General features: G+C 37.0%; 6 protein-coding genes across 13 annotated transcripts; 2 read left to right on the top strand and 4 right to left on the bottom strand.

Moving 5' to 3' along the window:
• Nucleotides 1-10,914: 10,914 nt before the first annotated feature.
• On the bottom strand, nt 10,915-27,139 carry brms1 (BRMS1 transcriptional repressor and anoikis regulator). 4 transcript variants are annotated; one of them, XM_067401853.1, is made up of 12 exons: nt 27,019-27,139; nt 24,857-25,084; nt 24,302-24,392; nt 23,942-24,069; nt 21,265-21,306; nt 20,774-20,853; nt 19,695-19,779; nt 16,932-17,024; nt 16,484-16,548; nt 16,364-16,403; nt 11,999-12,107; nt 10,915-11,893 (listed from the first exon to the last, which is right to left on the bottom strand). In XM_067401853.1, exons 2-12 carry the CDS (start codon nt 25,068-25,070, stop codon nt 11,776-11,778), a joined length of 1,065 nt encoding a protein of 354 aa, XP_067257954.1. In that variant the 5' UTR covers nt 25,071-25,084; nt 27,019-27,139; the 3' UTR covers nt 10,915-11,775. The 4 variants fall into 4 exon arrangements, with proteins under 4 accessions (XP_067257954.1, XP_067257955.1, XP_067257957.1 ...); XM_067401854.1 differs by lacking the exon at nt 21,265-21,306; XM_067401855.1 differs by lacking the exon at nt 11,999-12,107 and having other exon boundaries at nt 11,757-11,893.
• A 357-nt stretch (nt 27,140-27,496) lies between these two features.
• ppp1r14bb (protein phosphatase 1, regulatory (inhibitor) subunit 14Bb) lies at nt 27,497-54,898 on the bottom strand. The gene is made up of 4 exons (XM_067400485.1): nt 54,151-54,898; nt 29,880-29,963; nt 29,748-29,780; nt 27,497-29,268 (listed from the first exon to the last, which is right to left on the bottom strand). The coding sequence occupies exons 1-4, from the start codon at nt 54,349-54,351 to the stop codon at nt 29,200-29,202; spliced, it is 387 nt and encodes a 128-aa protein (XP_067256586.1). The 5' UTR covers nt 54,352-54,898; the 3' UTR covers nt 27,497-29,199.
• Nucleotides 54,899-61,410: 6,512 nt separating this feature from the next.
• On the top strand, nt 61,411-123,040 carry plcb3 (phospholipase C, beta 3 (phosphatidylinositol-specific)). 2 transcript variants are annotated; one of them, XM_067401851.1, is made up of 34 exons: nt 61,411-61,972; nt 76,775-76,858; nt 99,216-99,284; nt 99,396-99,536; nt 99,805-99,884; nt 102,111-102,164; nt 102,301-102,373; nt 103,273-103,376; nt 103,720-103,886; nt 103,983-104,129; nt 104,217-104,374; nt 105,718-105,800; nt 105,890-105,974; nt 106,570-106,717; nt 108,966-109,067; nt 109,222-109,301; nt 109,403-109,499; nt 109,642-109,726; nt 110,101-110,225; nt 110,348-110,502; nt 110,645-110,806; nt 110,951-111,050; nt 111,167-111,271; nt 111,776-111,870; nt 113,047-113,179; nt 113,355-113,390; nt 113,513-113,622; nt 115,918-116,027; nt 116,541-116,700; nt 116,801-116,877; nt 116,956-117,045; nt 117,719-117,776; nt 118,739-118,825; nt 119,829-123,040. In XM_067401851.1, exons 1-34 carry the CDS (start codon nt 61,874-61,876, stop codon nt 120,108-120,110), a joined length of 3,741 nt encoding a protein of 1,246 aa, XP_067257952.1. In that variant the 5' UTR covers nt 61,411-61,873; the 3' UTR covers nt 120,111-123,040. The 2 variants fall into 2 exon arrangements, with proteins under 2 accessions (XP_067257952.1, XP_067257951.1); XM_067401850.1 differs by having other exon boundaries at nt 61,412-61,972; nt 117,716-117,776; nt 119,829-123,039.
• A 7,738-nt stretch (nt 123,041-130,778) lies between these two features.
• On the bottom strand, nt 130,779-207,261 carry slc8a4b (solute carrier family 8 member 4b). Of its 2 annotated transcripts, none has more exons than XM_067401847.1 (9): nt 206,960-207,261; nt 174,732-175,814; nt 172,949-173,212; nt 172,283-172,767; nt 139,224-139,330; nt 137,628-137,752; nt 137,297-137,396; nt 135,679-135,951; nt 130,779-132,928 (listed from the first exon to the last, which is right to left on the bottom strand). In XM_067401847.1, exons 2-9 carry the CDS (start codon nt 175,767-175,769, stop codon nt 132,549-132,551), a joined length of 2,772 nt encoding a protein of 923 aa, XP_067257948.1. In that variant the 5' UTR covers nt 175,770-175,814; nt 206,960-207,261; the 3' UTR covers nt 130,779-132,548. The 2 variants fall into 2 exon arrangements, with proteins under 2 accessions (XP_067257948.1, XP_067257949.1); XM_067401848.1 differs by lacking the exon at nt 206,960-207,261 and adding an exon at nt 205,566-205,699.
• Nucleotides 207,262-213,500: 6,239 nt separating this feature from the next.
• Nucleotides 213,501-223,452, top strand: cct7 (chaperonin containing TCP1, subunit 7 (eta)). The gene is made up of 11 exons (XM_067401846.1): nt 213,501-213,590; nt 215,681-215,834; nt 215,940-216,046; nt 216,341-216,519; nt 216,612-216,783; nt 219,345-219,509; nt 219,849-220,037; nt 221,225-221,322; nt 221,450-221,582; nt 222,503-222,709; nt 222,807-223,452. The coding sequence occupies exons 1-11, from the start codon at nt 213,585-213,587 to the stop codon at nt 223,038-223,040; spliced, it is 1,644 nt and encodes a 547-aa protein (XP_067257947.1). The 5' UTR covers nt 213,501-213,584; the 3' UTR covers nt 223,041-223,452.
• A 79-nt stretch (nt 223,453-223,531) lies between these two features.
• On the bottom strand, nt 223,532-241,275 carry hspa12b (heat shock protein 12B). 3 transcript variants are annotated; one of them, XM_067401843.1, is made up of 13 exons: nt 240,913-241,275; nt 238,686-238,782; nt 235,831-235,925; nt 234,283-234,407; nt 233,979-234,165; nt 233,669-233,773; nt 232,207-232,323; nt 229,879-230,056; nt 228,098-228,184; nt 226,643-226,747; nt 225,716-225,974; nt 225,522-225,625; nt 223,532-225,439 (listed from the first exon to the last, which is right to left on the bottom strand). In XM_067401843.1, the coding sequence occupies exons 2-13, from the start codon at nt 238,729-238,731 to the stop codon at nt 224,772-224,774; spliced, it is 2,076 nt and encodes a 691-aa protein (XP_067257944.1). In that variant the 5' UTR covers nt 238,732-238,782; nt 240,913-241,275; the 3' UTR covers nt 223,532-224,771. The 3 variants fall into 3 exon arrangements, with proteins under 3 accessions (XP_067257944.1, XP_067257945.1, XP_067257946.1); XM_067401844.1 differs by lacking the exons at nt 235,831-235,925; nt 238,686-238,782; XM_067401845.1 differs by lacking the exons at nt 235,831-235,925; nt 240,913-241,275 and having other exon boundaries at nt 238,686-238,694.
• Nucleotides 241,276-243,793: the final 2,518 nt, after the last annotated feature.

The raw sequence follows: 243,793 nt of genomic DNA, 5'->3' as shown, positions 1-243,793 counted from the left end.
AACTCGGCAAAAGGCGGTTTCGAAACCGTGGCGATCGCAGTAAAAGCTGGACTACTGATCCAATACTTTAACATTACGCCACTGAAAACTTTAGTAAGTGTGCATTCTTTATCATACTTGATAGATAATGAAGTTATTATGTCGCTATAACAAGATATTATGTTGAAATAACGACTTAATATCTTGAAATAACGAGATATTATTCGTAAATAACGAGATAGTTTTCGTGTTTTTTTTTCCTCCCCACCAAGTTTTTTTTTTTTTACAGTGTAATACATTTACATTACAAACCCTGTTATTGCATGAGATCATGCTATATTGCAGATATCAGTTAGAATAAACGACACAAAAAAAATTCTAAGATGACACACAAAGACATCAAGAATCAGCACTTGAATCTCAACAATGATAACAATCAAAAGTGTCATGCTGCAATGCATGCTGGGAACAATAATACAAAACTCCCAGCATGCATCACAACATGAAAAAAATATGCAGCTGAATTGTCCAATTATTTTCTTTAATTCTGCTTTTATTTATTTTTTTGCTGTGGTTTTTGTTCTGTCTTTTAGTAGCCTTGTGTAATGTCCAGAGTTGATCTGATTGTCTGAATATTTTGTTTTCACCATTGATTCATACACTGATTGCTCATATCTGTTTGTCATTGTAAGTTTATTGTTTTCTGTTCATGGTTCAACTTCTATAGATGAAAGACAGAAATAAAGTAAATATGGTTAGTAATATTTGAAGCTGTTGTGGAGTTCTTTAATTCTTCTCTAGCTAGATTTACATTTCTAGCCAGCTAAAAAATGTCTGGTTCTCTTCTGACAATGCAGCGTTTTCATTTTGAAGAATATTACTGCATATAAAAATGCAGAAAGCAATACTAACTTCATTGTTGTTCAGTCGTTGTTCGGTATAGTAGGCCTATTTGTCCCACCCCTCCTCCACTGTGATTAGACGGCTGAGTAAAAAGTGACAGTGACGAGAGCTGCCAATTACTCAAGACAGGGCAAATCAACTATCTGTATTATTATGGTAAAGTTACATAGCGCATCAAAATGCAATGTCATCAGTTTGCCTAAATTAGAACAGAACATTCAAATGTTTTACGCACCATTTACATGTGGTAGGGAGCAGGTGTACATTTCTTTTGACTAACGTCTTGAAAATGCGAACATTTTCGTGAATCAGAAAATTCATGTCAGAACGGCTTTGCGAACAATTTAGATACAAAATTTGTTCTGCTCGTGTTTCATCAATGAGGCCCAATAGCCAACAGCACATAATTTTACACATCTTTGTGTTAACAAAGAACACAGTGAATGAGTTCAAATTAACACAATATGTGCTGTCCCAATACTTACCCATTAATGTGTTAAATATTTAACATATATAGAGTCATTTAAACACATTCTTTCTAAGAGTGTAGAAAAATAATATATAATTTTGTATAACTAATAGTAAAAGAAGCAAACATATCTGTCTGTCTCTTTCTGTCATAACACAAGGAGTTTGATTCTGTCTGGCCTTGAATAAAGTGGTACGTTTTCTATATCCATTAACATGCCTAAAACTTGAAGTGGGATTTGTCGTACCCAAAGGCAGTCTGGTTTATCTAGCTGGGGTTAGACAGCCCTCGCGTCCATTCTCTCTCTTACTCATTCTTTTGCCGTGTGTTCCCCCGAGACTCAACATGGGTGCTTGGATTGCCAATGAGAGCTTGAGGCTCTGATTCTTATTTCAGGTGTTGCTTTGAGGCGATGTGTGTGAGTTTGTGTTATTACAGGGGATTAGCTGGTGATCGAGCTTGTGTGTTTGACACACACAAGTGTATGTGTGTCTGAAAACTCAGGGCCGTTTACTGGTGTCATACCACAATATATTTCTAGATGAAACGTGAACACAGTGCTATATAATTTCACACAACAAATCAATGGTTAGATTAGAGGACAATCAAGACTATGAAGGAAGATAGCGTAAAATACAAAGGCTGGTATGGAGAAAAAGAGATCTCCTCATTTAAAGATAAACTTCTGCTCCTACTCAAGGACAATCACTGGAGGATGATAACATATGAGTTAAGAACTATACTGTAGTATGTATGTATAGTGTATATCGCTCTCTTTAGCATGCTGCTTAGGGACGAATAACCTCTCTTTCTCTACCCTCAGGTAAAGTTTCATCTCATTTAGTTAATTACTGTCATCTCTGCTTTGTTAGGGCATTTGTACTACACACAAGCACATTTCAGACACAAGCACACCCACATTGCAATGATTCAGCACACACACCAACACACAAAAACATACGCAATTGCGACAGTATCAAATAAATATAATGCATAATTATAATTCCTTTATGAAACTGAATAATACCACCTCATAATACTGTTTTAAATGTGTTAGTGTCAACAAATTAACAAACCCTGTTTAAAAGGGTCCAATTAAGCTTTTTCACTTTTTCAACTTAAGCTATCTGTGATTGAAAATCCTTGAAATCCGTTTCAGATCCTCTTGTTCGTTAATGTTGTCAGGGTCTGAATCAGGTTTGAATTGGATTTAAATTGATGCCATCCTTAATTATTTACACCAGAGCAGAACCATAGACTGGAAAAAAAAATATGGACGACACACCTTCATTCTCTTCCACTTATAAGTCCAAATGTCCAATGTCCAAATGTCCAAATATGGCACTGACATCTTGGAACCCAAGTCTGTGCAGTATTGAACTCGGAGCCTGAGTCTGCGCAGTAGTGAGCGTGAAGTCGAGCTGTGGTATCAAGGCCCTGCCCACACTGCCACAGAATTTGGTTAGTACAGTTTACTGCAGAACAACGCATGTTGGTGTGAAATAAACAGTTATGGAAATGTGAAGTTGAAGCTCCAATCTCCTCCTGAAAAAAGTCTGTTGATGCCTCAGTGACTACTTCACTCAGAAAAGCTGTCAATCTCAGCTGTTAATCATGACGTCAAACCCCCGTTTGTATAGCATCAAATAACTAAACCCAAACAAACCAAAAAAAAACACTTGAACTTACATCATTATGATAAAAAATACATAAAATGACAGAAACTGCCTTTGGAAAAAACATTTTTTAAGTGTAATTTGATTGTCATCATCAAATTTCACTGTTTCCTGAGAATTACCATGATTCGGTTTGGTGGTCTTGGACGCAGCATTTGCTAAAATATTTCAAATAAACAGGAACATTCACTTACCTGAGAGATCTTGTGACTTTATTTACCAACACCCTCATAAGTAAGAAGGTAAATCAGTAGCAAAACTCGAGAGGTTGCTGATTTGAATGTGAGAACTTGTTGTATTAATATTTGTATTTGTAAATTGAAATTTACACTCACAGCCCTGATGTGAAAAGCTGAATGTTTCGATTTGCACACACAGACAACAATCAAAACACCCATGTTACGAAGTTGAAGTCGCAGATTAATAGTTACAAATGTGTAAAATGGCATTCACATAAACAAAATGACAGACACAAATGTGTGAGACATATTTACTTTTGCACTTTACTTCAGTTTCGCTGTAAAACTTCAAGTCGGTGCTTACAACCTTTCAGATCCGCCTCATTCGCGCAAATCACGCCACAGGATGTCTATTCGCGTCTTTGCATTGACTTAACATGTAAATCACTTGTGCCTAATGGTACTGTGGCGACCAGGGCGGGCGAGAGCCGTGAGGGAACGGCGCGAGGCCGGTGGCGCTAGTGTTAATGACCTTCACCAGGGAGGCGCACCGGCCTTGAGTCCCTCACGGAGGAGCTCCGGGAGCATAAAAGGAGGAGCGACTACAGTGAAGGATGAGAGAGGACCAGGCCTGGACTTTACGTTATGTTGTATTATGTTTGTGCGGCCGTCCACCGAGCGTCCACCGCATGGCACCGTGAAGAAGAGCCTCTTGGCAGGCTGAGGACCGAGCGGCAGTGTGTCGGGGAACCGGACCAATATTTTTTTTCTCTTTCTTTTTCCTCTCTCCCCTCTCTCGTCCTGTCGCTCCCCTTGCCTCCGTCTCTTTTCTCTCGTCTGTCCTTACCCCAAGGTTCTGTGGCCGGCGAGACAGGCCCCGGGGAGGAGTAAGCGCAGTCTCGGGAGTACCCCACAGCCTGCGAGGGGCGTTGGGGGTATGTGACGAGCAGGGCGGGCGAGAGCCGTGAGGGAACGGCGCGAGGCCGGTGACGCCAGTGATAATGAGCATCACCTACGAGGCGTGCCGGCCTCGAGTCTCTCACGGAGGAGCTCCGGAGGCATAAAAGGAGGAGCGACATCAGTGAAGGACGAGAGAGGACCAGGCCTGGACTTTATTTTATGGTTTATTATGTTTGTGTGGCCGGCAGACGTCCGCGAGGGTCTACCGGCATTACTTTCCTTTTGTTCTTTGTTTATTTTGAATTAAGGTTTTGTTGAACGTTCGCCGGTTCCCGCCTCCTTCCCGCAACTACTAACCGTGTTACAGGTACATTCACACCAGACGTGAAAGACGCATCAAGTGCGAGTGATTTACATGTTAAGTTAATGCAAAGTCACGAATAGACATCCTGCGGCGCGATTTGAAGCGATAAAACTAAACTAACCAATCAGATTTCTTTTCATCCATATCCCCCACACCCACCCATACACGCACATACACACATTTGACTTTACAACACACAAACGCACACCTTTATTTATTCTCATTCTCTCTTGCTCTCTTAATATGTCATGAGTTTACACAGACAGATTTTAATAATCAATTTAAAAATGATGTAAAAAATAAAAAAAGCACCCTCTCATGGTATACACACTGTGGCTGGCGTTGTTCAGTGGTCAGGCATCGACCAATAAAACGGCTTCACAGAGGAAAACATACTGACCTTTGCAAGCATGTTTCTGACTCTCATAATTCACTTCTGCTGCCTTGGCCAACTGGGACAGACTGTCTATGACATGCATACGCTACTTCAACACCTTTAGAGAGTACACTTCTCTCTGTCTGTATATCCCGACTGGATCATAATGCTCCAATCTGTATGCATCTGTCTTTCTCTCTCATTCTATCAAAACACATTCTGTTGCATGCTGTAGATTATAATGAATAGTTTACCTGAAACACCCTCATAAGGCAATAGACTATACAGTATATAAACAATTAGACAGGACATCCAGGAACTTTTTGCCTAATTTTTTTCTGAATACTGTGAATTGGGACATACTGTTTTTTTGTTTTTTTTTTGCCTGCAATATAGTAAGGAAGTAGGCATATTGTTGAGTCTCCCATGCACTTTGTGTGTATGCATTGTTAGTATCATGCATAGACCTGCAGATCATTTAGAAATAATAATTTAGGATAAGACCTGCATGTTTTTACAGTTTTCCATTTCAGATAACTTGCTGTCTTGGAAGCCTGCTGCCAGTGTAGGCAGCTCAGTAGGTTTTTGAATAGAGTTCACTAGGTTTCTCTCTTTCCGTTTTTCTGAAATATAGCACTCTCTCTCTCTCTCTCTCTCTCTCTCTTTGTCTGTCTCCTACTCTTCACACCCACAAGCTGGGATAATAGCGCTGCGTCTGCAGCTTGGCAAGATGGAGAGTGTGCAGAGGGAAAGAGGAAGTGCTGAGAGATCGAGAGAGGGAGGGTGAGCAAGTGAGAGCATCTCTAGTGACATGATATTTAGCACAGCCAAAGCTATCAGAGAGAAGAGGAGGTCACAGAGCTGGAAATGTTAATGAGAAAAGGAGGCCTAGAGCTCCATTTCATGAACTCTACAGAAAAGACTAGCATATCTGGGCACCAGCATGTGTTGGTTTTGGATGTTGGTGTCTGGTGTCCTCACCAGGCTTCCCAACAAATTTTAATTATTAAGGGGGTTAGTTAACCCAAAAATGAAAATTGAGTGAGCATTTACGGACCATCATGCAGAACCCAGAAAAGATTGTGATCAAGACTGAAGTGATCACAAGAAGAATCACACCAGGACTGAATACAGAAATGGTAGTAATGGTAGTGTCTATGTCTATTTCATGAGTTCACACTGATACACCAATCAGGCATAACATTATGACCACCTTCCTAATATTGCATTGGTCCCCATTTTGCTGTCAAAACAGCCCTGATCTGTTGAGGCATGGTCTCCACTAGACCCCTGAAGGTGTGCAGTGGTATCTGGCACCAAGATGTTAGCAGCAGATAATTTAAGTCCTACAAGTTGCGAGGTGGGGCCTCCATGGATCGGATGCTGAATTGGATTGAGATCTGGGAAATTTGGAGGCCAAGTCAACACCTCAAACTCATTGTTGTGCTTCTCAAACCATTCCTGAACCATTTTTGCTGTGTGGCAGGGCGCATTATCCTGCTGAAAGAATACCATTTAGAATACCATACAGAGAATACCATTTCCATGAAAGGGTGTGCATGGTCTGCAACAATGCTTAGGAAGGTGGTACGTGTCAAAGTAACATCCACATGGATGGCAGGACCCAAGGATCCCCAGCAGAACATTGCCCAAAGCATCACACTGTCTCCGCCAGTTTGCCTTTTCTCCATAGTGCATCCATGTGATGTAAAAGAAAAAAAGATGTAGTAGAAAAGAAAATGTGATTCATCAGAACAGGCCACCTTCTTCCACTGCTCCGTGGTCCAGTTCTGATGCCCACATGCACTGTTGGCGCTTTCAGCGGTAAACAGGGGTCAGCATGGGTACCCTGACTGGTCAACAAACTGTAATGCACTGTGTATTCTGAGACCTTTCTATCAGAACCAACATTAACTTCAATTTGAGCTACAGTAGCTCGTCTGTCGGATCACACAGGCCAGCCTTCGCTCCCCACATGCATCAGTGAGCCTTGGCCGCCCATGACCCAGTCGCCAGTTCACCACTGTTCCTTCCTTGGACCACTTTTGATAGATTCTGACCACTGCAGACTGGGAACACACCACAAGAGCTGCAGTTTTGGAGATGCTCTGACCCAGTCATCTAACACATCAACTTTGAGGACAAAATGTTCACTTGCTGCCTAATATATCCCACCCACTAACAGGTGCCGTGATGAATAGATAATCAGTGTTATTCACTTCACCTGTCACTTGTAATATAATCAAATATATAAGATATGTGTTAGAACAGATATGAGTTAGTTGGATGAGGAATGCTGGAAAACTGCCATGGGAGGTGAGTCATAATTTTTATATAGGTCTCCTCGTGCTGATTCGGTAGATTATCAAAACACGCTCCTCCTGAACTTTGTTAATAAAACATTAAGTTAACATCTATTAAAAGTGGATATCAAAATCTGCAAATAAAAAGTGTTTAAAAGTATGATTAATACAGTTTAAAACTAGAAAAGAGGTGTCCAATTCTGCTTCTGGAGGTCCACTGTCCTGAGTTTAGCTCTAACTTGCTTCAACACACTTGCCTGGAAGTTTCTATGCCTAGTAAGACCTTCAATAGCTGGTATAGGTGTGTTTAATATGGGTTAGCTCTACTGGATAGTGGCCTTCCAGAAGCAGGATTGGACACCCTTGTGCTAGATACTAAAAGCAGCATCGACTCCTCTCTATAAACAATTGAGGCTGGAGTTGACGACACTCAAGTGAAACCCTTAATAAACATTACAAAATGGGCAATACATAAAATCTTTATGAACACAAAACAATACAGTGATGGAAGGCTGCTCCACAGTCTCTCCATTACAAAGAATATTTTAACAGTTTTGCCCATACAATGAAAGTCAAAACAACACTGAACCCCATTAACTTTCATTGTATGGACCAAAAAAAAAAAACCTTTTGTGTTCCAAAGAAGAAGATAATGGAAATTCAAGTTATATGGAATGACATGAGGGTGAGTAAATGATGACAGAATTTTCATTTTTGGTTGAACTATCAATGTGACAGTTTTCCCTGGACACCAGAGATATCTGTCTGGTAGTAAAGACAAAAAAAATGCTTACAACAGACAACAATACCTTCTATATATCAAATGATACTTTCACTAAACCAGTATAAACCAGGTTCTCTGATCTAAGATTGTCAGCAGGATATTTAGTGCAGCCAAAGAAACTGGGAAAGAAAAACACATGGTGAGAGCAGAATGGATGAACACAAAATGTTCAAATAAGAGTGAAGGAGTGAGATGAAAACTGTGGAGGACAGAGAACAAACAGAGAGAGAGAGAAATGAGCGCTAATAAACACAGACTCTGATTGACTCAAGTGTTTTTAACGGGATGCTGCCCACGTCCGGTACCGTCACCCAGGCTTTGTTTTCACTCCGTCAAGCCTGCTCTCCTCTGCTCCGCTCGCTCGAGTGTCTCTGTACGTTCTGCTCTGCCTCTCCACCCCAGTGCTCATATGAATGATGGGGAGCTCTGAACATGTAACTAGGCTAAAAAAAAAACTGGAGGATCAACAAAGGGACAAATTATATTTAAGATTGCCTTTTCCCTTTTTGCCTTTCTCGTCTGTTCAGGAATTAAATGGGTCATGTGCATGAGAGCAGGTGCGTAAATGTGTGGGCACAAAGACATTAGCAGCAGATACTTCAAGTCCTGTAGATTGCGAGGTAGAGCCACTGTAGATCGAACTATTTGGTCCAGCACATCCAACAGATGCTCATTTGGAATGAGATCTCAGGAATTTAGAGGCCAGGGCAACACCTTCAACTCTACATCATGTTCCTCAAACCATTCCTAAACAATGTGTGCAGTGTGGCAGGGTGCATTAAGGCCTGGGTATATTGTTTTCTGCATGTTCGGCGCGTGCACAATATCTGGTGGATTTTGCACTTATCTAGTGGAGTCACTCACACATGAGCTGTTGTACGCAGACCGTCCACGCGGTCTCAAAAATTGGGCTGCATGCGGGATGGGGTGTGTGGACATCCACAGACTCTCCTGATAATGAAACCAGACAGGATAGCCTTCATTGCCCTAGTACACCTTGGGTGCCCAACACCCTGTCGTCAGTTTGTGATTCGTCCCTCCTCAGACAACCGTTGGTAAATTCTCCCTACTGCTGATTGGAGTAACCCACAAGTCTTGCCATTTCAGAGATACTCTGACCCAGTTGCCTTGCCATAACAATTTGGCCCTTGTCAAAGTTGCTCAGATCTTTATCCCTGCATCCAACATGTTGATTACGAGAACTGATTGTTTGCTATCTACCGAGACCGTATTATGTGGCCTTGTTAGGAGATGATATTCGCTTCACCTGTGACTGCTCATAGTGTTTTGGATTGATCAGTGTATACACTGATCAGCACATACATACAGCAAACATTTGTGTTTCTATAAATTAACATTAGTCTTTTGGGATTGGAACAATATTAGAGTGAGTTTTTTGTGTAATATCCCCTTAAAGTTGCTGTAAGCACTTTTTGTCCGTACTACTTGACAGATATCACTGCTTTCCAGGGAAATCACACCCGTGATGGTGCCAAGCTTTTAGATGCCACGGACCCCCAAATATGATCATCCCCCGTGTGAGGGACCCCCATCCTAAAATTTATAAGGCATATCTTTTAAACACCCAATTTATACGCTGAAAAGTCAATATTATATATTTAAAACTACTCACCATATAGTAGTAATTCACTGTTAAATCTATTAGGTAACACTTTATTTTGATGGTCCCTTTTGAACATTCTGTTGACTATAAGTAACTTTGCAACTACATGTAACTATCTTTGTAACTAACTTTCAAAGTATTAGTAGACTGTCTACTAAATATCTGCTAATATCTTTTATTGTGATGATCCCCCAACAGACATTCTATTGAGGGGTTGTGTGATAAAACTTTTCAAAATGGCAGGAAGCACCTTTGGCTTAAAGCACCTCAAAGTATAAAAGGCATGAACTATAGTTCAGGATACTGATTGGTAAATTATGCATTCCAGCAGTGCTAAAATACATGACAGCAACAATCAAGGTACCGAGGTTTAGATGTTTGTATGGACAGTTGTTGTTAGGTGGATGCTAGCCTATTCTGTGGGCAAAAAAAAAAAAAAAAAAAAAAAAAAAAAAAACCCCAAAAAAAAAAAAACATTTTATTCCACTGACGGCCATTTAAAATCAGACGTGTGTTCTACTGAAGTTAAATTAGCAAAAATATAATGAGGGGAAAAAATCATTTTCCACTTCATAATCTCTGATAACAGCTAATGTACGACACGACACCAAACAGGCTCACCATGCTTCTGTGTATATTAATGTGTAACACCCACACCTAGCTTACCTAACAGGGACTATAATAAGGTATTATAATTAAAAAAAAAAAAAAAAAAAAAAAAATCTTAATAAGGTTGGTGCTACATTGAATATAATCACAGCTTGTAGTCGTTTATTATATATCTAAATAAAGTGCAGGACTCATCACTGTATATTTATTGCTCTCGTTTGGTGTATTTATGGTATAGTTCAAACCAACCTATTTTCATGCAACTCTTTAATGTCTGCCCACCTTAAATCCTCGACACAAGATCTTACCTCTTCCTCACGAGTCTGCGTAGCTTCACCTCTTCAATCCATAAATCACCCAGAGACCCTTGAATAGTTAGAAATCTCAACGACCTAATGATTGAAACAGAAGAGTCTGTACTTGGATGTACGCCAGAGATTGAGTTTTTAATTTTCAAATGTATACATTAATATTAAAACTTCTCGAGTTTTCTTTCCTACGATTAGTTGTTTTCCCTTCAGTGTTCAATGTTCATGTTACGTTCATAGACTGTGGTTACGTTAGGTGTTTCTCCCATCTAGTGGCTAAAAGCAAAATATGCTGTATAGCTCATTCAGCACTAATGGAAATGGTTACGCTACAGCGTCCCCTGGAGGGCACACGCGGTACATATTTAAAATAAACACTTCTAGCCTATTGACAGTCTGCAAGATTTTATAATTAGTGAGTCATTAAACTGCAAATGTAATAAAAGTTTAGATTTTAATAATGCTTCTTGTTATAAATACATGGTTATCTTGAACACTTCATAAATAAGTCTTAAAAAGCACCCTCTGTTTCAAATCACTTTACAGATGTCTATAAATACGATGTATTACAACAAGTCTTTCAAAATGTACTGGAAACAAATCTGTTACATCTTTTTCTGAGTGCAATTATAGGTGTCTGATTGTGTTCTGGGTACAGACAGCGCTTTTCACTGAGACCTGATCCTTCTATAATATAAACCCTTAGCTATTAAAACAGATCCAAGATCAGTTTAAAGAAGCAGTTTGAGATAGAAAAGATTTGATGTGTGAGTGCAGTCCTTTTTGCTTCTGTGGTGTTTTTAGTGTACATGAAATGGACTTTCATAATAATTTTAAATGGCAAAGATAAACAGACAAGCCTAAAATGATTTAAGTGTGTATCACACTTCATATACGGTTAGCATTATGAATGTTTTCAGTTTGAGGAACTCAAAGTATTATGGTAAAGAAAGGCTTCATATGGTCTATTAGCATTTGGTCAACAGTTATTGAATGTCCATGTTGTGTTTGTATTAATTAATAAACATCAAATGCACGAAAAAATGCCTACTTGATGTTAACAGTGTTGATCTGGGACCAGATCCGCCTTATTATCATATTCATTATGAAATATGTATTTGAAAGGCCAAGACTGATCGGAGATCATGTCACTGCACATAATAAACATACTCTGTCTGATCAACACCAGTGCATAACATTAGATTGGATTTCATAAGCTGTTCTAAAGGTGTTGGTAAATTTGTGTTTGCTAGTTATTAAAGGGAAGGTTCACACACTCTCTGAGTGTGACATTTATCTTCTTAAGCTTTTCGTATGGCGTGTTTGCCTTTCTGAAGTTGGGAGACGTAGATTTTGGTTTTGGTGCCATCTGTGCGCTTGAACCAGACCTCTCCTGCGCTGATCCCTGTTATCACGACCCTAAGAGAAACACAAAAAAACAGGGAGACCATTTCAATTGAAATGTTTTTGCAAGCAAAGCCGAAGCGAAGACAGATGCGGTCTTGTGTCTTATGCTCTACTGACTGTGCTGGGCTGTTGTCATTGACTTCTAGAACGACACTGCTGCCTTTGGAGAATCTCTCTCCATCATAGAAGAGAGCCCCATCTTCACAGCGTACGGACACCTGCCTGTCTGAGAGACAAACAGACACGCTCACCATCTTCAACACATTACGCTTTAATAGCTCATAATGCTCTAACTCTCTGTTGCTGAGATGTTTTATCACTATATAGGGCTGTCTAGAAAATGCTGTCATTAAATTGGTTCACAGACATGATAAAGCAGGCAAGAGACATCATAAAAGGTATCTCTTCCAAGTAAATCTGAGTCTTTGTGTGAACAAGCTGTGACCGCAACAAGAGATGAGTGACAGATTTTGTTAATCAGTTTCCATTTCTGTGTCTCTGCATGAACTAGCCCAGCCCACCGTGAAATCTGATTGGTCTAAAATGCCACATAGGAGAACACTATACAGTACATCAAATATCATCTGATCATCTATTCTGAAGCTCACTGTGTCATCCTAGTTAGGGTTTAAGTGGTAGGTATTAAGACATTGTCTTGAGTTTAACTAGTTGAGAGTCTGACTTGCTCAACTTTTTTAAATAAACAAATGAAAATGGCATCAGTAGATTTATACACCCTTGTGAAAAGAAGTACACTGTAGTATTTTTTTTTAAAGGTTTCTTTCTGTCATCATTTACTCGCTCTCGTGTATCTTTCAGTTGACCTTTTTTTTTCTTCCTACTATGGAAGTCAAAGGCTAGTCAACTGCTTGATTACTGACATTCTTTAAAATATCTTTGTTTGTGTTCATCAGAAGAAAGAAACTCATACAGGTTTGAAACAACTTGAGGGCGAGTAATTGATGACAGAATCTTCTTTTTTTTTTGGGTGAACTGTCCCTTTAAGTGCGAACTAACCCAGGTGAAAAAAGTACACTTCTATAATGCACTTAAAGTGCTCTATTTTTCGCACACTAATTTTGTACTTAATATACTAAAAATTCTTCTTTAATACTTCTTAAGATAATCTTAAGAACATGTAAGTGTACTCAACTGTGCTATTTTGAGACACCATGAATATAAAGTAAAATGTGCTTTTATACTATCTCTGTATTTAAAAAACTGTATTTAGATACCACTTGTAGTACACTATAGGTTCAAATAAACTATAAGTGGTATCTAAATACATTTTTTAAAGGTGCCCTAGAACTTCTTTTTAAAAGATGCAATATAAGTCTAAGGTGTCCCCTGAATGTGTCTGTGAAGTTTCCCCGCCCCCGGAGCTTGCGCTTGCCTCGAACAGCATAAATACGGTTCACACAGCTAATATAACCCTCAAAATGGATCTTTACAAGATGTTCGTCATGCATGCTGCATGTATGCTTCGGATCATGTGAGTAAAGTATTTATTTGGAGGTTTACATTTGATTCTGAATGAGTTTGAGGCTGTCCTCCGTGACTAACGGCTAATTCTACACTGTTGGAGATTTATAAAGAATGAAGTTGTGTTTATTTATTATACAGACTGCAAGTGTTTAAAAATGAAAATAGCGACGGCCTTGGCTCAGTGAATACAGTAAGAAACGATGGTAACTTTAACCACATTTATCAATACATTAGCAAGATGCTAACGAAACAATTATAAAGACAGTTTACAAATATCACTAAAAATATCATGTTATCATGGATCATGTCAGTTATTATTGCTCCATCTGCCATTTTTCGCTGTTGTCCTTGCTTGCTTAACTAGTCTGATGATTCGGCTGTGCACATCCAGACATTCTGCCCTTGTCTAATGGCTTGAACATGGGCTGACATATGCAAATATTGGGGCGTACACCTCGACTGTTACATAACAGTCGGTGTTATGTTGAGATTCGCCTGTTCTTCGGAGGTCATTTAAACAAATGAGATTTATATAAGAAGGAGGAAACAATGGTGTTTGAGACTCACTGTATGTCTTTTCCATGTACTGAACTCTTATTATTGAACTATGCCAAAATAAATTCAATTTTTAATTCTAGGGCACCTTTAAATACAGAGATAGTATGTTAAAAGCACATTTTAGTTTATATTCATGGTGTCTCAAAATAGCACAGTTGAGTACACTTAGATGTTCTTAAGATTATCTTAAGAAGTACTAAAGAAGAATTTTTAGTATATTAAGTACAAAATTAGCGCGCGAAAATAGAGTACTTCTAAGTGCATTATAGAAATGTACTTTTTTTTCACCTGGGAAATGTAATGTTTTCAGACACTTAACAGCATGTTAATTGAAATTAAATTACAGTGTATTATAAGTACATTTATATTAGTTTTTCTCAATTTCTAACACAATTCATGAAACAATTCACTATTTTCTATAACTATAAACACAATCTTACCACTACATACCCACTTGTACAAACCTTAAACTGTCATGTCAAAATTAAATACTTTAGTCAAAAACATTCTCTTTTGTCAGAATTTTTGTCATTTGGCCTCAAATGACATACAAAACCTAACAAATACACACAACACTTTCCTGTCCAGTGAACACTAGTTGGATCAATTCAAAACACTGTATCACAAATCTCTTATTGGGATTCAGGAATAATTTTGCAGCTCAATGTCTATTACAGTGTGCAACGCAAATGAAAGAGTGCAGAATGATATAGTAAAATACAACAATGAGCTTTAGGAAAATTTTACATATATAAAAAAATATATAATACACAAAGATTTAAAGTATGCAACACAAAACAGTATACTGTCAATTACAATACAGTAAAAAATAAATTCAGCATCCTCTGCACCTTCGGCCAAATTTCATTACAGTATACAGTACTAGAGCAGTTTCTTGTTCTTCTGACAAAAGACCTCCCTTAGTCATTTCTCAGTTCTGCAAAAATACAGTACATGCAATGCAAATAAATTTGACAGTCACAAGTTTGAGGGTGTACATGTGCTACAGTTTACTGGACACAGAATAGTGAACCATACTGTATGTGTAAGTAGTATAAAAAATCATGTAGATGATTCTTTCAGCTTTTTCTAGGATGGATTCTGATTAGTGTGTCATCATTTTGATATTTAATATTTAATACTTAAATATTAAATATCACTCATTGATAAATAGGTGCTATTCAAGTTCACATTGTGATTCTTGAGTTAATTCTATCTATCTATCTATCTATCTATCTATCTATCTATCTATCTATCTATCTATCTATCTATCTATCTATCTATCTATCTATCTATCTATCTATCTATCTATCTATCTATCCACACTACAGTTAAAATGATCAGTATCAAGCACCTTGCTTTAGTAGGTTAGTCAACATTAAAATAAGTGCATTTCTTTAAAGCATGGAAAAAGATTATTAAAACAATGATTTAAAATGTACTTTAAAGTAAAACTTTTATTTTATTAATTATTACAAAGTGCACTTTTTAATAGTGTACTTTTGTAGGGTGTTATATATACTTTTAAAATTTGAAGTACACTATAACTGCACATGCAATACAATTAAGCACACTTTTCACGAGGGCAGTACTATTAACAGTGGTGTATTTGGTTGTAATTTATGCCTATGGTGCCAATGAGGACAGCAAAGGAATAGAAGGATTAAAAGTGAGAGAAATAGTGAGATCTGGGGAGAAATAAAAAGTCAAATGAGAGATGGAGTGGAATCAAATGTTACATGTCAAGCCATCTTTCTTTCTCAAAAATAGAACAGGAATCTAAATGTGACATTAAAGCCAAAGTACTTTCAGTCGATCAGTCTGGAGTGACAGAAGAAGGGAAATGGCATTACAAATCAAATGTCTGTATCTAACTTAATCAGAGGCCAGACAGAAAGAGCTTGTGAGTGAGGGTCAGGGCCAATGGAAGCAACTGGGATGGCAATGGAGAACATGCTTAAGCCTTTGACACCATTTAAGCTAAAGACAGACAGCCACACTGTACATACTGTTTTTGTTGTTGTTGTTTTTACCAGATAAAGAAAACACGCATCAACACACAGTTTTTCTAAGGTCCTCAAAAAAAAAAAAAAAATTAAATTATACAGCATTTTACAGTCATATTTTTAGAGAGAGAATGAGAGAGTCAAATTTTGCACTATAAAATCTATTCTGAGCTTGTCGTGAGAAAGAAATCATCGGTTACATATATTTAGCCCAAGCCAAGGACCCTGGTGGTCAGCGCAGGTGATTTCCTTCAATAAATATACAATGAGTTAATTCATGGAGGCAGTCAGTTTTGTCAAAGTTTAATGAGGTTCACCTGACTACCATGAGGTCCTTGACCTCCCAGTGTAGCTGCCTGAGAAAGACAGAGACCGACAGGGAATCTTGAATGAAGTACTTAAATGAATACAGTCCATTTAATAATTGACTTACTGTCTGCTTTCTTCTTCAGAGGCATCAGTGCAGCTTTTGCCTGAAAGACAGACAGATAAAAGTCACAATCCGTCACATAGCTTTGCTGTGATTCAAGGGCTGATCAATCATCATGAATACCTTCTTGATTGCCGTCCAGTCCTCCAGTATATCAATGTCTCTTAGCATATACACTATGTATGGCCCTAAAAAACAGACAGACATGTTGAGCAAGCAGGAGAGGAAGGAAGAACTTCTTTAAACAGAGTTTGGATAAAAAGTGTAGGCTGGTGGTTAATGATCTAGCTTGGTAACTGGGTGATTTGTTCAGGTGATTGTCGTGTTTAAGATGCTGGTGACTATACCAGGCTTCTTAACTAGCTCAACCAGCAAGATTCCCATTTTCAATCAGCTTCTTTAGAAAGACCATGTTGGCAGAGCAAAACTAGCATAAACCAGCTTGGACCAGTATGAAAGTTTCATGAGGTCTAGTCTCAATTTCCTTCCCAGAAAATGTCCAAACAATAAGACAGCACAATGTATGAAGAGTGAACACGAAAGAAGAGATGGACCTGAAACACTTCATTACCTGACACAAGAGCTGCCTTCTTCTTCCTGTCTGAGCGAATCAGGTGACTTCTTCTCTTGCACTTCTTAATCTTCTCATCATCATTCCACCATTCTGATTGATAAAGACCAAGTTTGTGTGTTTGAGGATCTGGTGAGTATTTGTATGCGTTTCCAACAACCAGTAGCATTTCCCAGAGAACAAATACGCTTATAAATTCTCCCCTCCTCTTGAAAAAGTGTTTCATAAATAAAGTGAATAATGTTTGTGTTATTATAAAATAAGTAATATTCTAAATGTATATCATTTTTATAAATATAAATAGACCAAAATTATAATAAAGTGTTCTAATAGAGATTTGCATAAACTCAAGAGAGACAGTGTGACCCGACCAATCGCTCACTCTCTTAAGTTTTCCTCTCTCAGCAGACCCATATGCCTCAGATACAGCTCTAACATAGAAGGAGAGAGTGTTTAAGCTATGTTAACCCAAGTCCTAAAAAAACCCAAAAGCATTTAGATCGCCCCCTGGTGGCTGGATGCAGTATAGGTCATAAACCATGCCCTCTCCATGTAAACAAATGGGACTTGAGCCAAACTAAACAATCAAATTACACTTCAAATACATTTTTACCAGAGATGGTTCCTGTCATTTTATGCAGCTTTTATCACACTGATGAAAGTTCAAGTGTTCGTTTTTTAAACAAGTTTGGCTTTAGTTAGTAATTTGAAGCTATAAAAACAGGGGTGTGACATTGTGATTGATAGCTGTGATTGACAGATTCTCTGAGTGAAGTAGTCACGAACGCACCGGCAGACTTTTTTTCGGGATCTTCGGGAGGAGAGCTTTGACTTTAATTTCTACATTTCCATAACTGTTTATTTCACACTGACATAATGAGTTGTTCTGCAGTAAACTGATCTGAGGGATCCGATGAATCTTTTTTTTTTTTCAGTAATTTTTATTTGTGCTTTATAAGCTAATTAGTAAATGAATGTTATGGGCCAGCTAGCTAAAAATTAATATGGTTAGAAATGTATTTTTTATAAATTTTTTGTCTAAAATGATTAAAAAAAATAAACAATGACTAACAATCCATTCAAATAACCCAATTTTATATGAGAAAAGCAGAGGCGTGTTGCATTAATAACTAGTTGCTAACATATTGAATGCATGTGTTAACCATAGGTGTTAACCATAAATTCTAGGATGGCTGTTCACCAAATTGTGATGGTTGTTTAATTTCAATACTATAAAAAAATTACATTAATAGTATTTTACAATATATATGTGTTACTTTTTAAATATGACTAAGTAGTTGTATTTACTTTATTTTAACAAGACTTCAGTTGTACTAAAATCAGCAGGCATCAAAATTGGAGCAGTTCAGGCTACTTAAAAAAGTTCAGGGGTGTGTGATTGCGATTGATTCTGCAGGAGTGTGGGTAGGACCTTGATACCGTGGCTCCACTTCACACTCACTACTGTGCAGACTCGGGCTCCGAACAACGTAATTAGTGCAAGATGTCAGCGCCATCTTGGGACATTGGCGGCTTCTCTTTTCTACAACGGAAAAGAGTGAAGGTGCGTCGTCCATCTTTTTTGACAGTCTATGTGTTAAACCTATAAAGCCTACTGTATCATATTTGATACGCAAATTTCTAAGGCACCTAAATTATCAACATTATCTTAAGCAAGTAAAAGACCTTTTAGTTTCATCCTTTCAGGTTGTGGTCCATGTGTCTTTTTGCTGTTATATCTTTACTGATTTTTATAAAGCAAACGTAAAAATAACATTTGTATTGTTAGTAATATTTCAAGAACAACACTTAATGCACTGTAGCAATTTAGGTTCACTTCATGATCAATACTTTTAGAAATATCAGGCTTTAAAGGAACGTTTATTTGCGCATTTCTCAATCATCATTTTTATTGCACTGCATTATATGTTTTGTCCCACACAATAAAAAATACAGAGCTTTGATCAGAAAAGATTTCTTTGGTCATTTTTAGATTTCTTTTTAGATTTTGTCTAAATGTTCAATAAACTGTTCCATTTCAAAACAATAAGTTATTTTCTGCTTATTTCTTAGGTCAGGTTTACAAGGTTAAAATGTAAATTATTTTTTTGTTTTTAAAATGTATTTTTTCATTATTTATAATAATGGCTAGTGTTTTTCCAAAGTTAACTATCCACTCAGCATTTTCACTGCCCACAATTTTGACATCGATACAATGGGGGAAAACTGCCATATATATATTTTTAATATTATCTCATTATTTGGCAGCAGGTATATTAGGCTGCTGTCACTTTAAGACCTGACACACAGATCCATTATACTGTTACACATGCGTTTTCTTTCTCAACTGTTTACGTTCACTTAAAACATAACTGACTGTGTTTAGAGGTGGCTTTACGTACACGCACTTTGGGTGTGAGCACAAAATGTGTGGGAATGAGTATATAATCTCACACCAAAATTCAAGCCCTGTAAGGCCAACAATATTCATCCGAAGCAAATGAAACAAATAAGAGAGGGGAGGAGGGTTTGTGTGTCAACTCGCTGTGAAAGAGATCATGAGAGAGCGAGAAAGCACAGCTGGTATATTATATAAACAGACCCGAACCTGCCTCAAAACAGTTTGACAGGTCCTGTGGTTTTAGGTGGGTAGCACACCTCTAGTAAGCTTAGGGATTGAGATAGTCTATTTAGCTGTATTTGAAACATCAGACGTCTATGCTACATCCCTGTTCAGATAGCCAGTTAAATGTGTGTGTGTACCTGAACTCTGTTTGTCCTCCTCCAGTCTGCGGATCTTCTCCAGCAGTTCTGTTTTCATGGCATCAAACAAGAGTGTCCTCTCACTCTAGAGAAATGAGCATCTCATTACATATACACACACACACACACACACACACACACACACACTGTCCGACTCGATATGATTCATGCACTGTCAACAAACAAACAAAGACAACTGTTTTGGCAGAGACATGCAATCATTTATTTACAGCAGTGTTTTTTCACTGTTGTGTGTTTTGTGTGATACTGCCTCTAGATTATGATAAATGTAGTTTGTGTGCATGTTTGTTTGTGTATGAATTGTGTATGAAAATTTATTATTACAACTAGGCATGTAAGTTTGTCGAATCTTACAAAAGCATTGTGGTTTTATCAAGTTTTTGAGACATAGCACAAATGTAAAACCATGTTTTTTTTGTACTATGACATTCCTGAAATGCCCTGAGTTCCATGTAAATTCCATGGCATGAATATGTACATGATCATTAAGTACCATGGTACCACATAAGTAGTTTTGTGAGTCACAGATATTAGGTGTCTTTAACTGCTATGTAAAATTCACCTTTAGTCCAAATTTGGACTAAACCACTCAATTCATATGGACTAGTTTTACAATCTCTTTTTGGACTTTTTGAAGCATCAAAGTTTTAATTGCGTAGGCGTTCTGAAGATGAACGAAAGTCTTACAGGTTTGGAATGACATGAGGGTGAGTAATTAATGACAGAATTTTCATTTTTGGTTAATTAATCCTTTAATAAGAGTCATGGGGCAGCGTTGATATCAAGTTTCTGTGCTCCTCAATGTTTCTGTGTGCACGCAGCGAGATCTCCGGTCTCTGTGTGCGAGTGATCTGTGTGTGTGTGCCTCAATGAAATTCAATGGATGATTAAACTGACTTGGAACTACCTGTACATTTAACGGTTTTATTGCACACCTTCCAGCCAATCAGAATCAAGTATTCAGACAGACCATGGTATAAAGACACTTAATATAAAGTGGGACTGCTTTTTGTAAAGGATGTTAAATGTAGATATGTGGGTCTGATAAGCCACCTTACCTCTAAATGTTGTTTTGCCCCCTGCACTTCACATTCATGTTTGTGCTGGACCACTTGCAGACATAGTTCTCTGTACACACCTACAGGGGGCGACAGGGAGATCAGAGAATAAGCAAATAACACTGGTCAACAATTTTTTGTGATATTTATTATGTATTGTGATGTGCTGAATTCAAATATGACAACTAAAACAAATGATTGGCTACTGTTTACAAGATATTTAAGTTTTTATTTCTATGTATATTGTGTAGGCAGTAGCTGTCACCTGTCCTGTTTATGTAACACTTTAAAAGCAGCAAAGGGGTTTTATAAATAAAATTTATTACGAAACAAAAGGCAAAAACCTATTATGTACATAGTTTAGTCCTATTCAGTGTCTACTCTGCACTTGGCTAGTCTCTTGTATTCATTAAATGGAGAATCTCTTGTCACTGTCCAGCAATAGTCTGCAAGCACTGATGGGCTCCATTTGCCCTGGTGAAATTGCTCACCGTGCTCGCCACTCACTGCTCCGTGGTTCAGAGGACAAAAATCTAGATGAGAGTGCAAAAAAAATTATCTTTAGTGACATGTTGCAACCAGTGTTTTTGTATGTCTTGAGGAGGTTTTCCACCAACAACCTGTAGTTGTCTGCCTTGTTGTTTCCAAGAAAATAGTAGGCTTTCCATTATGTCTTTTCATCTTAGCTTCACTTGACCTTAGATATTTTCCATGGAGGAACTTGAAAGCTGCTTGTGTTTTGTCCATGACCTTGACAAAGTTCTTCATCAGACCCAGTTTGATGTGTAAGTGTGGTAACAAACTCTTCATTTATTCAACAAGTGGTGGATGATGAACACTTATCCTCCCAGGCTCCAATGACTGTCAGAGTTTCCAATCTTTCTTGATGTAGTGGCAATCACTTGCACGATTCTCCCATTCGCAGAGAAAACAGCAGTACTTTGTATATCCAGTATGCAGACCAAGCAAGAGAGCAAATACCTTCAAATCGCCACAAAGCTGCCACTGACTTTGGTCAAACTTTATGCACCTCAAAAGTTGTTTAATGTTGTCATATGTTTCCTTCATGATTGCATGATCAACTAGAATTGATGGCAAAACACTGCAATTATGCAGCAAAACAGCTTTAAGACCCAATAGCATATCTTGAAAACTAGAGCCAATCAACAGTTTTAAGCATCATTTTGTTCTCTGTGACCCAGAATTAGTAAAGTTTGACTACATTTATTTCAGAAGTATTTTGGCTGTAGACAGTGCTTGAAGTGGGTTGGTACATATATTTTATAATATTTCTATATTTTAATCTGTAGCGTACCCTCACTTTTTCTTACATATACCAGCACTTCTCACATGTTGCCGGTACTCTCATCGCCCACACTGAAACATAGAATCAGGCTATTAATTAACTGTATACATCATGCGTTCAGAGCTTTTATAAACTGTGCGAAATGAACGGAGCAATTATCTGCCCAATATGACTGAAGCCTAATTGTTTAATTTTGCAAGAGTGGCATGCAAATCACCTTAGGTGCGTTCACCAGCAAGTTCCAAAAGTGTGATAAGATTGGCTTGAGCCATTCCTATCGAGGCACTGATGATAAAATGTGTGACCCATTTGAACTCTATTGAGAATGTACCACTTTTAAATACTATGGAGAATGGAGAAAGTCAAACATGATCTAAAACAGCCACATGAACTAAAAAGACTGATGAAAAGAGGGGAAAACATCCTGCACCAACATTAATTAGAAACTTTTGACAACTAGAATTTATCACGGCCTGTTTTATATATTGTGGTAAATTTTGACTAACTTGTTGAAGAATTTATAATAGATCATCTGTTCAGGGAATAGTTTTTTCACTAAAGATTTATATTACAACTGTGACATGTAGCTATAGTTTCTAAAGATGTAGGTAGCAATTTTTCAAAGAAAAAAGAAAAGAAACATGGTAATGAGGAGCCATCAATGGTCTTACTTGTAACGATATCCTTATTGTAACAAATGCTAAGGTTAAACAATTACAAGAACTATGTTACTTTTTCATAAGGCCAAGTACAAGTTAGAATCAAGAAAAGTCTTTAAAGTCTGGACCTTCTTGAATTATTGACTAAACAACTGGTTTTCCCCATGTAGAAAATGCGTTCTGCCAATAATTACAGATATTAGGAAAAATGGCTTTCAGATATTCTATATTTTTTATTATATTTTTCGTATAAGAAATGTTACTTCAATACTTTACTTAAAGGGTTAGTTCACCCAAAAATGAAAATTCTGTCATTTATTACTTACCCTCATGCCGTTCCACACCCGTAAGACTTTCGTTAATCTTCGGAACACAAATTAAGATATTTTAGTTGAAATCCGATGGCTCCGTAAGGCCTCCATAGGGAGCAATGACATTTCATCTCTCAAGATCCATAAAGGTACTAAAAACATATTTAAATCAGTTCATGTGAGTACAGTGGTTCAATATTAATATTATAAAGCGACAAAAAAAACTAAATAATGACTTATTTAGTGATGGCCGATTTCAAAACACTGCTTCAGGAAGATTCGGAGCACAAATGAATCAGTGTATCGAATCATGAGATTCTGAGATTCATGAGAATCATTCAGATCGCGTGTCAAACTGCCAACTGCTGAAATCGTGTGACTTTGGCGCTCTGAACAGCAGATTCGATACACTCATTCATTTGCGCTCCGATGCTTCCTGAAGCAGTGTTTTGAAATTGGCCATCACTAAATAAGTCCTTATTTTGTTTTGTTTTTTGGCGCACCAAAAATATTCTCGTCACTTTATAATATTAATATTGAACCACTGTACTCACATGAACTGATTTAAATATGTTTTTAGTACATTAATAGATCTTGACAGAGGAAATGTCATTGCTCCCTATGGAGGCCTCACGGAGCCATCGGATTTCAACTAAAATATCTTAATTTGTGTTCCAAAGATTAACGAAGGTCTTACGGGTGTGGAACGGCATGAGGTTGAGTAATTAATGACAGAATTTTCATTTTTGGGTGAACTAACCCTTTAAAACATTATATTACTTCGCATATTATTCCACTTCAAGCACTGGCTGTAGACTAGTTTTATCCAAGATCCAAGACCTCAGGTGGTTCAGATGTAAAAGAGATATCATAATCCAGATATGTGTGTCACCTGCCACTTGTGTCCTCTGCTGTAGGTTCTGCTGCAGGGTTGCCAGAGGTTCTCTGTACTCTGCTGCCTTTCCTGTCAACACCTCTTCCAGCTTCATCTTAACCTGGTTCAGACGTTCTTGAAAAAGCCTGAAATAGATGAAAAAGTTATCTATAGAGCTCTAGAATTTGGTTGTATCAACAATGTAGAGACAATGTTTTCAAACAATACAATTTGTTTGAACAATACAATACAGGATATCAATTTTTATTGGTAGGCTTCCTCTTAATCCCATCCATCCCAGATGATGGCCCTGTTTCATTTGGACCAAAAAATGAAATGCCACCTAGTCTTAACCAATCAGAAAATAAAAATTCTTACTTGTCTTTTAACTCCAAGAATTGTTTTTCCAGGTCAGACATTTCATCCAGGCACTGTGATCGTCTTCTCTCACAATCTTCATCATCCATTTCTGAAAGAGAGAACACATACTCATCCAACCCTGTTCATTCTGTTTTCCTTTTGATTCCAGTCAGACTTTACTAATAAGATTTGGAAGGGATTTGTCAATTAATTGTCATGCAAAAATTAAAAGTAAGCTTTAAAAAAAAAATTTGTATATATATATATATATATATATATATATATACAAATTGTTTTTTTTAAAGCTTACTTTTAATTTTTGCATTACAATTTATTGACAAATCCCTTCCAAATCTTATATATATATATATATATATATATATATATATATATATATATATATATATATATACATAAGTTAAAGGCCCCCAAAAAATTAAGTTAAATTTCTTTTATTTTATTTTAGAGTGAAATATTTCTCTCTCTATGCAGCCACTTTAACAGCTGCTGCAACAATATATAGAGAAAATACACAGAGAAAATTATAAATAATTGAATCTGTTTTAAATAGACCTGAACTCTCTTCCTCTTCCTCCTCTTCTTCCTCTGCCTCACTGTCCTCCAGGTCGCTGTCCCGTTCCTCTCCGCTCTCCTCCATCGTCTCCTCGGCCTCTCCCCTCTCTCTCTCCCGCTCCTCCTCCACCTCACCGTTAGTTTGAGGAACCTCAGAGTCGGCCTCCGTCTCCATCTCCTCCTCTGGCTCTCTGGCAGCAGGCTGAGCTGGCATGACTGCTTATAGCACTGTATCGAACAGTGTAATAACAGTGGTACAATTATTTTGTGTCGATGTAGTGAATTAAAAAACCCATATAAGATAAATTATAAAACAATACATTTTTATATGATTATAAATAAATTATATTTGATTATATAAATAATAAAATAAAACTACACATTTTCAACTTTTATATTTTCTCATCATTAAATGTTTATAATAACTTTAATAATAAAGTTATTATAAACATACTTGTTAATAATCCATTAACAAGTATATGTATATTCAAAAATGAATATATAGATACCTGTCTAAAATTTGAAAACATTACAATTTTTTATGTTTTTGAAAGAAGTATCTTATGCTCACCAAGGCTGCATTTATTTAAAGAAAAAATACAGTAAAAACAGAGGTAACATGAATGAACTAAGAATGAACAATACTTCTACAGCATTTATTAATCTTCATAGATTTCAACATTTACTAAATACTAATACATTATTAAAATAAAAAAGATGAATAAATACAGTAACAAATGTATTGCTCATTGTTAGTTCACATTAGTTAATACATTAACTAATGTTACCAAATGAGACCTTATTGTAAAGTGTTACATAAATAAGTAATATTGTGATTTGTGAAATATTGTTACCAAAAAAATGATTTCTATTTTAATTTAAAAATGTAATTTATTCCTGTGATGATAAAGCTGAATTTTCAGCATCATTACTGCAGTCTTCAGTGTCACATGATCCTTCAGAAATCATTCTGATATGCTGATTTGCTACTCAAGAAATATTAAGTATTATTATTATCAATGTTGAAAACATTTTTGCTGCTTAACATTTTTGTGGGAATAATGATCCCAACATTTGAGGTAAGATTAAAAAAAGAGAGAAGTTAATATTTTTATTCATCAATGATGCATTAAATTGATCATAAATGACACTAAAGATATTTCTATTTAATAAATGCATTAATAAATATCCACAAAAATGTTAAGCAGCACAAATGTTTTCAACATTGATAATAATAATAGTAATAATAAGGAATGTTACCTATAATATTTTACAATATTACTGTTTTACTGTATTTTAGATTAAATAAATGCAGCCTTCGTGAGCATAAGAGACTTCTTTCAAAAAAACTGTAATGTTTCCAAAATTTTGACAGGTATTGTACACACACACACACACACACATTCATACACACACACACACACAGCTTATATATATATATATATATATATATATATATATATATATAATCAGCACACATTTTTAATGCGCATGTAAAGACAAATGACCAGACTAAAGACCTCTAGAGGACACTCGCAGCCAAGAGCACAGTGCCCAGAGCCAGCCAACAAGAAATATTTAAGACCGTATTAACCACTTTATGTTTAATTAGAAGGAGGAAACTGTATGAAATCTACTGCCATAGTTCGCAGTGTAATGAATTAGCGCTGTTCTTCAGTGGGCTTTATGTGAGTTCACAGACTCGACGTGTATCATGTACATCCTCTAAAGGCCGCACTGCACTGACTTACACTACAAGCTCATAACTCATTCTGCATATCTACAGCTCAGACATTATCTTATGTGAGATACATTATTAGTTACAGTCTCGTGCTGTTCATATGTAATTCTGGATTTAAGTTAGTTATAAAAACTCGTTGAATTGAACAACTCCGCACTTCATTCAGGGACATAAAGTGTCCGGTATAACGCAGTACAGTGATGTTAATGCACAAGAGTGAAAAACAAACGTTTACGCCTTTTAAAACGTCTCAAATGCGATGTATTAATTGACTATCTTACTTCGTAACGTTGTATGGGATCTCTTGATCGCTCCATGAATGTTCTCCGCAAATTAACCGATGTAAGACATGGGATAACAATACACAGCGATCTTACAAACAAACTCTAATAAGTGCACAAACCACAACAAAACAGCTTACCTTCTCGTCGATTACTGTTTAAGTCATGAAAAATATTACATATTGTCGACTGAATTTGCATATCAGGGCAAGTTGACATCGGACAAGTCTACTTCCTCAGCTTTTATACGTTTGTTGAAACACACTACCGTTTTGAGGCGCTAGCCAATCAATGCAAACCTCGCTACCTCTACGAACCAATAGAAGCTCGGAGTTGAGGAATCGCTCTCTCATCGATTTCAGTACGGTGATCAAACCGACCAATAGCATTTTGAGCTGTAGCTAACCAACTTTCTACCAATTGACAAAGTTTCTCTAAAAAGACTTGCTTGGAATATTGTGGATGAGCAGAAGAGAAACGTATTTTATTACAAATATGCAGTTTATTAGTATTGCTAATTCTTAAGCTAGCAATAAAGAAGTCAATAAACAAAGTCAAAATAAAGTTATTCAGTCAAATAAAAAAATAAAAAAGAGACAGCCACACAAAAAAGTCATTTACCATATTTTTATTAAAGTTGCATAAAAGTGTAACAAAATTGGGCAAAAAACAAGACTTTTTTTTTTAGTATTGCTAAAAGATACTTTTTTTTTTCTCCAAAAGGTATTACCTTCATCACAATTGCTTACATTTTTTCCTAATTCATACAAGTGAGTCCAGTTGACTTTTTCAGTCCTCAACTGTCCAACTGGACATGGAAAACAGAAATGAACAGCACTACAAGGTCCACATGATGATACAAATCAATGATTCCATTTTATGTTAATAGATGTTAATGCATCTAAAAAATGCTCTGTATATTAAACTTCATTTCCTAGTAAAAAACAGAATCACTGAAAAGTACAAGAACCTTTTTTTATTCTAAAACTTTAAAAAGATTTTCACTTTTGCAGCATTTTTTTTTTTCTTGTGTATTCCTCAAACATGATTTAATTCATTTGGTTGTAATAACATAACTTTATCCTAAGGCCTCAAAGAAAAACAATAAGCAGAGAAAGAGAGAAAACAGTTGCGAGTCCTGGACAATTATCATTGTAACTGACTTTATGTAATACACAAGTGAACTCAGATGGGTTGTGGAAGAGCTTCAGTGTATGATTAATATGTGTTATGTGATAGGGAAAAACTATCCTAAAACACCTGCTGGAAATGTTGGACTGGTGAAGTTCAAGAGCACTGAGTGAGACTATTAGCCCTCTTATTACAGTATTTGATTGGCTGAGACAAAAAGAGCAGATGGCTTCCTGGGAGAGATGATTTAGGAGAGTCATGTGAGAGGATTAATTCTAAACGTACGCTTGGCAGTGACCATGACGCACTGCAGCTTGTCTAGCCTGCTCTCCTCCAGTCCCTCCCTATCGGTCTCTGGAAGAGGCAGTGTTCACATCTGTGGATGTGTGTGAGGCCCAAGAGCCACAGCTGTGGTGTTGTGTGTGTGTGGTAATTTCTCCTGATCCCTGAGGGTGGTGATGCCCATGAATTTCAGAGAGTGTGTGTGTGTGGCATGTGTAAGACAGGGGAAAATTAAAGAAAATCAAAGCCCCATTTTTTCCCCCTACACACAGTTCTCTCCCTGTTAATACCACAAATCCAAAGTAACTCCCTCACTTTTAAACAGATTTAATCGCTCTTTTTATTAGTTTTTTTTTTAATTAAAAATGTTCCTGCACTCATTCAAGGAAGAGGAGGATCAAAAATAGTGAGAGAGGAAAAAAATCCACAAGGCCGCTTCTGTTTGATCTCATCTGACGTCATTTTAAACCAAGGATCGTCACAGTTTCACAAAGGGTTTAGTCCATGTGTTCACTGAGAGAGCAGGGAGCTTTGATACCAAGTTATAACAAAATTCTAACAAAAATCCAAGTTTATAAAATAAAACCATTCTATGCATAAAGACTAATTAAAAAAAAAAAACATAAAAATATTTTTAAGAACATTTCAAAACAATGAAATCTTTCCCCTTTACAAAAAAAAGTGAAACAATAAAATAATACAAATAAAAATCAACAAAATGAGAAAAATAAGCCCTGCTTATAAGGATCTAATTAAACCTCCCATAACTTTGCCTCCACCTCCTTCCCAACCGACGCAAAGGAGCAACGGGACTGGATGAGCACCTGCTCAAGGGTGAATAGACACGCACCTAAAATTGGAAAAGGAGGGATGGGATTGGTTGAGGAGGGGCGGAGGTGGGAGGAGCTTCATTTCTTCTGAGGAGTACTGAGCTTCTGCATGCCACGGATCCTGTCCAGCAATTCAGCTACAAACTCCTATGAAAGAAGAAAAGGGAGCACAATTTTTAACAAATTTAGCAGAAAGGTAACACGCTGCAGGTTTCCCCCTAATTTGAACAGCCAGAAGCCTAAAACTGTACACATTCATTTGTTTATCCTCATTATAAAGAGAATTAATGTGGTTTAAATAAGTTAAATATTTGTCTAAATTAATTCTGCTTTCAGCTGCCAGTATGTGTATTGTGCTCTCAGCTCTGTAAATATTGCCAAATTTATGTCAATCTCTCATAATTCCACTGATCTGTTCACAGAATTAGGACATAAAATGAAAGGACATAAAAAAAACCTTGACATCAAGTTAAACAAAGAAAATAAGAAAGGCTGAAATATAAAAAAAAACTTCTTTCAGTTAATGTTTATTTTATTTACAACAACATTTTATGTATAGTTTTAGCTTTAGTTTCAGTTAACTACAATAACCCTGCCTGCTCATAGATATGAGACGATTTACTCACTTCAGTAGGTTTATAACAGTCTACCAGCAGGTCCTGTTGGACAATAAGAGAAAGAATGTCATACAAACGTAAGCCTGTTAAAAACTGAAGTTGATGCTAAAATATTGAATCTGACATTTTTGAGAAGGATACCTTGACTCGTGCAGCACGGTCTACGTCGTTCTCCATGTCCAACAGCTCATCCACATCAATCTCCAGCTCTGGGATCGCCTCTTCCTGTGGCACATAGACATAAGAATCATGAAGCAGAGGGAAATAATCTGTTTGGATCATGGATGTGTGTATATTCAAATACCCCCAAGAAGTAACAGATAATTGGAAATTACACAACTGTACTTGGTAATTCCCTGCAGCTCCTGAAATTATGCAGGATTCCCAGAGGGCAAAGAAACACAGTGGGGGAAAAGTAGCTAGGCAGAGACAATGGAAACACAGTGACGCTGGTGGCACGGAAGACTCTGGAATCTTTGTGTATGTAGGCGAGTCTGAGACTGGGGGTCGGTCTTTAAGGCATTTATACACAAGTAGCAGTTTCTTGCCAAGTCCCCACCAGGGTTGATGAAGGTCACTGCAATGCTGCCTCGTCACCACTAGAGGTATCTCTTGTGTCACACAAACAGTTAAAAGTCAGCCTTTGGGCCAAACCATAATACAAAATATACTTATCCAGTTAGCAGATCAGCAAAAAAAGAAGAAACCTATGGTATTTTCTCAGTTTGATTCAAGTAGGTTTCTATTTGCTTCACCTTCCTCTTAACCACTTTAGTGGAATTTATGTATCTATTCAGAGCAATGATGGTTGTGATACTCACTGCTGTGTATTGAGTGTATGTATGTATGTATGTATGTATGTATGTATGTATGTTATAATATATATATATATAGCTATGGAAAAAATTAAGAGACCACTTCAAGTTCAGAAATCAATGTTAAGTGGTCTCTTAATTTTTTCCATAGCTGTGTGTATATATGTGTATATATATATATATATATATAAAGTATACTATTATTATTCTTATTCTAAACCAAGGATTAAAATTCAAATTCAAGTTGATTAAAATATGTACTTCAGTTACACTTTATTTCCTTCTTTTAAGTATATTTAAGTACTGAGTAATATTAATTAACAACATGTACTTATTATAGGGTTAGGCTTGGTTTAGGGTTAGCTGCATGTAATTATGCATAATTTATAGTTATTACTATTAACTTAAATGTAACGTGTAGCAAAGACCATGAAAAATAAAGCGTTGCCATATTTTCCATTTCAACTTGTCTGTGCATGCTGTGTATTTACATATAGTCTGATATCACTAATAAAGCCCATCCATTTTAAAATATGTCTATTGTTTGATGATGAGGAAGACATTAACTGACAATATGTTAAAGATGTGATGATTCATCCAGGCTGGCAAGATCCAGGATCATCTATTCATGACTAAAACAGAACATTTGTAGCTGAAAGAGAAGTTGAATACAGACACAGCAGCAAAACATTTGGAACCAAATGTGACTTTGTGCAGATTCAAATAAGCATGTTTGTTTTGAGAAATACTGCCGTGTTTGGCTATTTTTATCAGTCCAGTTCACATATTTGGCCTCGGGTTGTTGGCAAGGCGCTGGCCATGAAACAGATCTGTCTGCTTTTCTTTCCTACTGTTAGTCTGCCATCAGACGCCTTTGTCTTTGTCTCTGATCACATCAACTTCCCTAATAGCTCTAATTCAAATCAAAACCCTGATTCAAATTTAAACGCTCTTTATATCCCTATGTTTTAGTTTTAGCTCTGTTTTTAAGAGTAAAAATCCAACTATGCCACTGGAGACTTCAAACCTCAATTATATGCTGCTGTATTTTTTCTCGTCTCGTTCCTTTAGTTTGCCAATTTGGTTTCTTTTTTCAAAGTTGTCTCTTTCAATAAAGACTAGCTAATACATCTCTCTCCCCACAAAGCTATAAATGGCCTTCACAAGACTTGCAAACCCTCCTTTCTCTCTCTCTCTCTTTAACGTTTCCACTCTCCCTATTCTGCAAACATCAGAGCCTTACCAAAAACACACTTCATCATCTTCTTCCAGACACACACACACACACACAAGTCTTATGAACACGCATAAGCTCATTGTGGTTCTGGTGCAGTGACTCAAACGGCATATTAAAATATCGTCTGTCTAGAGAAACAAGCACTGAAGTAAGGAACATTAAAACTGCCCATTTCTTCACAATGGAAAATCAAAAAGGCGCATACAGGAATGGGTCTATTTCTAGAGCTGATACTTTCCCCCCCCCAAACACTCTCTCTAGTTCTTGATGCTACTATCAGTACTTCGTCTTTTCACCGCTCTCTTCCTCCCCCTCGGTTTGAGCAGCCCAGACCAGCTGTCATTGCACCTGCCTGACTACCCCTTGCCCAAATCTCTCTCTCTCTCTCTTACCAACACAAGCACACACACTACAGTTCATTCAGGCACACTGATATTGCCATGGCACCATCACGTGTGAATGGAAGCTTTAATTGCTCTGTTGAATTAACAAACCTTCAATTTGTGTCTATGAGTAGTGTGAGTAGTGCGCATATAACTAAAGGGTGCATGAGTACACAGGAGCGAATGAGCTGTAAAAACCACTTGAGTTGGCTGCTAGGGACTGGAATGTGAGTGAGTGAGTGAGTGAGTGAGTGAGTGAGTGAGTGAGTGAGTGAGTGAGTGAGTGAGTGAGTGAGTGAGTGTGTGTGTGTGTGTGTGTGGACACAAGACAAAGAATGCAAGGCACAACATGTGGGCACCATGTGCTACTAGTCACTCACACAAGGAAAAAGATTAAAAAAAGAGCAGCATAGCGCCAAGCAAAAGACAGGAAATACAAAAATAACCAAAAAGGCACTCACATTCAAGTAGAGATCATTTACACCACTTTTACATGCACAGATAACCAATTAATCATTTAGCTGGTGCAAGCAACTTACAGTACACTTATTAGAAACACAGACACTTGGGTGAAAGAGTGAAGTACCTTGCTAGAGACGATGTTTTATGTCCAATACAACATTTTTTATGTTTAGGAGTCATTTACTCATTTAGCAGATACTTTTATCCAAAGCGACAAATGAGGAACATCACAAGCAAAAAGTGCCTATGATAGTCAACGCACCACACTGCCAAGTTTCAAGAGTAAGCTGGAGTAGCACAGAAACTAGAGCAGAAGTTAAAGGCAGAACAGTATAAAAAAAAAAAAAAAAAGAGAACAAGGAGATTTATATGTGATTTATTCATAGGAAGTGACTTTGATTGTGGTTTAAATTAAGTCTGTGAAAAAGGTGACTTCTGCTACTTGTTGAAGTTGTAAGATGTCTGATTATTTTGATTGTTATTAATGGTTATAATAATAACACTTATTGTTGTTGTTATTATTAATAGTTATGCCATTATATTTATACATACTGCAAATTTATTTTCATGAATAATTCTTAAGCTACATATTTGGGCATAGCCATCATTTCAGATACTGATTTTTATCTGACCTTTGTCTCGACAGATTTTATTTTTTATCACTTGCTTTTAATTCAGTAAGAAATCAAATACACTGCTGAACAATAACCACTACTTTTTTTCCATTTATATTATATGAGAATTTTATTTTTGGTTTATTTATAACAAACACTTGTGCATTAAGTGCTGATAATATACAATGTAGAAAATGATCACAGAAAATTTACAGTACCGGTCAAAATTTGGAATTGGAAACATTAAAATTGTTGAATGTTTTTTGAAAGAAGTCTCTTCTGCTCACCAAGGCATTTATTTAATCAAAAATACAGTAAAAACCAGGGATAGAGTGAAATATTATTACAATTTGAAATTGCTGTTTTCAATGAGAATATACAGTATAATGAGGCTCAGTAAAATGTAATTTATTCCTGTGATCAAAGCTGAAATGTCAGCATCATTACTGCAGTCTTCGGTGTCACATTATACTTCAGAAATCAATCTAAAATGCTGATTTGCTGTTTAAGAAACATTTCTTATTATTATCATCATTGTTGAAAACAGTTGTGCTGCTTCAGATTGCTGTGGAAACCATGGTACAATTCAGGTATTTGTAATACGATTAAAAAAAAAAAAAGTAGTTAGCACTTTTATTCATCAAGCATGCATTAAATTGATGACAGTGAAGACATTTAAAATGTTACAAAAGATTTCTATTTGACAAATGATTAAATAAGTTTAATAAATAAAATAATGCAAATAAATCCATTGATATGTCCCCCATGTATTCTACGCCCATGTACTTCTTCCTTGTGAATGAATAGTTGTAAAAAAAAAAAAATTCAACAATTCAAATAATTTAAATAAGTCACCTATGTTTAACTTGTGACAACTGTCATTTGCCAGCCCAGATAAACATTTACACTCACAACAGCCTGAAAACTGCACTTGATAAAATATTGTTGTATATTATTAAGATGTGCAATTTAATTGCACACTTGTTGTGCAGAAGCTCCCAGTTGTTCTTTAAATCCTAAATCAAACAGTGCTATCAGCACCAATACAATATTATTCTATCTACTTAAAAGGTGATAAAGAGGATATTTTCATCGACTGAGAAACCAAAGACTATTACTGAGTTTTTGAAATGAGCGCATGCGTAAGAACAACCCCCCTCCTTTCGAGGGAACGCCTCCCAAAACTCGTGCCACGAGTATTGGAACAGGAGTGTTTACCACCGGAATTCGCTGTATTGTGTTAGTGGATTCATTATGTCGGACTCACCGCAGGTAACTCATAATCTGCAGTTGTTACTCCTGTCTCCGGACAAAAACATTGCATGCGGCGCCTGTGGAGTGTGGAAAGTTACTGGAGCGCGCAGCCGCGCACGTCTCTCACAAGGAACGCCATGGCAGTGATTGACAAGCCAGAGGGCCAATCCACGCACGTCTCTCACATCGAACGTCACGGCAGTGATTGACAAGCCAGAGAGCCAATCTTTTACGCGATGATCGTGTAAACGATTGGCTGATGTTTTTAAGGCCCTACCTCGTGCACAGATGATGTATATTGATATTATTACTTTCAGTGCACCTAATAAATAGTCTTTTATCAGTTAGTAAAGACAGTTTCAAGTAATATTGCAAAAATGTATAAAACAAAACATCCTCTTTAGCACCTTAAATGAAGCATGAGAAAAAACAGTGACCAGGGCCACATATATAAAAAGACTGTGGACAGCATGTTTTTTTTTTTGAATGCGTCTATTCAACAAGGATGCATTAAACTGATCAAAAGTGGTAGTAAAAACTTGTTACATAGAAATTTAACAAAGAATAATGAAAAAGATGTTTCACGGATTCCACGTAATATTAAGCAGCACAACTGAACTGTTATCAACATTGATAATATAAAAAATGTTTTGCCAACACAGGAATGCATTCAATTTTAAACTAAATAGAAAACGGCTAGTTAAAATGGCAATAATATTTTAGAATATTACTATTTTTACTGTTTTTTTTTTTTAAATTTTAATAAGCAGTCTTGGTGAGCATGAGACTTTTTCAAAAAATTCATCAGTCAGTGAACGGACAGTGTCTGAGACTGAAACTAAATGCTTTGTGTCCATGTGAGTCAACCTGTTGGTCAATGTGCAGGTGTGTTCAGTTGCTTTAGTCAGGGAGAACACGTCTACTCAGGATTTACGGATGACTGCATTCATGTCTGGAAATGTGTTTCTGTGACCTTTATAATTCAGCATATGTGTGTATGAGCATCTGTGTTACCACAGGTCTCCTGTGATCGTGGTGAATCTGATGTGACATTATGAGTGCAGGAGGGTCTCAGACTCGGCGCTAGTTTGACCTACATTACACAGCTGTCTTCATCACCAAGGATGAATTGTATGGCAGCTCATTTGAGGTCAAAAGGCTTTCAGTTCTTGCATGACCTTTGTCCAAAACAATAACAAGAACATTAGATCAAAACAAACTTCCAAAGCACAGTGTAGATGATGTATCCTCAGTATCCTCAATATCCTCAGAGTGTGAAAGATGTTTGATTTAAAGAAGCCAATATTCCTGGTTCAATACAAGCTAAGCTTTATCAATGGAAGAAACAAAAAAGAGAAAAAAATATATGGAAAAGCTTCACAGCTGAAGCACTTACAAAAGAAGTACACAAGATCAGTGTGGTTTAAAAGCCTATATGAGAAGGATTTATTTTTGTTAAATCAATATTTGAAGTGTAGAGGAAATGATCCTTTTTAGGAGAGAATACTTTTCTAAATGGATGAACTTCTAGTTATGCATTACCAATGTAATTCCCATGGTATTTTCTCCATGTAAACCGTGCTTTACAGATAGTTATGTCACATGCTGTTGTGGTATTATTGAATGTCTAGCACAAACGTTACCTGGTTACATTATCATGACAATTGAAAGATTGGATAGAACTTTACAGTTCTATGCCCTCGCATCAACACAAAATGTATGTGTTGTGGTGCTCTCATGAATGTTGGCTGGAGATTCATATTTTAGTAAATAAAGTGGTAAATTATGTTGCTTCATAACACGAGTTATGAAGCAACTCATGTTGCTTCATAAAATTGAGGTCAAACCACTGGAGTCACATGGATTACTTTTATGATGCATTTACTAGTACGTCCTGATTTTGCCAAGTTAGACACATTCCTGGATCAACATATTGTTGATCCTGGAACAACATTCCTGTCCAAAAATGTAGTTCTAATCATATCCTTACCCATACCCATAAGTTATCACTAAAATCAGAGTGAAAAGATAGGTGAATAACATTGAAGTAGAAGCACCTAACCCTGGATGTAAGCCTTGACATGAACTGTAAACTTGTCCCTCAAATCTGACTGGTTGACTGGAATGTTGTTCCAGGTTCAAAGAAGTTCATCCAGGATCATGTTGCACTTAGTAAAATCAGGTTCTGCTATTTACTACCTTTCTGTGGCTTGAAAGTGGTAGTTGAGTAGACTGTCAATAGAGGGACAGAAAGATCTCAGATTTCATTAAAATATCTTCATTTGTGATCCAAAGATGAACGAAAGCCTTACAGGTTTGGAACAACATAAAGGGGAGTAATTAATGACTCAGTTTTCATTTTTCAGTGAACTAACCCATTAAAAGGTGAATTCTAGCTGTCAGTGTTTTTATCATCAGCTAGAAATGGTTCTGAAACAAATTCTAACAACATTGTTGCTCTGTTAGTTAGTTAGTTAGTTAGTTAGTTAGTTAGTTAGTTAGTTAGAAAACTTTAATGTCCTCAGAGAGGCAATTTGTTTTACAGTACAGACATATTGACACATAATTCACAACACAAACATTATCCACATACACAATATCAAAAAAAAAAAAAAAAAAAAATCATACCCCTCCCTATACATTATTTAATTGGGTTATTGCCATGGGAATAAATGAGTTTTTTGCTCGGTTAGTTCTAACCTTAGGGTATCTATATCTACGACCAGAAGGGAGACGCTTAAACTCCACTGAAAGTGGATTGGTTGTATCCATGCAAACCTTGTCTGCCTTCTGTACCAATCTCGTCAGATATAGTTGGTACAGGTCTACCTGTTGTTTACCAATGATTCTTCCACACGTTTTAACAATCTTCCCCAATTTGTTCCTTTGGGTGATTTTTGAATGTCCATACCAACATACAATACAGTAAGAGAGAATACTCTCAATAAAAGACTTATAAAAAAGGGACAACATTTTGTTATCAACATTAAAATAATTAAGTTTTCTAAGAAAATATAAACGTTGTTGACCCTTTTTAAAAACGGCGTCAGCACACTGATCCCAGGATAATTTGCAGTCAATGATAAGACCGAGATATTTATACTCCGTCACCATCTCTATCTCCTCTCCTTTTATCAGAGTTGGAGTGGGTGAGGGAGCCCCATGTCTAAAATCAAAAACCAACTCTTTGGTCTTGGTCGTATTCAAATGCAACTGGGAGGCTTCACACCAGTCAACGAATTCATGCAACACTGGACCGTGCTCAGTTTCATCTCGCTCCAATAGACTAATCACAGCAGTATCATCTGCAAATTTAATTATATAACGTCCAGGATAACTACTGCGACAAGAGTCAGTGTACAATATATATAATAGTGGTGACAAGACGCTACCCTGTGGTGTCCCAACTGAAGTGAAGCGGACCCCAGATAATGTATTCCCCACCCTTACTCTTTGTGGCCGCCCACTCAGGAAGTCCAAGATCCATTTAATTAGTGTTGAGTTTAGTTGGAAATTGTCTCTAAGTCTGTTTGCTAAAATTTGTGGATGGATTGTATTGAATGCTGATGAAAAATCTGCAAATAAAATGCGAGCATGTGTTTTACAACCCTCCAGGTGTGTATACAGATAATTTAAAAGCACTAAAATAGCATCGTCTGTCCCCCTCCCAAGTCTATAAGCAAATTGTAGAGGGTCAAGGGCATGTCTACAGGAATTCATGATGTGTGTTTTAATGATCTGCTCAAGTGATTTAACTAAAAGAGAGGTGAGGGCAATAGACCTGTAATCCTTGGATGAGGATGGATGGGAGACTTTGGGAAGGGGGTTCACAACTGCTGTTTTCCAAAGCAGTGGAACCACCTGGGTGTCCATTGAACGTTGAAAGAGGGAACAGAAAATACCACTTAATTGAGCCGCACAGTACTTCAGCACTCTGCCTCCAATGTTATCCGGCCCCGGGCTTTTTCGTACGTTAGTCCTCTCAAACACTCGCTGGACCATCTCCTTCTTAATAATCAAAGTACTCTCCATCCCAGCATCGTCCATCACACTCTGTTGCCAGGCAGAGATATTATCATTATCATTTGTTTCAAAACGAGTGAAATGTTCATTTAAGTTGTTGGCAAAAACAAGGGATGCTGCATCATCCATGAAGTCAATTTTTTTCCCTGTCTTGAAGGGGGCATTGGCCATCAACTTTATACCAGTCCATGCAGCCCTTGAATTCCCTGCAGCCAGGGTACTCTGTATCTTATCCTTGTACTGACACCTGGCCTTGTAGATCTCCTTATTTACCTTCCTTTGCATATCTTTTCTGTTCTGTAAGCTTCCTGAAACGAAGACTCTCTTTTTCTCATTTAGTATGTCCTTTAGTTCTTTCGTCACCCACGGTTTGGTATTTGGGTACACCTTAATGATTTTAGTTGGAATGACCGCACTCACACAGAAGTCTATATAACCTGAAATAGCATCTGTCTGTTCGTGCAAGTCAGCTGAAGAGTCCTCAAAAATGGACTCTGTGTCATTAACGTCATAGTTGTGGTGTGAACTTTGATATTCTCTAGAATTAGAACAATTAAAAACTTATAAGGGCAGAATTAACTCAATACTTAAATAAAAAAAAAAAAAAAAAATGTAAAATGAAATATACTCAAGGCCTACTAGTCAAAGTTACTCACTGTGGTAATCAACATTATACCACAGATGTTATTGACAGAACCTATATTGAACCCAGAACATCCTCTGAGCTTCAGATGATTCATGAGGACAGAGACTGACGTCATGACATTATCAAGGGCAAAAGATCAACATCATTCAACAGCCAGCAATCATAGAGAAATGTACATGTAAATGTGAATTTTTGTCAATTGCCTAGATAAACATGCTGTAAAAAAAAAAAAAAAAAAAACACAATTATCAGTAAGATTTTATCAATTGAAACTATCAAACGAGGTGGCTGAATAATTGAACTTAGTGACACTAAATTATCTAGAGCTGCTTTATAGTTGAAATTGATGTTGTAATTAATTATAATTTAAAAGACTGATTCTTAAATTTGTTTTGCAAAACTGACTTCTTCCTGTGTATTACTGTAAAGCTGATTTGAATCAATCTGTTTTATATAAAGTACTATAAGTAAACCTGACTTGGCATGCTTTTATCACAGCAAATTTTCTCATGTGAAACTTACATGCAGCTGTATATGATAAGCCATTTCTAATAGGGTATATCTTGAAATATAATATATGGTATGGTATGGTATATGTAAATATAAGGTAAATATATGACAAAAATTAAGCACAATTTGCTAAATTAAGGGGGTGACCGTGGCACAGCATACCCAATGACACTTACCATACTCTCTATTAGATCTTTAGCCAAGTTGTTAATATGTCTGATTTCAACATGTCTTCTGTTAAGGTGATGTTCACATTAAGTGTTTTGTCTATCTGAGCACATGTTGTTCTAATCTCTTTATGCATGTGCGTATTTGCCCCGTGCTGACAGAGTAATTTATGCCTGATATCTGATCACATATTCAAGTGCCAGCACTTCTACCTGTGGCTAATGACTGCAGGGGTTTCTGCATGGGTTGGTTAATCTCTGATGCCAAGATAAGTTCGGGGAAAGAAAAAAAAAAACAGATGAAGAGGATAGAGAAGAAAAAAGGTCACTTCCACTGGTTTAAATTTATCAATAAATCTAAGAGCCTTTACACCCACATAATCTTTCTCTCTTTGTCTTACGTTTTTACTGTGAGCATATGCAAAACGTTGCATAATATTACCCCTGAGACAAATTACATTTGAGTCCAGGTGTGCACATTCAACAGCTCTAGTCATTGCACAACAACATCCAAGACAACTGGAGGAGTAATTCAGGAATTTCCTTAGATGCTTTAGCAGATTGTAAAAACCCACATCCTGGGACAATACACAGAAAAAAATTATTCATTTTATGAGAGTAAGGAACAGTTTTTTAATACACCAGCTCTTAAATGTTCAGATGACTTAATGTTTAAGAGTTGAGGGGATTAAACAATATAAGATTATTCTTTGGAGAGGCATGATTGATAACTGAGGACAGAGATGTGATGGTGAACATCTTAGCTGTCCAAAACAAAAGGAACAAGACACAGAGTCTTTTTAAGACCAGGGATGCACATTGGCTAATCTGAAGCTAGGAAGAACATAGTTTGACATCTGTGGGAAGTTTAACATAAAACAGGTTTTGCATGAAGATTAAGAAAAGATTAAGTTGAAGAAGAAAGAACTCTTACAATGTGAAGGGAAATTAACATTAATAATTGAGACGTTATTCTTAAAGGTGAAGTATGTAGTTTCTGCGACACTAGTGGCACCTAGCCGAATTACAGAAATACAGCATATTTTGCAAACATCCCTTTCGCACGGCTCACGCAGCCAGACCTTCAGACTGACAGCAGAAGGTCTAGACACTATCACAGCCTTTACTGGCCAAGGACTGCCCAAGATGACGTCTGACTGACATGTAAAGCAGCCAGGGCTGCATGATTAATTGTGATTTATTTATCACATACGATTTGGCAAAGGCTGCTATTATTTTATGCACAGCTTGTCAGTGCTGTACAGCTCTGTGATCAGTCGTAAATGCTTTTCCACCTGAAAGCCAGAGGGCGCTCTTGCACAGAAACTCCAAATATATGCCCTGCTGTAGAAGTACATAAAACACGCGTCATTCCAGGAAATCCCAAAGGGCTTCATACTATCGCTGTAGCTGAATAAACAGTAGACTGAAACACTTTGATTAATTAAACATGACCAATAAACAAACAACTGCCTTATTGTGTGTAAGAAGCCACACTTCACAGAAGGATGCTCAATTGATTTCAATGTTAGTTTTCGTATTGTGCGATAAATCGTGCAGCCCTGAATGCAACCAATCACAGTTACTTTTGTTCCACGTCATGTTTAGGGGCGTGAAAATGTCGAAAAAAATCAGTGCCCCCTTGATAACAGACGGCATGCATCTAATAAATTAGTCATTCAAGAGCGTTGTAAAACATTTACTGCAACAATGGCACCACAAACATCAAATCCAGCGTTTAGTTGTTCCTGATTATGTGCTCAGTCACAGTTGTAAACACAATGGCTTTCTTCTTCCATGAGGGGGTTTGGCATCATTTCCAGGCAGACCGTTAAAGAACGTGACACAAACGGGAAGATTTAAATCCTGTAAAATTCAACCAATCAGATGATGACTTCAAAACTCCCTTAAGTGTTTCCCATTTTGTGTGCCATATGCATCAGACATTCAGTAAACAGTCCGGGGGTGTGACGGCTGAGACTAAATCTCCCCAACTCAAGCATTACAATCACAGCTAGAAGTGCTTGTGAAGGCATGTCTTAACAGGTAAAATTAGGCAACTTTCAATAAAAGTAACATATCAGGAATAGTTTTATTTGTTTTGCTATGCGTCATCATGAGTAAGCAACCGAGTAGACTAACACTCTTTCTAGAGCAAATGTGAACGTCTCATTTATAATAAACCAATGCAATGTATGAGCAACGGGTGCATTTTTGAAATGATGCTCCACTACTGATTGAGGCTATCTACACTGGATACATCAAATAAACAATATTAACTGGAACATCTGTCTTTCTGATCGGGTACATTATGATGTTGTATTGAAGCTTCCATTGTAGCAATGCCCCATTCACTTTGAGGTGTTCATGACCCGTTTAATCTTTGAAGGTCTAAAAACAGTGATATCCGTCTTACAGTCCTGTAACCGGAGCTAAATGTCTCATGCCCTCTACAGCAGAGGTATTCAATTAAAGTTCCAATAGGTCCGGGCTCTATATTTCCATCCAAGTGGAGGTCCGGACAATACTTTTTTGGAACAGTTATACATTTCCATCAGGGCAACCATATTACTTTGTAAAAGAAATAATACTAAACACTCAAATTAGTAATCAAATTTTTACCAATATTTACCAAAAAAAAAAGTAAATATTTTTCCCAACAGGTTATGAATATAAAAGGTTTAGAGTAGATGTTTTATCAGGCTATCATTATATTGTATTTTTGATATTTTTGTATGGTACATAGAAGGCCTTGAGACTGAGAAAACATACTAGGGGTGCAGGTTACCTCTTAAGAAAAGTATGGACCATTTATATATTTTGCACAAAGTAATAAACTACTAAAAACAAACAACATACATAATCTAATAATCAAAACTCTCATCATGAGCACAAAAAGTTAACTACTAGTAATTTCAAAGTTTTTTTAGTCTTCCCTTGCCATCTCTTAATAATTTCCAAATTATAACAGCATTTATTTTGAAATGTTCTTAATATGCTGATTAATAATGTTAAACACATGGGGGGATTTTAAAGGCGTCACACGTTAACTTACAAATCTGGTTGAGTTAAATGGTCTCAGTCATCTTTATGACAGATAAAAAAAAAAAATTATTTGCTGCATTTTTGTTTCTGCAGTGTTTTAGCAAAAGTATATATTTTGCTGCTCACAGTTTGTGCTCAATATTTACACTTTTGGGGGAGATAAAATCCATGAATGGCATATTAATAGTAGTCCATGCACAATAAACTAGGTAAAAAAAAAGAAAAAAAAAAGTAGTTTAACAAAAAAAATGGGAAAAAATGAAAGTAAAAAGTAGCATTTCATCCGAGTTTGCTCTGATGTGTTCATGGTTACAATAGTAGATTAAAATAATGACAAAAAATAGGACTACCAGTTTGCAATATCAAACAACATAACAGACTGTTTTTGTACAGCTAAAAAAACGAAGTACCTGACAGTGGAAACCTTGCCCATTCAAGTTAAAAATGGACATGCCCAGGCCGGACGTTAAAAATAAGCTGCTATATGAAGGCAGTAATGATTCAGTGATAAGACAAAACAGATGCCCTTTGATATGCCTTGCCTGAATTTCCTGTTTAAATAGAAAATATGTTACAGGAAAGAAAGAAAACTGCGCTCAACAAATTATTTCATGGGGTCTTTCGCAATGATACATTTTATTACGAATAGTAGCCTACAGTAACATCCAGGTGAACTCTAAAGAGGGGAGTGACAAAACCTACAAAAGTTTGTTCTGAATCACTCACTCTCCACCTCATACAGCTCACTTTACTAACCTCTGATCTATCTCATGTAAACACACACACAGTGCCGTACTATTGATTTATTCTCAGTCGGCTGCAGTCTGGCATTATGACAGACAGCAGTGGTGCTGACAGAGAACTGAGAGAAAGAGGACTAGGGACACATGCTGCCCCAGGAGAGAGTCCTCTGGCTGGGCTGAAGTGGGCCATGACGGGTGGGGGTGTATAACCCGCTGTCTCTCACCACACACTGGGGGCTTATCAGCAGATAGCACACTGAGAATAACAACACACACACACACACACGTCAGCAAGACTTTTCCTCTACATTAAAACAAAAAGGAACTTTTACTTTCATTAAAACAACAGCAACACTGTAATAGACAAAGGATTAGATCTTGTATTGGTCTTTTATTAAAAAAATAAAATTACATTTTACACAAGCAGCTGAAAAATATAAAGTGTTAAATGAAAAAGAAATTAATGAACTACTCTAAACCAAGTCATAGAGAGTCAGACGGGCTGTGTATTTTCATATTATGTAGCTAATGACCCAAGGGAGTGAGAGCATGCTTTATCAAAGAGACCAGATCATATGGGAGCAGTTTCCATAGAAATACTGTTGCTGAACATAACACACATCCAGACACGAAACACCAAATCAACAGGTCACTACACAATTGACCTCCCGCTTCCGTCTCGACAAAGAATGTTAAAACTAAAGCAGTAAGGATGTAAGAAAAGGAGAGTCACAAACAGCTATTAGAGATAAAGAATCCAGATGTCTGTGACAGGAAGAAAAATGTAAGAACTCTAGCGATTGGATGGATTGTTGAGTCAGTGACAAGCAGAGGCCTTTAATTAAGAGAAACAATAATGACCTCACACAATGAAAGGAATCACAATCAGTCCATAAGCTTAATCAACTGGCAACCCCACAGAATTGTTAAAGATTTAAGACTGATAAAAAGCGAGCAATGTATTTTGGCTCAGTCTGAACTCATTGCCCTTAATCTGAGAGAAAGTCATTTAGACTCTCTGGCATCCTCTCTATTTAAAGCAGAATTTCTTTTCTTTTTAAAAACATAACTAGAGGTTAACCAATTAGGCTTAAGTCAATAATACCTATCCGAATTACTTTTAACCTAAGACTGGCCGCAACCATTTTTAACTTGAATGTGCATGGCTTCCAGCGTCATCTGCTTCTATTTATTTTTTTATTAAAAGTTATGCTGCTTGATGTTGCAAACTGGTATTTGTTATTTTATATTAAATCATAATAATAAACATACTGGTACATAAAGTTTACTGCACTTTGAAATTATTCTGGTTATTTTCTGAATTATCGCATGAAATAGCTTACTTCAGCGATGAAAAACCAAGTTGGATGAAATAATCCATACATTTGCAAGTAAATGAGAACAAAATGCACATAAATACTTTATTGTAGTTAATATTTACTCAATTCAAAAAATAAAATAAAACAGCCATTGCCAATAATCTCAAAATGCTGATGGTTTGGCCAATATATCAGTCTGTCACTTTTAAGATACTACATGTTTTAACATTTTATGTTTATATTTAATCATTGGCCTGTTTAGACATTAAAGAATCTCTGATAAATATCTACACAGAAGAAACATATTTATACAGGGAGTGCAGAATTATTAGGCAAGTTGATTTTCTGATCATATTTTTTTGTTTGTTTTGGAAAGTTTTGGAAGATCATTTAGTCCATCTCTGCAAGATGGACATTTCAGGATAAGAGATGGACTAAAAGTGAACTCCCATACCTTACTGCCAGATTCTGGAAAATAAATTCTTCAAACAGTGGTACAAGAGGATGTGGTGCTGGTCCTTCAGGAGTCACTCTCAAGCTGTCTGTCTATAAGGCCTATAAAAACCCAGTCTTCATGTATTTTATAACACTTCAGCTTGTGATTCTTATTAAGAGCGGGTCATTTTTTAGAATTCTTCACCTAACCCAAGTCTCTGAGATCCTGACACCTCACACTTCTGAAGATTCCAAGTAGGTTTCAGTACTGGGAAATGGTGGCGCTGGAGACTAAAGGGTTCCTGATGGTTTCACACTTAATTCTTCACCTTAATTCTTAATTATTTTGCAGTTAACGTATCTTTTCTTCTCCAGCTGTTTTTGTATGACCCCGCTGACCCAATGAGCATTTCGCTGTCCAATGGTCATGCTTTAACTTTGCAATTTCTAGTATTACATTAGTATTGCGTCCTTCTCAGGAGTATTTAATAATTTTTGACTTTTCAGTCTGAGTTAAATCTCTTTTTTGGCTCATTTTATCTGTAAAAGAAAACCTGCCTAATAATTCTGCACACCTGAATATAAGGCATTTTTCATTTCCAGCCTTCATGAACAATTATATATCACTTATAAATGATTAAAAACAATATTAATAGTAGTTATTAAGATTGATGTGGATTGAAATTGGTAAAATGTGCTTGGAAAAAAAATATGATCAGAAAATCAACTTGCCTAATAATTCTGCACTCCCTGTAAATGTCAACTTTAACCAAATCCGGTCATAACACAACATATACCAACATCCTGTTCAATAGGAAATGAGTCAACACAGGACAGAAAGTGTTTTTCACAGGGTCTTTAAAACATTTTTTTCTACATTCTTTAATATTACGCTTTTTATATACACTTTTGTGTCTTCTAACATCTTTATTAGTTTCCTGTTTACGCATATTCTTTCCAAGCAGTTAGTGAACCCTGAACTCGGGAAAAAAAAGAACAGATTTTAAAATAAAAATTCAAAGAAAACACTTACTAAACAATAATTAATATTTCAAAAAAATATTATTTTATTTGTTTTCCTGCATGTCATGTAGCCATTAACCAATATCAGAAAACTATGAACCTGCAGATGTGGTTCAATGGACTATATGCACGGAGCGTTCTTTAGAACTTCCGCATTAATATAAGCCAGCTCGTAAACTTCCGGTGAGATGTCATTTGCTGGTGTGTTGAGCATCAGTAGTGTAATACTTAGTTTATAATCAGAATATAGTCACTTAAATAGTCAGGCATAGCATTAATTTAGTTATTCAAACGTAAGACAGCTTCGAAAATAAATAAATAAAGACATACCTCAATGTTCCTCCTCGGCTAAATTCAATTCGACCATTAGTTTTCACACTTTTATGTGAAAAAAAGCTTCAAAAATTAAATATTTATTGTGCACTTTAGTTAGATTAATTGAATAAAATGTGTGTTTTCACAAGTGTGCTGAAATCATTGATCTTGCGCTGCTCTGACTGACATCTGCTGTGATTACAAAGGGAGAGCACGGTGCTCTCTTTCTGTGTAATTAATTCACAATAAAAGTTATTGTTTTTCATAAGATTTTGTGAGTATTTCATACTTCACATTGACGAAATGTTTTTTCAAACCTAGTTATTTTATAATGTTTAATATTTAGTCAAAAACGAAGTGAAAAACGTTTAGAGGAAATGGCTGATATGTGCGCAAATAAATACTACTTTGCCGCCACCTGCTGGTTAAAGTGCTAATTACTGTCTTTTTTATTTTTAAATAAGTGTTTTTATCAAATGTTAAATTTCCTACATTTTTAAACGTTCGGTTTTACAATGGGGACAATCTCAGAAGGATGAACAAATTATGTTTGTGGTCATCGCATTAAAAATAACATTTAAAGTCCTGGGGAAAAAATGTGTGTGTGTGTGTGTGTGTGTGTGTGTGTGTGTGTGTGTGTGTGTGTGTGTGTGTGTGTGTGTGTGTGTGTGTGTGTGTGTGTGTGTGTGTGTGTGTGTCTCTAATTACAGACAAGGCATTTTTAAACAGTCCCAATAGCTTCGTCTTTATTGCAATCAATAAAACTGGTTTATTGGCAAATTAGGTAAATGTAATAACTGCATTAAAATATAAATACAACATTAAAAGTCAACCATAGATGGTTTTGTGTCGATGTACAACGACTACAGAATGAACAGCTAACAGTTCACCGGAAGTGCCCGAGCTGGCTTAACGACAACCAGGAAGTAACCCGTGCATATAGTCCATTATTGAAATACTAACTTAAAATCTCAGGGGGTACTTCAAGTAAATATTTTAGGTCAAAGGGGTTAGGCTGACAAAAAAAGTTTGGGAATCCCTGATGACAGGTTTCAAAAATCAGAATGAGACAGCCATTGCAAAACATCATGAGATCTTGAATCAATAAATACAGTGTACGAGGTGTGTTGTAGTCTTTATAAATCTGGCTCTGTGATCATTCTTTCTAAAGATAGAACAAGTTGGAGGTTGAAGTTGAGAAAAAGCAGAGGTGATAAAGAGAAACACCAAGAGGGCAAGACCTGCAAGCCCCTCTCTCTCCCGTCTGTCGTTTCTGGAGCGGAACAAAGCAGGCAAGCGTTCATCATATTCCCTAGATTAGAGCACTTTAGGATATTCAGTCTGGGCGCCTTCAAGTGTGTGTGTGCATGTCTGTGCATGTGTATTTCTATTCATACTTGATTGAAACTAAGTCTAATTCACTCTGAGTTACCCACAGTTCCACTAATCCACTAAGTACCGCCAGGACAGGGCACTCCTTAAGAGTTTTTAAAAACAGCAAGTATATGGCTAAAAAACAACCTTTACATCAAGCTAAAAAAATCAAAGAGAGAAACGAGAAAACGTTACTGTGCTCCGCTGCTCTAGTTTCTGTAATAACAGGTTTCTAGCCGTAATTATCACAAAGCCCTTTGGACTAATGAAAGTGTTTCTGCATCATTAAAGGACTGAGGGGTATATATTGCTGTGACTACACCCTTTGACCTAATATATGGCTGGTGATGATGTCACAGGTGGAGTTCAGGCCCCACAGAAGCTAAGGATCTGCTATAACGGCCAAATGTGTTCTTTGAATTTGTATGGCTATACCATACACATCAGCACACTTATTTAAGCAAGGCATGCAAAAGATATCAAAATTTAAAATAAAAAAAAAGGGGAAAAACCATAAACTATTCAACTGCAGAAATTGACTCGATTAGTCTGTTGTTAGTAACCCATACCTAATATCAAGTATCAAATTAATAGTGCACTCCAGTGCTGTTATCTAAGGCTCTCTTGGCTTCAATCTACAGCAACTTTCCAAAGTAACATAGAATTACTTAACTGGATTTTAAACAAGCTAAAGAGCCAGACAGTCTGTCTGGAAGTTAAGTTGGTTCACTTTGCTGAATCCTCTGCTCTTGAATTAGGCTGTGTACAAAAGGGAAGGCTATTTCCAGCCAGATCAGAGCCCTTTTACATAAGGATCACTGAATGACCAACAGAAAAGTTCAGATCTGAAGACATCCTGCTTTGACGCATGTTGAGATCAATAAGTCTCTCTCTCTGTTTACAACTGAGGAACATTTAAAATGGTTTTGTGGTTCACTTTTTCGAGAACAGAACAGCATCATAAACATAGATCATTTACTGTACAACACACTAGATGATAGTTGCTAATTCTTAGACTTACAGTGTGGATGGTGAGGAAAATTACTACTCAATCAGAATTAGTGTGTATACTCACCTCTCCACCTCTGTAACTAGGTTCTGTGATTAGCGGGTGTGTAAATGCAGTTATGTAAACTGTAGAATGTTGAATTAGATGTTGAGCAAATTAAGACAATGGCTGCGTCCAAATTCACACTTAAACTAAGTACTAAAATTACTGGATACTTTTCAGAATGGGACATTTATACTACGTTATACCTTTAAACAGTTGATGTGCATAGATTTAGCTTCTAGCTAAATGCATTCTCTTAAAATTAATTACCTTAAAATCTGTATTTAAAGAAAGGGTAGGCGATTTGTTCCAGAAGCATTTTTTTGTTATGCTGGTTGAAAGTTTCTTCACATCCTGATAGCAATCACTAAGTTACGGCGGTTGCACAATGTACGATTTTGGCCACGATTTGGTCGTCTGAGACAAATTTTGAGAATCCTAATAGATTCCTCTGATACTAGGCTAAAATCTGAATTCTTTGATCGCTAGTTTGACATGTTCATCGACAGCTGATTAATCAAACCGTTGCAATCAAATATTACCTCAGACGAAATTCTGGCAGTGTCAGAAGATTTGGCGCACAGATTTGTACAAATTGACTTGTTTTTCAAGACAAGCCGTGATCAAAATAAACGCAAGAGACGGTCCTTGCATTTCAGTCCTGCGTGTAATGCAGCTCACAGTCACCGAACGTGTATTTGTTGATGTACACCTCCGGACAACTTTTCATGCGTGCATCCGTTTTTAACGCATCTTGACTGTCGTACAGTCTTAAGCCCGGGATACACTAAACAATTTTAGCAATCCTATAAGATCATTACTTTATCACACTGTACGACATGCATGTAGACTGTACGATGATGACATCTATTGACTCGTAGGCTACGATGCAAGTTTCTAGAAGAATAAAACGTCATCAGCATGCGCTAGTTGTAAACAAAAAGACCATGCTGAATCACACTTTGGCAGTTGTAGTTTTTATGTGTGCTGAAAAAAAGGAAGCAATGAAAAAAGAAGGGAAAAGAGCTAGAGGCAAGCAGTTTTAGTGTTGATTTCATGTCGCATTTTCATTGGCTGTAGGTCGTAGTAGCATCAAACACACTGTGCGTTGATCATGCTGAATTTCTGACACTGTCCGAAAATTATCATAGGCTATCTTTGGTCACAAGACCGGGAAAACAGCCGTCTTTGAACCTCTCTCACTGTACGTCATAGGACCACCGATTAACAGCCACAATCACGGAAATTGGCACGATTGTTTCACGATGGCAATCTTTCGTCTGGGACAGCCAAAAATTGTGCAGTGTATCCCGGGCTTTAAACACATGCGTTTCAATGGCAACACTATCAATGCCAAAATTAATCTGCAGCAGTTTATGTTCATTATTATGGTAATGTTATGTGCTTTGAGACACGAGTATAATGCAGTCTCTTGTGACACTTTTCTTTGCTCCCAGCTGTACGCGTTCATGTGTTTTGGAGGAGATGTGGCTTTGGAGATGCTCTGAAGGGAAGGTGGGATCTTATGCTTTCAAAGCTATATGATTATATAGGAAGTGCATTTGATTTTACTCTATCTGCCAAAGGTATAAACTTAAAATAATCAAAATTAATCAATCAATCAAAATCAAATTAATCAACCTAAAACAACCAAAAAAATCAAGTATATCTGCAAAAGTAAATTCATGTCAAAACATGACAAATCATGAGATATAATTCATTAAATTTGAAAACATAAGGTTTGGCCTGATCTCATGATCTCCAAATACCTGCATGTAATATGTGGCAATATTATTCATCAGAATGATTCAATAATGGTTCTGTAATGTTTTTTTCACATGAAGATTTAATAATAATATACTCCTGTGATGGTGAAGCTGAATTTTCAGCATCATTACTCCAGTCTTCAGTGTCACATGATCCTTCAGAAATAATTCTAATATGCTGATTTAGTGCTCAAAAAAAATAAAAAAATAATTATATATATATCATTGTTCCGTTGTGCTGCTGAAATTTTTTGCAGAAACTTTAAAACATTTCTACTTGAACAATTTAATGAATCCTTTGTTCAGTGTTTTTTTTTTCTTTGCAAATCTTTAACAGACATGCAAAGCTGCCTTTTTAAATATGTATTCTGACTGTGACATATAGGACATGCCTAAACCTGTTCTTTCCCCTATACACAAAAACACGCACGCATGCAAAAACACACAGCGCGCACACACATTCACACAGGTGCAATTGGGGGGAGGGGTGTGTGCTTGACAGCAGCTAACAGGTGAGGAACTGAAGTATTCAAATAGGGTCTGAGTGTGAGGAAGGAAGGAGATAAGAGAACTCAACACAAAGTAAATATAGAGCCAATATACAGAGCGACTCAACATCCTTACACTGTTCATCATTGCGCAGCACGTGTACACACAAAAGGACTGCTCCAAAGCTGAGGTCACGACACTGCTGTGACCTTTACTGCCTTCTTAAAACATCAGAGAAACACAACATACGCACACACTTCCTGCAGTTTCGCCTGTCACTGGCATTTCCTTCGGTCATGACTCACGGCTCGGCAGTCTCCAATATGTGGCATCAACCCATGATCCCACTACAATTATGCCTCTCCTTCTCCTCCTAAGCCTGTCAGAAGATCCTCCATCCTCTTTTTCTTTCACTTATTTGCCTTTCCCATCTTGTACGCATAGGAGAAATTCGCAGATTCATTCCAAAGCGAACAAACTGTTAGCAAACATGAGTTGTGGACCTACTCTGTTACCATGTTAACAAAGTCACAATGAGTGTTCAGATGTACACACTTGACTCATTCATTTAAACCTAAAGTCCAAAAAGGCATTTATTTTGCAATTTCATGTGTGACATCACATGTTAAAAAGTGCAGTTGTATGCAGCAAAGTGCAACACACTGTGTGAGTATTAATGAGAGGAAGGAGGAAAAACACTCAACGCCATCCTTGTGTTCCTGGCCAAAGCCACAGCTGTCCCTCTCTATACCTCCCTCCCTCCAACTCTTTCACAGACCGTCTGTTAGTCTCCATCAATGATTGTCTGTTTACTTCTCCCTTGATTTTTGCATCCTCTTTTTTAAACTTCATTTAACACTGCCATTAGTTCTTGATTTCAAAAGGACTCCACATCAAGTGATGATGTCTCATCAGTTTATCACAGTGACTCAGTCAATCATTCCCTGAAAACATACACTTGCTGAGCTTAAAAAAAATGATTTGAGCCCTTATGCTTTACCCTCCCAGTCAGTATTTTTGTTTTCTCCTCCCTTTTATTATCCGCAGCAATTTTCCTTAACGCCAAGCCACATCTGTAACATTGTTACTGAAGCGTTTCTGTCTAGTCTTTTTTTAAAATACTACACACTCCATATCCAGGGAAACCAAACACTTGCTGTGCAGAAAGTAAGATTATAATGACTTGATTGCTTCTCTCTATGGCAGTATGCCACGCCGGCTCCTTCCACAGCAAAATTGGTATCTGGCTTCTGACAATTTAAGTAGTTTTAAATGAAAAGGATTAAGACTCTCAAGGGACCGCCACGTCACGCATTATTGTTTACTAAAAAGCTAGGAAAGTTGGCAAAGCGGATTTAACATGCTGACATGGGTTTGGATAACGTGAGGAAGCAAACGGGTATGCTTGTTTCTGGCTGTGTGGTTATAGATTGGGGGAGGGTACAAGAGACATGAGGAATATGCCAAACCACGTGTTCATCTCTTTTGTTAAAATGCTGGAGGTTCCCTCCCAAGACAGGTTTATGGCCAGTCTCAACACTCATTTTTGACTTCATGTAATTGAAGACTTTATGTTAAAAAAAAGCCTTTACAAACAGTAGACCTATTAAAATTAATCTTTAGTGCATATTTGTCCTTTTACTTACACTGAATTAGAACCACTTGGCCTCAGAAGGTCATGGAAGCTGAGGGGCCATCAAGTTAGAAAAACTGAACAAAAAAATGCAAAAAAAAAAAAAAACACAACTAAGAGCTATAGGCTACATGGAGAGTTGTTCCTCAGTTAAATTGTACCTGTTTAACAACAATTATTTTATTTTTGAGAAATTATATTTTGTTAGTAGCTACATCTCAGATTAAAAATGAATAATAAAAACATAAGGTCACAGAACATCACATATAGTATGTGCAAGAATGTATTCATTCATCTAATTCATCCAAATCGTAAAGTATGGGAATTCTGATACAATTACAATCTCTGTGGATGTAATACGTTACCCAAGCATCATTTGACTTATGTTTTATGAATACTGCCTAAAATACTGATTTATACGTAGTATTTAGGCCTATAGTAGCAAAGTACACATATTTTTGGACGCATGGACACACTTCTCGACACCTACTGGTGTAACGTCGTAACTTGCAGACAGGTCACTGAATGAATCATTTTAGTGAAAGGAAACAAATCCCTGTAATGAATCAAAATGAAGAGACAGAACCCACGAGACAATCTCATCGTAACTCACCTTTTCCAGACGTGTAACGTTACGCTTTATAGTTTCAATCGCGCGCCACATAAAATTTTAACTATTACTAGTTTCATCAGGTTAACCTCCTTACCGACGTGCACGTGACGTCACCGCGGCGCGTTACGGGATAACGCGCAGGTAGAAATACAGTTAACGTAACGTAGTAACTAATGCGCTCTCCCTTTAGCACTTAAAGTCTCTTGAAATAGAATGTGGGTCAGCTGCAGATTGACTTAAACACATACTTACATCTGCGCATTGGCTCGTAATGATGTTACGGTAGCTGCATAAGATAACTTGATCACTGCTGCGCCGTTAAAGCGCACTCATCCATTTAGTACGGACGCAACAATAGGTTCTTGACCTGTTGGAGACTTTATTATGGCTTTTGTTTAGTAGCTATATAAATAAACCCATGTACAACCCCAACAAACAATTAATAGTCTAAACTAGCTTACTTTTGTTTAGTAAAGCTTCCACAAAGAGTCTTACCTCACAGTCGTAGAGATCCGTTAGCTGGTCAATAATCCACTCTTCCAAATTAAGTCTCTTTCTCAGTTCTTTCCGGTCGTATTTTACTGTGACCCTTCCTTGCTTGCGGACCGGGGTCTCGGCTTCTTCGGTTGAACCGGGGGGCGTCTGAAAGTAAACGCGAGCTTGTTGGCTCGATTCTGGACTTGTTACCGCCGCCATAGTCCGCAAATATATGCTGTGAATAACCGGCTGGTAAAGTAGATAGGGTTTTCTTCCCCGTCTTCGCTGAGCAGTGTGATTTATAAGGCCACTAATAGAGCTATTATTTATTCCTTCTCGCAGAACTCAATGACATTTGGCAACTACTTGACAATATTTCTAAAGTAATGTAAAGTAACTATATCTGATTGTTTGTTTCGCTTGGTCTTGTTGTCACAAACTATCAAGCCGCTAAGCACTTACAGGACTGCAAACCGCGTGTCTCCTTTTGCTGCTTTAGAAAGTAAGCCACAGACGCTCAAATCACTTCAGACTCCAGCGTATTCCTCGTGGCCTACTGTTTTCCTTCAAATAAAAAATGGAAGCCGTTTACAATGATTTATCCGTGCATTTAAAGAGAAACAGCAGCGTTTTTTTTTCCTATCTTATTCAAAGCAGTTAAAACGAAAACAAACAGTGCAGTGTCCCCCTTCTTTTTTGTCCTTCCTTTTCCCCTCCTCTCTTTTCCTACTCTGCTTCCCTCACCCGAGTGATGTGTGTGTGTGTGTGTAACCCCCTCTGAGCCACGGCTGTCCTTTCTCTCTCTCCCTCCCTCTCTGTCAGCCTCTCTCTTCCTGTCTACTGCTGACTAATAAGTTCACCAACCCTCACTTCAGGCTAAATACAACCAGATAATCCTGTTATTTCAAGTTAGTTGCTAAAAAATAACTAAAAATAAGTGAGGAATGTGAAACAAAAGGTTTCTCTGATAGTGGCATCTACATGTGGCCCTTTTGAACTCTGTTAAGATTTTGTCTGTTTGATTTCAGTAACTTTTATTATTTTATAGGCCTAGATAAAGAAATTAAAGTGTATAAAAGTGAAAAATAATATTTTTCCTTCACCCACCAGGGTAACGTTTCCCAAAAGCATCGTAAGCCTAAGTTGATCGTAGCTCCATTGGTTTCAATGGAGCTACGATCAAACTTAAGCTTACGATGCTTTTGGGAAACACAGCCCAGGCCTGTTACAGCAGGATCTAGCTAACTAGCCAAACCAGAACGTTTTATTCATGAGTTAAAGTCACCATGAAATCAAAACTGACAACTCTCTTTATTTTTAAATGGAATATTGCAGTATCTATTATAAGTGATTTTATATTTATCTTTTCTTTTTTTTTTTTTTTATTCATGTGCCGTCATAATCTTTAATGGAGTACCTCAGGGATGACGTGTTTTTGTAAGCAAAACCCGAAGCGAGTTAGCACTTTAGGACTTCCGGTTCCATCGCCGTAAAATCTATGGGGTTTTTGCTAAAATTGCCTGAAATAAGGTCTGTTATTAACAAAACCTCTAAATATTTTCACCTTTTGATCTATGACATGAAACACACCAGTTATAACCCGCTTGTGATTTTTTAAACCTTTATTGTGTCTTAAAAACGGTGGTTGCTAACAAGTTGCTCAAAGGGACTACTTCCTTTGGTGGGGGACTTTAGACGTCATCATTAAAAACGGGACATTTGGACAGCATTCCTCATGAAAAAGTGGATAAGTATTCATACACAGTGCAAGGATCATAATCAGCAAGCATGTTTTTAAATAATATTGTTTTTTTTAAATACAGTTTGAGGAAGCTTGGTGGTGGCGACGTTGATCCGCGACCATGTGTGCTGTAGTCCGTTTTTTAGCCTACTGTTAGCCTTTTTATCTGACGACTTTATTTAGGCTTCAAAATGTGTAAATGTTTTGTTAACTTGTAAAGATTATCTTGATAGACAAAATGTGTAAGTGTCATAACCCTTTGTTAAACACAGAGTTTATTTTTTGTGGTTTTCCAAAAGTCTGTGGGAAAAATGCATAGGCTTTCGATCGAGGGAACCCGTGCGACGCTAACTTCTGGGTTGGCCTACAAAAATACGTCATCCCTGAGGTACTCTATTAAAGTAACTTACACTCCCCTGATCCAATCAGCGCAACAGAGCCCGCCCACTTTTGAAGCGGCGTTGGTTGCGTAAATATTTTTTCCAATTAATTTCTCCCACAAGGATTTAAAAAAAAAGTCTTAGTTAAGGCATTATAAGCCATTAACCAAGCCAGGTGGTGAATCATAACATTACAAACTTGCATTTGAAGCAAAAAAGTATTTGAAAATCAGTCAAAAATACAAAGGTACAACTACAAGACTGTGTATTTAACGGCTTTAGTGAGGGAAAGAACTACAATCCCATGAAGCATTGCAAACAGCACCACTACAAACAGCATATTATACTGTATATATACGATATATGTGTGTGTAAACAATATATTTGAAGTTTATTGCAAAATATAATCATATTTAAATATTTTGAAAGTGTAGGGAGATCGACTCGATTACATCATTCGCAGTGCTTTATGGGAGTGGGCAGGGCTAAAGATATCTTTTGGCGCATTTTGCTTTGTTTGGTGTGCATTATTTTCTTATAATTAAATGGCCCATCTTCAATTATTCCTTACGTACAGTTGACAGAAAGACAGTATGCCAGTAGACATTTTAGATTCAGTCGAAACTTACTGACTTTAAAAATGATAAAAACAAACAATTAAGAAGCGGAACGTTGTTGTCAGAATGCTGTAGGATGATCGTAGAGGCCACAGCACATTCCTACCTCTAACTATGATGTTTTACAAGTGGCATGAAGACAATGAATTATTCAAAATGCTGTGTCTGGATCTTACAGTCCAGTAAACCCACTGCACGCTGTGACACAGTTTTTCACATATATGCATCCGTAAACTCAGGCATATGTACAGATATTTGAATATGTACAACATTATTGATTTTCTATGTACGCTAGTATCATGTGCTAATATTGCAGTCTTCTTATGGTCTCTAAGTAGCATTTTATGATCCCTAGGTGTGCGAGGGTAAGAGGGTAAAGCTGAATGTGCTGCATTTGTGACTTGATTATTGTGTGAACTTGTAATAATCTTTTAAGAATGGCTAGTACTAACTGATATGCTCATCTAAAACAAAACAATAAATCATGTCAGATTTGCCTCTTGAAATAAAACACGTCATTACATGTTGTGGTGTGTTGTGTACAATGAATAGTTTTATTATAAAAGATAAAATTATTGTTTGTGCTTGGACAAAAAGGAAGGAGGTGAAATTACTCAAATTAAGCCTTTTCTTTTGTCTTTCCCAATTTCTGCAGCCCCTCACCCATGGGCAAAAGCTCAGTACGAGAGTTTAGGCACATGCAGTCCCGAGGAATCAAAAAAACGCAACAGTAGACTGCCATCAGGAGTCTGAATTCATTTGACTCAGACCTGTGCAGATTTACAGAACAAAAATTCTCAAAATATTATTCATGAAAATAAACAATGAAGTTTGCTGAATCTGTTCTTGTCAAACCCCTCCTTAATAGCATTTCTCTGAAATCACACATGATTCACTGCCTTCATGACTGACCCAGGACAAAATGACAACCTTAAAATATATTCTGACCAATTTGTATCAAATTACACAACCAGCACAGAGAAAGACAGTACACATATATACTTAGTTTAAATTATCAACCAAGGGCAAGGCATTAATCTCAGTTGTGCTGCTGCTGCCACCTGGCTGAAGTGAAAGAGGGCATCACAACAAACGACAGATAGAGAAAAATGAGTTGGCTGCAGAGTGTTTGGCAAACTGAAAATGACCTATATTAGGGGTATAACAACAGAGAGCCAGTGAAATAAGGATCTGGGAAGGAATAAAGCGGCGAGGATGCCTGCAGTGGGTGGGGAGAGGAAACAAAAGCGCCATTTTGATGAGAGATTAGTTTGATTAGTCCACAGCTGTGGCCATTGAGAGAAACTGAAGGAATGATGAGGAAACCGATGCATTAATAACACAGCTGTTATGTTAAGCATTTGTGTAAGAATTCAGGCTCTGGTTTTCAACCTTTTTGTCCACAACAATATTTAAAGTCCGACATTTTCAGTGGTATGGTTTACTGAACAAGATATTTAATAAGATAATTTTAATATTTAATTTTAAATTAGGCAAAATATAACCCTGTGTAGTATATATAGATCTTTAGTTTTTTTCGGTTTATTTTAATGCTTGTTTTGTCATTTTAATTAATCTCTAGATCCCCTTGGAAGTTTGCTGAGGCCCCCTAGTGGACTCCAGCAGAACCAATGCTCTAGAAAAAGCAATTGAAAACTGATTTCTGAACATTTTAAATCATATTTGTTGGCACTTTAATAAAAAATATCATATCAATTGCATGCTATAATATTATAACATACTGTGTTTGGAACTGGCTTCCGCTTCCGCTCCCCTGGTTTGTATTACCGTTCCAGAGTTATGATGTGGCCTACCACTAGATGGCAACAGCGAACTGTTTGACTTGGAAGACCTTGAGTCAGTCTTGCCTGAGGTTTAACAAAGAAGCTTTTGAGGAGGATTCAGAGCATTTGGCACACATTTCTGCTATCTAAAAAGTAATGTGATCAGCCTTTGCTGCTACTGTAGACTCTGTCAGGGATTTCTCATTAGGTAAAACAGGGAGAAAGATACACTGAGCAAAGAACAGAGGAGGAACTTTGTAGAAAGTTCAGATGACATCTTTAAATGGCATATTTTTTAATCAATATGTTCTGGATAAGGCTGTGTGTGTATGTTAGCTTGTGTCTCTGGGCTAAAATACAATGTGTCTTTGTGAGTGCTTGGCTTTCGGTCAGAAATAGTCTGTGATTAGAGCGACTGGACCACTGCAGTTATCGAAGTTGCAGTTATCTCTCCTCTCATGACCTTATATTCTCATCATTCTCTCTCTCTCTCTCTTTCTCTGCAGTGGTTATTATTCTTCATCAAAATTTCTGTTCCAGCTTTACCAAAGCGACATGCCCTCTTGAGTCCACAAATCTCATTCTTCACAGCCGGGGTTGTAAGACACATTCAGAGCACAGAATGAGAGGCCCAGCTGGGCTTGACATTGAAAATATGTGTCTGTGTGTGGGGGGAGTGAGTATCCCAAAAAGTAATAAAAGTTGGGAAAATGTGCAAGGTGCACCTTTGAAGGGTCACTTTTTGACTGTCTTTCTGCTTTCTGACTCTCCCAGGAGAATTACTGTATATTTTCATCTGGGAAGAGGACACCTGTTCGGGAATGAGGAAGAGAAAGGGGGGCAGTATTAATGGGCACTGACAAGCTGGAACGTTCCAGCACTGTATGCAGCAAAAAAGTAACAGGGAAAGCCTATACCTGAAGACTGGATCCTGTCTCAAACATCCATAGTTTCACCAGACTTTGTATTATCAAAACATGTTAACTCTACTGTGACACAGTTTGTTTAGCTAATTCAGTGTACAAGAGATTTGATCAAACTGGTGGTATGCACAAAATTGAAGCAGTATCACATAAGCAAATATCCTTGTGTGGAATATAATTATTTTATTTATATATAGGCCAACATGTAGACCCTTTTATTTTGCTTCATTAATATAGTTCAACACTTATGGTGAGTTATTTTAAAATAGGCAGTTATTTTCCGCCAATAAAAATTGTCCCTAAGAAGCCAAGGCTGTCTCTGAAATTGCGAAATGTCCTGATGCTGTTATGTGAAATATCAACATGCTGATAAATCCAATTAGAGGACTGAAAGTAGGCTAAATATCCTAATTTATAACTGTGCAAATTAGGATTACTTGGAGAGAGAGAGAGAGAGAGAAAGAGAGAGAGAGGTTGTTCTATATATTTAATTTAGAAAAGAAAGATAAATTAAGCATATAACATACTAATTTTTATATCCACAAATGAGGGCTGGAGTTAATATGCACGTTAATGGATTTTGTTTGTGTTTATTTAGGGCTGTCAAAATTAACACATTGAACCAGCCTGACTGGGTCAGTAGAAAAAAAACTTAGTCTGCGTTAGAAATCGCATACTGATAGGCCGGTACTTATTTTGAATAATGACTGCTAAAAAAGTATGTTCTATATAGTATGAATGTGTGTAGTTTGAATGTAATCCAGATTTACTACATTCGCCATGTTGTCATTATCATGTGACCAGTTGCGTTGCTTCACTACCATTCACAAATCTTCTTTCGTGGCCTCATGGGATTCTTAAGTCCACACTTAAGAATCTCACCAGAAGTAGCAGGTCATCTACTCTTTTATGAGTACTGTGAATTCGGACATACTTCTTTTGTCACATATTGTTTTTCGCCTACTAGGGAAATATGCAATTTCGGATATACCATTGAGCCCTGATATATAAAAGGCACAGCTAAGTGTGACATTTACCCCCGGTTTCACAGACAAGGCTTAAGCTATCCTGGACTAAAATGCATGTTTTAGCTGTTTCGACTGAAAGCAACTTGTACTGACATATCTTAAAATATGTCAGTTTCATTTCTTTGTCTCAAGATGCACACCAGCAATGTTTTAATCTAGTGTACTGTACTTTTATAAAAGCTACTTAAATATCCTAATTGAACGAAGGCTTAATACTGGTTTAGGCTAAGCCCTGTCTGTGAAACCGGGCCTTAGCCTATTACAACGGATTTATCTGATTGTTTTAAGTTCATTTAAATTAAAATGTTATAACTTTAAAGCCTATCCAATGTTAAAATGTATAGCATCTTCTTAGCTGTAATGTTCAGTGGTTAATTAATGTCTAAAATTGAGAGGGGAAAAAAAATCAATTGGACACCAGTACCAGTATCACTGGCCTGTGCTAGATGCCAATAAATAAATATTTAAAATGTCCCGTCTTTATGTTGTATCTTAATTATTTTTGAGATTCAGTGCGAAAATATATTAAAAACTTTAGGGTTATGTGCGATTAATCGTGATTAATTACAGAAAAATGTGAGATTAATTATTTTTTAAATCGATTGACAGCACTTTTTTTTTTTTTTTAATATGTGCTCAAGTGCTTTGGCTCACAGCGAGATTCGTGTTTAACATTCTTTCTTGGAATGATGAAAAACATGCTTAAATAGAGGGGAAAAACTATACCAGAGGAAAGTGAAAGTAATTATTCTTAATGTTGGATACATTATACCAGCAGCACATGCTTCTATAAAGACTGGAATGACAACGTAAAGACAGAAGAAAAGAACAGAAAAACACTCCCTCGTCTGTTCTCTTTTTCTTCCTTCACTTCCTTACTCCCCCCGTCTCTCTCTCTCTCTCTCCTTCCCTGTCCTTCTCGCGCTCCCATTTAGTTCGGAGAAAACATGAAGGAAAAGAGGAGCAAATTCCAGCGTGGACCAAAGTCAAGTGAAAGTTTCTCCTGAGCGGGGATCTCATCATTACCAAACGGATGGACGGACAGGAAGGAAAATATCAATTCAAGTCCTTGCCGTGATAAGCGCTTAGATGAATAAACAATCGCGAAAGTCATAAACTCTTCTCGCTCGTGAATGTGTGACAGTCGCGTCCGCGTGCGTTGAGCCAGCCGGACTCGAGGCTTTGGCTCGGGCTCTGGTTCTAGACACTGAAGGTCAGAGACTTCAAACCGAGAAGTAGAGGCGTCGCCACCCGTCGATTCAGCAGTCATGGCCGGGGCGAAACCGGGAGTACACGCGTTGCAGCTCAAACCGGTGTCTGTCCATGAGGTTCTCAAACGGGGGAGCAAGTTTATCAAGTGGGACGAGGTAAGAAGATCGCGTCCGTGCGCGTCTCTGTGATTTTATGTGGCGTGATTCCCGGCTTGTGTTACTTTATGTTGTTGAAGTAATTTACAGGAGTACATCTGACACCCAGGACAGATGTGGAGTTCAACGCTCCTTAAATCGAGTTCTTGTGTCTCATGTTCATAACTCTCACTCAACTTATGTTTGATGATGTTTTTTTCCTCATACCGAGTTCTAGCTACTCGCAAATTGTTTTCTACCGAGAAATATGATAATGCTAAATAAGTAAGAGCAATGAAATTCATAAGTCGTGTCGCATATGGAGTTGAGTTTAACCCTTTAACTGCTTCTAGACATAATTACCAGTTTAGTGTCAAATCAAAACATTGTGGATCAGGCCCATTTTCTGAGTCCATGTTTGTCATTAGAGTCAGGAAACTTGTTGTTTTGGGTCTTTGAAACCTTTTCGCATTGAAGGAGGAAGTGAAGCCCAAAAGCATCCTGACAGTATTATGCTTATGTTAGGAAATTCTTTGGAATTGAGTAAGGGATTTACGTGATGGGGCTATCAGATTTCAGAAATGCACAAAATATTAAACATACCACATTTTTAAAAACCTGAACCAAAAGGTAGGCTACCTTCAGTCTGTCATTTGAAGGTAATGCAGATGAACAGCACATTTATAGTAGTTTATATATAAAATAATTACATGTGTGAACTCAGTTCAGGTCTTGGAACCTTTAATGATACCATAATTAATGATACCATGAGTTGATTTAGGTATGTTAGGCATACTTTGTGAAGACAGACTTCTAAAATGTATGTAGATAGGTCATCCACCTCCCACTGATAGACATCAATGTAAGATGTCCCTGTTCTGGACACATCCGTTCTGCTCATATGAAAGCACTCAGAATAAGTGTAATTTAATAATAAATTGGACTGAGATAAATTATATTTTCTCATGAAATAGAAATTCAATTTTTTTTAGACATAATTGCATTTCTTCTTTATCCATCCTATTGGTTGTAGACCTCTCCATAAAATGTCAATTGAGGAACAGTGGTGCTTTCATGAAAGGTCAAAATAAAATAAGTTGTTTTGGTATTTGAATGTTATTTAACTCAATGGAAACATAATTTGCACAATTTCCCCTTGAGTATTTCTCTTAAAGGGTTAATGCCAACATAAACCCATATGTTTACAAGAAATCACCATCTCCTCTAAATTCTTCCGCGTAGTTGCTCTCCTGGCAACAAGGGCCTGTGTGTGTGTGTGTGTACGGATCATGTTTCAAATCTCGCATTGGATAGCCATTACATTTGTAATTATGTTGAAGGATTAGGGGGAGAAAATCTTCACTTCTTTTCCATTATTTGATCAAATCACTGAGCGCTGCTTTAGCTGATCCCCACTGCTCTTAACTGGAGCTTAAAGAGCCAACACCTTTTGATAAGAGCAGCGTTGAGTAAGGAGAAAGTGGGCCTGTACAACTTGATGCACTTCATGTCTTAAAAAGTCATTAATAATTAACTTAAGCAGCCCATAAATGCTGAGTGGTTTGTGTTGAGTTCACTCTACATAGACATGCTCCAGGTGTGTGTGTGTGTGTGTGTGTGTGTGTGAGAGAGAGAGAGAGGCTGTCGTAAACCTTCAATATTATAGAACTGTTCTTATTGTTGTATGTAGAAAGTGGCATTTCATTTGGAGTGTATGTATGTGTGCATCCATTGGCAGATAAGTCTGTGTCTTCAGAGGCATCCATAAATAAATAACTAGCTGTATTTAACTATAATGGGGTCTTATTATACCCTTAACTGAGGTCAGAGCTATAGTTAAGGACATAATTGCCTGTCTGTCACAAAGCCAGTTTAACCTTCTATTGTCTTCAGGCAAATTTTGACCGCTTTTTTGGTAAAGAGTGTTTGCTATTGGAACCAGACTTTGAGACTTTGTCAAGAAGATCTCAACAAAATCCAATTTTATTCATTTTTTTTATTATTCAAAAATGGTTTGTTTTTGTAAAAACAACTATTTAACTATCTGACCCAGAAATAATTGACTTTATTTAAAGAATTAGCCCTTCACATATACATAGTTTTCTCTATGAGGGTATAATCACCAGGGTTAAAGCCCCTTGGATGAAGTTTTAACCTAAAATGCTACGTGGTAACAGAAAAAGTACAGCACTAAATACCTAAACACCTGTTGTATAGTTTTGCATAAGTTGGGATAATGGATTTGTTGAGATGGGCGTGCGATTAGTCTGTTTTTATAGCTCTAAGATGTACACTACACATTAAATAATAGCAGAATAATACAGACGTTATAATAAAACATGTGATATTATGAAATTCCAAAAGTGATTGAAACTAACCAGGTTGTGTCTCAAAGTTTTTTAACATGTTACTCAAATTGTGTTACTCTATCAATATAATATTAAATATAATACATATAATGTTTTTTTTCTATCATAATACACTTTTATCAAGATAAAAACACATTTTCTTTGAGGGAGTCTTTAAACCCATCGTTCCGTAATCAAGAACACCAGAATTTTTCTTGATTTCCAAAGATCACAGATGAATGCTGTTAAGTTAGCTAAAACATAACACTGTATTGTCCCATAAGATGAAATGTGTAAGTTACACAGTGTTTCTTATGCATAATGCATTGTACAAGATCTTTAAATAACATGGAAATGGATAAAAGCTTTTAAGCTGTGCAAGCAAACTCACAATGCGTGAATATGTCATGTCAGGGCTTGAACTCCTAGTGATGGTATGGCGTTTTTGTTTTGTGATGTAACGGTCTGTTGTGTATTTGAGTCCCTTTTATGCCTTGTGGTTGTGCCACTGATGATGAGGAGGACATTCACATAGTGCTTAATGTCAGACATCAATGAGAAAGAAGATGCTGCAACAGTGCCTCTCTTATCATCTCTGCCTCTCTACCACCCTCCTGTTGTGTTAATCTCTTCTTCTCTCTGAAAGAAACTGTAGTCAAACATTGTGGCTACTGATGTGATCTAATGATCTATAACACATTATCTAATTCTCAGAATGAACCGTTGTGAGTCAGACTGTAAGATGTAATGCTCTAGTGCACCTTTAAACATTCAATGGACCATTTCCCAACCCTCGACCTGTATGGGATTGGAAGCCAGCTTGGATAGGATCCTAATTGATCACAGAATGGACTGCAGATAAACTTAATCCCCTCCATCAAACTCGCTGCCTCTCTGGCTACATACACACTGCAGATAAAAAAAGTTGTAACTTCTCTTCTGAGCGGTCAATCTCACTTTAACACAGAGTTTGGTTATTTCTGACAAATTCACATTGTGTGGCTTTTCCTGCCGAGGACTGCAGGTGGTAAAAACCAAATTTTCATTAAATCTGCATACTGTGTGCAGCACCCAACTGAGCAACTAAACTGTAATTAGAAGCAGTGAACACTCACCCCCGGTTCCACAGAAAAGGATTAAGCTTAGTCCTTAGTCTTTATTCATGCAAGTGCAGCTCCAATCTAATTGAATTGGCAAACAAACGAACATTTTCAACATTTACAACAAACTTTGTAGTTGTTGAAATCTGACAACAATGGTGTCATAAATTGTACTTTTAAAAACTCATTATGCAAGAAACACAGTTTTTCAGGTTAGGTTACATTATAGCGTAGACCAGGGGAGTCAAACTCAGTTCCTGGAGGGCCACAGCCCTGCAGAGTTTAGCTTTGACATTAATTTAGCACACCTGATCCAGCTAATCAAGTCCTTGCATGCTTATTTGAAAACTACAGCACTGCGTCCAAAATTGAATACTTGCGTAGTGTGCCAAAAACAGTACGCCAACACAGTATGTCTGAATGCAATGCAATGTCTGAATTTCATTCATACTACCTATATTCATAGAACATACTTTTTTTAATGGTCGTGAAGTAAATTCAAATGTAGTATCTACTCTGGAGCAGTGTTGGAATTAAACTCTTTAGGACTGTGACCCCCCAGGAACTGAGTTTGATACCCCTGGCATAAATAAACAGGTGCAGGCAGGGCAGGACTTTTATTCCTACAACTACCATATTTAACTACAGCCATATTTAGCGTTACGATTTTGGTAGTCAGTACATTTTGGGGTCAGTACAGGGTTGCCAGGTCTGCACAATTGCACAACTGCTAATCAAAACTAGCCCAATTATGGTAAAAATTGCTGACTACAAAAACTACCATTGGCAACAATGTAAAAGTAGCCCAAATTACTTAGCAGTAAGATTAGGGTCAGTAAGATTTTTTTTGGTAACACTTTCTATGAAGACCATGCTTATAATGATTTATAGCCACATTTATACGTATTTATAAGTAAGTGTTACTATTCTATAAATATATTTATAAAGATTTATACTGCATTATAAGAACAGTTATAGATATATTTATATTATTTTTATAATTACTTATAAGCCATGCATTTTCTTTTTCAATGTGCATGCTTATAAGCCATTATACACTGATTTATAAATTATCACAAAATAGTTCCTTGTTTGCTGTATCAACTAGTTATTATGTCTGTAATGGCTAAAGTTTGCATTAGAGGTAATGAATGGTAATTTTGATTAGTTAAAATCTGGAATTATACTTTAAAAATATTGTTTTGCTAGTATGTAACATTAAAAAAAATACTTTTTTTTCAACTTTGTATAAATGATTTCCGTTTTTTTTTTTTTTTTTGTTGTTGTTGTTTATTAGTTACATTTACAAGTAAGCTTAAAATGTAAAATGAGCACATATTCGTACTTTCTTAACATTTAATTTAGGAAAATTGCATCCTATGTTTTCACTTTATTTAAAGCCAACAATGATGCATTTATAGAGATTAGTAACTATTATTACTCACAATAAGTATTTATAAGAACACAACATGTCTATTAATAACAATATATTCACTAATTGACAAATCTGAATAAAAAGTCATTTTAACTACAATATAACAATATAGTAATGCAAGGTGCATCTTAATGAATACATTCATGGAACCATACAACAGGCTAATTAATACTTATAAATCAATGTATAATCAATTATGAACATGCATTGAAATGGAAAATGCATGACTTTTAAGTAATTATAAAAATAATATAATATAGGTCTTAAGTCTTTATAAATATGTTTATAAAATAGTAATACTTGATTATAAATAAGTATAAATGGAGATATAATTCATTTTTAGCATTGTCTCCATAGAAAGTGTTACAGATTTTTTTTAATTATTATTATTATTTTTTTTTAAAGAAATTAATAGTTTTATTCAGCATGTTTAAAAGTGATAAAGACATGTATAATGTTACAAATGATTTTTGAACTTTATATTCATCAAACAATCCTGAAAATGTTTCATGGTTTCTATGACCATATTAAAGCGGTTTTCAACTTTGATACGAAATATTTCTTGAGCAGTAAATCAGCATTAGAATGATTTCTGAAGGATCATGTGACGCTTAAGACTGGAGTAATGATGCTGAAAATTCAGTTTCGCCATCACAGGAATAAATTACATTTTAAAATATTTCACAATATTACTGTTTTTATTAGACCATAATAGACCAAACCTTTGAACAGTAGAATGTACAAATGAAGCATCATTCTTTTAAACAGTCTCTGTTTAAATGCATTGTTCACTCCCTAAATATTGCTGTGTGTTTGTGGCAAGTGAGTAATTTTTGTAATTTTAAGATGGATAATTAAGTCCTTGGTTGTAGTACAGTGAAGACCGTGACCTTGTAGGACTGATGTCCCTGAGCACATCAGCTAGCTGTGAGCTTTGACTTGCAAATTTGTCAGGTGACGCTTGACAGGTGTCTGGGGTGAAAGTGAGCACTGAGGGTCGTAGTTATGAAAAGCCGTGAAGAGTTAGATACAGTCATACATATATCATACAATGACAAATTCTGCATATCTGTGTGTGTGTGAGTGTGAGAAAGAAATACAGATGTAGCTGTCTTGCATAACGTTTTTTAAACAGGAATATAAATGTTGTCCAAACCCAGTAAGGATGGTTTGTAATGAACATACCCTCTGTCTAAACAAACCAATCTGACAGAGGATTCACAGGGACTATATTATTCATGCTTTTCTCTCTGAGGGATTTCCAAAGGAAGTATTTAGGGTTTGTGATTAACTGTGTGAACTGCAAGAAATTGTGGTAGTGTTTCTCTCAATGGAACAGTAAAACAGCAGCGACTTGGACACACAGGGTGACTGAATAAAAGTTTGGCTGGTGTAGGAGAATAATTCTGAGAGGGAAGGAGGGAGGGCGAACTGTGCGTGAGCGGAGAGAAGTTTCACACACGGAGGCCAAACAAGGAGATAACATGGAGGAAAATATTGAGAAGTGACGCCTGGCACTCTGAGGCGCAGAAAAATGAGAGACTGTGTAGGCAGAGAGAAGAAAATCACAGGAAACCCAAAAAGACTGAACATCTGACATCTAGATTCTACTTCTGTTCCTGATGGCAAACTTGCTGTCTCCTCACTTATCAGTCTCTTTCCACTTTCGTTTTTGCTTCCCCTTTCTCATTCCTCATCATGTACTAATGCTAACTGCTTTATTTATTAGTCGCACATCACATGTGTGTTTGTATGTCGTGTGATAAATCTGGAAATGTCACTGTCTTAAGGCCACAAGTAGTGTGTCTCAGGGTAAATATTATTGTTTTGACTATATTGAGTTTGACAAAATCTGTGTGTGTTTAAGAGACTTTATTTGACTTTGAGGAAGCAGGGAGCTGTGCATGTTTAGTCATGTCTGCTGCGCATGTGTACACAAGAGCTTGGCACATCCTGTGAAGGGAATTGCTCCACATATTATAATATTAATGTTGTTTACATTTTGTTGGTTCCTTAAATATCCTAATTGAGGCAGTGTTTGATGATCATGCTTAGAAAGAATCTGATTTGTTTCACATTTTCTGCACTGATCTTTTTGATTCTATGGGATGAATTTAAACATGTTAAAATATGATTTGGTTTACATTTCATAGCTAAATGATTAATTTCACACACACACACACACACACACACACACACACACACAAAATAAATAAACACAGGTTGCAGAGAATGTGCACAATTCTGTGTTCCATTTTTCGGCTCCTTTTACTTGGGCCAGTAAGCAACCAAACAGAACATCATAGCAACCACCTAGCAACATGCTGAAGCCACACAGAACACTTTAGAAACTGCATAGCAATTAGCAACGCCCTGGAAACCAACCATACCACCCTAGCATCATACTCCTTCTACACACCAAGCCGACGGTTTGCCGTCGGGCAGTTTTTGTTCGTCGGCTGACTAAGTTTTCGGCTGAAGTTGGTCCTCGTTGGCTTTTTTTCGGCCGATTCGAATCGGCGTTGGAGCTCGTCCGTCCGTCGGGCCATCTGAACATTCTGATTGGCTGTTCGGATACTGCCACCTGCTGGTACGGAAAGGCATTTAATCTCACGCAGACGCAGAACTGACGTGCTACTTGGCCGTTGGCTGTCTAGTTGTCTGGCTGTTGTTTGGTGTGTCAGGGCAACTTTGGACAGAGACGCTGCCGACGTGAACCAACCCCGCAGTCTGCTTTCATCGTCACTAGTGCGTCGGCGTCGGCTTGGTGTGTTTCGGCCTTTAGAATAGTCTAGCACCTAGAATAGTCTAGTATGCTTACAAATCTACTGTAACACTCACTGGAGAGTACTAGACTATACTCTCACAACTGTAAGCGCCACTCATGTTTTCTTCAGAAATTTAAAAAAAAAAAAAGTTTTTTGTGGTTTCACATTTTTCCCTCCTTCATATCCTCCGTATGTTTTTCATTTTGTTTTTTGCTTGTCCTCCCACTAACTGATCACATTTTTCTCCCCTTCTTATTTCTTCATTCCTCAGACGTCTGTCCAGTGTTTGTCACACGAAAGCCCACACACTGTTTAGAACACATGTGCATGAACAAAAGGCAATGATTTCTCTCTGAGTATGGCTTTTTAGTCCAAATAAAACTCAAAATTGTGTGCTATTTCCATTTGATTATCACACTGTTTATTGTTTTTTGAGTATATGAGACAGCGTTTACATGATACTATCAACAAAGAACTAATATTGTAATATTTTGTACTGTATGTGTTTATTAACACACACCATGGTCTGTCTGAATACTCAATTCTGATTGACTGGAAGGTGTGCGATACACTTGAGAACCAGTGAGGTTTGTACTCACGCTTCAGTTTATCATATTTGATGTCGTGTGTTGATCTGTGTTTATATGTGAATGACAGCCTTCAAATCCTCAATAAACGGTGCAAATGTAATGATGGTCGCACTTAGCTGAATGTTCATTAGAAGTGACTTGCTCGCAGATCATGACGTGATCAAGTTTGTTGTGATATCATAGTGGGTGAGTTGTTTACTTTGTAATTATTAATCCATCCATTTCCACTGGGGATTTGCATATCTGTTGCAACCGTAATAAGTAATCAGCCAATCATAGCTGCATGTAGGCCCACCTCATATTCATGGTGCACCTTTGGACATTATTGAGAATGCATTGATCTCAAGGGAGGAAAAAGATGCACTGTTTCTGTCTGAAACTCGAGTGTTACTGTAGGACAGTATTGCTGTAGAAGAGCATGTTTTGTTGTACAAGTATTGTATCTGTATTGTTGATTATTTCTCATCAGAAATTTGTTGTGTAGGCACTGCCTCCCCTCTCAGGGAAAAACGCCCTTGGTGCACACGGACGCACAATGCAAGAGGCTGATGTGGTTTGCAACATGCAAAACTGGACTGACCTCATACCAGCATGTTGTTTTGGTTTGCTGCCAGAGAAAAAATTCAGCGATTTGAGACGGTACAGGAAACAAGTATAGCAACAAAGCACAGAAACAAGAAAATGCATCATCCTGGAGCTTTGCATCCAGTAACTTTTTGTTTGCGCGTGCTGATTATTCAGGATAAGAGCTGTCTATGAACAGTTTCCTGGAAAGGGCTGAGAGGGGAGCACTCATCCAGGTGGCCCACTGCAGCTGTATTTGCGTTTGTTGACTCTTGCCACACTGCTAATGGAGTCTCACCTCACTGCAAAACAAGCCTCCACACACTTTCAGCAAGGTGAAGACAGAGACTGAGGAAGAACAGAGGCATTATTGCATACTCAAACAGAACACGTGTCCGAGTCGATGACCCACAGTTCACATATGGGTGTGTTTGACCTCTGCTCGCCCCCTCCAGCCTTTCCTCTCCTTCTGTTTCGCCCTCTCATTCAGGAAGGAGACCTTTTAGTGTGTGTAATTTAGACCAAGTCATTCGCTCTTTTGAAAGGTTGCTGTAAATCAGCATTTAAATGCATCAGAAAATATCTCTCTTCCGTCTTCCTTCCCTCTTTCTTTCTTTACTTTAACCTGGGACGTCTTTGGCATTTTCTTCCCACTCTTTGTCATTCAGTTGCTTTTATACCTCTTGGTAAATGTTAAAAGGTTAATTACTCTAAAATGAATTTTTTCATCATTTACTCATGCTTATGTCATTCCAAATTTGTAGGGCTGGGCGGCATGACATATATATTGTGGTGACTGTATGAAATGTCTATTGTTTGAGATTTTGGTATATCAGGGTGTGTGTATATAATATGCTTAGCACAGCACTATTGACACTTTAGAGGGATGAAATGCATGAATGAGACAATATTCAGCATGATGTTCGAAAGAGTTAAGCGCAATAAACAGTGAAGAACTCAGTGCGGTACTTGCACTGACTGGCACACTGCCAAAGTTTGCACACGGAAGGCTTCCTCTCTCAGAAGGCAATTGCGAATTTGGGACATGCTTAAAGTTAAAAAGAGTTAAGCACAATAAGCTGTGGAAAAGAACTCAATTAGGTGCTCGCACTGACTGAGACAGCTGAAGTGCGCGGACAGATAGCTGTGTCTCTCTGCATGTGATCGCAAATTCGGTTCTCTTTCAAGCCTTATTGCGCTTGAATGGTCGAATACACACACAGTTAAATACACACACAATTATCTTAAAATGCCCATCGTAAACACAATCGGTTGTCTCAAGTGGAAGTAAACAGTTGGGTGTAAACTGGATGCGTATCGGTATAATGGGTCCGTGCATTCAGTCTTAAAGTGACCGCAGCCTAATATACCTGCTGCTCTCTGCGTCATTAATGTTAATTTAAACAAAAGAAATAATAACTTGCTGCTCTATAAAATAACAAAACTAACAAAAATAACTAAAAATATCTACATCGTGATATGTATCGTTATTGTGAAATAAGACTTCTATCGAGCACCCCTACAAATTTGTATGAATTTCATTCTATTGTGCAACAGACTTTGAAGACTTTCCTGGTCATACGTTTCCATTAAAATATGATAAATGGATACTGACCGGCTGATTGAAAATATGTATATACCTTTTGACTTTCTTTCTTCTTCATGACATGCAGGTAAAAGAGATTGAAAGTTTTGTGTACTGGGGTAACCGTGATATTTCTGCTTTTCAATAAGAGCCACCCACTGCCAGAGAGTGAATTTGCGTTTTCATCCAGCCTGTCTGGTGTTTTTTTTTTTTTTTTTTTTTTTTTTTTCACCACACATTGTTTAAAAATGTTTGCAAACAGGACCACATTTTATGCCAAACATTTGTGTTTGTGTGAACAGACTTTTAATTTTTTTTTTTTTTTTTTCCAATATGTATAACAAGTCCTATGCATTAAGTCATATCCATTTGTGACTATTATTATTTTTATTTTTTTTAGTAAAAGCTTTATGCTAATCTACAAATAAGATTATATTTTCTATACAAATCAGTATTTAATGTCCATTTATTTGTAATAAGGCAGGATAATGTACAGTCAGGTGGTCATTATCGCAAAATAAACCCCTTCGGTGATCCATGACCCCTCTGCTTCACTTCAGGGTCTATTTAGCAATAATAAGTGACTGGCTTTACAGTATCCCTTACTTGCCTGTATGTACATGTGTCCATGCCCTGCTAATCTGGTGAGTCCAAAGGTGAAGTCTAGACATAAAAAGCTGCATGTTGACAAGGCGGCACATATAATATACATGCTGGCAAACTAAACAATGATTTATTATTGATAGCTTTGATTATACAGATTTTTACTATAAAATCTTTTTTGTCTCTTTTATTCTGTCTACTTGTTGTGCATTCCTAGACTTTGAGGTGTTAAAGTCAGTCATGTCATAGTTTGTGTGTGTGTGCATTATGTAAGGGCTATAAAAGCATGTAAATATTGGAAGCCAAATACACCCAAGAGCCAAGAGAGCAGGCCACTCACCCACTGAAATAACTCACATTGTTGATGCATTAACTGTGTGCGCCTCTGTCTGAGAGAATGCACACACTGCTGTCATTTGCTGGCCACAAGCTTCAGTTCGCTTTAATGGTTTACCCAAATAACCATTTAAAGTCCTCTGACATGTGCAAATGTCAACCATGCACACAAAGATGAAGTTGTAATTTGGATAAACTTTGGGAATAAAGTTCTCCTTGCATATTAGCAAAATATGACAAAACCTCCATTTGTGGTCATCATCATGAGTGTGTGTGTGTGTGTGTGTGTGTGTGTGTGTGTGTGTGCATGTGTCATATCATTAGGGCTTGACATTGGGAGTCAGAGAAGCTTGACAGGTTTTTATAAGCCTGTACACCCACACTAATGAGACCCTTACAGGGTGAAGGTCACTTCCCTCCCTTTTACACGTTCAAGTTGTAATGTTGTTCACCCTGTTTTGCCTTTCCAAAACATTTCCAGTGCACAAAAAAAAAAAAAAAAAAAAAACTCTAGGTTGTTAAGAGTGGTAACCAAAGACGTTGAAAGGATAGCTCACCCCAAAATGGCATTGATTTCTTTCTTGAATAATGTTCAGAACCATACAGTTTTGGTTGCCATTGACTTCCATTCTATTGAAAGAAGAGACATTTCTTAAAATATTGTCCTTTGTGTTCCACAGAAGTAAAAGTCATGTAGTTTTGTAATGACATGAGGGTGAGTAAATGATGACAGAATATTCATTTTGGTGTGAACTATCCCTTTAAGTCCATAAGATCTGTTGAACACGCTGAACTTTTTAACTTCATAACAAAATAAAATATGCTGTTTACTCAGACTAAGGTCTGCTACTTCTCTCTTTCTCTCATGTGCTCTCTGTATATTTTTGTCCTGCTGTCTTTTATACTATATTCAGCTTACCTGATGTTTTTGAGAGGTCTGTGTACACCGATAGTATACAGTGCTTTAAATAAAGCTTATTCAGCAGTAGTATTGCAACAGTAACATTTGTTTATGCAAACATTAAAAGCAGTCAGCATGCAAATTCGTTTGATTGTGCTTAGAGACAGCTGGTGTGTGTGTGTGCCATGTGCCGTGTGTGTGTGTTTATATCTCTCAGCACTGGGTGGAGTATTTCAGAGATGTTGTAAAGGAAATCTGTGCTCCCAGATTAATTTAATCATATGCAAACACTCCACAAAACTGCAACTATACATCGGCAGCTGCACGTCACTTCACTGCTAACACATACAGATGAGATTAGTTCTTAACTGACTGTCCAAACATATCAGATTAAGTGCCCTGATGTAGAATATTTTCAGTAATTAACCAGTGAAGAATTTTTAATGAGGCAAAAAAACAACAACGTGCAAATAGATCTTTGTTTTCGCTCTTTGGGACATAGATAAGAGTCGACTTACCTTTTCATGTCGCCTGAAATAGATGGCTATGACCGGTATGGAATGCTACACTGTAAAAAATCCCAGTAAAATTTACGGTAAAAAAACGGCAGCTGTGGTTTCCAGAACGTTACCGTAAAATATACAGTAGCAACGTAAAAAATCTGTTAAATTTACAGTAAAATAACGTATTTCATTAACTGATGTAATGTTAATTTACCAACCTAATGAAGTACTAATTTCTGTTTTATACCTTTATAATACACTGACAGTCACCAAACACAGTGGTGATAAGAGTCACATGATGAATCAAAGTTCATCACAAGCAGCTTTTCCACAAGCTGAGGAGGACAATACTAATATATAGAAGGTGCACACAGTGTCATTCACACACACACTAAACACCATCATGGTAACATGCATGAAATTTTAAAAATGCAATAAACATTAATTTAACAACATTAGATGTAACATAAAACCCTAATGTACATAACTGATTAGAAAAGAAATTGAAAAACTAAGAAGAAACAGTTATTTCAACGAAAATATATCAAATGTGAAGTGTCACGCAGGGAATTGTGGGAATGTAAATTTACGTTTTTTCACTGTAAATTTTACAATGAATTGTTATTTTTCACTTCCAAAAAACGGTATTTTACCGTAAAATTACATTAAATGTACCGTTAGATCTATTACAGTTATTCACTGTATATAGTACGGAAACTTTCTGTAAACCAATTGAGTTTTTCACCGCAGCATTTTTACAGTCTTTTACTGTTAAAATCACGGTCATTTTTTACAGTGTAGCATACTGCAAACTGCACAGTATAATACTGCGTACTACTAAAATAATATGTTGAACAATATGCAACAGTACAGTACATTTTACATTAGTGAATGGTATTTGATTGTTGTGTATCTTATTTTGCATTTTTAATCCAACTTTATGTAAAAACTTTTGGCAGTCCAGTCAAATAATGAAACATATTTATTAATGATTAAAAATGCAACAAAAAAGAAGTGTCTCTTTCTCACCAAGGCTGCTTTTTTCAATCAAAACAGTAATATTGTGGAATATTATTACAATTTAAAATAGCTGTTTTGTATTTTAATTTATTCTTAAAATGTAATTTATTGCTGTGATGACAAAGCTGAATGTTTCCGTCTTCAGTGTCACATGATCAGAAATCTTTCTGATATGCTGATTTTGTGCTCAAGAAACATTTCTTATTATCGTCAACATTTGTGCTGCTTAATATTAATTATTCATTAAACTAATATTTTTGTGAAACCATGATACATTTTTTAAAAGATTTTTTTTCATTGACATACATTTCAAAAGAACTGCATTTGTTTGAAATAGAAATATTTTGTAATGTTATAAATGTCTTTATTCTCACTTTTGGTCAATTTAATGTATACTTGCTGAATAAAAGTGTTCATTTATAAAAAATAAATAAAAAAATAAAAAAATAAAATCTTACTAACCCCAAGCTTTTTTTTTTTCAAGCTTTCTGTAGTATAAATACTACATACTTCAAAATGAATACAAGTATATATTATGGTAATATGCAGTTCCAGTCATATGCAGCCATCAGCTTCTGTGGCTTATGCATTAAACTCCTCTAATGTCTCTCTCTGTGGCTTTTGAGGTTTTGGTTTCAGTCATTACATTCATTTCTAAATCGTACCATCCCTCAGGACCATCCACCCATTCCAAGCACTTCCCATTTATCTAACTTGCTTCTAAATCATTATGCCTATATGTCTCTTCCTTTCTGATTATTGGCTGTATGTTCATAATTGACATGTTGGCATGGCTGCCATTGTGACTTGATTACTATGGTATCAGTTTAATTCAATTCCAGTTGAATTAGCAATTAGTTGTATTTAATAAATGTTCTAAACCAGGTCTTTGTTTCCCAGTAATCTTCAATGGTAATCATGTCAGTTGCTAATGTTTTTCACATCATTAAGTGAATGACATTCTTATGCTTTCTGTATAGGAGTACTGATGTTTTTTGTAAAACTGCATGAATGTGCTGATTGCCACCTGGTTGATTTTTTTTTTCTTTTTTCCATTTGTATGTGTTCAGGATGCCAACAGCACACCCAGCCTCATCACCCTCAAAGTGGACCCAGATGGATTCTTCCTCTACTGGTCTGGAGGGACCAACATGGTCAGTTATTTTCCTTTTTGCTTGTATCAGCAAATACCAGCCCTGGCATGGCACCTGTTGTTGGTTTTAGTATTATCAAACAATGCTTTACTCTGTACTAATGTAAGTTTTGCAGAAATTATACTAAAATATGGCAAATCCTGTTGTCATGTTTCTTATTATATGAACACAGGTACTTATTTTTTTCACCAAATCTTCACTGTAAAAACCCAATAAATGTCCTAACACTTTTTATTTGACTTTGCTTAATTGTTACATTCTAGTGATCTGCACGATTTGCGTACTATGCCTTTGTTACTCAGAAAGCCCTTGTTAAGATAAATTGATTATATTAGGCAGAACTTAAATTGAATGATTGACAGCAGATTTCACATTCCCAACATGCTTTGCTTCAGACTCTAGGGGTATTATTTTATGTGATTTTGCATAAGATTAATACAGGGGGAAATTTGTTGGTGTTTAATGTTCTGTTATATTTGGTTTTAAAACAGTTTATGTTATGTCTGCGTTTTGGGGAGGTTACCATTTTGCTGAAGAGTATAGCCTGTGGTTGGGTCGAGGATGGGTCTACTAATGTTAAAAAGTTAATTAGTTCTAGTTAGTTAAATCTAAATTCTGTCATCATTTACTCACCCTCGCTTCAAACCCGCAAGACTTTTCATCTTTGGAACACAAGTGAATGAGAGATTTCTGTCCCTCCATTGACAGTCTACACAACTACCACTTTGACGCTTCAAAAAGTTCATAAACAGATTGTAAAACTAATCCACATGAATTGAGTAGTTTAGTGCAAATTTTCTGAAGCGAGACGATCGCTTTAAATGATAAATACATTTAATTTATTCACATATAAACACTGATCTGCAAATATAAACAAAAGCTTTCTTGCTTGATGCGTGAGAACAAACCTCATTGGTTCTTGCAGAAGCTCAAACGTGCTGTGTAACACACAAGAATTTTCGTTTACCATGTCTGATGTGTGAGTTAATGAATGTTTATATGTGAATAAAAGCCTAAATTCAATCTGTTCATCATGTAAAGCGATTGTGTATGTTTACAAAATGTGGACGAAACCACTCAATTCATATGGATTAGTTTTACAATCTCTTTATGAATGATTTGAAGTTTTAACTTTACTTAGTTTAAGGCAATCTGTTTGCATGCTTTTAAAAGTAAGGTTAACTTATTGAATTTTACAGTGTTAAAACAAATATTAAAGTTCATACTGTGGATTATTTTATGCATCAATCTCTATCCCAAATGAAGTCCATCAGTAAGGTGACATTTACTCCAAGGTAAATAATGTAATACTAGTTTAATGAACATTAGTTCAAATACGCATTGGTTCAAACATAAGCGACAGTTAGTTAAAGGGATGGTTCACCCAAAAATGAAAATTCTGTCATAATTTAATTTATTCACAAATAAACATTAATCAATGCAGTGAATGCACATACATCAAGCACATAAAAATATGGTAAACAGAAACTCAAGCCTGCTAGCTTACAACAAGGTTTGTTCTCTCGTGTCACACAAGCACGTTTGAGTTTCAGCAAGACCCAGTGAGATTTGTTCTCACACATCAAGTATGTTTGAGCTTCTGTTTATCATATTTATGATATGTACATTAATCAATGTTTATAATATGAATAAAAGCCTAAATTAAATCTATCATATAAAGTGATTTGTGTCTGTTCAGAAGACTTGGACTAAACTGCTTGATTTATTTGGATTACTTTTACAATGTCTTCATAAGCTTCATAAAGTCTTTTGGTGCAGTTTTGGGGGAATGGGCTTTCAATGGAGGGACATCTCTCAGGTTTCATTTGTGTTTTGAAAATAAACAAAAGTCATATAGGTTTGGAATGACACAAAGGTGAGTAAATGATGACAGACTTTTCATTTTTGGGTAAACTGTCCCTTTAAGGTGTTTGCTTAGTGTGTATGATGTAGAAATGTTGGAAACAGTTCTGTTAACTTACACTAATTACTAGTTTTAAATGGCAAACTAACAAAAATTTCTTAAACATAGGATTGAAATGATGCTTCATTAATTGTTTTTGCGAATTATATGAATTAAATTTACTTTGATGAATTAGAAGCTTGGTTAATAAGGCTTTTCTCTTTTCAGTTGACGCTAGCTTTTGTCTGAATCCTGATTTGCTGTTTTCACGGTTTTTGTCACTTTAACTGTATAATTTTTTGAAGGAATGTGGCAGATAAAATGCTTTGCAATGTCACAATCCATTCCAGCCCACATTAGAATAATATCTATTGAAGTTAAGTACCATTATTTTTGAGCACTTATTAAAGAAAATCACAATGACATTCTGTAAAGCTTGTCAGACCAAGCAACAGTATCCAAGGGCATAGATTCCAATCCCGTTGGTGCTCGGGGGCTTGAGCACCCATGGAAATTGTCAAGCACCCACGGAAAATACACAAGATATTTTCTCCATTCATTTTAACAAATCAAAAAATCAACTGAGATTCGGGAACCTCTCTGATTGGTGGATCTCACGTTGGGTCCCAGTGGGTCATAGTACACAAAATTCAACCATTATATTTAGCATAACAACCTGACACAAGAGCTTGTGCTGTCTGTTTTTTTGCATGATGACAAATTGCATTTTAAGTAATAAACTCCAAAATCGGCAGGTTTATCACAGAGAGAGCAACCCGACAAAAAAAAGGGGGAAAAATGCATCCATCCATAAACAAATTAATCCATATGGCTCCAGGTGGTTAATAAAGGCCTTCTGAAGTGAATTGATGCATTTCTGTAGGACAAGTATCCTTATTTAAAACTTTATAAAGTAAAATAATGAGCTTCTGGTGCGACAGCCGTACACATTCGACGTTCCGTAATGCTTTCATTTTTGGGTGAACTATCCCTTTCATGGGCCAACATGAATAAATCTAGATTTAAATTCAAAGAGACAAGATATTCTCTGCATGACCTGACATTTTATTCTTATCCAAAACGAGGCACTTAAAGCATTATGGAACTCTAAACACTCTTGTCATGTATGTTTCATTCAAAGCCGGAACACCCACCGGCAGAAACATAAATCAGCATGTATGTCCAAGGGGAATAAATTTAGCACTGATAAATGAGCACTGATTTGTTTGATAAGGTCAGGTATTATGTCTTTCAATCATACTAAAAAGAAACATGATAGACTTGTTTTATGATTTAAGTTTTTTTTTTTTTTTTTAACCCCTAGCTTAATTTGATCTGTCCTCCCAATTCTGCCATATCTATTATCAATCCTGTCTGCGTCACTTCTCTTTTTCTGTCCGTCTCTCTCTCCTCCTGCCATGTGGGCTACTGGCTTATCATGTGAGTGCTCATGAATGAAATTAAATTTTAGCCAGTGAAATTCAATCAAGGCATCCTCCCATCCTTTCTCTCACTCTCTCTTTAGTTATTAGATATGTTGTTTTCCCTCTTTTCATGCTCTCGTGCTGATCAGTGTGGCATGTGTGGTATGAGGACGCAGCTCAAGCTGGTTCCAGTAAATTTAGAGAAGGGACTTTCTGCAGTCTAAGGAGACAGCGCAGTGTGTGAAACTCACATAAACTCGGCAGCAAATTCATATCAGTTGCCAAGACGAATTGTTTATTTTGCTAGCTGAGTATGTTATTTGGAGATTCCTTAATGTGCCGAAGGTGCTAATGTGTTTACTTCCTAAACACTGAAGCAACAAGCTGAGAATATTTTATTTTTTATTTTTTTGGCTGTGTATTTGAATCGATAAGGATGTTGCATTTGTGTTGCATTGAGTGTGTTGCGATACGGTATTAGGACACTAGGCCGATCTTCGCCTGAGGAAAGACAGTAACCTTGTTTGGTGTAGGGAATTTTGGCCCTGGGGAGCCCGTCCTCTCCAGTTAATAGTAAAGAGGCCACCTCATCTCGTCTCTTCAGTAACTTGCTTGCACATTCAGGCACATTTATATTTAATGTCGCTATTATTATATTTAATGATGCCATTATCCAACACACTCTATTTCTTTTCCTTCTAAGTACTGAAAGGTTGTTTAAAGTCAGCCATACTTCCATGAATCCATTTTATGTCATTCTCTGTTTCTTTTTTCTTTTTTTTTGGCAAGTTGGATAATGGTGGTGATCTCACACATGTTCTCACAGGCTCAGCGGCACATGCGCAGTCGAGCTTGATTGTTTCGTCAAGAAATGAAACATAATTTTGTGGTAGAACGGGTTTTGTGTGTAGGAAAACACCCTTGCACTGTGAGAATTGTTTTCCTGAGGGTTTTTTTCTGTTGTAGTGTTGTTTGTGTGTGGCTGAGCCACAGTGTCACTGTGCTACCCACTCAATATACAAGGCAGGTTTGCATGCATGTCCGTCACAATGCTCTGTTATTCTGTGTACCATGTTTGTGGGTTTGTTGGCATGTGTGGCCTATTTTCAAGGCAAATCTCGTAGCTGGTTAGTGGTTTCTAGATCCTACATAGCCTTCAGCTCTACAAGTAGAGACATGAATACCAGGAATCAGTTGTCTTTTAGGACTTTCCGCCATTTGTCCAATTCAGTTCTTTACCAGGGTTGCTTGTATTCCTCAGTTATTAGTTAAAGCTGCAGTCCATAACTTTTTTTTTTTTTTTTGGTTAAAAATGATTCAAAACCAATTTGAGCAAGTACATAACCAGCCAGTGTTCAAAACTATCTCCTTACTTTAGCACGATTCACAACAGTAAGCTTGTAATAATTAGGCTTGGGTATCGAGTATCGAGTATTGATTGGAACTGGCACTAGCTTTGTGATTTTCCCGGAATCGTTCAAAAGTTTAAATTTCGATTCCTAGTTTTGATTCACAGTCCGCCGACTGGAATAAGAAACCGCTGAACACTAATGAAGAAGAGTCCACCGGAAGTGTTGGCATAACCGAGCGAGTCGAACACGGATAGCGTGCGTCGGCGGTCCAAAGTGTGGCTTCACTTTTCTAAACAGAACGAAATCTCGGCAAAATGCAGTATTTGCGGCAAGATTGTTTCGTGCATAGGAGGGTGCACGTCGAACATGATAAAGCACCTCCGAGTTCATGGAGTAGAAATAAAAGTGTGCCCCGTCTTTGATGCGCTCTGACCCCCAGATTACCTGCTGCTAATCTGGACTGGGTTTTACAAGTTGTTTCTTATTGTTTATTTGCTATTCTGCACCAGGTTAGCCCATCAGTGGGAGCACGGTAACATGTTCAAGTACCTGCAGCATTATACACTCATGTGTTTTTCATGAAGTTTTCAAAAATAAAGCTCTCTTGAGGAAAGTGTACCCCTGTGAAAATATATTCATAATTATTTAATATATATATATATATATATATATATATATATATATATATATATATATATATATATATATATATATATATATATATATATATATATATATATATATATATATATATATATATATATATATATATATATATATATATATATATATTGAAGTTCATATGAGAGTGAAGCCCTGTGAGAAATTCATAGTAAAGTTCATAAAAAGTAAAGAAAGACCGTTGGTTAGCTAGCTCATTTAATATATCCTAAACTTTTTTTGACCCTGCCTCTTAAAAGAATCGGAATCGAGAATTGTTAGGAACCGTAATCGAAACAAGGAAAATTTCAAATTTAAACGATACACAACCTTAGTAATAATGTTTTATAATAAATCGATACTGGTGGATTTCTGCTGAAAATTGGAGCATGTAGGAGTTCGTCTTTGCGTCATTACGTCACGTTTGTAAACAGAAAGGAAGGAGTCCCAGCTAGACTATGCCTATAGGATGCTGCTGGTAGCGGTTCATTTATAGCCTTTTCTCACAGCAGCTGAAATAATTAAACTTATCATTTTGATGGTGGATAGTAATCCCGAAAGGTCCAAATGACAATCATCAGTGACAAATGGAGATTCACCCATAGACAAAAGCAAAAGACTTCAGACTGCAGAGTGGCTACAGAAATTGAAATCTACAGGTAACGCTAACACACACTAAATACACAGTCATGCAATGCTGATGCTGTTAACATGAACAATTAGATAACAAAGTATAAAATAATAATTTGCATGGTATGAGTTAAGCGTTCATTAGATTTAATCATCATTGGCAGCGCGATTTATTGTAGGCCTAATGCTTTTTCCCTCAGTTGGTCAGAACAAAAGTGGCAGACATGTTACTTACTTGTTTAGATGACAATTTATGGTGAAAATTCCTACTTTGGTCATACTTCAAGACTACAGTCTGTGATGACAGCAAACATTAGATTTATCTGCGCTGAGGAGCTGTGCTGATGCACAACGCACGAGCAGATAATAATTCCGCATATGACTGCAATTGCAGGTTTCAAACAGAGATGGCAACTAAGAGGAAAATCTTATGGACACTTAGTATGTGTTATAGGGATGTAGCATGTCCAGACACATCACATTGAGTCACTTAAAGCTGCTGTCCGTAACTTTTTTTTTTTTGTGTTCAAAATGTACAAAAATTGTATAATGAGAATGTACAACATGAATCCATTTTCCAAACCGTGTTTTTGTCTTATCCTGAATCATTATGGTACACTTATAATAAGTGTTTATATTCGGACTATTTCAGACAGGACTGGGAGGACCCGCCGCAGAGTATCACAGTAACTGCGTGACTCGCCATAGACATACACAGAGAAAAGTAGCTCCGGCTACAATGTTCTTGACCCATACTAAATGAATAGTCACTTTACTTTCTCTTATGAGCAAAGTCATGTCACAGGAAGGAGAAAGAGGAAAAAACTATGTGTGTGTAAAAGTACACTACTATTCTTCTTTATAGAAAAAACAAACTGTTCTGTGTGTGTGTGTGTGTGTGTGTGTGTGTGTGTGTGTGTGTGTGTGTGTGTGTGTGTGTGTGTGTGTGTGCTTTTGTTTATATTACATTGTGGGGACCAAATGTCCCCATGATGTAATATAAACCTGAGTTCACCTACATCGTGGGGACCAGCCAGCGGTCCCCACAATGTAAATGGGTTTATAAATCATATAGAATGAGTTTTTGTGAAAAAGTAAAAGTTTGCACAGTTTCCTGTGAGGGTTAGGTTTAGGGGTAGGGGCAGGGTAGGGGGATAGAATGTACAGTTTGTTCAGTGTAAAATGCATTGAAGTCTATGGAAAGTCCCCACAATTCACAAAAACAAACATGTGTGTGTGTGTGTGTGTGTGTGTGTGTGTGTGTGTGTGTGTGTGTGTGTGTGTGTGTGTGTGTGTGTGTGTGCTTTTGTTTATATTACATTGTGGGGACCAAATGTCCCCATGATGTAATATAAACCTGAGTTCACCTACATCGTGGGGACCAGCCAGCGGTCCCCACAATGTAAATGGGTTTATAAATCATATAGAATGAGTTTTTGTGAAAAAGTAAAAGTTTGCACAGTTTCCTGTGAGGGTTAGGTTTAGGGGTAGGGGCAGGGTAGGGGGATAGAATGTACAGTTTGTTCAGTGTAAAATGCATTGAAGTCTATGGAAAGTCCCCACAATTCACAAAAACAAACGTGTGTGTGTGTGTGTGTGTGTGTGTGTGTGTGTGTGTGTGTGTGTGTGTGTGTGTGTGTGTGTGTGTGTGTGTGTGTGTGTGTGTGTGTGTGTGTGTGTGTGTGTGAGTGCTTTTGTTTATATTACATTGTGGGGACCAAATGTCCCCATGATGTAATATAAACCTGAGTTCACCTACATCGTGGGGACCAGCCAGCGGTCCCCACAATGTAAATGGGTTTATAAATCATATAGAATGAGTTTTTGTGAAAAAGTAAAAGTTTGCACAGTTTCCTGTGAGGGTTAGGTTTAGGGGTAGGGGCAGGGTAGGGGGATAGAATGTACAGTTTGTTCAGTGTAAAATGCATTGAAGTCTATGGAAAGTCCCCACAATTCACAAAAACAAACATGAGTGTGTGTGTGTGTGTACAGATTTGGCTATAGGTGATGGCCAAATGTCCTCACTTAGTAAAATATTATGACATCTGACAAGTGAGGACATTTTACTGCTCAAAAGGCTTATACTTTGGCCAAAACATATTTTTTTTTTTATTTAAATCTGGTTTTGCACATGTGGTGGGTATGGTTTAGGTTAGGTGATAGAAAATATAATTAACCTCACAAAAAAACATGATAGTCTATGCAATGTCCTCCAGTAATATAGTGAAACAAATGTGTGTGTGTTTATGCAAGTTTATGTGTTCTGCAACAAAGGAAACAAGTTGCATAATATATACTAACTTGCACTTGTCATTGAAAAATTCCTGTAAAAAAATGTAGTGTAAAATTTAACTTATTAGACAAGGCAATGTTAGAATAAATATTTATTTTAATATATTATCTGAATCATATATTAAATATTTAATAAAAAACATGATATTCAATCCATATTCACATATGTAATTCCACTTAATAAACTGTAAATAAATATTCTGTTAAATTTACAGTAAAAACCTGCAGCTGTTAAATTCTCAGTAAAAAAAAAAAAATATGATGACAATATTTTAGGTATTGCGAGATGGCAAAATGGTCTTTGTGTATTTTACAACTTAGAACTACATTTCAAGTGATATAATATAATCAAGCTACTTGAACTACGAAAAAAAAAAGCCTTTGTAAGCCGCTGTAGCTCATTTATAACGGCGTGTGTAAACAAAACGGGTGTCAATTCAAATAAACTGTCAGTAAGAAAACAAAGATCAGTCTGTGCTTCTAGCCAGTGTAGCTATTTAAAAAGATCAATAAAGAATTGACAAAGTGTCTTGTAGCTATAGTTTGTATTGGATGCTTCAAGAAATCGCTTTTGACTGTCTGAGAAGCTAAAGTTTAAACCATCCATTTTATGGTGATATGTTTGAAAGCATAGCGTCTAACATAATTACAAAACTAACTGAATTAGTCACAAAGTGAGGCGATTATATCATATAAACATGGTTAGCTTAGAAATGAAATTGAATTAATGGCTTTTCTCAACAATAAGAAAGCTTTACATAAAACATATAAACGACTGCCATTATGAGGAATCAATAATAGATTAGCGTTAGCATCAGAAAGCTCCATTAGACATGCATCTAGTTAGATTTTTAGTAAATTTGTGGTTCTCTAAAGGATGTGGGATTGTGTACATTAATATTGCTGTCCTTAATGGCAGATTGTGGCATGTGATTGCAGGGTAACAGCACTCTTGTGTTCTCTATTCTTCAATTAGCAGAATTTGTTTGTGGTAAAGCAGGATGAGGAGCCCATCTGCGCTGAAGCTAATGGCTAATGATGGCACTGAGGCTGCATTAGCCTTTGCACTGGTTCATTTTAGCCCACAGACTCATTCTGGCTTGTCTTGCTCTCCCCATGTGTCCATTTTCACTCCTCATAGATCCTTCTCTTCTCCCCTTGCTCTGCGTTTCATTTTCTCTTTCTTCAGCGCTGTCATTCTCTGTCATGGACAGCTGGTTGTCATCAGTGAGGAACAGAAAGGCGTCAGTGCAACCGTTAATTGTAAACGGAGACATGACACTTCCTCTCTACTTCTCTATATCTCTCTCCGTAGTATCTCCCTTCCTCTCGTTCTTTTCGCTTCTCTTGGTTTCTTTCTCTCCCCCTCTCACTTTCTGCAAGCGTGGGAAAGCATACAGGAAATCGTTCAGACTGTTAGGGTAGTTTTGGAGCATAACTTGCCCTGTGCCCTTCACCAATAGCATGCCCTCCAAAAAAAAAAAAAAAAAAAAAAAAAAAAAACCTCAATAACTCTCTCCCTCCCTCTTACTCATTCACGCTCTCTTCCTCTTTCTTGCTCTCTCACTTTCACCTTTAGTGGTGAACAAATGGTCTGGAGTGATGATAGATTTATGCAGTGGGGTCTCAAGTTCCACATTAAAAATGTGGATTCAAAATCGAATTTAAATCTGGAAATCAGCAAAATAAATAAATCTTGGAAATGAAGACATCAATAATAAAAAATGAAATATAAATAATGAAAAAATATTTTGCAACGCTTATGTCATGTACATTTTCCATTAAACTTCAAATGTACTCAATTTTGTATGCTGATAATATAATTTGTAATGGAAAAACGTAAGACTCATTAAAAGTGAGACTAAATACTTTATAATGTTACAAAAGATTTCTGCTTTTCTTTTCGCACTCTGAAAACCTTTCTAAACCCTGAAAGGCAGAGCAGTCTAACCGGTTTGTCCAGACTAAGAGACCGATCAACCACCTTACCTGGTTTTTAAGCTGTATTATTTTTCTTTTCTTTTTTTTCTTTTCAAGAGGGTCATGTACAATGAACAGCAGACTGATAAGCAGAGAGTTTCATCCTTTTAAAAAGTTGTGGTTTCAAACTGCCCCGAGACACAGCATGAAAACATACCCTGTAGACTGAGTAAAGATAAGAGTGCATTTTCAAAATACCTCAGGAAAAACAAAGCCCATTAATGAAACCAAACCACAGAAAAAGGAGAGATAATGGAGGAGAGATATCAGTCAGAGAGAGCTCTTCAAAGCTGTCCAGTCATGTCAGACCTGATCTAACTCCAATCTATGTGTTTTGTTATGTATTAATCTAAGTTTAGTGGCTCCCAGCCTGTTATGGCTCATAGTGGTTCATAGTTCATTCATAAGGAAGTGTGACATTATTGGCCACTGCTACTGGTCATTATTATTTGTTGAAGGTGACATGGCCTGAAGAGATTAACAGGGGTGTTTTCAGACTTTTTATATCCACTGTAACAGAATAACTCCATATATGCTAAAATATACAGTGGCCCCAAAATGTACTTTGACACTTAAAAGGATACTTTCCCCAAAAATTAAAATATTGTCATCATTTATTCACCCTCATGTTGTCCTTCCAAACCTATGGAAGCTTGTTTCCACTACAAAATACAAAAAATGTATAAGATAATTGCCACTTTTTCATCTCACAATTCTGACTTTTTTTTCCTCACAATTACGAGATATAAACTCGCAGTTTACTTTTTTCTCACAATTGCGAGTTTATATCTCACAATTCTTACTTCCTTTCTCAGAATTGTGAGATATAAAGTTTTATAATCGTGATTTATAAAGTCCAGTTCTGAGGAAAAAATAGTTTTTGACTGACTCACAATTGACCCTTCGCAGGGAGTTTGATTGACAAGCGATTTAACCAATCAGAATGCTGAATCTGCCATTTTGTCCAACAAAGCAGTCAGGAGTTAGAATATTAACCTCGTTGGAGTTAAACCTGAAAAATTATGTGTATTGACGTCTTTCCGCGTTTGAAACAACATTCATTCTCATGTACATTCATGTTTATTTGATGTTATAAATGGACTAGTAGTAAGAGATGATCAGTTTACGAGCCTCTTGAGCTGAAGCGCTACAGCAATCTGTCACAACCATGGTCACGACACATTAAAGAGCCACAAAACGATTTTAATTGTTTGAATTTCTTAAAAAAACTACACAGTTTGAAAGCTGGGACTTTGTTTAATATTATAAGTAACCTGCTTTGTCTTGGCCGTGTTTTCCGTCTCCTCTTTGCTCCGCGATGTATTTTTTACTGCGTGTGGCCTGACAGCGCCACGGCTTGTTGGACAAAGCAACAGTAACTAAGGGGGGCAGGGCTTTGTGAAGGGTCAATCGATTATAAAGTCAGAATTATGAGATATAAACATGCAATTCTGAGAAAAAAACACGCAATTGCGACTTTATATCATGCAATTATGTCTTTTTCTCACTCATGTGATTTATATCATGCAATTCAAAAAAAGTCAGAATTCAAAAAGAAATCAGAGTTTTTCTTCTTTTTTTTTTTAATTCTGTGGTGGAAACAAGCTTCCATACAAACCTATATGACTTTGTATGACCTGTATTATTATTTTGAGAATTTATTGTTAACATTCTTAAATAGCTTCTTTTGTGCTTCACAGAAGGAAGTCATACAGGTTTGGAATGACATAAGTGTGGGAAAATGTAGACCAAACGTTTTGGGGAGAACTATCCCTTTAAGTCAGACTTGAGGATGAATGATTTATCATTGTTGAGAACACAGTATGCCATGTGGTATCTATGTGGTACAAATTACATTTAACTGAATATACAGTAAATATAGGTTTCGTGGCGTTGTGAGCTCGCTTCAGTGCACATCAAGAGCTCATATCGACCGCAAAGGGGGTGCTCGTGAGCACACTTCTGAAACTTAAAATGACAAATGGGACACCCTACGGTCTCATGGACTTAACGGACATGTGCACGCAGCAGCACAAGACCAAATGTGCATAAGAAGTGTGCCATTTGGAACAGGGCCTAAAGGTGTGGTCACACTTGATGTTATGCTGCATTCACTTCCAATCACACACATGTGAATCTGGGACAGTCAAAGTGATCTCTTCGATATTTTGTCTGTTACTCAGTCAAAGTTCAAGTAACTCTAACCTGTGAATTTGCATATAGTGAAAAGATGTTTGGCAAACAGAGGATTTAAACGTCACCTTGTGTGACCACAGTTTTAAGTTCATGGAGCCAATTACTCATGTTCACACAGGTTTCCTAACTGTAACCACTAACTGAAAACAAGTCAGTGTTATGACTTTCCTTAAAACAAATGACACTGGTATCTAATGCAGTGAAATTTATACATTTAAGAATAGCTTAAAGGGTTACTTCAGGATTTAGCATTAAGCTTTGTATTAGTAGAATACCACTAGTATTTTCGAATTAGCATGCTTTCCCCCTTCATATCAGCCCGAGATGAGAGATTTATGCATTTTTTTTCTGTAAAAAAGCCTCCGATGACGCAAAAATCGTGATTTTGCATCATTTCTATAACGGTGTCATCTCCAAACTTCGGTTGTTTGATGGCCCGCAGCCACTGTTTACATCGCTTAAACTTAATCGGAAAATGATGGAAACTTACTTGTCCTTTCCTGGTTTTTGGTGTACATCGAGGTACAAAGCAATTTAGCACCATTTTGCTGTAAATGTATGAACTAACTCACGATTTCTTTGTTTGAATTTTCCTGGTAATGCTGCCTGTAACCGATAGGCGTGGTTTGGGCGTGGCCTCGCAAGGGCAACAAAACAAGTGCATTCTGGGAGTTGCTGTCTTTCATCCACATTAGTCAAAAATACATTTTCTGCCTTTTCTCAGTCTAGAAAGCTCCAAATTCAAAAATAATTTCACATTTCTACTACAAAAATGACCAATTTTAAATACACATTCATCTTTCCAGGGGTGAAGTCCCCCCTTAAGTGCAAATACAAACCTGATCTCATGTGAAAACATAAGTATTTTATGACGTGATGAAATTTTACAGAGATTTTTAGAATAAAAAAAAAAAGGAAAACCATAAAGGTCCACCTCTACTGCTAAACTCAACCAGTAGTGCATAAGCAGATCACACAAATGAGATGTCACATTTCATACAAATTATCTACCAATTTGCCAAAACATAAAATATGACGTCTGACTCCATGAGAGTTTATTGCAAATGCTGGTTGAGGACATTGTAAAAATGAAACAAATCCCTCAGAAATGATACACATTTACACACACAGACAGGAAATTTGTTTTCTGGGTTGATAATATAATGGTTTCCTTTTGTTCATATCCTTGTCCTTCTTTCTTCCTCTACAAGTAGGCTTTTATTCCTGACATCTAATTTTCATGTTATAGATGGCGCTGGACTCATGCCTGAAAATCAAGCCTGTACAAGCCATCATTAATACTCAGTGGTCATATGTTTCCCTCATTGTTTTCTCTAGGTTTATAATATAATATAATATAATATAATATAATATAATATAATATAATATAATATAATATAATATAATATAATATAATATAATATAATATAATATAATATAATATAATATAATATAATATAATATAATATAATATAATATAATATAATATAATATAATATAATATATATAAAATATAATGTGTGTATATATATATATATATATATATATATATATATATATATATATATATATAAAATATAAATATATATATATAAATAATATAATATAATATATATATATATATATATATATATATATATATATTATATTATATTATATTATATTATTTATATATATATATATATATATATTTATATTTATATATATATATATATATATATATATATATATATATATATATATATATATATATATATATATATATATATATATATATATATATATATATATATATATATATAAAATATAAATATATATATATAATATAATATAATATAATATATATAAAATATAATGTGTGTATATATATATATATATATATATATATATATATATTATATTATATTATATTATATTATATTATATTATATATATTTATATTTATATTATATTATATATATATATTTATATTTATATTTATATATATATATATATATATATATATATATATATTTATATTATATATATAGCACTTAATGTACTGCTCAGCTGAAAGAGGGTTTTCACTCTTATGTGGTGGCAAAAGAATGACAGGAATCACAAACTCCTGACCCAGACCAATTTGATTATCTGCAGAGAAGAAAGAGAAAGAGGAAGAAACAGAAAGGCAAGAGAGAGAGAGAGAGGGGGTGGAGGGATAAAGCTGGAGCGACAGACAGGCGACAAGGTTAACAAAGCTGTCCTATGTTGATGTGGTGCGGTGAGGATGAGTGATAGAGGGAGGGTCACTGAAATGAAGAAATACATGATCTCTTGTGACATTTTCTGTTTTCCTGTTTCACCTTTCGGTGTGTCTTTCAATGCAAAAGTGCTTAGTTCTCTGTTGACTCTAAGCTAGCCTCCTGAAGCCTGACTTTTGACTATCGCAGGATGCCTGGTCCAATTTGCAGTTCAAACCGCCCACTTAGACAGGAAGAGATTGCTGTGCTGACATAGTAGTGCTGCGGCAAAAAAATTTTTTTATTATTATTATTATTTTTTTTTTTACCAAAACATTGAACATACGTTCTGATTTTCATTCATGTTTATTTTGTGCTGTAACTAGTAGTAAAGAGGAAGATCGCCACATTTATTGTTTGAATTTTGTGATGGAATTCATACAGAATTTGAAATCTGAGACTTTTTCATATCAAAAGTAACAGAGCACAAAGCTTTTTGCCATTACTGGATGGGAGGCTGAAAACAGCATAGACTAGGGATGCACCTATACCATTTTTTCATATCTAATCTAAATCTAAATCAGTATTCAAAATTATTGTCCAATACAGATCTGATACCAGTGCTGTTTTTTTCTTGATCATTAGACTATCTGTAACTCTGTTTGTGTGTGCGGAAGTGATGATCACTATCTTATGTGTTAAACACAATCCACTAACTGCACAGTACTTCATTATAGAGAAAAACAACAAATGAATAAAAATATAAGCAATCTACAACAAATACATATACATTATAAACTAGGTGAGTGGATAATTCAGCAGCAAAAGTACTTCTAGAAAAAACTTTGGTGCACAGCAGTTTTTATAAAATCTAAACATTTAGTGAAATACATCATTTAATAGGGAAAAAGTAAAAGTGAACAAGTGTAGTGCTAAATCTGCTAAAAATGTTAATAAATATATATATATAATACACACATTATGTAAACAAACCTTTATGTTAGATTAATGGCTATTAATCAGTTTTACAGCACTAATATAAATATAAAATATAAGAAAATAAATAATATAACATTTAAAGATGTTTATTTTAAATATATTGTGCAGCTTTTTAATGGGGGAAAAAGATATTATAGATCCAACAGAACAAGATTTTTAATAATTTTTCAGTGTGCAAAACTATAAAAATATTAAAGGCTCCACTATAGAGCAGCACAAATTGCTTATGCATGTCCTGGCTGCAGAATGATGTACTTAAAGCAACATGGACAGTTTATTAAGCATTTTTTCTTCAGTTTTAAATTCCAGTCACTGTGTGCATGATGCTAATTCATAGACCTCTCCACTCCACTGTTGTGATCTAACAGACACCCGGTAGAGAGTACCACACCGTTAAGAAACAACCATAAACCCCAGCAAGATAAAGTAATTTTATGCAAATCCACAGACCTTTATCTAAAGTTCAAATACAGTAATGGGAATATTGAATCATCTCAGAGAGAGTTGTAACCAAACACGACACTCTGTTTGAATGCTGAATGGAGTATGAGTACACACAGTATCCGACTTGGATCAGTCCCGTCTAGATAAAAAAAAGAAGCAAAATTTTCAGTATCTGAGCAGATACCGATACTGAATATCAGGTCGGTGCATCCCTAGCATAGACCAAAAGATTGTTTTTGGGATTGACGAATCAAGATATAAGCTCATCAACAAGAAGATTGATTAAATTCCATACGCGTCCATACATCTGACATGTTTACCTGCTGTAGCTTATCCACATTTTGACACTGGCACAGTAAAAGCACTTCTTAAACCTCTCTGGTTCGCACAATGATTTTGGCCTTTGGCAGATCTGTTTTTCCTCAGAAGCTCTTGTTTTATCATATTAATTTCCAGGTGGACTGATGATTTCCAGAGGTTGCATAAATCAGATTGGAACTGCTCAACCTTGTGAAAAAGTAAATGCCTAATATTTGGTTTGACAGCACTCAGCAGCAAACACTGTAACTAAACACCACCTGTAATTTAATATGAGTCTTTCAAATCTCTGTTGAGGAATCTTGGCTCATTCTTCCTTGCAGAAAAGCTTTGACAGATTGTTACAGTTGGTCTTGAACCAGTCCTGCCACATCACCTCTGTAGGATTCAGGTCAGGGCTTGAACTAGGTCACTGTACATCCCTAATTTAGTTTCTTGTCAGCCATTCTGGTGTGGAATTGCTTCTGTGTTTTAAATCATTGTCTTGCAGCATCACTCAATTACAATGAGGCTTCAGCTCACACTCAGATCATGATCAGACATTCTTCTGGTTTATTTCTTAAGCCAGCTCTTTTGGAATTTACTTTTAATGTGGCATTATGAGTATGTGGAAAATTTGAAGTGAGCACTGCTCTTTGATTGAGTGGTTAAAAATTATTATTAATAATAAATATTTACTCGTAATTTAGACTTAACACAGGCATACTGTACAGCAACCAATCATAACACAACTAAAGCTTTGTTAGTGTATACTGTACTATTTTGCATTATATCTTTTTTTCTAATACATTAATGAAAACGATTTGTGTTTCAAGTTTTCGTGGTCTAATATGAAATTTATTATTTGATCTTTGGTGTTATTTCAGTGTGAGAAAAATGAAGTTAAAGAAGGAACCAGGAAATAATAAATACTTCATTCCACTTTACCACTTTTTAGAATGTCACAGGTTGCCGTCTCTTAATTGCGGTAATTAAGGCGTGAACGCAGTTTTGATTCAATAGGAACTGTAAAAGGAGGCTGCTGTTTGTTTGCGGTGTTCCATGACCAACGTCACTATTTTAAATGCACTATGATAGTGGACTAATATAGGGAACAGTGAATGGGGGTAATTTCAGATATAGTTTCTGTCTGTTTCTCCCTCTCATTGTTTCTTTTTAAATCTCAAATCATCAGGGATCAGTACAAATGTCCGTAACCTTGAGTGAAACAAGAGAATGGGACAAGGGAAAATCAAACCTGACTCTGTATGGTAAGGTGTGTTGTTCTCATGGGTGTTATGTTTCGACAATGCCACTCAAAGCCATGGGATTTTACCTTCATTACAGTTGTCACACACACACTTGCTCACTCTCAACACCCATGTGCCCGCCCCAGTGCCAGACACGACAGGAAGTCACTGTTGCCAGGGCTACATAAGGAAGTTACAGCATGATATGTTCACAGACACATGGTAGTTTCCCTTTCACCAAAATCGTCTGTGTGTGTGTCCTCTCTTGTGCTCACGAATTTGTGTTCATTAATCAGCAGGGGAAGCTGTATTTCATGTTGAGGGCTTTCTGTTTTGGGAGATTAATTGTTGCTCATAGTTAACGTCCCACAAGAGGCAACAAGAAGGCCATCACTCCAGGGTGCAGGGCAGTGAACAGCCCCTGGGGCTTTGTGGAAGAAATTATGGGAAAGGTAGTACAGGGGACGTCACTTCTTTCATGCATATGACCTCTGCACTCACTCATCTCCTCATATAAATCACCTTTTAACATGGAAAAAGTAAATACAGTAAATTGGGGTCAGGGTGTGGTGGCTCACTATTGTGTTGTATTGTAATAATAGCATGAATGACTGTACCCTGGAGATTCCCGTTTGTTCTCTCTCACTCTCTGTCTCTCACCCACACACAGGTTTGTTTTGCTATCAAAGTGAGGACATTCCATAGACTTAATGGTTTTTATACTGTACAAACTGTACATTGTCACCCTACACTACCCCTACCCCAAAACCTACCCATCACAGAAAACATTCTGCATTTTTAATAAAACATTGTTTAGAATGTTTTTCAAGCTATTTTAAATATGAGGACTCATGAAATGTCCTCATATTTCATGTTTGCGTCATAATACCAGTGTAATACCCATGTCCTTATACAAATTTGTGTCCTCATAAATCACAAAAACAAGTACACACAGACAGACGGACACACACTCACTCTCTCTCTCTCTCTCTCTCTCTCTCTCTCTCTCTCTCTCTCTCTCCATAGGTGGAATAATTCAATTCAATTAAATTAAAAAGATATGTATATATAATTTGTATTTATTATAAAATAATAAAAAAAATCAGTATTAAACAAGATATTTAAATCCCCCTGTGGTGAAAATCAAGTTTTTCATGAGTGTATATGTCTATGTGGTGTTTTTAATGTGCTTTAATACAAACCATGTGCAAAAAAACATAATTGCTGACTATTTTCTCTTTAAAACTGCAAAGACTGCAGTGAAATCGCTGGTGTTTCTGACATCACAAACTACCTTGTTTTGAGTTGAAATTAACTTATTGTTTTTCTTGTAGAGACCATGAAATGCTTGTTTCCTAGATGAGCTGTCAGTTATACAGTGTTACCCTGGGCAGCAGCCGTTATTCAAAAATATTTCATATATTTGAATATTTGAATGCCGTGCTTGACCTTTTGGAATGGAGTATTTCAGTGAACTGTGTAATGATCTTTGACAACCATCTGTAGGCCTACATACATAGACAAATAACTAGTAAACATGATGGCTATTCATGTGTTTTTCTGGTTTATATAATTTGACACTCTGTCAGCTGTTGTCATGCTGATGTAAGTTAACAAGTCAAGGCCAAAGTCAGGTGTGTAAGGTAAATGCTGTAATCCAGAACAGAGCAGGTGATTTTCTCTGTGTCTGTGAGGATGCTGGGTTGATCTGGAGTGAAATCACTGCCACAAGTACAAGAATGTTTGTGTCTATAAGTGTATTTGGTGAATGTATTGTGTTTCTCTCACTGCACTTTATAAATGACATAATAATACTACAGTGACATTGTGGCATTGACAATGTGGCAGTGGCAGTGACATTGTGGGCTAAATATTAAACTTTAGGTCAACAGTCTTTGCTCGCCAGGAATGAGGGGAATGTATGTATGCTAGGAAAAGCCGCACACTTGCATACGCGCTTGTGCTCACATGCTTGCTCAATTTTCAGGAAGATATTTCACAAGTCTGAGCCTGTAGCAGTTTGTCGGATGCAACCTGTTACCATTGAGGTTACGTTATTTTACATCTGCACTGTGATAAACATAGCTTTGTGTGTGTGTTTGCTGTAGGGATATGGATTGTTTTTTTTTTTTTTAATTCATTGTTTATGTCATAGTGTTTAATAAATGTAAGCTTTCAGTTTTTGTTTTGGTATGCATGAACTCTGAGGTGGAAATCTCATATTACTTGTTTATATTTATAGTCACACCCATAGAGGGGTGGGGGATGGGGGAGCAGGGCTACATCAAGCCTACATCTCAAATAAATTAGGTTTTAACTTGAATGTATTCACTTTTATTATTTTTTTTTATTTTTTATATATATATATATATATATATATATAATTTATTTTTATTATATTATATTTTAAATATTTTTATTTTATTTTATATTTTATTTCTTTTTTTTTTTTTTTTTTTTTTTAATTCTAAATAAATACTTTTAAAAACATTCTGTTGTACATGTACTGTATGGACGGAGTAACATCACTGGCTCAGAAATTTGTGAAATAAAAAGTCCCAGTATCTGAAAATGAATCATAAAAACATAAATAAATTGTCCCAGTATCACTTCAGAGAGCCAGTATTACTGTACATGATGAGTCAATAGCTGCAGGGAAAAGATACGTACGTGTGTGTGTGTGTGTGTGTGTGTGAGAGATTTATGAGGACACAAATTTGTATAAGGACTTGGGTATTTTACTGGTATTATGACATAAACATAAAATATGAGGAAATTTCATGAGTCCTCATGAAAATCGCTTTAAAAACATACTTAATGTTTTATTAAAAAAGTAAAAATGCAGAATGTTTTCTGTGATGGGTAGGTTTAGGGGTAGGGGTAGTGTAGGAGGATAAAATGTATAGTTTGTACAGTATAAAAACCATTACGTCTATGGAATGTCCTCACTTAAGTGTGTGTGCGTTTTTGTTTGTTTGTGTATGGGTCCATCCTGCTGGACCTGTTTGGACTGGAACCTTTAGCAGACTTCGACCAGTAACCAATGACACTCGCACACACTCTGGGGAACGTTCAACTCAGCAACTTCATCCGCACTGTTGCACTCCATGGTGGAAGGGGGACAAGAGTACAGGAAAGAGAAAGATGATAAAGAACTAGAGAGAAAAGGAGGGGCTCCTCTGCTAGAGCAAGTATTTACAGTCCAGATCTGCTTTGTTTATTGTTGAAGTTTACAAGCACAGTCCTCCAACCACTGGCCCAGCTCATTTACTCAGCTATTTTCTTTACGAGCCCACAAACATTTGAAGCAGAAGAAGTGAGTGATATTTATCTGAGATGTGAATCCTGAAGTGTTGAGTGAATCTGTCATGAGGTTAAAGTTCACTCTAAACTTATGACTTCTTCTCCGCTTCAGTGACCGTATTCTTTACTTTGTCAGTGCTTGTGTATGTGGTGTGTCAGGGATTCTCTGGACCTCTGTTCAGTGTTATTTCATTCCAGATTGCTCTTAAAGATCTGATGAAATTACTTGAAGAGCACCGTTTTCTTTTTACTGTGTTGACATATTTTCCTGAAACAGACTGGACATATTAACTGCCCTTCCTTTTTTAAGCTGTTAGCCATGATTTGCTACTTCCTAGTCGGTGACAGGTGTTTTTGGGGGGCGGGGCAATCTTATTCTAGAGATAATCTGATTGGACAGAAATCAGTACAGGATATTAATCAATATTTTTTCCCAGGACAGATAAAGTGTTAAATGATCTCATTGAAATCACTGATCTCAGTTGTCGCGGTGCAACAGCTTGAGGCGGTCTACACTGGATGCGACTGTTGTAAATCTTTGTTCTTCATATCAGAAATAGTGCAACCGCAACTGGAATACATCAGAAATAGAACGTGGCCTCAGTTTACTCTCAGGGATGTGTCGTGTTGCCACGCCACATCTAGTGTAGACAGTATCACTAATTATATGGGGTTCTGTTGTCTTTTGTCACGTCACATTGCTCTGCACGCGTCCAGTGTAGACATAACCATATAGCCTTCTAAAAACTACATTGAACACCTTAGCAACTGTAGCAACTTAGCAACCAGTCACAACACCCTAGAAACATGGTGGCGAGTTTTGCACAAACAAGCACTGCTCCCACTAATAAAAAGTGCAAATATAGTTTTCCAGTTGTTTGTGATTTACTGGATAAGGATTAAAATTTTTTAAAAACTTGTTATAACTTTATATGTATGTATGCATTCATCCATTCATTCATTCATTCATTCATTCATTCATTCATTCATTCATTCATTCTTTTATTTATTCATTTATTCATTTATTTATTGTTTATCATCATTCATTTTTATTTTTTAGCATTTATTTTATCATTTATTTTTATTTATCATTTATTTATCATCATTTATGTATTTATTTATTATCATTTATTATTGTTTTCATTATTTTTTTCATTCTTTTTTATTTTATCATTTTTTATTTTTATAGCTTTAATAACTCAAGTCTGTGGGAATCCTGGATCTTTAAAGAAAAAAGAAAAAAAAACTGTTATTGTTGAGGGGGTGAATTAAGAACTACCTTGGCCCCCTTGAAAGTGTGCTGAGGCCCCCTAGTGGATCCAGGCCTCCTGTTTGAGAACCAAGAATAAACGAGAACATGTATTATTTGGTTGTATATTTGTAACACATCATCTCTTTTTCACTACAGGAAGTGGAAATCCTGGACATCAGTCAAATCAGGGACACCAGGACAGGGAGATTTGCCAAGATGCCAAAGGTATGTTTTTAATTGTGCCAGTGTTGGAAAAAGTCAGTATAAAGGTTATGTTTGAAAAGGATTCATATGTCAGGAGTGTGCGTGGGTGATAAACTTTGCCTGTGTTTGTAGGACCAACGTATACGTGATATGCTGGGTTTGGGCAAAGGAGAAGGGAATTCAGACTCAAAGCTGCTAACTGTTGTCTATGGCAATGACCTGGTCAACATCTCCTTCCTCAACTTCCAAGCTGTGCAGGATGGCTATTGCAAAGTAACCACGACGACCGGTCCCTGTCACCTAGATACCATGTCCATGCTATCGCTCCCTCTCCCTCTGTCTTGTTTTTTCACTTTCTACCTTTGCAAGTGTGCGCTCTGAATGAATAATATCAGATGACTCTCCTTTTATTTTTTTCCTCTCTCTTCAAAATCTTGGCACACACAAACTTTGGATTTATTTATAGGATTATCATATTTACATAATAAATGCATGAGTTCATTTATACACATTTGTTTTCTATTATGATTGGCTTTTCCAGGTGTGGACTGATGAACTGTTTAAACTTGCCACAAACATACTGTCCCAGAATGCTTCCCGCAACACCTTCTTATTCAAAGCGTGAGTACTCTGTTTGTGTGTGTGTGTGTGTGTGTGTGTGTGTATATATATATATATATATATATATATATATATATATATATATATATATATATATATATATATATATATATATATATATATATATATATATATATATATATATATATATATACAGTACAGTCCAAAAGTTTGGAACCACTAAGATTTTTAATGTTTTTAAAAGAAGTTTCGTCTGCTCACCAAGGCTATATTTATTTAATTAAAAATTCAGTAAAAACAGTAATATTGTGAAATATTATTACAATTTAAAATAACTGTTTTCTATTTGAATATATTTCACAAAGTAATTTATTCCTGTGATGGCAAAGCTGAATTTTCAGCATCATTACTCCAGTCTTCAGTGTCACATGATCATTCAGAAATCATTCTAATATGCTGATCTGCTGCTCAAGAAACATTTAATGTGTACAATTGTACAAAATATTTGTGTACAATATTTTTTTTTCAGGATTATTTGATGAATAGAAAGTTCAAAAGAACAGTGTTTATCTGAAATCTAATCTTTTGTAACATTATAAATGTCTTTACTGCCACTTTTGTTTGATTTGATGCATCCTTGCTGAATAAAAGTATTCATTTCTTTAATTTCTTTAAAAAAAAAAAAATAAATAAAAATTCTTTCTGACCCCAAACTTTTGAACGGTACTGTATAATGCTACAGAAGCTTTGTATTTCAGATAAATGCTGTTCTTTTGAACTTTCTATTCTGTATATATATATATATATATATATATATATATATATATATATATATATATATATATATATATATATATATATATATATATATATATATATATATAATTGGGGGGGCTGCTTCTTTTTTTCTTTTTATTAAACAGTGTTTCTCTCCCTTTAAATAAATCCAACTATAATTACCATTTCTTAAGGATAAAAAAATCAGCTAATGCTTTAAACTATATAAGAAAGTATATGTGCTACGTGAGATATAATTATCAAGCTGTTTTATTGATGTCTTTCAACGGTTGAAACACTGGTTGAGAGAATACACAAACATATTTATGCGAAGAACGTCTGTTCTTCTTCTGCGCTTTTTCCTGTTGTGGCGGTTAGCAAACAGCATTGCATTACTGCGCGCCCCTTTCTGGATTGGAGTGTGCATCACCTGTGACCGACTGTTTTGTCATGTGACTGTATACTTGGAACAGTGATGTCCGTACCGTGTGAGTTCGGGAAGTATAATGTTTTCTGTGATGAGTAGGTTTAGGGGTAGATTAGAGGTTAGAGGATAGAATATACAGTTTATACAGTATAAAAATCATTATGTCTATGGAAAGTTCCCATTAAAACATGGAAACCCAACATGTGTGAGAGTATGAAAAAATTGTGTGAGGCCAAGTGATATTACAAAAAGTCTCAGCTGACTTCACTGAACTTTATATTTCCCAGTTGCTTATGATTAAATCTCCTAATTGTCATCAAAAATGTGACATCTCACAATTGCGACTAAATCTTTAAATGTGACTTTATACCTCAAAAAACTTTATTACTCATATTTGTGACTCTGTTACTTCATATCTTGCATATACTACTTCCTTTCTCTGCAACTTTATATCTTACTATTGTGGCTTCATATCTCTAAACTGCAACCTTGTGTCTAAAAGTGTGACTTTGTCTCACTGTTGCAGCTTTATTTATCAAAATTGTGACTTTTATTTCTCACAACTGTGACTTCTTATTTCTCGCATTTGTACTTTATCAAGTCACATTGAGACATAAACATCTCAACTGGATCTGACAAAAGTTCAAGCCAGTTTTTCATATATAACTCTGGGTTTGCCTCAGGGTTGGTTTTGTAATTGATGGTTATGTATGGTTATATATGGTTAGTTCACCCAAAAATTTAATTTAAAGCTCCAGTCCCCAGTCATGAAAGAAAGAAAGATCATACATGTTTTGTATGATCATTCCATTCACTGGGTCTTGGGTTCAACAGGACTTGGGTTCAGCTTTGTAACCTCCAAAATAAAATAGCCCAGCCCTTATTTTCCTAGCCTTTACCTCAGTTGGAGGCAATGCTGGTTTATTATTATTATGATTTGTTGTTGATAGTGTTATTGACAAAGCATAATAAGTGCAAATAATCAGTGTAGAGATAACAAAACCAATCTGATGCAATCATCTGTATCTCACTGTCTGCCTTTTTTGTGTCATTTTTCATAGTTACACAAAGCTGAAGCTGCAGGTAAATCAGGATGGGAAAATCCCAGTGAAGAAGTGAGTAAACACAAGCTGTCTAAATCAAACACAGTTATGTTTCCAGTTCTTCAGGGCTTTCGTTGCTAATATGCCACTTCTCCTATTATCACTCCTTTCACTTCTTCTCTTTTTCTTTCTCTTTCACTTCTCTCAGCATCCTGAAAATGTTCTCGGATAAGAAACGTGTAGAGACGGCGTTGGAGCACTGTGGACTGGTCAATAACAGGGTAATCAGTCATGCACCAATCACCAGTTATTTCACATTAAACCTTTCAGTTTTGTCTGTTGAGCTTTCATAAGAAGGGTTTGTGTCCATCTGTCTCTCTATGTTTTGTTCTTTCTATATAAATGCATGTTTTTCAAATAACCCACACTTGCTTAGAAGATTTGATCATCTCTTTAGCCTAATCTCTTGTAGTATCACCCTATGTTGTCACATGTTCCACATCATTTGTTTTCCTTCATGGTGATCTGTGATCAATCCTTTTATGGTTCAATTTGGACACAGAGGAGCATGTCAATCTGTTCACTGTCTTACACTGCCCTCTGCTGGTTAAATTTCAGAATGAATTGAGACTTAAGGAATAGATCCCCAAAATTTTGTTGTGAATTACTCACCCTCATGTTGTTCCAAACCTCTAAGAGTTTCTTTCTTCTGTTGAACACAAAAGAAGATATTTTAAAGAATGTTGGAAATCAAACAGTTGACTAGCCATTGACTTCCATAGTCAATGGATGCTGTCAACTGTTTGATTACCAACCTTCTTTAACATATCTTTATCTTTAAATTTATTAAGCTTTGGAGCAACATGAGGGTGAGTAAATTATGACACAATTTTTATTTTCGGGTGAACTAACCCTTTAAAGGTGTCTTATTCTACACAGGGGATCCTTTAAAAAAAAAAAAAAAAAAAAAATCTAGTCATGTGCTGTACCAATACGAACAACCCCAAAACCGTAGCACAACTCACAACATAGTGCAGAACAAATGTTTCCTTGCACGACCAAGCGATTGAAACGGATCAGATTACATATCTAGCCAAACTGATCTGTGCTGTCTTGTTTGTTTGTGCATTTATGTATGTAATTATGTATGTGTTTATTTATTAATGTATTTTTCCCTCAGGCGGATCATGGTATAAAGCCAGATGACTTCTCCTGGGAAATGTTCCAGAACTTTCTCAACAAACTAAGTCCCAGACCAGAGGTGGAGCGTATCTTTGTGGAGCTGTGAGTGAGCAGAGTCCAACAACAGTGACACAGATACAGTGGCCCCAAAAAAGTATTTGGACACTCGGCCATATTTAAAAATGAATGAATGCCATTCCATTACATAATATATAAACCAAGTGGCATTTATTTAAAAAAAAAAATTTTTTTTTAAAAAGTAACAACAGTAGAACATGTCCATGTAAAACAGATGAAAGAAGTCAAAGTTTGTTTCTAAAACAATGATATTTATAATTATTAAGTCTGTCCAAATACTTTTTCGGTGCACTTTGTCTTAACAACTATGTAAAGATCCTTTTTTACTGTGATTTTTTTTTTTTTTACTGTTTGTGTGTGTGTGTAGTGGCTCTAAAGGGAAACCCTTCCTGTCTCTGGATCAGTTGATGGACTTTATAAATCGCAGACAGAGAGATTCTCGACTAAATGAGGTTCTTTACCCACCGCTCAAGCGAGATCAGGTCCGCCAGCTCATGGAGAGATATGAAACCAACGCCAGCCAGCTGGAAAGAGGTACAAAACACACTCTCTATCACACACACACACACTTTTAGACATAGTGACGATAAGACTGATAGCGATTTGTTTCATGTGTCCATGTGTGAGCAGATCAGATCTCCCTAATGGGTTTCACAAAGTATCTTGGTGGGGAGGAGAACTCTGTGGTTCCTCCTGAGAGGTTGGACATCCTCGATGACATGAACCAACCCCTGTCCCACTATTTCATCAACTCTTCACACAATACATACCTCACAGGTATACAAACACACACACACACGCTCTAAAAGACACAAATATGGTCATAAACTCACACTAAGACCCATCTTTGCTTTCCCGGTTTAGTGGGGCAGTTGACAGGGCTGTCATCAGTAGAGATGTACCGGCAGGTGTTGCTGACAGGATGCCGCTGTATAGAGTTGGACTGCTGGAAGGGCCGCCCACCTGAAGAAGAGCCAATCATCACGCACGGTTTCACCATGACAACTGAGATTCCATTCAAGGTGTGTTTATGAGCCCATCTCCCACTTGACCATTTTAGTTTCCATCGCTCTTATGATGCGGTCACATTTACTGTCAGTTGGGGAATTTTCATGGGAGAAATCCAGTCGTTTCGTTAGGAACCCTTTGGGATTGGGAATTTACATTGGGAGTTTATATGGCAACCAGATAAATTGTACGTTCTTTCCTAAGGGCTGCACTGGAAAGGTTGCTTGAATCTAGAAATATTTAAGCTTAAAGGTGCTCTGTGTAAGTTTTTGACTGTCCAAAAGCATAAATATACCATAATATGCTTGAAGATATTTATTAAACATGCTGAGTCACATATTCGTTTCTCTGAAAACCATTGCTACAGCCAGTTATTTTACTTAGAAATTTGCATTCCGTGTCAGAATTTCTAGTTTTGTTTCGTTCTGTGCAAGACGGCACGTTGCCAATTTACCCAATAGTATTTCACCGCCCCAGGAAGCCATGGAAGACAGCAAACAAACTGGCTCAAAGATCACAGATTCTACCTGACCTAAAAAGCATCAGCATCTAAAATTCTCTATGAACACGATATCAACTCATCATAAATCAATAAATCAACTAATTATCTTACAGTGTGTTAGTCTCCTTGCCTTGCAATGTCAATTGATCTCGCTCCTGTTGCGTGTCTTCAAACTGGCAACCCGCGAGAGTGTTGAGTCTGAGGAGGAGAGGGCTCAGCATCAGACTTCAGCATCAGTTAACAGCCATTTGTGTTTTTTGTGCATGGTAAAGGGACAGATGCACATATAGGTCTTTGAATACTAGTGCGTTTAACGGGTCGGGATTGTTACAGTAACAAGCACATCTGCATTTTTTAACTTCTGGATAATGATTTAATGTGATTTCTGTGCCTAACTCCATGCATGAGTGGAGTTAGGCCATTCATGACATTCATTCAGAGTGTATGGGCGCTGTGCACATATTTAAACTGTTTATTGTTTATAAATCCCAATATGTGTGTGACAAGGTTGATATTTCAGGTCTGTCTCATTTGTGCAAATGTATTTTGTGTTACATATATAAATTAAATTATGAAGAATGACGGATTGGAGATGCTTTTTCTTTGTGTTGTAAGCATAGTGCACGCTGTTTTTCAGTGGATTTTAAAAAAGTGGTGGGCACAAAATCAACTTTGGCAACAAATCAACCCACAAATTATGCCAGTGCTTCATATATCGCCACACTGTTTTTTACCCACAAATTTTCACTAATGTGCAATCACTAATCGCTAATGCAAGCTGCCCATTTATGCTGCGCACACACTAAACTTCAATGAGGGACAGTGTGTGTAATGTTTCAATCTTTGTTTTTTTAGGAGGTGATTGAAGCTATCGCTGAAAGTGCATTCAAGACATCTCCCTATCCTCTCATCTTGTCCTTTGAGAATCATGTGGACTCGTAAGTATAAGGCATGAGTGTGTAGATAATGCATATTGCTTGTCATTTTCCGGTTTATTTTTTATCTTGATTATTATCTGATCTTTTAGAGCAAAGCAGCAGGCTAAAATGGCAGAGTACTGTCGCTCTATGTTCGGAGACGCGCTGCTCATTGATCCCCTAGAGAAATATCCGGTAAGGGCGGGTTTTCGAACTCCAACTTCCAAATATTATGAACTATGTTGTCTATTTTCTTAATAAACAAAAATTATAAATCTAAAAGATAGAGCAGGTCTGTCTATCCTCCTTAAAACTTTCAAACTTCAAGATTTTAAAATCAATTTCAGGCCAGGCTTTCTAAAGCCAACATTGCTATGCTAAACATTACTCATCTAGTTGAGGACGATGTGCAGTCATATGGTCATTATTACAGAATAAATGTAGACAGGGTGATCAGGACCTCAGTGCAAAGTGAAAGGGTCTTGTATTATCCTGAAAGCATTGGTTCCCCTCTTATTACACGACTACTTACCAGATAAAAGAATAAATGAACGTAAAATTTTGATTTGGCCTAAAATCATTGTATTACTGTAAGAAAGAGTGTAATATTATAGCTGTAGGAAATCGGCTGGCTGTAACAGTAGTTCATTATACAGTTTTAGTCATTCAAAAAATATTTGACCACAGAATGCAGTGATTGGCCATGTAATAACTAAGATTAATAAACAAACAACAATATTTTTAGATTGAGAATAGATTCGTAGGTTTTACATTCATGTTGTTTTTACAGCTGGTTCCTGGTCAACAACTGCCAAGCCCCCAGGAGCTGATGGGGAAGATCTTGATCAAGAACAAGAAGAAACATCACCACAGGGCAACTAACGGTGGCAGCATTAGACGCAAGGAAGGGACAGATGAACAATCCTCGCCTTTGAATGGTGTGTAAACACAGCCACTAAAAAATCAAAGACTATAGACTTATAACACAAGACGTGTCACTCGTATTGTTTTGAATGGGAGAAAGTGTAACGTGCAATATGGCGGAATAAGTCCTGCCTTGTAAATAAGAGCCAATCGCGGACTGGTAAAGTCATCGCGTCACTTCAGCGGCCGTTAGAATCACTGGTTTCTATAGAAACAGTCAGACGCGCGCCTCCGAAGAGACGCGCATTTAGGTCTGCGCATGCGCATTAGCTTGATCCAGCCTGAAATTTTTTTTTGTTTTTTTGTCATGATTCGAGTGTTTAGAAACTAAATTTATGAGCCGGTTGTTGTTAGATTTCATTGGTGATTTCAAATATGAAATTTAATCGTAAGGTTGGCGAACAGTTTTGGAGAATTTGATGTTTCCCCATTCAAAGAGATTGCATGATGCCCAGGATGCCCGAGAGGCGTTTCAAAGATGGCCGCCGAGTGAAATGACTTGTCTTAAAGGGACTTTGTAAAAAATAGCCTGATCTGCTCTAGCAAAAAAGTGACCGTGATTTAAAATGAGATGGTCCTCACTGCAAAACACGAGATCCAGGGGCAGAGGTTGGATCCAGATCCAACTCCTCCCACTTTACATATCCCTAAACCTACCCATCTCCGCCCCCTGGATCTAAACCTACCCATCTCCACCCCCTGGATCTGGATCCAACTCCTCCTACTTTACATATCCCTAAACCTACCCATCTCCACCCCCTGGATCTAAACCTACCCATCTCCACCCCCTGGATCTGGATCCAACTCCTCCCACTTTACATATCCCTAAACCTACCCATCTCCGCCCCCTGGATCTAAACCTACCCATCTCCACCCCCTGGATCTGGATCTGGATCCAACTCCTCCTACTTTACATATCCCTAAACCTACCCGTCTCCACCCCCTGGATCTAAACCTACCCATCTCCACCCCCTGGATCTGGATCCAACTCCTCCTACTTTACATATCCCTAAACCTACCCATCTCCGCCCCCTGGATCTAAACCTACCCATCTCCACCCCCTGGATCTGGATCCAACTCCTCCTACTTTACATATCCCTAAACCTACCCATCTCCACCCCCTGGATCTAAACCTACCCATCTCCACCCCCTGGATCTGGATCCAACTCCTCCCACTTTACATATCCCTAAACCTACCCATCTCCGCCCCCTGGATCTAAACCTACCCATCTCCACCCCCTGGATCTGGATCTGGATCCAACTCCTCCTACTTTACATATCCCTAAACCTACCCATCTCCGCCCCCTGGATCTAAACCTACCCATCTCCACCCCCTGGATCTGGATCCAACTCCTCCTACTTTACATATCCCTAAACCTACCCATCTCCACCCCCTGGATCTGGATCCAACTCCTCCTACTTTACATATCCCTAAACCTACCTGTCTCCACCCCCTGTATCTCTTTTTCTGCAGTGAGAGGCTACTGATTAAAATGGTTGCAAATGCATCAAAACAATTGCTACAATAATTGAAATATGTGTAGCAACTTGCATCAACATGGGGTTTTGTGACACTTTGGGGCCATTCACACACAACTCATTTTTGCATTTAAAAAGTTTGCGCAGTGAAGCGCAAAACAAGTTCTGTGTGAACCGCCCCTTTAGAGTCTGTGTCAGTGTTTCCTGCATCAGTATCATTGTGTTTTGTTGCCTTGCTTGTTGTCCCAGCAAGCACATTGCAACCCGTGATGTTCAATTTGTGAATGAATGACTCTTGTGAGCCAATTCTACACACTATATACACACTAGTATCACACAATCTTCAACAAACATTCCTCATCTGATCTTCTAACACAAAGTATCACATTTATTTCAGTCTGAGATCATTTTTAATTCATAACTTACTCTCATGGGACATTTTATTGCACATCTCTCTCATATCTGCTTGATTAGGGAGTTAGCTCATGAACTATCTGTCATCATTTACTCAACCTCATGTCGTTCCAAATTCGTATGGCTTTCTTTCTTAGCTCTAAACGATGACATTTACAACTTTGCATACATTTGGACTCTTTCATTAGCTACATTTTGCAACAGCAGTGCAAATACATGAGGGGCTGTTTTAGTTTAAATTTGAACTCTTGTTGTGGTTCCAAAACCATTCAGGCCCATTCATGAGCAATTAAATATACACATGATCCATTTTTCTTTTACTGATTTCATTTTACATTCAAACCCATTCATCATGAGATTTGTGTTTAGATTGTCCAATGTCTGATGGGGATATGGGCCAGAACATGTCCAATGGGGGCGAGAAGCTTGCAGAGAGGATGACCAAAGACCTTGATATCCGCAAGTCTATTGGTGGGTTTGTGCCTAGTTGACATGAGGTTTCAACCAATCAGGATGAAGACCGAAGTCACTTAGGCACCAGTATGGAAGTTCATGGTCAATGCATTTCAGTGTTTATTCAATTTTCCGTGTTTTGTGTGTATTATTTTTTAATATTACCTTATAGACCGGGGAGATGGAGAGACCGATGAAGAGGAGGAAGAGGAACCCATTCCAGATCCAAAAAAACATAACAACACTGATGAGGTAAGTTGTTCACTGTCCTGTTCACTTTTCTGCTCTCTGTCTCTCTTCTCTTCTCTCTTTTTTTTTTTTATGCACATCTTTGATGCGTCTCTCTGTTTCAGGGTACTGCATACAGTGAGGTGAACGCTACAGAGGAGATGTCCACATTGGTCAACTACATAGAACCAGTCAAATTCAAATCCTTTGAGGCGGCAGCGAGTGAGAAATCATGCCTTTCACATCATAGCTGTTACTATACTACGTGTTTTAGCATGGCTAGAACAGCAAAACTGTATTGACCAATCAGAAGCCAGGACAGAATCATCCATTTTGTAATGATCCATCTCTCTCTCTTTTTCAGAGAGGAATAAGTATTTTGAGATGTCATCTTTTGTCGAGACCAAAGGCATGGACACATTAAAGAGTTCTCCCAGCGAGTTTGTCGAGTATCCTTCAACAGCCTCAAATACTGATTAGATATTGATTGTTAGTTACTCAATCACCTTTTCTAAACTTGTCTACTTACTCTTTTTATTTGTGTTTGTAGTTCTGATCCGAACCCTCCTCCAAAGTGTAATGTGTTGATTGCAATATTAGTCATTATATAGTGTGCACAAATTTTCACAAGAAGTAGCAGACCCTCCGAGTAGCTTTGACACACTTATTTCAACATGATGTGATTGGGGACACACTAATCCTAATCCCTTTAGTATGCCAATTAGTATGCTATACATTTACAGTTACATATGTTTGATGTGTCATGTTTGCACTGTCATTTTCGAGTGATGTTGTTTTTCCTGAGCAAAATGTTTTTATTTAGATACAACAAAAAGCAGCTAAGTCGCATCTATCCCAAAGGGACACGCGTGGATTCCAGTAACTATATGCCGCAGCTCTTCTGGAACGTGGGCTGCCAGATGGTGGCGCTAAACTTCCAAACTCTCGGTCAGAAATGCTGATAGCACTCTGTTATTGCCTTCTTCATTCTTTCTTATCTGTTCTTGTACATTTACGTCTATTGTAGGTGCCTTTATATCTTAAAATAAGCTCATATCTCTGTTTCTCAGACTTGCCGATGCAGCTAAACATGGGGGTGTTTGAATATAACGGCCGCTGTGGTTATCTGCTGAAGCCAGAGTTCATGAGACGCACGGATAAACACTTTGACCCCTTTACTATTGACATTGTGGATGGCATTGTAGCCAACACAATTAAAATCAAGGTATTGTGTTCACCTGTACCGTTCTGTTTGAAGTTATAGTAATAGTATAGCATAGTGATAGTGTAGTAATGGTGTCTTAATTTTCTTTTTTTTTTTCAAATGTAATATGTACAATCGGATCACCTTTCACTTGCATACACAGATCATCTCAGGTCAGTTTCTGAACGATAAGAAGGTCGGTGTTTATGCGGAAGTAGACATGTTTGGACTTCCTGCAGACACTAAAAGAAAATATCGAACAAAAACTTCTAACAACAACTCTCTGGACCCAGTCTGGGATGATGAAACCTTTGTTTTCAATAAGGTAACAAATGAAAGGAATAGTTCATCCAATCATGTCAGTTCTGCCGTGCACAAAGCTCTGAAGCTGTCTAATAATGTACTTGTACTGTAATAATCTCCACATTTTTATTAAATTAAGTGAAGTATGCTGTTAATCTCTCTATAGGTGGTATTACCTACCCTGGCGTCTCTTCGAGTAGCAGTGTATGAGGAAAATGGGAAGTTTATTGGTCATCGTATCTTGCCAGTATCGGCACTGCGCCCAGGTTTGTGCAAAATACATGCCGTTGTTTTAACAGACGAGCTGTTCTGGTACTGCACTAAAGATTTGCTGCCTCACATCTTCTATATATATGTGTGTGTGTGTGTGTGTGTCTATTAGGATATCACTACATCAGTCTGAAGAATGAGCTGAACCAACCGCTCATGCTGTCATCCCTACTCGTGTACACTGAAGCACAAGACTACATCCCCAACGAGCACCAAGGTAGGAGAGCGATCTATGGGACTATGAATGCCATGAATGGCAGAAATATGTTACTACACAGAATTGCTATTTGCGACTGGTCTAGTGTGTATATGCGATATAAATAATATAAAATTTTTACATCTGCCAAAAACAGAGGTTCTTTATATGACAGAGGTGCAGTGTTTTGTTCATACTTGTTAAACTGCTGCTTTTAAACGGCATTAAACAATTTTAGTGACCAAAAAAAAGTGTGACATGCATTAAGTTGTTCAAAGTTAGTTTTTCAGTTCAATTCTGTGCATGAAAGTGACTAGTGTAGTTAGCTGCAGTGTGTACAGAAATCTTTTTTTATGCAAGTAGTCATTTACAGTAGCAGAAACTACTGTACTTAAGTGTCTTACACAATGGTAATTTGAAAAGTGGGATTTACACCAACAGTTTTTAGGTTACAAGCTCTGTCTACCTTCTTAACAGAGTATTACTCTGATGTTTTTCTTCTGTCTTCCATCTGTGTGTGTTAAGAGTATGCAGAGGCTCTGACAAACCCCATCAAACATCTCTCTCTGCTGGCCCAGAGAGAAAGGCAGCTATTAGCACTTATGGAGGAACCCTCTGAGGTCAGTCACGCTTGTTTTTGTGTCTAAAGCAGCCTTGACTTTCTTAGTTAGGTGCCATTTAGCAAATCTAGTAGTGCTAGTAGTGCAAATTTGAATCTCTGTTACCAACCAGTTCTTTCTTCTGATCTCTCTTCTGGACTCGCAGTCTTCAAAAGTCTTCATTTGCTCACCTTTGTGTCGTTCCAAACTTTTATGATTTTCTTTACTCTATAGAACAGGAGTCGACAAACTATAGCACGCCTAACAACAATAGCACGCGGAGGTATAATCACTGGCATGTGATGATAACTAAAGAGGTGTATGTATTTAGTTTAAATAAAGTCGCTTGGACTTGCATACGGGCGTAAATTTTGAGGTAATCGTTCCTCGTAGTCACACAGTCTGATATGTATATTCAGAGCTTCTCAAGGTGAGAGTAAAATGATGGATTAAAATTTTTGGTTAAACTATTCCATTTACCATTAGCTCACCCTCCCATGAACTAAAATCTTACAGATATTTAAGACAGTAAGTGAATACATGTTTGTCTTTCTTTATTCAGTCGAAAAGAAATTTTGTTTTTTGAGGAAAACATTCCAGGATATTTCTCCATATTATGGACTTCAGTGGCTACCAACGGGTCAAAGGGCTGTTTTAAAGGACTCTACATGATCCCAGGCAAGGAACAAGGGTCTTATCTAGCGAAACGATCGGTCGTTTTCTAAAAATAAATTTAAAAAGAAATTATACTTTTTAACCACAAATGCTCATCTTGCACTAGCTCTGCGATGCAGCATGCATTACGGAATCACGTTGGAAAGGTCACATGTGATGTAGGCAGAATAAATGTTTTTAGAAAATGGCCGATCGTTTGGCTAGATAAGACCCTTATTCCTTGGCTGGGATTGTGTAAAGCCCTTTGAAGCTGCATTGAAATTTGGACCTTCATCCGATTGGTAGCCGCTGAAGTCCACTATATGGAGAAAAATCCTGGAATGTGTTCCTCAAAAAACATAATTTATTTTTGACTGAAGAAAGAAAAACATGAACATCTTGGATGATTAAATTTTCATTCTGAAGTGAACTAATCCTATAAGGGATAGAATATACAGTTTGTACAGTATAAAAATCCTTATGACTATGGAAAGTCTACATAAAACATGGAAATCCAACATGTGTGTTTGTGTGTGTGTGCAGGGTGGGACTGCGAAACCAGAAGTAGGAAACGGGGTTGACTCTGCCGGCGTTAACCCTACTGACCCTTTCTGCCCTCTGCCATCTCCAACACTTTCTCCTGTAGTCGCCGAGGTCATGAATCCTCCTCCATCAGGTTTGGTCTAACCTCTGGAACATTCTTCTTTTTCCTGCTATCATCCTCTCAATCATTCTCTGTCTGCATTTTGGCCATAATGTTAGTCATGTCAGTTTTGTATAGATGTCTACTCATGAATATGTATGTGTCATGCCCATTAAGTGACCTGTATGTTCCGTGTAATAAATTTTAGGCGCAAAAGAAGATCTAATCAACAATATTCTTAAAGGTAAGATCCACTCACCCTCATTTAACCATCATACACTCATCCTCAACAGTCACTCGCCTGCAGAGCACTGAGAGCGGTGTTGTATATCATCTTCACGCTGTGTGTCTGTTTGTGTTCTGCAGTAATCGAACCTCAGTCTATTGATGAGCTCAAACAGCACAACTCCTACCAGAAGCTGATGAAGAAGCAGTGCAAGGAACTCAAGGAGCTGAGCAAGAAACATCAGAAAAAGGTCAAAAGCACTTACATTAAGTTTTAAGTAAGGAATGTGCCATCAAGGTCACGTTCAACCATGGACGTTTCCTTTGAGTAGGCATGCGAGGCAGTGCCTCCTCAAAAAAATAGGATGAGAAAATAATCCATATTACATACAAAACAATACAAATATTACAAAAATTATGACATTAAAAAGAGCGCAAGTCACACGTATTTCTAAAGGAACACTGCCCAACAGCGACACCTGCAGGTAAAGTTTCAGCAGGAGTCATGCTTTACAGTCTGGAGTCATGCCTCCATTTGCTCTCATTGGAAATCATAGAAAATCATTAGACCCCTGGCGTGCAGTGGGTTTTGTGGGGGGTAATTGAGAATGAATGGGGGAAAGTCACGTGAGAGGAGGCAATGTCTCCATCGCGCTATGATTGGATGTAATTGGTTACGGATATGATTGGTTTGTGTGATAAATCCCACCTCTTGTTTACGTGCACGTTCCGCGCGTCAGTTTGACTGAACAAATGATGGCGTCAATGACTAATTGAAAAGTAAGTAAATAGATCACCCAGTTAGATATCACCGCTTTGTGCCACGTCAAAATCAAGCTTGAAATGGACTGAAAACATGGTGACTGCGGGGGGTTTTAGTGCAATCAGCTTGGTGAAATTAAAAATACAATTCGTGTCTGTGACAGACGGAGCATGACTGACGATCCAAAATAGCCTATGTTGACTAGAGGAAAAACATCAATACTCAAATAAAATATAGTGTTTAAATGATTACAGCCTTCAGTTATTAATTTTGAATGAATGTAGAAATGCTTAAAACACTAACTTGATGAGATTGACATGGTTTTGATAATTAGAATGTTTATTACAATACATTGTTAATGTAAAATTACAAAATAGATTTGTCTTTGGTTTCTTTTTTTCTTTTTTGATGTAATGTTCAACAAGGAAGATGTGTCAACATTAAGAGTAATGCACTTGAATTTACATTGATTCATATATAAATAAAAAATATGCCTCCATTTCAGAACACCACTGCACGCCACACCATGGGTGTGCATTAATATTTAACTGCATAAGTTCTTCTAGATCAACTTTGATCTGAGGTTGAGCAAGCCTGGCTAGAAAGGGATTTTAGCAATTGCTAAATGTGCTAAAACATGTTAACAAAACAGGTGCACGTGTTTATCTCAAGACTTTTGTAAAACTCTAGTGTGTCAAACTCTTTTCTTCGGGCATGTTCACTTGTCTTGCGTTGAAACAGCCCAAGCCTCTGTTACTAATTTGAAAGCCTCACTTTAGAACTGGGGCTGTTTCTAAGCAGTTACACGGTAACAATGTTATAGAGAGAGAGCGTGACTTGAGTCTGCTGCAGCCCTCAGTAGATAGCGAAGTTAACTTAATTTTTCAGCAGTGAGACAAGGGCATCATAATTTAGTTTTTAGATGCTTTTAATGATGTTTCATTTAAGTATTGAGCTAGCTGGACAGTCAAATGATAAAAACTAAATTTTTTATAGATACAAATCTCATTTGTTTGTCATTTCTAGTACTTTATCATGACTACAGCTATTTGAAGTTCTGATCAATCGCTGGGATGATATGGAACGGCAATGCAGTCAAGACCTGGAATCACTTCATAACTGTGCTATTATAGAAAATTATACTATGGGGCTGTTGAATGCTCAAATCTGATTTAAGGCGTTTTAAGGTGTGCAATTATTTTCAAGGAAACGCAGGCTAAAGTAGTTCAAGGCAGGTTTTGACCGTATTGCACTTCCATATCACTTCACCAAATGATTTCAGTTATTTCAATAGGTCCTACAATCTACAACCGCAAAAGAAACAAAACCCACAATGACACCGACCAAGCAAATAAATATAGTAAACAATAGGATGAAAATGACATATTATTGTCATGGTTTTTGCTACAAAATACGTGTTATTGTGTCCTGAAAGTGCATACTCTCCCACGTTCTCTCTCTCTCTTTTAAACGTACACACGTACTGTATAGTACGGACACACACACTCGCACAAAAATGTTTTGTCAGCGCTGCTCTGATGAAATAATCAGTAAAATAGTTTAGCAACTTAAAAGATACATGAGGTAATAACTGTGCTGTTCTTTCAAGCTTTTAGAAGTGCTGTGGCATAAGAATGGTGAACTCTGATTAATTGTACAGCAGCACTTTGAGCAAAAGTCCCATTCCCTTCTCTCCTGTCCAATTGTCTCTTTTCGGCTGTCCTATGCCGTTAAAGGCAGAAAGAGTAACTTTTAAAATATAATGTGTGTATGTGTGTTTTAGATGTGGGCTCTCAGTAAGGATCAAAGGACTCGCTGTAATCAGCTAAACTCTGACCTCCAGAGGAAACGGATTCAGGTGGAGAAGCGTCTGCGCTCCAGTCTGAAGAAAAAGTGAGGGCATTTAAAGTCGACTTTTGACCTTTTAACTTAAAAAAATTATTGTTGGCCATTGTGTTGCCATTGGGTATTGTGCTTGTGACATTTCATATTATGATCATATAGAGATCAAGAGGTCAGGAGCTCAGAGCAGTAAAGCAGCCACACTGAAGTGAACGTGCACTTCTCTTGAGGAACATTAAGTCGAGAATAAAGGAAAGGAATGGGCTTAGGCCCTCTGATGGGTATTTTACATTGTTTAAAGCAGGCAACGACACCAATCGACACACATGCTCAATGTCACAAGTTTTGATTAGTGTCCTAGAAAAAGTGCAGAATCTGAAATATTTCTTCACTTTACAGTAGAATATTTCTTTGTTATAAATTGATCAAAATCCTACTTTGATTTTTAGGAGATTTTATTTTAAACTGGCCCTTGGTTTAAACAACATTGGAGAGTGTTCACATTGAATAATTTCTTTGTGAATTAATATTATAAAGGGGTGTTTGCTGTTTGTGTGCGCACAGTGGGTCAGAGGAGCCCGTGCAGAGGGAATTGAGCGAGCTGGATCTGGAGCTACAGAGACAGACGGAGCAGTTCAGAGAGGAGCAGATGCAGGAGCTTCTTGCGCTCAGACAGGCACAACATCAGATAGAGAAAGAGGCTAAACAATGCCACCTCAAAGAGGTAAGACACGCATAACAATAGCCCAAAGACATCGCGATCACAGCAGCTCTGAGAGGCACTACACACACACTGCTAAAAATGCTGATTCTTTGTGTCTCAGGCCAATCAGAAACTGAGGGATATCGCCCAAGACTGCCAAGCAGCCCAGATCAAAAAACTCAAGGAAGTGTGTGACAAGTAAGAAATGTTTGGTTGTCCTTTGAGGTGCATTTGTGTGTGTGGACAAATGCTGAAATGTCACATTTCTGTTTGCAGAGAGAAGAAAGAGTTACAGAAGATTCTGGACAGGAAGAGGCTAAACAGCATCATCGAGGCAAAGAAAGCAGAAAAGGAAAAGGCTGAGACGTTAGTAATGGTTTTTCTCATCTCAAGGACAGTGCCTGTAGCAGTCCTAGGGGTTAAACGGTTAAAAATGAAAATTCTGCCATCATTTATTCACCCCTAAATCATTCCAAACCGGTATGACTTTCTTTCCTCTGCAGAACACTAACGAAGATATTTTGAAGAATATTGATGACTAAACCATTTTGATTATCATTAACGTCCACTGGATAAACCCCTGAGACATTTTTCAAGATATCTTAATTTGTGTTTCACGGTAGAAAGAAAATCATACAGGTTTGGATCAATGTGAGGGTGAATAAATGATGGCAGAATTTTAATTTTTGGATGAACTCTTTAAGTGCATGCCTCACCAAAAAGTGAAAATTCTATTGTCATTTACTCACCCTTATGTGTGTTTTGACCATATATGAAAGTCAATTGGGTTTTTCTGTTGTTTTGGACAGTACTGACTTTCATTATATGGACAAAATGCTGTTACATCCCTTTAAAGTTCAGTTCTTTAAATGTCTGTTATTGCAACTGTCAAGTGAAACGTATACTCAAAGATAAACGAGACAATTTTTTTTAATTTGCTTCTGAGGTTGATCGAGCCATTAACTTCTAGAAAGTTCAGCATTGCTACAAAGAATGTACAAGGAAAGTAACCTTCTTCTGTCATTCTCTCACTTAGCAGGGAGCTGAACGAGATCAATAAAAAACATATTGCTGAATCAGTCAGCTTAATTCGTCAGGTGAGTTCTGGAAAAGTGTCTGGATTTCTGTGTTAATGGCTCTTTGTGATATTTAAGAAAGCCTTTACACCTTGTCCTAATTAGGTGCCACTAAATTCTCCATTGTCATTGTCAGGTTTATTTATTTATTTATTTAATTTGGCCTATACTGAGACCATAAAAGCCCAGACACACCAAAAACTGACATCAGAGAACTAGTGGCAACAAAAGCCAGCTGTGGTGTCACCTCACATCGCCTGTGTCTGGACCAAAAAGTTGCATTTAAACACACTGCAAAGACTACAGCCAGCAGCCTGCTACCACGTACTGGACTTTCTGTGCCTGCATGATTGGAAATAACTCTCCATACCAGCAGGTGAAAGTAATGTGTTGCATGCGTCACTCAAAGGGGTAACTGGAAGAGCTACATTTGTGACTTTGACTGTGGTAGAAACCGTAAAACACAGTTGCTTGCTTTTGTCACTTTAATTTTCCTTCTGGTTCACTAAGCTGAACAGCCAGTCAGAGTGATCTGTCTCACCGCTATGCTCCATCACCGAGTCAACATGCTCAATTGGCCGAAAAGCTACCCACAGGGGTCAGACTAGTGCCAATGCTGTGGAATGCAGAGCAAAAACTAGGCCGGCAGGCGCTCGACAATGGCCGACATTTGCCGATCGTCAGCTTGGTGTGTCACAGCCTTAATGCAGCACAAGACAAAAAAAATCATAGTCAATCAGAGGATTGGATGTTTCTGTTTGTTTCATCACTGGGCAGCTTTACCCATAGTAAAACTCAAGAAAGCACTTGACAGAATCTCATCACTTTTGGAAAAAACACTCCGATTATGGATTGATGCTGTTATTGCTCCACATCTTGTTAGGACAAAGTGTTACAGAGCCATATAAAACATACTCTAGTACAAACGTTCAAGGTCAAGCTTCCTCATAAAGTCCTCTAATTCCTTCTCTCTTTTTGTGTAGCTGGAAGTGTCTCAGGGGAAGCGTCAAGACAAGTTAAAAGCCCTTCACAAGGACATCCTTCAGAAAGTAGAGGAGGAGGTTCCTCTGGTCAGTCCATGCACAGATCTATTCAGACTTCAGTCCTGACATGCATGTTTATCACCACATTATTTTCTTTTACTGAGGCAGAATTTAGGAGGTATCCCTTACAGAAATGTCCCATAGTAACTATACTGTAGCTTTTGCCAAAATACCATAGTTACAGGAGATATAAAGCCAAACACCGTCATCAAGAAAAAAGAAATGGTCATTTCAGATTCTGAAAGCTTCTTACACTATATTTGAAGTAAGGGTAGGGGATATACCAGACATGATAAACCACTAGAAATTTGACAACCTGTTACTTGCCTTGATTTTAAACTTTTCAAGCACAAAAAAACAATTCAGTATTTGCACGCTGTTTGACAGACGGCTTTCTGAGCGCACACATCCGAAGCGTATGCGTTTATAAGTACTGAATGAATTTCGTTTTTTTTTTTTTTTTTTTTCATAAACTATCCTTTTAAACAGCCAAATACACACAAAGTTATGTGCCCATCTAGATGTAATCGCTGCTCAATTTTTGGCAAGTATTCAGGTAAAAATAGATGGTTATGTCTTAAACAGTTTGGGGAAAATCAAATATGTACCAATATATTGGATCCATACATTTGGTCTTAAAGTGACAGCAGCCTAATATACCTGCTTCTGTCAGTGTCCTTTCTTTTGTTTGATAAAATTAAGTAACTCACTGCTCTTGACCAAATAACTTTTGTAGCTTTAAAAAGAATCAATATATTTATTTTAGTTCAGTGTTTTATTTTTACATTTGATTATTTAATTTCTGTAGAGAACTGTGAAATGTTTTTTGGAAAAAAAGTTGATATCATAACAACCTTTTTTTCCCCAGTAATAATAACTTTATTGTGATGTACACTGTTATCATGAAGTAAAATTGCTCATATTATGACATTTAACCTTTTTGATATCTCAAATAATGTTAATGAGCTTAGATTTTTTTTTCCTCCTTACTTCATGTGGATTGGCACTCTAAATCCTCATTTCTTTGCAGAATCAGGCCCGTCTGATACGCGAGTGCGAGGCGGAGGTGAAGCTCTTTCCAAAGGAGGTCTCTCACTTCCTTCAGGAGCTTGAGAGCAAAGGCTCTCGTAAAGACCTGATCGGTCAGGCCAATGACAGCCCCAGCTCTGGCCCCTCCTCCAACTGCAGCACACCCCCTTACTCCTCCCCCAACCACAGCTGGAGCAACATGGGCAGTATCTCACTGCTGGAATCCTCCTCAAACTCAAACACTCCCGTCAAGTCAGAGGCGGATACTACAGGAGTATACTAGTGATACTACAGTTTGTTTTATTTGACTTTCCTATCACTCTCTCCAATCCATTTCTGTCCACAGTGGATTTAAAGAATAGACATAGTATTACTAAAAATTTTATGCATTTTTTGAGGATTTTTTTAAAACCTGTATACACTTTGCCACTCTGTCTGAATCAAATCTGATGTCTCTTTTGTTTTTTGTTTTTGTTTTTTTATCAAAGTTTTAATCCAGAAACAAAGTGGATTTTATCTAGCTTTAATGACGTGGGCTCTCATACATACTAATGCCTGTACGTAAGACCTGTGGAAAACAGAGGGACGGGGTTCTCTATTTATTTCTGTTGTATATTGTGCACTTTGCAGCTTTAAGTGTAGTTCCATGAGTCGTCCTGAAGGTGGCAGTGTAAATTTGGCAGTAAAGAATTCTGAGGCTGTGATGCTAACGCTAGGCTAATGCTTAATCTGGTGGTATGCGTTTACATAATAATGCACAGATGGACTATTGCTTACCCAGCCCCCAGAAACAGATTTAATTCCATTCATTTCACCACTGCAGCCGAAACATCCTGTCATGTGAATGTTTATCAGGTCCTAAATTCAACTGTCCGAAAAGAAAAAAAAAATATTGTACCAATAAGAGAACTACAGCTTGTCACAAAAGGACAAATATGTATCTTATCCATCCCTTAAAGGTAGAAATTAGTTCCTTAAAGTAGTGATATATTCCATTAAAGTATTACAGTGAATCTTTTAAGGTTAAATAAGGTACAAATTTGTCCATTTGAGGATGCCACCTCTAAAGTTAGTAAATTACAATTTTTTTTTTTTGGTCTATTTGTTTATGTTCTAAAATCTACATATACAGTACTTCTCTTGAACTCTTTCACCCAGATAATTCGTGTAATCCCACTCTCTCCCGTACCTCCCCCGTATTTGTCTCTCTGTCGGTTGGCTTAATCTAATCCCGACTCTGTGTAATTGGCAGTGATCCCACATCTCACACTATCTGAAATCCAGTGATGTCCAGGAAACTTCATGGGCCACCCCTTGTATTTTTGAATCCGCTCACGAACGGAGGGACGTCCCTTGCAAATCCCCTGTCTGACTTCATCAAGGTCTGTACAGAGTCATAACATGTTGCATAATATGCAACAAAACAGCATATGAGGGGTTTTTATGTGAGAGTGAAGCAAGACTTTTACAGCTTAGCTCCGATCACCGCAATCCAGGGCTTTTTTAATCCATTAGAATTTTTGCTTTCTCGTACTGTAATCTGGTCACCTTCCTCTTCCTGTTTACTTTCATAACTTTGGTCAGTTTATGGGTTCTATGTCTTCCTTTCACTCTCTTTGTGTCTCTCAGGGCTCCGATGCTCAAAATTAAGAGAGTTGGAGTTGACGTACATGCATTCACATGACAGTGTGCTCCATGATCTCGATCGAAGCACTTTGAGAAGGACAGTGATTACAGCACTTATGACTACCAAACGATTACATTTGCTGAGTGAGTAACATAATATGCAACACGCGCGTTACGTTTCTTCTCCATGCGTTGATGAAAATATGTCCTAGAGTATAATTTACATAGTGTGTATGTTTGTATGTATGTATGTGTGAGGTAAGTGCTGGCTGCGAGAATGAACACTGCACAGTAGAGTTTAGAAGGCAAAAGGGCTGAAGAGAGATGGACAACACCGTTGAGAGGCTAGCGTTGAGGGTTTGTTTTTATGACTCAGCCTATTTAATGTGGTTGCATGTTAAGTCAATAGCTCTATGTACCCGTATAAGCAGGGATAAATGGTACTTGCATGTAAACATTTCCTCTCTTCATGTCTCGTTATCTTTGGAGAGGGACATTAGTGTTGTACATACCAGGAAATATTAATGTGTGCATTTCAGTCGAAACCACATGAGAGTTTATATCGATCTACATATAATTCATTCCATTTTAGAGGTAAATGAATTCTACTACTGACTAGAGGAGAAGTCGTGAGTGACTTCTGCCTTTTGCTTGTCTTAGGCTGATCTAGTGTCCCAGTATAACACACACACACTTTACAGTCGTCCTAAGCACCATTCAGCTGTCTTTTACTGCCTGTCTGTCATTTTATTTTTTGGTTAAAATGAGGTACAAGTGTTTTATTGAGAAACACCTTAATACTTTATGGCCTGTAATTTTATTATTTTTAAATTGTAGACACTTTATGATTGTCATATTCCTTACAGTGGCATGATTCTATATTGTGCCTGTGTAATATCGTGTTATGGTTCTCTTATGTTTATAGACAGTAGTAATGGTTGAATGGCACTACTTTCTTTTAATTTTTTTTTTTTTTTTTTTTTTTTTTGAGGGATTTAGAACCCCACTTTTTATTGTCTTAAAATGGGACAAAAATTCAGGTTATTCTTCTCTTTATTTTAATTTTAGCACCTTTTATGTTAAAAATGCTTTGCAAATCATGTCCTGTAAATTGAGTTCATTGTTGGTATATAGTTTGTTTTTTCAAAGCCGACATTAGCATGCAAATTTCAGTCTTTAATCAAACGTCCTCAGGGGATGAGCCAGGCTGGTCCATCACACTTGTGGGCCCAAACTGAGTGATGCGTTGTCTGTACTGAAATCTGTGAGGACTGCAGTCAGACTTTAAGGGACAAAACATGCTTAACCAAGGGCTAACTTCTGCTCGGCCTCAGTTACAGCTTTATCCAAGTACATATCTCATAGTTTCTCTCTGCATCTGTCTCTTTATCAGCTTCCTACTGAAACACTCTTTTGTTAACACTGTATGTAGATAATGTACTGGTCTGCCTTGTTTAAAGGGAAAATTATTACTCTGGATGTAATTTTTATTGCCTCGATAAATAATATAACTGTACATTCAATAAATGCAGAACATTGTCAAACATTCTCTTGCTTGTTGCTTCCCTTTTTCAGTTCTACTTTTATAGGATGACGAACGTGTTTTCAGATTATGAAATGGTTTAGTTCTTTTGTGAAGGACAGATTACGTGACATGATGAAGGTGTGTGAGACATCCTCAATTTTTTTTATTGCTATAGGAGTGTGGGAAAGAAAGAAAGAAATGTCCAGTGTTTAGTAATATTTATGAACTATGGTAGTATTTATTAATATTTTGAATTAGCTTATCTATTTATATACAGCTATGGAAAAAATTAATGCTGATTTCTGAACTTGGAGTGGTCTCTTAATTTTTTCCATAGCTGTATATATATATATATATATATTATATATATATATATATATATTATATATTTTTTTATATATATAATTATGGGTTCAAGCGCGTAGCACTAAAACCCTATTTTAATTGTTAAAATTTCCAAGGTTCAGCATTCTCCCATAAAAGTGATCAGGCAGACCAAACCGTAAGTCATAGAGACTTGAAACTTTGATGACCGGTAGTACTCACACCCTCTACAATGTCACCCCGATCGGCCTGAAAGGGGCGCTACAGCGGTGAAAAGTATGAAATGGCTCATAACTCTTAAACAGTAGGCTCAACTGTTTATTGGAATTGTTGGACAAAATGCATACCTCAGATTCGATCTGTTTGATTTTTTGATAAACCTACTTCTGTGAACTAATCCTAAAATCCAAACCAGTGCAGCAAGATTTTCTGGAAAAAGTTTTCGAAGAATTTCAATTCACTCTCCCTAAGGGCAGCCAAAATGTTCAGGATGTAGCCACTTTTACTGAAATGGCTATAACTTTTTAGCTGAGATATTTTCATCAAACTCGGCACATATATATATATGAGCTCATTATGTGGTTGTGTGAAAAAGGGCTAGGTGACTGGCCACTTGGTGGCGCTGTAACAGGAAAAAAAACATAAAAACCGCTATAACTATACAATTCTTGGTCTGATTGACTTGAAAATTGGCATGCGGTGTCTTTGTCCAAGGTGCCAAGACTGCCTTTGAGGACATTCGCATATCTCGAAAAATGTGGTCAGCGACGGTCAATGAATTTTGAGCAGCTGTCAATGGTTAACGGAGGCCAATCGGAATGAAACTCACTGGGCCTGTTTTACTCACGGCCTATAGAGGCCTGTGGGAAATTAGAAAGAAATGTGCCTTCACATTTTTCACATGCATAAAGGATTGTTGTTGGGGTTTTTTGTTGTTGTTGTTGTTGTTGTTTTGGTCCCCATGAGGAAAAACAGCTTATAAATCATATTAAGTGATGTTTTTTCTTTTGAAAATGTAGCAAATCCTCTGTGATGGGTAGATTTAGGGTTTGATCCTTCATCTGCACACCAACATGCACAACGTCCATAAAGCATCCTGATGTTGAATATTATCATTCAGCATTGCTGTAAAGTTTGTTTATAAATAGATACTAGTAAATTGTCATATGACATTACTTTGAAGAGTTAATACTTTCTCAGTTGATGGTTGAAACATGATTTTTAGAATAACCTTTGTCCCATTTTTGACTAGTTACTACAGTTTTACCACAGAGTTTGAGATGGAAGAGGAAATTTGTCTCCTTTTTAGAGCAACTGTTCAAAGAATGTAACTGTGAGGCTTATGAAAGCTCCTCAGAGCTGAATGCAATTCTTAAGACCCTTCAACAGCTTCTAAGTACAAAAGCTTCTCCTGCCTTTATTTGAAGATGGCGACAGAAAAAAAAAGACTGTTTCCTTTGATTTACAGCTGGGATTGCTTTGCAAGGCTTGTTTTTGTGATGGGGCAGTGATGTTGCAAAAATGCTCCATTTCTGATTTCAGCTTAGCATCAAACAATCAAGTGACTGAAAAATACAATCCTCTGCAATCTCATTAAATATTAGGATATTCATTTACTTGGATTATTTAGATACGTGTTAGTTGATGCTATGAAGGTTATTACTAGGGTAAAAATAATAAAAACATTTAAAAATCAGAATTAGAATAAAGCAAATACATGAAAGTATGTCAATCTTTAATTTCCATAACTGACACAGTGGGAGACCACCAGTGTAAACACTTCTATTTAACTTTTTTAGAATTTAATACAACAGTATTCATTACAAATGATATATTTGAGTGAAATGTAAAAAAATTTTTGTGCTTCAATGGAAGCAAGAACATCTGACCATTTGTACAAATGGTTATGCTTAGAACAGAATCTGAAATTAGTTTGGTCATAATGCTTTTTTTAACATTTCAAAACCCTAAATCTTTTTAAATTAGATTTTAAACCCCAGTTGTGGTCTCAGTTGTGGTATGTAACAAAGCATTGAACAATCCAATTCACTAAAAATCTGAGGAACATAACCTGCACATTCAAATTCTCTCACAGTCTCTCAAGGGCCTCAGCAGCCAGTCAGTCTTTAATTAGATTTCCCAGTAATTTCCCATTCATTCATTTTTCTTTTCTGAACTCTTCACATTCTTACTCTTTCTTATCTCCTGCCTTTGTATTTCAAACACAAAGCTTTTCTCCTCTCTCCCTTTTTCTGTTTTGTTCCCTAGTGAGCATCTGCTTCCACCTCATTCTTTCTGCTCTCGTTCTGTCATTTCTTTCTTTCCAGTGGACAGGTCCATGAGTGCGAGTCAGAGCGTAGAGCCGGCGCCCGAATGTAATGCCTGACATCCATCAACTCAGTTTACAGAGGAATATGTACATCCCACTCTTTTTGCTCACTTGTAGCACCTCATACTGTACATCCAATCTGCATTTTTGTAACTCAACTGAACAAGTTCATCTAAGCAATATCACATGAACAATGGTGCTGTTGTTCTGGAAATTACCATATCTGTTATTCAGCTATATCTGCTTGTTAAGCCTGACGTCATGCATCATTTTTTCCAGGTCCAAAGGCTTCATCAGAAAATGACAAGCAGTGCTAATAGAAAATAAACAAACGGTGCTAATATAGACTCACAATGTGCTGTAATACTACTGAAAAATCCTGATGCTCTGATCATCTTAATACTGAAAGCTTAGGTGGTCAGACAGTGATTGATTAATTTTTTTCTGAATCATTAAAATATTAGTGTCCAGGACACTGTGAGCTGAGAAACTGTAGAAGACTGACAACCTGAATTTTTAAAAGCAAGTTGTGCTATAAAGGAATAGTGCTCATAAACTGCTCATTGTATTCTCTCTTGAAACAGAGTAGAGGCTTAGCCCCTGAAACAGTATTCATCATGACTTAACAAGCGAATAGTACTGATATTCAGACCAGTATGTGATATTGAGTATGATTACAGTATATACAATATCAGATCAATTCTTTCCTGTTAGCATTTTTCTTCACCAATGAAGAGCAACACGGTAGTGGCATTTACGGTGTGTTCCAAATGGGATATATATCGCCTTCCGAAGGGCACTTTGGTGTGAAAACAATCATGGCCGCCACATTGAAGGGCCGTTCCAAACCGAAGTGTCAACCAGTGTACAAAATGTGTGACGAAGGTACCTCCTTGATTGTCTTAAGATGACGCAGAAGTGCATTCCAAGAAAAGAGTTTTTTTGACCCCTACACCCTTCATCCCTTCGAAGCTCTCACTCCGGAAGGTAAACACTTTTTGAAGGCATTAGGGAATAGGGATGAGCCCTTCTGAATAGAACACATGGTTAGTTAAAATCTGTCTTATTAAACAAACAAGTTCACTTGGTTGAGTGAATGATTCAATGACTCAAATTGGTCGTTCACTCAAAAAAAATAGCTCTTTGGCTGAACATGATAGATAGATATTCATGGACAGTGGTTCCAAAACCAAATAGAATCAACCATGTGCAAATAACTAGAATCAATGGTGTTCATTTAAATTGAATAAATGGTTTTCATTTAAATTTACATTCAAATAATCCTACAAACTCTACACGTGATGTTACATGTTGGCAGTCCAGAAATTTACACCAGAACACTATAGTGGTTTGTTCACTATTAAAGCAATTTGAATTCTTGTTAGCAGGTCTTCAACCCAAGCACAAGCCCAGCACTTCACAACAATGGTAACCCCCAAACCATTAACATAACAGAAACTTTTAAATACCAACAAAATAGAACTTTAAACATTAACAAGTCTCTCCATTTTCTCATCTTGTTAAATATATATATATATATTACAAACATCAAGTTAAGTCAAAGAGTAACCTTTTCTGGTCAATTTAACATGAAGCAAACACATTTGAAGCAGAAACCTGACAGAATGGTGTTAAGTAATAAGGTACGAGAGGCTGTGCTGTATCGTGAATAAGTCACGGCCGAGGGGCGTTATTAGGCACGACGTGAAGCAATGCCCTTCAGCCCTGACTTATTCACGATACAGCACAGCCCCTCGTACTTTATTGCTTTTATAAAACGGTTACCACACAATACAAATATTAAAGCCAAAAATATGTATCAATGCAACTTTAATGAAGTAAACTTTCACTAAAGCCTTCCTTCTGCCGGAAAAAAATAGTCCCTGACAGTGAACAGCAACAGTTACATTATTACGCCATTAGATGGCGGCAAAGACTGTCTTTACGAGTGTGTCAGTCAGTAGCGAAGACTTTTACATTGAAAAGACTGAACTGTTGTGAACACGGAACAAGACGCAACTGGCAAATGCTTTGACTAGCGCTGTCAGTCACGGGAAAACCTTAACTGTTAAAAGGACAAGATAATACATTGGACATTAAAACAGATTTTTTTATTATGAACATAGGACTGACCTGAAGGAAAATGCTAAATCTTATTGCAGGTAATAAACTCGCTCACTTGATCTTTTTCTCACAACACTCTTCTACATAATACAGTAAGCTTCAATGAACAATATCAATTTAGAACATACAGTTTACGTTGCTAAGAGTGGTTGCTAAGGGTGTTGTGTAGTGATACACAGAACTGTTGGGTGAAGCGGTCATAGATGTGTTTTATCGTGAATAAAACAGCTACTGACCAATGAGAATCAAGGACAGGAACTAACTGCTGAAGTAAATCTAAAGTTTTATGCACAAATAAAAATCATCCACTCCTTAATAAGACATAAGTGATTCGATATGTAGTGTTTAATTCAGATTTTTTTTTTAATAAAAGACATTTTAAAAAAAAGATTCCAGGACAACAATTTCTAAAACACTTAACAAGGGTAAGAGAATGTTTCATGCATCAATTTAAGAGACATGGAGAGAAAGTAAAATAGGAAGAATCCAACTCAAATCTGCCATATAAAAGGAAAAGAAAAGCACTTGGTGATTCACTCATTATGAGAAACAAAGACTGAGAAATTAACAATGAAATCAATTAAACCATTAATGAAGGAATAATCAAAAGTCTAATGAACAGAAAGATCAAAAAGATGCATCACGCAAAGACCAGACAACACAGAACAGCCAAGGGCAACACGTACAATGATACAGGATGACATGGTGGCTGCTTCCTCAGGGCACTTCATATGAGCTGTTAGCTTATCATATTAACCTCTTCTGTTAGTGTATCTTCTGTACACATGTAAGTCTATGCTGTACCAGCACTATGCACAGAAATCCAATCACACACACAAATTCAAGAAATATAAATACATTTTAGCATTGCCTGGTTTCTTATTCTGTAACACAAGGGCAGTTAGCAGAATGGGTCAGAAACAGGAACCACACACTTATCTGTGTATCTTGATTTGCAGCTTTAGTGTTTTTGTTTCCCTGCAAAATATTTGAACACTCAAGACACACTTGGAAATGTATGAATGTCATTGCATTAGCTAACAAATATCAAAAGTGCCGATGTAACCGAAGTAGCGACAGATCTTTTTTTCTGTATTGTGACATACATCTGAATGAAACAGTTTATTGAAAAAGAAAAATGCAGGACGGGATGAAATCACAAGGTCAACATTAAAAAAAAAGAAAAAAAGAAACATGACTTTACTTCATAAAACAATAGAAATACTGCTTATGGAACATGAACATGTTAGAAAAGCTCTAGCATCATTTGTACGCAATTGCCACTGTTTGAAAGTGTATTTAATGTAATGACATTCCTAAGTTTTTAAGGGTCAAATACCATAGTTATTGACTAGTATTAAATAGCCTGTTTTGCACGTGTTTGACACTTAAACATGCACTGAAACTGCATCACAAAACTGATTTAGACGCACAAATACACACTCTCTCTTGCAGAGTTAAAATGCTATAAACACACACAATAATCTTTACATGCAATTTCATCAGGTATGTGTGTGATTGTGTCATTGGGGAAGTGTTTACATTCCCCATCTCTCTCTTTCTCTTTCTCTCTGGCCAAGCTGCTTAATCCAATTACAATGACTGTTTTTCAGTGTGACATTTGGGATTGCACTTCAATTCATTGCGCTTCAAGAGTAACCTTGCAGAGAGAGAGAAAACGGTGATCCTATAAAGCGATTATGTGCACTCTTCAGCTGTATGTCAGTCTGATGTGGGATTCATTACTGATGATAGTTGATCCTTTTGTGACCGCATGGGCTGGCATGATGATTAATGATCATCAATTCAATCAAATCAATTACACGATCATAACAGATATCGATATGATTATCTTTTTGGTAACCACATTATAAAAAGCTAAATCTTTTTAGTTCTGTTAATCCCCCTCTAAACTTAGGTTACTATGAGAAGTCAAGTTGGTTTATTCATTGATTTAAGCCTTAAATAGACTTAAATGAGATGGTGTTACACATATACAGCAACACCCACACACACACACACACACAGATTCGTCACTGGGCCCAGACAAGACAATGACTCTCTGGGCGGGTCGCTTAGCAACAAGATAATACTAAAAATACTCTGGGTGCACATTCTCTCACTCCCAATACTGTACTAGACTGAGGATAGAAGCTACTTGTGAGAGCTAAATATCTACGCTACTGCTAAATCTGTCTCATTCATTCTTTTTCTGTGCTCTCCATCATTCAGCGTGCCAAAGCCGATGTCTTCCACCCTCCCACCATCTCCCTAAATGTTTCACAGAATAATTACACAGCAGTCAGAAACAGATAGACAGAACACTGAAACAGTGACAACTGAAAATTCACTCTGACAGACATGATAAAACAACCAATACTGATAAATAAAAGTACTTGCGTTTGTTGCAAGTAAGTATTTTCTTTTCTCATGCACCCTCATTTCATTCTAAACCCATATTTTAAATCCAGAAATCATAAAAAAGCACTATAAAAGTAGATATGGTGACTTGTGTGGTATATTCCATTAATTCTGAAGACACAATAAGACTAGGTATGACTAGGTGAGGAACAGACTGAAAACGTCCCCTTCCACCAAATGGTAAACTCTTATGACTTATATGGACTACTTTTGAAGTGCTTTTATGGTGTGTTTTAGTCCTTTTTTTGAGCTTGACAGCACCTGCCCTTATAAAAAAAAGGTAAAGTGTGCATTTTGCATACTTTTTTGACAACAAAAAAAGACAGTATACTTATTTCAGTCATATACTTTTATGTACTTGCACAAAATGATACTGATGTATACTTAAAGGGTTAGTTCACCCCAAAATACAAATTCTGTCAACATTTACTCATCCTTCTTCTGAAGAACCCCAAAGAAGATATTTTGAAGAATGACTGTAACCAAACAGTCAATAGTCCCCATTGACTTTCATAGTATTTTTTTTCCCCATAATAAGAAAGTCAATGGGGTTCATCAACTGTGTGTTTACTCACGTTCTTCAAAATATCTTCTTTTGTGTTCAGCAGAAGAAAGAAATTCATCCAGGTTTAGAACAACTTGAGGGTGAGTAAATGACAGAATTTTCATTTTAGGGTGAACCTAAAGCCTTTAAGTATACCTAAGTATAATATTAAGTTCACTTGAAGAAAACAAGTATACTTGCACCTACACATGTTTTTGTTTATTATTATTTTTTTTTTCATATTTAACATTTGGGCTAGAAGTGTATAGTTAGTAAACTAACTGTATAACTGGAGTTCACTTGTAGTATAGTCTTTTTTTGATGTGAACTAGTTTTGTACTCCACATTTACTACACTTAACTGTATACTTTATAAACTAAAAATGTGTTTATTTAATGAAATAGTATACTTTCTAAATTTTCTGTATTTACATAAAATGAACTTGAAATATTCGTCTTTTATGTAAGGGTCAATGTCAGCTTTTGTTGTACAGAAAAGAGCAGCATGAACATTCTGCTTAACATCTATTTTTTATGTTCACATTTATTTTCCACAGATCATATGGGTTTGGAATGACATGAGGGTGAGTAAATGCTCAGAATTGTATTTTTTTTTTTTTTTTTTTTTTTTGTGAACTAAGGAATACAGTGTGGTACACAGTCAATAAGAGCATTTGTCATCATGTCAAAAGTCACATCATGTTAACTGGCTAGTATTTCCTATGGAACATTTGATGTCAAGGAGTGTGACCATCATGGGATAAGACAAATACAGATAGATACAGACAGCTTATTACATCAATTACTTGGTTTGTTATTTCAAGAGAACGTCAGCTGAGCTGTTTATTCTTGGTTGGGTGTTCTCTCTCTCTCTCTCTCTCACACTAACTCACTCACTCACTCACTCACACACAGACACATTATATACATTTTAAATTAGAATTATTTTGAATGATATTCAGCACCGTCACTGTCAATATTTTCCAATTGCTCTTCCATCCTCTGTGGGATTATTCCAGTCCATTTTCCACACTTTTTTGAGTTTCATTCCTTTTTTGCTATTTGACTTCCCAATAATGTCAATGATATACGATTAATTATGAACTTGACATGCTTTTCTGTCCGATTCTTATTTAGTCCTGAAACATGCTTTTCTTCTTACACAAGCAATAGTAAGTCCATTCTGTTTGTTCCGTCTGCTCTTAATAACTGAAAGTTCATTTTTGATCATTCTGTTCATTTAAATGTCTTTTAAAATATCATTACATTTACATGAGAGTAACACTGACACATAAAAAAAGTCCAAAAAAGTAAACCCCTTCATTCAGTAACCGAAAGCTCGGATTGGCTCAAATAGGGGTACAAAAAAAGAAAAAGAGTCATTGGTTACAGGTTTGGAAAAATTTAAGACAGCACTGAGAGACGGATACAAGTGTAAGGCAAGGGAACAAGGAATGATGTGTAAGATACTGCATCCAAACTAATTTAAAGAGACAGTTTATCCAAAAAAAGAGACAAAACTGTCATCATTTACATACCTTCATATCGCTCCCCAAAAAAGTAAATATCTTTGAAAAAAAAAAAAAAAAAGTAAATAAATAAAATAAACCACTTTTTATATTCTATGGATAGCTGTGAATGATGACACTTTTTAATTTTGGATGAACTATCCCTTTAAGAAAGAAAATGGAAAATTACAAAAACTGACTTATCAGACTTAATAAAAGTTAAGATAAATATCTAATAAATACAGCAACAACAAAAAAAGCTCCTTCAGTGGCGATTTTCATATTCCTTTCAAAGCTTAAATAATATGAGGCCTTGCTTCCTCAGAATCCAGGGATGTGGCAGTATGTTTCCAGTGAAGACAACAGGATGTACATCAGCCAGAGGGAAATGAAAAGTAAGGACGTCAATATCTTGCAAGTCCGTGGACCGCCGAGCTCTCCTCCAGCCACTGAGGGGCGCCGACGATACAACAGCACGCTGACAACCACCACAGCCATAGCAGTGAAGAGTGTGACAGAGAAGGCCAGAGAGCCCGGCTCGACTTGGAAAGATTTGCCTTTGGTACGCCAGTATACAGCAGCTATGGTCCACGCCACACCGATGCCCAGGAAAACATTGACAGCGTTGCTGCCCGTCACATTACCAATGGAGGCGTCAGCATACTGGTCTTGGATGGCTGCAACCTTACTGGCAAAAGTGTCTGTGCAAAGGAGAGATAGAATTAAATTATGATCAGACTGCAATACAATTACAATTTGAACTGCAAGATCTTGTTATTGAATGAAAAAGAGAACAGGATTTGGCTGAAAATAGAAGTAAGAAGTATTGGAAAGAGAGGTCAAAGAAAGGGAAAGGGTAAACAAAAGAGGAACTGAGAAAAAAGGAAGAGAAAGAAAAAGGAGGAAGAGAGAAAAAAAAAGGGTTCAGGTGAGTGCACTGGAAAGAGTCAAAGAAAAAACAAACAGATTGATATACCAGCTGCAAACACATAATCCTGGTTTTGTCATATGATTCCCTTATCCAGTCATGTGATCCTGTGATGTACTTCCCTAGTCTTATGTGTCATTAGGCTTGTTCGAGATGCATCGGCGCTGCGTAGACCGTTTGGACTGACTCAGGCGGCTGACTCAGCTTCTTCAGAGTGGCTGCACAAGCTATGGTGACGACACAGCTGTTTCACGATTGGCCGGATTCACAGCATGACAACAATCACATGTGTTTTATGTTTATTCTGACACCTTCAGTTTCACTAACGCTCACAATTCTGTATTTTTATAACAGTTAAAGCTCTTTTCATGTAGTCGCAATGTTATATTGTGTCATGTTTATCAAAATAAAACTGATTAAAAAAAAACATAGAAATGTCTGTGTATTTGACAAATATTGCATTTAATTCACCTAATATTTGATAAAACACAGTGTGAGCGTCACTACGGGAAGCAGAAAGTTTCAGACTTGAAGTTTTAAGCTCCTCCCCGAATTCAAGCGGCAACTTTTGCCGATCGGTTACATGCAGCCGAACACACCTATTGCTTCTTGTTTCATCAGTTCTGTTTTCTCATTGGTTTATTGTGTTTAGGTGTTATTAGTCATTAGTGTTTGTGTGTATATATATAATATATATATATATATATATATATATATATATATATATATATATATATATATATATATATATATATATAGCCATTATGTTCCCATTGTGTTTTGTCTAGCTTTGTTTGTAACCCGTTGTTGAGTCGAGTCAGTTTTGTATTTGTTCATGTTTTGATTAAAGGGGACCTAATATACCCCTTTTCAAAAGATGTAATATACAAACCCGATTCTAAAGAAGTTGGGACACTGTACAAATTGTGAATAAAAAAGGAATGCAATAATTTACAAATCTCATAAACTTAAATTTTATTCACAATAGAATATAGATAACATATCAAATGTTGAAAGTGAGACATTTTGAAATGTCATGCCAAATATTGGCTCATTTTGGATTTCATGAGAGCTACACATTCCAAAAAAGTTGGAACAGGTAGCAATAAGAGGCTGGAAAAGTTAAATGTACATATAAGGAACAGCTGGAGGACCAATTTGCAACTTATTAGGTCAATTGGCAACATGATTGGGTATAAAAAGAGCTTCTCAGAGTGGCAGTGTCTCTCAGAAGTCAAGATGGGCAGAGGATCACCAATTCCCCCAATGCTGCGGCGAAAAATAGTGGAGCAATATCAGAAAGGAGTTTCTCAGAGAAAAGTTTGAAGTTATCATCATCTACAGTGCATAATATCATCCAAAGATTCAGAGAATCTGGAACAATCTCTGCACATAAGGGTCAATGCTGGAAAAACATACTGGATGCCCGTGATCTTTGGGCCTTTAGACGGCACTGCATCACATACAGGAATGCTACTGTAATGGAAATCACAACATGGGCTCAGGAATACTTCCAGAAAACATTGTCAGTGAACAAAATCCACCGTGCCATTCGCCGTTGCTGGCTAAAACTCTATAGGTCAAAAAAGAAGCCATATCTAAACATGATCCAGAAGCGCAGGCATTTTCTCTAGGCCAGACGAATCAAAATTTGAAGTTCTTTTTGGAAAACTGGGATGCCATGTCATCCGGACTAAAGAGGACAAGGACAACCCAAGTTGTTATCAGTGCTCAGTTCAGAAGCCTGCATCTCTGATGGTATGGGGTTGCATGAGTGCATGTGGCATGGGCAGCTTACACATCTAAAAAGGCACCATCAATGCTGAAAGGTATATCCAAGTTCTAGAACAACATATGCTCCCATCCAGACGTCGTCTCTTTCAGGGAAGACCTTGCATTTTCCAACATCACAATGCCAGACCACATACTGCATCAATTACAACATCATGGCTGTGTAGAAGAAGGACCCAGGTACTGAAATGGCCAGCCTGCAGTCCAGATCTTTCACCCATAGAAAACATTTGGCTCATCATAAAGAGGAAGATGCGACAAAGAAGACCTAAGACAGTTGAGCAACTAGAAGCCTGTATTAGACAAGAATGGGACAACATTCCTATTCCTAAACTTGAGCAACTTGTCTCCTCTGTCACCAGACGTTTGCAGACTGTTATAAAAAGAAGAGGGGATGCCACACAGTGGTAAACATGGCCTTGTCCCAACTTTTTTGAGATGTGTTGATGCCATGAAATTTAAAATCAACTTATTTTTCCCTTAACATTTTCTCAGTTTAAACATTTGATATGTCATCTATGTTGTATTCTGATTAAAATATTGAAATTTGAAACTTCCACATCATTGCTTCCGCATTCTGTTTATTCGGAGCTTTAACAGCTCACTCTTCGGTTGCTCAACAACAACAAAGCTGGAGAATCTCATGCAGCCAAAATGACGATTGTCAGTAGCGGTGTTCGGCCTTACAGTCGGACACTGCATTATTTGAAACTTGGTAACTTGGACACTTACCTGGGACAGATGTCCCCAAGGCAACAAAGACCACGGCGGTGACTGAATCCTTCAGACCAATAGTGCACCCAAAGTGGGAAGCGAGATCTCCTGTGACCGCTGTCAACACACCAATCAGGAAGATAGACACAATGAAGCATGCCCATCCATTCCAGTACTCTGTAGGCGGGACGAACGCAAACAGAACCTTCCAGAAGACTGTGAGGAAGTGCATGATATAATCAAAGCAGGATGGAAGACGCTCTTCACCACTCTCCTCTTCATTGTCATCACCTAAGAGGTCAAAGAAAGATGAGTAGTATATGTGAGCGGGCATAAGAGAGTTAAAGCTGTATCAAAATGTGCCTTGTAAAAGAACATCTTCGCAGTCTTTTTGTCACTTTTTGTTGCAAGATTTAGATGCAACTGTTTTGGATCTGACAGCAGCTACAGTAAATCAGTAAATGATTTCTTAAAGCTTTGTGTGTAAATGATGCTTTTATATGGATAATGTTTTCCTATACACTGACGTTAGGCAATCATAACCGTGGCTGTTTACTGACAGGCCTTAAAGGAGCCGCCCCTTAAAACAATGGATCATTTCAGACAGAGAGTCTGAATGAGGGTTGAAAATAATTTTTTTTGCAAATATATGACTTTTTTTTTTATTTGTGCAAAATACTTTATTAACGGTGCAATGTGTACAATTTGTGAGGATATATTGACAGAAATGCAATATAATATACATAACTATGTTTTCAGTAGTGCATTAAGACCTTACATAATGAACTGTTATGTTTTTATTACCTTAGAATGAGCCATTTTGTGCCACATGTTTCTACAGCAGCCCTAAATGGACAAACTTCTCTACAGAGCACATTTAGTCACTATGTTGTTCTTCTTCTAAATTTTGTGTTTTTAAAAGCAGCTTGCATCATCACTATGTTGAATATGCACAAAGAAGTAGTAGTAGTAGTAGTGGTAGTAGTTTATTAGAAGCAGAGACCGTTCTTTGTTACAAGAAGAAACATCATTGCTTGACTGGCTAACATACTCTCTGCTGTCTCAGACGACGACATCTTTGTCTTGTGTCGGCCAGACGGCCACCATAGCTTCTCTATTTTGCTTCAAAAGTTCGCAGTTCGCAACCTCACCGCTACAAGGTGCTAATATTTACACACTGCACCTTTAACGTGATGAATGAAGCTCAAGGAACATATTAAAAATATATATTATTAAAAATAAAAAAACTGTTGTTTTCTATTTTAAGGCATTTTAAAATGTAGTATTTTTTTGTGATAGCAAAGCTGTATTTTTAGCATCATTACTCCAGTCTTCAATGTCACAGTTCCTTCAGAAATCATTCTAATATGCTGATTTGGAGAATATGAAATAAACATTTCTTCTTCTTATTAATGTCGAAAACAGTTTTGCTGCTTAATATTTGTGTGGAAAACGTGATATGTTTTTTTTTTATGACACTGATGACACTGACACAGCATTTTTTTTTTTTTTAAATATAAATATTTTGTAACATTATAAATGTATTTAACATGTCCTTGCACATTAATTCATATTGGTGCCTCAATGATGCCCATGTGACAAAATGTAAAGGATAAACAAACAGGAAGTAGCTTACCTGCGCTTACAGTAACAGCACTAACAAACTGCTCTCTCCAGCTACTGCTTCCGACTACCAGAGCCAGGTTAGTCTTCTTAATCAGTTTATCCACCGTATTCTACACACACACACACACACACACACACACACACACACACACACACACACACACACAATACATACATACAGTTGCAAAAAATATTTAGATTTTTATATAATAAACTGTTACATAAAAGCAATATCACGCTCTGCTGTGGTACACATGAATCACCATGAATTGCTAAATAACTATTACTTGTAACTCATTTTGCATTGTTGCTTAACTTAAGAGTGATAAAGGCAGTTCTACCTTAAACTCATAGGACTCTTCAATCACCACCTCCAATCTGGTATGTTCACCCAGACTAGGACATCCCATTTTAGCTACTTCCTCTTCCTCTGCCCCAATCTCTGGCTTATTTTCATTAGAGTCCCCTACAGTACACACATAAACACGACAAAGTAGACAAAGAAAAACAGTATATTAGAAACATATTCCTTATATTTGTCCAGCTAGTTGAATGTAGATATTAAATCTCATGAAATTAATCAGAGCGAACAAAAATGAGCAGTACAACAGTGACTGATGGCTAGATAGAAAGATACACCTCAATTTCTGAAACTGACAAGCAGGAAATTTCATAAATCTTTTGAGTGTCATTGTGCTAATTGAATTGTAAAGGAAGGCATTTAAGATGGAAGGGTCATTGCCGGAGAAGGCTGTATAAATAATGTAGAGAATAGTGATCGCCTCCAGTTACACTGCTAACACGAGGTGATACAGAAACAGACAATTTTTTCCTGAGGTAACAAACTTCACAGCCTGCAGGTATTAGTGTCTAATACTTTACTGTAAACATATTTCGTACAGTACACATTATTTACTAAGCCAGGGGATATGAAATTATAAAGAGAGAAAGAGAGAGAGAAAGAAATAATTTTCAGTCTTTAAGCTTAAAAGGACATTATGTAATCGCTGCTCCTCCTGAACGCTCAATTCGTCCGCTTCTGTTTTTTTAATTGATCCTTTTTCCTTTCTTTTATCTGTAACCTTTCATCTTTCAACACTTTGTTCATGTTCTCCTCATTAAATGACCTTCACAATCATTTTATTTGTAGCTTTGACAGCACTGCTAATTTGCAAGCTTTATTTTTTTTTTTTTATTGTCTGAGAATGTGCAGCAGAAAGTGGCACAAAAGCACGGCTGCTGGTGTAAATAAAGCAGGAAACATTCAGCTGTTTCTGTCTGCTGTGCTCCAATGGCTAATTAGTAAGCAGTCTCTTATTACTACACATCCGATTAGCAAAAGTGTGAAATCGTGAGAATAATGGATGAAAAATTGAAGATCCACACACACAAATGTTGTCCACAAACTTAACCTTTAATGAAGACTAATTTGACCAATTTTAGTATTCTTTATAATGGATTAAAATATTTTTTGAACATTTTTATAATGTTGCTGCTTTTGCAGAGGGCAAGAATTAGATATTTTTGTACTTCTATATTTATTTGAACAACTTTCAGAGAATTATTATTATTATTATTATTATTATTATTATTATACAAAGCCAACACTCAAACTTTCCTTTTCTAGTTAAAAAATACACTAGTGAATTGCATGAACTTTTTATTCCATTTTAATCCTTTTAAAATTCAAATTCGAATTGCAATTCTGTGTCAGGTTTGCTACCTCACTTAAAGGTGCAGTAAGTGAATTCTGAGAAACTTTTTTTGGTGATTTCCAATATCAACAGCATTTCTCAGAAATCATTTACTGCACCTTTAACACTCAATTCAAGTACAGAAAATGAATTGACATTTCCATGGCCTTTCAATTCAGCTCTGAATATTGCTTAACTCCAACATTCAGAACATACGTGTACATGCATATTTACACAATTTACCATGTTTTTGTCCAATCTCGAGTAGCACTGGCTCTCCTAACTCAATGCAGAAGGTCTTGTTCTTTTCATACTCTTCATCATCTATAATCTTCACCTCAATTGTTTTCCTGTAGAGAGAGAAAAACAGACACTATGCTCAAAAACATTGTCATTCCTTACATGTCACACACTTACATAATTTCTATTTTAATTACTCTAAATCACATACACATGCTGTGAAACTATGACTCCAAACAATAAGAATCACAGTTTAATGAATTCATGTGCATTCATCTGTAATTCACGCCAGGATTTGCATGACCCTGACATACAATAAACAATTACACACCCAAAATACATCATGTCATGCATTAATAATGACGTTTTGTAGTGCCAACGTAAATGCCAATGGGGTGGAAACTAAGTACAGGATTGAAAATAATTGCTTTATAGTTAAACAAATTGAGAACATCATACTCCCATAGAGAGATATTACAGCAGTGCTCTCCTCAAACAACAACCTTGAGCTATAATAAGAACTGCACAATAGCTTAACAAGTACTGAAACTGGTTCACCAATATCCTGCACAGAAATCTATGATATTCATATTTGTGTGCCATGGTATTATTTGAAGTATTTTGAAGTAGCACAGTACACAACTTGTCAAAAAAAAGTTTGTTTTTGGTATGATTTTTTTAATCTTTATAAAAGAAGTGGTCCCAACTTTATATTAAGTGGCCTTAACTACTATGTACTTACATCAAAAAATTGCAATTGATTCCTGTGATAGCAAAGCTGAATTTAGCAGACATTACTCCAGTCTTCAATGTCACATGATCCTTCAGAAATCATTAAATATGCTGATTTGGTGCTCATTTCTTCTTATTATTAATGTTGTGCTACCTAATATTTGTGTTTTTGTGGATTTTGTGGAAAACACTTCTTTTTTTTCAGGATTCTTTGATGAATAGAAAGTTCAAAACAACCGCAATTATTTGAATTAGAAAGCTTTTGTAACTTTATAAATGTCTTTACTGTCACTTTTGATCAATTTAAGGCATAATTTCTGGAAATAATAATAATAATAATAATAATAATAATAATATAATAACTATTTAATAAACTGTGCATATAATAAAAAAATCTGAAATGTGAATTTATTTGTGAAATATCCGTGAACCATTTACCTGGTGCAGAATACATTTGCAACTTGAATTTTGAGCTGTAAACAAGGTTTTGTAAAATAAAAAAATAAATAAAATTAAAAAAAAAGCTAAGGAAAATGCTATATTACAATAATCTTAGTAAAATTAAAGAATATGCAAAAGTTCCTTACTACAGTACCATAGTTGTTTTGGTAAGGGATATCAAATCTGAGAAAGGAGAGAGGGGAAGGGTGATATATTATTTATTAAGATATTATATATTTATTCTTTTTAGAGTCTCAATAGTACACACAAACTGTTTATTTGTTTGTGTATATGGATAAGCGAGAGGTCACAAGCCCCTGTGTCGACCTCAAGAAGAACAGACTATTATTGTGGCTGTAATACCACAGTTTCCCACTTTCACTACCCACTGACTTCATCATACATTTATTCATCTTTGTTCAATTAAAACCGACAGATACATTAAATTAAAGCAGGCTTAATCAATAGCCTTTATCTTCTTCTGTGTGAGGAACAGAGAGAGAAAGACAGAGACAAAGGGAGCGAATACATTTTTTAAAGAGGATGAAAAATTGTTCTGTTGACTTTGGGATTTTCTGCTCTACAAAGAGACGTACATTTCTAAAGTATATAAGCACACTGCACACACTCAGAAGAAATGTTCTGAATCCGAAAGTATTACAGATTATAAGTGCCTCTTCTGTTTAATCTCCCTTCCCAGAGCAGCAATTTCAACACTTTTCCTCTCCCTGTGTTTCTCTCAATGCATTAATTCATTGTCAGCATGACTGATCAACCTTTAGCTTAGATTATTCATGAACTGATATCCAAGCATCTCCTCAGAGGACTGAGAAAATTCAGTTGAATTCTTTTTGCCTCTCATCATCTTTCTCTGGCCTCCTGCTCTCCTCTTAACTTTTGTACCAACTCACTCTTGCTTTCCCGCTCACCATCTCTCATTCACCATCTACCTCTCCTCTCACTAGTACATTTCCCCATGACCTCCATCCCGTTCCCTCCTCTTTCCCTCACTTTGCTGTACTCATATTAGATTTTTTTTTTTTTTTGGTGTTCTTGAGCTGAATCCAGCATGCAGCGCAATTAAGATCTTGTCAGCTATGCGTTTTATTGCATTTACCTGCTGCTGCTCCCTCACACACATTACTCTTTAATATTGTAAAAGAGTAAGGAAGAAGGGAGCTGAAGATGGAGAAGAGGTAAAGAAACAAAAGCAAGGACAGAGAGTTTGAGAGAGTCGTTGATAATGCCGTTTATTTATCCATGCTGTCTGTGTTGTTTTAACACCCAATTCACTAAATGCAAATCGGGTAACAGTGCAAGACCAAAACATCTGTGCTAAAAACCATCTTTGAGGCGGTTTCTGAGGTTGTGTAGGATGCAGTAGTACCTTGATCTGGTGTACTTTACTGAGATTGAACAGCATCACTCCACCACAAGCAGCTGAAAAGGCTTTTAAAAAAAGCTTTTATCCAAAACTAAGTTCCAGGTATACATTTTACCTAGTTCATGCATTCTCTGGGAGTCGAACCCATGTCATTGGCATTGCTAGTGCCATGCGCCAATGAACGCATGGAGATTGTATGTTTTGATGAATTACAGCTTCTATGATGATTAATGCACATTTACCATTTGCTTTCGGCACACAGCACAATGTTAGTTGCGACAGGCAATCCATATATCCATGTAAGCCTAATTTGCAGAGAAAATATGTGTTTGTGCAGATAAGAATGACAAATACTTAATTTAAATATTCAAGGTGTGAACGACTATACTAGCACGTTTAATGCCTGCTTAAGCTGGATTGTGGGTGCTGATATTACTATCAAATCTACAATATGCAAATTTAGGAAATTTGATGAGAACAAACATTAAATGAATTAAAGGTGCAGTTTTGAAAAGCACTGTTTGGAAGTTAGTCGGGCCGACACCAACAGCAAATGTGTAACCAATCAGCATTAGTGGGTGTGGCTACAATGGTCGAGGAGACAGAATGAGTAATGGTTCACACCGGACGCGAATGAAGCGGTAAGCGCGAGTGATTTACATGTTAAGTCAATGCAAAGATGCGAATTGACATCCTGCAGCGCGAATGACGCAGCGCGAATTGAGCGATTCGCGCAAGTTGAAAAATCTGAACTTTGGCGAATTTCCGCATGCCGTTAACCAATCAGGAGCTTGCTCTAGTAGTGACGTGATATAGCGAGCTGAGGCAGAAATTCGAAACAACAATGGAGGACAAAATCATCGTCGCTATACATCTTCATACATTTATAGAAACAGAAATAAAAAGGATCGTGTTTGAAAGAGTGAGGAGTGAGGAGGTCGGACAATCTGATAAGTTGTAAAAAAAGGTCTTTACTCAATTTGAGCTATATATATATATATATATATATATATATATACATATTAAGACTACAAGTCAACTAAAGACAACCAATTGAGCTTATTCGCTGTAATTTACAATTATTTCCCCACTGACAAGTTGTGTTTATTCAGAGGAAGTGTGCAGAAAGCAGTGGGAGAGTCCGGGACACATAAAGGAGCGGGAGAGCCCCTCTCATGACGCGAATTTGCGTCTGTTGTGAAGGGATTTTCACGCACGAATGAAGCAAGTAAACTCAAAATGTTCAAGTGTCCAACTACGCGTGAATAGTGTGATTTATTTGCGCAAGTCACGTCTGGTGTGAACGCAGCATAAGAAGGAGATTTGAAAAAAGAAAAAAAAAACTGCAGAAAGAGAGATGATGAGACAATACAAAAGAGCTCAAAAGAGTATCACTGGAATGAAAGGTTATGACTGGGCAAGCACTTTAGGACCAGCGTTAATATTAGAAAGCTTTCCAGCGCTGGAGAGAGTGGGAAGGCCTGAAAACAGACGCAGAGGCTGCTTCACATGTGAGTAACACTGGGTTTGAGTGTCATGAGCTGCTGTGCTTTTGGCGACTGACAACAAACTCTTGTTTGTATTTAGACTCTTGTGTACTGTATGTTAATTTATTAATACTGTATGCTTCATTGTCATTCGTTCATCTGCGCTGTTTTTCGCGAAGCGTTTTGTGGTGCGTCAGTTGTGTTATACAGTTATCCACTCACATTGCGTGTGTAACAGTGGCAAGATAGTGAGAGTTGTGCAGGTAAACCACTGCGCATTGACAACCGCTGTTTAGCGTCATCGTTAGCGCACTCGCTTCGCCTTCCAGCAGCGCTCGGGCCAGGGTTCGAGACAGGGTGCAGGGTGGTTAGAATTGGAGTGTGAGTTTTAGAGGAGGAGCAATGAAGAGAGGGGTGGGTTTGTTTGGGTTGATTTCAAATATCAACAATGTCCAACAGCGTTTATCAAAATCTACTTACTGCACCTTTAAGCTGGATAATGACATTATTGTTTTCTGATAAGCTGACTGTGAGGTTGTTTCATAATTTATGAACTTTGCAACACTGACACATTTATTGAACTCAACTGAATCAACACTGAACTGACTTGAGCTGAATAATGAGACTATCTTCTATAGAGCTGCTTTGAATATGTTTCATAACCGATGCATTTTTCAATATCCTCACTGTTATTTTCTTAATTTGCTGGTGCTAAGGCTGTTTTGAAACAATCTGTATTGTAAAAAGTGCTAGAAATAAATGTGATTTTACTTTTATAATTGTTATTAATCACACATTGAATAACACAAGATACATTATTTATGCTGCATGTCATACAGACAAGTTAGTATTAATATTTGAAACCGAACATCTGTCTCTCACTCTCTGTCTTTCAATGATTTTCTCTTATTGGTTCTTTAGTAGACATGTCGTAGAAACTTTATTGTAATTATCGATCAAAGAGCCTTACAACAGACTATAAATTGTCAAAAACTGTACCGCGCAACATAATTTTTGGCACTGAAATAACATATGCAAAAGTGAAATCGCCCTAGAGAGTTTAATTTTGCCAAGGGTGTTGGCTATAAAAAGGTATGTTGAGTGTTTTCTCCACTTCAACTCCATTTTGAAGCATTAATGAGCTCCTTCTCTAAGTGCAGGTCCTAAAACTCTCCACTTTCATTTTCTTGAGTGTTTTCATTTCTAAAGAAAGCCTCAAAGCATTAAATTAAACACAGAGAGGAGATTCATATTGAACAATCACAGCCAGAATCACACAGTACCAATATTGGCAACATTGCACTGAAGGCAACTTCAGATAAAGACACCTGGTCATTATTTACACACACACACACACACACTCACACACACACACACACACACACACACACACACGTGTTTAATGTGGACTTTCCACAGACATAATGATTTTTATACTGTACAAACTGTATATTCTATCCCCTAAACCTACCCATCACAGAAAACTTTTAGCATTTTTATATTGTCAAAAAACATCACTTAGTATGCTTTATAAGCTGTTTTCCTCATGGGGACCAAAAATTTCCCCACAAGGACAAGGATTTCGGAAATTGCCATCTTTGTAGGGAGATTTATCCCCATAACGTAAGTTTACCTGAACCACACACACACACAGACACCAATCATCAGTTCCTATTCTGCCTAATGAAAATTCCACACTCAACTTCCAGTAGCTCTTGCTTATCATGATGATTAGCAGGTTGTGGTTGCTGATAATTAATAAGAGACAAGGACCGACATGTTCAGTACATTGAACTGTGTACATAGTTTAATTAATGCAACTCACACACGAACAGAAGCTGATTAATAAAGATAAATGCTACACACCAACCTATAATTACATGATCAGAGGAAAGGATTGATTGAATTTCATCATTATTATTAGCATTTCATTATTTAGGAACTCATTTGTACAGTTCCTTCATACAAAAGCCCAAACACATATAGCTGCATGACGAATAATGAACCAAAAGACAATATATCGAACCACTCAAATACAGCAATGTTTTGCAAGTAGCACCGAGCCACCATGTTTCCACTTTTCAGGAAATCAACTTATGAATAGCTTATTTATAGTTGTCTCCGCACATTAGGCTGGGATAGGAGAAAGTATTTTAACATCGAAAAAATTACACACTTCACCTTTAAAGGTGACAAAGCTGAGGGCAGATGTGACAGTCTGGGTCCAGAGAACCCTCCACAGGATAGTCATGGACATTTACAGTCATTATGTTACAGTCAACAAATTCCACAAATAGAGACCATAAAGAAAGGAAGACGAAGATAGTTCGTCCCAACAGATAAAAAGGATTAAAAAAAAAAAAGGATTTCAATATTGGCTTGACAGAATCAGTCAAAGAGTCAGAAGCAAAAGAAGGGAAATGTGGTGTAGCTTTTGTATGAACTTAAAAGAGTTAAACTGAAAAGTAGACTGCAGAGTAGAGAAAAATACAGTAAAAATGTCTGAAGAAGAATGCCATTTACAAAAACTGATTTTTGTGGGCACGGTACCATGGTAATACCTTAGTAATGTTTGAAGTACATTGGAAAATCACGCAAATACTATTGTTTATGAATACATTAATCATTCTAATCATGGTATATGGGTTACACGTATGGGTTACACATATATTTTGTTGATCCAAGAACAACATTTTGGATGTCACACACATAACCATTTCAGGTCTTGAAGACTACATTGAGTTGAATCAGGTGTGTTTGATTAGGGAGATATAAGATATACAGAGAACCACTGGCCTACATTAACCCTTAAATGCATACCTCGGGTCTTTAGTGACCCGGGACGTCAATCACTAGCCTCCTCCTCGTTCATTTTTTAAAAGTTAGACATCAACCTTCTTGGTATTCCTCAATCAATTCATTCTAAAGAATATAACAAGAAAAAAATCATAAAATTATAAAAGAATGCCTATTTTTGTATTCACTTTTTGTATAAATTGTATAGGGTCGCTAACGACCCGAGGTGTGTATGAGTGTAAGTATATTTTTTTCTGCACAACAATAATTGAATCTCAGTGATTTACTGCAGAGCAAGTATTGAACGCAATCAAATATGACTGTATCTGTCATCTGGTGAAGCTCTTAACGACCTAAATATTGATTTTGAAGATGTTGAAAATTATATATTTTTGAGAATACTTTTGAGATCACGAATGGGCTCATATTTGTGACCTCAATCATAAAACTAGCCTTTTATTTGCTGAATTTACTGGGAAATGAGCTCTGACGAGGACAGTGATGATGGCATAAAACATCTGCTCAAACGGAGCCCCTTCAAGCTCCAAAAGGTAACAAAATATGCTTTTTTTTATTCTTCTGTAATTGTTACTCTAATATCAGAGGAGTTTTATATTATCGCGACAGGTAGAGATCCTTCCGTGTTAGATATAGATCCGGGTCGATAAAGACCCGAATATGTAAGAATGATTGGCGAAACAGTCATGCATTTAAGGGTTAAATCTGTTCATCATATAAAGTGATCGTGTCTCTTCAGAAGACTTTGATTAAACTATACAAACAAAGTCTGAAAACTAGGAGTGATGGGCTTTTTGGAGGGCCACAAATCTCTCTAGGTTTCGTTAAAAACATTGTCAAGAAATGACAAAGGACATGTTTGTCACCATATTGTGAGAACGACCCATATATTAGCAAGCATCTGATCCCATCACTGCACTATGGTACTTCTATGGTACTACGTAAAGAGGTCCATGTAATCCATAAAGCCTCAAATCAAATTCAAATCAAATCAAAAACACTTCTGCAATGAATATTACATGGTAATGCAATCTACATTCCCACCATAGGGGGTAAGTGTGCATTGAGATGATTGTTTATTTAGAGACGAGTGATTTGATCACATCCTCTCATAATTACTTCCACTTAAGGCTGTCAATCACTTAAAAAAATGTTTTATGTGAAATATTGTTTAATAGAATATCATTCAGCTCAGATAGAATTTTTAAGAATTTTAAGTTTTATAAATAATGACACTTTAAATTGACATTCTTGTTTTAATTATATTCATTCTATTATCTGGGTTTGTTTTAGTTCAGTTGGACTTTGAGTTTTGCACTGTTCTCAGTTCAGTTTCCTGTGTTTTCTTTGTTCATGCTCTTCTGTTGCCATGGTTTTTTATTTGCCCTCATGTGTCTCACCGGTGTGTTGTTAATTACCTTGTTTAGTCCCGTGTGTTTCTCTCTGTGTATATACGGGCTCATTTTCAGTTGTTCTTTGTCAGATCTCATCTTAAAACAAAGAGGTTGCTCTGTTTCCTGTGTTTTTGTTTCCTGAGTTCTTGAGAAGAGTTACTTTGACTTTATTTTCATTAAAATAACTGCTTGCAAATAGATCCAGCACTTTTATTTCCATTTTTATTGCAACCTTATGCAAACAAACTAATTTGTCAGCAAATGTACTTAAAGCGTAACTTTTCCAATTTCCAACCTGCTTTATATTGTTACAATGTCTGTACTATATGTAGATGAATGATATTTACTTGTTCTTTATGTTACCTAATCCAAGAAATTCACATTTTTTCAGATTGTTCGTCGCGGCTTTCCATATTTACGATCTTTCACTGGAAACCGAAAATAACACGCTCCCATTAAATGTTTGATTTTTGAGCCCAATCCTGCTTCTGGAGGGCCACCGTCCTGCAGAGTTTAGGTCCAACCCCAGTTAAACTCATCTGAGCCAGCTAATCAAGGTCTAGTATAGGCATACTAAAAACTTCCAGCCAGGAGTGTTGAGGCAAGTTGGAGCAAAACTTTGCTGGACAGTGGCCCTCCAGGACTGAGTTTGGACACCCCTGGACTAAAGCAAGTGCTATTTGACTCTGGTAAGCGTATTCAGAGCAGACTGGTGCTAGAGGCTTTGGTCGGCAACATGCCCAGTGCATTATGGGTGTTGCAAGTTGCAAGTTTTCTTATACCTATTTGGCAAAAGGGAAGTTTTTCTCTGTTTTCTCTAGTCAGGTAGCACCGATTTCATTTTTTCCCCTTGACATTGTACTGTATAGGTTTAGGTCATTGTCCTGGAAACACCCCCACCGTCTTAAGCATCTGTTTGTTCAGCAAAATTTTACGTGTGCTTGAGAGAGACATGAGGTTGTGCAGCTTTATATATCATAGAAGTGAGCATCCAGGCAGAGCAATGGGACTGAGATATTCATCATTTATGAGTCGGTCATGTTCTCCAAATTTCACCACCTGCTCCCTGCTCTAAACACACACACATATACACACACAGCAGACACTGAAACCAGGGCAGAGCTGCTCAGGGCAGTCCACACACGTGCTCTCCTCCCTCATGATGAATGGTGACGCATCTTGGGTGGAGTTATTGATCAAAAAGAGTCAGGAGTGTAGATTTAGGCAGTAGCATTCAGTCATAATTTAAATTGCATTAAAGTCTGTTTTCTGCTGTCACCCACGTGCTTTTCTATCTGGCGCTCCCTAGATAACAGCTTTCTAATTAAAGAACAATGACGAGCAGCTTATGGGTGGCACGGACAGTGCCTCTGAACATTTTGATAATGTTGAGGAACTAGCGTTTAAGCTTATGAGACAGAGGTGTGATTCTCAACCTGTCAGAATGTCTGCTACAAGTCACACAAAATCAAAAATGAAATAAAATGATGTATATCTAGTAGTGATGTCAAGTCTGATTCATTTCCGCAAACCAGTTCTTTCTGACAATTCGTTTCAATGGACCGGTTAAAAAAAAACAATTCATTGGTTCCTTACGTCATCATGCAATGATGTCACTATGCATTGCTTTTTTAACAACTCATTGTCATGTTATATCAATGAAACATTCAAATAAAGGCATGTTTGTCAAAGCATATTGCTGATTATTGCCTTGTTAATGGTGATTGCAATCAGTTTCGTTTGCTGATCCTTCAAGTCAGATACGACTGACCAATAATGAGTAGGCTACACCTTGGATACATTTCCTAAACGTTTCGCACCTACAACATACATTACAGACATTGAGCCACAAATGCAGATATACAGTACTGTGCAAAAGTCTTAGGCACGTCAGTATTTTCACCCCCCAACAAAGGGTTTAAGCCAGTTATTTATAACTTTTGCTGTAGTGTGTCAATATCTGTCCACATTTCCAAACATTCATTTTGCCATTAATTGTAATAATCCAGTTAGAATTTTTGAATACACAAGGAGCCGGTGCTCCACACAGAGATCTGATCTCACCATCATCAAATCCGTCTGTGATTACATGAAGAAACAGATGAAACTGAGACGCACCAAATCCAGGAGAACTGTGGCCGTGTCTCTAAGATGCTTGAAGAAACCTGCCTGCAAAGATACAGTACTGTGAAGAGTTTTAGGCACTTGTGTAAAAATGCTGTAAAGTGAGGATGTTTTTAAAAAAATACTGTTATAAATAGATTTTATTTATCAATTAACTTATATTAACTAAATCAAAACAATATTTTGTGTGACCACCCTTTGCATTTAAAACAGCTCTTGTCGAGGTACACTTTGGCATCATTTTTCAGATGGCTTTGGAGGCAGGTTTCTAAAAATCTCTTGGTGACACTTCTGGATTTGGTTTGTCTCAGTTTCATATGTTTCTCCATGTAATCGCAGACGGATTCGATGATGGTGAGCTCTGATCTCCATGTGGATTACCGGCTGTTATCAGTCTTATTGTGTATTCAAAAATCTCACTGGATTATTACAATTAATGGCAAAATGAATGTTTGGAAATGTGAACGGATATTTCCTATTGACACATTACAGCAAAAGATATAAATAACTGGCTTAAAACCTTTTTTGGGGGGTGAAAATACTGACATGCCTAAGACTTTTGCACAGTATCTCTCTCCTTGATTTAGCTTAACTTAAAATATAATCTGCATTCACAATAAACCATAGTAATTCATTTACATCAGACAGAAAGGATTTTGCAGGTTTTAATAAAATATTATTTAATAATAGTTGTTATAATAAGAATATTTCCAGTACGTGCCCCAAGCTTGCATAATATAGTCAACTCACTCATCAGACTCCTTTGTCATCCTTGCCGTTGACATCATGTGTTATCAACCCAGAACTAAAGTTCGATTCAGTTCAATTAGTGAACCGGTTACTTCCTGGGAACCGGCTCAAAAGAACAATTTGTTCAAGAATCAGACATCACTGGAATGTACAGTAGCAGACATAGAGAAGTACATATCTATGCATATATTCTTTTATAAAAAGCATTCGTTTTATTTATTTATTTATTTGGAATGAATGTTTAAGGGCAAACATCTTAAAGATTAGTTGATAGGCTGTTGATTCATTAAATGATCAGATGTTGACCAAAAAAGCTGTTTATTCGGTGTAGTATAGCCTCTCCTCCATTGACATATATTCAAATAAATGGCCTCTGGTCTCCTTTCCTGCACACTGCAGCGTTACGTTTTTTAATTTGCTTTGTTTTGCTAACTTTGGAGGCTTGCCTTAAAGCAGCTTAGCTAGAAAGTTACAGGCAGGTGAGTTTGGTCAGGGTTGGAGCTAAACACTGCAGGAAAGTGGATCTTGAGGGCCAAATTTGAGAACCCTTGTACTACATTTTAATGTTATGTTGCCTAAATGTAGCAAAACAAGTGATTTTAGTTTTTATTGTAGAGACCTAAACAGTGAAACAAGAAAAAGCACATAGGCCAAACAAGGGAACTGGTGGCATATAATGGCGCTTTTCCACTGTGTGGTACTTCTTGGCTCGGCTTGGTAGGGCACGGCACAGCTAGGCTCGCTTTACTTTTGGTTTGCTTTTCCATTGCAGTTAGTATCGCTTCAAAGTAGGTGGGATTATAGACTGATCATCATAGTTGCGCCACCTCTACTGCCGTGGATCTGCTCCTCGTCTACCAACGAGTCTGCATTTCATCTACTGACCACGATACATATTTTTTCAAGTTGTGTGCGACAGTCATTTAAAGCAAGTCGTTTTGCGAACAAATGATACTGCAGTGGCTGTTACTGACTATTTAAATCTAGTTTCAAATCCAATGACGCTGTTAGTGATGATTCTCTCTGACCAATCAGTAATCTGCAGTGTTTACACGTCACATTTAGTATTGGTACAGCTCGCTTGGAACCTCCATCAAGGTGGTACTATTTAAAGGGTTAGTTCACCCAAAAATGAAAATTCTGTCATTTATTACTTACCCTCATGCCGTTTCAAACCCATAAGACCTTTGTTAATCTTCGGAACACAAACCAAGATATTTAGTTGAAATCCGATGGCTCCGTGAGACCTCCATAGGGAGCAATGACACTTCCTCTCTCAAGATCCATAAAGGTACTAAAAACATATTTAAATCAGTTCATGTGAGTACAGTGGCTCAATGTTAATATTATAAAGCGACAAGAATATTTTTGGTGCGGCAAAAAAATAAAAAATAAATAATGACTTATTTAGTGATGGCCAATTTCAAAACACTGCTTCATGAAGCATCAGAGCATAAATGAATCAGTGTATCGAATCATGATTCAGATCGCGCGTCAAACTGCCAACGGCTGAAATCACGTGACTTTGGCGCTCCGAACAGCAGATTCGACACACTGATTCATTTGTGCTCCGATGCTCCGAACCGTTCTGTACTGAACCGTCCCATGCAGTAGAAAAGTACCAAATAGTGAGGCGTATCGAGCCACATAACCGTACCATGCAGTGGAAAAGCGCCATAAGCCTGTTTTGAGCAAAGAGTGAGTGGCACCTCTCCAACCATAAAGTGTCTAGAATCTGAACTCTAGGAGCTGAGTGGAATAAAGGCCTAATTTTTCCAGACACTATGAAGCATGAAGCAGAAAGATGTGGTCTACAAAAGAGAAAGGTGATTGAGGATGATCCATTTGATTGATGAAGTCAAGCAGGTTGCTACTGTTGAGGAAGGTGGACATATTTCTGAATATCCCAACTTTCAAAGAGTTTGTCAGAAAGTTTTTACTTGTTTGGGATGTGTTGACAATGAAGAAAAGGTAAGGAGGAACAGCATTATATAAACTGCTGTACAGACACAGGTCTGTAATTCCTACATTTGCCCTCACACACTGTTTTTCTTCATCTGTCTTCTGGATACATCTGTAGACTCCGTTGTCTTTGTCTGAATGATTCTACGCTCAACACAGAGGAGGATGAAGGCAGAAACAGCACAGGTAAATATACTGATGACGATTAACAGATGATTTATTAGAGGGCGTAGAGGAAATTAGATTATTAGACAAATTACAACAATGATACACCCACACAGTCTCATCCATTTTCAAACAAAGAGTTATAAAAAGTCCTTAGTTATCTGACAAAGTGATAACACTTAGAGAGAACTATAATAGTCACTAAATACTGTTATTTACTAATGATTCTAAGCAACATACAGTACACTTTTTACAGGGACAGTTCCTCTGGAGCAGCTTGGTGCTTATATAATGATAATTGTTTGCTGCAGATTTCAATCTACAGCCTTTCACCTACACTAACCCTGGAGTGAGAAGAGGCCACATACAGTGATGCACACCCTACACTTTAGACTTTGTTGAAACTGTAGCTATGGGCTGTTCCACTAATGTTTTGGACTAATATGGAGCAATACATGTGAATTGCTGGTAAAAGATGTCCATATATATTTCCATATTCAACCAGATTTAGTTTAGTTTAATATCTTTTCTGTGTGGTTATCATCATCAGCAGCCCTTGCTGACTGTCAGTCGGCATGACCACCAAAAGCCAAACAAATACAGTATGTACATTCATAAATCAGGTGATAAAAACTACCACTGTTAACCCTTAAATGCATGACTGTTTTGCCAATCATTCTTACATATCCGGGTCTTTATTGACCCGGATCTACATATAACACGGAAGGATCTCTACCTGTCGTGAAAATATATACCTCCTCTGATATTAGAGTAACAATTACAGAAGAATAAAATAAAGCATATTTTGTTACCTTTTGGAGCTTTAAAGGGCTCAGTTTGAGCAGATGTTTTATGCCATCACCACTGTCCTCGTCAGAGCTCATTTCCCAGTAAATTCAGCAAATAATAGGCCCATTCGCGATCTCAAACATATTCTCAAAACTATATAATTTTCAACATCTTCAAAATCAATATTTTGATCGCTAACAGCTTCACCAGATCCATCCAGTTACAGTTACAGTCATATTTGATTGCGTTCAGTACTTGCTCTGCGGTAAATCACTGAGCCATTTCATGTTTTTCTTATTTCGTTTTCTGTCTAAATGAGTCGTCACTTCAGCATTGTGTATCAGACATTGCCACCTTGTGAAATAAAGGTGAAATGCACTTATTCCGTCATCTAAGATTCAATTATTGTTGTGAAGAAAAAATATACTTACACTCATACACACTTCGGGTCGTTAGCGACCCTATACAATTTTTACAAAAAATGAATACAAAAATAGGCATTCTTTTATAATTGTACTATTTTTTTCTTGTTATATTCTTTATAATGAATTGATTGAGGAATACCAAGAAGGCTGATGTCTAACTTTAAAAAATGAATGAGGAGGAGGGTAGTGAATGATGTGCCGGGTCACTAAAGACCCGAGGTATGCATTTAAGGGTTAAAACGTCCCATGGTAACAGATATCTAGGGCTTCATTTGTGTTTTCCAGAGAGTTATAAGAGAGAATAAATCAGCCATTTAAGAATTCTTAAACACTGAACATTTAATAAAATGTGGTCTAACAGTATAATTCAGGTAGAAATACTACAGAAAATAAATAATGTAATCAAATTAATCAAATAAAAACCGATTGTCTTCACTGAATTAAATATAGATTATTATTTATTAAAGCTACAAAAGACATTCAGTCAGGAACAGTGAGTGCTTTTCTCTCGTTCTTTTTTTAACATTAAGGACACAGACAGCAGCATGTTTATTATACTGCTGTCACTTTAAGATCTAATGCACTGATTCAATATATTGATACACATCTGATTTTCATCTCACTTAAAGGTGCAGTAAGTAGTATTTGAACTACGCTGTGGATGTCTGTTTATCACAGCTGAAGTGCAGCAAAATGCTTCACGAAAAATAAAGCGCAGTTGATGAACAAATGATAAGGAAGCACAAAAAATGAACATACAGTACACAAGAGTGAATACAAAGTGTTCGTTGTTAGTCGCAAACAGCACAGCAGCTCCAGACAATCAAAACCCAGTGTACTCACGTGATAAGCGGGATCAAAGCAGTTTTCAGGCCTTTCCACTTCAGCGCTGGAAAGCTTTTCTAATATAAACCGGATCCTAAAGCGCTTGCCCAGGCATAAACCTTAATTCCAGTGATATGCTTTTGAGCTCTTTTGAATTGTGTCCCATCTCTCGTTCTCTTATTTTCAAATCTCGCTCTTGCTCGTTCTCTCTCATCGACCATCATATGCCCCCTAATGCTGAATGGTTACACGTCTGTTGTTGGACTTGACCCGACTAACTTCCAAACAGTGTATTTGAAATAATACTGAGTCCCCCTTTAAGACATAACGACTGTGTTTACCTGAATACTCACATGTTTTTTTTACATAACTGTATGTATTTAATCATTCAAGCACAATAATCTGCAAAAAACATCTCAATTCAGCACTCATACGCTGAAGGATGGCTTTTTGTGTCTGTGCTTTGGGTGCATTGGTCACACTACACTTTTCATTCCATACACTTCTATTCATATGCATAAACTATGACCTGCGTATTACATTTTGAAATTACACATACAAAAAAAAAAAAAAAAAAAAAAAATTTATATATATATATATATATATATATATATATATATATATATATATATATACATATTACATTAAAGTACATTTTTTTAGATTTAATGGTTATATATAAACTGAAACGAAGGAACTTGGATGTTGTGGAACAAGTGGTTAATAATAGAATTGGGTCAGCAGGAGAAGACAACTTCAGTGAGAAAACTTAAGGAACTGAGGAGCTTCAGAAGGCTGATCTGCCAATTTGCCATGTGCACTGCAAATGGATAAGAACTGTGGGTACCAACTCTTGCAAAAATGGTTGAGTCATTTCTCTTTGTCAGCAGAAAGATGTTCAGTAACAACGAAGCCTGATGTGAACACTGGGACGAGTGGGATGACATATATTCTGTTCTTTGAAGCTGGAAAGCAGGTCAAAGGAAAGAAAGAAGGCAGTACAGAAACATTAAAGGCTCATAAGTCATATGACCCCATGCGCATATGATGAACGGCAGGCTGAATGGCAAGATGGACGCCAAAATTTTCCTTTGCCACTTCTAATGGCTGCCAGCATGTCATTGCCACCTTTGAATGCTGGGACAAGTGGAATGACATATATTTGATGAGGAAAGAAAGAAGACACTGAAGAAACCCCACATCATTGAGTGCTGGGATGAGTAGAGTGTTATAACTGGATGAGATGCATAGAAGCAGAGAAGATACAGAGAAGATAACACTCAGCAGAGAAGATACAAAATGGCTGGCAAAGATCAATTAGCCTAATTTGTCTCGTTGATCTTTGTAAATTAAATTTCAGAGACAAATTTTCAAAAGGAAGCTTCAGGGGCAGTTGTGGTCTGATGGTTAGAGAGTCTGACTTGTAACCTGATGGTTGTGGGTTCAAGTCTCAGTACCAGCAGGAAATGTAGGTGGGAGAGTTTATCATGCAAGTGACTTTTGCATCAGTTAAATGTAATATAGTAAATGTAAATATTTGCAAATAGTCGGTTCATTCTTGATCATACGCATATATCAAACAGCTCTGTTAGGTGTTTCCTGTGTTGTCACATTCAGTTATGAATAACATGAATCATGAAAATTATACCCTACATTTTCATTTTCAATTCAAAACAGCAAAATTTGACAAAATGTTGAGTGGTTTCCATTACTGGATATTACTGTCATTAAAATAATACTTTAAACACTTTTGCAGTTTTTTTTTCACAGTGAATTTCTAGCAACCACAACTGGCAGATTTTGTTAATGTGAATTTAACAGCATATTTTTTTTACAGTGTGATATTTAATTTTTCCAGATTTTCTCAAGTATTCTGACCTCCAACGGAACTAAAGCTACATTTGGTGTACTTTCATCATACATTTTGATCCTTTTGCCAGCTTTCTGTGTAAAATAAAGCATAAATAAAGTAATGCTAGCATTCCATGTGACAAAAGAGAATTAAAACAATAGGAATCATCTCCTTCTTTTAATTATTTACATAATGTTATAATCATATCACTTCTATAATGTTGTTTTTCCAGTAAATTTAATTATGCACATGTCTAGAGAACAAGACCTTCAGTAAAACAAAGGATAAAAACATTCCTAAAAACTACAGAGAACTAAATCTCAATTATTAACTGAACTCATAGATGTGATTTGCTAAAATAAATGTAACTGAAAAGTAATTTTCGAAAACTAATCCCGTCTGAAAGTGCTATAGTGAGACTGAGAACTGACTTGAATCAACTTTCCCTATAACAACCAAAATTCTCTCTCATTCTCTCTTGTTGTTTTCACCGATCTTCCTATCAAATCAAACCTGAGAAAGCGTTAACAGGTTTGATAACCACATAATCACACCTGCAGCTGTTTCTTTCTCACACACATAAACATAGTGACAGACAGTGTGACTCTTTCGATATCTCAGTCTGTTTAAATTGAAAAATCTTGCTTATTCCAAACCCACAGCAAGAGAAACAAAGAGAAAGAGATGAATTGGCCTCAACAGCAGCAAAGTATTGCCCCCTCCTTCTTTTTCATTAAACTTTCCATTTTTTATGTGAAAAAATTAATTCTCCACCCGCTCATTTGGCATCCATCATCTCCCAGTTCTTTTTTCTCATCTCATGTATGTTTTAACATCCTCACATCAGTCTTTCTTCTCTATTTTCCTGCCATAAATATCTTTTTAGCTTACATTGAACATTAAAGCTCATTACCCATCATGTGCCACAGAGGACCATTGGCACTTTTCAAAAGTTGAAGGTGACTGTGTGATTGGATGAGGTATATGGTATGACATGCCAGCTGCTGCCAGTATATCAACATCTCCTAGAATCATGCCAGCTCATGAAGCCAACGTTTGGCACTAGCAGCTGTTTTCCTGCACTGATCTATGTGTCTTTCCCTTACATACACACACACACCTATCATTATGAGGACATTCCATAGACGAAATGGTTTTTATACTGTTCAAACTATTTTTATACTGTTCAAACTGTATTTTTTGGTCACCTAACCCTAACCACCCATCACAGAAAACATTCTGCATTTTTACATTTTTTATTAAACATTGTTTAGTATGTTTAAGCCATTTTAATAACAAGGATTCAGGAAATGTCCTTATAAACCATGTTACATTGCAATTCCAGTGTAATACCCATGTCATTATACAAATTTGTGTCCTCATAAATCATAAAACAAGCACACACACACAAATGTTTAGTATCTTAGTATCTTAGCTACAAATATTTTATATTTTGATGAACTACCCCTGTAATATTCACTCTGAAATATATTATCTACCAACCTTTTTCAGTCTGTTGGCTTTCATAGACTTTACCTCTGCATTACAATCTTCCTCCAAATCACCTCAAAACATTCTTTCAGCATCTATTTCCTTAAACAGTTAGATTGGTAGTTAGCATTCTGATAAATAACTCGTCAATTCAGCAGACAGTTTTTTCTGTTCTTTCGCTTTGTGTTATCTCACTCTGTGTTCTTTCTCATTGTTGCAACTCTTCCCATGTCTCCTTCGGTCTGACATCTCCCTTAAACATATAACAGCACACACAAGCACACACTGTCACTTCAAGTTAATCGCAAGGGAACGCCTCAACGATTTGTCTCTGCAGTGCTAATTAAGCCACTTCCAATTTAGGAGTATAGGATTTAGATGACAAACAGTAAAGGGGGGAAACTAACTAGGGTAGAGCATCATCTAAACTCAAACAGAGCAAAGTTAAACAGAGAGAAGGTTCCAAGTTTTGTTGTATAATTACAAACCTACTATCAAAATCAAAAACAAAGCAAACTGAGTAATGAGACTAATCCTAATCAAACGCAAAATATATGCAAACATGAATCCAGATAACAAAGGTCCAGATTAGAGATAATAAATGCTCAGGATAAGACTCTCCTTGGATAAGACTTCAAAAGCCAGAATACAAAAGAGGTCATTATATACCCTGAACTAAATGAGGTGTTAGATGAGGGCAGGGGTGTTGAAGGAACATTAATGTTCGGCATTCTGGGGAGCCACAATAATGTCGCCTTATTGGCTGCAATTTAAGTGGGTGTTATATATACACAGTGCTAAAAGCTTTGCTTTAAGCATGTAATGAAATATCCCCATGATAACTGAACATTTGCTGCGTTGTTTTATCTCAAAGTACAAAAATGTCAATCGATTTTCAGTATGTGAATGAGCAGACAGGGAATGAACAGGAAAAGAAAGCCAAAAGAAATAAAAGGAAGAGAGAAAAGTAGAGTTGCTATATAGATCACTAACAAAGCTTTAGGTTGACTACCACAGGTCTGATCCCACTTATAATTACAGTCAGGGAAGAGGGAAGAGATTGAGTTAGTGTTTAATAACACAGGAGTGTAATATATTTTAATTAGGTTCAAACTGTCAGAGTCGTAGCCTTGTAAGTAGCGACAAAAACCACCCCAGTGTAAGCAGATGAGTACCTCCAATAAAGTGCTTTACTGAGCCATTTGTTAATTTGAATAGATAGTTGACCTAAAAGTGGACATTTACAGTACCATTCAAAAATTTGGGCTCAGTAAGATGTTTTTGTCTTTGAAAGAAGTCTCTTGTTCACCAAAGCAGCATTTATTTGTTTAAAAATACAATAAAAACATTAATATTGTGAAATGCTATTACAATTTAAAATAATTATATAAGGCAGCCATTCCAGTCTTCAGTGTCACATGATCCTTCACATGATCCTTCAGAAATCATTCTGGTGGACCCTTTTCCCATTTCTATTTTTTTCAGAATCGGAAATCAACAAGGTTGAATATACAGTGGGTACGGAAAGTATTCAGACCCCCTTAAATTTTTCACTCTTTGTTATATTGCAGCCATTTGCTAAAATCATTTCATTTTTTTTCCTCAATGTACACACAGCACCCCATATTGACAGAAAAACACAGAATTGTTGACATTTTTGCAGATTTATTAAAAAAGAAAAACCGAAATATCACATGGTCCTAAGTATTCAGACCCTTTGCTCAGTATTTAGTAGAAGCATCCTTTTGATCTAATACAGCCATGAGTCTTTTTGAGAAAGATGCGACAAGTTTTTCACACCTGGATTTGGGGATCCTCTGCCATTCCTCATTGTCTTGTTGGAAGGTAAACCTTTGGCCCAGTCTGAGGTCCTGAGCACTCTGGAGGTGGTTTTCATCCAGGATATCCCTGTACTTGGCCGCATTCATCTTTCCCTCGATTGCAACCGGTCGTCCTGTCCCTGCAGCTGAAAAACACCCCCACAGCATGATGCTGCCACCACCATGCTTCACTGTTGGGACTGTACTGGACAGGTGATGAGCAGTGCCTGGTTTTCTCCACACATACCGCTTAGAATTAAGGCCAAAAAGTTCTATCTTGGTCTCATCAGACCAGAGAATCTTATTTCTCACCATCTTGGAGTCCTTCAGGTGCTTTTTAGCAAACTCCATGCAAGCTTTCATGTGTCTTGCACTGAGGAGAGGCTTCCATCGGGCCACTCTGCCATAAAGCCCCGACTGGTGGAGGGCTGCAGTGATGGTTGACTTTCTACAACTTTCTCCCATCTTCCGACTGCATCTTTGGAGCTCAGCCACAGTGATCTTTGGGTTCTTCTTTACCTCTCTCACCAAGGCTCTTCTCACCCAATAGCTCAGTTTGGCCGGACGGCCAGCTCTAGGAAGGGTTCTAGTTGTCCCAAATGTCTTCCATTTAAGGATTATGGAGGCCACTGTGCTCTTAGGAACCTTAAGTGCAGCAGAATTTTTTTTGTAACCTTGGCCAGATCTGTGCCTTGCCACAATTATGTCTCTGAACTCTTCAGGCTGTTCCTTTGACCTCATGATCCTCATTTGCTCTGACATGCACTGTGAGCTGTAAGGTCTTATATAGGCAGGTGTGTGGCTTTCCTAATCAAGTCCAATCAGTAAAATCAAACACAGCTGGACTCAAATGAAGGTGTAGAACCATCTCAAGGATGATCAGAAGAAATGGACAGCACCTGAGTTAAATATATGAGTGTCACAGCAAAGGGTCTGAATACTTAGGACCAGGGCTAGATTTCAGCTGTGGCGGGTAAGACAGCCACTCCCACTAGCCACTTTGGCGGGTTGAATATAATTTCAGCCTACAGCCAAATGAAAAATAACCAAGATCGTCGTATCACAAAATTACAATTCAGTCACAATTCTTTATCGATTAACTTGCGGTTAGTGAAGGCGTGATAGGCTCGCGTGCGCGCTCTCTCTGTCGCGCGCGATCAGTTCTCCTTGCGCCTGAATACATGCACACAGATGTCAAAATGCATCGTGTGGAGTATCTCGCGTGAATACAGTGAGCTATGGCTTACGGCTAAGTGGGTAAAAACTGGATATGTGTCAGTATATGACGTCCATGCATTCAGCAGCCCCCAAATAAATACCTGTCTGTCATTAATGTTAATCAAACATCAAAAAATTTTAAATAAATGTTTACATGTATGCTAAATAAACATATGTATCTGAATATATATATATATATTAAATTACTATTTGTAATTTGCTTCTTTGTTCTTTTTATATAGCCTAACAAAAATAACTATACATACCTGATATATACAATGTATAGTCTTGATTTGGGTGGTCAATCTGCATTTGTAAGTTTGAAAGGGTTTTAAATCTTGTAAATCAAGTAAAATGACTCAAAATCAAGTAATTTAAGCATGCCAGAGTCAACTTTAATAATATATAATGTAATTTCCCAACAGCAAAATTGTGGCCAGTGAAAATGCTGAGTGGCTAGTAACTTTGGAAAACCACTAGCCACATTGGCTGGTGAGCAAAAAAGTTAATGTCAAGCCCTGCTTAGGACCATGTGATATTTCAGTTTTTCTTTTTTAATAAATCTGCAAAAATGTCAACAATTCTGTGTTTTTCTGTCAATATGGGGTGCTGTGTGTACATTAATGAGGAAAAAAAAAAGAACTTTAATATAATTTTAGCAAATGGCTACAATATAACAAAGAGTGGAAAATTTAAAGAGGTCTGAATGCTTTCCGTACCTACTGTATGTCACATGTTTGCTGTTGCTGTGGTTGCAGACAAGCATGATGAAGAAGGTGAATTCCAAAATCACAGACAGGGCTTAAATTAAGCCAGGATTAGGCCTTATTTCAAGGCATTTAAGTAGCTTTTATAAATGTGCCTTAGAAAAAAAAAACATTACTGGTGTGCATTTTGCAACAAAATAATGGCAGTGACATATTTTAATTGATATGCCAATGCAAGTTACTTTTAGTTAAAACAGTTAAGGCTTAAGCCTTGTCTGTGAAACCAGGGGTTTATTTAACAAAACTAACACTCATGAGATCACTTTAGAAAAACAAGAGAAAAACTAACCATACCATGCAAACGTGAACGAGAACCAACAATGAGAAACTGAAACACGGGAGTATATATATAGACCTTATTTTCCAGAGAAACATGCGCGCCACCATCTTTAGAAAATTGTCTTTGAACTTCCGTTTTTGTGGTAGCCCTGTATATTTCTATGGCATCGCTGTTGAAGAATAATTAGCTGGTGGAGTGGATTTACGTTTTGTAGAGTTAACAAAAGTTATCATGAGCGTTGTAATGTTTAAAGCGGGTGTCTTAACAAATGTCAGTAGAACGGGAAGATTTTAAAATGAGCAGTTCATTCATAAGATCACACATAAGATTGCTGTGGAAATACAAGCCGGAAGTCAAAAGACAACGAGCGCAGCGCTGAAAAGGGGCGGGGCTACATAAGGTCTATACAGGCTAGAGGAGAAGAATCTAGATGAGAAACAGGTGAACTAAATCAAACAATCAATCAGTAACCATAGCAACTAATAGTCAACGAGAACAGGAACTAAATCCAAAGGGAAACACAGGAGCTAAAGCAAAAACAAACTACAAAAAATATATAATTTCGGCATGCTATTTGGTTCAATAGTAAAAGAAAAATCCACAATAGCATTTCTATTAATTAACAAAAGAGAAAAAAAAATATCAAGACATTGTTTACATTGGTCAGAACAGAGAAAGATGTCAAATTTGTCATAACTCTCAGCTGTTGAATTAGCTTTCATTCACACTGGCTTTCATTGTGTGATCAGTTAGTGTGTCTTTGTGTTAAATTTAGACTAAACAGGGATGAAAGACCAAGAGCGAGAGGAAGACCTCTCTCAACTGGCTGCATTTCTTTTCATATTCAAAGTACACTCACCATTATTGGCCTAATATATCTAAAAGTATTTCCGTCTCAACATAAATCAAATTAGTTCTTGCATTTACTTTAACAAATTGGCACAGGACTTACTGATATGGCAACAGGCCGTGGTTGTCTTGGTTCCATCACTTAAAAGTACACAATGAATCAAATCACTATGCACTTTCATTTAGATGCATTTCAAAACAGCCCAATCAAAGTTTTATCATTTCTACTCATAAACTTAATGCAGCAGAGGACTTTACTGGCATGTGTGCTGCTAAGAGATGCTGAGTTGGGGAGAAGGTCTTGGCCCTCCGCAGAGGCTCCAGGGACCCGAGAGAGCAATGAGGCAGCTGTGAAGGCTCTAATCATGACTTGGACAACAGGCCTGCAGTCTCCCTCTGCCTGGACATCTGCACTCTAATTAAAGAGCTCCATAGTGTGTGTAAGTGTGCAGATGTGTGTATGTGGATACATGTAGGCTGAGACGGCTATAGGCTATGCAGCCAGTTGCCCAGGGACCTGGCATGCTGGGGGGATTCCTGCAAAATGGCCCAGAACAAATGAGTCGATAACAATATCTGACACGCAGATACTTAAAGCTAAATGTAACAAGAATCACACTGCGCCAATATCTGATAAAGTTTCCCCTCATTGCATTGCATCAAATATGTTACAGTAGGGTTTATAGAGTTCATTTTTAGTTTTTAAGTAAACTATCTCTTTAAAGATTATAAATGCACAGCCGTAACAGTAAAAGGCAATGTGGATTTATCTTATATAGCACCTTGAAGTGCAGAGGAATTACTCCAAAAAAAAAAAATTAAAGTGGCTTATGGCAGATTTTTTTAATAAGTCAGACTGTTTTACTGTTTACTGGCTATATCAATCATACACAAACTCATGCTCACATATTATTATGCAGTCCTTTTGCAAGGTTCCTAAATTACAAACTAGTATCACAATTTTCATTCACGTTAAGGCAATTACAGGTTATGCATCTAAATCCTAAATATCTTCAGAGCACAACTGGAGGAAACACAGCAGACCCCTGTATTTTTCAGTAATGTGGTTTTACATGCAGATAGCCAGCGGTAGAATGAGGTTAGGGCAGGGTACACCCATGGTAAAATTAGTGACATGGCAGGCACACTGATGATAAGGCTCTGTCAGAGCGTAAAATTTAGAGATACCACAATGTGAATGTCCAAACACACATACTAAGAAGCAGAACTGCCATGTTGCCGTTATACAGCTATAATTTACATTATAGTATATTTTGATTCCTTTGCAACAAGTGTGCATCTGAGTCCATGTATGCCAATGTTTTGTTTATAACAGTAAGTCTTAATTATATTATCTTCTAGGGGTGTAACGGTACGTGGGGAACATGAAACTACATCGAAATACGCAGCTCCCAAGTGCATTCCAAATGGCTACATACGGCATGCGCATGCCCTGCTCACACAGGGATGATCACAGTGCATAGGGACGATCACTTCCATTTGGAATTTGCCTCGTCAACCGTTCAGTACGAATACGCATACCCTATTATCTTCTATGATGACCTTCCATTAAAGAGATAGTTCACCCAAAATTTTAAATTAACCCATGATTTACTCACCCTCAAGCCATCCTAGGTGTATATGACTATCTTTTTTCGGACGAACACAATCGGAGTTATATTATAAAGTACTGTGGCCCTTCCAAGCTTTATAATGGTAGTGAATGGCGCTCCTAATTTTGAAGCCCCAAAAAAGTGCATCCATCTATTGTAAAAGATATCCACAAGGCTCCAGGGGGTTAATAAAGACCTTTCGAAGCAAAGCGATGGGTTTTTATAAGAAAAATATCCATGTTTAAATCTTCATAAACTAACTAGCTTTCAACAGACGGCATACGCTAATCGACTTACGCAAAAAGAGTAATCTCTGACCTGATTAGAAGTCTAAAACGAGAATTTTTAAAGAGAAATATTGGAGGATTCCGATATAAGAGGAGCTTGAGTCTGTTGTTTGAACCGCAAGAGGAGTCTAAGCTTATGCTACTCCTATATACTGTACATCGCGTCAGAAGTTACTCTTTTGGCACAAGTTGACCTACATAGGCTGTCTGCCGGAAGCTAGTTATTTTAGTTTATAAAGTTTTAAATATGGATATTTTTCTTATAAAAACCCATCGCTTTGCTTCAGAAGGCCTTTATCAACCCCATGAAGTCGGTGTATGTATTACTAATATAATGGATGGATGTTTTTTTTCATTCAATACCATTATAAAGCTTGGAAGAACAAAGATTTTTTTTAATATAACTCAGATTGTGTTCATCTGAAAGAAGATAGTCACACCTAGGATGCTTAAAGGTGAGTAAATCTTGGGATAATTTTCATTTTTGGGTGAACTATACCTTTAAGCAGTTAGATTTAAAAAGCATTTGATGCTACTCTCTCTTTCACACACATACTCAAAGCTCCAGAGGTACCTGACCTGACACTGACAGACAGACATTGAGAGTGAATTGAGACTGTTTTTCTCTTCTGTCTTTCTTTGTTATATTTACAAAAGTTACGATCAGAGGTTGCCTTGGCAAGCCTAAGGCTGCATTCATGTAAACCCAGAGCATTCTGAAAGATCACAAGAGGAATAGAGCAAATAATATGAAAAAGAAACTACAAAGAGATCTGAGAGTAGATGTTGGAAACTGCAGATTGTTCAAAGGTACGGTTACTCTTCAAAAAAATCAGTGCATGTTCACATGGAATCTGAGATGTAAAGGGTTAGTTCACCCAAAAAAGGAAAATTCAATACAAAAGTGGTTCATATGACTGATATGTGCTATTTTTTAAGTCTTCTGAAGTAATGCTAAAGATTGGTATGAACATAAATTCACTGAAAATTCAGACAAGTCAAGATAAGTTTGATATCAGTGGTGCAGAATGTGTCTCATAACTGATTGCCGTGTTACAAACTACGCATATAAAAAAAAAAAAAAAAAAAATTCGAGAGATTCGAGAGGTACAATGGAAAGACTTTTTTAGTTTCAAATCAGCTTCACAGAAAATACATTTCAATGTTACAATCAAGAAGTATTCTGTTATTTCAGTCAAAATATGAGTGTATCAAAGTAGTCCATAAAGCAGTAATATACAGCTATAAGATAACATAAGTTGTGTTAGTAAACATCAACCTGGTTTCATAGAAAGGGCTTAAATACACCACTATGTCCAACTGCATTCATTGAACTCTCATTGAAGTATATGCGCGAGACATCACTGCCGCTGTCAGAGCGCGATCAGACCAAACAAATTGAGTGATGAATGCGGTTGGACATAGTGGTGTAAACATCAAATTTTCATTTTTGGGTGAACTATCCCTTTTAAGTAGCTTTTATAAATGTGCTTAGAAAAAAAAAAAACATTACTGGTGTGCATCTTGAAACAAAACAATGGTACTGACATATTTTAAGATTTTATGTCAGTGATTTTATGTCAGTGCAAGTTGCTTTTAGATAAAACAGCTCAAACATGCATTTTAGTCTGGGACTAGCTTAAGCCTAGTCTGTGAAACTGGGGCATGTATTCAGTTAAGCAGACACAATGATCGCTTACACACTATGATTGATCCAAAGGCGTCATCATCTTGTCTTCGCAAGTGTTGCCGTCATCTGAAATGTTATTTTCTTTACACAAAGCTACTGTATGACTTTAAACTAATTGGAATATAGTGCAAAAGTTATATGGACTTGACCCGACTTTTTTGACTACTGATTTTTTTTTTCTTCTTCTAATTTTTGGAGCTTGAAAACCCCTGGTCACCACTGCAACAAGGCATGATATTATATGTAAATATAGCCATTTTCATTTTGAGTTAAATATCCTTTAAATTACATTTTATTGTTTTGTTTTGTAATAAAGAATACCTATTTTGCTTTCTGTGTGTACTAGTTCCATGTATTGTCAGAAGGTGTAAAAGAAAGTGTAAATGGTGAGCAGGTTTTTAAATGGTCTGGATCTACCTATACAAACACTGCTCATGAATCTGAAAAGCGATCTACTTTTACTTTGCACACAAACTTAAAGATGAGCGATTTCATGCTGTGGTCCACTTGGAACACGTATCTAGTGCTCACAGTATTCTGGGTCACCCTAGGGAAAGGCCTAATGCAGCATCCCATGTCATGAGAGAGAGGCAAAAGAACATTTGGTATGACAAGGAACATACAGGGGTTGAATTAGAAAAAGCCAGCAAAGAAAACAAAATATTTGAAATTGAGAATTTAATGGGCAGAATTTAATTTTGTGCCTGAAATATGGAAGCTGTGCAAACACAGCAAAAGGAAAATCTTATTAGAAAGACATGAGTGTAAAATGGTAGGAATACAAAGAGACAGGATGGCGAGACACTTCATATGGGAGGATGTGTATGTGAGAGCGCTTCTCAGCACCTCATAAATCCTTCATGAAATATGAGCAATAAATTAGTGTGAAAGCAATGGAATGACATCAAGGCACAGCCCTCGATATATCGTAGCATGAATGTAATGGGCAAAGACACATTCAGACACATTTAAACTAATCCTCCAGACCTCAATGCCTGTCCTAATCTCATCCATGTCTTCTCTGTATTTCATTTATTGTGTGTTGCCACCTCTTCACCCGTCCACTGGTCTCTATTTCTATGTCAAGCTCAGGGCGCTGTAGAGCTCCACTGGGACTAGAAGAATATTAACCTGCCCACCTCTCACTCACACAGTACTGCACACACACATTTTATATTACACTGAAACAATATTCACTCATATAACACATTGATTTAAACATGAATTTTGAAGTAGGAAGACTGAAATAGTATTTTACTCTAATAAATCTTTGTTTTGTTTGCAACTTCTTTCAAAGAGATTCATTAAGTGAGTGATGATGGATGAATGGAAGGCTGGGAGACAGAACTGAGAAAGGGTAGTAAACTGAAGAAATTATGTTTAGATTGAATAACCGTACTGAAAAATTGCCTTCAAAGAGCTTATTTGTTCACAAAAATGTGGAGAAATAAAGAAAAATGGGAAATAAAGTGAAAGGACAAAGGGTGTGAGTGAAACCCAGTTGGAAAACCCAATGATTTCTAGCTGGTCATTTGCTGGTCAATAGACAAACATGGTAAACAATCTTGCTCAGGATAGTTAGGACTGGTAGACCATCTCACAGCAGCAAAACCCACCTAACATATCCCAAAACCAATGTTCTGCTTTCTAGCCATTTTATTACCTTTAAGAATGTTACACTATTTATATTCAGGTTCCCAGAGACCCCAGATACAGTATGACCATTACATAATGCAATGAATGTTCATTCATCTGATCGTTTGACATTTCTCAAAAAACCAAATGCCTACATTATGGTTAAATAGAGAGATACGGCTTCAATAATGACTGTCTATTAAGGTTTGATTGGTCAGATGAACTTAATAAAATTTGAAGGGGAAAATACGAGGTTATACTTGAAATTTCCATCACTATTTTTACACAAATCAATCTCAGCAGAACCTGAGGGTTAAAGGTGGGGTAAGTCATATTTCAGAAACACTGTTTGGAAGTTAGTCTGGGCCGAAACCAACAACAAACGTGTAAACGAGAACGAGCAAGAAGGAGATTTGAAGAAAAACTGCAGAGAGAGAGATAAGACACAATACAAAAGAGCTCAAAAGAATATCCCTGGAATGAAAGGTTATGACTGGGCAAGATCTTTAGGACCCGGGTTAATATTAGAAAATCTTTCCAGCGCTGGAGAGAGCTAAACGGGAAAATCCTGAAAACAGACGCAGAGGCTGCTTTGATTCTGCATCACATGTGAGTAACACTGGGTTTGAGTGTCATGATTTTCTGGAGCTGCTGTGCTGTTGGCGACTAACAACGAACTCTTCTTTGTATTCACTCGTGTACTGTACGTTCATTTTTTGTGCTTCCTTGTCGTTCATTCATCATTTTCGCTTTATTTTTCGTGAAGCATTATTTTGTTACACGTCAGCTCTGATAAACGGACATCCACTCTTGCATTGCGTGTGTAAGAGAAGCCAGCTAGTGAGAGTTGTGCAGGTAAACCACTGCGCACTGACGACCGCTAGAGAATGTGATTAACAACATTGTTAGTGCACTCGCTTTGACTGCCAGCAGCGATCGGGCTGGGGTTCGAGACCGACTCGGAGCAGGGTGGTTAAGATTGGAGGCGGGCGGATCAATGAGAGAGAGGGGTGGGTTTGTTTGGGATGATTTCAAATATCAACAATGTCTAACAGCGTTTTTGAAAAATGGCTTACCCCACCTTTAATCTGGTATGACCTGGTTTTTCCAATGGGAATGATAGTAAGAGTGACTTTAACTGAGGATAAGACAGAGGGAAGATTGTGGACTGAAAGGAGGGAGAGAGAGTGAGACAGGTGCCAGGGAAGTAGAGATGCAATAGGATAGTGTTTCAACACTGAAATACAGACTATTGCTGATTGTCTCCAGCCCTCCTCTGTCCATTACAGACCCCATGGCGTGCGAGTGTGTGTGTATTTCATTTTGTGGCCGTGCTTTCTGTTTCATTTTGCTGTAGGTCTGCTTGCTGTGTGCCCCTGTTGTGAAGGCTTATTGGATAATAAATCAACAGAAACCAACTGTAACAAAAATGATATAAGCCATTCGCTTTGTCCTCTATCTGATCTCTTTGAATTCAGACCAGGGCTTACCACCATAACTAACTAAGGCTTTCATAAATAATTACATTTGTTCTCCCATACCTAAATGTATGTGACTTTCTGTTTTCAGATCTATCGATCTATCTATCAGCTGTAGCCTTTTATTAATAATGGAAAATTAATATGATTAAATTTAATGTAGTATCAGCGTTATATTATGACGACAATGACAGTTGAAACTGCATCACATATTATCACAAGCTTTCTCAATATGAAGCCAACCATAATCCACAGTTTGAAGTGATTTACCAGCATTACTTTGAAAGAACTGATCCACAGAAACAGGTAAGCTCACAAGGGCACCATATAACCACTTTGTTAGCTGTAGACTTTTACAACCTTTACTTGAACACTTCAATTTCCCTTTCACTTGCTATATGTGTAATACAGCCTGAGGCATGTCAAACTGCCATACCCGTTGTATATGACCTGGTAACACTTTTCAATACGGGTGGTTTGTGCATTAATTCATGCTTAACTAATGCACACATAATCACGTGTTAATGTATGACTCATGAAGAACTAAACCATTTATTAATGATTACTGCATTAACAACTACTAAAGGCTAAAGGTTCTGTATGATTAATATATTAAGTGGTATATGAATTGTTATTAATTAAATGTCATAATGTATCAATACCTTAATAACATATAATATTAACTAATAATGTAAATTAATGTGTTAATGACCACAATTAGTCAAAGCTATGTATTTCATCTTCTAGTTGTCTGCTTTAATTAATCATTAGCTAATGATTTGCAAATGAATCATAATGTTATAGTCATGTGCCTCAACAAGTAGTCATAACATAATGATACATTTGCAAATCATTAGCTAACGATTAAGTAAAGCAGACAACTGAAATACATGGCTTTGACTAATTGTGGTCATTAACATTAATTCACATTATTAGTTAATACTATAATGTTATTAAAGGAATTAATACATTGACATTTAATTAATAACAATTCATAATTACTTAATCTATTAATCATACAGACCCTTTATTAGTTGCTGATGTAGTAATCGTTAATTAATGGTTTAGGTCTTCATGAGTCATACATTAACACATGATTATCTATGCTTTAGTTAAGTGTGAATTAATACATATTAGTGCATGTAGGTGTTACTGACATACAAATGGTTAAACATCTGTCTTGGCTTGCTTGTCTTCTAAAATCATTTGCCTCAGTGGAAAATGTACCATCCTATGATGGTAGGGTGCCTGCCATATTAATTTTCTAGGTATGTTTAAAATGGACTGGTGCAAATTTACTTTGATATTATAAAGATTACAAACAGAATGGAGCTTCATACAACTTCAGGTTAGATTAGGGTCATAATATAATGTTGTTTTGTGAAATCTTAAAGCATAGTCAAAATGAGAACAAAGAGGACAAGAAAGTTAAAGGGTTAGTTCACCCAAAAATGATAATTCTGTCATTTATTACTCACCCTCATGCTGTTCCACATCCGTAAGATCTTCGTTAATCTTCAGAACACAAATTAAGATATTTTTGTTGAAATCCGATGACTCAGTGAGGCCTCCATAGGGAGCAATGTAATTTCCTCTCTCAAGATCCATTAATGTACTAAAAACATATTTAAATCGGTTCATGTGAGTAAAGTGGTTAAATATTAATATTATAAAGCGATAAGAATATTTTTGTTGCGCCCAAAAAAAACAAAATAAGGACTTATTTAGTGATGGCCGATTTCAAAACACTGCTTCATGAAGATTCGGAGCATAAATTAATCAGTGTATCGAATCATGATTCAGATCGCGTGTCAACCTGCCAACGTCTGAAATCACGTGACTTTGGCGCTACGAACAGCAGATTCGATACACTGATTCATTGTGCACCCGATGCTTCCTGAAGCAGTGTTTTGAAATCGGCCATCAATAAATAAGTCGTTATTTTGTTTTTTTTGGCGCTCAAAAAATATTCTCGTCGCTTTATAATATTAATATTTAACCATTGTACTTATATGAACTGATTTAAATATGTTTTTAGTACCTTTATGGATCTTCAGAGAGGAAGTGTCATTGCTCCCTATGAAGGCCTCACGGAGCCATCGGATTTCAACTAAAATATCTTAATTTGTGTTCCGAAGATTAACAAAGGTCTTACGGGTGTGGAACGGCATGAGGGTGAGTAATAAATGACATTATTTTCCCTAACCCTTTAACTCAATTTTCTGATAGAGATGAAAATGAAAATATGCTGCCCCATGCTGCACAGAAACTCCCTTGATCAGTGATTCTCAACTAGTAGGCTGCAAAACATTTTTAAAGGGTTAGTTCACCCAAAAATTAAATTTCTGTCATTAAGTATTACATCCTCATGTTGTTCCAAACCTGTAAGACCTTGAAATGTTGTATGAAGTCATAATCTTTTTGTTTTTGTGCACAAAAAGTATTCTCGTCGCTTCATAACATTAAGGTTGAACCACCATAGTCACATGGACTATTTTAATGATGTCTTTAATACTTTTCTGGATCTCAAAAGGTGCAATCACATTGCTGCCTATATGTGGTTCAGAAACCCTTGGATTTCATCAAAAATTTGTGTTCCGGAGAAACAGAAACAGAAATTTTATTTTTGGGCGAACTAACCCTTTAACTACTGTGTGCCTAAAATCATTTTCACTGTGAAGGGTCACTTATGCAGTACAATCTCTTCACAGAAAGAGCTAAATAAAGGCACTAACACAGAGACACACACATTCTCACACACAAACACATTAGCTGACAGAAACCTCTTACATTGTCTCGTCGTTCTGGAACTCCAGTTTTCCAGACACTTCCTCAAAGTCCTCCCCTCCGCAAGCTGTTCCATCCACTGTATGGTACGGTACCGCCACCAGACCACGTGCTCCTGATGTCCTCTGGACCTTCACCTGCATGATGCCAATGCTTTCGCTAACTCGGATCGATTCGCTCTCAAATGTAAAAATTCCTGCGTGGTCGTCATCGTAGATTGTGACGGTCGCCGTGTGGGCCTCACCAAGGGCTACGGTAGGGGCAGGTGCTCCGGTCTCCAAAGCAATAGGATGTCCATCAGCCCACCCAATTATACGGGGATTGCTCAGGCGGACATAGAAGTATTCATCTTCCTCAAAGATGTCATCATCAATAATGCCGACGGTGAGCTCTTTAAGGTTCTCACCAGGTTTGAAGACAAGTGTGCCCTCAGCAAATTCATAGTCAGAACCTGCATTGGCTGTGCCATCTTCTGTGCGATAATCCACCTGGAATTTTGCATGAATAAACATTTCAAAAAAAGACCAAAGCTCTCCCTTGTCCTTATTAAATCAACAAATGTGTTTCACAATTTGCATCATTTAATAGTCAAGATCAGAGAATAAGTTCAGAAGTATCCTATTCCCTAGTAAAGTGAATAAACTAAAGAGCATTTTACTTTAAACTCACCTTAACAGTACACCCGGCATCTCCTCCATGCCTTTGCACAGTAAGTTTTAAGGATCCACAGTTTTCAAAGCACTGGTAGAGGGCAGGTTCAAAGTCAATTTTTGTAACATGAGGGTCATCCTCCTGCTCTTGAGGTTCCCCACTGCTGACCACTTTACGGGCCTGATCTGCTGCGTGTTTCTTCAAAATGTTCCCAGCACCAATCATCATCCTTGTTGCTTGAATGCGGTAGAAAGCTCTGCTCTTCTGTTGCTGTATCAGAACCTGCAAAGGTAAGTTTGAGAAAGTTATTTTTAACCTGCAGTTTAGTTGCAGGCTGATTTCTCAAGCTGTAAAATAGCTATTTTAAATTTGCACCATTTAAATTCTGCAGCACAATCAGCACTAAATGCAATTTTCGAAAATAATAATTGTTTTTGAACAGGTTTACCAAACAATTCCCTAGTCTTGCAAAAAAAAAAAAAAAAAAAAAAACAGTCAGGTGCAATTTTTAATTGAACTAAAGCATTTACATGACATTTTAAAAAAGTATTCTTACAGTCCAGTTTACAGATAATATTCAAAGTGTGTATACCTGTACATTTATAAATAAACAATGTTTAAAGTCCCCTTGTGGTGAAAATCAAGTTTTTAATGTTGTTTATATGTCTATGTGGTGTTTTTAATATGCTTTAAGACAAACCATGTGCAAATTCACACCATTGCTGAGTATTTTCTCTTTAAAACTGAAGTGATCTAAAGACAGTTTCAAAGACGCAGTTTGAAATCGCTTGTGACAAACTACCTTGTAACCAATCACGTCAACGTGCCGTTAACCATGACCACTCTGAAGGAGTCTCAAGAGAATATATCCCAGTATATTTTTCTGTTGATATGAAAAATTGGGTAGATTTAGCAATATAGTGGGTGTATGATGTATATTATGATGTTATGATAAACCATATGACTGTCACTGACGTTCTGAGTTGTTCAAAGTGTTTCTAAGGATACTTATTTTTAGAAGGCAGCTGTCCGACTCAGATGTCGACAAGAATGGGAACATGGTTTGTAACTTTAACAACACATTATTAGCAGCTGTTTGATAATGTAACGTTAGTCAAGCAAAAGGTTAATCATATTAATTACCGGCATGTGTCCGACGTTGTAAAAAGCGATACAATTGTGGAGCATCTCAGGCCTAGTCCACACAAACACGGGTTTAAAAAATAAAAAATAACGTCTACATGAAAACTTAAAAACGCGCCATGAAACACTGTCAAGAGCATGCCAAACCAACAGGTGGCGATATAACCCTAACCTTAAAGCCATATTGGCCAATCAGAAACATGGAAAAAAGGTTATTACTGGTTCCTGTTCCGATGTCGCAAGTCAAAATCTTCAGTTTCGTCGTCTACATGACAACAGTGCAACTGGAATTCCAAAAAACTTATCCCTATAGTTTACAGTGTCCGGATACTGCGTTTGCGTGTGGACGAATGGCCAAACTGCATAGAAAAAGCTGCAGTTTTGAAAATACCCATGTTCGTGTAGACAGTAAGTTAACCGAGTGGATCTCTGAGCTTGTGCAAGTGAGTAGAGGCGGGGCTAAAATTATTGACTACAGTGGGGCTTTAAAATAGTATAAGAATGTTTATAGTTTGTGATGACTTGCTTACAATTGTACAATTAGAGAGTACATTAATATTGTTTTACACACAACAGTTTCAAATTAACTGGCCTGCAAAGAATCGAAGTTCATACAAATTCATTTAAATTTAAATGTGTTATTTTATTTGTTTTTTACCTGATAGTTGGCCATCTCTATGAGCTGCTCCATGTCCTTGTCAGGATGTCTTTGTTTCAGTTCCTTTAGAGTTCTGGCCATATCTCTCCTGGCCTCATCCTCTTGATCACGTCCTCCAAGCCCACTTTCCCCTCCCAGCACTCCATCCAGATGTGTTGTGATTCCATCGATTTCAAGCATGTCCATCTTTGTGAATCCTGCATCCTTGCCAACCTCCTCCCCGCCCTCGGACACAATAATTCCACGTCCCTTTTCGGTTCGGTAGCGTTTGCGAGCATACTTGTAAAAGAGCAATCTCCGATCAGCGATCCAGGCCTGGACTACGCAGAGAGGGAAGAAAAGGAACGTCAACACTGCTTCCCACACTTCTACCTCACCAGGTGAGACCACAGAGATGATAAGATAGAGCCAGATGTAGGCAAACATGCTCCACGCTGCAGTCACGAAAAACACCCGAAGATGTTTGACCTTCCGCCTTTCACCATCAGGTACCACATAGACGCAGATGCCAATGATCACGAACAAATTGAAGGCAGCGCTACCCACGATAGTGCTGGGACCAAGAGAACCGGCCTCAAAATTATGCCCACAGACCTCAATGACTGAAAGCAAAATCTCAGGGGCTGATGAACCCAGAGCCATGAGGGTCAGATTGGAGACAGTCTCATTCCATATGCGAACTGTGGTGGTGACTGTTTCACCATTGGGTCTTTTTGTAGTGATCTCCTTTTCTTGAGAAGTTATAACTTCAATGGCAGTCATGAAGCGGTCAGCAATTATCGACATACCTAAGAACATATAGACTAGTGCCACTAGGTACACAATGGCACGAGCCACTTTGTCACCAACTGAGGGATTTAGAGGATTCCACACTGGTAAAAGAACCCCATCTGCACACACGTCAGTCTGGGAACAGTTAGAGGTAGACTGGGCTACATCTTGGGAGTCAGCTTGAGAGGGTATGGAGAAAGACAGAAGAAGGATCAAGGGAATAAAGGAGAAGGGGAAAAGGTGGGATGAACTGAAGGACAAAGGCATGGTGAGGTAGGGTCGATCTGATTCTGCAACAATTCTTCACACCACCTACAGAGAAACAGAGAGACACTGAGTGAATGAGTTTTAAACTCTGACTTGCATTTTTATTCATATAGTATAAAGAGATTGGAAAAGAAAACGAGAAGCTGAAAGCAAAGGAAATTAAAATATGTGACCTGTGCAGGCAAAATGAGTCAGAATGTGCGCGGGCTATTACGAACTACAGGCAAAACGAGTCAAAAATTTTGATATTGATATTTGAAATTTGAGGTTTCCACAAAAATTAGTTCATTAAGCATATTAATTCACCCTCGTCTAGCAATCCAAATGCTTCAAATAACAATTAAATATCTAAAAGTATCTTTATTTGTATGTTTTCTAATAGGAGTACCTTTCCTTTGTTCATGAAAAATGCCATTTTTCTCTGCTTCACCACTCACACTTCCCCTCAGCACACGTTTGGTATCGTTTTAAAGCGCAGCAATCCAACTTTGTGAATATTCATAGCAAATTTTTGATGTCATGAGTCTGAACCCATGAAATGTGATTTTCAAACTCTTGCTGATGTAAACAAATCAATCTTACTCGCGCTGGCTGACAGATCCGAAGCGTGCGCATAAAGACGCCTCAGACAGCATGCAATCCCGATATACACATATAAAAAGATTTACAGTAGGCTACTTCAAAATATTGAAGCAAAATATTAAGAAAAAAAGTTGAATATATATTTTTCCAACAGATAATTGGTTTTCACGAGGTGTATGCCAAATTTGGTGATAATACCAGGTATTTTAAGGTATGGTTGCTAGGTGATTTTGTTTTGGAACTCGATTTTCCTCAAAACTGACTTTGCTCATTCTATCGACTTCAAACAGGTGTAGCTCAGTCTTTTGTTCTCTGATTCCAACAAATAATACAACATTTTTAAGGTTTGTTTTAATAGAGATTGTGAAAATAATAACTTTTTTTTTTTTTGTTGAAAATTTGCTCATTGCGATTAATCTTGCCAGCACGGGTCACATATGCTACACTATACTGCACAGAAAACTCTCTAGGACTACAGTGGTAAGTTGTAACTCAAAAACTGGTCTGTGTTGATCCATGATTTTTTGTTCAGTAAACTCTTCAATATTCAAGAGAAATTTAGAATATCGAAATAAAATAATTATTTGTAACATAAAAGAATATAAAATAACTTTTAATTACTTTTGACCAAAAAATGATTTCAGTACTGTGTTGGGTTGCCAGAAAAGGTCTAGATATGTGCTTTAGAGATTCAGGTTAAGGTTGTGACCATTTCTACAAGGCCTTTGGTGTGAAAATCCTTCTTTCTCTTGTCACTTTCTCTGTATGGTTGTGCCAGCCCTCTCTGTAGTTCTGTCTAAGCACATTAATTCTGCTTCATCTCGACTCGCCTACTTTCGTACTATACATCTCTCTCTTTACTTCCTTCATACACATTCCTTCATTTTTGCTCCAGCTTCTCAATCTTTTTCATCATGATGATTATCATTTCTATAACCTTCTTGACCCCCCTCTATTGAGTTCCACCACTTTGTAGGGATGATCATCATAGGTTTGAGAATACCAACACACCCAAAGTCCACTGTATTGTTTGCAACTCTTAATATTAAGATTGGTGGTATTTTTTCTCATTGACCAGTTCTTAAACCGTTGGTAAGGAGACATTATTTCATAAGATGCCATTCAATCCCCATATGGATTATAAAGAAAATAAAAATGTGCGTTCAGAAAACTTTAGCCACCAGGAAAATTAATACATCTATTCTGAGACCTACACAAATAAACCAAACCACACATACACAGAGAAAATGTGCTGTGATGTCATCAGTAAATTATGGAGTTAATAACCTAATGGACGGCTTATAAGTGTGTGTGTAGAGGCAGATGTCTGAACATGTTTATAGGCTTGTAGACTGAAGTCAGTAAGTCCCTCTCAGATCTGTAATGTATGTACGTGTGTGTGTGTGTTGTGTGAGACACAGCTTGAGTGGAAAGCGCTGCTGTTCTTGAGCTTTCTAATGCTGAGAGAACAGTGCTGACTCAGGACACACACACACACACACACACACACTGACACACGAGATAAATTAAAGAAGTCTTGCGGGCTGCGTACGTGTACTTGAATGGAAAAGAAATAGACTTAAAGAAGATTAGTTGGTTGGGTCACCAGTGAGGCGTGTTTCTTCAACCACATGCGCTTTTGGCCCTGTGGACTTTCAGAAAATAAACTCTCTCAAAACACACTTTTCTCACTCTCACTAGTTGTTCACTAATACTGTCCAACAATCTACATACATCACAGGAAGATTTTGTTTTCCCTGAACCAGCATGAATGTGTCCACCACAGCATAATTTCTACCACATTATATATTTATGTTTAATAACATTCTTTTACATTTTTACAATACATTATAACAAACGAAAAGCAGTTTGCATGTAATGGGCTTACAAGTGGTCTGAGGTGCTAACGGTAATTTTTACATTCAACTTAGCCAACTTAAATAACAATGCCTTTTATGCCATAGAGATTAATTATTACTTATCTCCAACTAACCTTCTACTTATGCTTCAGGAAATCCAGCTAATGTCATATTAGATTTATTTTGACAGGGTCAAAAACACACTGTTGGGCTGTTATCTGGTTCAGCAGATGCCTTCTAGTGTTTGATTTATATCCTCTATTTTCAATCTCTTGTCAGTTAATAATGACTTTCATTCATCGGTACACATAAAAGCTCTACCAACCAAAAATGTCAGTTTGACCTGAGCTTATATTGAATACATTAACAGACAGGCAACCAGTGAATTCTAAGGAGAAATGTGGGCATTATAGGTGATTACATGAAATATGCGAGGACCTTTGCTGCCGAATCCTAGATATGAGGGCAGAAAAGCATAATGAACGTGTGCTAACAAGTTAATGCTACACGAATGACTACTGAGTGTGGGTTAAGATTTGTGTAAATGAAAAAGATACACAATCAACAACGCAATATTGCAATATATCAAATGCATATCAGGTTGTGTATTCAAATATTCAAATGTGTGATGCGTTAGGTTATTGTCCAAACTATCCACAAAATGGGCTAAAACTGACAAAGATCACTTTAGGGACATCCAGGGACATATTAAAAGGTAAAACTAATTTTATAAATAATCATGATTCATAAATAAAGTCAATAAAAAGTTAATTGTATTTTAAAAATGGATTATGGGGTGAATTAGTTTGGGATAACAATAGAAGTCTACAGATACAATTGGGGACACATTTAGTAAATGTGTGTGTATGTGTACCAACTTTTTTTATTTGCAGAAAAATGTGTACCCATAAGTGAGCTCCATCTGATAAAAAAAAAAAAAAAACTCATTTTGGGACATCCTCATTTGTAACAATTGTATAAAAATATAAAAAGTATAAAAAAGTTTTTATTATTATTAATATTGTAAGAATGTGTGGGTTAGGTTACAGTATTTATAGCTAGCTGTATATAAAAACATTAGAAGTCTATGCAATGTCCCCAACTTATGGGTAAGTTTAGGGTTAGGGGATAGAATATACTGTTTGTAGAGTATAAAAATGATTATGTATATGGAATGTTCCCATAAAACATGAATACTCAAAGTGTGTGTGTGTGTGTGTTTGTGTGTGTGTGTGTGTGTGTGTACATACTTAACTGTATTAAAAAAAAAAATGTGCCCATTAACACAGAACTCCCAACTTCTAACCTCTAACCCTATTCTAAACCCTAACCTTAACCTATAGCTATGGCAGCCTCATAAACAGCCATGTCCAGCAATTATTTTTCCTGAAGTCTGAACATTTCTGGATAGATGATTTGCTGTATATAAAAACAAATATGTTAGATAAGTAGTCTATGTCCAATACTCATTCATTCTATATGTGTATCTGTGGTCACTCACACAACATAACAAAATCCACTCATGGTCCACTGGGATAAAATAGCTATTTTAACAACACATTACAGAATATCTTCAGGCCACAGTGAGATTTAGTGCTACAATAAAAGTGTAGTAGCATCATAATTTCTCTCACAAAACTCAGGATCTTGACATAAAACTAGTTTTCATAACATGGTACAAACCGGTAGATGCAGAAGAATTTATAAAGTTGACTGATTCAGTTAGCTCACTTATGGCCTACTCTCTTTTACTTTGTGTATGCAAGTCCATGTGGATTTTATGTTCCTGTTCCTGCATTCCATGTTCATGTTCCTGCAGTTCCCTGCTGAAAAATCCAGCATTGCTGGTCACCAGCATAAGGTATGTTTTGTATGCTGGTTCCCAGCATGGGATACTGGTTGCTGGGTTGCTGGCCCCCACATGGGATGCTGGTTGCTGGTTTGCTAGTACCCAGCATGGGAAGCTGGTGGACCGGTGGACCCGCATAATGTTTTGCACGCCGGACCCAAACACTGGTGGACCAGCATATGTTGTTTTTGGGTGCTGGTATGATCCCAGCAAGACCACAACAAAACTGTGTTACATATTATGTTTCTTAGTGTGTTCATAGTTAAATAAATAAAGACAATTATCCATTTTTTTAAAATTATTTAATAAATAGAAAAATCCTGCGTTAAATGAACACTGCTCAGTTTTCATATGGTCCCACTCTATAGAGCCTAAAAATAACACTGAAGCAGTGCTGCAGTTAGTGAAATAAAGTAGATTCACTCTACAAGTGATGATTGACCATTAGTGATGAACACCTACGCCTACAGAATCACTGAAGATTAGAGAAACAACAAGAACTGAAAAAAGAGAAGAGACGAGCAGACAGCTTTAGATTAAATCAATTGCAAATAAAATCAATGAGATATCATCATCACCATGTTCACTTATTATAAACCAGGTTGGCGTTATTTACTTCATATGGCACATGTATTAAAGTTGTTGAAGTCTATTTGAAGTCATCATGAAAATTTTAATTGTTTAATTTATATATTACAATAAATAAATCAATCATGTTAAATCATATATTGCTTTTTCTTTACATCATTATTGTGTTAAATATAGAAATAAGCAAATAAGCAAATGTCCCAAAGCACTGCTTGCCTACAGACTGCTGGCCTACTCATAATCAAACCCTGCAAGACCATACTGGTGAACCAGCTTCTCCAGCTCCGTTTTGCTTGAGAACAGCATGACTATCGGCTGGACCAGCACTATACCAGCAATAACCAGCACTATACCAGTACTATACCAGCATAAACCAGCCTGGACCAGCATGGAATTCATGCTGCTTTATGCTGGATTTTTCAGCAGGGTTGTGTTGATGTGTGTAGATATGCAGTATGTTACTGTGCCCTCACTATGGATGGGTTGACATCTTCTCAGCGTATGCCTCATTACCATCCCACCAGATGTCCTGTCTGCCCTTGACACACACAGACACGGCTAGAGGCCGTGCACTCTGTGTCTTGAGATACACTGTTGATTCTTCTTAAATATGCAGACAGACACTGGCAGACTATGAAAATGCAGTCATATCTCGCTCTCTCTTTCTTGAAGAAGCAGCATATATTACAAGCTGCTATGCAAAGTTGAGGGGGCCAAATATAGCACCAGGTGTTTTCAATGCTAGATCAGTTAGATACAGGCTTGGATCAGCAAGTGTGATCTTCCAGGCCTCTCCATGGGTGTTCCACATTCTACCCTGGCCATATTTATAACCCAGTGTGGTTTGGTTCAGAGTTCCCCACTCAGAGATCCACCCCCCAATGGACGGGCTGAGGTTTAACCCAAAGCGGAGAGGCACAGGCTAAATAGTAATGATGAGGATAAAAGGGTGGAGTGTGGTTTATAGTATAGGGTTGTCCAAAAAGATTATACTATATGCATTTCCTTAGCTTCCAATGTAAAACAGGCTCATTTGGTGGATTTTTATAGTGCTTAAACCACTAAGTATATAAAAATATGTACTTTGCTTTGAGACATAATTTTGGTTCACTGATAAATGAAATATATTTTGAAAGCTGCTTTATCCTCCTGAGACCCCCAAATGTTTTTTGTTTTTTTTTATTTAGTATTTTTTCACATCATTATATTGTTTAGAGCATAAGAAACAAATGAAAAAATAACATTTTTAAAAAATTATATTTTCTTCATATGTTATGCTAGTGTAGTGGACACCAGGACTAAGCTGTTTAAAAAATAAAATGACATGAAATGACATGTGAAGATGTGAAGATGTTAAATGTTCCATTTGATGTTTACCTGAACTGGTACTGCTCAGTTTAAAGTGGTTGTAAAATGGACTGTGACAAACTTTCAGGTTAAACTGTTGGTGGCGACAAGTGACTATCTTTATAAGTGAGTCATTGAATTATTTGTTTAATCGATTGCAACAACACAGATTCAACAGGGCCCTATGATTTCAGCGATGGACTTTGACAAAATTTGAATGAATAAATCAAAAGTAGGGTTGTACACTTAATCAAATGTTCACAATTGTCTGTATTTAAATATGAAGCCTGCATGATCTGCATGTTTCTGTGTGAATGAGCAGTGCAATTTCTTCAACTAGACATACTCAAGCACGTGATGCTTGTGATGTGTCCAGCATCTCTCATCTTAATATATTAGGACACATAAACTTCATCTCCACAGATGCTCTGAGAGTTGCATAAATGTTCACGTATTTTTGCATTTCAAGGGAAGAAAAAGAAACCGTATCTCCACCTAAATTGTATTTATAATTTTTAGAAGCCACTGCCCTCAGAGAAAACAACTTTGACTTAATCCTAGGTTGACATCTTTTTTTAACCCCGCATTAAGCAACATTTTAATAACCCAAATTTTAAAAGGCACCGCTTTTTACTGGATTGCCAATTTCAAGTGTGAAAAGCCCATTTGTTTCCTTATTATACAAAAACCCTGAAAGGGTCCCTGCATTTAGTCCTTCAAGGTAGAGGTAAGGTAGTTACTTTGGAAAAAACATCAAATAAAAAGATTGTTAAAAAAGAAAAAAAAAGAACCTGCATTTTGTTTGTCCTAAAGTAATTGCTTATGGAGCTTAACACAGATGGGAATTATTATTGATCAAAATGAGCTTGACATAAGCTCTTGTCAATAAGTAACAGACTGAAATTGGCAATCAAGACTGTCCATTGTTGACAAGAGTTCCTGCAGGGCAAAGGGGGTAATTATGCTGCCTAAATGTTGGGAAGTATGACATTTCTGATAGCATGTGAAGGCAGCATAAGGCCTGGGCTGAGAAACCCGAGGGGACAACAAACCACTACAGCAAACAACCTTTTTCCAATTGCCCAATTTGGCCTTGTTCTACTGGTTTCCACCATGGAAAAGGCAGTTTAGGGTGGGAAACATTATGCAGCAAACACTGCTAGACTTGAGTCAGGAACCATTAACATCAGTGGCCACTGGCCAGGGGATAAGATAATGTCCTCACCATATTAAGTTTTCAAAACAGCAACAACTTAGTCTGGCTATATTTTATTTAGAAAAATTATAATCTGGTTCTCAAAAGGGTCTGTAGATTCCCTGTCCAAGCGGAAACCGGCATTAGAACCAGCACCACTCTGATGGGTGTAGGGTAGAAGGCAGCAAAACGGGTTCCAACAGGTTCTGTTATTTTGCCATCAACCTCCTTGTGTATTTGTCCCATAAACAGCTACAATGAACACTGAATTTCATTCACATGGCTGTATGTTGCTCATACTTTACACTTGTGTGTCATTCTTAAAGTAAAACATTTTATTATGTTCAATTTTTTTTTTTTTTGTTGCTACTATCAGGTTCTGACTACTGAGAATACACTTTCTCAAGGACTGTCTCAGAAGGATTCTTATCTTATTGAATCCATTAATAGTAATCAACATGAGTAAAAGGTAGTATCATAAAAAAGACAGTGTGGAGAAAATAAAAGAGAGATAAGATGAAGAGAAGACCCACTGATGCATATCTGGTATCAGTTTCATTAGCAAATAATTTGTAGGCTGTTTTTTTTTATAGGGCAGTCATCATGGCTGACCTTAAAAAATAAAAAATAAAAAAAAATCAAGAAGAGATTGTATGAGGCACTGGGAGGCCTGTGGCTCACTCTCCACTCATCTTTTTCATTACTTTCCCAATCATGCCTGCCCTCTGTGATCCTTTCCGCTGCTCTTCTTTCTCCATCACCTGAATATTCCCTCTTTAAAAGCCTGATCACAGTCAGAGGCTGCAGAGGTCACACCTGTCCAACACCAGCACAGTCTGGTCTGACCCAGGAACAGCCTTTCACTGAACCTGCCTCTCACCAGCTGGCTCATGTTCAGTTTCAGGACCTACCGGATAGTCACAACACCTGTTCTTTTCTATACAGTATGTCAGAACTTAGAAATTCAAGAGAGATTCACCCAAAAATGAAATTTCTTTCATCATTTACTCAACCTAATGTGATTTTATTTCTTCTGTGGAACATAAAAGAAGATATTTTAAGGAATGTCTCACAGTGTAATCGCATACTATTCGGACATACTACTCTGTTGGCGTACTGTTATTCGTATTTGATTTCGGACGCAGCTTCATTGTTTATTTTGGCACTACAATGAAAAAAACAACTGTGGTTACCAACATTCTTCATAATATCTTCCTTAATGTTCCACAAAATAAAATAAAAAAAATCATACAGGTTTGGAATAATATGAAGGTGAAAATTATGATTTTTTTTTGTGTGTAATATTACTTTAAGATCAAGCCTCGTGTCTATGAAAGCCATTATTTTGTGTTAAATGAAAAGTTTTAATATGTTCAATTTTGGCAAATTTGGGGTCAATAAGGAAACACAATTTTTAATTTAGCAAGAATGCATTTAATTGATCAAATAAATGCAGACGGAACATTTTTTTAAGAATCTTACTGATTTAAAAGTTTTGAACAGTTTTAGAGTATCTTTGAAAATTAATCTGATTATTTTAGGTAAAAACATATGCTTGTTTAAAACTCTATGATTTGAACCCTGGTTTTCTTTTATTCTAAACTCTACCACAGGCCCTCACAACAGAGTGCTTTTTTACCCTTTTGGACATATCGTGGGCCTCATTTATAAAATGTGTGTACGCACAGATTTGAAATTAGAGTGTGCATATACTGTAAAATCCACGGCAAGGTTCACATTTTTAAAAGCGATGTGGAAAGGTGCTTTGTGCCATGTCAGGTTATAAGTCCATATATTATTTATAATATTATAAGTTATATTTCCTTGAGGCAGTGAGTCGGAGTATTGCAGGTATTTGGAAATATAAGCAATTCTTGACACTCGCCATTATCAAGTAAAGGATTTGGACATTGACTAGTGCACTTTTATATGTCAAAATGACATTAAACAGTGTTTACAAGGCGTAGATCTGAAACCATTCAGCTGCGTACAATTTCAAGATCATTTGTGGTTTATAGATTTTACATCTAGAAGAGAGGCATAACACCATGAATTACATGTACACACATTTGAGAAATGATCTTAAGATCAAATGTAGGATGGGTTCTACACAACATTTCTCACCAAGGGCAAATGAGCCAGGACTACCGGTGCCCTTTCAAAAAACATGACAGCTCTCAGTGTGACATTCATATTTGTTGGCATTAGTGTTACTAAAGTTAAATTATCTTTACTTGCTGTTAATCTTTTTTTTTTTTTTTTTTTTTAAATATGATAAAAAAACAGAGCTTGAAATTTGCTATGCAGCATCTCTTCAGAGTGAACAATGCTCAATTTCATATTCTCAGGAGCAGAAAACATCAGCTATTTGAAACAACAAAGTAGTCAAATGTTAGATTTTTATTCGTCCATGAAAAACACACCTAAATATGTATACTTCATCATTGTTCTTTAAAATGTTTTACAGAGGCTCACTGTTACTGACTGTGATCCCTGCTGACTTCTAAAGGCAAAACCAATGGGGCGGAGAGAAGTACATCCATAATAGGGATTTATGGGCAATTGAGACCAAATGTAACCACTGTGTAGTTCATAATAGATCTCTCTAAAACTCAAGATAAAGGACTCAGCCCATCAGTCTCACAGTCAGATGTGCTGAAAGAAGCAGGCTATTATATTTCATAATTAGCTAATTGCATGCTTGGCAGCTAATGATGATGGCCAGTGGTTGTCTTGCGTGGGTGCCGTGGCAATGCATGTTAAATAGATGTAAATGCTGGCTGGTAATTATTGTGGGAAATGCTGTAACATAAGATTGGACAGGAGATAAATGTCTTCATGGGCACGACTTTCAATTTCACTATAAATGAGCACTCAAAATAGAAGCCTAAACTGTTAATGGAAGTGAGTGTGTGTAGATGCACCTGTGTGTGCTACGCTGAGGCCCTCTTAGAACATGTCCACTCATGGATAAAAGCACCGCAGTGCATACAACAAGAAAATACACAGAGGCAGAGAGGGAGACGAAGTGTGAAAAGGGCAACGGGAGAAGAAAGGTCGCCGCAGGACAGGAAGCATTGTAGAAAAGTGAACTGACAGACAGAGACCAAGACAACATGACAGAGAATAAAATAAATAAAATAGTTATGTAAAATGACAGAAAGAGTGACTTGGTGCTGGTATCACTGCTAGCTAACTAATCCACTGTCAGGGGATCTGTAACCGTTGTAAAAAACCTTTTTGATTTTTGAACTTTATTTACTTTATTCAAATTATCCTTTTTTTTTTTTAGGAAGAAAATATGAAAATCAATATAAATCCAGAAAAATTACAAGTTTTGAAAACATTTTTTTAAGTAATTTAATTCAGTGTCTATTTGAAATCGGAAAAATGTTAAAGGATTAGTTCACTTTAAAATGAAAATTAGCCCAAAACCTTGCTGTTTTGAAATCTTGTGATTTCTAGAAGGGATTTGTCCAAAATATTTCTAAGAATTTGTGGTTCTGTATTATTTTCCCCTTATTTTCACATATTACATAACTTCTCATTTGCTACAGCAGTCTCAGAATAACTCAGCAGTGCATCACGAGTTAGTCTGCAGAAGGTAAATGATGTTCACAGTCATTTGGATCCCAGCAGGGAACATATCAGCAGTCAGAGCAGCTCAAGTTCTCTGACCTCTACACACAGAATGATCTTAGTAGATACAGTATACAGTAAATTTATGCATGGTGACCTTCAGCAGCAGCTGAATCCTGAAGCCTGTTGGACAGGAACAGCAAGCTCAGAACTAGACAGCCCACTACTAACAAAACAAGCAGCTGGCCGCTCAGCAGGAGAATTTACTGCAAATGTGTGTGTGTGTGTGCCCTTGAAATTGAAAACCAATAGTTACATCAAAAGCCTCCGTTTAAACAGTGCAGTCCATTCTATGTTCACATTGGCTATGCACAGCAGGAAAGTATATTCTGGATTTCTAACCCTTCAAACATTTTTATCTTCTTCACAATACTTTCCAGACAGACATACAGTGGGTACGGAAAGTATTCAGACCCCCTTAAATTTTTCACTCTTTGTTATATTGCAGCCATTTGCTAAAATCATTTAAGTTCATTTTTTTTCCTCATTAATATACACACAGCACCCCATATTGAGAGAAAAACACAGAATTGTTGACGTTTTTGCAGATTTATTAAAAAAGAAAAAGTGAAATATCACATGGTCCAAAGTATTCAGACCCTTTGCTCAGTATTTAGTAGAAACACCCTTTTGATCTAATACAGCCATGAGTCTTTTTGGGAAAGATGCAACAAGTTTTTTACACCTGGATTTGGGGATCCTCTGCCATTTCTCCTTTCAGATCCTCTCCAGTTCTGTCAGGTTGGATGGTAAACGTTGTTGGACAGCCATTTTTAGGTCTCTCCAGAGATGCTCAATTGGGTTTAAGTCAGGGCTCTGGCTGGGCCATTCAAGAACAGTCACGGAGTTGTTGTGAAGCCACTCCTTCGTTAATTTAGCTGTGTGCTTAGGGTCATTGTCTTGTTGGAAGGTAAACCTTCGGCCCAGTCTGAGGTCCTGAGCACTCTGGAGAAGGTTTTCATCCAGGATATCCCTGTACTTGGCCGCATTCATCTTTCCCTAGATTGCAACCAGTCGTCCTGTCCCTGCAGCTGAAAAACACCCCCACAGCATGATGCTGCCACCGCCATGCTTCACTGTTGGGACTGTATTGGACAGGTGATGAGCAGTGTGTGGTTTTCTCCACACATACCACCAGCCAGCTCTAGGAAGGGTTCTAGTTGTCCCAAATGTCTTCCATTTAAGGATTATGGAGGCCACTGTGCTCTTAGGAACCTTAAGTGCAGCAGAAATGATTTTGTAACCTTGGCCAGATCTGTGCCTTGCCACAATTCTGTCTCTGAGCTCTTCAGGCAGTTCCTTTGACCTCATGATTCTCATTTGCTCTGACATGCACTGTGAGCTGTAAGGTCTTATATAGACAGGTGTGTGGCTTTCCTAATCAAGTCCAATCAGTATAATCAAACACAGCTGGATCTCAAATTAATGTGTAGAACCATCTCAAGGATGATCAGAAGGAATGGACAGCACCTGAGTTAAATATATGAGTGTCACAGCAAAGGGTCTGAATACTTAGGGCCATGTGATATTTCAGTTTTTCTTTTTTGATAAATCTGCAAAAATGTCCACAATTCTGTGTTTTTCTGTCAATATGGGGTGCTGTGTGTACAGTAATGAGGAAAAAAATGAACTTAAATGATTTTAGCATATGGCTGCTGTATAACAAAGAGTGAAAAATTTAAGGAGGTCTGAATACTTTCCATACCCACTGTATTTCTAAAAGGACTGAATTAATTTTTTGTGGGGGCTAATAATACATTATTCCATTATGTTCCATTACACATTAAAGCATATTGTGTAAATATGTTTAATTATGTGTAAATACATTTTTGAGACGGTCCATTGCATGTCTATATGACAGGGTGACTCAACTTTGGCCCTCGATGTTCACTTTTCTGCAGAGTTTAGCTCTAACCTTGATCAAAATCACCTGCCTATAACTTTCTAAGGCTTTCGTCTGAAAGCTTAGAGAGCTGAATTGAACACCGCAGGCAGCGTTTGCGCACGAATGTACCAATTGATTTCGGGTAGACTTCTGAGGCAGCACTTCAGTTTAATGATCCACAACAAAATAGAGCGAGCTTTGATGATAATTTAGAGAATATTTAATTACTACAATACTAATTTCTCAGTAGAAATGACATCAAAAGTGGAAAACGTCAAAAACATACATTTATACGCAAACTGACCACCAATCGCAACTTTCAGATGCCATCTTTATTTTTAGCTTAACTGTCACAGAATGGAACACACAGGATTGTGTCTCCTAGTTCAATGGTATTAAACACAGAGATCTCACACTACAGTGTTCAATTGATTACATTGGGACCAGTCATCTAGCCGCTGCTGCTGAAACCACATTATTCTTGTGGTCTCTCTGCATCGTTCACGGCCGATAAGACAATTGATCTGTCGCAGTCTTAATGGTCCTGCTAACAGGTGCTAGAACAGTCCTGAAGGCAAATTACAATATTGATAAACAATTGTCCTTGTAAATTTCAGCACACATGATCACTAAGAGAGAAGTGAAGGATGTGTGAGCGGTCAGAATGACATTATAATGGTAGTGTGAGGAAAGGTGTCCTGAAAGACAACAGAAGAGACAGGTTAAGAGATTAAGTCAGGAGCTGAGGGTGGTGGGATGATGCCAATATTTGAAAAAGAAAGAAATGTGAGAGAGAGAGTGAGTGCTAAAAAGACACTCTTTAAAAAGACATGGGTGTAAAAATGAAAGTGATGGAGAAAATAACATCGAATGAGAGTGAGAGAGAAGGTGTCAAATTTTCAGAGGAGATAAAGCAGCCTCATCCCATTTTAATTTAGTCCTACTCAAAAAGCTCCAAGACTGATTTCTCATCAGATCCGCAGCCATCATTCCAGCTTCTAGGTAATCTTTCTTGAAGCTTAGTAAGCCACTTATTACACGACTGTTTGCCAAATAAATAAATGGACATTAAATATTCATTTGATTGAAATGATTTTATTATGTGCGAAGAAAGAGACTGCTGAGTGGCATGAGATGATGAAAATTCTGGCTGATACCCATAAGTCAATTATTTTTATGTTATGGCTGATAACCAATAAATGGCCAATATTCAAATTCTATACAATTTTGTCTGAATAAATTTAGGCATGGCAACATTGCAATGTCCGGTATGCACAATTCAAATTATTTGAGATTTGTAAAGATTAACTTTAAGTGAGCATTGACGGCAAATGTGATATAAATGTAAAAATAGGGGAAATGAACACATACCATTTCATATAAAGCCAGTATGGCTGTCAAAGGCTCAATATGTAAAATTGTTGCAGTGAAATATCCAAAAACCGCTAGACCAGTGTTATATATTTTGTTAACTTAAGTATTTACAATATCCCAAATGTTTCCAACTATTTGTAAATCGTGAGAAAAATCACAATTTTAACCAAGGACGTGTCCGGGAGTCACCTGTCAATGGCGTCATATCGGGTTACCTTCGGTTTCCGGTTTTACCAAAGACACTAAAGATGCTTTAATATATTACATGTTTTATTAGACAGGGAACAACATTTATAGACAGAAAACAAATTATTGTTATATAGCTCAACACGTTCACAGTCTTATTGTTTAAATATAGTTTTCTTGATTTTCAGAGAGTACCATGCCTCAGAGAAAAACTATTTTGTCAAATGGCTAATACAGAATTTTCTCTATCATACAATACGTTTTAAAATTAATTGCATGCCATTTAACAACACAAGCCACACAGCATTTATTAATGATATTCTAAATCAATCTAGCTTACTGCAGTGTGTCTCAAACAATTGTCTCACAGTAGCCGGCGAGCGAACGCACGGTGAGTAACGTTATAACATCATTTTCAACACAGTTAAATATCTCTAATATTACAATCAGCACTGTATTACCTCATACGCTTGACCGGAAGAAGTGGAAGTGGTGACTGTGGCATAATAAGAGCTCCACTGCTCGCGAAGCGTGTGTAACGTTCGTCTCTCATTAGCAATTGCTCCAGCGGCCTCGTTCATCTCCAAAAGCACTCGCCCTGCTCTGCTTCATACTACAGTAATGCTAATAATCTCTTAAATCAATATGAGTCCTAGATATCCCGTTTCCACTGACTGTGACGACGTCGCCCAAGAATCCACGCTCAAACTCGGCGTCATCAAGCTACACCTTTGTTTTGAATAGGTGACATCTAGCGGCAAAAAAAAAATCGACATATTGTAGCTTTAAATTAAAAATTTCTACTAGCTGGCTGATAATGACATGGTACCAATAACATGCATCCATTACTTTTATAGTTTAGTGTTAATTATACAAAAATACTTGACAACAGAATGTTACAATTAACCAATCAGAATCAAGTATTCCAAAGGGCTATGTGATAATATCCAGTAACTCTGGGCTGTATTTACAGCATCTCACCCTGAGCAGCAGTAATTCAGCGGTCCTCTGACTGATGAAGTGTACGGGCCACATTCCCGTGTCTTGGCTCACAGGAGATCACTGATGGCCAAACTTCCACACGGATACGAGCTCATCAATTAGCAGCTGGAGGGGAACTGACAGCTCCGAGATGCCAGAAGTTTACAGCCTTTGCTGTTTTCCCTGATTAATATGCTACGAAAAGGTAAAGGTTATGGCTTCGCAGTGCCCTTCAAATAAGTGTATACACTATTACTCTCTCGCAGTCTGTCCCCAAGCACTGCTTCCCCATTCGCATCTCAATTTTTCTGCGCATGAACAGAAAGGGCAAGATATTGAAAATGAAATGACTGGCTCAGTGACCTCACTCTATAAATCAATCCCACAACAGCAATCACAAAACAAGGCTTAACGTCATCCTCTCATTCGATCATTATATTAATACTAATCCCACTGACATTTTGAATAGCTCCAGGGAGAGCTAAAGGAGACAAGCTGTTACTCTGTTTCCACATGAGTGTCTCTGCCTTCGATTCAATGATCATGTCAGCTCTTCAACGTACACTCAACATTTGATTGACTTGAGCTTCATTTGACAGGATTGATCTTCGATTCACCGAACATACCATAATATGCTCTTTAACCAGATGTCATTATTACCAGCCAATTGGCAAAGAAACTCCTCATACCCAATATTTGATCAATGTCACTACATTGAATTCTTAGGTCTTTTGGTGTCTGACTGGCTGGCTGGCAATGAACTAGATTTATACTACTGCATAGAAGAAAGTTAGCTGGACCAATGTATTCATGGGTAGAAGAAATTATTGAAGATGTGGCATAATTTTTCAGAACAAATGTTGACCTTCTTATGCCTCATCATTCTAAAGAAACTGTTCAACAAGACCAAATGATAAATGTGCTAACTAAACTGGGAAATCCCAGGAACCTTCGGAGAAAAACCTGTCAAATGGTTTAGATGAATATCTCCCATCTTTACAAATGGATTACATTTACAGTGTTAAATGAATCTGACTAGAGGAAAATTATTTTCAATAACTGCTAAAATGTATGTTTGACTATATTTAATATTATCCTTGGCAGTTATCACCTACACTGTGCTGTCATCATGACTTTTGTATAAATCTGCTGTCTCTTTCTTCTCACATTTTAACATAATTCTGACTCGAATCAATATTTCATGTCCATGTAGTAAAGTTTGGGTTTGATAAATAGTCAATAGTCTTCAGTGTCACATGATCCTTCAGAAATCATTTTGATAATCTGATTTATTGCTCAAGAAAAATTTCATATTATTATCAATGCGATACAAAACAGATGCTGCTTAATTTTATTGTGGAAATTGTGATTGTGAGTAGAAAGTTCAAAAGAACAGAATTTACTCAAAATATATTTTATTGTAAAAATGTAAAATACTTTACTGTGTCACTTTTGATCAATTAATGCATTCTTGCTGAACAGTAATAAAAAAAAAATAAAAAACTCTTACTGACCCTAATGTATACAATTATTTGGTTGGTAGCTTTGTGTCATGATCACACTGATGTTTATTGTACGATAATGTCCCGATGACTGTATATCATCCTTTACTTATATTCTTTCCACCATGTACAATGAAACTCTCAGCTGACCAAATGAGACTACACAGGACTGCACAGCTTCTTGTCCCTGAATAAATTGAACATGGACTTTTCCATTTCACCACAAACACACACACATCTCTGAACAAACTTAAGACATTCATATACACTAACACTCATATAGGCTGCCAGCCAAAAAGAAAGCAAAACAACACTCCACCAGATGTAAACACACCCAGGGCACATTCAGCAAGCTGCATCTGTTCAGAAACCCCTCTGGAGGTAACGGATGACATCTTAGCACCCAAGACTGACACTGTACAAGAGAGTAAAATCCAAGTATGTTGATAAGGATCTAATTACAGAGCCTAAATAATTAAATCTCACTGCTTCTAATTAACAACTGTATCAACACAACCACGGAACAACGGAACAGAACGGAACACAACAACACAAGAATGAAGGGGAAGTGAAATAGAGAGGAAGAGACAAAGGGAAAGGGAAGATAGTAAAAGACAAAAATACATGTTTGATATTGCTGATAAAAAGAACTCACTGATAAGAAGAAATGAGCCTTGTTGTGAAGAAAACAATGAATCTATCAAGAGATTTTCTGGTCAGTGTGGCCTAATAAAACAAACCGAATATACGCACACAGTATATAAAAAGATAAAAACCAATGTTGAATGTAGCCTATTTGCAATGCTCACTTGAAAAAATGATTAGTGCTGCACTTACCATTCATTATATCTTAGTATCTGGTTTTAATAAAGACTATTATACAGTTGCTTCCTCTCTGAAAATAGAAATTTCAAATACTGATTGTGCTGCTGCTGGTGATGAAAAAGCAGCATGCAGTGCTAAATGCCAATTTTGATAATTCTTTTTTCTTGCATTTGAGACTGAGAATCTCCCATCTGTTAGACACACACATATGGACATGACTAGTGTTAATCGTTAACTAACCCTGATAACACACATATGGTACTTGTCATGTTTGTCAGCGAGTCCTCCACACTTTTATCTCTTAGTTGGCTGATATTAAAATTATGTGTCTATGTACTTTCTTTTATACTAGCTTAATATGCAGAGACAACTGATGTAGTTAGTTGTATAAGGATTCATCCGAAAAAGGCTAAACCGGTGGCATGAGTTTGGTGGTGGCCTATCAGAATCAGAATGAGATTTGTTGCCAAGTATGCTTACACTCACAAGGAATTTGTCTTGGTGACATTAGCTTCTAGTGACAGAGCTGTTTGTTTGTCCAACCAATAACAAAACTATTAAAAAAAAGTGTTTGGTACCTATATGGTTTCCAGTTGAAAGTTTCACGCTGAAATGAACGCTATAAGTGGCAGTAAAACACCAAGAAGGCAGATTATCGATTAATAAAGACATTAACTATAATAACCAGGCTTTTCCGACATAGTAAACTTGCTCAGAACATTACATGGTACGGCACTGGCGATGCAGACCGCTTGAGTCTCATGAACACAAGTCATAACATTCAAAAGAAGAGCTCAAAGACTTGTAGAAGCAGGATAAATTGGCGAGGTTGCTTCAGCATGCATTTTTTTTTTTTTTTTTTTTTATCTTACATTTGCTTTTGCTTACACCATCAGTCAGGTTTCTGGTAGGGTTTTGTGACATTTCATTTCTGAACTGCCACAAAATGTGCAACATCTAATTTAATAACATATTGTCACAGTCATATTCATTCAGTGTGCTTTTAGAATCACTCACTAGGCATTTCACTTTGAAAATGATGGGAAAAGGGAACGAAGCAACAAAATATAATTTGTCAAAAATTATGCAGCAACACATTTTTGTCATTAAACTGGGCTGCCTTTAAAATATACTTATGTTGACTTGCATTAAATGTAAAATCTTGGTACAGACTATTTATTGATCTCCAGATCAAAACTTAATTTAGATGTAATTTAGAATATGTGTTTTCAAATATTCATCACAACAATAAAAGTTTATGTCAAAAATAAACATTTAATTAGGGCTGTCAAACGATTAATTGCAATTAATCGCATACAAAACTAAAAGTTTGAGTTATATATATGAGTTTGAGTTATATATATATATTTGAGTTATAATATATATGTGTGAGTAAGGTGTGTAAATAATATGTATATATAAATACACACAAATTAATGTATATATTTAAGGGAAATATGTTATTTATGTACAAAACATTTATTTATATATAATATAAATTATATAAAAGTATAAATAAATACATATGCTTGTAAATATTTCTCAAATATATAAATGGATGTGTTTGTATTATATATACATAATAATTACACACAGTACACCCATATATTAGGCAAACTCAAACTTTTATTTTGTGTGCGATTAATCGTTTGACAGCCCTACATTTAACATTAAGTAATATTATTATTAAGTAATATTAAGTTAAAAAAATCACTGTGCAATGATGTCACAAAAAGTCAAACATGCCCCCCACTCCACTTATGCTTTCAGGAGAACATTTACGATTAAGAATGTACATGAATAAGCACTTTTATATATGTTTATCAGATGCTTATCCTGACATGAAGTATGTGTGCTTAGTGGGTACAGTGTACCATTATAAATGAGCCATTATTCCATACTCTAATTAAATATATGCTAATATATGCAGAAACATATTATTTATATTATTTCCCAAACAGTAAACAGGAAATCTAAAAACGAAATCTAAAAATACTCATGAGCTCATTCAGAATCCAGCAGAGAAAGAGATGTCAGCCTCAGCTCCAAAACTCTTGTCACTTTAGATCAACTTTCAAAACTTCTCCATGAAAGCAAGTCATCTCTGTTCCGTAAAACCCCTCAGAGCTCTCAGAGGCTTTCAATTTCTGTGAGTAAAAGCTCTGGAACTGCAGTCACTGTTGGACGGTTCCCGCAGCACTGAGGCAGAGCAGCCCTGTGCCATGCTGAGCGTCGTCAGCCAAACAGACAGCGTGACATTAGCAGACAGTAGGAGGGTATACTTCACTCACACACGGTTTGCAAAGTGGCATCTAACCATGAGCATTTTACATCCCTGCAGCCCCACATGGTTTCTGCATGCTGACTTCAATGCTCAGAGTCACAGCTTGCTAGTGTCAAACAAAAATGTCCTCAAGGGGACAGTGCCTACAAGTGCTGACCCCATAACATCACCTGACTTCACATCGTCGTCTCCTCCACGCCTCCCTCAGATGAACATATCTCTGCTTCCTCTTTTTTGATATTTCTTCACTTAATCTCTTCATCTCCCTCAGACTTTTATAAACCTATATTTTTTCTGTGGTTTAACATCTGAGCTCACAGTGGCAAAGGTGAGCCCAGATGTTTCATTAAGATAAAGAAAAGGATGCAAAAAACAAAAAAAATGTGGAGGTGGGCAGACAGCATCTGGCAGAGTAGAAATGCTAAGTATATGAACAACATGGCAAAAGAAACTGAAGAGGCTATCTGAAATTTTAACTGAAAGGCCCATAAAGTAGTTTTAAATAAACAGAGAACAAATACATATAGATATATTGTATTGGGACAAAACAAACATGTTCAGGTTGTCTAATATTACTAAATCAAGTTCATAGGAAATGTGATGACTCATTCTGTAAAAATCACCTTGATACCAGCTGGTTAAAAGTCATTGCAAAGATGGCTGAGAAAAGTAAAGAAAGTTCTGAGAAAAGCTCTAGCACCATTTGATTGCAGTCACTTGGCTTGATATTTTGTATGTAATGGGATCAGGGTTTGAAATTACAAACCCGATTCCAAAAAATTTGGGGCACTGTACAAATTGTGAATAAAAACAGAATGCAATGATGTGGAAGTTTCAAATTTCAATATTTTAATCAGAATACAACATAGATGACATATCAAATGTTTAAACTGAGAAAATGTATAATTTTAAGGGAAAAATAAGTTGATTTTAAATTTCATGGCATCAACACATCTCAAAAAAGTTGGGACAAGGCCATGTTTACCACTGTGTGGCATCCCCTCTTCTTTTTATAACAGTCTGCAAACGTCTGGTGACTGAGGAGACAAGTTGCTCAAGTTTAGGAATAGGAATGTTGTCCCATTCTTGTCTAATACAGGCTTCTAGTTGCTCAACTGTCTTAGGTCTTCTTTGTCGCATCTTCCTCTTTATGATGCGCCAAATGTTTTCTATGGGTGAAAGATCTGGACTGCAGGCTGGCCATTTCAGTACCTGGATCCTTCTTCTACGCAGCCATGATGTTGTAATTGATGCAGTATGTGGTCTGGCATTGTCATGTTGGAAAATGAAAGGTCTTCCCTGAAAGAGACAACGTCTGGATGGGAGAATATCGTCGCTGCCCGATGAAAATCACTTATGTCCAAAATGGTTACTTTTCAGGAAGTGAAAAACACACCATATTTCAAAAGCAGTTGAATGTAGCGTTGTCATACTTGGTACGGCATCTTTACATGTAACCATATTCTTGCCAGTGTAATTATATAATCCACATTTGACCAAAATTAAGTTTAAATGGACATACGTACATATTTTACAATAACGGTGGTCGATACGCGTTCTTCCGTTAATTAGAATGGCCAAATCGCGTTTCATATTGACAGATGAATACGCTCAGTTTATTAAATAGCCTACGTCTTAGTTTATTAAATACGCTTATGTGGCGACCAGGGCGGGCGAGAGCCATGAGGGAACGGCGCTAGGATGGTGACGCGAGTGATAATGAGCATTACCTGGGAGGCGAACCGGCCTTCAGTCCCTCACGGAGGAGCTCCGCGAGCATAAAAGGAGGAGCGACTACAGTGAAGGACGAGAGAGGAACAGGCCTGGACTTTATTTTATGTTTTATTATGTTTGTGTGGCCGGCAGACGTCCGCGAGGGTCTGCCGGCATTACTTTCGTTTTGTTCTTTGTTTATTTTGAATTAAAGTCTTGTTTGAATGTTCGCCGGTTCCCGCCTCCTTCTTCCCGTATATACAAACTACGTTACAGCTTAGTTTATTTAATATTAATTATAAATTTATTAAATGTATCTTGCAAACTATGAAGGGACAATGAATCAATACACTGACATGGTAATGCTAGACAGATACTTTGCACAGTCCTACCGTAATTTTGTCACTCCTAGACGTACGTCTGGTGTCAGGGGGGAAATGTTTACCTCAATAAAGGAAAGTCATTGTCTCACCAGGCTATGTTTATTTGGCAATGTAACCTCACAGTGTTATTCGGCTATCCAGTGCTGAGCTTCGATGAAAACTTCAGGAGACCGGCGAGATGCTTCCACAGGGCGGGAGATACGCGGCGTGATTGACAGCTTTGACACCAAATGGATATACGTGAAAATCAGATGACATGATTTAACAACTTTTCATTGGCCATTTAGATATGTGAAGCATACTGTATACGGAAATGAACCTGGACATTCAATCCGTCGAAAAATCTCAAAATCGGCAAAATGGACATACGTGGTTTACATCGGACAGCGACGATATGTTGTTCTAGAACTTGGATATACCTTTCAGAATTGATGGTGCCTTTCCAGATGTGTAAGCTGCCCATGCCACATGCACTCATGCAACCCCATACCATCAGAGATGCAGGCTTCTGAACTGAGCGCTGATAACAACTTGGGATGTCCTTGTCCTCTTTAGTCCGGATGACATGGCATCCCATGGACCCTTACGCACAGAGATTGTTCCAGATTCTCTGAATCTTTGGATGATATTATGCACTGTAGATGGTGATAACTTCAAACTCTTTGCAATTTTTCTCCGAGAAACTCCTTTCTGATATTGCTCCACTATTTTTTGCCGCAACATTGGGGGAATTGGTGATCCTCTGCCCATCTTGACTTCTGAGAGACACTGCCACTCTGAGAGGCTCTTTTTATACCCAATCTTGTTGCCAATTGACCTAATAAGTTACAAAATTGGTCCTCCAGCTGTTCCTTATATGTACATTTAATTTTTCCAGCCTCTTATTGCTACTTGTCCCAACTTTTTTGGAATGTGTAGCTCTCATGAAATCCAAAATGAGCCAATATTTGGCATGACATTTCAAAATGTCTCACTTTCAACATTTGATATGTTATCTATATTCTATTGTGAATAAAATATAAGTTTATGAGATCTGTAAATTATTGCATTCCTTTTTTATTCACAATTTGTACAGTGTCCCAACTTTTTTTGGAATCGGGTTTGTAATTAAATATGTGAAACTAAAAAGTCAACTATAATGCAATGAATTCACTAGCCAGTTTAGTGGGTTATGACTATGTTTTATCACTTTGCATGCCATTGCTATCAGAACCTCCAACATGAGCAAAACACAGCATAACATTCCAAAACACTGGCAAAGAGAAGGGACCACATTTTCAACCCGTTTTCACTTAGGCATCCAATGAAGTGCCACATATCCAAGACTTTTGCACATCACTATACAGATGCCAAAAGCACCCTTTAGCATCTTTATTCTGACGCTGCCAGTTAACCAATTGTTTTTAAGAAACATTTGCCATCCATCAAGGGCGTTTCCTTAGGAGGCAAGGGAGGCAGTGCCTCCTTAAAAAATTGAATGAGAAAATAATCCATATTAAAAAATAAAGCAAAGCAAATATTAAAAAACGTGACATTAAAAATTGTATAAATAACTTGTTTTTCTAAAGTAACACTTTTCAAACAGTGACGCAGCAGGTAAAGTTACAGAGGGACGCCACGACTCTCTTGCCTCCCCTGAGCCCACTGAGTTTTAACAGACCCCCTAAAGCATGCAATGGGTTTGGTGGGGGGTAATTGGGGATGAATGTGGGAAAGTAATGTGAGAGGAGGCAATGCCTCCATCACGCTATGATTGGATGTAATTGGATATGATTGGCAATAAATCCCGCCTGTTGTTTTTGTGCGTGTTTTGTGCTTGTGAATCACTCTGAGTGAATAAAATGATGTCGTTAATGGAAAGACTAATTAAAAAGTAATAACTCACTTAGATATCACCGCTTTCTGTCATGTCAAAATCAAACTGAAAATGGCCTGAAAATATGATGACTGTGAGGGATTTTAGTGAGCAGTCAACTTGGAGAAATTAAAGATACATCTTTGTGTCTGTAACCAGTGTTTACAGAGCAATGACGAGCATGATGACTGATGATCCGAAAATAAGTTAATACTATTAAAAAGAACAGCTGAACAAAGTTCACAAATAAAATGGTAACACTTTACAGTAAGGTTGATTAGTTAAACATTAGTTAATGCATTAACTAACATGAACTAACCATGAGCAATATATTTGTTACTGTATTTACTAATCTTCGTTAACGTTAGTTAATGAAAATACAGTTGTTCATTGTTCATGTTAACAAGATTTTAATAATGTATTAGTAAATGTTGAAATTAATATTAACAAAGATTAATAAATGCAGTTCATTATTAGTTCATGTTAACTAATGTTAACTAATGAACCATAATGTAAACTGTTACCAATAAAATAAATTGTTTAAATTATTACTGCTTTTAGTTATTGTTTTGGAATAAATGTAATGTTTAAAAACACCAACATGATTACATTTTTATACTTGGTTTTAATAAAGAGAACATTAATAACATTGTAAATGTAAAAATACAAAATCTAATTCTATTTGGGTTCTTTTTAAAGTAATGTTTATTTTATCAGGAAAATTTGACAACATGAATTTACATTTATTTCAGAACACCACTGCATGCCGTCACTGCCGTCCATATTGTCACCAATATTTAGTCATCTGTTTATTTATTTTCATAGACTTTTAGTTTGCTTGTCATTATTTCCTGTTGTCTTTGTTCACATTTCCAGCCACATGTTTGTTACCATGGATATTCATTTAATCATCACAGCTGTTCACATTAGTACACTGTACTATATTATATGGGCTTATTTTCTTATTAAATCATTCACTTTGGAATTCCGGACTCATCTTCATCTTTAGACTTTAAACTGCGACACATATACATGAAGGGCCCAATTTTATCATCATGAAACTATAATTATATTGGGTATAATTCTGTCATTGTGACATGATATTTAGGAGAATAGTTTATATTTCATTATTATCAGAGGCCTAGGGGTTGAGAACAGGTTGGCTGTTTGTTGCGCTACTCTTTCATGTTATCGACAAACAATGATTGACCGTCGTAAAACGGAAAGCCATCCAATAATTCATAATCAGATTTAATAATAGACATTAAAATCTACGCTGTGATTTTGATAATCTAATTTATTTCTGATATTTTTGTTTTGGATAGTTCTGAATGACTAGCAACTTTAAAATTTAGTAGCCAAATTGGAAATGTTGATTTCAAACCTTTAATGTAATGACATTCATACATTATTAAGTGTCCAAATACTTTTTTTGGCAGCCACTATATGCACCTCTACAGTCTCAGGGGTCTGTGTTGCTGTTTAAAGGTTGTCAGAGAGATGTAGGTCTCCAATTCAAAAGATTTTCCTCTCCAGAGTGTCTGAGAGTGGTATCTAACATCAAGAGCTTCTGGGAGAAATCTGACCTAAAAAATCTGCTCTTTCACATCCTCATACATAGACTACTTCCTCACACCTCTCGTTCTCACACTTCTATGCTTCTCTCATGCTCTCTCCATCTTCAGGCAGATGTTGCACATCACTTTTTTTATCAGCTGACATGTGAGAGACTGTCTCCCCTCATTAGATAATCAGAGATCATCTCTCATTTTTGCATTCATCCCTCCTTCATCCATTCCATATGACCCAGACATCAATGATCTAAAGAAATTAACTACCAATGTATTATCATATACAAAAACTATTTAGATATTGATGTAAAAAAACTGAAATAAATAAAATTAAAGCATAAATTAAAAATAATTATAAATAAAAATAACTATCAATGAAAATAAATAATAGTTTTCCTATTGGAGGAGTCAGGTGATCTCTCTAATCAGCATCTATGATCAATACTAGTTTGAACCATGTCAAATCATAATCCACAGAGGGAATAAAGATGTTTGCCCTGGCAATGAATTCTGCACAAGATAATAATGATCTTACCACTCTTTTGTAATTATATACTGTGTCATTTAGAAAAGTTTTTTTAATAAACAAATATTTTAAAGCGCAAACGTTGGTTTTTAGCTCCACATCTAATTCCAATCATGAAACTGACACATCTTCAGCAAATGCTATTTAACCTTTGGATTTCAGAGCTTGAATAGAAAAAGCAATTAAACTGTCAATAGTAATTAAATGAGGGATTTGGTGCAGAATTAGGTTTAATCTATACCACAAACAAACAAATATATGTGTCTCATTAAACCAGCTTGAATACCATCAGATATGGATCATACATGTTTCAACTGCTTGCACTTTGCCTCGTTTGATTTGATATATACTGGATACCCCATTTCATGAATTTTAAGATATACTACCACCTGACAAAAAAAGTAAGAGAATGCTGAGCATTTTATGATTTTATAAAAACCGTAAGTAAACCTGAGTGCTTCCTGTTTCTATTATAAACACATAACATTCAACAACACTATGGTTGCACTACACATAACCTGCTTGTGCCTCTGTTAGCGCACAAATAGGTATGACTAATGACAGTGCTGGTTTTGACAAGTGATTCCATAACGTTAGCCTCTCTTAGCCAATCTCAATTTCCTCAACCCATCTATTTTAATTACCTCTTCCCCTCGCTCACTCAAACCACCAATCCCGCAGGTCAAATAAGACATATTTCCTGGCACACTTGCACTTCATATTAATAAAAAATGTGACCTGGACCAGAAAAAGCAGGCCTAGTCTCAAATAAATAGCAGAGCGGCTTGAGAAACTTTTAGCCGTCGTTCATTTGGAAAACATATTTCAACCCTATACAATAAACCCTAGCTCACTGGAAAGATGTGCATGTGACGCCATTACTTTGATTTTTACGTGTTTCACAACACTTTCAAAGTGAATTGTCCAGTGAGTGATGCTAACAACGTGTTTAGTTTTATCTGAAACAGATAAACCTGAATCTTCCAATGTTTATTACATGGATTGTTGTGTGTATCACCAATTGGTTAGAAATAAAATATCCAGTGAGTGGCGATAAAGGTATTAGTTTACAAATAGCAATATGGTAAAAAGTGTTTTGAGGTCATAAAATAGTATTAAGTAAGCAACCATGTGAAAGTAAGTCTTTATTAATCAATAATCTGCCCCTGTAATCATAATTTGTGTGAGCAAGAATAAAAGTTGTTGGTGTTTTACTGCCACGATAGTCATTTCAGATGGAAACTGTGGCAAATTGTAAGTATAGGTAGGCTATGTGTTTGGAGTTTTGCAAAAAATTTAGGTAGAGGCATTTTTCCAATGAGTAGGTTGAATTGAAATTGTTTAGTATTAGTTATAGTACATGCATCTAACCCATTAATGTGAAGACAAGCAGTTTTCTTTCTTGTATTTACATATTTCCTACTGAAATATCTACAGTTACTCAATGTAATATCGGAGACATTGCCTCAGTAGCTGACGCTACAGGGAAACTCCTTTCTCCCAAAATACTGAAAACTTGAATCACACCAGTTTAAGTACACTGGCCAATGGCATTCAAATGTGTGAAAATGGCAGCTGACTTTAAGGTGGCTCTGAAAGCCATTACCTCAGAATCTACAGACTGGAGGAAGAGTGGAGCTCATAAGACACTCTGAGCTATGTAACAAGGCTGCTTAAACAATGTTTATTTCCTCATCTCAGGGGAACTGAGGTTACGTTGAGTAACAGGAGACATTCCCTTTCGAGTTCGATTCACTTGTCTTTGCGTCAGTAGCTGAGATGTCGGAGCAAGTGTCTGAAGGAGAAAGATTCTGAGGCAGTGGCGTTCAGCACTGCCTTATAAAGCTGCTGAGTCAGCTGTCATTTTCGAGTGCTTAAAGGGTTAGTTTACCCAAAAATGAAATTTCTGTCATTTATTACTCACCCTCCTGTCGTTCCAAACCTGTAGGACCTTCATTCATCTTCGGAACACAAATTATATATTTTATATTTGATGAAAACCAAGAGGTTGTTTTTATCCTCTAGAAGCAACATAATTGCCACAGTCATGGTCTAGAAAAGTAGTAAAGACATTGTTAAAATAGTCCATGTGACCACAGTGGTTCAACCTTAATTTTATGAAGTGACGAGAATACTTTTTGCAATGACTTTATTCAACAATTTCTTCTCTACCCTGTCAGTCTCCTACGCTGTTTACGTTGTATATAAACAGTGCAACGCTTCCAGGTTCTACGTCCGAACGCCGGCTCATTATTGGCCGACGCTGTTCACGTGAGCACGACGACACATGCGTATGATGCTTACGTAGGAGCCAGCCAATAATGAGCCTGAGTTCTGACATAGAACCTGGAAGCTGCACTGTCTATACAATGTCAACAGCATAGGAGACTGACAGGGTAGAGAAGAAATTGTTGAATAAAGTCATTATTTTTGTTTAGTTTTTGAGCACAAAAAGTATTCTCTCCACTTCATAACAGTAAGGTCAAATGGACTATTTTAATGATTTCTTTACTACTTCTCTGAACATTGAATGTGGCAATTACATGCTTTCTATGGGAGATTTAAAAAAACAACACCTCTTGGATTTCATCAAAAATATCTCAATTTATGTTCTGAAGATGAATGAAGGTCTTAAGGGTTTGGAACGACATGATAGTGAATAATTAATGACAGAAATTTCATTTTTTTGGGTGAACTTGTATAAAATACTTATTTTCCACAGTCTGCTGCCTTTAACATCACAGATCTCACATCATAGATCTCCTTAGGCAGGTGCATTTCCCTTAAACCAAACAAGGGTCAGAAGGGCATCTGGCAGTATAATTGCTCATTAAAACATTATGTCTCTCCCTGCTTGTTTGGGTGTGTTGGTCAAATTATTTTGCTTTGTGTTTGTGAACTGTTGTCAGTGTACTAGCAAGGACACAAAATATCTAGCATAACTGGATAATTTTGTCTGACTAATAAGGTATTCCTGAGTAAGACATTTTAGGAATGACAATACAAAGCAATTAACCTCTCAGTCATAACAATAACAGAAAAGAAACAACAGCAAAAAAAAAAAAAAAAATTAATGTATAACAAACACATCACAAACCCACGTTTTCCCCCCCATTTCTCTATAATCTGTAATTTAAAAGGGATTTGCTCCACACGAAACACGCAGGTTGCGCGCGCGCCTAACTACATCCTCACCAGTGTCACAAATTGCGTAACGCAGGTTCAAATGCGACTTTAGATGTGCGTTGGATTACAGAAAAATAATCTGAGCGAGGGAATTGGTGACTGAGATAGAGTCTGAATGAAAGGATGAGAGGAAGAAAAGGATGAGTACGCGCACATAGACATGAAAGTGGATTTGGATCTTCAAAGTGCCTCGTTTGTTTGTGATTCTGTGCTCTTGCTTAGCAATCATTCAACCCCTTTCAGTGGTTAAACTACATTAAGGTGATTGGATTATAAAGCATGAGAACTCTATGACTAAAAGATTTACAAAAACCCCTGCAGCACGTTCATATCTAATGCGCTTTCATTCATAGCGGTCGCCCAAACGGCAATATTCACAAGAACAGATATCTAATAATCATTTTGGAGACGTATACAAACAGAAGCTATTCCCTTGTGTTGTCCCTCAGTAAAGTTCAGAGCTTACCGATTGGTCTGCGCTGGAAACAGGTGGTTACACGCAGGGATCAGTGCGGTTTATCCGCCGGTGTGTGTGTTGTTGTGTGTCGATGGTGTTAGTCGCTCAAGACATGGATCTATTTCTCCAGCGCGTCCAAGGCGAGTAGGTTTCCAGACATACAACTAGCTTTTCAGTTTGAGGAGACCCGGTAATGTGCTGTTATCCCGCTGACCTCATGTAACGCACATAAACAACTTAATCAGCACTGATACAACGGAGGCGGTCATTTCACTGATCGCTGTGTGTTACGCGACGCGACGCGACGCGACTCAAACAAGTTGTGCAGCCTAACCTTAATGAATGAGTCACCATGCGCGCATTATGTAGGCCTACTTATCCTTACATCTGTATTATTTTAAGAATTGTGCATTTGAGTTCAGTATTTTTATCGTATGGTACCATATAAACTGAAATGGATGATGTTAAACTAATTATAATCAAGGTTATAGCTTATAGGGTTAAAATAGACTAAAATGGCTCTTAAAGTGTTAACAGTAGCCTACCTTATCAATTACAAAGGTTATATTATAAATTAACCAAACAGTGCTAAATTATAGGCGTTTGCGATTTAGCAGATGAGGAGGTAACCATAGCAATAGCTATTTCAGTCGTTTTATCGGAATGTGCGTCAATAAAACATCAAAACTTTTAGTTTTCTACGTTATTAAAGACTTGCTCTAGGCCTATAGGCTATCACAAAAAAGCGGCATTGTTTTGACTACAATAGTAGCTAGCCTACTCCAAAAACTGTAGGCATATAGGTAGCCTAAAATATTGCCAGAACACAATGACATGTTTTCAAAAATTACGAGATGGTATTTTTGGTGATTGTAAGTGTTATTACCTAATGTTCACTGTAATGCAGTAAACATGAACTGAAAAACATAAAGCATCCAAATCTACACAACTCAAAACTAACATTTTAAAATAAAATGCAAGTTTCTTTGGTTTGATGGTTTGTCTTCTTAAATAGTTTGCTTAATAGCCAAAACTTTTTTTTTCACATTTGGCAGATGCATTGCAATGCATTCAGGCCGATACACATGCTTTTTTGGGAATCAACCCTGACCTTGTTGCTAGTGCTGCATGATTTCAATTGGGCTAATCATTTCATACCTTTTACTTAACTTCATTTAACAACATTGTACCGTGAAAAGTTTTCTTTTTAAACAAATGAACTTTTTCTATTTTACAGTAGGCTAAAATAAAATAAATTGCCTTTTTAAAATATAATTAGGCTATTGTCAACGCCTGTGGTAACCAACCCAACCAAATATGTTTACAGCGTGTTCTTATCCATTTAAAATGACTAATTCAAAACTTCGACATGACATAGACTTGAGCTTAAGTTGACAACTGACCTTCCAAATTCAATGCAGCGCACCGTCTGTTGAATTCCCCCTCTTGGTAAGGATGGACTTTCAACGATCTTCTCTAGCTCTTGTAATACAGCTTTCTCTCATCCGCTGCTCGTGCACTGGCATGTATCTCGAAATAAAATAGTCTTCATCCACCTCTCTTTGCTCTTAAGTAGCTGTTTTCAAAACCCCGTCGGTTCCCGTTTGACACTGTTTGAGCTGGTAAGGGAAAGGACACGGCTCTCGCTTCCTCTTAAGACTCAAAACCTCTGGGATGTGTCCTGCAAAGATCAAACTGATCTAGTGTCCACGCACGTCTCCTCCATTGATCAGCATCATTGTAATTGAGCAGTTCCTTTCGTGAGAGGTTGTTCTTGTCATATCTTCATTGATAATAACGAGACGAAACGCCGCTGACTACAGTATGAACGCGCTGCTCAAAGTTCAATGAAGAGAATAAAGGAGGAGCGGGTGACAGTGTCTCGCTCAGGATGAGTGTACTCGCATCAGCATCAGCTCCTGTGCCGAGGGTGGGGAGAGAGAGCCACCTACATTCGTAAAAACAGGTTAGGCTTGTGCGTTTCTAATAAGTGAAACACTTAAAGGTGCAGTGATAATTGAAAATAACATTTGTTTACTAACAGCACTTTTAAGCAATATCATTAGGCATATTACAGTCTCATTAGATGACACCACAGTATTGCCAGTCTTTTTAAAACAAACTGTTTTGTTCTACATGGAGCTGGTCGCCCCCTCATGGGTGCTGCCATGTTGACATCACATGACAAGTCATCTTGTGCTAATATGGAATTTTTATATAATACTAGTCAGAGCTCGGGGTGCTTTATTATGCATAAACATACAAGTACCAAACTATACAACAGTCCAAACTGAATGTTTGCCTTTACCAGATGATAAGGAACAAAAAATAAAAAAAATAAACTTCATGCATCCAGTGGTGTCACTGTAAAGTCCAAAATAGGCAGTTAAAAATAAGCAACATTGATTGCATATTTAATATGTTAAAATCCTACACTATAAAAATTATTTTCATGATTTGTTATCACATTTTTTCTTTTGTCAAATCAACTTAGATAATGAATGTTATCATAATATCATAATATTTTGAGTTTATGTTGATTAAACCAATCACCTTCATTGTATGAACTCGAAATTTTAAAGGTGCCCTTGATTCAAAAATTTAATTTATCTTGGCATAGTTAAATAAGAGAGTTCAGTACATGGAAAAGACATACAGTGAGTATCAAGCACCATTGTTTCCTTCTTCTTATATAAATCTCATTTGTTTAAACGACCTCCAAAGAACAGGCGAATCTCAACATAACACAGACTGTTACGTAACAGTCGGGGTGTACGCCCCAATATTTGCATATGCCAGCCCATGTTCCCAACATTATGAAAGGCATTAGACAAGGGCAGCCAGTTAATGTCTGGAGCTGCACACAGCCGAATCATCAGACTAGGTAAGCAAGAACAACAGCGAAAAATGGCAGATGGAGCAATAGTAACTGACATAATCCATGATAGCATGATATTTTTACTGATATTTGTAAATTGTCTTTCTAAAAGTTTTGTTAGCATGTTGCTAATGTACTGTTAAATGTGGTTAAAGTTACCATCGTTTCTTACTGTATTCACGGAGACAAGAGCCGTTGCTATTTTCATTTTTTAACACTTGCAGTCTGTATAATGCATAAACACAACTTCATTCTTTATAAATCTCTCCAACAGTGTAGGATTAGCCGTTAGCCATGGAGGACAGCCTCAAATTCACTCAGAATAAAACTTTAACATCCAAAATAAATACTTTACTCACATAATTCGAAGCATGCATGCAGCATGCATGACGAACATCTTGTAAAGATTCATTTGAGGGTTATATTAGCTGTGTGAACTTTGTAAATGCACTGTAATATAGTCGACAGCTGGTGTGGCAGAGAGCACGCGATTTAAGGGGGCGGCGCCAAGTGTAAATCAGTGCATAGTTAATGATGCCCCAAAATAGGCAGTTAAAAAATGAATTAAAAAAAATCTATGGGGTATTTTGAGCTGAAACTTCACAGACACATTCAGGAGACACCTTATATTACATCTTGTGAAAGAACATTCTTGGGCACCTTTAAGGCAACTTACTTTTTTAAAGGTGCAGTGTGTAAATTTTAGCGGCATCTAGCGGTGAGGTTGCGAACTGCAACCAACGGCACTCACCCCTCCCTTCCGAAGCAAAATAGAGAAGCTACGGTGGCCGTCTGGCCGACACAAGACAAAGATGTCGTCGTCTGAGACAGTAGAGAGTATGTTAGCCAGTCAAGCAATGAGATTTCTTATTGTAACAAAGAACGATTTCTGCTTCTAATAAACCAGACGACTACTACTACTACTTCTTCTTCGTGCGAATTCAACATAGTGACAATGTAAGCTGCCTCTAAAAACACAAACGTCTTTGTCAATTTTTTGGAGTTCTTTGCAGTTTGTCCAATTAGGGCTGCTGTGGAAACTGTATAAATGTATAAAGCTTTATAAATGGTAATAAAAACATAACGGTTCATTATGTAAGGTCTTTATACACCACTGAAAACATAGTTATGTATATTATATTGCATTTCTGTCAACAGATCCTCCCAAATTTTACACATTGCACCTTTAAGTTAAAAAGCCAGATGATTCCTCCAGTGATTGGTAGCAGTTATTTTGGCAGCAGTTATTTCTCCCCATTTGAAGTAACTCATTAATACACAGGGACTTCTTTATTGACATTAAAAAAACAAAACAAACAAACACGTTTTTGTTTGGTGAATATGTTTTGGTGCATGTTTGAGCAGTAACCACCATAGACATTTAAAGATATTCAGATTAATGGTCAATCAATATTAATTTCTCAGTGGCTCAGATTTTTGAACCCTACAACAATCCTAAACATTTGGTAACATCCATACTATCAGGGGTCTCTCTCTTTCACACACAGACTACCCATCCCTAACCCTACCCATCACAACTAAATGCCTAAAAACCTTCTCCTTAAAACCAAATCTTGACCTGCAAACAGGCCTTTAAAGGGGTCTCAGAAAGTGAGGACCAGTCAAAATGTCCTCACTTTACTCACTTTGTCCACACTCGGATGTTGTACAAGTACACACACACATATACAAACTCACGCAAAGATTAATGGCAAGTCCCAAATCCGTTATTAGGACAAACACCCCCACACCTTAGAGTGAGACGGTATTGATTAGGCTGTGATGGATTGGCTTTTTAATTGTCAAGCATGATGCAAGTGTTCAGATTAATGGCTCACCTAGTACTGAACAACATGCACAACAATTTTGGCTGTGGATTTGCTTATGCATGTGGACATTTACTTACATGGGAATTAGTTCAAAAATAAGGGAACAAGAAACATGCATGAATACACGCACACTTCGCAAATTAAATATCGAGCCCTCTTAACTGATTCAGTCCTTCTAGGCCAGTTCTTGGATTCAAATCACTGCCCTGCTCTTTAATGTCTAAAGATGTGTGAACCCAATGCACATCCATCTCCCTGAACATTGTGCCATGTTTAAATTACTGTTTGCAGTATTCCTAGAATGGAACTACCCAGCCTTATCTCACCAATCTATAGCTGAATTTCTGCGCTAGTTGTTATCATCTAGTCCACATGAGGCACCGAGTGCTTGGTGGACCATGTAATAGACTGGAGTGAGAAGAGGAGGAAAAGATTGTCAGCCCCAAAAGCCACCAGTAGCCCCCATTCATCAGTGGTGTATGTGATTACAGCCTGAGCTCTATCACACAAGAGGACACATATGGAGTGGTATGGCCACATTAAAAGGGCACGGTAAAGGAGGAGAGATTGGAAAGAGGGTTGATAATGACAGAGGGACAGAAAGAGAGAGAGGGGGGAGGGCATAAAGGCAGAATGAAATCTGTGGTAGGTCTCTTTTCAGTGCTAAGGCAGGGTGCCTGAGATCTTCAGTTTGGCTGTCAGTGAGGGCTCAGCTCTGAAGGGTTTGACTGACAGTTCAAATCTCAAATTCAGAGTGATTAGCTTGGCCAGTCATGACTTGGCTCTGAAGCAAGGCAGGTTATGTTCTACTGTATATTTTTCAGAGATCTCTGTGTGTCTGGATGAGGGCTGGTGCATTTTACATAGCACTGAATCTTCAGCTTGTGCAGTCTCACAAATGGGTGGGTCAACTGCCATAGATGCTAGAAATATCCCAGTTAAAAGGTACCCTCCATAAGGGCGAGGCAGGGCGGGTATATATAACGTCTGATAATTACATGTGTCTAAAACAGGGAACCCTGAGAGCTTCGAGTTCAGCCACAGACTGCAGACACATCACAGAAGGGAAACATGCGCCACCCTCACTATCCAGAACCGCTTGCAAACCACAGCAGCCTAAGCCTGTAGTTACACTGGGTAAAAAAAAAATATCCACATGTGCTCTTACATCTTAAATATATAGTGAAGAATACAGTGCATAAACCAGGCTATGTTAAACATTGATGTGTGTTTACATTGGTGTGTGCATGCGGGAAGAAGAGAGAAAAAGAGTAGAAGTCTGTGTGACGTTTATATCTTAACCATCAGCATGTTTGCCTGTTTGTTTTAATTTGGCCAGATTTGAATTGTTCTGAAGGATAATCACTCTTTGGTACAAAATTAAGGCAGTAAAAATGATGTAAAAGCTTGCCTGGTGTTAACAGAGGCAGACAAATTAGAAAAAAAAAATCAATATGAACCAAAAAAAGAAAAAATCTATTCACCTTATTCCTGATGAGCCTAGGTGTTTTGAATTATGGGTGGCACTTCTGGTTTGGGGAACTTCCATTAAAAAGACTGAAATGAATTATTTCAAATCATAAGGTTGCCCTACAAACAAAGCTTATCTGTCAATTTTCCTTCATGAAAATCTGATCTTGGGAATAACGTAACGCTTGGAGTTTTAACGTGACATGTTATAACAACAAGAATATCTATGGAAACCCTTACGGAACAAAAATATATGGGAATATACTGCAGAATATAATGCGATGTATTACATAATACATTTCCATATATGGGAAACTAGTGCTTATTTTTTTCAATATACTGCAATATGCATTGACCATGTATGGCTATATATTGATACATATAAAATATGTATAAATGAAGACAAAAATAGCATTACATTCATAAAGTTTTATCCTTTATTGTGTACATATATTGCACATACATGTTCCCATATAAATGTGAATGTATTGTACACACACACATATACACACACATTCACAGAATGAGTTGGAGAGTAAATGTTAAAATTAAGTGTTATTTAATGTGTTTTGCTCAATATAGGGGGAGATCTGTTAGTGTTTAAAGTTGTATTATTTTGGAATTTAAAAGGTTTTATGGTATGTGTGAGTTTTTGGGGTTTCCATCGTGCTGAAGAGTAGAGCCTGTGGTGAGGTGTATGATTGGCTAAACAACATTAAGACTATAATAACTTTATTTATAAAGAAATGGTTGTGTACGCTATAACACAGTGATAGTCTGTTTGGTAGAAACTTTAGTACATGCAGGTGTGCTTTTGTTAACTAACTTGAAAATATGAAACATATAAAATGTAAATAATTATAAAATATGTTACACAATATATTTTACCATATATGTGTTTATACTGCATGAGTATCTGCAATATATTATTCATGCCGTACCATATCTGATCACATATAAATCTATTATTTAGATTTTTTTTTTGTATTTAATTTTTTTATTATTACTATATTATTAAGTATAGGCCTAGCCTATTACTGAATATAACATGACATACATTATGATATAGTAAATATATTATCACATATTTTTTCAGAATATGAAAAGCGGCAATTCCTTATGTATTATTAAATATATTGTAATATATTTTTCTGTATATTTTCAAATCATGTAATATATGCATTATTCATAATTAGGGAAATATATTTTCTTTCCATAAGGGAAGTCTCTGCACCCCTTTGCATTCCGCTTTAACAATATGAAAAAGGACAACATATAGGCTACTGCACATCTGTGGTCTGTTCTCCTGATTTAACTATACAGTGATTTAAGCCGGCTTATATTGCTCTGGAAAGAAAAGCGCTTTTGCGGTTATTCATGGTCCCATGAAACCTTGTTGATGCTTCTACACGTTTAAATGTCCTTTTAATAGTTCGATAGTTGAAGGGTGAGTAGAATAATGTCACCTCACTGTACCCAGTTAAAAAAAAAAAAAAAAGAATTATTACGTTTATAGATGAACATTTCGCTGATTGTTTACAGAAAATGGAAATTAACCAATAATTCGCGCGAAGCGTCATGGGGCGTAGGAATAAGGTGAATATATAGATCCATAAGGATATAAATAAGAGTCACAGTAGGAACGGGGAGTAAGAGAAGGAGAGAGACATCTATTATCTGCATAACTTGAAGAGATATTTCCGGGTTGCGGAGCAGGATGAAACCTATAGTAATAGCGCCCTCTGATGGCCGTCATCAGTTGAACAACAGACGCGTCACGTGTTCTAGAGAGTTCTAAGTGCATTGTGGGACCTCAACCCGGCTCCATCCATCCTCCTCTATTCCGCAAACATGATGGTGAGTGCTCATTCATGCCTGTTTTACTTTGAAATCCATCGTCATCTTAGCAGTTTACTCTTCTCCTAGTGTTGGGATATAAATGTCCAGAGAGAATAAAGCATAAAGGACATGTCTGCGAGATTATTTTTATCTTAAATGAGATAATACACCTAAAGTTTTACATTCATGCTAGCTAGCTTGGTTGCTAACGATTCATTCTTCTGTTTGAGAATGACAGGGAGAATTTAGAGATGTGCGTCACGATGCGACGTGCACAAGATCGCTTTTGTACGGCATATGTGCACATTTAAAAACATTTGTATTTCACAGTATTTTTGGTTGCTAAATAAAACCAAAGGGTTTGAGTTAGCATCCTTTCCGTAATGAGGAAAGATGTAATGAACTGTTAACCGGCTACACCCTTTGACACGGTTTGTTTTTAACAGTCACTACGATAAATCTGTGCTTTTATAAAACGCTTATTCCTGTTCCTGAGTAAAGGCTTTTTATTTTTAACACGTAGTGACACTTAAAGAGAGATATTAGTGCTTCTCATATGTGCATGACATCATGTTTAACTGCAATAACTGAAGATAAGAGCAGATATTATTCCATACGATGTAGTAAAGCTCTTTAAGTAAACAGCACAACATTGTTATAAATATAAGTAGTTAATTATATTGTCTGTAAATGAACTGTCAAAACTCTCCAATGGTCACGGAAACCCTTGAAAAACGTTAATTTACAGGTTTGGAAAGGTTATTAGCACAATATTGCAAAATATTGTGGTCAGTTATATTGTAAATAAAACACATTTTCTTTGGTCTGCTCTTAAAAATATTTAAAAAATTAATTGAATACAAGGGTTTTTCCTGGCTCAAAATGAGGTGGTGGTGGTAAAATCCTGATCATGGTCGAAAAGATTTGTATTTTGAGAACACTATCATATATAGAGAGTGTTTCCCACAGAATTGTGTGCTTTCTGTGGTGGTTGTACCTCTGTCCCTATAGGGGTGTCTGGGGGCTTGCTCCCCCGGAAGAAAATTTTGTACATTTTAAAGATAAATTCATTAATCTTGGGCACTTAGAGAGTTCAAAATCAAAATTAATAGCTCAAACCCATGTTCAGCGCTGTTAAAAATAAATCATCCACCCTCCAACTTCCCAAACCTACGGTATTCTCTGATTTAGATATCTGCACCTGATCATCACAAAATAACTATTAAAATTCTCAGTGTTAAGCATGATAATATAGTAACATGACACTTATGTAGGCGGCTTTTAAATATCTAAAATAAAAGTTCTTCTTTGGTAAAATAAAATTTCCATAATAGCCTATAAACACAGTTTTTACTCCATTGTCTCTGTTTCATTACATCAGTGTTGAAAAAAAAAAGACACTCTTATCAGAATAATTTCTGTTAAGCTTGTGTATATTTTTAGTTAAAGCTGTTAAGCAATATCTCATGTGGGGTCCTTTTGTGTTTTGTATAATGACCACTAGAAGATGCTCTAGGCATATGGTTTCCTTATGATTGGTTTTCCCTGAATAGAAATGCGTTGTCGTTGAAAAGGAAAGTAAAAGAGTGACGCACATTCCTTGCGTTTTACCAAATGAGAGTTCCGTGTCTTTATTAAAATCAATACATTAATGATTTATCTCTCATCTATCCGCAATTACTTGGAATGTTATTTTGTATTACTTGGCCGGCCCAACCCGGCAGGTTATCTGATGCGGATATAACCGCGATCTGCGCATCACTTTCGTGTGCTCACGCAGAATGTCCTGAACGGCTCCGTTCGAGACCAGCAAGTTGTAGGGCCGGAGTGAAAGCGATCTTTTCGGCACGTAACCCCATTTTCTGCAGTGGGGATGGGCAGAACGGTTTGATAATAAACACAGGCCGGGAAGCCGCAACAGAACTATGGTAAAGGGGTATCTGAGCATGTGACTGCCTGTCTGAGTTTTGTCAAAACTCAACAGCTGGAGTCGGCATTAAATTTGACAGAGACGACCGCCTCGTAATTCTCTATGCAGGTAAAACCCTGGACTGTGTAACTTTGATATTATGTTGATTATGTGACCATTCTTGAATCTCTCCTCTCAGCCCACTCCAGTCATCCTCCTAAAGGAGGGCACAGACTCTTCTCAGGGGGTCCCGCAGCTGGTCAGCAACATCAATGCCTGCCAGGTTGTGGCAGAGGCTGTGCGGACCACCCTCGGCCCCCGTGGCATGGACAAGCTTGTGGTGGATAACAGAGGTACGTCTGCACTTCTCTTTATTGGGAAGTATTGATACGTTTCTTGATATCATATTAATATGATGCTTGGCTTCATGTTGTGATTTACATGATGTTATCTTGCAGGCAAAGCCACTATTTCTAATGATGGAGCCACAATTCTGAAACTTTTGGAAGTTGTACACCCTGCGGCCAAGACTTTGGTAGACATTGCCAGATCTCAGGATGCTGAGGTAAGATTCCCTCTCATTGTCTGTACATTCAGGCTGCTTTAAAAGGAAATAGTTCTGGTTTTCAGCGTTGATTGACTGACATGCTATTCTAAAATGCACAATATTATAGCAGCTATGATGTGAAACACGTGTTCAACTAGCTATTGAGTGTTACTGCAAAGCAAATATTTAGAAAATGCCATATTATTTAATATTAATTAAATATTTTTCCTTTTCTATTTAATTATAATCATGAAATAGTTCATCATTCTTTGCAATGTGTAATGTGCAACATTATTCTTTGTGTTTATTCAGGTTGGTGATGGCACCACCTCAGTGACTCTGCTTGCTGCTGAGTTTCTGAAGCAGTTGAAGCCGTACGTAGAGGAGGGACTTCACCCCCAGACCATCATCAGAGCTTTCCGCACTGCCACTCAGCTTGCCGTCAAAAAGATCAACGAAATCGCTGTTACAGTCAAAAAGGATGATGAGCAGTGAGTCCAGACCCTGTGTGCTATTACATAGTCATGAGTTAGTATAACATAAATGTCAAGAGGTGATCATTTCTCCTCTCTTGCCACCACAGGGAACAAAGGAGGTTGTTGGAGAAGTGTGCTGCTACAGCTATGAACTCAAAGCTGATCGCAGGACAGAAGGATTTCTTCTCCAAGATGGTGGTAGATGCGGTGATGATGCTGGACGATCTGCTGCCTTTGAAGATGATTGGAGTGAAGAAGGTGCAGGGTGGAGCTCTGGAGGTGAGGGGAAGCTGTGTTCTAGATTAAAAAAAAAATGTATAAGTAGGTATTTGGCTTTGTTCACATTGCACAAATCTTTTGAACTGACTGGCCATACTGTCATTTTGCAAGTTTTGAGATCTGCATATTCAAGCTGTATATTTAGTCTTTTTATGAAATCTGTACAGTCAATATCTAATGTATCTTATCGGTTGCGTTAAATAGTAATGATGCAAGGGTCAGCATGACTTAGAGCTGGAATACACCACACATTTTCACACAGATTTTAAATCATTTAAACATCAGATAATTTTTCGGATCAGCAAGAAAAAAAAATAGGCTTGCAGTAGGGGCATGTGGTGGTAAAGTAAAAAAAAAAAAAAACAAAAAAAAAAATACATTAATTACTAGCATAGATAAGTACGATATAACAAAATTAGAAATAAAGGTCTAACTATAGTATTTAGGTACAGAAATGTAAATGTAAAGTAACACTATAGTGTTCACTGTATTTATATTAATCTTTGTTAAAGATGTTTTGTTGTTTGATGAACATTAATGTCATAGACACAGCAGGTATTTATTGGCTGCTGTCACTTTAAGGCTGAATGCAGAGATCCAATACACTGATACACATCCAATATTCTCCCAACTGTTTACGTTCACTTAAGACAGAATCAACTGTTTACGTGAATATTCGCCAAAACAGACATTTTTGACAATTTTGTTTGTATTTGTCTGTTTGACAAAAAAAAAAAAAAACTGTTCTGTCTGTGCACAGAAAACCCGACTAAATTGAGCTGTCTTTAACATCGATTTATCCATGTCTCTGCTTTTCTTCCTCCCATACATTTACATTTTTGCACATTTTATGAGACATTCTGCATTACTGGACACAATTGTATGTAATAGTGGCCCACAGCTGATTAGGAGTAAGACGGGGATAATGTGAGTTAGCCGGTTATAAAACGCAAAACTATATATTTTGAACCTCCGGTAGAAAATATATACATCAATAATTAATCATACTTGCAGGTTGTGATTCTGAGGAGCAAGTTGGTCCAAATAAGTTGGTACTGTCTCATCTTTAAGCATTTTTTTAAATCCTATTTAGACCTCACAGAGATTTGAGAATACATTGTCAAAAGGTTATACAGCTGTTGTTTCCCTGTGGTAATTTTAAACACTGACTTTTCACATCCTCATCCTATGGAAGTGTTTACAAAGAGAATTTGCTTTTGCAAAGCAGAAAACAGCCTCTTCTCGACATGTGCACAACACGAACAGCTAGCTACAGTGTTTGAGGATGGGTCAAGTTGTTCGCTGGTGGACGATGTAGAACATAGGTGGGGATTAGGCAAATGTGTTACCCAGTGATGTGTAGCAGTCATGGAAGTGGGATTTGAATTTTGGACGACTCATTTAGGGGGTTCAGAGCCGATTCTTTCTTTTGAGAGACAATATAACTATTTATTGTGCACTTTCGGCTTCACAACTTTGCAGATCGTTTACATTCACAGACAGCCACATTACACATTGCATGAAAGGTAATGTTCGAAAAGCACAATATGGGGCACTTTAACTTTTTTCTTTAGGCATTAATTTGCAGACTCTCATGAAGCTATGCTGTTGTGAGGTCCACTTGTTTAAGCAACAACGGAGGCTAAACATATACAAGAGAAATTTTGAAATGAAGAATTAAAATCAACAAAAGGAAGGAAAGAAAAATACAGTGTGGGAGCATTTTAATGAAGTAGTTAAGGATAGGATGAATCAAGTGCTGGATATGTGATATGTAACAGTGTTATTTTCATCTTCTCTTTTCAGCTCTTTACATATTGCTTTCTAGTTAGCTGAAATCCCCATCACATGACATTGGAGCACAGTAAATCGGAGTGATTGACGGCTAATATTAACCAACCTAAAAACTGCTTTAAAGTTAAGAATGTAAAGATGGTTTAATTGGTAATATGTGATAGAAAGATTTAATGGTCAATCTGTCAGCTTACAGCAGGCACATACTGTGCTGTAATTAGCAAACATTTTGTAGAGAAAGGGTCCAAAAAACAAACCAAAATGGTTGCAATTTCAAGCCTTGAACTGGATGGAATCTTCGTCTCAAGCACAAAAAAATTTGGGTTTTGACAGCTTTGACAGCAGAAAATCTGAAGACTGGCTCTGATTTTCTCCAACTAGTGTCAACTTCTCCAGACTGCAAATCAGCACACAAATGTGGGAAAAAATCATGTTGTGTATTCCAGCCCCATTACTCATACAGCAACTGAGAATAACTGTCAGTGTTTTAAGAGAGAATGGAAACTGGAAAACATGTTATTTGCCATGCAGACAACAAAATCTGTACAAATCTGATTTAAATATGACAAAAAAAAAACAACAGTTTTGCTGCCTGAACAAAGCCTTTTACACTTAGTGTCATTGTTGTGACAGCTGAACATTGTGGATCTACCTAGTATGATGTTCAAAAAGTTACAGAATGGGTGGGAAAAAAAAGTCTCTCCACTGACAAATTGCAGCAAAAGAAGATCTTAACTTTACACTCCTTTGTTTTTGCTGTGTGTCAGGAATCTCAGCTTGTGGCTGGTGTTGCATTCAAGAAGACCTTCTCCTATGCTGGCTTTGAGATGCAGCCCAAGCGCTATGTGAACCCAAAGATCGCACTGCTCAACATTGAGCTGGAGTTGAAGGCAGAAAAGGACAATGCTGAGGTTCGCGTGAACTCTGTGGAGGTCAGTACTGCTCTTCACTGTCACAGGTTTTCTAATGTACTTGTCAAGTATATTCCTTTTGATTGTTGAACAATGAAAGGACTGGGCCATGAGGAGGTCTGGTTCAAGTAAGATTAACAGTTACTGATGGTGTCATTTTAACATGGACTGATGTTTTGGCAGAAGTGAAGGCTCATTAGTATCATCTGATTTCTATAATTTCTACAAGTTATTGAAGTCACACTAACTAGTGCTAAAGTTCGCAAGACAAAATTTTCTGGAACACATTCTCATTTCAGTAAACCTTCATGGCCCGTGTAAACAAAGTTGTTTACATCATGTTTATGTGGCTGTTTGCAGGACTATCAGGCCATTGTTGATGCTGAATGGAACATTCTGTATGATAAGCTGGAGAAGATCTACAAATCTGGTGCAAAAGTGGTGCTGTCCAAGCTGCCCATTGGAGATGTAGCCACACAGTACTTTGCAGACAGAGATCTGTTCTGTGCAGGCCGTGTTGTGGAGGAAGATCTCAAGAGAACTATGATGGTATGATGGTTTCCCGTGTCCTGTCGTTTAGCTTTGACTGTCTATCAGTCAAATCGTCTTTCATGATTCAATTCCAGTCTGTTTACATTGAATAAACCATTAAATCCAGTTTTCTTTTAGCATTGTTATAGAGCACTGCAGGGATGATGTTTTTTGTAGGCCAACCAGAAAGTTGGCATCATCCTGTTTCTTTTGACAAAACCCAATAGGATTTTTCCATTGGCTTTTGGATTACTGCAGAAATTAGCTCATGACCAACACAAGTTTAAGATACTTGCACGTTTTTTTTTCACAGATAATCTTGACAAATTAACACAGCTTGTATGAATTTTAAATAAATAGAATTGGCAGAGGTAAACAGCTAAACACAGGCTATAATGGCTCGTTTCCACCAAGCAGTACGGTACAGTATGGTACGCAATTATTTCTGTTTCGATTGTCAGAAGTTGTGAATGGTAACACCATTAATTCTGAACAGTACCACTTTTTTGGGACCCTTCTGTTGGGGGACCTAGCACAGTAGTCCGGTACCTAAAGGGTGGAGCTAGATTCGCTGCAGAACGTTGATTGGTTGACACAGAATCGTCACTTGCACATGCTACAAGGGGAATGAGAACACAAGAGGTGCCATTTTTTTTAAATATAGTTGAAATACCATAAAAGCTTGTCTTCTTGTGACAAACAGCCACATGCTGAGAAGCAAGAACAAGATCTGCTGTATGTCCTCCATTGTTGTTTACTGTGACGCTTTTTTCTTTGCACAATCGCTACTTTCCGGCATACACCACGTCTATCAAGTAAGGGTACTGTTGGCGGTGGAAACGCAAGCCAGATCAGGGTTTTCAGTCCCGAAATGTACTGTACCGTATCCTACCTCTTGGTGGAAATAAGCCATAAAAGAACTACACCATGGTCACATGACAATTACCACTATTAAGCTTTTAGTGTTAGTCAGACCTTATTTCAGGCATTTAACCGAAAATCCATTGATTTGAGGATGATGGAACTGGAAGAGCTTAAAATTCTCTTTTCTGGGTTTTAGCCTACAAAAATGTCATTCCTGCTGAACTCTGTAGTGTTATTTGAAAGTTATTGTGAGTAGTTTAATGGCTGATATATGTGTCCTGATGTATCCTGATGTGTTGTTGACCATGTAGTTGTTAAAGCATTTGTACTGTGTCCTCCAGGCCTGTGGCGGCTCTATTCAGACCAGTGTCGGTGCCCTGACTGATGATGTGCTAGGACAGTGTGAGCTCTTTGAAGAAGTGCAGGTTGGAGGAGAAAGGTATGTTTTATTTTGTTTTTTCTTGCGTTAATACAAAATGTAATTGTCCATGAAACTAGAGATTTTAATTTAATAAAAGATTTCACATGAACATTTTCCATACTTAACGATATGTTTTCCATTACAGATACAACGTTTTTAAAGGCTGCCCAAAAGCCAAGACCTGCACCTTCATCCTGAGGGGCGGCGCAGAGCAGTTCATGGAAGAGACGGAACGCTCACTGCACGATGCTATCATGATTGTGCGCAGAGCGATCAAGGTGGGGAAAGCTTTAGCATATCTTGCTATAAATTACAACTGCAGATTTTGTTTTGTTGTTGTTGTTGAAAATTGAAGCTAGAATAAAATTTTGTTGTTGTTGTTTGTTTATTTTTCAATATATTGTAACTTTAGATATTCATACAAATAAAATATTCTGGTGCCAATGAAATTTTGCAAAAATGATCAAAAACGCTGGTGAGGAATTATGACATGCTGAAATTTCAGAATGCTTTAAGAACTGCCAGCAGGGGGAGACAAATTTCTTAAGCCTTTAAAGGATTAGTCCACTTTCAAATGAAAATTTCCTGATCATTTACTCACCCCCATGTCATCCAAGATGTTTGTCTTTCTTTCTTCAGTCAAAAAGAAATTAAGGTTTTTGATGAAAACATTCCGGGATTATTCTCCTTATCGTCGACTTCAATAGACTCCAAACAGCTGAAGGTCAAAATTACAGTTTCAGTGCTGCTTGAAAGAGCTCTACACGATCCCAGACAAGGAATAAGAGTCTTATCTTGCGAAACAATGTCATTTTCTAAAAAAAAATAAAATTTAATTATATATGTTTTAACCATAAACGCTAGTCTTGAACTAGCTCTCTTCTTCTCTATTAGAATTATGGTTAAAATGTGTATAACTTTATTTATTTAGAAAATGGCCGCACTCCTAGGTGTATATGACTTTCTTCTTTCAGATGAACACAATCAGAGTTATATAAATATCCTGACGCATCCATTAAAGTTTGGATGCATCAGGATATTTTTAATAAAACTCCGATTGTGTTCATCTGAAAGAAGAAAGTCATATACACCTAGGATGGCTTGAGGGTGAGTAAATCTTGGGGTAATTTTCATTTGAAAGTGGACTAATCCTTTAAGTAAAAAAAAAAGTTAACATGCTCCTATTTCCCCATGATAGAATGACTCAATTGTTGCTGGAGGTGGCGCTATAGAGATGGAGCTTTCGAAGTATCTGAGGGATTACTCTAGAACAATTCCAGGGAAGCAGCAGCTACTGATCGGAGCCTATGCCAAAGCCCTGGAGATAATTCCCAGACAGCTGTGTGACAATGCAGGCTTTGATGCTACCAATATCCTAAATAAACTGAGGGCCAAGCATGCACAGGTAGCTATACAAGTCATGCTTGATCATGTTTTATTTAATCATCTAAATGTAATGTCAGTGTTGTAATGTACCTTTGCATAATCTCTCTCTCCCCTAGGGTGGCATGTGGTATGGAGTAGACATAAATAATGAAGACATAGCGGATAACTTCCAAGCGTGCGTATGGGAGCCCTCTGTTGTGCGTATCAATGCCCTGACCGCTGCCTCTGAGGCTGCGTGCCTCATCCTCTCAGTGGATGAGACCATCAAGAACCCTCGCTCCACTGCTGACGGCCCAGCGGCACCTGCTGGCAGAGGAAGAGGTCGTGGTAGACCCCAACACGCCCACTAATCCACACCCATCCCCAGCAGTGTCTTGGGCAGAGCCTCTGGACTTTCAGAAGGTCAAAACAAATGCTGGCATCTTATAGGGCCTTAATTTGTTTCCTTGACCTGTTTTGTTACTCCCTGGTCCCACTAAATCGATGCATTTCTGTGCGTTTACAAAGGCTAAAACAGAATAAAATGTAATTAGTTCCAGATCGATGGAGATTGAATCATCTGTTGGGTAGTTGGAGATTTGAATGTTGTTTTGTGATAAGTCTGAGAACACACGCAAACCCTACATGCACTCAAAAAATAAAGTCAGTTTGTAGATCTGTATAAGCACTGATATGCAGGCACTCTGCTGAGATTTGTTCCTGTGTTGGTCATTCGGCGGAACTATTTATTGGACCATTAAAAGCAGTACTTTTGCTTCTCAACATTTGTGTGTGGTTTTCTTCTTTCAGTCATGAATGAGAAGTGACTATACATCAGATCAGGTAAACATTTAAAGAAAAATAACTTTATTTTCAGTCATTGTGATTTAGTATACCAACAATTTCATAGTATTGTACTAAGGTTTTAGGACTATATTCCAACATTGTGTTGAGTGATTTAACCCCTAGCTAGATTCCCTTATGTCGAACTGATGTCCAGCATATTTAATAGGAAATTAAACATCTTTTGAAGTGGGTTTCTTACCTCCTGGTAGATGAAAATCAAATTTTACTTTTACATTACAGATTAAAGAATGATAAATGTTAGTGTGATAAATGTTATCACTTAAAGTTTATACCAGGCATGTATCAAAAAAAACAAAAAAACAACAGACCTTAAAAGTTTAGACCTGGAATAATTTAAAGTCTTGAGAGGTAGTGTTTCATTGGCTTTAGCTAATTAAATTGTACTGGAAGAACAAACCAGATTTTTCATGGAGCAAATAAGTAAAACTATAATTACAACCAGGCAGGATTTTTTTTTTTTTTTTTTTACGAGTCTTATTTCAAAATGTAACTACCGGTTTTGTACCTAGGAAATCAGAAAATTTAAATCATTTCTCTGTTAACCAACCTCCTCAACATCATTCAAAATGATTACTTCTTCTTCTTACCTCCAGGTGGTGTAACCATCATTTATAAACATGAGATCTGTTTTGATACAAGTTTAAAATGATTAATATTTAGTTATAGAATACATGTTTACAAAAATAATTAAGTGGCTTTATTTGATAAATCAATTTAAATATTAAGTATCTGCAAACCTGAAAAAATATATATGTTTGTTTACTGCATGCGTGACATGCTGGTTAACACTACCAGCAATAACAGAATTGGAACTACTTCCTATTTTTTAATAGGAAATGCTTTTACAGAAATTATGCCAAAAATGGAAGCTTGTTTGACAATGTAAATGCATTTTCCGTTCTTTTTACTTTACGTCTAGTTAAATTTTGTCTAGGGCTCTTGAAATAATTGAGATTTTCATTACTCATAATTAGAATATCATTCAAATCCAAAGCTTACAGTATACTTAATATAGAGAGAGTCCAAATAGCTGGTGCTTTGCACGATGAAATGGAATCCCAATAACATTCCAGTTTATCATTCAGCTCTCCAGTTTTTACATCTGCAATCCTTAAGTATCCAGATGTTGAAACTCAAAGCTGTTATTTGAGATTATTTTTTGAAGAGATTAGCTGTCGTTAAATGTCCCTCACATTCTACGAATTCCAGTTCTCTCCAGAAACAGCTTAGTAGGATCAGTTGGACAGGAAGTCAATTGATGCCCGCACCAGTCGACCAGTTGCCACATCAACAGCTGTGACTTTGATCTCGGTGTCTCCAAACTGCATGGTAGTGCGAATCTCTCTGCGTTCAAATGTGGATCCTTTATCATTTTCACCAACATTAGCTGCCGCTGCCCCTGACTCAAGCAGGTCCAGCGTGATGGCACCACACTTCCTTACCCCGGGGTCAGTAATGTAGGTTATGTCATCAGTGTCACAGCAGTAGATGTTGATTATGATCTTCCTTTGTCCTATTCTTGCTGGAGTGTAGCTCCGCCTCACCACCTCACCCAAAGCCACCGACTGATCAACACTAACAAAGCGGTCCAGGATATCAGTGCACCATTCTCGGCCATCTTTGAGAAGTAGTTTTTCACGAGGGTGTCGGCCTTCCACAAAGCGGTTCAAAACCCCAACACCATAAGTTAACGGGCAACGGCGTACACGGACAACAGTGGGGTCTAGTCCAAACAGGACTGCACCCTTCAGGATGGTTAGACCTACGTCATGTGGAATTATGATACGGCAATTCCGCCCTAGTGCATTCTGGGCCGCACGTTGAAGCATGGGCGACTCTGCGAATCCTCCAACCAAGAAGATAAAACGCACACCTTTTACCTCTTCCTTCTGCATCAGGTTCTCTGGTAAGGTGAGAGAAATCGATAAGTTTTAGAATTAAATGCCGATCCCTGGCTTAGTGTTTGTTTGAGAGACGTCTCTTACCAATATGTCTTATGATATTGTTGATGGTTGGCTGAAAAAGCTCATTCATGGCCTCTGCAGAGAATCTCAGCATCCCTTGAGATGACCACTTTATAAAATTCATACTGACAAAAACATTACACAAAGTTTAAACTTAAATATTCACACTTTCAAAGACATAATTCTGCAATAATGTCCTCAATGATCAGACTTACTTGCTCTTGCGCAGGGCAGTCTCCACACTCTGTCCCCGGTGTCGCTTGTAGAAGTCAATGAAAGAAAAGGGCAGCAAGATGTTTAATGAGTTGGCCCGGCCAGGAGCCGCTGTGCGCTTACGGGCTTCAAATGCAATGGTGAGATCCACCCAAGCTGCTGGACGTTTTGCTTTAAAACTCTCAATGAAGTCAGCCCCAAAGATCTGGCACAACATAGCCTCAAAGGCAAGATCCACACCAACTGCTCCATAGGGACCTCCTGAAAGACAAACGTATATTATGTACCATTTAGGTTTAGGTAACATGCCACTCAATTTGCATGTTCACCTCATTTTTCTTAAGGTCCTAAACTAAATCCTTTGGAATAACCGTGATCAGATGACCTTCAGAATCAGATTTTTTCAGGATTGGGGTGAAATGACAGGGCATGGCTGAAGTGAATAATCAAGATGGACCACTCCAGCTTTGATTTCATTCAAACTAGTGATACACATGTTGCCTAGTAGGATAGGATGTGCTCCTGGATTTGTTGCTCTCCTGGAAGGTGGCCCTCCAGGTGCAGGATTGGACCCCCAACCCAACCTTACCTTTACCCTGCTTATGAGCGCCCTTGATGTGTCTTTTTGCCAAGCCCACACTCATAGCAAACACTACCATACATTCGGTAATATGGCCCAAATATTACATCCCACAACATGGGATGGAATTGGAATGGAATCAAGGGGGGACGTTGATCCAGGAACATGGTCTACATTGCAAAATCATGTACAACACTAGTTGAAATCAAATTTGGTCACTCATGATTATTCACTTCAGCAATGCCCTATCATTTCACTCTAGTCTTGAAGATCTTTGAGACAAAGATCATAATTGTCAGGGAGGTAGTTGTAAGTGTGATGAAGAAGTTGGCTTTGGTCTTCAACTAACCTGAGGCTTTGTAAAGCTCCTTCAGAGTACCCTGTGGCTGCTCAATCTGATGCACTGTCAGATCCACCGTCCCACCACCACAGTCTGCCACAATGTACCGATCACCTTTGAGAATACACATGGTTATTTAATCTTGACCTTAGTCCAGGGGTCACCAAGCACTGTCCTGCAGAGTTTAGCTCCAACTTGCCTCAACACACCTGGCTGAAAGTTTCTTTTATGCCTAATTAGACCTTTACTAGCTGGTTCAGGTGTGTTTAATTGGGGTTGGAGGTAAACCAAAGCCACTGGAGGGCAAGCCTGCAACCTTTAGCCAAAAAAACGTAAGGGCACAGGGAAGGAGTTTTGAATGGCGGACACTAATGTCACTGCCATTACACAATAGGCTGAGAGGTGCCACACGTGATTAAGTTAGGCGTTACACTTTCCCCAATGGTAAGAGATACAGACCCTCTCATCAAAGCCACTGGAAGGTAAGCCTGCAACCTTTAGCCAAAAAAACGTAGGGAAAGAGCTTTGAACGGCGGGCGCTAACGTCAAAAATTGTTACCAGGTTTTTTTTAATCAACAAGACTTGTTTAAATAACACCCCCTTTCTTTTCTCCCAGACCTATTGCAGTCAGGAACATCTTCTAGCAAACAGCCTTCAGACATTTATGGTGCAATCTGAGATAAAAGTGGCTTAGCTTGGCTCCTGCCAACTGACTTAAGTTAACTTCACAGGAAAGTGTGTTTCTTGTTTGTTTACAGTGGTGTAATAACTCATGGAAAAATTGCCTTGTCTTTGTGAACTTATAAGCATGTGTGTACTATTAAGAATCGCAGGAGACTATGAGAGATTGAAGGAGATCTGTATTTTGAGTATTGTATGAGTTAGATTTTAATAAAATCTCCTTCTCGATCCCTCTCTCTTCAGGAAACATCTGGAGCGAAAGATCTGATTATTTTGACCCTGCACCTTGTCATTGTGCCAGTCATGCAGAGAGAACTGCACGCACACACACTGCAGCCATGCGCTCAGACTGTGCAGCCAGTAACAACATACCAATGATTGCTCCATAATGAGGGTCTCTTACACATATGCACAGCAATTACAGTCATATAAACATTATATGCACAGAGAGAACAAGGAAGCTTGGCTAGGGGAAATCATGGTTTAAAATAGTAATGTTCCATCTTACATAAAAAATGAAAAAGTAGTGCAATACAGTACTCTGGGAATTATTACCCTGGAACGTATTATGGTCTATTTGTGGTTACTTGTATTATGATAAAAGAATTATAAATAAAAAAGAGTTTATTAGTGTCGGCAATATGGCCTCAAGGCAACAAGATGTCAGTTTCCAATATACTTTGTGTGTCTGAGGTCAAAATTACTGTTTATTATATTTATTTATTGCTGCCATTGCTATTTTTATAGCTAAATAAATGTGTGTGTGTGTTTCCATCTCTTACCTGTCTGCATCTCAGACCACAATTCTCCAGTACCACTCTCCACCAGAAAAGTTCGGCTATGTCTGGATCTGCGGAGCTGCTCACGGGCTGAAAGACACATTGACTTCCTTTAATCTATGAATCACTCACACATGGGATGCATTAATCAAAGCCTTATCACATTAGAATCAATAAAATTCACACAGAGAGCAAAAGAGAGAGGGAGAGATTGCAGATACCTAGATCTTTAAGGCAACCTGCTAAACAGACCTTGATTTGAATGAACCTAAAGCTTTTGTTTGTAAAACATGATCTTTGAGATGTGAGCTCAATTTACTTCAAGTATTGCTCTTATACCTATTAAAACAAGCTTGTTTCATGGCTGGAGTTTTATAGTGGGTGCTTTTAGTGAATAATGACCTGCTAAACTAAGAATGATCTCTGCTTCACTTTTGGGGTTAGTAAGGCTATACTGGATGCCATATTTCCTGAGGAACTCTTTTTATGGAATGCATTACTTCAAACATTTTCTTTTCAGGTACAGTCTGTGAACAATATAGAATAGACATGCTGATGAACATTCCCACAGCTTGCAAAAATACACAGAAAAAAACTACACTTCAGGGACAATCTGGAACCCATTACAATATGAAACAACATTTGAAACAAGACAAAGGGAAAAGGAAAAAGGAAAAATAAACTGATTTGAACTTTAATTGCTCTAAAACCCATGTGGTTTGGTAGAACAGAGACAAAGATGAATAATGCATCCATGGTCTTAATATAGATGAGAGGACAGACAATGATGGACTAAATTATTTGGACTAGTTTCTAAGTCTCTGTGCGATGAATAAAACAACACAATCAATGCATAAAATGCATTTAAACCAATTTCAGAAGCATCAAAAACAAGACTTCAAGGTTTTCAGGAAAGTTTGTTACCTTCATAAAGGAAAAAACACATGCCTGTTAGTGTAAATAATAATAATAAAAAAATCCCTTGGAACATAAAAGTGCCAAAGTTGAACTGTGTGTTTGTGTCCCTTGAATTCTGTGTGTATATGAACATTGTCCAGGTGTGAAACATGTTTTGGGAGATTACCGCTTTGAATTAGCAAGCAAGCAAAAATGCAAGAAAGACTGAAAGAACAAAAGGAATCATCCAGGGAAACTAGTGTAAGCAGTCCAGAGGAGGGTGAGCTCATGGACCACAGCACCTTGTTCCAATTATAATGTGAAATGTGTGTGTATAATTGTAAGTATATTTGGTTTGAGTGTAAAAGCAGGAATGAATGATGGTGTCTACGGTACTTTATTTTTTGTGGTATATAAATGTGAAAAGAGTGTTTGTAAAAGAGCCCCATTTTGTTTCAAGCATTGATAACAAAAACACTGTCAATCTTTCAAAGAGTTTTTCAGCTCTGTGACCTCAGGGGACACTCTAACCTTCGAGAAAATGTCATCTTGTTTTTTCTGTCTTAACCCAAACCACATGCTCTCACAGTCACTAAGACCCACTTGGTTCTGGATCAATCTGCCCCCGATCTAACTGTCCTCCATGCATAAACCCACACATAACCACACAAAACAAAAACAGTACTCTATTTTCAAGGGATGAAAGACAGTTCTGTATTCTCCATGCTTTAAGCATGGTTCCCATTTAATGTTTATAGAGAAATGTGATACACTTAAAGCAAGAAATGTGGACTCCTTCTCAGGATCAATCTGAGAGCAAGTGATATTGTATAATGCTAATTGATTTAGAAAAAGAAGAAGAAGAAGAAAAAAAAAACTTTTCTTACCCTGCCTAAAACTGGAATCGAAAGGGCGGGAGCCATCTACATCTAAACCATTGGTTACTGGTCGTTGGCTGAGGTCAATGACCTGGTGTAGACGGAGCTTCCTGCAGTAGATGGATGCAGCCTCTGGTTCAAGAGCTATGAGGAGCTGTTCAGGAGAGTCTGGAGTCACCAAACCTGCCTACGATAAGATAAACAAAATGAGCCCTAATTAGTAGAGTTTCAGTTAATACTGAGTAATTTACACTAATCAACAGTTTTTAAGCAGCACACAGAGTGATGTTTAGGTCCTAAATAAATCAGCCTTTTGAACAAGCTAAGTTAATATTTCAGTGACTCACTTGTATAGACAGCCACTTGTTTCATTATTGAATGAATCACTGAATGAACTGGTTGAGTGAACAATTCAATGACTCACTCATACAGACAGTAATTTGTTTAGTTCCTGAATGAATCAGTTTTTGAACAAATCTGTTGAGTGAATGATTCAATGACTCTCTCGTATAGACAGTAATTTGGATGATTGTTTTGAATGAATTTGTGAATAATTGAATAATTCACTCAAAGAGACACTTGTTCCCACCTACTGGCATAAGTATACTTATGCCAGTAGGTGGGAACCTGCAGAAAGACTGATTGAAAAATCCCCAGCACTAATGCCCAGATTGAGAGTTTGTCTGGAGCAGGGCCATTCCGTGGCATATTTTCCTCAGTGCCGACTCTTGAGTTCTGCATGCTTGCAAATCCTCTCATTATAACAAATGAATTGTAGACACAATGTAAATAAGAGATTTATTGTGCAGTGTAGACAGCTTTATTGATTATAAAGTAACTTTGTGAGATCCCAATGAACTGAGATAAGTGACAGCTTTTTAGTGATTTTCAATGGAGCTTTGCCCACATTTCTGCCAATTAATATCCTTTTATAGTATTTTAGATTACATTACGACATACAACATATACGACATACAATAGCAATGTTGTGATCAACGTAAAAAAAAAAAAATGTAATAGTTGATAGCAAGCATGACATGATCAGCATAATGTGTTAATTGTATGACAGCACAGTTACCATACTGTATGTATTAGTTTTAGCCATTAGCAAAACTTGGGAGAGTTGTCTTGTGGGGGGGCACAATCTAAAATCTTGCCTGGGTACCAACAGAGTCTGGGCCGGCCTTGGTCTTGAGAAATTCAAACTGATACAAAAACGTACCAGGGCTGTTGAACTGTATGGCGCATCGGGTTCTTTTGACTTGAGACAGTCAAACACTATAGCAATACCCTAGCAACCACCCAGGACGCTCTAGCCACCAATAATTTAGTAAGAACTCTCAATAAGAATTTAGTAAGAACACCTTAACAACTGCATAGCAACACCTCTGCACCCATTCACTACACCCTAGCATTAATTGACATATTTTATGAGCATGCACTTCTCAGATTTTCTTCAGAAAACTTAATATAAACATGTTTCACAACATTGAATGTTACTACAAAATCTAAACACCACATTTACTGTACAATGAGCATTGGTAACATGGTAACCAAAGTAATTGGAAAGGAGGTTTCAGTACATTGTGAAAATATCAGTACACTTCCCCAGTTTGTCATGGAGTTATGATAGGAGGAGGTGGGCTGCCTCGTTCACCCTCTCTTGCTTGACTGGGACAGGCGTGGTTTCCTGTGTTTGTGTGCTGGTCCCTTGCATTGTTTAACCTTTGTGACATTGCAAAGAGGAAAATTAACCTTAACCTGCCTTACCTCTAGTAAGGTAGTGAGAGCAAAAGATCCAGGGCTACTACAGCAAATACAGTTCACACCTATTTAATATGTAGAGTTGTTGGCTGGTTTAGGTATAACTGCAGGGGTCTTAGAGTCTGGGCAGCTGGTAGTGATCGAATCGACAGTCTTTGTTTTTTGACGGTGATCCATGTACTGTTGATTGCTGTATGTAAAAATAATCTCTGTGACTGATTTCTTAGTGATTTCTTAGACACACACACACACACATGGATATCAGGTTATAGTCCCCTCTTGGCACACTATTTCTCTCCACTCATACAAAAGTCTTTCAACATTCCCATTTACTATATGTGTGCAGTGACTATTGCATTCCTTTTCATATACGCACATTTCCTGAACTGCACTGGGGGGCTGAAGGACATCACATTTAATGTGGGAGTGTGCATGAGAGAAGAAAGGGAGAAAGAGAAAGAGAAAGAGAAAGAAAAAGAGAAAGTGAAAAACAAAGTGTGTAATGTGTAATTTAATGTGTAATTTTTCATATATGTAGTGGAAACTGATCTTAGATCAGTTATGCTACATTACCAAATACGCAGCTTCTCGCATGAATTGCTTGGCTGGCTGCCGCCACACCGCAGGAACAGTGATGACCCATCGTACTTCATTACTTTCCAGCACAGAGGAGGATTGGTCCTTCACCTCCTGAAAAGCACACACACATTACTATTTTTCCTACTCTTATCTAAACTACATTCCACAGATAACATTTTCATACTTCTATTAGTTATTGATATCCCTTATTTCCGTTCCGCTCTAAAATGTACCGTGATGTGCAGAACTCATGACCCTCAGGATGCATGGCCGGAGTTTGGTAGAAATCTCCATGTTAGTGTTTTCCCACAAGCCTTCAGGGGCTCCAGGAAGCAGGAGGAAGAAGGTTTGGGTCCAGCCAAGACTGACTACAGATTGGCCCAGAACCTCCACCTCCTCCGACCCCCACTGTTCACAGAGACTGGATGTGTTCTTATTTGAGTGAAGGAAAAGTACGTCCTGAAAGATTTAGACCAAAGCCACAGAACACTACTGCTCTACATTACACTGGTGGTTCATGTTCAGTCTGGCCCTAGATGGAGATTTATATTACACAATTAAAATAGGCAACAAAAGCCTACGTAGTGAAAAAAATAACCAAGACAATACTAACAGCACTGGAAAAATGTGTTTCACAGATTCAAATGTTCAAATAATTAGTAAGTCAAATACAAGTACATAGAAATTATATATTTTTTTATGATAAAATGAATTTTAAAAATTATATTTCAGTCATTCTAGAAGTAATATCCGTCCATTCTCTAAACCACTTGTCCTATGTAGGGTCATGGGTATGCCGCACTGTAAAAAAAAAATATTTTCATGATTTATCACATTTTTTCTTTTGTCAAATCAACTTAGATAATTAATGTTGTTCAGATAACATAATATTTTGAGTTTCTGTTTATTAAACCAATCGTCTTCATTGTATTAACTCAAATTCTTCATTTAAATGAACTCAAAATTTTAAGGCAACCAGGTAACTTACTTTTTTAAGATAAATCAAAAAGTATTCCATACCAGCATGTTGGGCAAAGGCTGAAAATAATATATCATTTCGGTAACACTTTAGAATAATGGTCGGTCATTAATAGGTAACTATGCAGGAACTAATGCAAGACAAATAAGTAGTACTACAATAATACTACTGATAATTTATATGGTAATAAGCTTAACTAAGTAATATCAAATTTAGGACTGAGAGAAAGTTCCTTATTAGGTAATCAATAATAACTGAATTCAGATTTGCCTCATTAATAACTATCAACTAATTAAGAGCAAATTATGAAGAATTACTAATTAATCACAATCAATTGTACCCTAATAAGATATGTACTCTTTAGATAAGTATACGCTTTAGGTTTTAATATCAATCCTTAGTGTACTAATATGACTCCTTGATTAGTTAATAGTCCTTTTGCTTCTGCTTTGTGTGTGTGTGTGTGTGTGTGTTCACCTTTAAAGCATGTTCTCTGAAGAACCTCAAGGCATGAGCAAACACCTCAATGGCCCGTACTCTTCTTCCACTAACTGACTCCAGTTCAGTCTCCATAGTGAGATCCTACAGAAAACCAAGAAATTGTGCTGCAGAAATGCTCACAGAAGTGTCACAAATAATACACTAGACAGTAGATCTAGCTTCTTCTTTTTTAGCCAGTGTTGTGATACCTTATCAACAATATTTGATGTTCCTAAGCTGAGCACTTACTCTACCAAAATAAATTCTACTATAAAAAACAGAGTCAGTAAAAGTATGTTCTGTTTACACTGGTGCTGTGGATTTTCATTTTGAATTTGTCAAAGTAGAGCCAATGCCTGGCCTCCTCTGGGTCAAGGTCATGGTAGCAGTCTCGAGCTGCAAAGCCAAAACTGTGGAACCGGAGGTCGGGGGTCAGAAGCAGACAGGTTGGACTCTTCTGATTGGCTACACCAGGATCGCCACCCTCCCACCGTCTGTTAGAAAAACAAAGAGAAATGTAGGGTAAGAAATGGGCTGGGGAGTTATAAGAACTTATAATAACTTCAAGTTAGAGACAGTTGTGTGCAGATGTCATATATATATATATATACCTCATCATGTGAATGGTCTCAGGATCTTCTGTGAAACTGAAGGCATAGCCACTGGAGGTGGTGCCAAAATCGATAGCAACCACCACAGAAAATGGACGAGACACACGCGGCCTCAGTTCTGTCCTCTAAAGAGAGAAAGAAAGAAAGAAACAAGGAAAACAGAAAGCTGTTGCCTTATCACTTTTTCAGAGGGGTAACTTTACACAAAGATCTCCCTGGTACAGAGAGTAACTGACTCCACATTCCCCCTCTCTTCTCTTATCTCTAGATCATTTCCCTGACCTGAGTGTTACATTGACCAAACGCCTCAAGAGGGAGGTGTATCGTGAATCACTTGCAGCTTAAGTTCATACCAGTATTTTCAAGGTGATTTATGTAAGTATGTGTTTAAAAATGTGAGACACAGGGCAGTGGAACGAAAAAATGTAAGGTCTAGAGAAGCATTTCGAATGCTGTGACATGAGCAAAGAGCCACAAGATGCAAGTACAATGGTTAAACGTATGTCAAGTGCATGTTTACATTGAAGAACAATGGAAGGGTAAAGCAGTGGAATGAAAAAAAATAAGGGGACATTCACACAGAATGCAATTTTGCGATTAAATATGCAAGAAGCACAACAGTGGAATGGAAAAGGCAAAGTCTAGAAATGTGTGTGTTTTTTAAGTTTAACTTCTTTTGAAGCCATGTTTTTAGAACACCATGTTTTGCGTGAGACACTAAAAAAGATGTTAGATGTGAACGCAATGGTCCAAAGCATCAAAAACTATGGAAAAGCAGTGCAGTGGTATACATAAAACATTGTCTGCATCCGAAATCATAGTAGGTACTAATTTTGAATAAGTAGTTACTTCATGACAGCTAAAAAAATATGTTCTATATCGTATGAACTTGTATATTATGCCATGTTACCCTTATCACATGACCTACCAGCATCAATTATGCTGCTTCACTGCCATTCATAAATCCTCTCCCATGGCCTCATAATAACAAAGTGTCCATAAATTATACACTTCAGAATCTCGACAGAAGAAGTAGATCATCCAATTTTTTGCCTACTCTTTTAAGAGTACCGGGAATTCAGACATGCTACTTTTATCACATGTTTTTTGCCTACTATATAGAGAAGTATGCAATTTCAGATGCAGCCATTCTGTAAGTCTGGGACACAAGGGACAGGGTCATTAGCCGATGAGTGTTTGAGAAACATTGACATTATTTTTGCAATTCCCTTTTGTGGCACTAGTGGTGAAGAAATGACACACTTCACCTTTAAGTGATACAGGAGTAAGTCAACTTTCGAACAAAACATTTTTGCGCTACCACAGATTGCAGTGCACTTTGACTGGAGGATTAGCTAATGACAGAGCTGTTTTAAACCAACTGACTGAGTGCTAAGTAAAGAAGCATAATTGCATATTTCTGGTGGTACCACATCCTCTTTCAACATTACTGTAGTTTGAAGCATCTGATCTTGGCATTTGATCCAGGTTTATCATAAAGCGCTAAAGAGGGTGCATAGTACAGCACTGTGTCTGTCATGATCTTACCGGAGAGGGAGAGGGAGTAAGAGGAGTGATACTGCACTCATTTCTGGAAGGAGATGGAGAACCAGATGGAGATGTAGAGGCTAATCTGTCTTTACCTGAAGAAGATAAGATGAAAGAGAAAGAATGAGGGATGAATGGAGGAATCCTGAAAATATTAAAATAAGTGAGTTTCTCATGCATTAAACTCGAAAAACAAGATCAGGATAGGCAAGTAAGAGCTCTAAGAGAAAGAGAGCCTTTAGCCTCCTTAGAGCGCCCGACTCTCATGCCAACAGACCAGGGTTCGAGTTCGCCGTAGAGCGCGGCAGTTTGAACAGGAGGGTTAGCGGTTATGAAACACCAGAGAGGCTGAGCAACTAAGAGAATTTAAAATTCCATATTGTTTGCCTGAGCTTTTAACCCCAACTGGCATGTGTTTGGCGACATCAGAATTTCCAATGGATGGTTTCGTGGAAAAACACTGCAATGTGGATCATTTTAGATTTCATAGCACCTCATGTGCTGAATGACCTTATACCTTTATAAAAGACTTGGAAATACATCTAGCCTTCTTTCAGAAGTTTTTAAAGGTGCCATCGAACGTTTTTTTTACAAGATGTAAATAAAAGTCTAAGGTGTCCCCTGAATGTGTCTGTGAAGTTTCAGCTCAAAATACCCCATAGATTTTTTTAAATTAATTTTTTTAACTGCCTATTTTGAGGCATAATTAGAAATGCACCGATTCAGGCTGCGGCCCCTTTAAATCTCGCGCTCTCTGCCCCCTCCTGAGCTCTCAACTCTATCATTGCATAAACAAAGTTCACACAGCTAATATAACCCTCAAAATGGATCTTTACAAAGTGTTCGTCATGCATGCTGCATGCATTATGTGAGTATTGTATTTATTTGGATGTTTACATTTGATTCTGAATAAGTTTGATAGTGCTCTTTGGCTAACGGCTAATGCTACACTGTTGGAGAGATTTATAAAGAATGAAGTTGTGTTTATGAATTATACAGACTGCAAGTGTTTAAAAATGAAAATAGCGACGGCTCTTGTCTCCGTGAATACAGTAAGAAACTATGGTAACTTTAACCACATTTAACAGTACATTAGCAACATGCTAACGAAACATTTAGAAAGAGAGTTTACAAATATCACTAAAAATATCATGTTATCATGGATCATGTCAGTTATTATAACTCCATCTGCCATTTTTCACTATTGTCCTTGCTTGCTTACCTAGTCTGATGATTCAGCTGTGCACAGATCCAGACGTCCTGCCCTTGTCTAATGCCTTGAACATGAGCTGGCATATGCAAATATTGGGGGCGTACATATTAATGATCCCAACTGTTACGTAACAGTCGGTGTTATGTTGAGATTCGCCTGTTCTTCAAAGGTCTTTTAAACAAATGAGATTTATATAAGAAGGAGGAAACAATGGAGTTTGAAACTCACTGTATGTCATTTCCATGTACTGAACTCTTGTTATTCAACTATGCCAAGGTAAATTCAATTTTTAATTCTAGGGCACCTTTAAAATTGCAATGAAATTAAACACATCTTTTCCTCCATATTATGATGTACATCCGAGTTTTATGGCTTATCGAAAAGAAAATTATGGCGGTGAATGAGAGAATATATTAAATATATTTTTTGTGTTTCCATTTGCTCAAAAGAAAAACTCCACAATAGTGTTTTCATAACTTTCAAAAAGAGGGAAAAAAAATAGAAAGCGGCAGTCAGAAGAGAGAAAGATATATATTTTTACTGTCACTCCCATAGCCGCCGTATTAGAAACACCCTCACAGCAGCATTAACTATTTTTGTGTAATTTGATGCAAAGGTAATATAATACTAAGTATAGTTTTATAAATGTACATACGTTTAAAAAAAAAATAAAAAATGAAAATATAAAAAACTTTGCAGGATTTACGATATTGATGACCATTAAAATGCGTCATCACAGTCTGTGAAAAGGGTCTATAGATTGAATTTTGAGATGTGATGCAGGCAGATCTGAATCTGGGCTTGTAGTCACTTATGTCACCATTTTGTCATCATATGTCATGAAGTTTCACCAGAAGATCGAGTTATGACATTTTGATTAAAAATTACAATGAAACATATACAGGGACGATTCATTTACTATGAGATCAATAACATGCATTTAGAAAATAGATGATAGACTTTAAAACCTGGACAATTATTTCCAGGCCTGAAATACAAATACATCATTTGAAAGCTGTTTTCTATCATTATCTAACACAGGAGTTAAAATGAGCATTCAGTTTTCTCTTCAACACTGTCATCATGTGAACTCAGCATTAACACTTTGATTTTTCGTGTCTCATATCTGTGGCAACACAAGGAATTTCAGGAGCAGAATTCCGAACATTCCATAATTCCTATCATGGTCAAAAGTTTGCGTATGGCATTCAGGTCAAAATGAATTTCATGGCATGTACTATCAACATGGATTGACCCCTTCTAGCAAGGTCACTCTAATGAAGGCATCAAACATGCACACACTCGAATATGGGTGTAATTCACTCAAGAGTGAGAGGAATGTTATCGACATGTACAGAGTGTAGATAAGAGAGGGTCACACCCCTGTCCAGTATTGTTGACGGCATAGACAGGAATTACAGCATAATTCCTGTGGAAATATGTGGATGATCACAGGTTTCAATTCAGCTTTACATTTTGGACTCCAAGTCTGCTGTATATAAATTCTGGTTGTATACTGCAAAAGTAGCCTTGTTCTATTAAACTATTATTAACCTAGGTTCCTTAGGATATTCTACAGATATGATATTTTTCATCCAAGTCTTAATTTTAGCATCATAGAATAATTTTAATGAAATGTTACCTGGCACTTGTAGACTGTTGGTACTGAGCTGCAGGACGTCTGCCATTGTAGAGGTCACAGGGTTTTTACAGCCTAACAGGGTAAGAATAACTCTGATCTGTGAAGCAAGGTTTTATTAATATTTGAAATTTTTCTTTCATGATGTCAAGAAATATTTACATGTAATGTAATTTAAATGTAATATATGATGATTAAGAAATTAATATGAATTCAAGGTTTTAGGAAAATATGTTATTTGATTTTACTTCATGAATATCCCAGATTTTTCGTAAATATTCTTTAAAATAACCATAAAAAATCAACATGAATACATATTAGACAGAGTTTCTTAGAATGTGGAACATGTTTTAAACCACATTTTTAAAAGATTTTGTCATTGACCTTGGACATTTCACACATAAATTCTAAATTCTATCATTTCTTTGAATACAAATCTATATTTTTTCTCTCTTTCTCTTTTTAAAACATCATATTAGGATGTCCCAGCTGCAACAACAAAAGCATGACATGATGTGTTAGTGGGTGTGTATTAGTCATCCTATCTCCCAAAGCTCTTGTTGGGCTCTGTTTCCAGACCAAATGATCTGAAACAGGAGAGAAACACAATAAACACAGAAATGTGTTAAGTAAATGCTGTTAAATGCTAGTATTATTTAAGTGTTTAGTCTACAATACAATGATTTTTTCTGAAAAATGAATATGGTTCTTTATGAAATTCAACCACATGTCCCCTACCCCCAACGTGTTCCCCTTTCCCCCCTGTTTTCCCCATGCCTCTTGCCTTAATCTTTTCTTTGGACTCATTCCCATTTTCTTTTTCTTCCACTGTTAGTTTCAAACCCTCTCAAAGGTTGTAGGGTTTGAGGGAAGCAGTGTGTGTGTGCATGTGTGTGTGTGTGTGTGAAAGATAGAGACATTTGTAAATTTAAACATTAAAAACTTTAAAATGATACATGCACATTGAACTTGATTGCCTTCAGATGATATGATTTATCACTGCCTCTCCATATGGTTTCAGACACACTTCATACAGATTACAAATGACATCAAAGAGGCTTTCTGCCACTGAGGCTGAGTCATTTGAACAAAGAAACACTGTTTCTTCATGGTATACTTTTTTCTACCTGCTTTGCAAAGGTTATTGTGTTATCCCAGGTTAAAAAAAAGTACACTTCCATAATATCCTTGTATTTTCACGCGCTAATTTTGTACTTAATTTACTAAAAATTCTTCTATAGTACTTCTTAAGATAATCTTAATGTGTACTCAACTGTGGCTATTTTGAGACACCATGAATATGAACTAAAATGTGCTTTTAAAATACTCTCTCTGTATTAAAAAAAAATGTATTTAGTGACCACTTGTAGTACACTTAACCCATCTTTGGGCAATGAGCAGAATTTAAAGCTTCTGTCTGCTTCAGTGAGACATTTCAGTTGTTTGACTTGTGACAGATTATATTTATTCCCAGTAACTGTAAAATACTTTTGTTTCTAGTCAGTGTTATTATCATTAACTAAAACTAAAACCATAAAAACACATTTTCATTACTTGAAATAAAGTAAACATTAACTGAAATATATATAAACTGTCTTTTTCGTTTAGCTTTAAGTAATACAATAACTTAAAACTATATAGGGATATTAAAAAAAAAAAAACTTAAATATATAAAACTTATGTAAAATGAAAAGAAAAACAGAAAAATCTAAATGAAAACATTAAAAACTATAATGGTATACCAATGATATTAAAACAACAATTTATATTTAACCATCCTCAGTATATTGTCGACTGCCACTGAAAATAATTTCAGCTTGTACCTCCGTTTTGTAAAAAGCCACAAACAAACATCTTGTTTCCTCTGAGAGTTTTCTAGGAAAATCTTCCTATTAATTTCCACCCAAGAGCTACTTGTGACACAGCAACACTTTGCAGAAGCTGAGGTCAAGTATGATGAATTACCGACCCCTTTCCTACTACATTACAATTATAGTCATTTTAGAGGATGTACAAAGTCATATTTCAATGTCCGTCAGGTAATTGTGGTCAGAATGTCCACTAAAATACCATTTGTCTTTTCATGTTATACTAGAGCATGAATAAGTCATTAATCTCTCTGGAACGCCCCCATCAATCCCACTTCTGTCAGTCAGCACACAAAGAAGACAAAGCACTGCACCTGATGCTGGTCCCATTCAACTTTTTAGCATGTTAAATTTGTACTTACCCTTTTGTTTATAATGTATCGTCCCCTGCCTGGGGTTGTTTAGTCCCTGATCAAAGTCCAAAATCCCAAAAGCAATTGGATGTTTCAGTAGCAGAGCCTGCGTAATGATGTTGTTTCCCAACAGAAGTTCCAGTCTAAGGTCTGAAAGAAGAAAAGCACTGATGGTGCTGAAGGTGTTCTAAAGTTGAAAAAAGTTTCAAAAGTGCTCAGATCCAAAGAATATTCCTCTGTTTCTGTATCCCAGCAGTCAATCCTTCATCTGCTGAGGAATGTCAGGGAGGAATGGTTGAGAGAGCCGCACACACACACACATGTACAGGGTCTGAATATGAAGGTTGCTGTAGTGAAGGGGGAAAGGGAGGGGATCTGACTTCATACTGACACAGATTAAATCACTGTGTATCGGTGTGTTTGTTGGAGTGAGAGAGAGAGAGGGTGGAGAGTATTTGGAGTGGCAGCGTGCACTGATTAAGTCATCCGATCCCCCCTCCTTGTGTTTCCCCTCTTTTCCTTCTGCCCACCCCCTGCATCCAGCTCTTTCTTCCCTCTCAGCTTCTCTTCCAGCTCGAGCATTTTTCTTGTCTTTCCTGTCTTCTCTTCACTCTCTGTTTCATTTCAGTCTTACTCCCCTTTCCCTCTCTAACAAAGCTCTTTCCTAACTAAAACAATCGTTTTAAAACAGTTTAAAACTATATTTGTGTACAAACAAATGCATGTTAGCTCATTTATGTTGAATAAGTCTGACCTGCTTATTGTAAATGTTGATGAATTCTCACTAGAGGCTACATTTCTAACAAATGCACATATGTTTTCCAGTTTCTTTGGAAATTTTAATCTCTGCAGTTTTTACTACCAGTAAAATTTTGTGGCATCAATTTTGCACAATTTTGTGGCATCTTGGAAAACTCATGGAGTTTTACTTTTAGTGAAAACTCATTTTACTGTCATTTTACTGATGACAGCATCTGAAGTGTTAACCGTTTCAAGATGGCAGACGTGTCAACATGTATTGAGTGGTCGAATCGGACATCTACTTATATATTTCTGTGGTTCTGTGGAGCTGCTAGGTGCTTGTTTACACTGGCTCTCCTATAGCACAAACATGTGAGAATACTGTCACGTCTGTTCTGTGTTAGTGTATTGCTTGAGTTGGACTTTGAGTTGGTTTTGCACTGTTCCTAGTTCAGTTTCCTGTCTTTTCAGTTTATTGCCTGAACAGCTTTTGGTGCATTATTAGCACCAACTGGTAGTGTGGAGCATTGATGGGAAATGAGTAAAAACAAAAACAGAAAAGATTTTCTATTGACAATGTTTTATTTTTCATTTCCTGCAGCTTATCCTTTAGAACTTGCCATTCATTTTTATATGCTATGCAGTGTATAAGGATTTGTTCATCAGTTACCATGTTTTTTTATTTGCCCTCATGTGACTCACCTGTGTCTTGTTAACTACCTCCTTTAGTCTCTAGTGTTTTTTATGTAGGTATATATAGCCCTCATTTTCAGTCGTTGTTTATCAGATCTCGTCTTACTATAGGTGTTGTTCTGCTTCCTGTGTTTGGTTTCCAGATAGCCTGAAGAAATGTAATTTTGCATTTATTTTGATTAATGAAAACTGCTTGCAAATAGATCCAGCTCTTTTATTTCCACCTTTTTGTAAACCCTTGTTGACAGAAGATCTAACCAAAACAAATTGATCTAGCACCAGTTCAGAACCTCCTCCTCTCCCAGGGGGACAGGGGGATCAGTCCCTCGAGGAACACACACAGAGGTTTCTTGATCTTGTCCCCTTTGTGCACTACAATGACATAAGCCTCTGCATGTTTGTCCAGGCAGGTCTAAATCAACACACCAAGGTGTGCCTGCCTGGAGACAACCCTCGACGGAGGTTCCATAAATTCGTTGAACAGGTGTAACATCAGTGTGGATGCCCCAACAACATTGGAGAGAGTGAGGAGGATCTTTAGCCACCCGCAGTCCCACCCATCCATCCTATCATCGAACCTACTGTGAAGATGGAACCAGAGCCCACCGCAGAACCAGAGCCCACCGCAGACCCAAAGCCGAAAAGTGCCATGTCTGACCAATTGCGTGAACCAGCCCTCACTTCCACCAAGGAAGCTGTTATTGAACTATCTGCCTGTCTCATGCTAGCAGCTCGGATCTGTTTTGGGCTTCCGGTTCGCCATCTCTGCCCTGGTGTGTCGCCCCTCTAGCTTCACCTCAAACCTCCAAGCCTGTCACTCGACCTTGGTCCATCGACCAGTCATCTCCACCTTGGTTCCTTGCTCCCTCGGCTCCACCTGAGACCATCGTTCTTATGGCTTCCTTGTCCCTCAGGCTCTGCCTTGGGCAGTCGTTGCTCTGCCTTCGCCATGGACATCTGGGCCTTCATCTGCACCTCAGCCACTCATCCTCATGGCTTTGTCTTGGTCTCCAGGACTTTCAGTGTCACCCAGTCCCTTTGAGTCTTCTTTCCTTTCTTTGGCTCTGTCTGTCCACCCGTTTTCAACAAGGCTCCACCGTTGCTACTCCCAGGCATGTGCACAGATAGAGCCTAATTGGTGCTCAAACACCTGCCCTTTTGGCCTCTCACTAAATAAGTGCCCTTTTGCAAGAATTTTTTATTTTATTTTATATTTTAGTTTTTCTTGAAATTTGGCCCATGGTATTAATTCTCAATTAAGTGTGTGTCAAACAATAGCATTTAAGTTTTAATACTGTAAGTCCGTACAAGCCCCTGCCCCTCCCCTTCTTTGATATCCCCACACTTTGTGCATGCAAATCGTGCGTCTTGCAGAGAAGCATCCACGTCTTTCAGTCCTGCCCTCTTTGTTGATAACCAGGTAACGACTGTGTTTGCCCTAAACTTCCGCACTGTT

Source organism: Chanodichthys erythropterus, chromosome 11, assembly GCF_024489055.1.
Source record: "Chanodichthys erythropterus isolate Z2021 chromosome 11, ASM2448905v1, whole genome shotgun sequence".
NCBI classification, from domain to species: Eukaryota; Metazoa; Chordata; class Actinopteri; order Cypriniformes; family Xenocyprididae; genus Chanodichthys; species Chanodichthys erythropterus.
This window is presented reverse-complemented; position numbering and strand designations above follow the sequence as displayed.

Excerpts from the sequence above, each read along its gene's own strand:
- slc8a4b (XM_067401847.1), bottom strand. The coding sequence starts at position 175,769 with ATGCCTTTGTCCTTCAGTTCATCCCACCTTTTCCCCTTCTCCTTTATT. Across the intron at positions 172,768-172,948 it reads ATGCCGGGTGTACTGTTAAG|GTGGATTATCGCACAGAAGA; the intron begins GTGAGTTTAAAG and ends GCAAAATTCCAG. Across the intron at positions 137,397-137,627 it reads AAGAGTCCTATGAGTTTAAG|AATACGGTGGATAAACTGAT; the intron begins GTAGAACTGCCT and ends GTGTGTGTGTAG.
- brms1 (XM_067401853.1), bottom strand. The coding sequence starts at position 25,070 with ATGCCAGCTCAGCCTGCTGCCAGAGAGCCAGAGGAGGAGATGGAGACG. Across the intron at positions 24,393-24,856 it reads GGAAGAGGAAGAGAGTTCAG|AAATGGATGATGAAGATTGT; the intron begins GTCTATTTAAAA and ends TCTCTCTTTCAG. Across the intron at positions 20,854-21,264 it reads AGCAGTGAGTGGCGAGCACG|GTGTGTACAGAGAACTATGT; the intron begins GTGAGCAATTTC and ends CGCCCCCTGTAG.
- ppp1r14bb (XM_067400485.1), bottom strand. The coding sequence starts at position 54,351 with ATGGCGGCGGTAACAAGTCCAGAATCGAGCCAACAAGCTCGCGTTTAC. Across the intron at positions 29,964-54,150 it reads CGGATCTCTACGACTGTGAG|GAAGAGGCGATCCCAGAGCT; the intron begins GTAAGACTCTTT and ends TATGTGCCACAG. Across the intron at positions 29,781-29,879 it reads ACCGTGCTGCACGAGTCAAG|GACCTGCTGGTAGACTGTTA; the intron begins GTATCCTTCTCA and ends ATTGTCCAACAG.
- cct7 (XM_067401846.1), top strand. Across the intron at positions 215,835-215,939 it reads GCTTGTGGTGGATAACAGAG|GCAAAGCCACTATTTCTAAT; the intron begins GTACGTCTGCAC and ends GTTATCTTGCAG. Across the intron at positions 216,520-216,611 it reads GTCAAAAAGGATGATGAGCA|GGAACAAAGGAGGTTGTTGG; the intron begins GTGAGTCCAGAC and ends TTGCCACCACAG.
- hspa12b (XM_067401843.1), bottom strand. The coding sequence starts at position 238,731 with ATGGCAGACGTCCTGCAGCTCAGTACCAACAGTCTACAAGTGCCAG. Across the intron at positions 228,185-229,878 it reads CGATTCCAGTTTTAGGCAGG|CCCGTGAGCAGCTCCGCAGA; the intron begins GTAAGAAAAGTT and ends TGTGTCTTTCAG. Across the intron at positions 225,626-225,715 it reads ACTGCCCTGCGCAAGAGCAA|TATGAATTTTATAAAGTGGT; the intron begins GTAAGTCTGATC and ends TGTTTTTGTCAG.
- plcb3 (XM_067401850.1), top strand. The coding sequence starts at position 61,874 with ATGGCCGGGGCGAAACCGGGAGTACACGCGTTGCAGCTCAAACCGGTG. Across the intron at positions 109,500-109,641 it reads ATCCTTTGAGGCGGCAGCGA|AGAGGAATAAGTATTTTGAG; the intron begins GTGAGAAATCAT and ends TCTCTTTTTCAG. Across the intron at positions 110,807-110,950 it reads AAACCTTTGTTTTCAATAAG|GTGGTATTACCTACCCTGGC; the intron begins GTAACAAATGAA and ends ATCTCTCTATAG.